Source organism: Aquila chrysaetos, chromosome 17 (genome assembly GCF_900496995.4).
Source record: "Aquila chrysaetos chrysaetos chromosome 17, bAquChr1.4, whole genome shotgun sequence".
Classification (NCBI taxonomy): domain Eukaryota; kingdom Metazoa; phylum Chordata; class Aves; order Accipitriformes; family Accipitridae; genus Aquila; species Aquila chrysaetos.
The window spans coordinates 25,791,832-25,994,504 of NC_044020.1; the positions used below are offsets into that span (position 1 = coordinate 25,791,832).

General features: G+C 44.6%; 1 protein-coding gene across 6 annotated transcripts; it reads right to left on the reverse strand.

Moving 5' to 3' along the window:
* Window positions 1-19,282: 19,282 nt before the first annotated feature.
* ETV6 (ETS variant transcription factor 6) lies at window positions 19,283-159,992 on the reverse strand. 6 transcript variants are annotated; one of them, XM_041129502.1, is made up of 9 exons: window positions 159,649-159,992; window positions 158,661-158,723; window positions 113,062-113,191; window positions 55,167-55,331; window positions 51,238-51,372; window positions 45,905-46,447; window positions 28,227-28,369; window positions 25,335-25,435; window positions 19,283-22,004 (listed from the first exon to the last, which is right to left on the reverse strand). In XM_041129502.1, the coding sequence occupies exons 1-9, from the start codon at window positions 159,679-159,681 to the stop codon at window positions 21,899-21,901; spliced, it is 1,419 nt and encodes a 472-aa protein (XP_040985436.1). In that variant the 5' UTR covers window positions 159,682-159,992; the 3' UTR covers window positions 19,283-21,898. The 6 variants fall into 6 exon arrangements, with proteins under 6 accessions (XP_040985436.1, XP_040985437.1, XP_029896865.1 ...); XM_041129503.1 differs by lacking the exons at window positions 158,661-158,723; window positions 159,649-159,992 and adding exons at window positions 134,404-134,503; window positions 136,217-136,391; XM_030041005.2 differs by lacking the exon at window positions 158,661-158,723 and having other exon boundaries at window positions 113,062-113,188; window positions 159,649-159,991.
* Window positions 159,993-202,673: the final 42,681 nt, after the last annotated feature.

A 202,673-nucleotide genomic window follows, 5' to 3' on the forward strand; every position in this document is an offset into this window, starting at 1 on the left:
CATAGTTTCCATGATATTTGTCTTCTTGCACCTCTTGGCTTTTAATTGGTTTGGAAAATGCCTATGTTAATTCACTAGTGGAGTATTGAGAGCCCTCCCACCACCCTTCTCGCTCTGTGTTTTGTCAGATCTTGGGGAAAAGCTGGACTTGGGGCGTTCTCCATTAAAAGAAGGAGGAAAATCTAATGCTTCCACTTCTACGTGGTTAAAATGAAAAGAGCTGCAAGTGGTTCTCAGTAAAGCATAGGGGTAGGTTTGGTCAGTTCAAAACAGATTATTTGGCTTTGGCAAGAGAATATTATCTAATAGCCTTGGAAGTCATCTAAAGAAATTGCAGTAAGAGTAAAGACATCAGCTGTGAAAGGGTGCACAGCCTTTGAGCTTCCTACCCCTCTGTCCTCCAGCCTTTGTGTTGTCCCAGATTAATATTCCTTTTCATTCACCCAAATGCTTGGGGGTTTTCAGTGGGCTTGTCAAGGCAAACAATGTGAAAAATATGGGAAGCTAGAGAATAGGTTCCCAACCAGTATCTTGCTGGAGCCGTATTTTATGACCCTGAAGCAGATGCAGTGTCTTACTCCATTCAGCTCTGTCCTCGATGAACACATACTAAGTGTTACAAGAGCATCTGTAGCCCAGGACCTGGTGGGGACATAGGAAATAAAGCAGAAGAAATATTAGAGGTATACCCAGGTGCGCAGATGGTCTGGGGAGGTCCCCAGAGTGGGGAATTAAAGTAGCAAGCTGTTCATCTTTGATTCAGCTGTCTCGCTGGACTCCAGCATCCAGGCTCTTTTCCATTCCTGGGGCTTCTGCCTGCATCATCTCTCATATCCAGGGCCTCCTTGTCTGTCAGACAACACAATGAAAACCTAAACGTGGGCCCTTGGTATCGCCACCCTTCCTTCACTGCTGTTGCAGTAGCCCGGGTGTCCGTGACTCTGATCCTCTTAAGCCTCCTAAACAACATGGTGCTAAAACCTGCTTTTTTGGCTTGTTGCTTTGACCACCACATTGCTCATCAGTTTGCTTCCTTCTGCTGGATGACTCCTCTCCGCTTTTGCTTTTCAGGTCCCTCAAGAGTTGGCTGACCTTGCCCTTCTCGTCTAACAGATCTATCCCCCACGGCCTTTTCCAAAGGTGACCTGGATCTCACAGCCCAAAGCCCCATTCTGGCTGGGAGACACTCCCCCCAAACATCTGCAAAAATGTGTTCCTCTCCTTTGGATCTCTGAGAAGCCACCACTCCCCACCGGTGCCTACCATGTACACCACACCAGGAGCTGAGGCTGCCTGGTCACTGGCAAATAGCTTCCTTGTGTTATTGATAACTTGTCCTTCCCTTTCTCCTTTGCATGGGCCTAAACAAAAGTGAGATTGTGCAGATGATATTCACGTGACTTCATTAACTTCAGGCTACTAAATGAGGTGGAGCAAGTTAGGCTCCTTACAGAGTCAATAAAGGAAGAAGACATCTCCTAAACCTCTTAAGTTGTCCTACACTTCTCCACCGACTGCATAGAGATCTTCTTTATCTAACTTAGGTTAAAAAAAATATCCCCCTGAGGCTCCTTCCCCTTCTTCTCTATGTCCAGCTCCTTTGCTGAGAAAGAAAGTGTTAGGGAATTATGTGTGTAGCAGAGAAAGAAAGGCAGGCGCTGATAGGAAGGGGACAGGGAGGAGAGAAACTGATGGGAGATGAGGATGAGGAGACTGGGGTGATGTGGATGGGAATGGAAAAAACAGGAGATGAGATGAGGTAGTGGGAAGGATGCAGAGATCCTGAGGCAGAATTGAAGAGGTGGAAGTGGAGGAAAGATAAATGCAGAAGAGACACTGAGGGAGAAGAGGAGAAGAGAGCAGCAGGAGGCAATATGATGTTTATCAGAGAAGTGTTTGTAAGTGGGCAGGCAGGTAGAAGCCACCATGAAGGAAAGATGCATTTGAAGTGATACCAAATGGGAGTCTGGGAGAGAAAGGCCAGCGGCGATACTAAAAAGCTTGAGGAGAAGACCCTAAAGGGAGACAAAATCCAGAGGAAAGAAGAGGGTGGGTTCAGGAAACAAACACTGGCAAACATTTTTCAAGGAATGACACTGTGCCAGAGGAAGGTTTAGTCGAACCCAGCAACAGAAACGTTCAGAAAGGAAAGAAAAGAAAAAAAAAAAAAGCAGCAATAAGTGGAGGACAAATGAACAGAGGAAAGGCACTAAAAGAAGAGTAGGCACAGAGAGCAAGGGTCTCGGCTTGCTGCCCTGGAGTCTTTCCAGGGACTTTAGCGGGAGCAGGTTGGGCCCTGGGGCATTTGAAATGACTATTGCACAGAACTTTAGCCAAATCTTGTTCTCATAACTCCTATGTAAAAATTATATATCTTCAAAGCTGTTCTGGAGATGTATGTATGCAGCCCCAACCCTGCCAATCCCTGCACTGTAAAATCCTAGATGATTACTGCTCTCCCTGGGGACTGACTTAGAATTGTGCTCTCCAAGTGTGTAAACACTTGCTGTTTGGGTTGCACCTTGCCACTGCAAATAGAACCACTGACTTACAAAGTACAGCAGCTTAACTCTCAGTAAAATAGATGCAGATCAAGGTGTCACAGAGTTGGGCCCAAGACTGCTCCCTGGGGAAGGTTCTGTGCAAAGGTCCTTTAGATGGAGTCCCTGCGAAGCAGCGGTTTCCAGCTGGGATGGTCCCTGTACTTTCTTAATTAGTGAATTTTTGATCAGTGATTTTTGAAGGCTGTTCCCTGCTAGACTGTTATCGCCCTTTCTTTCCTCCATCCTCTTTCCTCCCAAAGAATGACCACGGTGCCTCTGAAAGCAAACAAAGCACAGGACAGGTTTGGCAGGACCTTTCAAAAGGAAAATATTCCCTCTCCGTCTGAGTGGTTATGAATAATGATCTCTGTAGCACATTTAGTTCAGACTTCAAAGCCTTTGTCACCGAGGTTGTGTCAAAGCTGATTTGAAACACAGACTGACATAAGTGAAAGAACTCGCAGGAAACACAATTCTTGCCCAGAACAGATTGTCAGAGTACCTTTGGCCACCTGGGTTAAGCTGCTTTTTCTAAATGATTAGATTTCTTTTCTTAACACCCTCTCCTGGCTTTCTGTCTGTTGTTCCTCTTCCACAGGGAAGCGCGGCTTTCAGTGCCGCCAGCGACAAAGGCAAAGGGTGCAAAGCTGCTGAGCATCTTCAGAAAAGGTTCCTCTGCAGCGTCGTCGGCACCTGTGTCTGGAGCCCAGCCTGGCGCAGCTGCCCCGGGCACCGCTGTCGCGGTGCGGTGACCCCACCGCTGCCTTTGCACGGGCTGCAGCAGATTTGCCTGCCTATCGAGCTGCGTTTGATGAAGATCAGAGTCGAAAATAAGGCTAGATGAAATCTGCTCAACTCATTTCTGTACCCCACCCTCTGTAAAGCACTCAGCCTCTCGCCCTTCCTCCTCCTCGCAAGAAGAGAGCTCTTGTGGTTAAACCTTTGCTAAACCAAGATGCAAACTGCTCGGATGCCAGGGTGATGAACATGAAACGAAAAGCACATGAAAGCAACCACCCAGCAGTCCTGCCACAGCTGGATGGAGCCCAGTCATCGTTAGGCTAACTACCTGGGCATGACATTGCCCTTTCCAAACTCTGGCAATGTATGCTCTTTCTCCGAGCCAAATACAGACGCCTCCATCCACTTAAAAAAAAAAAAAAAAACAACAAGCAAAACCCCACAGGTAGATATTGCAGATAGTCGGTGCAGCAGAACGTTCTGGAGCCCACCTTGCTCCTAGAAAAGCAGGAAGTGTTGCTAAACCTTCTTTCTTTTTTTTTTTTTGGCCACAGACTGATGGCACATTGTCTACATCTACCTCTGTTTGCTGCGGCTTGCTGACGGAGGGGTGGTGATCACCCAGACCGTGATAACCCTGCAGCTGCTGAGCGTGGCCAGCACCCACCTCGCAGCATGGCGAAAGCCCACGGACAAAATGGGCTCCTTGTTCAATTTCGGTGCGTACCTGCTTTTTGGCAGAACCTCACGGTGTCTGCTCTAAACCAATTGCTTTTGTGCTTGTGTATGTGTATGTACATATAGGTGGCCCATAGCGAGTGTGGAGCAATTTTAGTACTTCTAGGCTCTAAAAGAAATGCCTCAAATCAGGGTGATTAAAAAAAAGCAGAGAGCAGAGGAAAACAGACAGTCTCCAAAATTGTAAGAGGAATTTTGCTGGATTTTCGTAGAGGTAGAAATCGGGTTGGATTCTGCCAGGCATTGTGGAGGCTGAACGCCGCATTTGACTCAGTGGCCAACTCAGATTAGGGGTGCGGACCCAGATTTTGGAAAAATGCGCTGAGTTTGCGTGCCTCTGTTTTTGGATGCCAGCAACCTGTTTTTGCAGAGGCACTGAGTTGTTTTTTTGATCTCAGTAGGAGTTCTGGGTGCATAATACTCATGCAAATCAGGCTGCAGGTATCTGAAGTCAGGCAGCCAAAAACACAGGCGCCCCAAATTTGCAGGCTGCTTATTATGTAAACGCAGCTCAAAAATCTCTCCGCATTTAATTTTCCCATGTTGATAATGCTGCGACTCTAAAACATTCCTCAAATGGACCCTGGGACGAGAGTTAAGCGATGATTTAACAGGAGAAAAAAGCATCCCAGTCAGTGACAGCCACACTTACTGTATAATTGACAGGAAATTATGGATCAAAAGACCTAGAGTTTACTTCTGACTCTCCTTGCCCGTCCTATGTCCCTGAACATATCGAGTCATTTCTCTGTGGTTCTGGTTGTCCACACCAAAAGTACTTACCTTGAAGACGTGCTACAAGCTGTTCTTAGTGTTTGCAAAACCCCATGGGGAGGTGATCATGGTTTTGCTCAGTGGCTAAGGTGAATGTTTTGGGGAAAACTGCTGGTTCAAGGCAAAGAAGATCAGGATTTTTTTCCCCCTAGAAAAATGAAAAAAGAAGCCCAACTATTTCATGTCATCTTGAAATGCAATACATGATCCAGAGTGGTATAGTCTCGTTCTTACTCCTGTTATTTAATATCTTCCTTTTAGAAATTTAGGTCAATCTTTAAATGAAAATTTCCATCCTGAAGTGAAAAAATCAAAAAGTTTCCATTTGACATTTCTGGAACAAATAATTTTTGAGTATGCCAGACTAAACTTTTTCAGTGCTATATCTTTTTTTTCCTGCTTTTTTTCAGCTGGAGCTATTTGCTTCACTTGACCTAAACTTGCAGTTCTTGTCAGTCCATCTGAAATGCCATTTTCCCAGAAAATACAGTATTCGCAAAAATAGTTCATCCAGCTGAACCCAGGCAGAGGATTTTAGTCTCATCTAGCTGGTTGCCGATTTGTAAACTGGCCGGCAGCCTGGAGCTTGGTAGTCAAGTTGCCAAATTGTTCTTTATTTGTATTGAATGAACTTCTAGGAACTCCAGTGAGAAAGCAGGGCCCTGTTTTATTAGGCACCACACATCCATGTAAAGCCAAGCTTACCCGTGCTGCAAAGAGTGTATTTCTACCAAGTAATGAAATCAGCTGGAACAAAAGGGTATTTGTGGGCTGCAAATAAACTAGAAGCTTCTGCTGAAAAGATAATCGAGAGAGTATGTGCCTTGTCCAGAGGCATTGAAAGCAACGGGAGCCTAAGGGTGGGAGACTGGGAGGTAACGCAAGCTACATTTGGATGCTGGCTTGGCATTTTGTTCATGGATAACAGGCAGCGGGGGTGCTGGGGAGCTCCTGCGCAGCCCTCCAGCAGGAATCTCTTCCCTGGCTTCAGAGCGGCGTTGTTCTTCTCCTCAACTCTCTTGCTGGAAACGTGGTGCCAGCGATACAGAAGATTGGACGTCGAAATGCGATAAATGCCCCTTTTGCAGTTTCTTTTCTGTTGCGTTTCTGAAGCAGAAAATAAAAGTGGGTATTGGTGGCGGCGATGGGGAACTTCCAAGTGGCTTTTTCTGGGCCGGTTCAAGGCAGGAGCCTGCGGCACGCGGGGTGGAAAGTCTGGGCATCGGACAGCCCAGCCGCTCCCTCGGCCACCGCGCCGCAGCGCAGGCAGCGCAGGCAGCGCAGGCAGCGCAGGCAGCAGGGACCCGGTCAGCACACCCGGGCTGCCCAAAGGGCTGGTGGAAACCTGCCTCGCACCCTCTAAGATGCCACCAAAGTCAGGGCGCTGCTGCAGCAAACTCCCCCCCCCCCCCTTTTTTTTTTTCCTGATGGAAACAAGGGCCGTGAGAAAATTTCCACGGGGGGTGCCATTGGCTCTGCGGTGCCCACAAGGAAGGAAGGAGCTGACGGACCTGTTCTGGAAAGGCTGCGAGCGGGGAGAGCGCTTGCGAGTACCTCGGCTGCACCGATGTCCTCGCCGGCCGCGGTGGGATGCCTCCCCATGCCTCCGTTGGGGCAGCAGCCGCAGCTCCGGAGCAAGGGGATGCTCAGCCGGGCAGGGGAGAGGACCTCTCTCTCAAAGCATGAACCTGCTGACGTTCCCCTTCCCCAGCGCTGCTGGGCTGCTGCTCCACTGAAAAAGCAGTCCCCCATGGGTGCAGAGCTGTTTCTGGCACGGCTTGTCCTCCAAGAGAGGGAGCCCACCCCGGAGAGGGTGGCCCGGGCTCCCAGGGCAAGTCGTGCCGCTGAGGATGGTTTCAGAGGTTGCAACATGGAGCCGGGCTACGAGGAAGCCGAGATTACCACGGCATGTCCTCCTCTGCCCCGCCGTGCAGTCGGTTTCCCTCCAGGCGCTGTGTGAGAAAGTGAGTGTGGATTTAATTGCCGTGGTGGCACAACATCCAGATGTTTTGAATACTTCTGTAGATTCCTCCTTGTTTGTGATGTGGTTAGGGTTGCTGGCAGCAAGGTGGGGAGCGTTCTGCTTTGTGTCAGAGGAGAGAAAGCGATAACCCGCTGGGATGGATGGGTGTCTGCTGCTCACGGAGCCACCGCTGCTGCTGCCCACAGTGCTGGGGGGGGGGCACGTTGGAGCTGGAGAAGTGCGGGACCCCAGAGGCCCCTTGGCAAGGTGGGGACGGTCTGGCGCAGGCACAGCAGCTTGGGGGCTCAGCCCTCGGCCGGGGGCTGGAGGTGGAGGTGCAGAAGCAGGGAGCGAGGGCTTCTGCCCCACTCAGCTCCACTTCATCATAGCCATAGCTCTGGAATGAAGATCTGGCATCCATTTGATCCCGCTAACACCTCTGGGTGAAGCACTTCTAGATGGGGTACGAGTTTGTGACTGGTTGCAGTTGCTGAGATGTTCTGAGTATGATGATGCTGAGGGTCTTTAGAAATTTAAGCATTATATATTGAAAAAAGGCAATGTTGGGACATACAGATGGTCCACAGTTATCTACCATCAGAATGGAGTGCCTGTCTTGTTTATGAAGTGCCTTGTGTTCAGTATGACCCCTAAGTATGAAAGCAGCACTGGTTAAAACAGGTTTTTCTCTCTAAGAGGTAAGGTACTCCTGCGAGGAGCAGGGAGCTGGACTCGACGATCCTTATGGGTTCCTTCCAACTTAAGATATTCTATGATTCTGAACAAAACCTGACTTGGTCAGGACACCAGATGCAAATCTCCTGGGGGGTTCTGGATGCAGAGCTGGGGCTAAGTGTTGCCTCTGGCCTCACCTCCAGCTGGACCTAGCCAATGCATCCCACTCCCCTTGCAGTTCCTGGCAGTCCACACCCAGCTCACGGCCCCGTGCCACTGGAGTTATTGACTCCAGTTAGATCCCAAGAGTACAAACTTCCAGCCCTGCAGTTCAGCTACTGGTAACTGAAACTCCTGTGAAGTCCTACAGTATGTGGACAGGGTAGCGGTGGGAGCTAGCGTATGCTTTATATAGGTGTGCAGGACAGGTCCAAGTACTAACCAGCATTAAAGGGTGACTGCATGAAACAAAATTAAACTACTGTTTGAAATATTTGCTGCAAGTGCTTACAGAGGATTATGCATGCACTCTTCTTTGACTGGACCACGCATCCCAAGACACAGCTCAGATTGCAGATGAAGCACCTCTCTAGCCGAGGATGTTGCTTTGGAAGGGCACTGCCTGCACCTGCCCGAATGTCTGGATATGAACTGTCACTTACTGCTTTCAGTCTGTCTGATAAGCGCTACGCACTGATCTTAGCTGGGCTCTCATGCTGACGGCTGCTGAGTTTGCGCTTCTGCATGCAATGGTGGTAATGGATGTTGCGGTTCCCATCTTGGGTCAGGTGTTTGATTAATGTCAATCTGGTTTCATTCTTGCTGTGCCAGTTTATCACACTGAGTTACAGGGCCCTGCTTCCTGGGAAGGTGCTTTGGGGAACAACATGCCAGCGTTGGCAGAAGCAGAAGTTGTTGCAGACCTAGGCTGTATTTTCTGCAATCTCCTTCTGCGGTGAGTGCATGCAGCTGTAACTTTCAACAAGCTCCTTCTCCTTGTATCTTTGTCTCCTTGATGGAACAAACAGCCCCTGAGCATCCTTTTCTCCCCTCCTAAAGTTGGGAGATCAGCTCTGCATCTGTGGCTGTAGCTATCCCACTAGTAGGGTTCCTCACCTTATCGGCTGAACCTGTTCCCTGAAAGCTAGTGCAAAGATCACGCGGGAGGAGCTTTTTGTTTTGTTTTTTTTTAAGAAGAAAAATGTTTCTGCATTTTATATATAGTCTAAGGGCCCACACAAAGAAAAATTTTCTAATTGTTCCTGATGCAATGTGTTTGGCAGTGAGAAAAAATGTGGGTGGGGAGTACAACACCTATTGCAATAGCCTTCTTACCTCCTTGTAGGGGGAGGGAAGAGAACGAAAACAATTTGTCTTTGGCAAGTGTTTGTGCTTTTCTGTAGGGCTCAGAAGAGGAGCCTGAAGTTGTTGACTATAAATGCAAGCAAAGGTCTGCACACCTAGCGTAGTATCTGTGCAAAGGTGCAAAAAAACCTAAGCAGCCTGCAGGGTTAAATTAAATTAACGAATGTGATACATTTAGGGGAAGAAACAGAGTGGAGGAGGGACCAGCAGCCAGGACTATTTGGTTGCATTGTTGGCTTGGAAAAGTGATTCATCGTGTGCTTGAATAAGTCAAATCCAGGAGGTGCTGGGGTGCACAGCAGGAGAAGTGGCTCTGCTGCCGGCACGCTGCCCGCGCCAGCAAGTGGTCACGCTCGGGGGATTTCTGGAGGCTGTGGCAACGGGAGCTCCTCCCGCGATGCTAAACAACAAAACTGACCCCCCCCAAAATCCCCTTGGTGTTTTTCTTGGACTTCACCACACAGCAAAGGACCAGAAGGGTTCAAGGGGAGGCGAAATGGCTCAGGGGTAGTCGGGGACATCAGGAAAGTACCCGCTGCCTCTGGGAGCAGAGCAACACCCGTCTAGCTTGCAACACCCATCGTTTTTCCCCAGCTCATCTTCACTGAGGCTGCAAAGATCAAAATAGTGGTGGGAGCTGGCAAGTGAATATCCTGTGGATTTCAGAGCCTGGGAATTACAGCAATCTTGTGTGGAGGTGGTTACTTCTGTGGCCAACTCCTTATCCAAGACGAAAGGGCTGGTTTTTGGAGGGTGCTGGAAGTGCGCGCCGCAGTGCCAAGGAAGCAGCCGGGAGACTGTGATGTGTTTTGGATAATCAGATGTAACTTGTACTGAAGTGAACTCTCTTTCTGGCAGAGTTTTATCTTGAAAGGATGGAGCTTCTCTCTAAAACCTACACGCAGGGTGGTCTTGCCACCGGAGACCACCGGTGGAGGGCAACAGCGTTGTCTGGGGAGATGTGGTGCAGCGCCTGTGAAAGACGGCAGGGTCCAGCCACGGGAACTGGGGCTTCCCGTACGAACTGCGGGAGTGCCCTGTGCTGCTGCTTGGATCTTCGGAATTCCTCTGCCTCCCTCTCGTTCCGCTGCCCGGCCACGAAAGGCGTGAAACCCCAGGCAGAGGAGCTGTAGGCTCTTTTGAAGCAGACCTGTTGGGTTTGTTGGCCGCTCTCAGATGGTTGCAAAGAACACTTGGGGGTGTGTGTGGTGTAACTGAAAGGGAGAAAATAAATGGCGAGGGGTGCAGTTGAAACCCTCGGAGAGCTGTGCACATACGAGCTCTTTTAAAGCACGTCAGCCAGCTGCCTGCACCTGCTCAGATAGCAGCACAGCCACTAGCTTTGCTGTTCTGCAGTGTGCAAAGGCCGTGCCGTGCCCCAGGAATTCAGTTTTCCAGCCTGATTTGCTTGGAAGTGAATTGCTGTAGAGCTGTGTTGGGTAGGGACGGGTGGTTAGATGACAGAAAACACAAAGAAAATGGCAGCGTGGAGCTCCGTGGGAAGCAGATGGCTACAGAGAGCTGGCCCAAGTGGGGATCTGGCTGGGCTGCGGTTTCCCGATTGCTTTAAGCAGACCGAAGTCTTCTCCTCTCCCTGCTTTGGGATGCGTGTTCCCGCTGTCCATCTTGCAGCAGCATTGCTGTTTGCGCAGTTGGGCGGTGAGTCAGATCGTGGAGCTGAAGCAGCTGAAAACCAGCCTCTTCTTTCCGTCCAGGTTATTTTTGCCTAGGTCAGTGTGCGTGGTGGCTGCCCAAGGGCTGGTGCTGGCACTGGGAGGGTGGTGGGAACACGAGGGAGGACCTGGGTTTACCAGAGTAACACCCGAGGCTGAAGGTGTGGGGGAGAGGCTCCTTGGGGTAAGCCGGGTTGCATTGGCTGCTCCACAGGATGGGTCACAGGAGCGGTTAGAGCTGGGAAGCTGGTTCTCTACCCTATTTTTGTCCTTTTTTCCCCTTGTTAGCGTCAGTCACAGCTGTGTGTGCCTCTCGTTTCTGCAGCTGCTCCTGGAAGCAGTGTGTTGTCTCCTGCTGGTTTGTGACAACTCACACTTGCTGGTGGGCTGACACCTCTTCTTTCCCACATAGGCACATCCATTCCTGTATTCAGACAGATTTACTGTGCTACATTCTCAATTTGGTTGCACGTTAAGACACTGTTAATTTTCACGGATGCAAAAGCTGGCCTACACACTCAGGGACAGTTCCTGTGTCCATGGCCCGTGATTTATATTCAACTTTGTTTTGTTTCAGCATTCATAAGATTTAAATTATGACCAAATAGTTTGCCTGATTGGTTATGTTATTACCACAGCAGCTGAGATATAATCTGTGAAGCTGGAGGTAACACCTCTTGGTTTGAGTCCTGGTGGAGGATGGGGGCAGATGTCACCTCTGCGGAATGAACTCCTTGGGGAAGCTGGGCTTAGCAATAGAGCGGGTTACCACCCCTCAGTCATAGCACAAGGCCTGTGAATTTTTTTTGTGGCTTCCTAGGGATGCTGGTAAGACTGCTATGAAATGGGAGATAAAAGAGCAAAAGACGACAGGACAGTTATTTTGTGGAAATTGCTCACTCATTGCACACAGACCCCATGTGGCTGGGACCCACAAGAGGCATCTATCTTACATAAAAAGTAACAAGGTGGAAAAAGTAGGAGTGAACTAGAGACAGAAGATGCTCATTTTCTGACTAGGACTGCTTAAATGGCTCTTGAAAAGGTGAATAAATTGTTTTTCCCTTTGCTTTTCTGGCAAGTCAGCCTTGGCTCTAACGCGCTCATTACAAATAACCTTGTGCCCATCTCCAACAGGTGGAGAGGAGCAGGATCGCTCTGCCCTCCTCTCCGCAGCAGCAGCTACAGCTGCTCAGCAAAACCTCACAACACTTTCTTTTTTTGTTGTTTTCTTTCCAAAAAATGACTTCTCAACCCGAGACGTGAGGCTTGGTTGACATTTTGTGGAGGACGGATGAAAAAGGGCAGAACTGAAAGTCTTCCTTCTTTTATAAACAAAAGCCGGGAGAAAAACAGTTGTTTTGAATTTAAAGAAATGTTTTCATTGGAAAAATGAATAATTTCCTGAAAGACTTACAACCAAATGAAAAATGTTTCCTTCTTTCTCAAATTCTTTTGGATAAATATTTACCCTTTTGCAATCGGCCTCTCACACCCGTAGCTGTGCTCTGATGTTTGCTTTTCAGCAGGGACTGGGCATCTGTCCCTCTGTCCCTTCCCATGCTGCGCACGTCTGCTTCGGCCACAGATGCTCCACTTAGGGGACATCCCCCGTGGCCCCAACCCTTTTGGTGATGGTCTGGAGCACGAGAGCTGAGTTCATAATCCCAAGGCAACTCACCATTTCTTCTCTCAAACACCACCTGAAAAGGTCTCCATTGGGTCACCTGCCATGAAGGTAAAAGGGTGGCTTTATCCTGCCTTGCTAGCGTGTCTTTGTCATCTGCGCGTCCCAAACCAGAAGCATTTGGGAAAACAGATGCATGTCTCCAGCGTGTCCCGCCAGGTCTGTGCAGATGTCTTGGGTATCTCAAACGGCGCTTGTGTTTTGCTCCTGCCCTCCCTCCGTGGAGACCAGCCCTTGCACTGAAGTTTTCCAAGGGGTGTCGCTTGCCCAATCCCTTGTCCACCGCTGAGCACCGCTCCCTGAGCCAGGCTTCTGCAAAGGTGGGAGCAAAGGGGCTCTCTGAGCATGCGGACGTGGCGGGGCCTTGACATTAGGCAAGGAAAACTCTGCTAGATCCCAGCCATTTAGAAAGAGCAATACAAGGTACCCTTAATTGTGTGGAAATAAAGAATCAATGGACATAGGAGCCTACAAGAGCAGTCCGACTTCCAAATGCAAAGCCAGTAGTTTCTGTTGACTTCAGTGAAAACTGTGGGTTAATCAGTCCTTTTGGAAATTGGGCCATATGGTCTTACATCTTGAGATGGACTTGGCGTAATTTTATGAAGTGTTTCTTCTTTGTACACCAGACTTATCTTTTGGTGTGAAAACGTTTCTAATGAAACTCTTCTAATTGGAAAACACATGACTTTAAGACCCTGGACACCCAAGTCCTTGATAACTGGGTCTGAGACTGATTTTGTGCTGTCAGTTCATCTGTGTTGGGAGCTGACGGATGTCAGTGCTAAATCCAGGTCTCCGCAAAGTACCATCAAAACAAATTGTTATGTTTTTCACTCCAGGGTGGGAATTGGCTTGGTTGAGGAGGTTGCTGTGGGGGCTAAGTTTCATTTTTGTAGCAAACCCTCAATTTTTCCTGGGTAGGATATTTTCGGTGGACACCACTCAGATCTCTGTGTTGCACAGATTTTATACAGCCCTAATTTCCATTGGCTTTAGCAGAGCAAAGGTGTCGCTTCATGCATGAAATTGTCAGTGCTGGAATGGCAGATCTTCTGGCCTGTTTTCCTCCTCTTCCATGTTGAGGGAATTTCAGCAGTGGCTTGGACTATGTGCATTGAATGCTGGGTGATGTACTGGCCCTGTGAAATTTGGTTGCCTGTTAATTATTCTTGCTTGCTGATTCCACTGAATTTTTAGGAGTTAACTGGGATGCAAGCTGGGAAGGCATGTGAAGAGGAAGAAACCTTCGTCTGTGAGACAGCCTGTTCCCGAGAGCATTCACCAACACTAAGAACATTTTGGAAAGAAATAAGGAAACAGGCAGCCTCTTTTGCTGATGCATTTACTACTGTATTTGCAGGCAATCTCCTCAGGGGAGAAAACGTCCCACCCTAGCTAGAGGGTTGGAAGAAGCATGGTTGTTGGGTCACCTGGGCCAAAATGGCACCTCGATGTGGGTTTCTCCCTTTCCCCTTTCTGTTTCACATCAGCCAGTTCCCGAGAGATTGATGTGCTCTCTGGAGCCTTTCCTGCAGGAGCGGCCGAGGCAGCACCCCAAGAGACAAGTGTGGCTGCGTCCTGCAGCCCCCCGAGCCGGGAGCAGCCCCTCCAGGAACCTGTTGTACAACGGAGCTTCAGTTCCTCCCTTGCATTCTGCTTATTTAGTTGGGGAAAAAAAAGAGGAGTATGAGTTGCACCGATTGCAGTCAGTAAGGCTCTTCGTGTATGGGCGGGAATACTACGGTTTACAGGATTTAGTGAAGAAAAGCAAAATCAGAGCTAATGATTGGAAGTGGAATTAAGATAACAGTTAAACAGAAAGGAAAGAACAGAGTTTAATGCAGGGGATGATTAACCTTTGGCACAGAGGAGGTGGACTCCTCATTCTGCAGGTCTTCGAATCGAGACTGGTTCATATCCTGCAAGCTTGCATTAGCCAAGCGAAAGTTACTGACCTTGGCTCTGCCCTTGGGAAGGCATGTGGTGAACACTCCCAGCTTTCACCTTTGTGATCATCCAAACTGACTCTTTACTTGCCTCAGCTTTCGTGCCATCCCTGCTTCTTCTCCTCACTTTCTTCTGACGGGTCATGTGCTCACATCTTTATGGAGCCCACGGGAAACAATACCCGCTTTGTTCGAGCTGTCTTCACTCCAGTTCCTTCCTTTACCTTGTCAAACACCGGGAAGGGTTGACTTGAAAACTTTGTCCATTTAGCAGAGCTTGGCTTCAAGTCAACAACCCCAGGCTAACAGTGTTTATCAGGCGGCAGGAGATCAATTCTAATTCCTGAACAGTTATCATTCTTCCTGTTGAGGCTGTTCTCCAGCACTTTGAGATGCTGAGAAACTTTACGCACAGGTGTTTGCAGGAGGCAGAAAGATTGATGTGTCCCTGCAGGTTTTACAACTGATCATATCGGTCATAACAACCTCTATTGTCTTACGGGAGGGCGCTGTGTTTTCTTTTTTTCCCCTAAATGTTGGTTGTAGTTTGCGGGAGCCAGCTCGGTGCAGTCACAGAAAGAGGGTCTGTCCGGTGTTAAATTGGTATCTCAGCCTGGTTCCTGCGCTGGAATATATCGATGCTTTGCTGAGGCTGGCAGAGATGCACACACTTGCTTTTGTTGACAAATGGACAACATTGAAGTAAAGGTGTGTCCTGCTCCAATTCTCTATAGCAATTGCCAGATTATTTTTTTTTCCATTTGTATGTTTAGCCTGCCTCAGTCTGACAAGAATCACGAGAAGAAATTGGTGTCCTGCAGGGTGAACCATTACACACAACCAAAGCCTTTCCTTTCAGTGCCAGCGGCACACGGCGGGCGGAGAGCCGGTCAATAAGCAAACCGGTTGCCTGGCTTATGATGATCAACCGTGGAAGATAGTCGTTAAGCACTGTTAGTGCTGTTCTTTTGAGCAAATGAGGGCTGTCGCATTACTGCCACAGGGGAGGAGGAAAAAAAGCCCGTTTCATTCACTGGTGACATTGCCACCGTTGGAGCCAGCTCGGGCTGAGCGAGGGGGCTGGCACGGGGCAGGTCCCTGCGTGCTCGGCAGCGAGGCACGTGCCGCTGTGCATGGCACGCCGACGTCTCTCCGTGTAGGGGACAGCTGGCTGCCGAGCATCCACATCCCGCTCCCTTTTTCTTAAGGCAGCAAGGTGAGGAAAGAGCGGGCTGGAGGGATGAAGATGGAAAGACAGACTCTTGCCTCTCTTTTTCTGCCTTGGCTGCAAAATGACATATAATTTTTGAGTTGGTTGGGGAAAACAGGTAGGAAGACCTAGAATGAATAAACGGAGGTGATTTTGTTCACCAGTGGGCACAGTCCCGTCTTACATTTTGTGCTGCAGTTGCAGCTGCCCTGCCATTGATTTCTTGGCACCTCATGTCCTTGCTTCTTTTGGAAGTAGGTGCTGGGAAGCTCATCCTCCAGCATTGTCCAACTCTCTTTTGGGCTCTTAGGAGGCTGTCCAGTGAGGGGAAAGCTTGAACTGGGCTGCATCCCATTCCTTCCTCTCTCCCCAGCCTCCTCCTCCTTGCTGGGCCTGGTGGGATGGCAGCACGCATTCAGCTGTTTCTTCTGAAGCAGCTCATGAAGTAGGGCACCGTTCTCCTACCAGGTGGGTATAATTTGGCATGACTTCCAGTTCCGCTGGGCTTTGCATGGCGTGAGAAGGGATGCTGCTGTCTGCAGATCCCTGCGTGTGTGGGAATCCAGTACGGAGAGAGCTGACATGCGGTAGGTCCACCTGGTCCTGTGCTATTAGAATACTTACACCAACACACCAGTCCTTTCTTTCAGGTGATTAATGAAGCATGCTTGGGTTTTGGCTTCATACCATGGTAGTGCATCCTCTCTCTCCTCCTGCCCTCACAGCTTTCATAGGTGGCTCTTTCTGCATTGCTTGGAAGCTGCTTGCGTTACAAACTGAAGTCGGGATTGTCAGAATCAGTGTAAGTCTCTGAAGGGAAAAAACCATGTGCTTGTTTGCTTTTGCCTCACAGGTGGAGTCTCATCTGGGAGAAGCGAAAACCTTTCTGCTAAGTATTACTTTAAAATGTGTTTCTACATAATTAAAAAAAAATGCTGCTGCCAGTACCTCACCAGCAGTCTCTGTAAGTCCCAGGGTTGCGTGGACAGTCATTGAGGTCCTCTCTGACACCCTTGCAAAATCTCTCCTGGTCAGCACTGGGGAGCGTTACGGAGGAAGCGTGCACCGTCATGCCTGTGGTAGCCGTAGGCTGCAAACGTATGCATCATCCATGATCCCCGTGCTGGTGTTGGCCTGGTATAGCTCTCCTATACAGCTGAATTAATTAATTTTGAAAATGGGAGAGGAAGACGTATCCGGCATGCACTGCTGGGCCTCTTCTGTCCTGCAGCCTCCAAAGGATGTTCTCTAACAGCTCTCTGGGCTCGAGACTAGTTCTTGAGCTGAGACTAATCCTCACTGGAGCGATGGCCAAAACCACTGAGAACTTGCTCCTTACGCCTTCAACCTGCAGCGTTTGCTGTTGTTCAGAGTGCACAGAAAGCTGTGAGACGGTGTAGGACAGATCTATTTCTTCTTTTAAAATGAAGGGAAATGGCCCGAAGGGACTGAATTATGGAGCAACACACTCCTTCTTGCCTGATGTCTTGGTTCAGAGAGGGCTTTGTTTAGTGCTTACTCCTTTGCTTTGTGGTTTAAAAACAACAGCGAAAGAAAAACCAAGAACAAATACTGAGCAAGGAGCAGCTGAGTGGATAACCCACAGATCAGCCAAATTATCGTGGGGGCATCCTGAGCCGTAGCTGGGATCCAAACGAATTAACCTGCCACTAATTACTCCCAGCAGAGAGCACCAGCTGTGGCCCATGTGCCGCTGACCAGAGGCGTTTGCCGTGGCGTTTGGTGGCACCTCTCCGGAGCAGCGCGTTAAGGAACCCTCCGGGGGCCTCACACGGCCGTAAGGACTAGTAACCCCGCTCCGCAGGAGCCAAGGGCCGCCGTCGGAACAAGTTTGGAGAACAAGTTTGTGCCGCCTCACCTTGCTGTCCCCTAAGCACCCGGTGGCACAGAGGTCCCTGTGCCTTGCCTGGTTAGGAGTGAAGACAGGCAAATACAGTCCCCCTGGTGCTGGAAGGGCAGCATATTAGCGGCAGCGTTTCTAGGCTGGTTTGCAAAGATGAACACTACAGGAAAACCTCTTGCTCTCAAACTCCTTGACCTGGCCTGTTTAGCAGGATAAAAAAGATGCAACAGTCAGCACACCACCTCATTTTTGTGTTTTTGCTTCTATATTCTCTCCAAGAGAAGGAAGGAGAACCAGGCACACCCACCTAGGCACTAGTGAGGTGCTTTGCTCATCTCTCAGGGCAGGCAGCAAAGGAAATACTCCAAGGGACAGTCTTAACTTCTCGAACAACGCTTCCCAGGGAAGATCCAGGCACTGATCGCACGTTTGGGCATGGGAAGCCTGCAGGTTTCTTTTCGTGATTGAAAACAGCTGCTATGTGCTGCAGATAGTTGGGTACCATAGTTTTTAAAAAGAAAGGACCTTGTAGCAATGATTGCACCAAGAAAATTTGGCATTCCCACTTTTATATTAAATTTTTTTATTGAGATGATGTAATTACAGGCATTTTAAAAATTATTTGCAACTCACTGGCCCTGAGAATAGGCTTTTTTGTTTGTTTTTGTTTCGTTACATTCATTTGATTCAGTCCCTTAGCCCCACACCTTAAAAAACCAAAAAGCCATCATCAATAAAAACAGACTAGAATTTTATTTAAAAAAACAGACCTCGAACTGATGCATTCTGGATTTGCACACGGTTGCAGTCTGACAAAAAGATCTGGAGAATGCATGCGCGGAGTTTGAAATCTGGGGAGGGCGGCAGCGACTTAGTGTTCACAGAAAGGGCCCCAGTAGTGTTCTTTGGATGGAGAGGCAGTCAAAAGGTTTCAAACTTAAATCAAAAAAATGTTCTGCTGTGGAACTGCAGCCTGTCCTACCTGACGGGCTTGTGGCTTGTTCAGGCTTGTAGCAAGGTGATGGCAATGAAGGTCCCACTTAACTGGACAGTGTGAAGATCCTTTGCTGGGTGTTGAGGTTGGCAGGGACCTCTGGAGGTCATCTGGTCCAACCCCCCCACCTGCTCAAGCAGGGCTACCTAGGGCCAGTTGCCCGGGACTATGTCCAGACGGCTTTTGCCTGTCTCCAAGGATGAGACTCTTTCGCCCTTTTCCCACTTGCTTTGGTGGCAAAGGCAGAAAGTTCAGCTGCTTTGCTGCTGGCAAATTCTACACTGGGAGATCAGAAACTGGGGAGGGAAGGCAGGTGTCGGGGTTGGTGGAAAGAGTGTTACCTTTGCTAGCCCAGACGGGCAGCCGAGCATTCCTGTAGCTCAGGATGTTAATGCTGTGTTTGCACTCCAGGTATCTGCCATTTGGATGTGAGGTAGAAGGGAATCTGTCTACTGCAGCTGCTCTAGCCTGGTGTTATTTTTTTTTTTAGTTTTAGTCATAGCTAGTAAACTTGCTTCCGAGACCCCAAGAGCAGTTCAACTCCGGCAGCTCCCACAACAGGTCCCAAGCCCCTGCAGTTCTGGCAGCTGCAGCGTCACCCGCACCGCTCACTGCTGCACCGCGCAGGCCTGGCAGGAGCCGGGGGACAGCACCAGCCAGGAAGGGCCTCTGTGGGATCAGCCTGCTCCAAGTTCAAAGGCTATCTTCATTCCAACTAGCATCAACCTTGAGAGAACTTCTTCCCTGTGGTTGTGAAGAAGTTGTCTTAAGGTGTCCTTTACCTGTGAACCGAAAGAGTTTCCAACAGCCACCGAATATTTTTCTTCCCTTTGACTTAGATTCTGCAGGTGAAAGTGATTGCATTTTTGGTAAAGGTGAACATTTCCTCTACAAAACTTCCCCTAGAAAACTTCCCTATGGGACAACACATGTGATTTCAGGATTCCTTGCTTTTTCCTGTCTTACCCCGTGCTGAGGATGAACTTTGCTAGCGTACACAGTGAGCGTATGGGCTTATACTGGTGGATTGTCTCTTGTTCTCTGTATTTTGCAGTGCGCACCTTGGCTGTGACAAAAACCTGTGGCTCACCAGAGCACTTTATATACAAGGTCCCCATCATTTGGGTTTTTTTTTTTTTTTCCTCCTCACCATCTCATAACAGTAGCTGCAGCAGGCAAAAGAAAATAACGCAGTTATGGAGTTGTCACAGCCAGAGCAGTAAAGGATATGAATCGTTCTCTGCATAAACTTGGTTTCTTTCTACCCTAAGGAACTAGCAAAAGCCTTTCTTCACATTGATACTTCTGCTCACACGTCATCTGCCATTCATATTCACCTCTTCACCCCAGCTCCTGAGACATGGCCACAACGTGGGTGCCCTTGAGCAGGGTGACACAGCAGAGTAACTCCCTGGCCCCTTGGTTTGAAGGGACATTCGGTTTCAGATCTGTGACCACTGAAGTCCCTCAGTGTCTCCCAATCTCACACCTCCTGAGCTCCAAGGACTTCAGAGTCACGGCAGAGACAGGTGACAGGTTGTCTGCTCATCTTTCTGGTACACACTCCCACGTCATTTCTTTTGAGGCAGAAAGTCAAGTACGTGGTGTGCTGGGACTTGTAACATATTGATTATGATTTAATAAAAAAATGTGGCTGAGAAAAGCTTAGGGAGAAACGTGTGCCCTGTCGCTCCCCATCAGATAGTGGCTCTGAAAAATCTCTCCTCTTTGTATGATGCCTATCTATACCCTTAACAAAGCTGCTCCTTCTATGACCTGTGACTCAATATTGAGTCTTTTGTGAGATTGGACTATCTCTGTTTAAACATAGGGGACACTATTCATTGCCAAGTGCCATTTTTTCCTGGATAGATTAACCCTTGTGTTAAATATGTGGTAAGATCAAATGTGTTGGTTTAATAGCTGATAAAAGCTCTATCATGGGAATGTACCTTGGGTTTTGGTTGAAACAGATTAGATTAGCCCACTGATTTTTTCCACTTCTAGTATGCATGGTCCCATAAGAGGTTTTCTGTTTTAATGAACTGGTGTGGAAGTGCTTTCTTCCAGACACCATGTGATTCCTGCACAGTTTCTCTACACATCTTCTCCCTTTGCAAGTATCAATTCTGCTGCTAGATCCTCCTTCCATTCAAAGGACCACTGATGATGGATCGCTGGATGCCTGGACACCACAGCCTCCTGTCATGGTGGCCCAAGCAATGTGAAATGAAAAAGGCCAGTAGTTTCTCTCGTATTGGGCATCAAGGACTGCTGAGCTTCCTGCGACCAAACTAGGCATAGCTCTTTGCCTCATGCAAAGCACCCTCAGTGCAGCAAACCAAATCGGGGGTGTAAAAAATGAGGCACCTTGCAACCAGAACAAAACCAAAAACCAAGAAAGCAACACAGCTGTCGGGTTTCTTGTTTTCTTGTCTTTTAAATCATGTTAAAAACGGGCAAGCTGAGTCAAGCTCCCTTGATGGCAGAGCTGTGGGGTGGGGAACGTAGTGGGAGGCATAAAAAAAACAAATCCCAAAACAAAGCCAAAATCAATTACAAGATATAAGTATAGCTATTTGGTCTCTAGTTCTCTACCATCAGTTTTCAGATTGGTGAATCATCTACCTTTCCAGCAGCACAAAATGATCCTGGAGAGGTTTCTGAGTAATACAAGCCATGTGATGGGTCCCTTCGCTTTCTCCCTGCCACGTAAGGAACAGTCCTTCACCTTTCACCCCAAACTTGCTAGAAGGTATAAGAAACACTCCTCCCTTTTGTAATTACAGATCCTTCAGCCTTTGTTTTTTTATAGAAAGCTTTGAGCTGAAATTCTGCATTGTGGATATATTGTGGGGATTACATATATATACATATATATATGAAACTTTTATATATATATACACATATATATGTATTTGTCCCCGCCCTCCCTCCCCCCCCCACTCCATTCTATCACTTCTTTGCTAGAGGGAGGGAAAACGTCAACATCAGTCTATTGCAGAGGTTTGTCACATTTATTTTTCTCCTCCCCGGAGCACTTAGGTGATTGGTTTTGGTCCATATTCCAGCAGTTAATAGCCACTCGCGGGACTCGTCGTGAGCCCAAGCTATTTTGGGATGGTATCCCAGCCCACACGTGAAGGGTGACTCCTCTTCATTTGACAGGTATGTGTGGTAAATTCTTTTGGTAGCTTCAACACCTTTCCCAGTGGCAGCACATGTAAATTGATCCGAGCAAACTGGAACCTTTGAGCAAATCCCTTCTGTGATGCTATTGTTTTATGCGGTGTTATGTCTGAGACTTGCACAGAAAATGAGCGCTCTATTTCCATAGGAAAGCCTTCCAAAAAAAAAGCATAATCTGACGTCTTGTCCTATGTGAGATAAGGAAAGTCGAACTGCATGTTTATTAGGGAAAAAAAACAACAAAAAACCCCCAAAACTGAAACAAACCAAAAAGAAAGAAAGAACTCAAGGGAGACTTTGTAGGAACAATGAAGTAGTGCATAAGTCCAGGCTTTCTCCCCTTTAATTTTCTGCCAGCACCACTTCTGCCTGTTAGTTTGTTTTGTTAAGGTGCTTCAGGTCCTGCGTGGTCTTCAAGCTAAGCGGCAACCCCAAGTACTGCTTCTGTGTTGTTGCTTCCCCTCCCAAACCGTGCCAGCCATCTGGGCAGATGTTTCTCCCATGGACCCACAGAGGCGGTGCACCAGTTCCCTTCAGCACTCATCTTCTTGGTATATTTGTTCATCCAGTTCCTGGGATTCAAGGTGCTCGAGGCGGTCTGTTCGGCCACTCATAATCTCATCTGGGGTCTTCATGAACCTGCAAAACAGAGAAACAAGCGTATTTCCCAGTGGTCTCAGGTTTTACCTTTATCAAGACATTGAGGCCCCTAAGCTCTACAGCTCCCCAAATCATCTTTGCTGTATCCTCCCAAAGCTTAGTATTCCCCAGCTTCTCCCCAGCCTACTGGTGTCTTCCCTCCTCCATACCTTGAAAGGAAACAAAAAAATCGCAGGCATTTACCCCTGCTCTTTGAAAGTCCAAATTTGAACCAAAGCCCATAGTCTTTTCCAAAGAACAATATTTACTTCTTCTCCCCCCTCATATTGTTTGCTGTTGTCATGTAGGATGAGGGTATGCCACAGGTACACTCATTTATGGTGTCTGGTGACAGAAACATTAAAAACGTTTATGGCCAGCATATTTCAAAGCAAAAGCAGTTGCAAGGCACGGAGAGACAGAGGGCTACTGGTTTGTGCAGGCTTGTGTGTAGGTGAGTGAAGAGGAATATGAAACTCCAAAGGAACAGTGGTGGAAAAAGCCAAGGACCAAGTCAGAACAAGTTCTGGGAAATGGAAAAAGCCCTGAAAGCAAAAGCTTTTGGGCTAGGGAACTGTGAGCGAAGACAGTCTCTTCCTGTGTGATTGTAGCGAGCGTAATTGTAATGAAGCAGCATCCTCTGTAAATGAATGCCACGGCTCCCAGCACTAATGTTTTGATGCAGTAAGTCTGCAGGGGGCTAGAAACAGAAACTGCCTCTGGGGAGGCATGGCAGCAGTAGGAAATGGGAAAGGACATCCACCAGCCTGCAGACCAAGTCTGCAGTCTTGATCTTTGCCAGGATGCTTTTGTGTACTACTGCACAGAGATAGCACAGAAAAGCTCTGCTTTTTCTTTCTGAATTTAATGGCGTAGGAAGAGAGAGTGGCACAGGAAGGATGAAACCCTAGTTTAAACACCAATCACTTTCCTAACTCGTAAGTACTTCTGGAGAAATTAGGATGAAAGATGTTTATGCTGGAAGTGTTACAGAATGTTACAGTCTTTCATTAATGATGTACTGGCTAACATTCAGCAGTACAAAATGTGTTAATCAGAGGAGCTGATTTTATTTCAGGTTGATGATATGCTCAGTATCCTTGCCCCAGTGAAAACAAAACCAACTGACAGGAGCCTCGTTACTGTCATTGACCCAGAAAAATCACTGCTGGAGCTAATGGGCAAGACTTGCCTCCTCTTCTGCCTCTGAGGTTATAAAGCTGAGGGCTTTCTGTCTGAAAAATCTGAAGTCTCCCAGCAAATGCATTGCACAGCCTGGAACTAACCTTTTGCCACCCCTTCTAATTTTGGAAATCATGTGCACATATGCATTTAGGGCAAAAAAAAAAAAAAAGAGCTGTGACTCACTGCTGTGTCACTCCCATTTGTATGCTGGAAGAACGCTGCTGATATAAATGGTGTTACGGTGGTGAAAAACTAGCATACAGAAGTGGTGAATCAGTCCCTGGCTACACAGTGAAAACGCACCAAAGCCTACGGGCCAGACTGTGCCCTCATTTAAACCCTGTGCTTGTCTTGTTGGTCTTGCATGAGGATGAAATCAAAACAGAGAGTGATCCCACTGCTCTCCCTAGCTTCTCTCTGCTCTGCTTCCTAAACCAGGTGGGAAATGGGCTGATGTGAACTGTACGACAGTACTTTGGGTATTCTTTCTGTGTTTTAAGTCAAGGAACTCAAAGCATGGGTATTTGTAATAGCATTTGATTAAATTTCAAAAAACAACCCGGAACTACAAGCTAATGAAGAAACAGTATCTGTGACCTCTTTTGATGCAGAAGACACTCAGGCAACCTATTAGAAATCCATCTCTGACTCCATTTTACTTAAAGCTCTGTACAGATATCTGCAGATGACAACTGCCTGCATGTTACTTATAAAGTCACATTTCCTATTATTTCTGTGCTTTCAAGAAATAGCCAAGAAAGGCACATTAATGGCTTGATTTTTTGCAGCTGTTCTTTTTCTCTTCAGATATAAATAGGTCTAAGAAAACAACATCAATAAGTTTTTATTGGGAATTGTGCAAAAAATGCTTTGTTGTGTTTTTTTCCAGTTTCCGAAGGAAATGAGGTTTATATGCTCATGTTTTATGCTCCCTGGTGACCTTTGAATCTGTTGGTCAATTTTGGGCAAGTCTGACAGAGGAACTGAGGTCTCCAAGGGTACTGAGTTTGTTCAGTTTCGAGAAAATAGGCAGCCTGGTTGAGAAGAGATGGACTCCTGTTTTGTTTGTGCCCCCACTGAAGGATAGGCTCCAAGATAAGCACATTCACTGTTCAGCATCACAGAATTCTCCCGGGGCAGTGCAGCCTTCACACAAGGCCATAGCAATCCAGGTTCCCTTGGTACTGCTGCTGGTGGAGCAACCTTGCTTTAACTTTCCGCAAAAAAAACCCTAAAACCACGCAGTTGATTTTGCCTTTGATTCCTTCTTCCCTTCACTCTCCTTCCCCCATCTAAGTCTCCTTCTAAGAGCTGACATAAACAAGACATTCCACAGAAACCTTTTCAGCTGTAGATAGTTTGAGTGCTAATGCAGTTCTGTTAGCTATTTAAGAAAACAAACTCCAAGACTGCCTTCCTATTGATATCATTTCCAAGCACATTACTAGATCCAGACCACTGACATCAAAGCAGTCTTTGGTCTAAGTTCAGCGCTCTGTGGGTCAGACATATGCACTAGGATTCGCTGGTCTTGTCTGAAGAGAACTGGAGTGCTCTTGCTCTCTGCCAGCCGCAATCAAGCTTGTACAAGTAGCTCCCTGCTTTAACATTTTCAGGCACACTATTTCCTAAATTCTTGGTTGTATCATCCAATCCAATGCGTTAGGTTTTATGAACAGCTCTTGCAGGTCCCTCTCTTCCTTGAAGGCAGCACCACTGAAGACATGGTCATCAGCACTTCTCTTCTGTGATGCTGATACACTTGAGGAAATGCCTGATCCCTGCTTAGCTTTCACCGGCAGCTGTGTTTGAGAAGTCAATTTGGAGTGTGTTTTCCAGCAGTTAGGCTGAGATCATGTATCATTTAGCTAAGGTCTTAAACAATGGCACAGCCTACTTGAAGTGAGTGAAAAGACTTCTATTGACTCCACTGATCATTGAAAATTGAAAATACAGGCCTGTATTTTTGTAAATTGGTGCAGTTGCCTTGAAAGCTGGGAAGCACCGGTCTAGACCGCTTTTACAAATGTATGCCCATTGTCACCTGTGTTATAGCTGTGCCAATGAAGTACCCCACACAGGATTCCATCCTCCGTCTTCAAAAACTAATTGTAGAAAGGAATGGCAAAGAAAAGAAAAAATTACCTGAACAAAAGCCTTTGTCCTGGCTCCTTCCGGATAATATTTAGTTTGTAGTAGTGGCGTAGGGCTCTGGACATTTTCTCGTAAGTCATATTTGTTCTGTTCTGTTTTTTTCAAAAGAAAAAGGAAAAACATGGTGAGATGATTCATTAAAACCTTCCTAAGCCCCCAAAGGAGTTGCAGAGCTATCACAGCTAGCTAAAGTAACCAAGTCAGTTCAAGAAATTACATGTTCCACTCTTCTGCTGTTTGCAGGCCCATCCTGCCCCTCCAGCCCTCATCACCAAATTTTTATGGGTCTCTTCATTCAGGGCAATTTAAGCAAGAAAGTGTAACAAAAATTCCAAGTGAGGTTTTTCTACAGTTTCTTGGATCACAGATAACAAAAGGTTTCATCAACCACAAGAGGAGACATCAGATGGAGGGAGATGCTCATGTCAAGTGGGATGTGACCGGCCTGTTCTTAATGAAACCACTTTTTGTAAAAGCGCAAGAACAGTGGCTAATAGACTGAATCTGTCAGCAATCCCTGCTAAGAGCACTGTTCCTCTGGGATTCCCCTCCATTAACTAGTTAATGCTTACAGAGCACTGTGGAGATTGAGAACCCGTTTCTCCTCTTGTTATACAGGTGTAAATCAAGAAGCCCATTAGGTTGTAGATCTGCTTCTATGACAGAGCCTTCGCTTCATTCTGCGAGTTGCTGACCCCAAAGGCCATAGCCAGAGCATTGCAGGGTGACGGAGGTATGGCCCTGCTGAAGCTGAGTGTCACAAGGCAGAATTGATGGGCACTGGCAGAGCTGTATGTGGGCAGCCCCCATAGTACTGACTTGGGATAGCAGGATCAGTCCCTTAGGCTACGTCTACGTGAAGAGCATTTTCCTGGTAAAAGGAGCACTGGTTACTATGCTGGCAAAGAAAATCCCAGCAGCGAGACAACTATACTGGCAAAGCTGTGTTTGCACGAGTATAAAGCAGCCGCCTTGCCATGGGCGAAACATGCCAAACTAGTAGAAGCATGCATTTGCTCTCTGAGCCTTCACGTTAGGAGTTTGGCTTGGCGCAGCTCCGTCAGTCCAACATCAGGCGGAAGGCTGTAGTGTTGACCTGGCTTTATTAAATGAGACTGATCTGCCTGTCTAAAATGTCCCCTAAGAGCAGACCTCCTCTGCTTGCCCTGACTGCAACAGCTCTGCTAAGGAAGGCTGCATAAGGAACTCCTGTGGCAATTAAACACTAACAATGACAATGTTTTCCCTGCAAAATCTAGACTCTGCTCATTGGGAAGCCCCCTGAAACACCATGTGTGCTTTTTCCATTTCTTTTATGCTAAAAGGTCATTGTGTTTCGCAGGTATCTTCAGTTTTAGACACCCAATGTGAGACGTGATGGCAAGGCCCGATTATTAGCATGGAGGTTGGGTAAGGGCAGAACTCGCCATTCCCAGTGTTGCAGCCCAAGACCTCCAAGACAGATGCTCTTGTAAGCAATGAGTCACATGAGAAGATCTTGACCTTATCAAGATTATAGGCCATGTATACTCATATACAGAATCACAGAATGGCTGAGGTCAGAAGGCACCTCTGGAGATCACCTGGTCCAGCCCCTCTGCTCAAAGCAGGGTCAACCAGAGATGATTGCCTAGGACTGTGTGCAGTTGGGTCCACAGTCTCCTCTGGGCAACCTGCTCTAGTGTCTGACCATCTTCCTAGTAAAACAGTCCCACAGCTGGGGTCTCATGAAACTTAACAAGGGGCAATGTAAAGTCCCTCGCTTCCCAAGATCATTCCTCCCCAGGTGGAGGACTTTACATTGCCCCTTGTTATGTTTCATGAAATTCCCATTAGCCCATTTCTCCACCATGTCCAGGTCCCTCTGGATGGAAGCACAACCCTCTCTGGTGTATCAGTCACTCCTCCCAGTTTTGTATTATCTGAGAACTTGCTGAGGGTGTGCTCTGTCCCATCATCCAGGTCATTAATGAACATGTTAAACAGTATTGGCCCCAGAATGAATGCCCGGAGTAACATCACTAGCGACTGGATTTTGTGTCATTGATCACTATCTTTTCAGCCCAGCAGTTCAGCCAGTTTTCAGTCTACCTCACTATGTTCTTGTCTAGGTCATACTTAATTAGTTTGTCTATGAGGATATTATGCGAGACAGTCTGAAAAGCCTTTCTAAAATCAAGATAACCTACACCCACCGTTCTCCCTGCATCCACCAAGCTAATCATTTCATCGTAGATGGATATCATGGTGGTTGTGCATCATTTCCCTTTTGTAAATCCATGCTGGCTACTCATATATTCATATGAATATACTCATATGCATATACTCATATAGATATATCTATACATACTCAGCCCCAAACTGCAAAAATCAGTATCTGCTTTCCAGAGAACAAAGCAGAATTACCCTCTTAAAAGGAAATACATAATCCTGCAGCATTTGGTGTCTGTCACAGGACAGCGTGTGAAATCTGAATGTTGGTGCAGACAGGAACACAGACAGAAAGCTCCTGCTGAGATGTGGTATACAGCTCCTTGTAGACCACATCTAACCAGAACATCCTTAAGCATCAGGTTTTGGGAAGAAATGAGATGCCGCAAGAGAGAAAGACCGTTAATTCTTGCGCTCCTTGTAATTTTATAATTAAATGCATTTATAACTAAATGCCTTTAAACCAAACCAACAGGTTCGCTACATGAAGGATAGGTTTTAGTGCTTGAGGCTGGATGCTTTATATTTCTAATGTGCTTAGAATGAAAGATTACAACTTTCCAGCAGTAGTTTATATGCACATGCTTTCTTCCTTTCCCCCATTTATAAGTGAATCCTATGAAGTTACAAGAAGTGAAGTGCCGCAGGAGGAAAACTGCATTGCTTCCTTACCTTGTGGTTTCCCCACAGCCGGGCCAGCCCGTTGGGATCCACTATCCGAAATATTTTGGATTCCTTATCTTCCCATCGGATGAAATTTTCGTACCGGCTGTCAGAAAGCAGCTGATAAACATAATCCCAAAGCAACCTACAGTCTGTGAAGAGAGGAGCAAGAAAATAGTGACTTTTTTTCCTTGGGGTTAATTCTGGACACTTTTGGGTGGATGTGTAGTGAAAGGACAGTTGGGATCAGGCTGAAACAGCTGCTACAATCTGAAATGCAAATGGCTTGGTTGGTATTGACTAATGTTTGCAAAATGTACTGGAATATACAGCCTCTTCTGATGCATCCTAGTCCTTCTGACACTGACTGAGCATCTTGATCACATTAAAAGCTGCATGAGATGACCTGCTAATCTTAGTTGTGTGTTTATTGTTGTACTGATGCACGTAAAACTACCACTGTTGGCCCTGATGCTGTTGCTGGCTGTTTCAGTGGGGAAATCAAGAATCCTGTAAGCTGCTCTCCCTGCTGAAGGCTGCCCCTTTCTGTGCTAACATGAGGGGTCTAAAGCATGGGCAATGTTACAGCTTTCCTTTGTATATTCCATGTGATATAAAATTGACACCTTCTACCATTCTTGAATTTGCTTTTTGTTTTATTTTTTAAGGTTCCTGGAAAAAAAAACACAACCAAGTATTATAATTACTTGAGTGCTATTGAGAGGTTAAATACTTTCTATTTGGATAATTGAATTCAAATTTCCTCTTGGCAAACACTCCTTAGGTCGCTAATTAAAGGTCTAACAGATACTTAGGTTTTAGTTTAGTGTTTTTCAGTTTCATGGCAGTCTCTTGAGACCGAGGAAGCCAAGAGCTGAGCTGCTCCTACTTCCTGCTTGCAATGTGTGTGTGCGCAGCACAGCATAATAACAGGCAACTATGAAATATGGAAAGTGAATTGCACAGAGCTGGGGCTTCTGCTGCTGTCAGAAACAACAGGGGTTTTATAGCTCAACTGTCCAGATCCCTAGGATGGCCGTACAGCTGCATTTTACTTTGAAAGCAAACCCAATCTCTGAGAGATGGCTTGTTAAGAGTGGTTAAAGGGCAGGCAACCAAAGACATCTAGCCTCTAGGTGCTAAAATGGATTCTTGTCAGCCTGTCTTTCTATTCCTGCCTGTCTGTCTGGGGTTGGTACATGTTACAATGGGGATGATGACATGTTCAGGATGAGAATATAAAATGCTTTTTGAAAAGGGATAACACATTTAATGAGCACACCTGAAATGGTTAGATATTAACATTATTGATGGTATTTCCCATTTTCGAACTGTAAAGAGTATCTCTGAAACCTGTTCTATCTCTAAAACCAGAGCTTAGTTTGCCAGTGCCCTCAATATAGACTCTCCCTACCAGTCCTATGGAGAACAAAGCAGTGCGTTTTGAAGAGGTGACATCTGGCAAAAATTGCAGATTTCCATTCTAGCTGAAACCTACCCCAATGGTCACCTAATCTGTGACGTCTACAAGAGGAGGAATGTGAAACAAAACAGGCAGTCAGATTTTTTGGTTGGAAAAACCTTATTTTCATTAACATTTTTCACAGAGAAAATGCGCATTCCCATTTGAAATGTTTCTGGGTTTTAATCTAAAAAATTAAACCAGTTTCCATTTTTTTCATTCATTGATGCAAATGTTCAGTGATAGCTTCCTCCCTCTCACCCAGAATAAGGTACCTGCAGCTGGGACCAGGACAGAAAATAATTCTCCTTCACATGCATTTGCCAAGGACCAGCCTAGACACGTCCCTTCTTGGCACACGGATGCAGAAAAGCCTTCCTTTCCCTGTCCCCCTGCCCCAAGTGGCATACATAGCCCAGCCGCCTATCCCATGGCTGCGGATACCAAGCAGGTAGCTGGCTGCAATTAAACGCTACGATGCCAAACACTGCTGCGGCTAACCCCTTGTGCGGCTCTGGGCACAAGTGACTTCCCCTGGCCTACGTGGGAGGTCTGTAGAGAAGCGTGAAATTGAAAGTCTCAGGCTACCACTTTGATTTCTGTCATCTTTCCTCTCACAAATTCACAAAACCCAGTTCTTCCATCACCTTTCTATCAATAATTTTTCACACACACACACATTTAGTCTCTTAGACACACATATGCTAGAAAAAAACCTTCTTTTCTAGACTTCATTTATAAGGAACAAGGGAAGGGAGATTATTTTGCTCTACTGGTTTGTGCCTTTTAATAATGTGGGAGGTACTCAGATAATAGGGTAGTAAGGGCCCACGTAAGTGGTTCCTTGACACATGTACAATTCATTCCAGAACTCTTTCAATGAAAGGCTGTATAGAAAATGATTTTTTAGTGCAAGAATCTTAATTTAAAAAAACCCCAAACAACAAAAACTTCAACCGTCTTTTTTTTTATTTTCCTTTTCTTTCGATTCCTCTAGCTCTGACTCCCCAGGGCATATTTTAGCAGTTGATCAGAGTTGGTAATACTGCTGCATTCCAAAAACTACTCTTTTTTTTTCATTATCCTGTGTAATCTGTGATAATTTAACAACAAAACCTGCATAGTCTAGGTCAACGGTTGATGCTGAATTCACTTTTTTAGAGCAGCTTTTCCCAAAGATCTCCATGCTTTCTTTCCATCCAGTCCTTCATTAAAATCACTGTAAAGGTGATGTGATTCCCTAGGTCAGCAGTGAGTCATTCACCACGGCCATCAGTGGGCAGTACTGGGTTAAACAGCTGTGGTGGGCTCAGGCTGGCCCCACCTCACCTGCAAGAGAGGTCTGTCTTGGTGGGAGCAGTTTCAAATCAGAAAACATTCACTTAGCTGATATTTGTCAAGGAAAAAAGAGACACTTTTTGGCCAAAGCAGGAATTTATTAGAAACCTGAGAGAAGAGAGGAAGGACATGTGGGTCTGTTGTTGAACTAGCACTTTCGGACTGTGCTGGAAGTTTGCTGGGGTGGTTGGTTGGTGTATGGCCCCACTGGGAGAGTGCTGCAGGAATTCAGCGTCCCACTGTCAGTCATTTGGTTTTGCTTGTGCCATTACTGCTAGTCCTGGAAGCAGTGGCCCTCCCTGGGGTCAGCTGGAGGGATGGCACTCCGGCAGAAACAAGTCAATGTCAGGCTCTGTCATGTTCCTGAACATGCAGCCCTGGGCAGACACCCTCCAGTTCTAGTAACTTATAGCTAATATTCACAGTTCTGCAGAGATATGATTTACCCTAAACTTTACTTTCACCTCATTATTTGCAATATGCGATGTTATTTTTAATCAGTAGTATACTGCCATAACTATGTTCTAGAAAATTTCCAAATGTATAAATACAAATCTTACTGATGGGGACGGCAGACCCCTAATATCCTCTCTACAGTGGCCCCTGGAAATGTTTCAAGGAGCTGATGGCTCCTTGACAGCTGACTGGAACTGCACATGCAATGTGCATTGCACTGTGCCAGGCCTGAACGTTCACCTCAGTGTGGCTAGCAAGTGAATTCTAGTTGAACATAATGGCTTTGGTTATTTTCCTTTGGCTATCATTACCCGCTCTGCCTGCCCCCCCCCCCCCGCTTCACAAAAACAAGAAAGCACAAAAAAATTCAGCCCAAGATGTCTGGGTGGCAAATTATTGGACTAACAACAGAGCTTCAGACTCTGAGAAGAGGTAGGATTCAAGTGCAGATTTGTTTTTTGTTGTTCACTTAATTTTTAGAATGGATTCAGGCTAAGCTTGAATATAAATATTCCCCAAATGAGAAGAACTCAGATCTGCATCTTGAGATCTTCACAAGAAAAGTCCTAAGTGATCAAGGGCCCCATCCCATATTCTAAACTGAGTGAGCTGCTCAGACTTGCAGAGGTATTTAGTAGGCTGGTGGAATTTGCAAAAAAACCCAACCACCCAAGTATCTTAGACCTCTGTTTGCTTCAACGAGAAAGTTGAAAATTCTTGAAAATTCTGCTTGGCTCCTACAACCACTTAAAAAGTTGTCTTCAAAAGCTACAGTTGCCTATCAGCAAATTTAGATATATGACTGAGTTGCAATAATTTAATGAGCTGGCATGCATCAGTGCAACTGTGGCAACTGCATCTCAAGCCACTGCAAATAGGAAATAAAAAGCATTAGCTTTAAACACCCGTAGAAAAGATTTAGGCTCACTGCATTTCTTCTCACCTCTGCTGAGAACTATGAGCGTGCACACTGTTAGTTATCATGGACCAGCTGATGCTTGGCAGGACAATTTAGTTAAATGTATGAGCGCTGTTTGCAGGGTACCTAAATCAGTTTGCCTTCTTTCAAGTTTCACATGGGAGACCTTTAGGAATTTGAGCATAGGCACTCAGGGTTTTTTTGTTTTTAACCACAAATGATTTACACCCTGGGTATCTTTCTCCACAGATTGCATGGTAAGAAAATATGAGGTTCTGGAGGGGTCTCCCTGACTGACAGAGGAGCAGCAACTAAGTAATCTACCATTATTAGGCCAGTAGAGACCATCTTTAATAGGACAATAGAGGCTACGTGTCATAGACTACCTGATAACTCTGAGCGAGTGTAATGAATTTGGAGTATAGTAGAGCCCACTTGGAGTAGACTGCAAGCCTATGAAATTGGTGAAAACCCAAGAAGAGGCAATGCTAGAAAATGCTAGGAGCTTCTCCACTGGGAAGAGGCAGCTCCACAGAAGGCTGGTGAAGACAACACAGAAAGTTGCATCCTCCAGGAAGGTCAAAACTTACATGTATTTTCAGGAAGGATGGAGAAACAGAGAGAAGGACTTGTATGGGGATGGTTGTTTTGTAAGTGTAAATCACGTGTTTGAGAGAAGCCTGGATGGTGTGAATGACTCCCTGAAGACTAAATCACTTCCTTGGCTGTCAGAAGGCCTCCAAAGGAGTAGTCACATGGGGGGACTCTCCATAGGGTGTGTGTTGCCTAGTGAGCAATGGCAAGAAAGCACACGGATGTTGCTGAAGCCAAGCAAGTTTAAAAGTGTGGGAGATTCAATAAGGCACTTGAGTCAGGGCTGGTACCTAAATTGTTTGGGCATGCTGCAATTTCCTGCCTTTTGGCTAAAATAAGCTTACTTAGAAAGTAACTATGTCTCTGTAGCACAAGGAAACATTTCCCCCTAACACACACATGTACTTTTTTTTTTTAAAGTGAACTCAGATGGTTGAACTTTGTACAATCTGCAGGTAAAGGGATTTAGCTGTGGAGAGAGCTGGGACTGAGAGGCTTTAAGGCAATGTGGTGTCAAACAACCTAGCCAAAGTGGGAAGGTGGTGAATGGCTCCAGCAATGTGGCAGGGCTCCTGAAAGCTGGCATTTCTATATCCCATCATTTTCTCAGCTTACTACTGGGCAAGACTGAACTATGTAATTAGCTGGGAATTAGGGCAAACTGTATCTTCAAATGGAGAGGCATGGCTTCAACTTTCTTCCTGCAGTTAATGCTTCTAGAGGGATTTTTATAGTTATGCACAAGGTAGTGATAAGGTGTAGAGTACTTAGCTAGCTCTTAAAATGTGCCCCATAAGCACTGCCCTACATGTGCAAGAGGCAGCAGCTTTATACGCCTGCTAATAAGAGCCATGTATTGTACAGCCCCGAGGTTGGCAGAGCTAGAGTAAAGCCTTGGGGGCTGCCTGCCCACCCAGTCTCCTGGCTGCTGCTTGACTGCCAGGGTTGACACTAGGCACAGGAAAAGAGGTGGCTGCACAGCCCTGGAGAGGGTGGGGGAGAGGAGACAAGAATGGTTGGGGTTTGAGGTGTAGGAAGAAATGTCTCCCATAAACGGCAATTGCTGGCTTTAAACCCCTCTGATAGCAGCAAACTTGCCTCCTCGCTCTAGTTGTAACCCCTTCTTTTAGGCAGCAGAAGCACCCAAGCTTCTGCCGCTCCTCCTTGGCATTATAAAACTCAATGTCTCTTCTCTGGCTGAAAAGCTCCGTTTACTGCCCACATTTACAGCACTGCCTCTGTAACGTTACGGAAAAGGGAAGGCAGTAATATTGTCATTAAGAATCCCTTGTGACAGTCAAATAGACACTGTGTGAGTAGAAGCACGTATTATAGATTCTTCATTTCAAATGTCCTTGTAAGTCTATAGGCACAGCCTTCTGAACATATACCTAAAGGAAAACTGGCATATAAATACTTCCTAATGGCTATATGATAGTAGTACATATATCCCTTAGAATTGAAATAGCATCTCAGAATGATCTATAAATCAAACATTATGGACCTTAGGTTTTTAGTATTTTGACACTTGTCAGCCATTATGAATGACTTCTCTAGTATCATTTGGCCAAGGTAGACACAAGACTGGTAGTCTTGATGTTATAGTAGTGAGAGGTCTTACATCTGAGCTCCCTTAGACTAAATAATGCTGTTAACAGTATAGGCATACATATGCTAAACACCTTTTTTGTTCAGAATATAACATTCCCCTGCACTGCAATATTTCCTAAAACACACACTGCATCTGATACCCCTGTTGTTTAAGTGAGGTCCAGGACGCAGAAGCAGAGCTGGCCCTCTTCATGTATCAACTACCAAAATCCTCTCTTAACCACAGAAATGTTTTGTGAGACCCACCCAAATCTTGCACTGAAGATTATTATACAAAATGCATTCGGTCTGGCTGATGACTGACTTGGAAACTAATATGGCTTCACAGAGGAAGAGATCATGCCAAAGTAACGTTGTCATACTCCCTCTGACATCAGCTGAGGCCTTACCCCTTGCTGAGTAGGTTAGCCTAAAATTTCTCCAGCATGATATCATTTGACTTAAATGGTTCTGTGATTTCTACCAGCTGAAGAGTTCTCCCAAGCTCGGGCCCCTTTATTTTACAAGGTGATTTGTGCTTCAGCTGCATTTGTTCACTGTGAAGCAAACAATGGCTGTTCACAACTGAGACTAATGAACAGAACTTCTCTAGAAGTTCTCTGCTACTCTGTTTTCCATAAGCACACCTGAAGTGTGGTTAGGATAGCTAACATGGTGATGCTCACGGTATCAAAATGATGAACTGGTAAAATTCAGCTGGGCATAGCTGCTGCTGTGAGAAGGTCCTGATCTCCCTTCCATTTTATCCTCCCTTCCTCCTGCTGCTTACCTTGTGCTGGCTCTATTGTTAGGTTTCTCCATGAGCTGACTTAAATCACTTAAACAGAAGAAAACAAACCCTGCAAAAAACACCAGCTGGCTTTCTGCTATTTGAGAGCCAAATCTGCTTGCAGGAAGATCTAGCGAATGGCAAAGCCAGCACAAAGAAGGTGGCAAGACTACACTGGCAGAGCAGGTGAGGACAGAGAAAGAAAGAAGGAGAGGCCCAGAAGCTCCCACGGACCTTCAGCCTACACTCTGTGGTCATCACCCTTGCCAAAGAAGGTCAGTAAGTCTCTGAGAAGACAACACTACTTTGGGGCACCTGGATTTGTTTAAACTGTAGCCATAACCAAGAAATCACGAAGGTTAATGGCTGTTCACTTGTACAGAAAATAACAAAGACTGGGGGAGAACTCCTGAGTCCTGACTGGGTTTAGGCCTGGCGTGGAGATGAAATTTAACTGCATTTTAACCACATCCTGTGCTATGCAATAGGCACAGCTTTCTGGACAAGCCAAATAGACCTTTGGGCTGACTGGTACATAAAGGTCACCAGGCTGGCTGATACTGTTACTTGTTGCAGGAGTATGGTGAGAACTCCTTGGCTAACTTGCTCTCATCAGACAAATGGAGAAGGAGATAAAATAAAGCTGGTGCAAAGGAGAGAGAGGACATATAGCAAATCAGCTCCTGTATTCTTGCTGAAAGCCCATTCCATGGCAAAAAAAATATTGGGAAAACAACAGACAGCACACTAAGAAAGACATGCTATAGTAGGATTACTGCTGTGTTGAGACACAATCCAGCCTCAATATCTGTCTAATTCCATGACATACTCATCTTAGCAGACAAAACTACAAGAAAAAAGTAACCAAGTCTCATGATTAAGGGGTTAAATGGCTCTGAGGACTAGGGGAGCATTGATCCAGAGATGGAGCAGTCCTGCTCATCCCTATGTGGTAATCCATGTCCAGGTTATTGAGGGAAAAGAGTTCTCACTCATTCGTGAATGTTGGCTGCTGTTGGAAGCAGGATGGTAAGCTGGTATAGTAAAGCCAATGTTTCTATGTGGAGAAACCTCTTGACAGACAACTGTTTGTTCAGCTCAGTAAACTCAAGCTGGGGCTGAGGAAAGAGGTTGCCAGATCGCACAACACAACAGTTATATGTTGCTTCTGTCTTGTACCCAAATCCTGAGTGGGAGATCAGGCAGAAGGAGAGCAGAAACCTGAGACTGTCATCCTGCAAACAGTTGTGCTGTGAGGTTGTAAAAGTAACACAGGAAGATGAGGCCAAGCTCTGTCTTTGGCAATAAAAACTTGTAATGAGAAGGAGAATCCAAAAAGTTCATATCCCTCATGTGGTTGTAGAAAAGAGCACTCAAATCACAAAGAATATGTAATGGATGGGCCAGAAACAGCTTGATAGATGAAGAATTTGCAAGCTAAAGTCTTAAAGCTGAAGTATTAAAAAATGTAGGTTTTTTTTCCCCTGCCCTGTTCTCCCGTTCCATCCCCCCATCTCTACCAAACAGACAGGTACTTCCAGTATTAGCATCAAGTGTTGTTCTTTTCCTGCTCTACCACAATGGTAGAGAGCACTCTTCCATTTATCTTGCTAAATAAACCTGCCTCTGATCCTCCTGTGGCTTTTCCTCACCTTTATTGCTCATGAAGGGCAATGACTAGGAAAAGGGTAAGAAATTGAACCTCTGTTCACATGCACATCCTAAAAACACCTCACAACCATTCTGACATCAGAAAACTGGCTAACCACTTTAATGAGGAGAATTTAAGAATTAGGGACGAAGCTTTATCTTCTGGATTCTACTTTAGAGAAGTCAGCAAAAGCAGGAGTGGTTTAACTACAGTAAAGTCATTCCCAACAAGAGTAGTAATTTTTGACCTCACAATGTGAGAATCCCCAGTATCTTCTGTCACAAGCTCAGTTTACCCTCAGGTTTAGTCTTCTGAAGTATCTGAGCTGTTTTGGTTTTTTTCAACAGCAGAAAAAATTGTTGTTTGTAGGAGACTGCCGCCCAAGAACCTCACTTCTGTGCTCCATCAGAAAGCCCAAAGCTCTCTCAGAGGTATGAGTGTGGCTGGAGGACCTGGCTCCTGGCGTTGTTCTAAGGAAGCTCCTCCTGAAGGGACTTCTTCACAAGCTCTAAACTTGCCACTTCTATAGGCCCCTTGCAGAAAACTGAAATGTGACCTCCCCTTCTTGGGGTTAAACCTCCACATGTAGACATAGCCAAACTCTAACCCTCTTCCTTCCCTTCCCTCAACAGAGATGGAAAACAGTATATTGCTGAGACCTTCTTTATATCAGAAGTCTTACCAGTTTAAAGGTGTGCATTTGAAGTAACATAAACTGATGTAAACCTTTGTATGCCACTCCTAACTGAGTAGTATTAAAACCAGACTTAAATAGGCCTGTCTCTGAAGAGAGTGAAGTATAGTGTCAACACTGCAGTGTATTTTCCTGGTTTAACTAAAAGGGTTCAAAGTGATACAAGTTTGCTTTGTAGAAAAAACCTTGAATTACTGATGCAACTCTAGCCTGAAGAAAGTGTGCAATATACAGGAAAATAAGGGGCATGTTTTCATTAAAAGGCTAGTTTCTTAAAAACGTGTTTAACATCCTGCTGACCCCAATGGAGGCTGAGGGTACTCTGAACCCACTTAACTACATTTGTCTAGCCATGGCATGTAGATGCTGCAGTACAGTAATGACAAGGATGAAATCTAAATGACTGAGCTTTCCTATGGCTTGGTCTGTCCTGGCTTCTGAGTGGCCCAGAACCAGCTCTGACTGCCACTTCTGCTCCTGTAACTGTGCAGTACGAATGGAGGCAGCTGTAAAGCAAGATGCTTCACAGAAAATCTGCAACCACCTATCCAGGCTATTGCCATTCAGCTATTGCTTGAGTGTCATTAGTTAAATTGGCAGGGAAGGCACGCTTTCATGCTGAAATTAATTGTTAATGCCATGTTAAGATGATTCTCAAGGTTATAATGAAAACTTCGCCTATGAATATGAACTTCTATGAGCTTGACTCTCATCCATGCTGCAGTCTCTTTATAGTAGTCTGGCTTTCCACAAGGGGCTTGAAATAGATGTGGCATATACTGCAAAAGTAAAAGTGTACATGACTACAAAGGTGAGTGATTAAACAAGGCCAGTGACATTATCATTGTCATATCCAAATGGGAGTGACAGGCCATGCCTACACCAAGGTTCTCTGGTTCTTTCAAGGCTCCAATCTGTCTGTATGAGATGCTGCCCTATGGGGAGGAGGGTCAGCTGCCTGGAAAGCAGGCACTGAACCCCCACCACTTACAACTTAGTATGCTAAAGTGAACCACTCTTTTGGTTTTCTGTAGTTTGCCAGGCTGTAACTTGCACTGTTCAGCTGTTGAGGCTGTTGTCACAGCTGCCCGCAGTTTGTGCTTCACAAAAGCCCACCAGTCAGTACTATGCTGTCAAACCCTGCTGGGATCATGCCTCATGACAGTGGTGAAGATAGCCTTGGGAGCCTCAGGCATGTATACAGGTAGGCTCCTATGGTATTAGCAATGATATGGGCTGTCTTAAAAAACCAGAATAACTCTAAGGAAGCATATGACAAAAGTTAAGTCTCTACAGCCTGGTTTGTCAGCACTTATCCTCTGCAAAGGAGCATACAGCAATCGTTTTCAGATTAGATAAAAATTCACCAAAGTGAAGCCTGTGATGCAACTTTGGAAGGGGGAATAGTAATGAATGAAACAGCTGTGCACATCACTGCATGGATAGTAAGCTTGAGTGCTGGTGCACACAGGGAACCTGACTGGCACATAGGCTCTCTTGATACCAAGTGCCACAGCAGGTCTGTGTGGACATGCCTGTCCACATAAGTGACTTTCTTGTAGAAGAAGGTTTCTACTTACAAAGCAGCATTGTCATTCTGGAATAAAGTCACTTACCAACCACCAAATGACTATATGAGGGAATTAAGTTCAAGTCTTTACTACTAACACCCGTTATGTTCACTGTCTTACATGTGTAGACAATTCATAAACAAAAAAAAAAAGACCAGACTGATTTCGCTTCAAGAATCCGAGTTATTGTCCCAGTAGTATATGGGCACAGTTGGGCAGGTTCCGCTTTTGCTTGGAGGATGTGACTGCAACATCAACACAGAAGCGGCTGTATCACAGAAACATTACAACTAGCTTTAAATGCTGTAACAGACAAAAGCAGCAGCAGATAGCTTGGTGTAAGTTATGTACCCAACCTCTCGAGTTTATGGCTAGCTCAGGTTGCTGTCATGATGAGACATCTAGTGAATAAAAAAACAGGGAAATACCAGGCTGACCAGTAGTGCAGGTTATTGGTTGTTCCAATTTTAAATTGGAACCTGTAAATGCGAGGCATTATAGCACAACAAAAGGTGTTACTAATCACTAGAATCTGGAAGTAAATGTAACAATTCTGAGTGGGGGACTGGTCAGATGGTGTCTACTGATACACTGTACTGCATGACTTTATTTTCTATGCAGTATAGCTCTCTCTTTCCAACCTCTAACCAACAACTCTAGAAAACACCTTTCACCTTTGTGTGCCCTTTCTTTATACTTACCTTGTCTGTTTGGACATTAAACTCTTTGGGGCAGGGACTATAGCACAATAGAGCCTATAGATACTACTGTATTGCAAACACTAAAAATTAAATGGAACAGGAAGCTGCCTCCCTTCTGTGAGGGCTAACGGTATCAGCTGCTGCAAAACTTTTAACTCCTAAGTTGTGCTTAGTTTTTGGTTTTTACACCCTTTACTATACAGGCATAACTGTTCTTTGCCTCCTTTCCCACACTCCCTCCCTACCACCCAGCGTATGCCATCGCATAGTAACTGTGCCTGTACAGCTGTTTTGTACAGAAAGGAAAATAAACTAATGTGGCGTAACTGCATTTGCACGAAGGATTTGCTGGTATATCAGTTTAAAAAAAAAAGATCATCCTACAACTTGACACAATCGTAAATGTCGCATTGACACATCTGGAGAAAATGCAGGCCACTGGGGCTCTGGTCCTAGTAGATAAATTGAGGAGACACTGATGACCAAGGTGCCGTGTTTTGAAGTGTGGTGACTTGTGATGTTCAAGCTCTAAATGTCTAGTGTTATGAATCTAATAACTCATCAGCTGAGTTTTTTTTTCTTATCCTCCTTTAAAAGAAGCTTTCCAGCTCAACTCCAAAGTAAAAAAAAAAAGTATTAGTTGATCAGCAGGTTTCTTTAAGCACTATGTTTGTGAAAGATTCACTCAACTAACCCCTCCTGTCGCTTCCCTCCCACGCAAGTTTATGAGAAGTGATTAAGTTTTTCAAACAAAGGGGGAGGAGAATCCCTGATCCTGTTCCCCCTCCAACCTCTCTCCCCACACAAAACAACCAAACTACTATCCTTACAGAGCAACTTTGGGGTGGAAGACCTCCCCATGCTCAGAGCTAGCACATAGTCTACGCCCATAGTAAGTGCTGTTTTGTAGATTTTAGTAGAATGTGAGTCATTCATAGCTGATGCACTCTTAACAGGGGACTGCATTTTCAGTTTCAGCTGTCAGACTGTTTTTATTGAGAAGTCGCTTATACGTGTCTTGCTACAAATCTGCAGGGTTCATGCTACGCCCCTGTACTCTCTGGATGTGTGGCACACCAAGGGGCTGAGGCAAGTCAGAAGAAAAGCTGGAGGTAGATCTCTTTCATGACTTTGGCAGGTTAAGAATCTTGCCTGTCCTCATTCCAACAGCAGTCAGTAGTTTTATGGGCCAAACCAATACAGGGGTAGACAATGTGCCTCTGAACAGTTTAAACATTATCTGGCTTTTCCTCAGACTCCTGAAGGGGAAGAAACAAATCTGGCAGCTCATAAAGTCAGATACAGCCCAGTTGCTAAGGTAACCCAGCTGATAAGAACAGCATACCAATAGACAACAACAGGCACAATACTCACCTGCCTTTAGATTTCTCCCCCATCGAATGCAGAGCAGAATCAAAAGCAATAGGCAGGGTGGGGCTCTGCGGAGGAATAGCAATGCTCATCCTTCTAAGCTGCTCGTATGAGTGGGATAGGTCTGCCTTAGACGCGCACAGAGTGAACCCGGAGCTTAATGGGTTTTATTGGGTCCCAACTCCAACAGGACAGGGAGCCCTTAGGGTGAGTCCAGCTGCACCTACCGCTGCTCTATGGCACTCTGCCTTTCACACCCATGCAGTCGTTTGGTTAGTATCTATACCGGGCAATGCTCGAGTAAAGGGGTAGTTATATTTGTACCCCAAAGTTTCAGTGCCAGCGTCTGCTGTGGATTAGTGAACAAGCCTTTCAGTCCCAGAGAGCTAGTATAGAAAAAGACACTGGGAGCTGGAAATCCCAGGAACCTGCTCAGCAATGTTATTTCCCCTCACACGAAACATCCAGAATTGTATTAGTGAGTTTTAAGTGACTGAATCAAAAGTGAGGTAAATACCAGCATGTCATTACATTAATTAGGATGTTTCTAAGCCAACCTCTATGTGGTAAAAGTTAGGACAAAACCAACCCTGTTATAGTCAGATAATCCCGTAACTGCCTCTTGCAGGGATTCCTGTGTCCTCCTTTAAGCCACTGCCAGGTTTCTGGTGAGATCTAATATGTCAGTTCCCATTTTCCTCCATGCTAACAAGCTGAGGTGGACATGGGTATCTGAAATAAAGGACATTTTTGACACCTAAATCAAGTTTTGTGGTGAAAACCTGCCCTGGCTGAAGTCGGCAGCAGAGCTCCCAAGGAAAGTTATGGGACAGAACTTCAGGATGGCTGCAGGGAGGCTTTCTGGTGGCTGTGGTTCCACCAGGGCTGCAGTGCATGCCTCACTCACAGCGCACTATGAACGCCTGCCAACACAATAACCCCTGCCTCTCCTTGTGCCTTGGGGAAGTACCTTTTATGAGATATCAAAATCCTAAAATGTTTGGTAACAAAACCCTCCCAGTCAGAGGTGTATGGAGAGTGGAATTTCCATTCTGCAGAAAGGCTGATTTCAGGTGCCTCTCTTGATTGAAACTGCAACTATGTTAAAAAAAAAGAAAAAATAGAAAAAAAAAAAAAAGAAACCTCTATTTTTTTCCCCACTGAGTGAAAACCTTGCAGACTATCTGGGGGGGACCAAGATGGACTATTTAAAAAATTCAGAACTAAACATAAGCCAGATAGGCTGCCTGCTTACTAGAGTCCAAGTTAGGAGCTGACTACCAACAAACACTGTTGCTGCTTTGAACTAGCAGTTCCAGTGGGGAAAATTGTCCGTTACACTGCTCTGCTGAACTCCCCTTCTGAGGTATTTTTAATATTTTTAAGTGCTGTCGTAGCTAGATGACTATTGATGCCTGAGTTAGTTAGCTTAACCCTTGCCTGCTGTATTTACAGGGGATGCAAGTCTGCCTTTGAATCATCCCAACACAATGACCTCTAGTTCTGACAAATTTACAGAAAAGACTCCTGCATATTGTATTGAGAAGATAGGTAAACATAATTTTTAAAATCAACTCTAGCCATTGATGAATAATATATGGGACCTTAATGAGTAACATAAAGATACTTTATGCCTCTTGCTTTGCTAGAAAAGTGTAAAATGGCCTTAGAGGAAGAGAATAAGACCTTCAACTTGAAATTCTTTGCTGTAAAAGGGAAAGTGCTTTACCAGTAAAATTAGTATTTTGAGAAACGATATTACATAAAAAGGTAGGAAAGATTAGTCAGCTGGTGGGTAGAGGTCATTATGTTGTCTGACAGGAAGTCCAGAGCTCTATTGATCGACCTCGTGAAAACAGAATATTTGTGGATAGCAGCAAGCGAAAACATTGTTTTCTTTCTCAGCACCAAGTAATTGCATACTGCATTTAAAAACAGACTCTATCTACAAGTAAACAGGTTTATGAGGCTGTGAGGTATCTTAAGTTCAGGAAGAATTCCTTTTACAATTTAAAATATCTGAGCTGGGAATAGAACATGTTTTGGAGCTCAGCCCAATGTTTTAGTCAGCAGCCCACGGGGCTTCCCTGGTAGCTGCTCCTCATTGCTATCTCCCCTGAAAATCACCTGCATGCAAACGGTTAAGCCAGTAGAAAGTCAAGGCTCTCTTCCCACCAGTGTAAACAGATAAGTACTTAGCTCTGGCACTGGACTATTGGTAAATCTTTTCATTACCCAAGCCATCAGTCTTCCTCATCCATAAAATGGAAATAATGCCAGTGATTTTTAAAAAGCTCTTTTTAACAATACATCTATATTGATGTATATTTGCAGTTTAAGAGCCAAGTGTTATAATTTTCATGGTCTCTCTCAAATCGAAGTGGCAAGCCATGGTTGGTCAAAAGCCTCCGTGTTAACTACAGCAGTGTCAGTGAAGATAAGGACACTCAGGTGGAAAATAGATTTATGCTGACATAAAGAAGAAATGCTCTTGAAATCACTTAATGGCAAAAGCTCTAAATTGAAGGCTGTGAGATGGGGGAACACAGGTAGAAAGGTATGTACTTTCTTTCTAGGGGGCCTAAGTATGCTGCCATTGAATGCAATAGCACCGATGCAGTTGACTTCAGGCCTGAAACATGGGCTGTCTATATTTTTGGTAGTAATCTGGGTTTTCTCACCTTTATGGTGAGAATGGCTGTGAGCCATTTATAGGGTCCAGCTACAGGTCAGGAGCCATTACAACCCAACCAGAATAGCACTAGCTTGTGCCTGTAGAGCAAGTGAGGCTTGCTGGCGTTACAATTAAAGGACATGGGGTACTGATGGAAGTACACTGGCAAATTTATCAGTGGAAATCTAAAATGTTAGCAACCACCATCTGAACTGAATGCTTGAGTACACCTCAGGTCTTTTTGGCATGAAATACTTCACCAGCTCTTTAAGACATGCCACCCAGGCTCGTGGCTCTAAGCAAAGCCGTGAGACTGCAAGTGAAAGCAGCTAAGCATGCAAATATAGCCTGTGTATAACACTTTAAATTGCTACACGTATTTGGCAAGCAACTGTGTTAGGCCCAAATATCCATGGGCTTGGGCTCTGCTGCCCTCCAAACAACATAGGGATGGAAAGGACACGGGAGTACTAGTTACAGGGCTGGTGTCACTGGATCCAGTGCACAACGTGCAGAAACCAAAGAAAACTCCTGGGTTTAAATTAAAAAAATACACCACCACCCACTCCCTATATTTTTTCTTATATTCTTTTCAGTCTAGGCTTCATTCTTAGAGAACGTTTCCTTCTGAAAAATAAAAATTAACAACTCCCCTGATCTTCAAACAGTACTTTATGGAAAAGAAATCTCCAGTGATGCAACCAGTAGGGTATCTTCTCTGCTGTAAGATTAAGTGTATTTCTTAACTTGCTGAGAATAGTGTGGGTAATAAAAATCAAAAGGAGACAAATGTCAGCCAGGCAAAAACATCAAAAGATTAATTTCTGTAACCCATCTCTATTACGTGAAAGGATCATGGCCCTTGTTGTGCTTGATGTTTGACTAGATGGTAAGACATGTACCTTTTGAATTTAAAGTGGTAAATCTTAAGAAAATAGAAAAACTTCCTCATTAATGCTGAGGCAGCACCACATCTGTAATGAATTTAAGGCATGTAAGGACAAAAAAGAACAAGGTGTTTTACAATGTACCTCTGTGGACATGTGTAATACGCCACAGGAGCTGGGTATCATGTTAGCTTGCTGCTGACATAAATGCATGGAATGTTTTTGGGTGTGGTGCTTATTTACATCTCTCAAAAGAAATTGGTTACTGGGGCATTCAGCATATTTCTGAAGTGGTTGGATTCCCCTTCTCCCTCTCCCTATCTATTTACAGTTCCCTTTCAAGTACAAAAAACATCTTCTGTAACCTCAACTTCCTGATTCAGCTGTTGTGATGTCAGTTATTTACGATAACAAAAGTGAGACAATGCCTGTGGTTTGCGTGGGACAAAGGCAACCTTGTTTCGGTAAAAAGGGACAATCCTAGTGTAAGAAGCACAGGAAAGCCTATGAAGTAGCGCTCTGAGGTGGTATTTCATTAGTCCCACCATCTCCATAATAGCAGGCTTGACACTGCATTATCTCAAAGGCCACTGACAGAGGGTTTTTTCCTTTCCATAGGACTGGACACTAATGTGAATGCAACTCTTGGAAAATTACCTCTTTGCAGGACAAGGCTTTGGAGATAGGCATCTTGGGAAACAAATGGATTGCTAGTGGGTAGAGAGGCAGTAAGTGTCAGGTCACAGATGTTTCAATACCAATTACGCATTCTGTGGTCACAAGCCAGTCACTCTGCACCTTTGCTTACCTGCCATGAAACTAGTTTAATCATATTTAACTGTGAGCCACAGATGTGGTGAAACCTGCAGAATGCCAGTAAAGTCTTGAGGTCACAGAGCAGCAAAAGGAAATGTGAAGCTATTAATACTCAGCATGGTTAGTTATGAATGAAGTGTCAACTCTGGCGTACCCTAGAGAATGTCACTCACCTGCTATTCTTCCAATTGGCATTGCATGGTCCTCAGGAGGGGATACAGACACCATGATGTGGTTCATATAAGCTAACTCTTCTCGGTGGGACAGGTTGATTGGCTTTACCTCCCTGTGCAGCCCATCCTCAGACAACCTTGGTGGTTTGAAATCGGAGTGCCTGGGGTTCAGTATCAAAGGATGCATGATAGGGCTGGGCATCAGCTGGATGACCCTGGTGTTCTCCTGGCGAGGGCTGGAGGGCTTCTGGAGCACCTCAGAAGGAGGAGGGCAGTGGTTGTTTTCTATCGGGGACACTGAGAGAGGATAGGGCTCTTGGTGGTTGTTCTCTTGCTGATGCCTTGTCCCTGGCACCCTGTCAGCTGGGGAGAGGCGACGGATAGTGTTGTCCATAGGGGACTTCAGTGGCCGCTGATCAGGATCTGGTGATGGACGGTGGTTGTTGGTGATGGGTGATCTAGAACGATGCAACAGTTCAATGGTTGGGGGGTTGTGGTGGACTGTTTCTGTCGATGGTCTCGAAGGTCTCTGGACAAAACTATCTGTGGAGAAAAAAAAATAAATACAGATTGTCTATATTGTGATCAAGGTGTAGGATCTATCTGTCAAACTGCTAGCTGGGCTTACTGGGTACTGCTGTCAGTTTGGAAATATTTTATTTGTGTGACCTACAGATGCCCAGAAAAACACCTCATAAATGCAGATAGTTATCACCACGCAGAATGAAATCAGTACCATGAAAACAATCTCCTTCCACCACCATGTAATGGTAGTTCCTGGACAAACAGGTTAAGAGAAGTCCCATTTTGAGAAGCTGACTGGAACACACATGAAGAAAGTAAGATCTGATTCAGCTGTACTAAATGTGTTTCTGTGCAAATGCTTTGAAACTTATCTCCTGCCGTTCATGTAGAGACATGTGGTTCCTGTTATTGTACCATGATGAGCACTGTAAGGTAGAGGGCAGAGATAAAAAGGGAAAATATCGGGTAGTAAGTTTTAGATGGTAGAGGCTTGGGTCAAGGTAGAGAATATCTTAGTCTGAAATATGGACTGGGTTATCTAAAAAAACTCATTGGTAGGAAGCTCTTTGTGAAACACTAGCTAAATTTTATCCCTGCCTTGATTTTAAGAGCATGTAACATCTTCATAAGGATATTTTCACCTTGTTTTGTTTAGTCTGTGTTGTCTACTGATGGGTTGTCCCATATAAGCACTTATATTTCTTCAGCAGGAGGACTTCTAGCATCATTTTTGGATGAGCATACTTCCCCAGCTGTGATCCTTAACAGTAGTGGTGAGATAAACCACTGCTCTAGGTCAGTGTCTTTACGTACTAACAATCCTCTCACAAAATGAAATGCTTGACATAACCAGTGCAAACTTTCAGCTTAGCTAAGGCCATGAATTTTGACGTGGGAAGTTACTGACAAAGAGGAAAATACCACCAGAGCACAAGGACTAACAGGTTTTTATCTGAAAAACAAAGATCAAATTTCAGTGCTGTTTGTTGAAAGCCTTGGATGATAAGAGAAGGAAACTGCTGGGTACACGTCAACAACTGAAACAAGTAGCTGCCTATTTGTGGCTGCCTGTTTGTTCACTCCATTTGCTCTGATCCTCTTTAACGATTCTCTTGCTCTCTTGTCAAGGCAGTGATACTTGCTGAAGACCCTGTTGAGGTGAAGACCCAGGGGCTCCCGCTGCCCTGGAACCCAGGCAGGCATCAGGAAAAGGATCAGCACTTACCCAGCGAAAAGGCCTGAACAGGAAAAGCTCTAGTCCTGAGAAAATGTAGTGCCAGGCAGTGACATACCACCAACCCTTTTGCCTACTCAATGGGCTAAAGTCTACAGGAAAACCTGAAATTTTAGGCAGAAACTACATGGCTCCACAACACTTATTTCACACACTTGTGGTCCCAGACAAGAAAAATGCATTCGTAGAGCTATTTAAGATACTCACAATGAAACACCTGGAGGACATGAAACTCCAGAACTATATATTGTTCCTGTTTAAATCCAAACAGCTTTAAATACAATGTGGCCAGCTAATGTGGGATAGTCCAAATGATGTGAAGATCAAAGAAGAATTAATTTACAACTGTACCTACCTCTGTGGCTGTCTTTTCTTAAAGTCTCATTTCTTTGCCACAATAGAAAGAAAACCAATCCCCCAATTTTACCCAGCATCCTATCTTCTACAGACCATCCACCCCCATCAGTGTACATTCAAATGCACTGTGCTCATTCTTGGCCTGTAAATACAGACCAGAATATTGTATTGTTTGTCCTACTTATTTAAAGTGCCTTGGCTGAGGGGAGCAGCTATCCTGAAAGCAGAAAGGAATGCCTTGCTGTGCTTTCCACCAAGCTCTCTGCGAATATTATTTGGCTCTGACAAGCTCCAAACAGAAGCAGACCTATCTGTCTGCTCCCAAAACATGGTGATCCTGAACCAGGACAGGGTGAAGAGAAGGTAGGGACCAAGGAACTCTTTAAAAAGCAGCAAGAGGAAAAAACACATATGGATGAACACTATTGTTCACTTTCTTGCAAGATCTTTCTCTTTCAGTATTTAAGAATCCCCTCATGGCCGAAGTTGCTGTTTACCATAAAGCAATTCAAACTCAGCTCCAAGCAGTTCCACTGCCACGAATGACCCTGAACAGAATAAAGTTCTCATCACATTCATTCCTTGGCACATGTGATGACTGTAAGTTGAGCACATATGGTGTACTGTTTCCTGCAGGAACAGATTCACTCATCAGCCTGGCTCTTCATTTTGAGTGACCAACACCCTTTTCTTGAAGGGAAAGCTTTGAAAGGGAATTCAGCTCCCAGGAAAATTGCTGACCTATGTGATCCATATAGGGATGGGTGGGGCTGCACTCACTCTGGGAGTGAGCAATTGCTGGTGTGACAATCCCAAAGATTGGCACTCTTTGCTTACCCATAAAAGAAGTGCAGGGAATGACGGTGTAAGCTTCCTGTATGGCATCCCATCAAATGACTCAGTGCTGAGTCAGAAGGACCACTGGAGATGTAGGTAATTCACTCTCCCTTGCTCATCCCTCTAGAGGGACTGAGACTGATGGCCACAGGGCAGATTCCAAGCCAATGCCAATGCCTCTTGCAGATATCCTGAACTGCTGTCAACTGATTTTGAACAGTCAAACCCACTTCGCTTAAGCTAGTAAAAAGCCACCGGATGTAAATGTTGGTCTCATCTGATTCTGGATTAACGAACTTAAAATGAAAGCACTTAGAAACAGGATCATAAGTATATAACCTATTAGGAAATGGGCAAAAGAGTCAGTAGAAGAAAATGGAAAAAGATCACTGGAGTAAGAAGGGATTCTAAAAAAGATCCATCACCTATGAAGTTTAACCACTCAAAATTGTGCCAAAGTAACACTTGACCCCTTTGTTACAGCTTGTGAGTTAGGCAGGGTTAAGTTCTACTTCTCACTTTCATTCTCCTTTTTTTACTAAGCTGCATTCTGCTCAGGGAAAATGGTAAACTTAATTGTGCCAGTTTCTCCCAAGTGACAGGAAGAAGAAAGAAGGAATGTCAAAATACATAAATAAATAAATTCACCTGCCTATAAATTCTTGGCATAAAGATTTTCTGATTGCTCACTCTTGTGGCAGGCAAGCTGTAGTTTCTTTTACTTGTTTTGAAGTCCCTCTCACAGCAAAACAGGAACTAATTTTTGTCATTATAAAGAAAAGTTTTAAGTAATAGCAGAGAGTTCTCTAAGCAAATACAGGGATACTATCAGCAGCCAGAGTATCGTGAGGAAGAAATCAAGAGTTGTTTCTTAATCATCCTGTGCTCTGACAGAAGTTGGACTAGATTGCAAAGGACTTATGTTTTAAGTGACACACATGAAAGGCCAACTCAACATCCCTGTGAAATCCTCTCTAGAGTGAAAGTTGCTCCATATCTTTAATGTAGGGGTGTCTAAGAGGGCACCTAATATTTCTGTTTGAAATTTAGAAAGGGAACACTTGTGGGTGAATGCCAAGCTTCAGAAAAAAACTGAGATTTTTATAATGGTCTCTTCAAAGTGCCTATCAATACACTAGGTAACTGTGTCTAGCATAACTCTGCCAATTCAACCTCAGCCTGACCTGCAGCACCCTCTTCTAATCTGAAATATTTACGCAACTGTGTGGAAACACTTTGGAGCGTCCTTATCCCATCTGCTGCTGTCCTGCTCTTGGCTTAGTCTTAAGAGTTTTGCTGGTGTCATTTGATTCTGGCTTGCTCAGGCTGGCCATGGGCAACTTGTACAGGTCTGACAGTACACCTGAATCTTCTCTTGCAATCCCACATTGAATCTTGAAATAATTTGTGCATCTTTTCTCCAGTTAGCAGAGACTAGGGCAATATCCTAACTCACTTCTGTTCTCTTCTCCTGTTTACTTTAAAAAGGAGTAACACTACTTTTTCCTAGATTTTTTTTTTTTTAATGAAAAAGTGAATTCTGCCTGATGCTTTCATGGCAAGGACCTTTTATAAAAGGCTTAGGCTTTATATTTTTCTGTTATTGGAGAAAACCAATAAGTACTTTAATGTGTATATTTTTAAAGAAAATAAACCCTCAATTTTCCATTGAAGGAAGCACACTTACATTTTGATCTGTACTAATAATAAGTAGAAGAAGCCCAAATCTGCAATTCCACAAACATATCTATTCTTTCTTTACCACCTCTGACAAGCATGGTATATGTGGACACTACTAGAAGGCTAACTAATAACCTAAGCAAGTAATTCTGAAAGTAAAAACGAGAGAAAACCTGCAGAAAAAAACTTCTCTCAACATGAATTGCTCAATCAGCTCAAAAGCTGAGCAACAAGATGGGCTTAGTGCTAGGAACTCTGGCATGATGTGATGACAGATTGTCAGTTGAAGTGACTTTGAGTTAAGATGTTCCTCTCTGAGGCTGCCTTCTCCCTTGCTCTGGAAACAACTGCATCTAGTTGCATCACCAGGATACTAAAAGTCCACGAATCATCTTTGTCTACCTAATTGGGAGTGAGGAAAAATGCATCAATGGGGTCAATAAAACTTTCTGGTATTTTTTTAATCTGCAACTGGCGTAGCTTTTAAGCAGGGTTTGGAAACAGGACAAAATAATAGAAGATAAATGGAGAATGGACAGTTGACTCCCTAGACCAGTTGATTGTTCTAAAGCTGTGGAGACAAAGGGAGGAGAGTAGCTTTATTTAAGTAACTTTGGAGCAAGAAAATGACATAATTCCTTACAGCCTTACCCTACTCGCCTCTATAATGGCAGCTCCCATAAGAATGAGACAGAGTTACCTTCATCATGATTCTGGTGCAATATGACCTCTGGCTGAGCATGGATAGAGTTCCCAGGGTGGAAGAAAGGTGTGAAGAGCATACGAGCTTTCCTTTGCTTCAGGATATGCTGAAGGAGTTCATACAAAACATCACCTGAAAGACAAACAGCAGGAAAAAGGAAATGAAAACCTACATACTGCTTAGAAGACACATTTAGCCATCTGATGCATGAACTCATGGCTCCTGGGTGCTATTTTCTGACCCCAAAATGCTTGCAGTGAAATCCTACATTTCACTGTTTTCCAAGGTTCTTCCCTGAATGGAAAAAAAGAAAAAGAAAAGCTGCATATCACGCCTCTGTGTGTGACTGGAAATATGGGAGAATGACAAGACGTGGCTTTTATTACCCCAATACAGAATTTTTTTCAGGCTACATGACTGCCCATCCAAGAGCTCCAAACCTTTACAAGCAGTAGTTAGTTCAGTGTCCCACCTTCCCTCATCACAGTCTCAGTGTTTCAGACAGACACCTTAGGACACAGAATTTTTAAATGTAGAGCCTATGATTTATGCAGTGAGTTGCTGGCACCAAAGATGGTGCTCTTCTTTAATTACTGAACAACTTAGGCTTTATGGGGGGAGGAGACAGACGATGCTGTAAAGCCTCTGCGTGCAACACTGGTGTCTCAAGGCCAGAGGCAGTGTGCTACTAAGACACTCCGTTCTAGGAAATCCACAGGAGGAAGGACTCTCACTTTGAGAAGTTACTTTGGGAGAGACTCAAAGACTCAAAAAGAATTGAGAGATTTAACTATCCTGAACACCCTTGCTGTGGTGATAACTCCTGGAGACACTCGAGCGCTGTAGGTACCTTAGGAGCTTCCATATGTCACTCTTGGTGTCATGGGTTGGACTCCTGAAAAGCCCAAATGGGATCACAAAGCTAGTTTTTTCTAGCTACTAGAATGTGTATGGCGCTCACTGCAACAGGGAATATTAGACCACGGATATGATGCAGACTAAGGAACAAAATGCAGCAGACTTGGGTGCTCTCTGTGGGTGAATACAGTCTGTTAGTTACTATTGTATCACTCTTCCACAGAAATGTCTGCAGCGAATTGCACTGCACCACGCTGACATGTTCTTGTGTGAATTGATCCAGATGCTTGTTTCTTTGTGGGGTGCAGGCAGGCTGTTCCTCACTCCCCCCACCATTCCCTCAGTGGAACTTATCACCACAATATCTACGAGACCAATGGACTAACTGCTTATTTTGTGTCTTTTTATGTATTACATCTTGTACTGATACCCTTCCTCCAACAACACCTACATGAAACACTTACACATTTTATCTGATATAATGTTGCACATTTCAAAGTGAAAATGTACAACACAGGGTAGGAAGTCTCTCCACTTTTAATTCTGCTTGCTCTCTTCTGTTTGTCACTGCTCATATTACACAGGAACAGGTTGCAGTAACAACATATTATCTGAAAAGGAACTTAGTAAAGTTTCACTTGGGACACCTTGGGTTTTCTGGGAGAGCTTTCTCAGGTGTGGGGGGTTTTTTTTAGTAGTTGTTTCTATGAGATAGTTAACTGTGCACCATTTGTCCCTTGTCTCCATAAACTGCCAATGCTCTATTAGTGGGCAAGTTTAGTGTCTTAGCATGAAACAGTTAAAGCCATCCTGCTTTTTCCATAGTTCAGCTTCCTTTATTTTTAGCATCTGGGCTGTTTTTACTGTCTCAGCAGTGACTTTAGGGCATTTTTAAAAGGTGATTGCAATACCTGAAAATCTAATTAAAAAAAAAGCCTTGAGAATCCAGTTACCTTTTCCATGTTTAGTACATGAAAGGCTAAAAAGTGATTTTACCACATAATTTGCATCTTTGAATGCAGTAGTGGCATAATCGTAACTAGTGCTGTAACACTCCAAGCATAAGGTAGCAAATTTGTACCTCTTTTGACTTGGCCTGACAGACTAGTGAACATGTCCATAAAGCTGGCTGTCTTTTTTTCACCTAACAAAACAGTTACACTGCCGCACCACCCAGATGCAGTAATGCTACTAAGAAGATGAAAAGCGTTTTTCACTCTCTCCCTCCTCTGCTGCCTCCCTTCCCTGGCCAGCTCTAAATAGGAGAATAGCTGTGGGGCTGTGAGCCCACTTTATTGCTAGGACCACTGGGGGGAGTGGATGTGGTTCTTCTGGTTTAACCACGAGGGGAAAGGATACAGCTTTTATGTAGCTACACTCTTGAAAAACTTAATGCCTCTATGGCAAACATTATTTCATAGTTCTTAAATTTCATGTATAGTTAATTTCTGGGAAATGTTGAGGCAATGTCCCTCTACCTACAGTCACCTAAATTTTTAGGGACTGACTCAGATATCCTCTAAAAGGTTTATTATCAGTGGGGAATACCTGGAGAGAAGGAGGAGAGAAAAAGCGAGGGAGGAGGCCTTTAGTTTGGTTATTGCATTCCAAATTTAGGCAAATAAGAGCTTAACCTTCTGCACAGAGTGAGGATTTGCAAGCCAGAGGCTCTTCTCTGGGAATGCTCTATTTCCAGCCTACAAACATTTTAATCCTACTCATTTCAAGTGCCCTCACAGCACACAAGGGAAGAGCAGGGGCATAACCTGTAGACAGCAAGGCATTGGGATGATAAGGGGAGTTGCAGACAAGATACATAAAGGTGTCCCTTACAGTCCTTGCCCACATCCCCACTTTCAATACTCCTTTTGCCTTATGCAGGGCTAATTTTTTAATGAAATGATTTGAAGTGGTGTACCAGAATTTTAAAAAAAGACATTTCTAGGCATCAGTTTTCACTACTGTATTACACTGGCAATAGACATTGATGTTTGGCATCTCCTTCCATACAAAATTAGTTCTGGATTTGAAGCACATGCTTAAAAAACTTCCTATACACTAAACATAAGCCACAGTTTGTGAGGCAGATTCTGCAGGAGGATGGTTGTGGGGGTGCATTCAAGGGAGTTGCCAAGCAGTTTGATGCAGAATTAGTGCCACGGCTTGTTTACTAGCTGAATCCAAGCAGCACTAGCTGTACTTCTGCATCTAGTGAGCCTTGCACTGGAAGCCTCCTCACAGCAATTCTGTCACCGCTTGGTCCAAACTCTTTGATCACCTATGGTGATTGAATTACGAGCCCTTCTATTTAACAGGAGTACTTTGTATGGTCACAAAAGAACAGCTCACAACTCGTATTTAGTTAAACATCCCTGACAAAGGAGGGCAGAGGCTTGCTCTGACTGTAAAACTGGAGCACAGACCGCAGGGGATATAAATACAGGCAGGCAACATACACATTTCTAAATCTTCTTTGTGAATAAATGAAGACATAATTTGAGCAATAGGCAGACTGATTCACACACCTGTCTGTGCTGTGCCTTGGGCTGGACTCCAGCACGTGAGAGAGTATGGTAAAGTAAAGCAAAGCCCACAGGGGCTGTTAAATAGAGGAAAGGTCCCCCCAGGGAGGAGTTTTGCAGTCACTTTTAGCCGCACATCAGCCAAGCCCACTGTGAGGCAAAATGCTAATATGGGCTTCCTTAAGAGGCTGGAGCACTTGATTAACTTGCTGCTGTAGTTGGGTCTCTGAAAAGATAAGCCTTTACAGGGAAGAGCTGGAAGTCACAAAGTGCTGCCAGAGAAGCTTGCTTTCTGGGAGTCTTGCAGGGAGTTTTAACTAGAAACAGGTTGGATGTTTGGGTTTGGATTCGCATTCAAATCTTCCCACAACTCAGGTGCATCAGGATTTCATTCCCTCCTTGTCCTTTTTGTCCTTGTCTCATACAAATGCCTCTGTCCTCCCTCTCCTCCCCTTGTCCACTCCACCCCAACAAATGTGACCGTTTCCTCCTCTGACCCTCTCCAGATTTCATTGCAGCTTCCTCTCTCTTTTCAATAATCCTCACCTGAATGAGGAGACCTGTATCGAAAGTCCTCTTTGGTCAGGAGCAGCAAAGCCTTGCCATTCATCTCAAAAGTGTTGCTCTCAATCGGCCTCAAGGAAAACTCCTTCTCCGCCCACTTGAGCCACTGTGCCACATCATCCCTGCTCCAGTAAACCGGCTGCAAACCTGTGGCAGGAAGAGACCACGATTGTGTTACCAAATTGAGACAAGGCATGAGAATATAGGCAAACATCAGTGAATCCCCCCTTCTCCCCACACCATCATGTGCAAAGTCTCAGGGGAAGGTGTAGTAGAGGAATGTCACGTTGACGCAGAATTACTCTAAGCACTGGACTGTGAAATACTTCATTAGTTTAGGCACCTAGGTTTATCTGTGACATGTTGAGAAACAAGAACTGCCTCAGCATACTGAAAAAAGCTTCTAGGCCATTATTTCATTCCAGGTTTCCACTGGGAAATGGGATTTTCCTCCAGCTGCTCCTTCTGAGGTGCAGAGCAGGCATGTGGCAAAGTCCTTGGCCCCATCCATCTTCGGTGCGTATCCTTTCATAGAAGAGAGGCGTGGTCTCTCTTCATGCCCCTTGTAAAGTGATCACCGATCAAGAATAATGAAAAGTAGTCAGATGCAGGAGAGCTATGGCCATACTTCCCTCTAGGTGGCTGGGGTCTGTAAAGAAGGCCTGCTTAACACAGCCTCCATAGCAGTGTGTCTGTAAGTGGTTATCAGTGCGGATATGGTTGAGAAAGGTGTCTTCAGACTGGCCCACCGCTCCTGCAGATGCCGTTACACTAGCAGATGCTATTCCCACACTGGAGAGGAAAATAAGCACTGAGGCTGTGGCACCTTTAGCACTGCTTTAGCTTGTGTTTCCTGTATAGCAATAAAACATTACCAATGTAACTCTGTCCACATAAGGGTGGTATGCCATTTTATAGTAAAATAGCAGATATGTTCAGTTTGGGCACAGATTTTCCAGGCCTCCAAGGAGAATCTGGCAATCCCTTTCTCCCAGCCAGCTCGTACAGCATATACAGCCTAGACTACTGTGTTTACTCACAGGGGCCCAATCAAGTTACCATGAAAGTCAAAGACCTTTTGCCTGCTACCTTTATTGGGCCCAGGCAGAGAGGCTTGGGAGGTGTGACAATTTAGTATCTGTTTTACAGACAAATTTAAAACAGCTTCCTTCCCCTGGAGAAAAGGCGGCATGGTGAAGAGCTGTTTATACACAGGTAGAGAGATTATCTCCAATCCACTGGGAGATAAAAGCTTTCTTTCCTTTTCCCCCTTGCGAGGTGACTCATTCTTTGACTTGCTACAATGTGTTGCGTAGAAATGAAAGCTTCACACTGTGCATAGGAACATAAAATTTGCTGTATCTGATCAGATCTCTGGTACACAGCCTCTGGCAGGGGCTAATACCTTATGCTTCAGAGGAAGACGAACCTCCCTTCCTCATATTGCACCTGGCTGATTGTATGCTATGCATGGGAAGAAATTTCCTTCCTGGCACACCATTCTCCGACATCTGATTACCCTCCTTCTACCAAGCACAAAAAGAAACCTGGGAGAGTTGTACCACTCTGGTTTTTTTTGGTTTTTACTTCTTTAACAGATAGGCAACCCTTTTTTCTGTTTTAGCAAGAGGTCACATGCAGTGAACTGCATTCTGCTGCTATGCCAGATTCCCAGACAGTGGCTTCGGAAAGTCCCAGAGCCACAGCTGCATACAGAACTGAATCTCAGTCGGAAAAGGAATTGAGATCGAGCCTGAGAAAGGGTCAGAGCTGACCTAAGGAAGGGACGTCTGCGTGGCAGCAGCAAGAATTTCCATTGGCTTTCAACTGCCCCTGTAGCACAGTATTATGTGCCACACAGAAACAAGAAGTAGCATTTATTTATTTATGAAGGATTTAAACTCTCTTCCCCTTGTTGAATTAGGGTCTGATTACTGGGTCAGAGTTTTCTGTAGGACCTTTCTTTTTGAAGGGACTGGGGTGAGGTGTAGATCTGCTCAGAGACATGGTGACTGTCATCTAAAATGCCAGAGTGAGGTTCATATTTTGCTGAATACAGGGCTATTCCTGCAGAAAACACTCCAGACCCCAGGCCGCTGCTGGGCAGCATGCACATTGACTGCAGCTAAAAGAGAAAGAAGTCAGATGTGATGCAGCCAGACCACAACATATGAAAGGGTTTAAAAGACCATCTGAGGAGTGCTTGAAATGCTCATGTGTGGTTTCTTTTGCCTCCCCTTTTGCCATGCCATACAAGTAATAAATTGCCCAAAGGAGCACTGTCATGTGGAAATCTAACTGGACTCCTGATATGCACTTCACAAGATGAGGCATGAAACAAAACAAAACATCACTGGGAAAATCAGACCGACATGGACAGAGCTATATGATAACTTCACATGAGGTGCATGCTCCCTTATAGATAACCATGTAATAAATAAATCACTCTCTGTACAGACATAGATCAATGTTTCCCATGTGCTGGTGGCAGTGTATTTTTGCCTTCCGTTCAACTAATGCAGAAGTACCATATCTAAAGAGAGGTTTAGATTGATCCGCGCTAGACCCAGAACAGCCAAATAAGCTGCACAGACTGGGACAAGCCACATGTGCTGTGCTGGCAACTCTGAAACGGGCCCAACACTTCACACTGCAAATCAGTTCTCTGCTGGGTTTCAGCAGCATCTCCGAAGCTTGTGAGAAAAGCCCCAAAGTAGTATGACGTAGGACCACTTGGCTTCTAGTTACTGAGAAATCAGCAAGCAGCCTTTCTAATTCAGTTTGGCTATCGCTAAAATAAGCAGGTGGACATGCCACATCTCTCCACCCATGGGGTGATACCATAATTAAATACTCACATTGTGTTTGGAAGATATAAAGTGTCATAAAATAAGTTAACTGCTTTTCCCTAGATGGATTGCCTCTTCTCTCATTTCCCTCTCTCCCTGTCCTGCCGCTTTCCTGGGAAGTTAGTTTCTCCAAAAAAACCCTCTTTAGTTGCCTGCCTCCACTGCATGCCCATTTGCTTTGTGAGGCTGAACCAGTTCAGTCGCAGGAGGCTTTTCTGAGGGTGCAGACCAGTGTTTCTGAAAGTGGTTCAGAAACCATCGTTCAAAAAATAATTCTTTCATGTGCAGTACAGCATTTACTAAACTTGTATCCCACCTTCTTTGCCCTTTCTTAAAAAGAAGCAGTTGGTTTTGTGAAAACAAGGGCACGAGAGGGTTGGCTTTGCAGCTGAAGGGATTTTACAGCACAGCATACATAGCTATCAGTAGGTCCTGAAAATGCTTTCCTATACTCTCCATGAAAGAAAAACTAATCCTGCTTATACAATTTTTCTTTTTTTGGATGCTGTTTCTTTTTTTCCCCTCTCCATCTTCTCTTTTATTGTCATGCCCACGGTGGAGGAAAATGGGCTCTTTTTATCTCTCCAGTTTTATTCTCTGTGAAAGCTAACAGCGTTGTCTTCAACTAACAAAGATATTTACCAAGCAGAATAAAGTGAGGAAAATGAGTGCTGTGTTACAAAATGAGGACAGAGTTTTGCCTGCTGAACTGACTGTTGAAATCAGTGGGAAGGCTTTGCTGCTTTCAGTAGGTGTGGATCAAACACAGGGGATGCTGCCTTTCTCCCAGTCTGCCCTCTCAGTGGCCAGAGTGGCCACGGACTTCAGAGGGTGAATTTTGACCCAGGAGTTGGACCTGGCTCTGCTCTCATCTCTGCCATTCCTCTGCTGGCTGAAATCTGGCAAGCATTCCCAACCTTGGTCTCCCTATCTGCGTAGTGTAAAAATAAACAACAACAAAAACTTCTTGAACTCAATAGCTGAAAGCAAAGACAAAGCCATGTAAACCACCAGAGTCTGGCTCTGCAAGATCCAGCGTATTCTCTAGTCTGCCTTCTGTCAGCTTCCAAGCACCACCTCCAGCAGAGTAAAATACAATAATTTATAGACACGTTTATAATCCGACAGCTTCATATGCATTAAACAGGGAGCAAAATTTGTGCTCACCTTTCTAATGCCACAGGCTGGTGCACTGGTGTCTTAATAGATTATCTCCTTCTGTTGCTTATTCCTCACCTGAAGTCCTGCTTCTAACACCTGTTACACTAGCTACCTTATAAGTGGTGAGAGTGTTCAGTTCTCATGCTCTAGGGCACATGCTGATAACCATCTGGACTGCAGAAGAAATCCACTCTCTGTTCCTTTCTATTCTTGCGCAGCAAAACCAAGTACAACGAAGAGGGGCCGATGGGGTAATTTACATCTCTTCTTTAAGTAAAATTGTTTATGTATGTTCAGGCACTTACTTACACATATACAGACATGTGCGCACACACAGACGCAGCAGAATGTACTGGTCTGTTGAAGAGGAGTTTAAGCTGATGGTCTCTAAAAAGTTCACCCTTTTTGACAGTGAGCCCATCAGAAAACTTAAGCATGGTCATGCTTTGAGGTTAGAAAAACAGAGTGCTCTGCTCACCTAGTATAACCTTCTGCACATAAAACTACACAGCCAGCAATATTTACATCTGACCACAAACTTCTGGTGGGGTTACAACTTTGTTTTTTGAAGAGATGTATCCAACCTTGAATCTTGCAAAGCACTCGTATTCAGCATCTCCTTCTTTGCTTTGGAAGACAGGGTATGTGTTTTACAGTATGAGTTGCTATGTACAGTGTATGTAACAGATATATCTAAAATGTGAAGTATAATGTACCGTAGGCTGTTTTCACCTTGACTCATTTTGGAACAACCTGAAGACACAAATCCAATGCAAAGTGTGATGTACAGTGCCACCAAGAGCTGCTGTTCCGTTTTGGTTTCGATATGAGGACGCAGCCACACGACAGCATGCACGACGGAAACAGCATTCACAGTAAGTTTCGTCTAACTTTTTGTTCCACTTTGGCCAGGCACTCCATCCTTACGCCTGGCTGCCTAGCAGTCAGGATGATGAGGCGAGAAGGGGGTAAAGACAGACCTCTCATTTATGCCTGCTTTCTGCAGGGCAGACAGAATTGTTCTCACTCCCACGCTGAAAACTACTTAGCGCAGTTGGGCAAACAGCAAAGGGGCCAGCGCACGCAAATCAGCAGCTAGTTTCCAAACACCCAGGGACAGATGCATCATCACTGGCAGCATCAGGCAGGCCAGCTCTGACTATAGGACAGTACTTGAGCCTTTAGTGGGAAAACAATGCTGGAGAAGTTCAGAAGACTTGAGTGTCTGCTACCAACTAGCTCTTTAGGAACTGAAGCTCCCTTTTTTGTTACTAATTAACAAAATTCTTCCATGTTACCCATAAAGCATAATATGTGGTTCTGAATATGATGGTGTATGTCAAGCAGGAGGGGGGCATGAGGTTGTGTTTTTCTCTTCATTTCTGTATAAAGGCAACATGGTCTGGAGGAAAAACATAGAATTAGATTCAAATCGTTCTCCCAGGCTCTGCCAGTGCAACTTTTTAAAAGTCCCCTCCTTCTGTCTCACTTCTTTGTTTGGAAAGCCAGACTACCAAAATGCAAAGAGGTGTCATGGCGCTTGGCCAGTTAACATCTGAAATGCTTCGAAAGTACAAAATGCTACACAGCTGCTTCAAATGACTATGGTTCAATACTCCCGCGGCGCTGTCTCTGCTGCTCTCTGGTTCCCTGTTCAGAGGCACTGATTGTTGCTGCAGACCAGGGGCCCTGTTCTGGTATCATGCTTGAACCTGACAGCACAAACCATGACGTGCTGCTCCCTGAGAAGGGCTGCAGCGCTGAGCTCAACAGCAGTGTGCCGATCACGCTGAAGGGGTTTCAGATTAAAGCCCAAGCTGGGCGCTGAGGTGGTCCTGAGGCAGGAATTTTATGCTATGTCTGCTGGAGCTGCCGCACCGATCTCTTACCACAAATGCCTTCCCCATAGCTACCAGCGCTGGCAGGCTCCCACCCACAGGGTGCTCAGCAGCTCTTCAGGACTACCTCTGCTATGGAAGGTAAAGGCAGGAAGATTAAGGACCTTGCTTTCTCAGGAAGCCTTTCTATCAGGAGGGGAATGGGTGACAGAGAGCTGTGGCGTACTTAGCTAATCCCATGCAGATGGACAGCCTAAATAAGTGCCTTCTGGGACTGCTCTTGGGTTGGCACACATGTGGAAGATGCAGCCCTACCACAGGATAAACCCTGTATCGCTGGCGGTCTGTGCACTTGCTGTTACAAGTAGGGGACAGAGGTCTGGTGTGTGGTGATGTGCGCGACCACTTGCTCTTTCCAGCAGGTGCCACTTGACCCAGGTAGCGGAGAAGCAGTGGCCGTTCATTGCTGCTGGCCTGCAGGGATTGCCTCATCCTATAGGAGAGAGCTGGCTCTGCAGTTTCAAGGCCCAGAGATAAGCAAAGGTAGAAAAGGAGGAAAAGGTTAATCCTAGCTAATACTCAGAGACAATTATTTGGGAGGTAAGTACAAACTGGTACAAGAGAAATGGATGGCAGCAGAGGAAAATGGACCTTTACAGGTCTTGTTAAGGAAAAAAAACATTGGCTAGGGAACAGAAGAGTCATGTGATGGGCAGGAAGAGAGACCCCAGTGAGGCTTGCGTGTCCTTTAAAAAGGTCTGAAACTGCCAGTAATCAAAATGACAAGGCTTTGGGAAGCTTCCTACATTGCTGGGAACAGAGGGCAAAACAGCTTTTTCAGTAGTAATCTGAAATAAAAGGCACAGGCTCATGTCTCCCGCTGTCCTGTTGAACAGGGTATTAGAGGCAGAGCACAAGTACGGGTAATGCTCCGTGCACCGTGTCTGCTCTGGGGCCTCTGTGCATGCAGACTTCTATAGAAACAAACCCAGTGAAGCACTGGGCCGGGTTTCTGCCACACTGACTTTGCTAGCATGGTGCCCTGCGACCCAGCCCTTCTCACTGTCTGTACAGAGACCCTGGGAAGTTGACACACCTGAATCCCTTAGGGCTTCAGGGTCATAAAATAAATAAAATTGGTTTTCTAATGTAGCCTTTGGAAAGCCCATAAGAAACATATTGATTGGAAAATGCTTGATTAGAATAATCAAGCTCTAAGCTCCCATACAGGGAAATAAATCTTTTCAATTCCCCACACCCAGTGCCAAGCTCAGCTTCCTGGAAGCAACTATGGCCCTTTCTGGAACTGAGGTGAAAATCCCATGTTCCATCACCTCCCCTGACCTGCTGACATTACACATGGTTTGCATTTGCTGATCAAATGCACAAGCAGGACTCTAAATTAGCTTGCTGGGCTGAGACAGCTCGCTGATTAATGATGGCAGATGAAGTCACCGGTACAAAAAACCCACAAAATCTGAAGTCTGTGTAAGTGGGAAAGGAGGGAGGAAAGGCCACACTCTACAGAATTCAACATGAAGAACATATTCTTTCTCACTCTATAGCTGAACCCTTTTCTTTGAAGATACAGGTTAGTAAATGAAGTAACTCTCTAACACAAAATTACTCAGCTATGTCTAAGACCCCCTGCCCCAGAAACAGTCAGAAAAGTCCCTGAACGCTGCAGACCAATTCCTGAAGTCCTTAGAGTTGTGCCTGATGTCAGAATAAAGCCTCAAGTGCAATCCCAGTCATTTAACGTGGCCAGTTGTGCTGCATTTCTTGTAACTGAAATCAGTATTTGACCCATAGCAGCCACCTCTCTCCTTTCTGTTTCCACCTACATTATCTGGAGTCAGCTTGCAGAAAAAGCAGACCTGAGGATGTAGCCCTCTTTCCTCTGTGATCTGCCGCATTTTGAGATCAGTCACAGAAAATGTTATAATGCTGGAGCAGTCTACCTGCTGACAGGCAGTTTGCGGCCTGAAAAGAGAATTCACCCAGGATGGGGCAAACCAGTCTAGATAAATGGTGCTGGTATGTGTGTTGAAGTGGCCAGAGTTTGAAGTTCTTGAAGGGAAAAGCTACCAGCCAAAGAAGCAAGCAACCGCAGAGGTGATGAAAAGACCAGCCTGTATTCTAGGCACTCATCCCATGAGCCATGTCCAAGAGCTTTCAAGAACCGCGCAGAACTGCTCCAGCTTCCTTTCGTGTTGTTTGCAAAACCTTCCTAGAAGCCTGACAAGAGCTCTCCTTCCAGGGCAGGGTGAACGCTGGTTTTTTGCATCTGGGCACCACATTCAGAGAAGGCCAGAGTGTAACAGTGAGTCAGTGAGCCACGGACAGCACAATGCCGTTCAGCTGACTACAGCCGTTCAGCTGCTACCGCGGTTGCTGCACTCAGGAAAGAACTTGCTTGGGTCCCTGACGACCTCTCTCTTTGCTCATGTTGTGCCCATAGGCAGAGAAGGCAGGTGACCACTGGATTCCTACCAGAGCGGCTTGTGCAACACAAGCAGCTGGCAGGGGGATGGGGAAATGTTGGTTTGGATCTGCTCCCAGTTATAGTCTTAATCCACTCATGACTCCTCAACCAATTTTTGGCCGTTTTCCATGGAGCAGACATTGCTTTCCTACTGCTCCCTTCCAAAAGGAGCTGAAAGAAATGTCTTCTGTTGCTTTTTTCCTTGTATGTGCAAAAACTATATCCTAAACAAAACTAGCTGAGCCCTGACAATAGCACGAGTTAGCTAACTCAAAAGACCATGCTGCCAGAAGCAAGAAGGTTTGCAAGTAGAAGTCAAGAAGATTATAAAAACTTTAATTTTCTTCTCAGCAACTCTTTATTGTTTCAAACCAATTTATCTTAATCCAGGTCAAAATTCAGGTCTAACAAACATTCTTTACAGTTCTGCATTGGATACGGCCACTGCTGATACTACCATTAGTAATACGTGCACATTTACACTATGCAGTGCCTTTCAACTGCAGACAGATTAGATTGTTGTATCTGTTTTACAGATGTGAGGCACAGTCATTGGACACCTGCCCATACACCAAATCTGTGATAGGAGGGATCAAATCCAGGAACTATACTCTGCTCCTCTTTACAACTGGACAAATGCAGAGCATCTTTACGTCCTTAACACTGACTTTTCCTTCCCACTTCTTCTGTCACTTACACGGTGCATCCTGGCAACAGTAATTTTAAGGTAATGTATTAGAATGAACTGTCAATACGCACTGCTTCTTTCTTTTAACACAATATGGCCTTGATCCCTGGCTGGGGTGTTGAAGATTTGTAAGTAATTAGAATTAAATTGATCTTGGTAGTCTTGACCTACATATGGTTTTACTTAAGTCTTTTGCCTGCTGCCTAATTGCTGTACAGTGGAGAGAGGTGCTGACATTATTACCATGCTTACAGTATATGGCAGTAATGCTGGTGATGGAACTGAAAGCTCCGGTTTTAGGTACCTGATCTTCCAGAGAGATGTGAAAAACTGAAGAGATAGTTGCTAGCTGCAACAAATACAGCTGCTAAAATTAAGATGGTTCCTTTCAGCAATTTATCACTTTAACCTATCATCTGCTAGGTCACCTCGATCTTCCAGTGGCTGTAAACTTAAAGGTGATGCTACTGTTTCGGGAGAGAGAGGTCAGGAAGCCTTTTTTGTACAGCTGAATAAAGTGGAAAGTTTTGAAATTTCAGTTTCACATGCCAACAAAACACCACCACCAACATAGCAAGACATTGTAATCCTCCTGTATTAAGAAACTGCTTTCTTCTCACAAGGAGATTTTGTTCTCAGAGGCTCACATCCTGAAGAAGTCGGGTCCCTTTCCCCTGAGGAATTTTGGCTGGGACTTTATTTCCTAACTCGACTGTGATTGTGAGAGCTGGGGAGGGGGGAGCATGTACACAAAGAGCATGTTTTCCAAGCTGTTTCCAGGGAACGCGAGGCCAGCTCCACTACAGAACAGTCTACGCCGTGACAGCAAGATGTCATCTGTTGGCTTCCTCAGCACTGGGGCTCGAAGCCTTGCGAGCTGCAGCTGCACTTGTGCTGCTACTGTAAAAGATTTTGGCAGCACAGCCAGAACCATGGCTTACTTTGCCTGTAACTATTAAGCAAATCAATGTAGAGAAAATTTTACCACCAGCATGTGGTAAAAGCATGTCATACTTCTACTGTAACTGATTTCACTTTTGGACCTCTGTCTCTTGCTTATGTAGTCATTCTCCTTCAGATTCCTAATCCAGGAGGGCTATAAAAGCCTGCTTCAATCCACCAGTATATGAGTTCTTCTGTGCTTTATGCAAAGACCTGCCTTCAGGTGACATTAAATATTAAATAACTGGGGGAAACAGTGCAAATTACAGCTCTGGAGACTGCACGCAATAGTCAGTTCTGAACCACGTCTTGGGCTTTGGAGGTAAAAGCCCGCTCTTAGCATGCTGCAGACATTTCCCGCTTCCAAGATGCCGCAAACCAGAGTTCTGACGTGGTTAAAAACTCCAGATTAAGCTTCATTTCTTGATGGTTCCTTAATGAACCAAATCCCTGCAGCTCTTACAAACTGTCAGTCATTTCTCCAAGAAGACACTGCTGTCCTAGAGAAAGGTCAAGTGCTTAAAACAACAGCTCTAGATGCTGGGGGTCCTTTTCCACGTCCAGGGACACAAGGAGGCCGCGGAGATGGACTCCAAACTGCACTACAACACATCACCCATACAGAAGTAACTGCATTGCATTTGCATGGGGCCCTTTATCTCTACACTTCCAGTGCAACTTGTGCAGAGAAAGGCTTCTTGTACTAAGGTACTTGTGCTTGAAATACATTGATAATGAGAACAAATTAAGTGTGTGCTCTTTGATTATCAGATGATAAATTATCATGATTATCTTTGCTGCAGCTTGAGAATTGCTTCCTCTCCAGGATTTAACTCCTGCTTGCTCTGAAGCTAGTCAGCACACCCACTAACTTCTCATATTAGGCCCCCAAAAAACCGGCTTCCACTTACTACTTCTGTGTGAGTCTTACAAAGTTGAGGCATTACTTCTATTTGGGGCCACTTGAAAATATTGCCCAAGGAATCAGAAATCAACTTTATTAATTGGGACAGCAGGCAAGATCCTGTCTGGGAGCTTGTCAGACTGGAGCTAGGATGCTGTGCTGTGTCGCTCAAAGACACGTGCATCCTGCAGTCAGAGGCACGGCTGCAGCACTTGCAGTGATCCCTGGGGTGCCCTCTGAACTAGCTCCCTGAGGTGCCAACCACAACAAGGGCTTGAGCGTACGCCGCCTGTTCAGCACAGCCTGCCCAACACCATGGTAGCTAGTTCATGCTGAGGTCTGCGAGTACTATGGCTTCAGCAAATGCTTGGGCAACTGTGACACCGACTCACCTCTCACTGCAGTGCAGATACACAGTTGTGTGAGCTACAGCTACCTCTCTGTGACAGCCTCAGATCTCAGCAATACACTTCCAGTTTCTCCCCTCCAGCTTCAGAGGTGTCTTGTTGGCGTCCTGTGCTTGAGGGAAATATACCCCCTCCTGAACTGGGTATATTGGAATCCCTTTCTATTATTCTGTCTGGTATGAAGGAGCCAGAACAAAGATGATAATTTCTATCTCAGTGCTGGGATGTCTGAAATCACTATACTGTCCTTCAACCAGCTCCTTTCAGGCCACAAGTCCGACAATATGTAGTGTTCAGTGGCAGTGCTGGGTTAGTACTGTTTTCTGGCCACCCCTTCGACGTGCCAGTGCAATTGGTGGAGGAGCTATGCTGTGATCTTGATGAGAGAGGTAATCTGTATTTAAGTATATATGTACATTGGTTTCTGCCAGATCAGCTTTCGGAGCTGATTAAGAGCACAATTGTACTAACAGTTAGGTCAACACAACTGGCAGGGAGGTGGCAAATTGCAAAAAGAATAACAGCTGGATGTGGTGACAGAGAAGGGAGGAAATGCTTCAGCTAGTATTGTTATAGAACATGTCATGTCACTGAAAAATGCACGGGCTCGCTGTATTACTTGAGTTTAATCTTGATGATGTCACCGAGAAAGGCTTGCTTCCAGGGCTGGAAAAATTACTGTAATGTCAATAGAGGCAAATAATTTACCTACGCATTTCCAGTAGGGGATCAACCTTTGAATGAAAAGGAAAACAAATGGATGAGATAATTCACACGGAGGTTCTGTCTCATCCTGCTTTTCAGGTTTCTTGCAAAGGTAAAGGTGCTGTGAGACAGACTGCATACCTAGTAACGATGAGTAACTGATACCATCACAGATTCACAATTCTTAATACTCTGTAAACTTATTGCGCTAGTATAGACACCTAGTGACCTCGACATCACTGAAGCTATCTTGTGCTGTCCTTCTTTCCACCCTTCCTTTCCCACACGAAGGACAGCCATTCCTGTGCTTGCTATCTCCAGCAAACTACTGCAGACGTGCTGGGGGAAAGGGGACCTCTGTCCCTTGAGAGGGGCATTGTGTGCTGCAGCTGGGAGTCCCAGAGCTGAGGTAGGATCGGCCATGGAGCTGTGACAGCAGGGAGGGGTGAGAAAGTTATACCTCTCAGTCCCACTAACAGTGCCCCCGCTTTTGAAGGGGTGAGGGGTAGCAACCTTATTTTTCTTAGTTTAAGTATTGTGAAAGAGAACCAAATTATATCACCTGCCAAAAATATTTAATAAGATCTAATGGCTCCTCTACATGGCTGACAGTTGTGCCAGGTAGTACAAAACATTGAATAAGGAGGAGCCCCTGCCTGGAGGACATTACAATATAAACAGAGAGGAGAGGGAAGGGATTGAATGTAGAAGCAAAGTGAACAGCATGATGGTGTGCATACAATGCTGGTCCCCCTGGGAACCAACTGAAACTACTGGAATCCTCATACACTCTTTACTAAGTGGATATTGTGAAAATGTAGTTGAAATACCTTTTCATCAACTTGTCTAATTAAAATTTTCATAGCAGTGCTGCCCCATATTTTGGCAAATTTCAGCAGCTCTGTGAAGGACACTTGTCAAATTACATATCTCATCTGTTGCAGAAATCCAGATTTATAGGTGTATCTGTTCACACAGGACTTCTATTCACACTTTCTATTCACACATTGAAGTCAGGAAAGCAACAGAGGTGTCTCTATAAAGTAGTAATTCCTCTTCTAATCTTCCAATGCTTCAAGACTTGTTTGGTTTACAAAGTCCAAACCAGTTTAGCTTCATTCTTTTGTATCATAACTTCCAAATCATCTCAAGTTTCTGCTCTCCTGGGAAGACTGATTCACAACCAACTTGCACAAGATGGAACATCTTTTTAAAAATCCACCATTTGGACCTACTGGTCATGTGCCTGGACTTGTCTGAACTTGGCCATCCCTGATGGGGTATCTTCTGTCCTACTAAGAAATACTTGCCTGGATATCCTCTCTTTGGTTGAGCCAACTGTCACAAATTAAGTACCCATGAAAGCTGTTTTTGCCAACTGTACCAGCAATAGCAATTTTTGGAAATGCTGTTCAGTACTAGATCAGAGGAAGGGAAGTTTCTTGGTAACTACAGCGCAGCAGTCAGATCCAGATTGCAACAGGACTGCACAGCTTGTAAGCTTCTCAGGCTCTGGATCAAAGTGTGCATGTATGTGTATGAGTGGGAGACGGCAGGGAGTGGGGCGAGTAGAAAGACAGACTTGAGAAGTAAGAAGGCAGGAAGCAAACGTGCACATTAGGAAAGAATAGTGAACTACGTTTTGAAGAAAGGATACCTTCTAACCTAACTTTTCAGGTTTCCCTAACTTTTCTCTTCATGCCTGTTTTATTAATTCCTACATTACAGAAATTACTAAGCTAATAGATACATGTTGTCAGTGCAAAGCAAGTTGACATTCCAAGTCTTTCCTTTCTTCTTAACAAGCTACAAGTGGAAAACTACTCTTCTGAAATGCTTTGCTTATTAACGTGATTTTGATTTTTTCACATGACTGGGGTCAACTGGCTTAGCACTGACAGCATGGTACAGTAATGCAGGCATGGGCACATTGTCAATTTGAGGCGGGGGGAGAAGTCTTCTTCAGCAATTTCACACAAAATGACATTAGGGAATGCAAAGTGCCAAAAATTTTCCCGTGAAGCCCTGAAAAAAATCTGTAGACTCTAGATGTCTCACACCACTCTGGCAGATAATAAACATAGAGCATATGGACTCAAATACTGTATGCTTATGAAAACACAGTCCTCCGTGTTTGACACCATGCAGAGTTTCTGAGGACATGAATGCAATTTCAGGAAAGATTTACACCCTTGTTATTCAGGTGTTTGGATAACCAAAGAATGGAAATTCAGAAAAAGGTTTCTTTGTGGGCTGGTTTATTCCTTAATAAATTATAGCATTTCTTTCTTATACCTTACTCTGAAGCAGCTGGAATGGGCAACTGTTAGGTTGGTCCTGTTCAATATTGTCTCTTCCCTGCTCTGACCAAATTTGTTAATTTAGGTCCTGAAAAACTACTTCACTTGAAGATTAATTCTCAAAAGAAAACATAATGATTAATTTTTAACAAGATGTTTTGCTGATGCCTCATTTTGAACTTTTTCGAGATTTCCTATTCGCCCCACCACCCCTGAGGTGTGCACACCGTGTGAAGAGGAGATTTCTTTTGTCAGCCCAACCTCACCCTTATTCATTTAGTGCTGTCACAGTCATGCTTTTGCAACTCTGCTGACGGAATCAGGTAGGAGGAGGAGGAGGCTGATTCGGCAAGAGGAGTCTTTTGTTTGCACGTAAATACCTTGGTGTTATCAGAAAGAAAACAAGGAGTGAGCAGCATGCGTTGAACAAAAAGAATCACAGCACTGTTATTCTGTTTTTCCCCCTTCTCTCCCAGAACTATAAGTGAGCCTCTATGTGTAAGAGAAGGGCTGGCATGCAGAACAAGTGTCGCTTCACTGCCTCCCCTTCGTTGCTAAACAGCATCCTAACAGCAATTATAACAATTGCTCACCTGGAGAAATGATACTGGGAAACAGGTTGTTCTCAGTAAGGGATATTAAAAACTCCATATAGGAAATAGCTTTGAAGAAAAAAAGATTTTGAAAACCTAATAACAAAGAAGGGATCTAGAAGAACAGGCTGAGAGATGCATTAGTAAAGCCAAAGAGCCCAAGACTGCACACCGAGACTTTTCTGCGTATCTGGGCATATTGTTGTCTCTTCCGTTTCGTGTCCAGAGAGGGGATTTTCACAGCAGAGGGCAAATCAGCAGAGAACTTAGCCCAAAGCTATACACAAAGTACCAGCATTTCTTGAGACATAGTTCCTTTTCTCTTGTTTTTGTTTTTGCCAAGGATACATACATGAAGACAGCCCCCAGACTGTACTGTTCACAGAGGCAGATGCAGTGTTGACCCTGACTGGGACAGAGGGAGCACAGCTCCTCTGCATCAAACTTTCTAGTTCTCTCTCCACTTCAGTTCACTGATCGTTTTGAAGGCCCGAGTTGATTTTTTTGCACTGCCTGCATCTCCATGCAACAAGAAGGACCTTCAAGGCTCAGAGATTTGTTGGGTACTGAGGAATGCCTCTCTCTGCAGCTTCCCACTGGGTTGGTTGGTCCCACAGCCTGCACCCTGGCAGCTCCAGTGCACACACATTTCTGCCAACCCTATTAGCCTCCACTAAATCCTGTTCTTCCACCCAGGATGTTCTCTCTCTCACTATGGAGATACGGAGAGAAAGACAAAATGTTTGGGTTCTTATTTTGGCATGCTGCTGTGCTTTAACATGCAGAAAGATCACACTGGTTTTTCAGTTTTTGCCCTTTTGCTTAAGTAGTGCTGCTCACACAGTTATCTTTTAAGCCCGGGAAGCAGCAACTCAAATAAAGCAGCATTAACACACTGGATGCACTCTCAGGGTGTGCACCCAATCCAGCGCGTAACACTTCAGCCGACCCATTCATCTGACCGTACCCTCCAGCTGCCTCCAGACAATTTGGGCACAGTCAAACCCCAGCTATGAAAAATCCTCATGAACACGTCATATTGACCAGGAACTTATTCCACCCTGCTGAATGTTGAATGAGAGACCAGTTAATGCCTGCTCAATGCAGGCTGAGTTGGGCTGAACAGCAGGAAGTGTTTCTTTTTCCCTTCTTTCTTCAGAATGGGAGTCAGGGTGGAGGGACACCAGTGCCTTCAAAGAAATCTGGGACTATTTCTGTACCCCTGTGAAAGCCTAGTGGTTTCTTTGCTGTCTTGGTTTGCTAGAACCCATATGAAATTGAAAAAATGGTACTGGGATACCATCAGGGTGCTTGCCCTGTCCAGGATTCGTTTAGCATCTCTGCCAACCTCTTAAAAAGACATAAAAGAGACAATTTTTTAATCTCCTTTCATGGTGTGGTTACCAACATCACAGGCTAAAGCTGCATCTCCTCAGGAAGAGAGAGCTGAGTTATGTCCATAGCTGCTATTTCCTAATTGGCAGGCACAATGGAGAAGCCTTTTGCTTGCCCTGATAAGGTCATTTGCATAACTCTACCCAAGTGGCTTTGCATATATTTTTTCTCTTTTTTTTCTTTCTCTCTCCACTTCATCAGTTCTCAGGCATTTCTCCATGTGTCAGAGAAGCCCTAGGAAAACCATATCTGTAGTTAATCCCAATATTCATTCTATTATACACTTATTGATTTATTTGTATTTCTTGTAAAGAGCCACTGTACATTTTGGTAACTCTATTCTTATTTGCACAATGTTAAATTAAGAAAATTGTGCTGTTAGTACAAAAAGAATTCTGCTTTCTGTGTATAGGTTTCTTTCACATTCAGTCAAAAGGGCTGTGGGTTTTCTTCCTGCTTTTAAAAGAAAGCCTCCTAATTACATTTGTTTCAATGAAACAATTGAAACTTGTTCAAACTAAAAGCAATTCTAAACAGAAGTATAAGTGATATTCATACTTGTATTGTCAAAAATGAGATAAATGTAAAATTGCAAAGCAACCCTCATAAATAGTGGAAAGGAAGATGAATACCAAAGTGCATCAAGTGCATCAATTTAAGTAAATACAGCAGTGAAGTAATAAACAAGACACTGAGGGTTGCATGGTTTAACCCATATTCTTGTGAGCATTTATTTACACAAGCAGTTCCAGTGATTTTAGCGGGATGTCTCACTTGGATAACTGCCTTCCAGGGAAAGAAAGGGCTGAAAAATCTGTCCTTCTCTTAAGTTTTTTTTTTAAATACATATTTTTAACTTGGGGGTGGTGGTGGTGTCTCTTTAATTCCAAATTTTTTCTTCTGGAAAGGATTATGCTGAAATTTTGACACATTCTGAAGTTCTCACTAACAACACAAGCCCTCGCCTTGTTTTTCATAGCAGCTTAAAAATATCTAGGATCTATAAATCAGTGGGCCTGATGCCCTGTTTGTACAGAAAGACAGAACACAGTTATTGCACTAACTGCAGCAGCTCACACAATGAGGCCCTGGTCCATGTGAAGGGCCAGGAGGTGCTGTCCTAATTGAAATCAAATGATCTTCATCATCTAATTCAATAGGCCTGTGTTATTATTCTGCATAATTGTAGTGTCTCAGTTGCAATCATAAACCAGGACCCCAGTGTGCTTGGTAATGCACACAAACAGCAGAAAAATTATATTTTTGTCCAGAGAGTTTCCTTAGATTGTAATCTCTATGCAGAGCTATTAAGAGGATGTAGTTTATTGGTATTTTTCCCAAATTGCCAGCTTGTGAAAGCCAAGCAAAACAGAAATGATGGGGTAACATCATAGATTTTGCTATAGGAGGCAGCATCTTGGTCTCCACAGGTGGTAAGTGAGTGAAAAGGAAAAAAAAGAAGAGTTCATGGCACTCAGGAGACTGGTGCGCCCCAAACAAACTTTGTTTGAATATACAAAATCAGATCCACTGAAACAATAAAAAGAGAAAAAAGTGCAGTATTTCAAGGTTGGCATTAATCCATTGCATTCAGGATGCAACCACTTTTTGGTGCTTTGGTTTCACAACACGTACTGTAATGTCTACTTTGAGTTTTGGGGTAAGCGAGGTTTTGGGGTAAGCAAAATTTTTCATAACTGTTATGAGAATCGGTTTGATAACCATTGCCAAAAGCTACTTTTTTTTCAACTTAGAATATTTTGGAATAACAGTAAAAATTTTATAGTGTTGACCTCTTCTAAGAAGAATTTTGTTTCAGACAGCTGCTTTTATAGTATGAAAAATTAATGTCAAGAAAGTTTACTGACAGATAAGCTCTATTAATGACTTCACTTCTGAACTTCACTATTTATATTTACAAATTAACAGTGCGAATTCTCGGTTTACTAATCTGCCAGTCGGATAATTTTTTGCAGCCTTGAGCTGTTTCACTTCACTGAAAATATTCAATAGCCAATCTGTAGTGAACTCTAATTTTTCCAACACTTTATTATGTTTACACAATATATTACAGAAGATTTCCTAGTGTATTATTAAGCATTATAAATTATTAAAGACAGTTTACATTCTTCGAATGAACAAGACAGAGCTTTATCCTGGACCTTCTGTGGCACACTTACTCAGTTTGTCCAAGTACATGGTGAGGTTTATGTATTACCTCCACAGAATGACAAATGCACTTTACAAACACATACCATACCATGCAGATCTCCGAATCAAACATCTTATGACCTAATGGGGTTTAACCCAAAGTCTACTACAGTCAATGGAAGAGCTTACTCTTGACTTGAGTGGTTTTAACTGCATGTCTTCTCATGAGTGCATTTCCAGCTTGACAATATGTGTATCTGTCCAGCAACCTTCGCACTGTCTCAGTTAGTTTAGCTTACCAATCCTTCGGCTCCAGCCTGCAAAGCACATATTGGTGGTCTGCAGAAAGCTGGCTCTCCTCCTCATTTTTTCCATCTGCTAAATTACATTACAGGCTGCTAAAAATATAATAAATACTTTCCTACTATTACTCTCCCATGTAAACAGCTGAGTTATTTGCCACAGGGATACTGAATATGAATGGAAGGGAAGGTAGGTCTGTGCACTATTGCAAAAGGAAGAAACTTCTAGCACGAAGACACTGGTCAAGGGACCAGGAAAACCCAAGTTCAGCCACAGGCCTCCTATGTGATCTGGTACAAACCACTTCTGACCTAGCAAACCCACACATACTGAATACAGCCAGGAAGAAACGCTCACATGCTTCAAGACAACCATTCCAGTGCAGCTGTAGTTACCAAAGCTGATGTGGTTGCGGACAACCTGTGAGCTGCAAAAACACTGTTCATGCTGAGATACCAGTGAGCAGACCAAAAGTCCCAGCAGACTTAATAGCTTTCTCCAGCAATTATCCTCTCTACAGACTAAGGTTTATCCCCTTCCCTCTTTATCAGTATTTAGTAAAGTTATTCATGCAGTCCCCGGAGTCCACACTTCGCTAGACGCTGCATGAGTTGATGCATATGCAAAGCTCATGTAATTGAAGGATCAATGTACACACAGGCAATGTTAATTCTGACATTTCCTCACCTTTACAACCTTAGTAGCTGTAATGCAGAACACATATATTAAGTGTAATTTTTTCCCTTGTTTTTAAAGTATTAGTAATGGTGAAAAAAACACTCAGAAATTCCACCATGGCATCATAATGAAACCTGCATGGGTCAGCAGCAGGGCTAGCACTTTTAGATCCAACCTACAGACCTTTGCCACTTTTTGCTAAAGGGGCAACTGACAGCAGCAGGAATATACTGTCATTTGTTATAGGAACCAACACTGGCAGGAGGGCATGAGACACCTTGCCATAATCCTGACTCATTTTGCCAGCAGGTTGTGCAGCAGACATATGTAACATCAGAGGAAGGGCAAGATTAAGAAATCCATCCTCCTAGCTCGACTTCACGTCCTTCTCTCTCCACTTCTAATTGTGCCAGTGCGCAATGCCAGACTCCTTGACCAACCTCCTTTGCTCCAGGCTCTTCCCCTGCCTGCCGAGTTTGAGCTCTTCTCATTTTTGCCTGTGAATAGGCATACTCCTCTCCCACGCACACAGCCCAGCAGAGGGGTATCCAGAGCACAGCAGAGACTACCTCTCTTCCTTCAAGTCTGTTTCAGGTCTTAGGGCACTAGACATTTTGAGATTTCAACACCAATGTATTGTTCTCTGTCCTGGCAAAGAAATCCTCAGCCACAGCAGTTAAAAAGTGGAAAAGTTGTACAACTATCAAAACCAGGTTCTTATCATGGGAAGTGTCTGGAAACCTGAAAAACAAGTGGTGCAACCATTCACCCCACAAAAAGTGTTTGTCATTTTTCCCGGATGCCATTGATCCATGGCAGGCTACACAACATAGGGACTGATCGCTACGTATAACCCTGAAGCTCTTTCTTTGCCCTACCAGGAGACCAGAAGCAGTGCCTCATTCCTGTCTGCCCCATAGCCGAGAAGCAGCATTTGCAAGTTGGGGTCCCCCATCAGCCAAGAAATGACAGCCAGCTGGCCAATCTCACCAACCCAGTGACTGGCTGGCTGGGCCAGCTGGCCAGCCTGTACACACTTATGAGTCAAGTCAATTAATGAAACTGAAACAGTTACTGCTGGTTGAATGAAGGTTGTATTGAAATTATGCCGTATTGAAAACTAAAAGCTTAAAACATCTGCCTTTCCCAGCCTAGGGGGAGCAGACCTAAAGAAGTTCCTTCAGGACTTTGTAGTTCAATTTAATTTGATCTCAACCTGAATTTCTAAAATAAGACAAACAGAAAAGCAAAGAAGCAAATGAAGTGCCTTCACCAGACTCAAGAGGCTGAGCTCTGAAGAAAAACACAAACATTCAGGTCAAAATGTCTGGAAGATTATTCTCTTTTCCATCTTCTGGTATAAAATTGCCATAGGTTCCTGGCATAAATCAACATACAGAAGAATTACATGCAAACAACAAACCCCATTGTGTAGGCAATATTTAGGCAACTGATCACAAATGGAGATGAGAGTACTACCAAAAAGGAGGTTTAAGGAACGTTACCAGGAACCAGTAGCTTTGTGGAGGAAACTGTAAAAATCATTGTATGGTACAGATGAATACAGCAGACAGCATGGAAAGCTGAGGTATTTTAGGGGCAGAGGAAAAATTTTGAAGAGTTGAAAGGGACACTGTGGAGAGCAGAGGGTAGTCTGGTGAGAGGGAAGCTCAAAGTATTGTTTATGGCAGGCACACCTCTGTGCTGACAGACTGACAACTCTGACTGACAACTCTGAAGTCCTACCTCCTCATAAGAGTCGGTCACCACTGAACTTGACAGAGGAGATGTCAGCGGGGGCACAAAGAAGCACTAGCATCATGACATTATATGTGAGGAATATGAGGCACTGCAAGGCTAAATGGCAAGAGTTGTGGAAGGATGTAGGTCATTCTCAGGTACCTTATTGGCCCCAGTGTTCCCCAACGTCCCACCTGACTGCAGAGGTGATGCGACGACCATTGACATTGTGTGCCTTTACCTGAAAAGCTCTCTTGCATCAGGGTGCTTTCCCCAAGTAAGTTTCACACTGTCAGCCTTGGACTGACTGAACCACTGTTGCACAGCCGCAGGCCACATTTCCTAAGAGGTCACCAAGCTCCAGTCTTGCCAAGCCATAACCCTTGCCCAAAATGACAAGAGGTCTCTGCCGGAGCCCGAGGTGCCATTCGTAGTAACAGTTACTTGACAGCTGGACCATTCTTTTTATACCAATTTAAGAGCAGATCCTAGAAAGTGATAAAAGTGGTTCTCCACAGACTGCCAGGGACAGCCATGGGCTCAAAAATGGTATGGCTGCAGGACCCTGCCTTTTCAGGAAAGCAAATGGTAGGAGATGAGCAAAATTATCAAAAGGTGGGGTTCTTTCATAAGGCAACAGCTTTTTCCTAAACTGGTTGTGAGCTTCAGAGCCAGGCTTGGTACCCAGCTCACAATAAGACACTTAACTACAGGCCTTCTTCAGAGCCTCAGAAATGCTGACCTAGCTTACCCATGAGGAGTCCCACGCACTAAAAATTAATCCATAGCTTCCAGGGACCTGGGTTCAACAACACCAAACTGCAGTGCCCAGCCTTAGTAAAGACTTCATCAGTCAACAGCAGTCGTGGGTTTTCCAGCGAGCGGTTCCCCTGTCCTATCGCCCCAGATCACTCAAGAAAGTAGCTGACTCTTCCTGCCACCCAACCTCCTCCGGCAGAAAGCACCAGGTGACAACGCCTCCTCAGCTGCTGCGGTTTGCGGGCTCGAGCGTCTCCGTTATCTGCCCCCTGCAGCATCTCGTCCGACAGGAAGCTTCCCCAGAGTTTTCCATCACAGGAAATTTCCTGTGGGGAAGCACTTAGTAAGCAAACAGAGAGTTCCTTGGTACAAAAGAAAAGTGCACACGCAGACAGCTGTAAGAAAAAAACCAAACGCTGAAGCAGCGTGGGCAAGGGCTCTAGGTCACAGGAACCCAAACTCTGTGAGGAGAACCACACTACCTGAGAGGCTGGGGCTTAGAAATCACCAGGTGAGACAATCATGCTGAAGTTTGGCTCACAAGGCTGAAGTTCAAATGTTACGGTCAGCTGCTGTTTGACCTCTCTGCAGAGAGTCAACAGCCTTAATGCCGCATTTAACACAGGGCTGCAGAAAGCACAGACTGCAACCTCAAATACCATTTCAGTGGCCTTTTCTATGGCGCCTTTTCCAGCGAGGCCAAGGACTGGGTACAGGCAGAGGGCACACGACTGTCTTCACAGATGAAGTTTGGACTGCAGTCTAGGATGTATTGTCAAGTGTCCATATCAAGCTCACTTTGCCGTCACCTAATAAGGGGTTTGACAGCCCCTGCCCCACAAATCCCCCCTTTTGTAGGATCTAATCATGCTCTGCACATACTGTTAGAAAAAATACATTTGTCTCCAGACTGTCCAGTTTCCCTTTTTATAAAATCTGTGCTTCTGGTGTCTTTTTCTTTCTCTCCCCTTCTCTTTCTGCTCTTTGAACTACACTTATTTCCTCCTGTTATCCAGTTGTCTCTCCCCTCTTTTTCACTATAGCGTTTTATGTTAGCATCCCGTACCCCTCCTCAGTTTTTGTCTTCTCACTCCTCTCTCCAGAAGCACTTCCCCTGCCCCCTGCAAATGTCATCTCAGAGAAGTGGGGAAAGAGATGCACGTCTGCTAGAGGCAAAAATAAAGGTCCTCCATGCTGAACATCTGGCAGTCAACACAAGTTTCTGGCATCAGGCACATTTAATACAACATGTGGGATACAGCTCGCTTGAAGATCTGAACTTGCCTGGGAAGTACCCACCACGAAGCCTCATGGAAGGTGCAGGGACAGTACTGACATGGGAAAACCCTGCTGGAGAGTACAGGCTGACCAGCAATGTCTCATAAATCCTGCAAGGTACCAGGCTACAGTAGCATACAAAATGCAGGGACCAAGGACACATTTCATTCTTAGGCATATGGGACCAGGCTTGAAGAGGTCTCCTTCTAGAAGCATCAAACCTTGGGATACTCCCATGTGCACCGACTTAGTCTATAAGGTGGGCACGAAGTATGGCAGCATGAGAAGTAACCTGTAATTCTGCACCATTCTTATTTGCTTGTTTTTTGGTTACGAGACTAATCATCTGCAAACCCACAACTGTGATTTAACATTTGCTCATGCAGTGGTTTTTTTAAGTGTCTAGTTCAGGCTCTCCTCTTGAACTATACAACTGCAAAAGGCAGTGCTGACTATTTTCCACCCTCTTCTAGTTAATTGCAGCTGTGGTAAAGGGACTTCTGCCAACACACCCACAATGCTCTGCTCCACAGGAAGTTCCCAAGATCTCTTCCTGCACAGGAAATTTCCTGTGGTCCAACAGACATTCCTCTCGGCTTTTATCACTCACATACATTTGTTTTGGCAAATATCTGTTCTTAAGAACAACAAGAAACGGACAGAGCAAAAGCAAACACTGCCACACAAAAAAAAAAAAGCAGTTATGGTTAGGGTAACAAGCATGACCAAATTAGCCTCTGTCACACATGAAAACATAAGCTACTGGACCTGACTCGTGAGGTTTTCTACCTTAAACGTTATTCAGAAATAAAGCCTGTTTGACATACACAGACACAATGTTTCTAACATTCCACACTCAAGTTTTCTTTGCCTTTTTAAAAAATTTTACTGATGCAGTTTCCTAGAAATGTGCTAGGCAGTGTGAAAGGAATTCTGAATCTTTCCTCTCTTTGCAAACTTCATGTAATTATGGCCCTAGTTCTGATCTTACCTCATCGTTATTAACATCAGCAAAGTTAACAGAAGGACATGCTCAAAAAGAAATGCTTCGGTTGTATTTCCCCAGACATACCCTCCTGTAACCAAAGCCCCTCCAAATCCTACATCATTGCTCATAAACACAAGAAAGTTAACAAAATTTTGGAAAGGGAAGAGATTTCAGTTTCAAGCTTCCAAATTCTTAAAGTTATGAAGCCCAGGAGACACTGGTTAAGATTTTCAGATGCACTTTCACACTTCAAAATAAAGATAAGGGCCTAGAAGAACTTCTAGAAGTGCCCAAGAGAGTAAGAGATCTGGATTGCTTATACACTCCTGAAAACCACAAAAGGCACCTATTTGTTACCTTCATTCATCTACAAAAAAGTTGAAGAGCAAAGATTCAGACTGGAAAATCTTTTTCACCAGGAGGACACTTAAGCACTGCGACAGGCTGCCCAGAGACGTTGTGTAATCTCCATCCTTGGAGGTTTAAAAGACCCAACTTAATAAAGCACTGAGGGACTTGGGCCTCGTAGCTGACCCTGCTTTTAAGCAGGACGTTGAAGGGTTGGAGTAGATATCTCCTGAGGTCCCTTCTAACTTGAATTATTCTGTGATCCTAAATAATCCTGTTAATGTAAATCACTATCCTTTAAAGTTCTAATTTGACACTACTTCAGCCTATAATTTTTCTTAAATGGCAAGAGGAGAGAGAGTTCGAGCTTACTATCCCATCTAAAAGACAGAACTTTTGAATGAACTTCAGTGAACTAGGAAAATAAAGGGAATAGATTATATCCTGTAAACTAGGTTTTCAAATAATTTAGTGAATGCTTGTGATTTCAGACTGTTCTTAAACTCAGTTAGCAACTACAATCCCGTTCAGTCCTCTTGTCCTTATTTCATGAACTCCTTTTGCTTGGTTTATTTTAACCTCCGAGCAGACTAAGGATAACAGTCAACAGTAGCATGAGGACCCTTACTACAAGCTTTCCCCAGCGTTCATCAGCCTGCCCATATCACAGAATTACAGAATAGTTGAGGTTGGAAGGTGCCTTCAGAGATCCCCTCTGAGTCCACCCCCTGATCAAAACAGGGTCAGCCAGAGCAGGTTGCTCAAGACCACATCCAGCTGGGTTTTGAGTATCTCCAAAGACAGAGACTCCAGAACCTTTCTGGGTAGCCTGTTGCAGTGTTTGATCATCCTCCCAGTAAAGAAGTTTTTCTTAAATGGAATATTTTGTATTTCTGTTTGTGCCCATTGTCACTGCACACCACTGAGAAGAGTCTGACTGTCTTCTTTACTCTTTTCCATCAAATATTTATACACACTTATAAGATACCTCCAAGCCTTCTCTTCTTGAGGCTACATAGCTGCAGCTCTCAGCCTCTCCTCACATGTTAGATGCTCCAGTCCCTTAATCAGCTTCATGGCCCTTCACTGGACTTCCTCCAGTATGTCCATGTCTCTCTCATACTGGGGAGCCCAGGACTGGACACAGCACTCCAGATACATTCTCACCAGGGCAGAGCAGAGGGGAAGAAACTCAGCCCTTGATCTCCTGGCAAGGCTCTGCCTAATGCAGTCCAGGATGCTGTTGGCATATCTAGAGACCAAAGAAGAGCAAATGATATGTTTCTATGCTACCAACAGAAACGTTACATCCTAATATTAGATCAGGTCAGTCATGATCAGCAGAGTCAAACATGCAGGTTCAGAGCCAAAGCTTTTTCTTTAGTCTCTAAGGAAAACAGATCACTAAGAATAAAGAATAAGTAATCTTATTTTTTTAGAGGTGATTTGCTTTGGAGAAGGTCTTTGCAAAAAAAAAAAAAAGAAGAAAAATCAGAAATCCCCAAGGCGACTTTTCCATCAAATATTTATACACACTGATAAGATACCTCCAAGAAACTTTAGAGCTAACCTTGCTGCAAGACAGCCTCTTTGGAGAGTCACCAAGGAAGCCCTGATGGACTATGCAGGTATCAGCGCAGCACCCAGACTTCAGCTATTTTCCCACATCAGGGTGGTGGCTGTAGCCTGCTCTGCAAATACTCAGCCATTGAAGACAGTGAGGAGAAGTGTCAGACAGTTAAAACAGCAGGTACTACAAAAGATGTTTCCCATTTCCAAAGAAGGCAGTGTGACAGAAAACTGTCCTACAAGATAGATTCAGCCCATGGCACCCATGACTGCCAGTTGGACAATAATTTCAGTGAGTTCAGTGCTTACTTATTGTCCTGAACATCTAATAATGCCATGAAATCTTTAGTGATCTCTTTACTATACTTTGAATATTCAATTGCACCATTTCCTGGAATATTTTACTCTCTGGACCAGACAATTTGTTACATTGAAAGTGCCAGCGTTACACCCTATCCAGTAAAAGTCATTACCCTTACACATTTTGAAAACTCTGCCGTGGGCACTGCACAATCTGTAGACGACTTGGAATTTGATATACAGATCATTTGTACATATGCAAGTACCTGGGGTTAGTTTCCACTCAGGGCTCCAAGACTTTTAGGGACATTTAGATTTGTAATAGGATTTTGTTTTCCCCATTACAGCTCTCTAAAAATGTGCCTGGCTTCTCACTATTTCCATTCTTCTAGCTTTCAGACACTTATTTCCTCATTGGCAGCTCCCTATCTTCCTCTCCCATTCTCAGACAGTGAGACATAAAGGCAGTGAATTTTAAATATATACTTAAACACACCCATCTGCAAGTAAATACAAAGAAAGAAGGAGAAATATAGTGCAAAGTAGCATGGGGATGACTGCAGTTTCCAAAGTGGGCATAGTACATAGTATAGATGAAATGCATCAGGTAGCCAGGATGATGACTAGCTATTTGATCAAGATCCATCTTTTAAAACCCACGGTAGGCAGCAGCAAATTTCTGCAAATCACCAATAGTTGACAAAGTAGATGTATACACACACACACACTGAATGACCTAAAGAACTCAATCAGCACACCCAGCTATAAACTGAGAACACGGACATATTATGTGCACATACTGATAACCCCTTCGCTCCTTCCCACTAACAAAAAATTGCTGACTGACTCTGAGACCTGCTGTGATCTACATCACAACAAAATCCTTCTCACTTATTTATCAGCTGCCAATAAATGCACATATCAGAAAATCAATAAGCGAGAAGAGTTATTGGTAGGGTGACCTCATTCAGCACCTCATTCCTGTTTCAGAAAACAAGACTACTGGTGTTCAGAGTGAAGTCCTAATGGTCAAAGCTTACTATTAACAACCATAACCATTTCTAAAACGAGTCCCCTGAATTAAAAGACAGAAAGAAAGCTGAGACATAATTAAATGTGCTTAGAGCTGTGAGCATGGGTTGTGTTGCAAGAAGCACTCTCAGAGTGGGGCATAGTAATCTAGGAGATTACAGCCTGCGACCACCAAAACCTGCCCTCCTAAGAAAACCACCAGGAAGCAGGCCTGGCAGGAGGAAAATACTATAGCTTTTTCTTCTCTTCTCCTAACAGCATTTTGCCAAGGACTTGGATGTGTTTTAGAATGAAGGAGCAGGAGAGGACAGACAGGTGAGACGAGACAGCTCCTGACCTGTCCTCCAGGCAGTGACAAACAGGAGCCTTCACTAGCTGTAAACCCCAGATGGACAGTAGCCTGGTGCCACCAGGGCTCCTTGCCCTGTTCTTTTACTCCCTGACACCATCCCACCCACAGCAATACCTGAGCTCAGTGCAGGGTCTTCCAACAGTCCTAGGTGGGCTTGGAAAAATGCCCACATCCTTCAGCTTCTCCAGAGCCTGGCTCTCCCAACAGATGAGTTACACCGAAGAACATCACTTGGAAATAAGTTCCTTACTGTAATCTCAAAGTCATAACCTCAGCTATCTATTCTCTGCTTCTTAAAAGCTGTTACTCCTATCCAAACCAAAAAGTGTCCATAAATCACACTAGTAGAGGAGATGTGCAGCCTCCTTCATAGTACACCTAAGGGTAAAAGCCAGAACCTTCAGCATCCAAAGCACAGGGGTCAGCTCTGCAGTTAAAAGCTGTAATGCCCCTCATTTACGTGGCAGAAGCTTGGGTGAGGTTGACTGTAAAGGAATGACCAGCAACAAAGATATGAACTCCTGAATTTCAGATGAGCTTCCTTTGACAAGCTGCAGAGAACATCTCCAATGCTGGCTAGGTATGTGGTGTCTGCCTCTACATCCAGCTCAGAGGGATGTGACACTATTTGCTTAGTGTCATCAGCAAAAGCCAGAACATTGAGACCAAATGTTCAATGTTAAACATGCCCATGCACATACCCATACACAGACCATTCATACAAGCACCAACCAATGGTTTTATAATGCAGCAAAACAAGGACCTCGCCTGAATAAAGCAATGTAGCAGGTTTTTTCCTGCAGTACACTTTTAAAAAAAAAAAGGCAAATACTGGACAGATACATAGTAAAGCAAATCGCTGACACAGAGTTTATTGCCACTTGACTTCTTTTAATCCCCCACCATGCTTCTAAGAAAGTGAAGTTGTCTCATTCTTCTGAGCTGTGTACTTTATTGATACCTATTCAGCTGCAGAGACAAGGCAGAAGGCTTTTACAATCGCACAGCAGCAGGAGATTGAGACGTCTTCCCAAGGGGCCTTTTCCAGTCATGTTTATTCTAGCTTTACTTGGGATGATCTCAGGTTCCATGATTTTTAGATTAAAAGTATTTCAGAAAGCAGGGGGAGGAAATAATGAAGACTCAGGTTTTCTACAAGATCTGATACAGCCTCACTTCTTTTCTCTTTTTCTTCTTTGTGTGTGTATGGAATTTACAATTTAATACCAAGTTCCCCTGAGAGGACAATGAACCACAGTCAGTGTGTCCTACGAGATTTAGGCTAAGGCAAAAGCTCAAGGAGCTTTGGCAAATGCGAACATGTTTACAGTACTTCTCTCTGCCCCATACATCCTTCTAAAGCTGAAAACCGTGCCTTGCCAGGAAATAAGCTTCAGGAAAAATTGCTTCCTTGTCCCTTTTTTCCCCAGCTGCTCTTACTTTTGAGGAGTAAAGGCTTCACACCTGTAAATCAGCTGTTTTAAAAAGAAGGGAAAAACATCATAACTGATTAAGTACTGTTATGAGGCTGCGGGGAGTATGTTTTTCACTATTTTGGAGATCACAGGTAATGATTACTGGACTCTGCATGTTGCACTATTGATGACATCTCTGCTCTGCACTCACCACTTCAGCTGCAGCTGGTGTGGGCTAGCCAGGCTGGCTACAATTCAGATGCAGCAGCAAAAGACTCAATTTGACTGGGACCCTGGGCATGCTAGCTTACTAGACTAAAGCTGACTTGGGGAAGCCCACGAGAGTGGTGCGAGCAAGCCCTTAAACAGGCTATTTAACTGTACCTCAGGCCACAGTTTTATGAGCACTTTAGGTTCATTTAAGTGGCAACGCCACAATAAATCAGTCCTACCTACTCCCATCTCATGTTCCAGTTTTCATACAGCTCTCTTGAAACCTTGTTAGTGTTCAAGTAGCTGTACAAGCAGTCTGATCAAGGAAATGACCCAGATAAAGTAAAAAAAAAACTATTTTCTCCTAACATTAGTTTTAACCCAGAGGAATTTCTCAGTCTGAATACTTGCACAGCAGAAAAAGAAATTCTGCCAGCGGCCAGTGTGCAGGTGGGAAGAACAGCCAGAGCAACGGGTGGGCAGGACTGACGTTTTTCAGCAGTGGCACTATGTTACCCTGGTTTACAGCATTTGGGGAAACTGTAGCCTCGATTTTCCCCTTCCCTGAAACGGACAATGGTAATAACACTAATACCACCTTCCTCAGGAAGACTGCATGGGTTTTGCAAGACCCTCAGCAAAAATGGTATTTGGGGATCTTGGGATGAAAAGCATCATTGTAATATACACTCAGTTTTATCAGCAGCCAAACCAAAGAATACATTAGCAAACGATCTCATGTGAATGCTAGTTTTGTCAATAGCATGGAGTATTACCAAGGCCTTAATATTGCCTCTGTGCCAGGTATAGAGAATTAGCATGTTGTCAAGGTCTTTGACTCCTTAATCCTGCAAAAATAATGTCAAACAAATTGCCTTCGGCATACCAAACAATTTATTCATAAAGGAGGCTTAATCTCTTAATGGTTATTTGTTGAAGAGCGTCTTGCTGTGTTGAAGAGAATTATGATAGTTGATGGTTGGACTTGTTGTACATGTTTTGTTATTATTGTTTTACTGATGATTAAAGTCCTAACCATGAAGGAAATCCCAGGGGGTGGAGTGACTGACAAAATGCTGAGTTTTATAATTTTTTAATTTGTTCAGCTGACAAGTGGGTTTTTCTTGGCTTCCCTCCCCCTTCTGATGCTGTACCATTCAGTTAAGTTTTCTCTATCACTTTCCATGACACTTCCATAATCAGTAGGGAAGTCAGTGCTGTGGGAAAGCATGAAGCACCAGCTCTGAAGAGTAGCATGATCAACAAGGCCTCTACCACGTAGACTAGAGAAGAGCTAGTTCACATGACGTTGCCTCAGCCATGGGCTAACCCTGACACAGAGAGACCATCTTGAGCTGTGAGAACCTTTTTCGCTCTCTGATTCCCCTGGGCCCGGCAGATTAGGCCTGAGCTCACGGCTACACCTACAGTTGGTTTAATGATGTGGGATGGATGCACATGGACAGTTCTTCACTGAGGACAGGGCTGAGACCACCTGTTCATTTAACAGAAGCCACTGAATCACCACCAAGTGTTTATTTATGATCACTGCTAGCATGATTTGGACTCAAACCAAAACTATTAGCGTTCCCCTGAGCCAGCTTGTTCTCCATTCTCACTGCCCCCCCCCCCCCCCCCATTTCTCCCCCTAGACTTATCCATGACTGGAATAAAAATCGATGTTTAGTGGGTCTGTGATGTACATTACATGGTTTTTATACCCCATCTGCTAGGCCATCTTGTGGGTTTTGGAGAAGTGGAGTTAGTGTGGTGCTGAGCGAACAAACCCTATACCAATAAGAAGGACAGAATATCAAAGTTAAAAAAACCCAAACCCCAACAGATAGGAGGACTAAGGCATAAGGAACCCCATCTTCGAAAAACATTTGAATTCCAGTGTGTTTGGGGGTATGAGAGAAGAGGGGGAAAAGTGATGAGTCAGAAAAAGCTGTTGGAGAAGCAGCTTCAGGTCTTGCAACTGAGCTTATCCAGCTGAAGTTGTTCAGTGGCCCTGCCTATGGCTGCATGAGGGGCTTAAGAGTCAGAGGACATGGATCATCTCACTGGAACAATTCCTCCAGTGCAGCCTGAGATTCCCTTATCTATCTTCTTTATTATCTCTGCAAAGGAGATTCCAGTTTCAGTACCTTGTTTCTCGCACAACAAGCACAGAACATGATGAAGCAGGAGCTGGTCCAGGACAACCAGGGCCACAGGAGTAGTAGACTCAGACTTAACTTCCTAATTTCCTGTAACCTTAAGAACACCAGAGAGCCTCATGGGAAAGCACAGACTGGAAATACTGGCTCTGAACCAACCCCTGCAACACTGTTTCATTGTTTTCTAAAGCTCTTGAAGATACCTGGACTATGAAAAGCTTATGTCCTTCACTTACAATGGCTTACTTAAGCTGGAAATTTTTGTGCATCACCGGACTGATTCTGTTGAGTCTCACTTAAAACAACCAGACAGCCCTCAACTGGCAACAACTTTATGTCTTTCTTAACTCAGTCAGTCTTCTAAAGTTGAAGACACCTCTTTGGCACTGCCAAGGAACTTGGCTTTTCAAAGACAGCTACTTTCTTTTACTAGCCATCTCTTTATACTTTTATGTTTAGTAGTCATCTTTATATTTACCTGGAAAGTAAACAGTTGTAAGTCTATGATTGACAGAAACCACCCAGGTCAGTAAACTACCTATAATGTGAGGTAACGAAAGGAAAGTAAGCGTCAAGGCCTTTAAGACAAAAGATAAATGTTGGTACTGGTCTCAAACACTCAAGCTTAATTCTCCTTTTCCTTTTACACAAGTTCTGCATTGCTGCAGATCTGTTCAATTGCTGTCCTTCTGAAATGACATCAGTAAGATTGAAACCACCTTTACATCAAACACAGTCAAATCAGTGCCTCTTAAAATGAATTAAGATTATATTGCCCTTCACACTACAGAAACCCTGTGGAAAATACAAAAACTGCATTTGTTTTTACATGCTTGAAGAGAAATTTGCAACAAAATCCCACACAGGAAACAATGTCAGAGCTACTCTTTCTGAAGTTTCCAGCCTGCGCATTCACCACTAGAATTAAAAAAACAAGCCAACTAGTCTCGCTTACAGTAATTGCGCCCAAACATTTTCCAAAATGCAGCCATCATCTTTGTCAGTGTACCCAGACTCTTGTGACCATTTTGGGGACGGACCATGGAGCAGAATTAAGCTGTCAACAACAATGTAGCCATATTCCAAGTCCTGATAACTACAAATGAGGAAAGATCTCCCCGGATCACTTTTTGTTTGCTCTCTGTGCTCTCCCAAGTTACTGTTGTATGCTACAGATTTGCCATCCATCTAGGAAACACAGATGTGGTCAGATAAGATATTAGGGGGCTCCAGCTTCTCTCAGCATTGCTCAGTGCAAAGGCATGCTCCTACATTCAGTTACCCTTCCTCAAATGGTTGCAGCTCTTATACACCACATGCCTGTTAGATGAACTTCTAATTGTCAGTGCCTTTTGATCCATATTCCCTCTTTTTCCATCCTCTTCAGACAGAATTATTGCTAATACTTTGGAGATAGTGGAAAGAAGCACCTTTCACCAGCAGATTTCAAAATATCTTCTAAGAATTAATGTGTTTATCCTTGCAAAGGACCTTTTTCTAGGTAGGGAAAGTAAGTAGCATCATGCAATAAAGTGTCACAGCCAGTAAAGGATTGCAGAAGGCTTGATAACCTGTAGATCATTAAATACAGCAAATGGGACAGTTTTTACCAATAATGCAAGCCTTGGGCAAACTCACGTAAGTGAAGAATGACACATAGACTCTCTGTTTGACAGTCAGATAAAGAAACCACATCCGTCATTCTGCTGATGAGTCTCACCAGTTGATTATCACCCAATAAAATGTAAGAGTATATTGATTCATTCATATTCATTGACTAAGCCTTCAGAAAATCAACAACTTCTGCTAGAATAATGTGTTTTGCACACATTTGCAAGTCACATGATACCAAATATGCCATTCTTCTACCCCAATGCAGGTAGCTTATGCCTGGATCCCTGTTTTTCTTTTTTCACAGAGCAGACTGGAGGTATCTTGCCTACCCTACCCTCTTGGTTTCACAGAAAACACCTACTCTATAATTCCCTAACTCCACATGTAATCCTTTTGCTCATCTCACCTCTCTCTCATCTTCTCAGTCTCAACTCTAATCCCTTCCACAAATGTACACACCTACAGTCTGCATGGGACAAGGGTTTTTGAGGCATGTGATAAACACAGGAGTCAATAAATCTCAGGTTTTGCACACATCTCAGGCACCCTCAAAAATCTTGACTTGGAAGACTTCGACGAGAACTCCAGATTTGTGCAAGCAGCACACAGAGCTTTAAGGCCACAAGGCATAGGTTTAGAAGGGACCTCTAAGTAGATCACCCTTCAGAAAGTATCCCCGAATTGAATCCTCTCTATAATAATCCTGTCTAAAATAGTACCAGCTCCATCAGCTGCTTAGACTGCTTGAGCCATTAATCATGTGGAATGGCTCTTCCAGAATCTCAATCCTCCGACAGCTATACACCTTACCTATCCCAGATCAATTTGTTCATGGCCATTACTGGTTTTGGTTTTCATTCATGCAAATCCAGAGGTTGGTACTGAGTTTTTACTTACCTTAATCACTTAATTATCTTAATTTCTCTAAGACTCATCCCTGCCATAGCTGAGTACCTGTGTAGTAATGAAAGCTATAGCACTGAGAGACAAAAAAGGTATTCTGCCCTTACAGGCATAACATGCATGACAGGGCCTGATGTGAATTTATACAGTGGAAACACCAGTAAAACAATACAGCCTAGTAGTTCATTTATGGGAGCATACCTAGGATATAGCCTGGTGGCTATGGCTTAAAGTTTCTAGGTGAGAATATAAGGTTATTTGATTTAAGTCCAGCATGTTGCTGAAAGCTGAAATGCAGATCATTGCCGGGTTGGTGCCTGCATTGCATCTTTCACAGAAATCTTTGTGGTGGAGTTGGAAATTCTTATTATATCCTAGAGCTAGCTGTCATCACAGACCATACAGGATCCTACAGAAATACAAAGGAAAATCTGTAATACACTAGGAAACACTTCAGACTCTCATTGCATAGCTTTAACACCTATAGCAGCATTGCTCCTATCTCCCTCTTAGTGCTACCTCTTTGACTGAACAGTAAATCTCATGCACTAGCCCTCTGAACAACCCCTGTGGTTTGGCACTGCACACAAACACTTAGCCAGGTACTATTCATACCCACTTGTGTGTTCAGTCAATGAACAGGGAAGAAGAAAGGTATATTTATTTTTTCTGCTCCAACAGCTACAGAGAGTGCACAGCCCCTCAATGCTAAGGCATCAGCACTCACGTTTATTTAATAACTCAGATTGTTTCTTGAAATTGTGCAATTCAGCCCATGGAAATTTCCTTGTTTGCATAATTCTGTCATGTTGATATTGCTGGGGTTAAACTCAAAACAAGATGTTGCATGATGATGGTTTTAAAACTGAAAAATCTCTTTTGGTAGAAATAGGGGGTGGAGGGGGGTATTTTTTCTTTTTTTAAGTTGACTTCCCATAAGGCTTAGAGGTCATTTTGAGTTGAACAAATTGCAGTCAGAAGTCATGCTCTTCTGAGCATAAGCAACACGATTCCCAGAGTCTTAGACATAACAGCTAAAATGGTATTTAGAAGTTCTGGCTCATCCACTCCCAGATTTCCTGGACACTGGTTTAACACATGCTAGAAAAACCTGAGTTAGTAGCAACAGAAAACAGAAGTTCAATTCTACCACTCTTCCCTTTCCTGTTCTGAATTTCTCATACAAGCACAAAACTCCATCCTTAACCCCTAGGCAGGGACTACAGAGCTCTTTGAGGGCTGCTGCTCACCAGTAGCTAAAGCATCACCCTGATTTTGATGGGAAGTCTGACTGATCTGCTGTCATGCTTGTTGTGCCTCCTTTGTGCTTCTCTTCTTCCTTCCTGAATTTTAGGTTGTGGCATTAGGCTGCACAGCCACATTACTGGCAATGTGATGGCAAGCAGGCTTTGATTTTACTTATTTTGTTATATCAGAATAGTTCAGTATTTTCCAATCAGGGCCATGAACCTGTAGCTGCCAATGATGTAAATGGGCCCACTGGTGGTGGGTTAAAAAAGAAAGAACAAGGAAACGTCAAAGACCTTTACTTTTAAAATACTCTTGCCTTTTCAAATAGTTAACAGAAAAGAGCTACTTCTAACTGGCAAGTTTTCATTAGTCAATGGTACGTCACCAACGGCCTTTTCCAGGAAATGTGTAATCAGGGCACTCCCTCGACTCATACTGGATTCAAAAATAATAATAATAATTATTTTACATGACTAACTTCCTTAGAAAGGAAATTTCCCTAAGAAACATATCACTTTGTGTGTGTCTCAGTTTTTTGCAGGTATATACAATTAGTGTCAGCAGGAAGAGAGATCACCTCTCTTTACCTGCTTCAGAAAGGCTAACTGTCTATCACCAAAAACATTTAAGGTCACAGTACTCTAGCTAGGCCGAGTTGAATCTCTGACATGTGTAAAAGGGACAAGGGAAATTCAGGTGATTATGGTTTCAAGTATTCCAGCTCTTGGTCTGTGTTTTGAGACTACTCTTCAGTGTGAGCCTGCCACAACTCCTGCTGTCCTGCTGCAGTCCTGAGGCTGCTGAACTGAGAAGACATTCTGTGAAAACGACAAGTATTTCCTTTTCAAATTCTAGTTTGTGGATTTCAGGGAGTCTTTTGAACTATTTCCAAGAAGGCTTTGAAAGATAATTGAAAAAGTAAACCTACTGTCAATATACCTTGCTTAGCTATGCACTGGTTGCCACCTGCCCTGCAAAAAATTAAAAGAGCAGCATTGGAAAAAATCTGCAAATTACTAAAGACTATGAAGAGTCTGACTTTGCCTATCTTATCTGTGCCTTATGCTGAATTTTAATTCAGGTCTCCACTACTAAAAAAAGTAGTGCACTGATTGACTGTGTTATCCACGCTTTAGTAAAGTGAGGTACATCGGGAGCTGCATCTTTTTTCACCCTTTCCCTTCAATTAACATTTGTTCAAATACTGAGAGATCGATTTCCTGGAGAAAATCATTATATCCTTCAGCAGTTAAGGAGTTAAGCATTTTCATATACAATCAGGCATAGGAATTGAAAACCCCTCAATAGGGATTGTGCAAGAGAGGAAACTCGTGTCCATAATTTTCACTTTCAGCCTCAGGGTTCTCCATGCCAATACACTTTCTCATGGGAAGCAAATGCAGCTGGTGTAGAGCTGCTTCTGATGCCATGTTGAAATGCTGTCATAGTGACAGCTTGGGCAACATACCAACTAGCATTGCTGCACACGTAATTCTCCCTCTCTCCAGATCCCCAAGAGACGAACCTATCTCAAAGATAGGCTCTCCCAGGGTTGACTGGAAAGCTTTATTTTATTCTTAATTGAATAACTCCCTCAACACAAACATATAGGTGTTTAGAGGAAGTCAAACACAGTCAGAGTGTTTACATTTCTTTCCTGTTAACTTTTCTTGCTGCAATAGATCTGTGATTGTAAATTACACTGAGGTGAAAAAGGAAGCATTTCAAATGATCAGGGTGAGATCCAGCTTGATAAAATACCAGTTACTCTCCCGACAGCCTGTGAGTGAGAGTAGTAGAAGAATCCAACGAATGGCTACCTTGAAATGATCTTTGGCTCACACATTCCTTCCCCAACTTTTCCAACACCAAATCTGCTGAGCTTTCAAAAACATTGCACATACTTCATGCAGTACTGAGGAGAAGCAGACAGTGTAGAGACAGAAATGCCTGCAAATATTTGGTATAAGCACCCCACAAGCAGAGATTTAGAGTTGTCCGAGTCAATGTAATTCAGAAGAAATTTAGCTTGATCAAAGGAAAATGGAGGCTGAATGCCAGCCTCCTATGGGCGAGACTTAATTGTCTCACAAGGGAGGTCACACAAATTCCACAAAAGCGGACAAGCATATAACAAAATGAATGGTTCTGGAGTGGGGACATGTACTATACCCCTTGCCACCTCCAGCAGAAATACACACTACATAGTAGGACAGAGCTCAAGATAAGGCCCTAGAGTGACACCTGCAAGAGCAAGGGTAGGAAGATGCATCCTACCTCACCTCTCCAGTCTTCCCTTTGTCCTCAAAGACCTTGCATGGTAGGACCTACTCCTATGATAGGAATAATTGCCTACAATTTATTTAAACTCCATCACTGCTAGTTTTTAGCTGATTAGAGAAGTCCCTATTGACCCACTATTGCCAGAAGTGAAATATAAGATTTCCATCTTCTGCCAACCCAGCAAGAACATCTACTAGGAATCTCTGGGCTTTCCACGTGGAAGTAGAACAATACCCTTAGAGATCAGTCGTGCGGTTGTGATTTTCATGTCCTTTTTCTACCTCATTTCCTTCCAGCACTCTTTTGATATCATGCCAAGAACAAACATTGTGTGCATTTAAAGCAATAAAAAACCAGCACAAATTAAGTGTCCTCCCACCCGCATTTTACTGGAACTCACTACCATTAAGCTGAATAGTGAGCTTAGAGTGGCACCTGATTAACAATGCAAACCTCTGTTACCAAAAAAACCTTGGTGGAACTGTTCTGTCCTATGTGCAGCTCAACAATTGTGCTCCCACTCAGATTTCCTCCTGGCATGGCTATGACTGCCGCCATTGCAGGATGTTACCTAGATTTTATTTCTGAGTAGATTAGAAGTAATTCTGTTTAGTTTTTGCCCCCCCCCCCCCCCCAAACAAAGGTGACAGAAATGAGTTCTATGTTCTTTGGGGGGAAACATGAGATATTAGGATTTCACAGTTTGGGAAGGAGGGATGGCAAATCCCAGAACTGGTTGAGGCTGTGTCAAGCACACAAAGAGAGAGGCGCACATCACCCTAGCCTAAGAAAGAGACAGGCAATAAAGAAAATGCAATGAAGTTTCCTTAGGAGGGGATTAGCTGAACAAAATACATTAGCAAGGGCAGAAAGAGGAGCAACTTATGCAAACAGTACATAGTATGTTGATTTTAATCATTAATTTAATGCTATCAAAAGGTGGTGACAGCATAACAGTCCTGAGCCCAGTGTTTATCCACCCTTTGTAGTCAGATTGCCTAGTACGCTTCTGGGTGCCTCACAGCTCAACAAAACGAAACAGGCCGAACAGTAAGCCTGTCAAATGTCCCACACAAGGCCCCATCGAAGGCAGGTCATTCACATTAGGCAAATGCTAATGATTTAGCCTCTAAGCCCTTTCAGGCTGAACAGGCACTGGATCTGACATGGAAGCTATTTCTGAGACCATCCTCAACTCCAAATCTACCTCTACAAGCTATAGCACTGCATATAAAAATCACCAGGTGTCTTACCAAATAGATTTAAAACAAAGTAGGTATTTCCATATTGTTCTCTGCTGATCTATACCTTGACTACAGAAACCGTCTTCTTAAAACCAGTACTACTTACAACTATATTGAGTGTTGCTATCTGAGTATTTCCACACAATTTTCATTGGTTCAGGAAAGAGAGCACCTCAAAATGGAAGCCATGGTGAGGATCTTTCTGCTCTGAACAATTTAGTTTTCAACCCAGTCTGGCCCAATGATAACCTGAACAAAGAAGAGAGTCTAGTACTGTACAGCAGAAGTCTGTTTCTCTGAGGACCTCCTGTATGCTGTAGCTCTGAGGCTGTCATCTCCCTAGTACAGGCTTCTCAGGATAGATCCTTCCTAACTTTCATTTAAGCAGCAGCACCATCTCTTTGGACCACTGTAAGACAGCCCTGGCTGCAGCACAGTGTCAGATCTGCCTTCATGGTGCTGTCATGCATCATGGACATGTGCTGTGGGATGGTATGCTAATCACGACAAAGAGCAGGTGAAAACTGCCAAAGCTATAAAATATATATCATATATATATGATCACACACATACATATTTTTCTTTGGGGTCCTTTGTATCTGACTTCTGAGCCCTGTGAATCACCTTTTCTAGCTTTTCTTTATGCAGGCCAGAAACTTGCTTTAAAAAATACAAATAAAAACTCAAATTCTTTCATTGTCAATGTGACTCCAGCAGATGCATTTTTAAGAAAAACTTCCCAAAACTGTAACACTCACTATAAAATCATGCAACATTCTGCTGGCGATTCAAGTATTTCAAAACTCCTAAGAAACTCTCTAAGCAATGGAGAGGGGTAAGGCCTTCTTGGCAGAACAAGGCACATAATGCACACCAATTCAGGGGACTCTTGCAAAGAATTTAAGCAGCTTTAATTGCCAGCTGAATAGGAGGCAGAGAATAAAGGCCTTCTCTCAAGGGAGAAAAGAAAATGCTGATGCCACACTTGTAGCAGTACACGTCAGATCACTTCACGGGACTAGGTATTGTGAGCAGAATCACCCATTAAGTTTACAGATGATGTAGTTGAGACAGAGAAAGGTGATGTGAAACTCTTGCTTGTTTGTTCCCCCTACCTCCATGCCATCTGAAATCATATCATCCATCTGCATGCACAATGTGTTCGGCAACCCAAGCAGTCTAACCGAAGCTCTTCACCCAGTTCACCTGAGCTCGCAGATACAGGCATCCCTTAAGGCACAGAGACCCACAAGCACTTGCCTTCACTTTCCAACAGATCGGGATGGTGCAGAGCAGGGAAATAATATGAGCTGGTTCGTGCCTATTGAAAACTCGGCTGTAACAGCCTAAGCTCTCTGGGGATGCCCTCCCTCCATTGTGTCTTGGCTGGGATGGAGCAAAGGTCCCTTTTTTCCTCTTATTTAACAGGAAATAGGTATCTGCAACCCTTCCTCCCAGCTATTTTCATGACCACACCAAGACATTCCTTATTATAGGGACTGACTTAAACTCTGTTGATACCCCTAATTTCTCCTTGCTACAACCGCATCAGCAGCCACGGCACCCAGTTTTCACAGCAGCCACGTGCCATTTCTATGCCTTACATCCAGGACTCTCGCTGTGCCGGCCAGCATAGCAGGGCTTAAACCAGAGCTGTCTGCTCCATGGGGAAGGGAGTACATTTAGCAAACCATCTCCAACATCACACTCCTTTGCCTGTTGGTTCGAGGGGGCTACAAAAGATAGATGAGAGGGCAGCAAATAGCAGGGGAGAGGGAAAGGCAGAGGGAGGGTAGGAAAGTGAGATGTACAGGGAGGAAGGCTGGGGGGAAGGATATGCTCCACTATGGAGAATCCTGTCAGGATGCAATTTATTTTCATTCTGCGCGGGAGTATAATGGTGCACTGCCTGAGCTCTCTCAATAGCTGTTTTGAAGCGAACCAGGCTGGTATGTCTTTAATTTATCATTTCATTATGAAATGGTTTCCCTTCCAAGAAGCCTTCAAGTCAGGAAGCTCTGTCTGCCCACACAGGAAATTCCTTTGCAGCAACTTCCCCAAAAAGGAAATTTCCCTCAGAAGTGAGCCCAGCTCATGCCTTTGAGCAGAGCTGTTTGAAGAGACTCTGGCATGCAAGCTCCGCAAACACCCCTGCCTGCTTACTGCAGCCGGCATGCCGGGATCAGCGGCTCTGCCCTCGCACAGGCGTGCAGGGACCCTGCTGTACCCGGCTTTTCTCCTGCTCCCCCTTCCTCAAAGACAGCCAGGAGCATTCAGAGGAGACGAGCTGCTGAGCTTTTACTAGCAGAAAATGTCTCTTTTCAGGAGAGAGGCACAGGACGCAGAGAGAGCTGAGAAAGAGCAGGGGAAGAGGAGGGGGAGCTGTAGAAAAGCTTCCCAAACTCCTCTAATCCCCTACTTGGAAATCAGGGGGAAAATTTGTACTGTATCTTAGATGTCTTCTGATGGCAGACTGGAGACTGCACTCTGTCCTTTACATGTACTACGGGTTCTATTTAACGAACTATTGCAGTGAAGACTCGCAAGCAAAGGAGAAGGGAGGGGAGAATATACAGAGGGAAGGGGGGAGCCACATTTACAAAAATGAATCTCACAGATATCTTGTGAATCATTAAGTGGGAGAGAGCCAAGAACATCCAGGCCAGAGTGAATAACAACATACGGTATTTTATGAAGCACCTTAGGAAAGGGGACACAGATGAGAAGCACTGCCAGACTTCCAGTTAGTTTTTAATTTACCATTTCAAATCAAGTAATACTGAATAATAACTTTTTTAATGACTACGCCCAGAAACCCCAACTGTTGTTTGGGGCAAGAGAGGAAGCAGAACTGAAATTCGTGTTACATGGATGAGACAGGGCCATAGAAGGAGCACAGGCTGAACTGGATCTTGGACTGGACAACAGCAGGAAAAAGAAAGCAACCCTTAGAGGGCATGTGAGAGAAACAAATGCTAGCGATAACAGAATCGCATACAGGGGTGATCACAATTCACTGGAGGCCTGTATGCTAGGGAGAGAGACTCTCCACATTTCCCCCTCAGTCTCAACTTCAAAATTTGTTTTTCAAACACTTGATGGGGGAGATCTGGTCCTTGAAGCTGAAGCTCCAGCAGGTGGCTGCCTGCCCTCCTCTCCCATTCCCTCCTTCACCAGATAGCTTTGCCCTGTTCTCTTGCCAGCTAATTTACATGACTTTTTTTTCTGTTGCTGCCCTTGGCATTACATTCAGTGATTCAGTCAGCTGTTGTGTAAAGAGACTTTTGTCAGAATTGCTTAAAGGCAAATCCCCCCACTTAACTTTTATCCGTGGCCTCTAGCTGATGAGTTAGTTATCACCTAAAAGAGCCCTCTGGCGTAGCATATGCATACTGAATATATCTGCTTGGATGGCATCCACACTACTGTCAAATCACTGGAGATGGCTATGAGATGAGGCAAAATATAAAAACTGCCATACTAGAAAAGATCGCCGACCCATCTAGCCAAATGTTTTCAGTAGTGGCTGCATAAGCAAAAAGTCTAAGGAATAAGGAAACATTAAGCAATCTCTTCTATAATATATATTGTCTATCTCAGTCTCTGGTATCTGTGGTTTAAGGACGTCATGAGCTGTGGTTGCATCCAGGCCACTGTTTCCATACTGACCAAATGGCCTATCCTCCCTCCGCAGGTTTATCTGGTTCCTTTTAGAGATCCATTTACATTTTCAGCCCTCAAAATATCTTCCTGCAATGATTTCTTTCATGTATTGATGCATCCTCATTCTTGTTTCTTTTAGACACGTTGCCCAATGATTTATCTCGGATCTCTGGATTTGCTGTTCTGTGAGGAACTGTGAATAATCATTCCCTGTTCACCTTCTCCATACCAAGTATGATTTCACAGCCACATGATAACATTCTCCCTGCCAACCCATTCACTTACAAAACTATCTTCTCCTCAAACTGCAGAGTCCTATCCCTCCCTCTAGTCTCCTGGGAATGGGGAAACTGGTGAAGTAGTTTGTTCTAGCTAGGTCCCCTATCATATTAAAAATGACCGTGTGGATGACGACCACACCCTGAGCAAGACCGAGTTTGAACAAACTCAAGGTATAAAGAAACCTCCCTAGAAGTTCATGAGCTTCAACAAGACTGTGTTAGAACTTCAATTTCCTAACAATTCTGGTGCAAAATCATGAAATCAATGCAGAGTTGCTAAACAAATTTGAGACTGGTGACTGATTTCTGACAAACATCTTTGCTTAACTCCACAGTCAAGGGACATTCACAGGTTTTACTGTAAAACCACATGAAAAAGTCATGAGCTACTCACATCAATAATTGTTTTCTGCTGAACAACCACAACATCCTTCTGGATGAGATTTCCCTGTCCTGTGGTCCCATATGAATGAGTTGCTGTCTCTCAAGAAGAATTGAGAAAATATTATTAAAATAAGAATAATTTACTTTCATCCCAATTCTGAGTGACACTGGGAGCAGTTAATTGAGTAGATGACCATAACTTCAAGTGGTAAAGACACGTTGGGCATTTTATTCATACAGAGAAAGATGATGTCCCTGCTTTTCCAGTTGTCAGGATCTATTAAAGTGCGGCTGTCCTGAGGCTCAAATTATACAAAGCATATGTATAATTTAGAGCTGGTTAAGAGACAGGTTTTGTACCACTAACTGTATTTTTACAGCCTTTACACTGTTGATGTTATATCAATTTATAAAATTGTACTGTGAAAATGCTTCAGAGAGGGGGCCCAGTCATTTCAGGATAAAATTATCAGTGTGAGCTACCTTTATTCACAAAAGGTTATACCACTCTGATTATTTCAGTTTCCAAAGTGGTGCCAAGACTGTTTGTGGATTAGCCTTCACATTAGTAGTCTTCGGGAAGTGGCCCATGGAGTGCACTCAGTAAGAAAGCATTAAATGCAGCTGATCAAGCCCCATCTAGAATTTTAAGCCAACTTAGAGATTTCAAACCATATACAATACTGCTGACTCTGTACACTTGATCCAGTAAAAATGCATTGAAAGAGCAGTTCAAACCCGGACCTCCAGTCTGAAACACAGCAGAGACGTGGGGAGGACAGCACTGTGAGCCTACTGGGCAGCACATGTGGCACAAAAAGGTGCCTTCCACCATCTTCTGCATCCACTTTTTCTGATCATAGGCAGTAATTTTACAACTCTGCCTAAAAGAAATGGTTGTAACACATTGTAAGTGTTAATTAGCTTTAAGAGAAAAAGGGACAGTAACAGTGTCTGCGCATAAAACCTAAGTACTTGAGCAAGCCTCCCTTCTGCAGGATCTAAATATGTACATGTACACAGATATACATGGCATGTGTCAGATTAAAAAAAAAATAATCTGAAACTTCTCAGCTTTGAAATAAATTTTGATTGTTAACTCTTTTCTGAGTTCAAGTGGGTTTTTTGTGCACACATGTTCCCACTGCAAATGATGGAGCACCAGAAAGGCCATGGGTGAGAAGCTGTGCTCTCAGGGTTATTCTGGACTAGTTGGATTCTCCCAGAAGTCTCACAAGAAAATCATAATTATGGAGAACTCACCACAACACTGCATATCCAACCAATTTGAAAGACATCTGGATTTACTTCTGGGTGTTCTGTTGAACCGAATCAGCCGCCAAACTTTCTGAGATTCAGCCATCACTATTGCACACACTGATAATGGTGTGGCAGGAGGCCAACAGCAAGTACTGACTCCTTTAATGGCCCAGCTGCTTCAGGTCTGCCCATCACAAACACAGGTCATCTCGCTGTCACTGTTACCTCTGCTGTCACTCCCAATCCCTCCACTTGTTTCTCATTCTGCATGATTTTAAAACCGAGAGAGGGTGTAAAAATTGGAGGAGGAGGACTGTAAATGTTCCAGCTCTTACAGACATTGAGTGCTATCCCTTGATCCTATTTTGCTCAGCTCCAAGGCTCCAAATCCTGCACCAAACCTTGAACTACTTCTACTGCATGTGACCCATTCACCACCACCCCACACCGTGCATTGCATCCCTAAGAACAACACAAAGTGGAAGTAGGGAATGACTCCTGTGATTTGGTTACGCTTACTTTCAACAAGTGAAAACCACCAAGCAAGCTGTAAAGCAGTGATGAAACAAGCCCCGTGTATTTAATAACTATATTTGTCACCACTGCCTATTAGTATTTAAAGAGCAGTAAAAAAAATATACCTCTAATAAAAAGATCAAGGTGCCTTAAACAATTACACACCCAGCAACACAGTAATGACTACTCAGAGTAATGCAGCTAAAAGCCTAGAGGTAATAAGACTACTAAGGAAGTTTCCAAGGAAGCAAGATACAAAGTAGTATGACACAGGAAAAAAAAAAAGGGGGGGGGGGGGGGGGAACAAAGAAGTATCTGTGTACAGAGGGGTTTTTCTGACAAAACGCCTTCACTGAAGCACAGAGAGGAAGTGAAAGCCAGCAAGGAGGTTAAAAATTGAAGGAGACATTGCTTGGAAGAAATCAGAACAAAAGAGAGATAGGAAAGAGGAACTTAGATACACAAAGGGAGATTTCCCCCCCTAGGAAATACACTTAAGCGGCAGAACTGAAATGAGTAACTGGTTTGTGGACCGGCAGGGACCAGGGCTGCTTCCTTCTGCACTACCGAGAAGGAGGAAGTAGAAAGGGAGAAATTCTCAGTATTGCATAAAACGAAAGAGGCACAGTCGTTCCTTCATCTCTCTTCCCACAAACATTGGTAAATAAGTAGAAGCACAGCGCAAACCTACACATTTACTCAGAAACACATATTTTCTGGATAAAACCATGGGAGCTGCTGAAGTCAGTGAGACAATTCCTATTCATTTCAGCAGGTCCAGGCGGTCACTCTTTTTTCGCACTGCAAGCATCTATTAAGCTGGCTTGACAAACCATTTCTGGTTCAGCCCCAACATTTCCACCTAGGACTTGTGTAATTTTATTCATGAGGGTCGATACCCGGTTGTGCTTTCTGAACCCTCCGTTGCCACCACTATTTTTGTTGTTAGTGCCCAGGGTGGCAGAACAGTGAGCTCTGGAGTCTGTATGGAGGGAGGGTTTAAATATCACAGAATCTCTCCGCTGGCTTGAGTTGATGGAAACGTTCTTTAAAGCTCAGCATCAAAGCATTCACTTTATAAGCTGCAAGCCTTGGTTCTTGTGCCAGCAGCGACTTCTCCCCATAATTAATTAATACCGTATTAATTGTGCATGTTCCACAGGCCTGTTGAGGAGGTGTGGCAAGGCCTGCACATGCAGATCAACCTTCTTGGTGCAGCCAAGAAAGGAGCACAGGAGGAAGACGGTAAAACCCCTTCAGGTACCTACAAAGCAAAATGGAGCACAAGCGATGTGCTCAGGGACTACGCAACCAACATTTGAGGAGGGGCGCGCGCCCAGCCCTGCCATGGCGTTTCAGCGAACAATGAACGATAAGGGCGAGGAGGGATCTTCCACCAGCTGCACCCTTGTGCAATCTGTTCGGCTCTGGGCCAGCTGGGAGCACAACCAGCGGGCCAAGAGGAGGGGCCCATGGCAGCTGAGTACCCTTGCGGGTAGGATTTGTCCACAAGTCATAAGATCCTGTGAAATCGCTGGAAGGAGAAAGGGGGAGCAGAAGGAGGAAAAGGGAGATTATTCGACCTCCTCTCTGCTGTGCCAGCCCTCAACTCTCTGCTGATTGCCGGCACCGAAGAAGTTGCACCCTTGCCCTTCTAGGGGCTTTGGCCGTGGTGCAACCGGTGCCATGCACGGCAGGGAGCCCACCACGGCCACCTCACCCCCCTCTTCCCCAGGAAAGTTAGGGAGAGCGCTCACCACACGAACAAGCGAAAAAAGAGGATGCCCCAGCCACTAACACCCCCTGTGAAGAAGCCCGTCCCCAGACATGCCTCAGGATTTGGCTGGAGACACCTGCCCATCAGCAGCTACGCAGGACACGCCAGAGCTTTCCCCACTGTAGGACAGAAACCGAGGTCTAACTAAGCGCTGATCAAGGTGATTTATGAAGCAGACTCACCCTCTATAAAACAATCAACCTAGTGGACACATACATATTTTCAATTGTAATCTGAATGACAGGTACAGCTGGCCTGAAATCTAACCTGCAAAGACATTTTCACACTAGCTCTTGCACCAAATTTATTCATCTCTATAAATTTTGGTATAGGTAAACAATTATTTGGTTTTCTGAAGGTAGTGTGCGTTTGGCGTTGTTAAAAGCACAAAGAAAAGCAGGATTGGCAAAGGAAAATTTTAGCAAGAGTCCAAAGTAAAAAGCATTAAATTAAAAATGCATGAAAGAGAACCATAAATAGGGGGGAGAAAACGCAGAAAATTCAGAAGATTTATAAACCAACTGCACAAAATTGTCCCAGCAAGTTACTTTTAGAATAAAGGAAATTTATGTCTAACTATGAATTTGCTACAGCACATCCACAGTAAATGTGCAAAAATGGAGTTGACAATCATGCTACTTATTCTGAGATGACAAAGCACCTTAACAAACTACGTACAGAAAAAGAAGCACTAAAATATAGGCACATAGTAAAAGCATTATGAATTCTGCTTAAACCAGGTAATACTTTTCCCTTCTGAGGAATTCAAAATGCAATTTATGTTTACCATATAAAAAGGAGGTGTTTTTTTCTTTTACAGTGTTGTGAGAAGGATGAGCAGAAATAAACAGACATCTAAACTTTACACAATTAAATGTACAGATGCAGATTAAAATCTTAATTTGTTTATCTGGAGAGCCAATGGATGCCAGACCTAAGACTCTTAACCTACACTGTCCCGTTCTTCCAACAGTTTGAAAGAAAGGCTAAACAAATCTCCCTGCGTTTTTAAAAAATAAAAAGGTAGCTATTTATAGCTGCATTTATTGGAGCTGTTTCCTTATCAGGAAGTATGTAGCTGGGAATTACTGTCTGCCTACATCGGAAATTCTTTCAGGGATACAAAAACCCAAAAAGGAAATTTCCCTTCAAAAATATTCTGTGTTTTTTTGCTGCTGGTGGGTTTAAAATAAAACATCAGTGCTCTGACCAGGTCACAGCCCCTTCGGGAGGTTTGTTCTGCAAACAAGAAGCTTTAAGACACCTGAGGGAAACATAAAAAAACGTTTCTAGAGAACTGAAAAAGGGAGAATGCTGAGAACATATTAATAAGAAAATAAACCTTTTTTGCAGGATGCTGAGATAGTGCAATTTCATTACCAGCATTATAGTATTTTCCTCTGAAATTAGCGTGTTCCTAGAGCTTATCCCTACCAGAAAGCACGTGCAAAATTTATCATTCTGGCAAAAAGCTGACTCTCATGGTGCTGACTACAACTGGTTTGTTCAGACCAGGTCTTCACTGCGGTCAGTCTAGTTGTCAGACCCTCCCAACTGAACTCCTGTCGCACAGTTCACTGCTTCCTCCTCCACCCCCAGGGCATGTCCAGTGGTACATAGTCCAAAAGCCAGTGAAACTACCACTCTTCCTTTGAGAAGGGAGTATGTAATGCCAAAAGCCTGTATTGGGCTACCATCCCCTTCTGCAAGTCACAGCACCAGGACAGGGCAAAGACCATGTAAGACATGGGTAGAATATTGCTTGCCCGTAGGAGAGGTCCAGTTTTTCATGGCACACGTGATCCGGTGCTACAGGTAACTCTGGGACTTGGATAGTGAATCTCCAGCTACAAGGATCCACTCAGTAAACTCTCAGATAGGAAGACTTACACTGTCTCCAAATCAACCCCTGTAACCGAGAATTTTGCCACAGAGTCCCTCATCCTACCTCTCCATTGATTGCAGAACACCCCATACTATACCCGTGGACTTTAAAGGCAGGAAGGATACGTTGGTTAATCATTAAGAGATGTTAATTTCATTTTAACTTGTCATGGTGTAATTTAACATTTTCATTTTCTGGTCTGTATAATTGCCATAGAGCTACTCGACCCTGCTGCCAGTGCAGAATGGACACTTTTTTTCAGTGGGATACAAAAGCATATGGAGATCAAAACCAGACAGGCATATACAGTAAATAAAGCAGGATCCTTAGGGCTATTCCCAGGTTATGATTTTTATGCATGAAGAGTCATAAGCAAAGATTTAGGGCTGAGCAAGTATCCTAATGCTTTGACTCTAGAAAGCCCATCAATGGTGACTGTTTATTAACTCACAACATCACCAACCATATGCCTATTAAATATATAAATAACTCATAACTTCTTGAACAAGGAACACTGCTACATTAATAGCAGCGTGCTAGTCCTGCACAAAACAGTTTACATGAGGAGTGAGCACATTCAAACATATTCATCCCATAAAAGACAGACAGCGCACAAGCATCCACAACAGTAGAATGGCTGATGCACAAGTGCTTACCCCTCCCAAGTATCTTTGGAAAATGATCTTGGGAAGAGGCTCTTGGCTGAGGCATTGGACTGGGCCTCCAAATCTGGATGGAATAATTTTACCAAGAATTTCTTCAATTAACTTACAAATCATTTACTCCTCCTGCTCCAGCAGTAAAATGGGGAGTTATAAAATGGGCATAAAATCCCATTTAATGGAGATTTTGTCAGGCTGTATTTGTTAAGCACCAGAAGGAGTGCCAGCACAGGAAAGAGAAGACATACAAGTACAGCAGAAGGAAATCCAGCCTCTCATATAGGGCATCAAATAATTGTTTTCTTTCTGTATGTGTATACACATGACCTACTGAAGCTGCAGCAGGGTTCTCCTCACACACTATGTACCCCTCTCAGTGCTGGACAGTGGTGCTCTCTTCCAACATTCAGAGGCTCAGCTCTGTTTTTTATTAGGGGAGTGGACATTGCATGCATGCTATGTTGTTTCCGCAGGGTTTTCTACCACACTTGTGTTTTGTTTCAAGGCACTCACCACACAATGGTTTGTTATTGTGGAGTTGTTAGTCATGGCTTACACGCAGTTTCTCTTCTGTGTTTTCTTTAATTGTAGGGCTATTTATGAACGCTGGGTTCTTTACGTTAATTTTATTTCTTTAAAAAAAAAAAACAAACATGGAAGCATTTATAACATAACACGAATGAAAAATTAAACAGTGACATTTGGGATGGAAAGAGAAAAGCAAGCTAATTTTAGGTTCACTGATCTTGACAGCGTCCCTTTAAGACAAAGCTAAAAATGCTTCAAACCCAGCAATACCATAAATGTCCTGCTGCTTTTGCTTCTTATTCCTCCCCACACTTTCCAGGGGAATTCCATAAGGGATCGGCTTGAATCCCAGATTAAAGTGACATGGCTCCCTTTCCCCTCTGAAGAGAGGTGAGTCTGTGTTTTGAAGATTTAAAACCCAGAAGTGAAGCTTTGCAGGAGGGTAAAAGGCTGGCTTAGCACCACCGGGACTCCCACACTGCTGGCTCTCGTACCCTGAAGCACAGGTCTCTTGCCCTCCCACCTCAGGACTGCTTTGCAAGTTCCCACTTGGGGCAGGAAGGATCTCATCCCTCCACACACTTCCACTGGGGATTGTCGGTGCAGGAAACTGCTGTGTTAACTCTGTCTGGGTAACAACGAGGTACGTTTTTTAAAAATGTAAAGGAAAAAAAAAAAGAAGGCACTTGACTCTAAAATACTCTCTCAAGAAGCAGAAACCAGCTCACAGCACTGGCCCTTTACAACAAGTTTCTTCTCACTTAACCTGGATGCCTCTGCCACAGTCACCAGGCAGCAGTAAGAAGCTAAAAGATTTAAGGTTTAACTCGCCAGCTGGCGTTACCTCATGGAGTTACATCAAGAGTGACAACTGAGGTGGCCCTGAGTCAGCCACACACAAACCCAGTGACAAGGGGCTCAGTTTCCCATAGGTGATGAACAGAGACCATGCCAGAAAAACGTAAAGCAGGATTTTCCTGATCCAAAGGCCACAGCTTTCCCAGCTGGATCAGTAATGAGGTTTCACTCTTCCCAGTCCAACATATTCCAGGTAAAGCTCTTTCAAGTAAAATAGTAGCATCTATATTGTGCCCAGCCATGGTGCAAGAGTGAATCTGATTCTGGGCTTCCCAACCATCCAAATTGCCTGTCTGTATGATTGCTTCAAAGCTGGCCTAAGATTCACTGTAAGAAACACTCAGGAGGCAGGCTGGAGGAGGTGAGTTAAATTCAGATGAGCACCTAAGGCTGCCTGTGGAAGAGGCCACCTTAGGTAAGAGGCAAGCATGATCGATGCCTCGCTGGCTCGTGATTTTCATCCTGTTTGCCTAACAACTGAATGTAGCTCACAATCATGAAGGAGCCAGGCCCAGTCACTTCACTAGGGCTGACCGAAGTAACAGTCACTGAGGCTGACAGGATGGCTGGCTGGGACTTCCACAGTCCAGCCAGCCTGCCAGTAGATTATTACAAGTTACGAACTGGAGGACCAGGAGGCAGTGCCGAACAGAGGAAGCAGATGGGCCCTGCCCTGCATAGCTCACAACACAAATGTGCAAAAAAAGACCATGGTGGAAAACTAAGATGCAACATCAAGAAGTCTGAATACTGCAAACAGTCAGGTGGTAGCAAGCAGGGCCACTGTGCTGGCTTAATTTTTCCCTACCCAGAGAGAGAATCAAGGTAAAAAGCAGACTAGGGGGAAAGGCAAGCATATAAAGGACAGTAAGAGGGAGGAACAAGGCTTAAGTGGCCATAATGTCAGAGAAGAGCAAAGAAGGGGCTGGAAGAAGCCAATCATCTGAGAAACAGGCCAGTCCAGATCCCACTAAAATCAGTGGGAATTTAAGCACTCATTTCAGTGGGACCAGGATTAGTCTCAGAGTCATTAATTTGACATTCTGGCCACCTCTCACAGCCGCTTTGTCTTATGCAGCTTTTATTTTATTTTCCCTGTATGTGCGTCAGTCAGTTTTGTTCCACAAAGATACTTCCAAAGCAAATATTTTTATTGCTTGCTGCTCTAAATGTGGCTTAGGGTGAAGGGGTTTTTTTCCCGTCTCACTACATACTTTCAGTTCAATGCATTGAATATTCTAGTAACTGAATAACAATATGCTTAATGCTTCAAAGTGGCTTTCCAGCTGCTAGCCAAAATTGTAGAATAATTAACAGGTGCCAAAGGATTAATAAAAGGAGCAGCATAATTAATAGATACTATACAGAAAAAATGGATCCTTGGCAACTCTGACAGTGTTGTTGTTTCCTCCTCCTTCTCTTAATTGTTTCCTGCATTCCTTTTAAAAAAAAAAGAGAGAGAGAAAGAAAAAGAAAGAAAACTGGTGCCCTTAAAACACAAATGATGCTTATAAGCAACAATGTGTGATCAGGAGAAAGAAACTCATAATAAACTGCTTTCAGGTCTGTTAAATGCCTTAGTTTAAAGAACCTGCCCAACTGAGAGCTCAACTGCCTCGCCTGCCCTACTACTTATGTCCACACTTGGGGGATTATACAGAGGGCTTTTTTGCAGAACATGGTACAGCTAGGGTCACAAAGGTGTCAAACCAATACAGAGCCACTGGACTAGTCCCCACCAAATCAGAGTATCAAATACCAATATAAATAGGCATGCAGAAAGATTCCCATGAAACGCTCGCTAAAAACTTAAAGCCTTTCATATAATCACTGCAGAAAACTAAATAAATTTCCCTTCTGTCCTCCTTAATGAAGGCAGTAGAACAGACAGTAATTACAAGGGACACAGAAATACTGAAATAAAAAACCATCATCTCACTAGCTGTATGTGACCAGGTCTGGATACTCTGAAGTTCAGCAAAATCACCTGTAGCCTGGAACATATCACACACTGGAAAACCAAAGACAAGAACCTAAGCCTACATTTGAAACAAAAAGTACTCAAACGATTTTATGAATAGGTAAATAGCTTTCCCCACCACCATGACCCCCAAAAAAGTTCAATGCAGTTAAGATGACAACAACACTGCAGTCCCAATGTAAAAGTTCTCCCCTATGAGGTGATGCATGTAACCTGACATCCAGAGTGTGTCATTTTACTCTGAACATCAGTGCAGTCTGTTGGGGGTTCAGAAAAAAACAACAGCAAGAAAAATTAGCTGCTGCCAAGAATAATTGCTTCATGTATACAGAAAAGTATAGAAAAATGTGTGCAGTGTGCCTTGCTATGACAATGGGCTGCGGGTGTATGAAGGATGCCAACACTGAAGAAAGAAGAGTAATTAGTTCAGAGGAAGAAATGAACACTTGTTCATGCTTTTATCAATAGAAAACACTGTGAAATCTTTGCCCATGAGGTTCATCTCCCTAAACAAACACACACACGTTCCCAAGGGAAGATGCCCTTCAGAGATAAAAATCAGACTGTACAAATCAACAGAAACGTGCAAGGGGGAATGCTGCCGCACAGATCATAGCATGCAACAGTCCTTTTTCAGCACTGATATTTCTGTGTCTCGTTGAAGAAGTTTTATGTTGAAGGAGACAAAGAAAACCATGAAGCCTTTAGCACATATTTACAGTTGCTGTTGTAGAAGGCAAACCACCTTATTTTCATCTTGCATGTTACAAAAAAGGAAAAAGCTATTTTCGCTCTGATTCAGAGCATATTAATAGACACAGGGAAGGGTTCTCACATCCATCTCTTAAATGCTGTATCCTCTATCCAGTTCCAAGAACTTTTTACCACAAGGTATTGGCCATAGCACAAAATGAGTAACTAATGACATTGTACCAGACAAGACAAAAAGATCGGTTTTAATTAAAAAAGAAAAAAAAAAGAGAGAGAACTTTCTCTCCGTGGTAATATGGAGCAGGTTTCCTCAGAGAAAGAGGTGTGCAGATAGTTTCAGGACTTCCATCTATCTCAGTATTCTTGATTATCACAATATCTGGGCAGTCACTATACTAATTTTTACAATGTTTAAGAGCCTTTGCACTCATGTTTTTTTCATTTTACAGCAGGGAGACTGAAACAAGATGTCCAAGATCACGGAAGGCACCAAGGGCAGAGCCTTGTGCGAGAGCTGAACTTGCTTCTCTTGAATCCTCGGTAAACACCTCCATTTTTCCAAACACTCCTTCTATCTGACATTAGTGCAGTCTAGTGGAGATCAGATACACCGCAAAGCTACCACAACATACACACCAGGGACAAAGAGTGAACTGGAGATCACTGTACTTTCTGACTACATACCTAAAATAGAGGAAAACATATTCTCCAGCTCCCCACTGATAGTTTGTTTACAATGCTCCCAACACTCAGTTACTAGGTAATAAGTGGATGTTAGGCAAACAAGTATGTTTAAAAGTATGGGTCAAAAGTCCCTTACAGAGAAGCACAGCATCAGAGAAAGGTGTGTATTACCAGAAAATGATTCTCACTCTCCCAGAGCTTTCAAGTTAAGGCTGAATACATTGTACTTCTACACTATAGGAATAGGGCAGGCTGGGAAGAAAGCAGCTAATTAAAACAAGAAAGGCTGTGTGAGAAGGGGAAGGTGCCTTCACATCACCCCCAGGAAAAGGGGTTTCTCTATATTTCTAGCTGTGTTGACCAAAGAGGAGTCCTCCTCTGCATGCTTGTAGCAAAGAGGGATCTGCATTCCACCCTTCCAAACTTTGCAATTCTCCCTTTTCCAGCCTCTGGATCAAATCAGCTCATCATAGCTGAGACCCATTTGCTCACCAAACAGTGAGAAATAATTTATTGCACCAAAGGAAATTGCTCTACTAATTGTCCTGATACTATTGGCTGTTAGCACCTTCAGAGTGCTCTTAAACATTAGAAACAGTGAATTTTCTAATAGGAAGGCATAAAACGCTGTCTGAATCCACAGAGTGCGCTTCATGTTCCATCTGAAACGTCTGCCTCTAGTTCTACCGCCGCTTGGGCCAACTGCTGTCTTCAGCTGCACCTGTAGCACACCTCTTGAACTTGCAAGCTGGCAGAAATGAAGATGTATGGGTTAGGACTGAACTCTGCCTTTATTTCAGTAAATGCCATCAGAATGTCATGGAAACAGAGAATGAGTGGAGGCCTGACAAGCTATCAGCTCTGTGTATGACTGGAGAAACTTACCATATCTCCCTGTAGCACTGGAATGAGTGAAGGTTGAAAGAAATTATTACGCTTCACCTAATCAACAAAAACAATAAGGCTGGAACCAAACAAAATCTCAGACCTAGAAAACTCTCAGACTTTGTGGAGCTAAACCCAGTCTTCACACACAGTACCACAGCCTTTAACTAGAAATTAGCTACTTTGCCTGACTTCTAAGGTAGTTCGGATTTAGGACCAAAGTTGTCTCTCAGACACACCTCTAAGAAAAAAAAAAAACAAAACAAAAAAAAGACAACCAAAAATGAGAGGGGTCCATGCAGGAATTGCAAAATCCGATGTTAATACCTCTTAAACCTTATGACCTGAGGTCCAAGAGGCACTTAGTTATTTCTATACCTCGTATTAGGAAGACTACTCCTGAAATATGATCTTCAGTTCTGTTGTCCTCACTTTAAGAAGGATGTCTGAAGTGGGAAACAGTTCACAGAGATGATACAAACAGAATTTGAAATCTGAAAGCTTTACAGGAAGATTGACAGCCTTAAGAACCTCTCTTCCTATTCAGTTTAGCCAAGAACAGGTTAAGAAGTGACTTTATCTAAAAGCACCTATATCAGGAGTAGTCTTTTGACAATATTTAGCAGGAAAGGAGATAATGAGATCTAATAGTTGGAAACTGAAGCTTGACTAATTCAAACTATAAATAGGGCACTTAAAAAAAGGCAAATAAGGAGCATAATTAAGCATTGAAGGAACATCTAGAGACCTTATATCCTCCCCATCGCTGAAGTCTTTACATGAAAAGCAGAAATCTTTCTGCATAACACGCTGTAGCTCAGTGACTGGACGTAAACACAGGAGTTACTAAGAAGTTCTGTAACTCAAGTTATACCAGAGATCGTTTTAGGAATTCATAATGGTCCCTTTTCGCCTAGCTATCAACCTATATGCTTTAAATAGTGGTTCTAACAGTGTTTGGGTCAGTTGGTTGGTGACAGTGTTTGGGTCAATATTGACCACATACTGACCTACAAAATACTACACTGCCAGGGACTACAACTAGTAAGACTATGTAAGCCTGCTCCATGTTGTTTATGACCTGAGACACTAACTTTATGGAAGACTATTCCACAGATATTTAATGATTAATCGTCTGTGTTTTCACACTACAAGTCAGACTGGTATGGAAATACTAATGGGAAAGAAGGCTCCTTGCAAGTTTAAAAATGTGCCAATCAAAAGAAAAGAAAAAACAAAACAAAAATCAAGGTGAAAGGCTGGATCACACCTAAAAACATTGGATAAAAAGCGTTCACTGAGAAGAAGCCTTATAGGCTTCACACTACCTAGCATGCTGGCTCGCTGATGGGAAGGAAGCAGGTAGTAAACACAGTGCCCCAGCCCTTTCAGCATCAAGGGTCTCTGCCTTCCTGCCTTGTGCATCTGCCAGACCCAGTGGGGAAGGCAGTAAGTAATTGGAAAGCCAGCCATGATCCTAGCTGTGGAGAGGACAGACAGTGGCTGCCACAGCAGAAGTAAATAGTACCAACTAATGCAATGAGGGGAAAAAAAAAAAAAAAATAAATAAAATCTCGGGCATTAAAAGTGCCAGTGGCAAAAAGAACTGCTTCTGTGTTGGCTTTTTTCTGTCTAAGTTTTGGGCAAAGCATAGAAATGCCCTGTTAAGTGTGGCAGCAAGTCCTCCCCAGGCTAGGAAAACAGGCCAGCAGCCACACATACAGGCAAGCAGGGTCTGGGAGCTCGCGGATACTCAGGCAGCAACCAGACACGGCCAGCAGTGCTGCAGCGCCAGCTCCCATTCCCGTCAGAAAGCACAGAAAAGGTACAACCTGGGCTATGCTGCAGCACAGGCAGAAGAGAGTAAAAGGCAGCAGCAGGCAAAAACAGGACCATGCAGAACGCAGCATGGGCAACGAGTGACCTTGGGGCAGAGCAAATCAGTGACCAGCAAGGGAGTGAGCACAGGATTACAGAAGCGCTGGGAGCACAGTTTGCATCCAGAAAAGGAGTGTGCCTGGAAGACAGCTGAGGACAGGAATGAGAATGCCTTGTGATAAACATGGACTTTTTTTTTCACCCCTGAAATCCCAAACGCATTTGTCAGATGGCAACACACAAAGTTCCATTTGCTCCTGGCCCTGTTGCTTGTTGTCGCTCAAGTACCCCAGGAATGTAACACCTGACAAAAGTAAACCTCTCAATTTACATCAGAACTGCTTCCCCTCCAAAAAGGAAAATTCCACTCTTCCTTGTCCCCATCCTATCTCACTAATTCACCTCTTGCTGGCCAGCAGCCCTTGGCCTTTCCTATTCCTCAAACATTAAATCATCTCAGCAAGGAAGCGCCGGGCTCTCGCCTTGCCCCCAGCTCCAGTTTTTGTTCCAATGTCAGTGATATGCCCTTCCTCCTTTGCAGCATCCTTTTGTGCACAGCTAAGCTCATTCTTCCTCCTTTCCCACTGCCACTGTCAGCACACACACTCTGTAGTAGAAAGCCTGGGCACCTGGAGTATATAATATTGAGACCCATAACAACCTGAAAAATACCCACAGCACAAATGCACTCTACTTGCCACCGTTTGTGAAACTCTGACCTTGTGTCACAGCACATCACTGAGCAATTCCTATACCATGGAAGGAAACATAGCACTTCCTGTCAAAATAAAACCTCCACATTTGTGCCTGTCATGAGAAATAAGCCAAATCCTTGACAGGGGGTGCAGGGGATGGGAGCAGGGGGCGGGATATAATGTACTGTATTTAAGAGTAATTTCCTTTGGTTAAAAAGAATATTTAGAAAAATCAAACCAGCTAGAGCTTAAAAAAAAAAAAAAAAAAAAAAAAAGTCTAAAGCCAGGGGTCTTCCCCACTCTCTTCCATAAAAATAGAAATACCTCCTCACCCCGCCCCGCACCCTGCAAGAACGTAAGAAGCCTCAGCGCTGACACTCACGCAGGTGTGCCGGCAGTCTGATTGTGTCTTCCTCCATCCTGATCGCTCGAGGCACTGGGACATGTAGTGGTGACGAGGAAGTGTAATTTGGTACCGGGCTCACTGGAGGTGTGTACGAAATTCTTTCCTGCTGTTAAAAAGAAAGCGGGGTGGGGGGGGGAGAGAAAGAGAGAGGACAACGTGAACTTTGGAACAGAGGTGTGAAACCAAGGCAGGGGAGGGGGAAGTGGGTGGAAGGAAGGAAGTGTGCGCGCGTGGTGGGGGCGAGCAGCACTAGCGATGCACCTGGCTGCCCAGGGAGCCACGGAGCACAGCACGCTTGCTGGCAAGTGCTACGCGGGCGACGTGCTGCCCGGTGTTGCAGCCAGGGGCCCAACAGCTCTTAGGGCGACGGGTTTAATTTTCTAAAGGTAGGTCCATGAAGTTTCCAAGGGTCTTCTCAGAAATTTGCCGGAAGGAAAGGGAAGTGACACATAAGTGGGGAGACTCTCAGGGTTTTATGTCGGTGAAAATCCAACAGCAACTCCATGATACATGCGTGAGTACCGTTACAGAAAGTGTCAAAACCACTTAATCTTAAGCTAACATATCAGTCATGATCTGAGCATGTTTATTAACTATTTAACACTTTAAAATGCTATGAAGGAGTAAAGACATTAGTTTTGTCTTTGGTGCAGAAAACCCTACTCTATCACTAAAAACTACTCTGTTTACCATTGAGTAATGTAGTACTTTTTTTTTCTTGCCTAAACTAGTTACTAGCACTTTCTTTGAAGTAGTTTAACTTGCAACCAAGTAAGTCAGCATACAGAAAGCAGCTATGCAAGGACAGTCAAATAGAGTTAAAGGGCAATTTGTGAATGTTGCATTAGTTTCATAATTGTCACTGTTAACGTTTTTATTTCTGAAAATGTCTGCCAAGAAATTTAAGACTGAAATTTCATCTGATTTGATGGGAAAATTCTTCCATATTCTAAGCCTGTACTCCAATCACAGCACAAATTATACCCTTTGTAAATAAACATAGTCACAATTTTACAGGAGCATAAAAAAAATCATTATCATATGCTTCCTGGAAGGCAATGCGTGCTATTCCCCAAAACTGTGCTGCTGACATTTAATGATGGCAGTGCGAACAGCCACATACATACATAGAGAAGCAAAAAGCGCTACCTTCATTTCTTAGCATTTGCAAGAAAGTACGTGTGCAGCTCCCCACCCTGACCCTGATCTCTGGCAAATGGAAAAGACAAATTTGGTGCTGGAGCAAGAGAAGGTAATTACTTCCATTACAAACCACAACATTATCACGGCTGTGTGGCAGGGAACTAGACTAAGGCTGATAGAGGCACCTGCAGAACGTAAGCACCCTCACTGCCAGCAAAGGGAAGGAGAGGTTTGTACAACATGAGTAAATAATAACTAAGTGTACCAAAGCAGAAAACTCTTCAGGCAGACTAGACGACATGTCCAAAAAGAAATAGGACACAGAGCACCTAGCAGTTCATTCTGGCGCAAGGTGCTGCTATCAGCTTGCTGCTGAGGAGCTCACACAGAACCAGAAGTTTTGCCTCAACGTCTGGAGTCCCACCACTATACTATAGCCACCACTGCTGACAGTCATTGCAGAGAAGACTGACGGCATGTGGAGAATAAACTGTTCTAACTATTCTGGGTTTAGACAGAGTGGGAAGACAGGCCTGGTTCACTCCACCATCGCTATGTTTTTTCTGCGAGTACAGCCTCCGTGGCTTTCAGCTCAGTATTTTTTACCCAGAAATTGTTCAATCTTATGTTCCGGTCTCCCGCAAAGCTCTTTAACATCTTACTGCGTCCACTCAGTTTCTTTCTACTCATCGCTGTCCAGGCAACAGCAGCCCATTAGCTCATATGAATTTAGTTTTTCTTAGTTAATAAACAGGGATGTTCACTGAGACGTGGTGAAAGATGCACCTGTGGAGCTACAAAACATTATTCTGCTTTCAACTTATGCAACTCCTTCCCTGACCCAAAACGGCTGACTCTATGCTTCGCGTTCCTGCAAGGCGCAGCGCGCTCTGCCCATTCTCCAGTCTCGCTGCCCATTTGCACCTTCTCGCCACTGGTGCATAATACCAGCGATTCGCAATGAGACCAGCCACTTCCTAGCATTTCCTGCTGCGATCCACAGCTCAGATAATCGAACCACACTGCAGCTGCTCGTTTTGCTTATTGAATGAGATATTTATAAAAAGAGGAACACTTCTGAAACATAGCCACACAGATGCCTGCCTCTGCAAACAGGCACTAGAGGATAGATGGGAGACCTGAAGTCCTTTTCCTCCCTGCTGAAGAACACAGGATACAGTCCAACCTCAGGTCACATTCCATCCTCACAGAAATACTGAATCACCGCTGCAAAGACAAGGGCTAAGTGGCTTCAAAGGGCCTTCTCACTGGCCAACAGCAAGAGGAAAGTGCAAGCTGAAGACAAAATTAAATCCAGAACCCCATGCACTTCCCCCACCACCCAGGAGGTGCTGTATCAAACTAAGACATTACGCTTGCAGTACCTGCTGCCTTTCTCTCCACACTGATAAACCTCCTAAAGGCCTACGGTAACCTCATTTATACCACGACAGCTTCATTGAGATTTACTGTTATAAATAAAGACATTTAATTCATTGTTTCCTAGTATTCATAAGAACAGGACAGTAAAAACTAAAAAGAAGTTGTGGAAATGCAGTTACTTTTTCCACACAATTGAATGACCACAGAAATGTGTGAATTGGTAATATTTGCAGAACACATTTTACAAGGCACAAAACGGAGTTAGCTCTCCAACTCTTACTGGTGCCTTTGAAATGCCCTCTCTTACTAATCCTGCATTTTTTTCCAGCACCTTTAACCCAAATATCAAAGCAATTCACAGACATTAGGCAAGTCTTTTTCCTTTTATTAGACACACGGACAACTTGAGTTACAGAACGAGCAAAGCTCAAATGAGCTAAGTAATTTCAGAGTTAAGCTGTCTTGAAAAAGGACGGCATGTGCCTCTCAAGGGCAATGCATTTAACAAGTGCATCCTGAAACAGCAGCCCTTGTAACTGTCCTGGCCAGATTTCCAAAAGGTGTGGAATGGCACCAGGAGGTCAAGGCACTGGGCTTGTGGAAAAATGAGCTTCAGCCCTGTTTGCAGCATGAGTCAGTAACATGGCTGGAAGCAGAACTGCAAACATCAGTCCAGTCCTGCAACCTACGGTAGCTCTGTGCTTCAGCCACAAGCAACTCCCAGCCTACATAGACGTGTGAATGCACAAGGTCACATTTGCTCCTCCAGGCTTTTTGAGGCTTTTTTAGAGTCACACTTCCAGGAAGTACCTGTTGTGCTCACACCACTGAGAACAGATGTGCTTTAATCTTCACAACTCCAGAACTGCCTAGTGCTTCTCTCTATGGGATCCGTCAAGCAAAAACATGGCTGGTATCTCATGCTTCTAAGGTTATGCAACTAGATACTCTGCTACTAGGAATTTTTCTGAAGGGTTTCCTAACCAGTCAGTTTAATATTTCCCTTTGCATTAAGGCCAAGAGTAGATGGTTCAATGGTAAGATTGTTCAAGCAACAGCTTAGGAGTAAGGATAGGTAGTGCTGGTAGTAGAACCAGCATGAACCTTGTGTGTACTTGAGCAAACAGCCTTGCTGTAGCCTAGTCTACCGGTAAAAGAGACTAAACCAATACACATTTGGTGTGGTCCTTTGAGATTATTGGTGATGAGTGCTAGGAAAGAGCTTGGCATTACCACATTCCAGATTCGCCACCTGCCAGCAGACTCTATAAACATTTAAACCCACAAGTGACCAAACGCTCAGCCCTAAACAACTGCCATCTATAAGCAACTTCAAAATAGCAGCTCCCTAGTATTTTGCCAGTAGCCACAATGAGGTTGCTAAAACACTTGGCATATTGCTTGCTGTCATCATTTTTGAAAGGCTTCTTCAGCTCACAGTTTCACCATGAAATTTCACCTTGACTACAGTAATTGAAGAGATGCATTAAGTCAACTTTTATGGGGACCCTCCCTGGGGTTTACTCTAGTGGCTGGTGCTCCAACAGTGCCACCTAGACAACCAACCAGGTCTGCCGAGAGTGGGTCGTGCTTTCACCTGCCCAATCTAGCAGAGACAGATTGAAACACATGGTTAAAAATCAAGACAAGCTATGGTTTTGTTCTCTTTGTACTAGAAAAGTATAAAATACTAAATATCCAGGTGCTGAGAAAGCCTTAGATCAAACCATCCTGTCTAAAAAAGGAAGGTAACTCAAAAGCTATATTGATCATGACTATCTAGTAGGAGTGTACATAACAGCTGCCTAGACACCCAAAGCCATCAAAGCACATACTGATTTCAGTTTGAAGAATTGGGGTAGGTCCTTTACAGACAAAATCTACCAACAGTTAGCAAATTCTGTCAGGAACACAAATAATTCACATTGCTAAAATAATAATAATAAAAAAATTCAAAATTGCAAAATTAAATTTGTAGTCACCTTTTAAAAAAAGTCTAGCAGTTGAGGATAAGTGAGGCTGCAAGTAAAAACAGCTTCATGCTTTTGCTAAAGTTACGCCCTTCTAAACTCCGAAGCAGCAGCCTTTATCATGAATGTTCTCCAGCTTGCAGTTTAATAGTCTTTTTGTCCCTTTACTAACTTCACTCAGATGGCAGGCACAAAGAACATACATGTTTTTGCAGAAATGAAAAGAAAATATGTAAGAAAGCATGCTAAGCAAGCCCTCATGTCCCAATGACAAGACTACTTCAGTAGCTGGATAGGTGGTATACTAAAATTACTTTTTTTAATTGATAAAGCAAAGAAAGGCATTATCTATGCAGCAGTTTCCAGGAAACCGGAACAGCCAACATGGTCTGGAAATACCCTGCACTGGACAGAAAAGGCAGCTGACTCTTACCACTGCGTAAAAACTTACTCCTATACTGCACGTAATGATACTACACAGGGCAAAATTAAACTGGGAGTGAAAGCTGACATGCATTTGCCCCCCAGGCTGCTGGCGTACGTGTACCACTCCGCGCCTGTCTTGTTGCATTTGCTGTTCATCTTTGTTTCTCCAAACAGCCCAGAGTCCCCCTACTCCCCAGAGAAGCAGGCATTACCGCAAGGTAGAGATACAGCGATTTGTGCTGTGGTAACTATCAGGAAGCCAACAGTTAGAAGCAAAAGAGGAGAAAGTTACCTGTCATGTCCTCACAGGCCATCCTTGCTTACTCGCAAGACAGTGGTAGCAGGACGCTGCTTTAAGGGAAGCTTCCAGCTCCCTGGGTATCATCCCATCACCCTGCTCCAACTCCTCGCCTAGGGGACAGGCACTCAGAGACGGCAGCACTAGTAGCTGTGCAGATATTCTGGTGCCCTCTTAGATTTCTGGGGAAGCCCTAGGCTTAAAAACCCTGAGTAACATGCCCTTGGCTTGTGTAAATCCAGGTTTGAAACATACGGTCGTAGCTCTCAGGACCATAAAAGCTGGTGTTCTGGACACAACCACCACAAACCCCAAATCACGGAGGATGTTCAGCTCTGCAAGGACACGGGACCAGGGCTATCTCTTTCAGCATGCACACCGAGGCAGGGAAAGCGGAAAGACAAGCCAAAGGACCAGGAGCTATGGTGAGCCTGGGAAGGTCTGTTTTTGCTACTGTGGATCCTCCTAGGAGTAGGCACCTTGGGTATGGTAGAGGAGAAAAAATGGTCTTAGAGAAAAGGGTTGTTGGGGGAGGAATGAGGTGCTTGCAGGAAAGATTCAGAAGGTCCTGCATGTCTGGGCACTCAGCAGAGCAATGCCAGCAAACCAGCCGCAGAGTAGCACGGGGAAAACAGCAGGAGATTCAAGTTACTTAACCATTAGGAAAGCAAGTGAGGGGAAGAGGAAAGGGAAGGAAGACATATGCAGTGTTCACCAGTGTTTTGTATGCAACACTATAACTGGATACGAAAGTCCAAGAGACCACTATGAGATGAGTTACAGGGCCTAACATAGGGAAGAGGGGGGAAATCAGAGCCCCTAAGAGACGGTATGGCACCAGCTACACAATTACAACATTTTGGGATTTTGGTCAATGTTATAGCTTGCATACTCCAACTTCTGCCAGGGACAAAGGATGAGGCTCCAGAAAAAGCAAAGTAGAGCTCTGCAGCACCAGGGTATGAATTAAACTCTCCACTTCCCTCCCTTCCCCCAGTTGCTGTCATCTTCTTAATTTCCATGGCAGACTTCTCATTTTTGATCCCATTAATATAGCAATTCACGTCAAATCTATAGCAGCATAATCAGCACACTATCAGTAATTAGAGAAATTAAAACAAACACAGCTCTCTGGAATGGACCTTATGCAAAGCAGCACTGGGAAAAGATTAACATCTCATTTCCTGCGCACAGAGAGCAGAGATTGTCTCGGTGACCTTAGTGATTTTGTGAAGTTCAGTTCCTCCCTGCCTCCTCCCTTCAGCCTGCTTCTGACGAACCTCCCAGCAGAGGGGCAGGAGATGGCTACCCTCTCACATCTCAATCCTTACTCAAGCAAATAAAAAAAACTCCACAGAGGTGCAACAGTTCATCACAAAAGGGAAGGGTAAAGGAGACAGTGGGGAAGTTCATGCTTCTCCCAAAATGACTACAGCCACTGTTCTAATTAATTTAAAATCGTACAGACAGCAATATTGATGCACTCAAGTGTTGTGAAAAGGCAGCTTGCAGAGGTCAATGTTGTTGAAAATGCCATGATACGGTTGCATTATTGTCTAAGCACTGCAAAATATCTCAAATTAGCAAATATAAATGAAGCAAAAAACCTAGCTGAACCACATACTCAAAAAGTATTTCTTTGCTGAGGTCACTGCTAATATGGGGGAATAGAGAGTAGAAACAGGCTGTGGGAAGATTGTATCAGGTATGAGATTCACTAAAGGATTAGTCATTTATATGAATAATAAAGAATGTTATCCATAGATATCCCAGCTAGGCAGCACAAAATATATATGGGAGGCAGATTCATATACGGGAGGCAGATTCTGGTTCAGAACTTGGAAGTGGAATCATCGCACTCCAGAACGGGAGTAAAGCATTATCTATTTGAAGTGGGAGGCCCTTCCACTCGCCCTCCTGCAGCAAGGCTCCAAGAAGAGGCAGTAAAGCTGGGACTTGGCCCACCTGACCTACTACTTCAAGGCAGAAGTCAACCATGGATTCAGCTGCCTGATGTTAAGAAACTATCTGCCCCCAGCTCCTTTCCACATGCAATTCCAAAATTTGCGTTATGGGGTTGTCACTGCAACATTCCTCCCGAGAACTTGGTACTGACCTTTGTTTAAGCAGGGCACGGAGAAAGGTTAGCCACTGCTCTGATCCACAGGACAATCCCTTTTGCACCTACATCATGATTTTGTTAGCACACTTGCTTAGCACAAAGCATCACAGAAGGCTCAAGAGAGTTTATTGCACAGCTGGAATAAAACACATGAGGCTTTGAAGTACTGTGGCCAATGAGTAAGCAGCAGGGAGGGCAACAGAGAAGGACTTTCCAGGCTTAGATATCTGCACGTCAGAGATATTTCACTGCATCTTTTTCGCATTCTCTTTTCTAAAACAGGGAGTGCTGGGGAGCCTCATCCTGTAACATACGATGGTTGTAACAACCCTGCCTGTACGTGTGGGAATTCACACCCTGAACGCCCGTAATTGGAGTCATGCATCCATTTCAGTGCAAAATTTCTGGAGGCCATGAAACTGAGATGGGAAGACTAAGGGAAAACATGGTGTACAGGGAGCTGCCCTCTCACGTGTTATGGGAAAGGAGAATCCTGGAGCTACGCTGCAGCTTCTCAGGACTGGCATGGCAGCTCAAGTGTTTTCACTCAGTTGTATTAAGGATCTGCCACTTTACTGGCAAGCTGCAATGCTACTATGTATTCAAACACATTTCCAGGACAAGCATCATTTCTGGTCTTTCTACAAGGGATGAGTGTTGCTTCCTGAGTATTTTTACTGAAGCTACAATTACTGTGAACAGGATCCTTCACAACAGGGGATATCAAATATTTCCATAGCATGAACGACAGGTCAGAACTGTCACATGGATGAGGTCAACTCATTCACTACCGTGGATTATCTACGTGACCATCAGTTAAGTAGTGGAAAAATCATGGGAGAGTAATTCACGTAGAAGTCATAGCTTCTTTTAATCCTCACTCACTGATAGAAACAAAATTCCTGAGGAGCTACAACACTCTGAAATACACATTTTAAAAATACAACTTAAAAATATAAGAAATGACCCTTCTCGGTCCCATTGCATGGCTGGAATCTGCTCTCATCTATACCTGCAAAATTCTCCAGCGATTTTTTTAAAACAACGATTCTGGTCCCAATTAGTGGAAGTAAAGTCCACATACGGGCCTCAATCTTTATCTTCTCCAGTTCAGTCACTTAAGTTTACTTTCTCTCCTTATCTACATGAAATCAGTTTGAACCTGAGGGTGAACAGTGTGTATATATGCCTGTTTGGAAACAAATTGCATCATGATATGCCATAATTATCTTATATCTGTTACTATTTGAAAATACAGGGACACCCAAAAATCAGCTACTATAATAAACTGGGAAAAAGTTGTTTATGTTTGATTCGTAGGTGCCTACCCTGGTAGGCATGAGAACGTCTCTCCTCTATGAAGAAAGTTATCCAGTACTGGAGGCACTGAGAAGACAACCCTGATCGCAGGCTTGGGTTCTGGCATTGGAAGACCATTTCAGACCAGAGAACTGGTGTACCTACTTATCCTGTGAAACAACAGTTTAACCCTGCAAGGTTGACATCTTTACAACTTTCCTCACCAGCAAAACAAAACACTATTGGCATACACAACACCACCGCATTTTCATGTCAGCTTTTCATCACACTTTAGACTTCTGGCAGACTTTCCATAAAAAAGGACATACTAAATACACAGAGAAACCTTAGGGTGCCATGATGAGGTCTAACCCTACACCTTACAGTTGCTGCACTTAAAGGCTCAAGTAGTGCAAAAGTAACCCAGCATACACAGCATGCCAGGGAGTGTGCTATATCCCCTTGTTCGACACCACCTCTAAGTAGGTAAAGGCAACTTTCCAGAGGGAATCTAGGCCAGCCCAGGAAGAGGACAGCTATAATAAGGGATGTTGGTGAAAAAATGGGCAGATCCACTTGGGTGCTCAGGAAGAGTGAACAGAATCCACAAAGAGAGAAAGACAGCCAAATAAAACACCCATTCTCAAAGACTGTATTAATAAGCTAGTCCAGAAACAAGCGGTGATGGATGTTTGCCACTATAAAATATCAGAAGGATTCACATTATTTGACTCCCAGCATACTAAATGCAGAGGGAGTTCCTAAAAAGGACCACACTTGCACTGACCTTGTCTACTGTACAGAAGCTGGACGTGGAAGAAACATCAAATTATGATCTTCCTCTCCCACCGTCTTTCGCCTAACCCAGCCACGTACTTTAACATGAACAACATGAGATCAGTGTGACTAAAAAGGAAACTCTAGCTGACAAAGGAGAGTATATAAAAAACAGCTGGTAGGATTTCACTTAGAATATTGCATCCTGCACATTTGCAAGCTCTTCATTCTGCATCAGATATATATATATACACACACAAATCTATATATGCAAGATAGACAAGTTCTAGAAGAGTCAGAAGGTCTAGCTTATAAGGAAGGAATAAAGGAACTACAGGGACAAAGAGAGATATGACAGATACAGCTCAACAGCCAAAAGGAAATAAAAACAGAGGAAAAGGAAGATAACCTGGAAGATATATTGCAGAAGGATAAGCTAATGAGAAGCTGTGATTAAAACATTAAGATGCAATGGGAGACCACTGAAGGAAGCTGAGTTACATCAAAAGAAATACAATCTGCAGACAGGTCAACCTGTACAAGAATCATGTTATTTTTTACAATTTATTTAACAAGCTATTTAGCAGCTTTTGGAAGGTCCCTCCAGTCAGCAGTCTATGGGTATGAGAATGCAAACTAGAAGAAACTGAACCTTTTGCTGATCAATGCATCAGACACAGGCATAGCTTGAGGCACAGCAAAATCTTTTATTTCCACTATAACATGGTCCTTCCAGCACAGAACCATCAGGACTGGGAGAACTTTAACGAGACCTTTTAAATATGTTTGTAGAGAAACAGCTGGGCATGGTACAGCATATCTGATTCAAAAGAAGAAAAGATGAGCTTTCACGTGTGTTTGAAAAGAAGCGGAAGCTCCCGAACAAGCCATCCTTTTAAGAAGGGGTAGGTGACAGCACAGCAGAGCCTGAATTCGACTATATGGTCTATATTCCAGGGACAATGACAGGGTCGAGTGATGGCTCTTTATTAAATGCTTTCTCCTCCATTAATGCTGCACACTCTAATGGTTTGGCCATTACCATTAACAAATCTGCAATGTCCCCGCCTGGAGCTAATAAGTAATGAACTAAGCGGGTGAATATTCTGTTGTGTAAGGAGAGCTATTAGCAATCCTTTCCCAACTGCTCTGAAAACAAGAGATGCCTTCCAGGTACAACCTGTCCATGTGACAGGGTACATCCCACACAGCCCTTATTCCTTCAGTCTGGAAATTCCAGTGGCACTCCCAGTACTCAGAAGGGGAACAAGAAGTGGATCACCCCCTGCATATTGCTGCTGTATGGGGCTGGGTGGCAGATGCCACACCACAAAGCACAGGAAAAAACAAGCTCCGCAGGAGATGTTTGAAAAGAAATGGTGAGAAGGACAGGAGTCTGTTCCCAGACCTGCTACTGACTCTCCAAAACAAGCTGTAGCATTACCACAGCCAACAGGGCAATGGGATAACACTGAGCCCACAGGCCTGTCAAGCCATGGGATGGCTAAGCACAAAAATCTCAGTTTAGCTGCTCTCCTGCCATAGCTTTTCCTGTTTGTTAAGTTCCCCAATTGTTTTAATTGTTCCTTTCAACCTCTGCATCACTTTTTGTTCTTCCTCAAATTATTATTTTGTTTTAGCTCATAATCCCAAAGCATTGGTTATGATGTTGCTCCTGGCAGAAGAGAAGTGCTGAAGTTTCACTCTGGTTATCTTTGGCTTGTGTTCACAGCTAAGCATTGTGGGTTCACAACTGAATGGACACTGTAGTGAGAGCCATTCCGCCCTTACCATAAGGCTGCTTATGAGCTACAAATACTGCCTTACTACATTAGCGACAAGCTTGGGAACTAAGCCAGCTAAAATGGAGTAAGTTGCAGCCATCTTTAAGAAAAAGATTAAAGTGCTGGTCCTGGGCCCATTTTGACTCAATCTGAAGGCTTGTCCATGGTCCTCATTATTACACCATTTAAATATGTCCATAATACATTTACCACTTTCCTGCAATAAGAAGATGCGTTATTATACTCACCTTTACAAATGGAGGGACCAAAACATATGTAGATTAGGTGGTTAGCCCATCAGGAGCACAGCTGAGCAAAAACCTACTTCGACACCTTAGAAAATAATATCCTTTCCTAAGAACTGTACCGGGATCTGAACCCAACTGTTAGGACTTGACATTTATACAGTGATAGCACTCAGAGGCAAACTGAACCATGGGGCCATTGTCCAAGGCACCACAGAAACACTAAGCAGAGGACAGCCCTGAAGAGCTCAAAGCCAAAATAGTCAACATAGAAAAGCACCAGAGGAAGAATCTTTTTGAATCCTATTTTACAATTAGGAACAGCAGTGCAGGAAGAAACAGCAAGTTGCCTAAATCCCATTTTGACCCTCTACACGCGTGGCCATGTTTCTGGGGTTATGGTGCTGCTCTGGAAATGGATGAACTACAAGAGAGAAGTAAAATGACATGGACATTGTGCAAAAGCTCTGAGAAGGCATCATTTCACTCTGCATTTTAGCATTGATTTTAAATAACCTCCCCATGAGCACTGCTGATTTCTAATGCTCCTCCTTGTCAAAGCATTGACTGAAATCTTTTGACTCAAGTGGTAGCGGAGATGGCCTGCATCAGAAGAAAGCTGTGAACCCGTTCCAGAAACACGTCCCTCCTCTGCCACAAGAATCAGGACAGAGGCACTCCAACCCTTCCCACGGTTATGCAACAGCACAGATCCAGTTAGGAAGGCAGGTCTCCTTAGCCAACCCAACTCACTGCTAAACAGCCTTAAAAACCAGCACAGCTTTCTGCTGGCACAGGCAAAGCAAAACAGGGGGGCATCAATCACCCCCATCTAATCAAGCAGGGTGTGTTTAACACTCGAGCTGAGCTGTGAGACTGTCAGAGGAGATGGGGGAAGAAAAAAAAAAAAAGAAAAAACCAAACCTGCTTACAAGAAGCATGACAAAACACTTCTTCTGTTCCTACAGCCAAGAAGGTGACTGGGACAATTGCCCAAGAATATGAACATTCCCAGCATTTGAGGACACACATGTTCCTTCTAGCAAGCATCCCCCAGCCCCTTCCACCACATGCCCTTCCCCATAGTCCTGCTCACACATAGCAATGGCTAAGATTTTCGTTGGGGGAAAATTAACCAGATTTTTTTTTTTTTTTTTTTTTAAAGCTGGCAACAAAGACATGAGACTTTTCCTGGCATTTCTCCTGTTTATACAGGACCTGCCAAACCGGTTGTGTGATTTTTATGCTGCTTTCTCTTCCACAAAGTCCTTCGAAAGGCAGAATAACAGAAAGCAAATAAGGAAAAAGTTTGGTTATATAGGTCCAAAGATCAACCCTTGGTAATACAGTTGAAAAATCAAAAATTAACCAGAATCTTCCTAAATTTATTTTGAATATCCAAAGACCATGGTTGTTTATGCTCATTATTAAGACTGTGTTGAAGTAGAGTAGTTGTTTTGAACAGTGAGAGGCAGTCCTGTTTCAAACTGTTTAACATCTAAACAGATAAATTATGCAGCAGATAAAATAAGAAACTGAGGCACAGAACAGTCAAACTGCTCAAGCTAGGCAGAGCCGGGGACAGAGAGCAGGTCTTCCGAGTATCCACCTGGCTCCCTGCATATTAGGTCATGCCACTTCCCCTATGTAAACATGCCTAATTCCCAACAAAGGCTAGGCTATTGTATGTGGGTATGGATGCCTTACCGCCAACACCAAACAGTTCCTAATCCTAGAAAATTATGCTGCTTTACCCTCCTACAAGACACTAGACAAAAAAAATTCAATAATTGCAACTGCCTAGCTATAAGTCCACTGCCAGGGATCTGAAGACCAGAAGTGGTAACAAATTTTATAGTAAACATTTCCCTCAATATACGCAATCTTGCTAGAAATCAAAACATTGCACCAAAAATAGCCCTTTCAATTACTATGTAGGGGTTTTTTTAATGTTGCGGTTTGTTGGGGTTTTTTTTTCAGAATAACTTATCTCAAGCGCAGCAGCACACTGTATTGCTACACTTTCCAAGTGGAACATTTGGTCTTCGATTCAGAAGAAATTTCTGTTTCGATATTAATTTTGCTATCCACATTCAAAATCCTGAGGCAAAATGAAAAATAACATGCAAGTTTAGCTTTCTGTTCGCAGCACTTGTGTCTTGCTCTAATGTCAGAACGAAAATGCTATGCGCACATGGAAAAAAAACTGGAAGGGGGGGGGGGGCAGGGGGGGAATCAATCAAGTGTACCAAACCTGTCACCCTACCCACACAGCCCTGGGTGCCCACTGTTTACTCAGGTGTCCTGATGTTCTCCAGTGGCACAGAAAGCACAGCCTTCCCCTCCAACACTCGCATATTGCTCCGCGCTCTCACCCATGAGGCCACCTAGCACACACAGAGCCTGCCACTCTGATGGCCCAGGTTTAACTGACATCGTAAATATTCATTTTCACTGGGCTGTATAGAAGGATGAGATAAAACCTTGAGCAAATAAATGGGCAAAGTTCGAGCTTACAGCTGCTCCTCATGGGCCACTTTGAGCTGACACACCTGTTTCTTTGGCAACTGGTTTTGCTCCCGAAGGCTTGGGCTTTGCAGGGCTGCCTCAGCAGGGCTGGGTGATGTGCTTATACAGGATCTGCCTGTCAGCCAGAAGGATCCCAAAGCGATTTACAAACAATTTATGAGGGATTTACAAGCTCACTGCACAACAAGTGAATGGGCACCGCTGCTTACACACCTGCAAGCAAAAAAATCATTCACCAGGTTCCACTTACATTAGAAAGGCAGCTGTTTGGGAGCCCTCGAAACCAGTTTAAATGAGAACAGCCAGCCCTCCGGACCCTGTGAGCCCCACAGAAACACCATCTGCTGTGGCTGTAAGCTCTCTGAGCTGGTCCAGCTGCCTCTGCGGCCACCACAGAGGGCTTCAATAGTAATATCTACATACATAACCACATCGCAGCGTGAGAAAGGATCCCTCATAACAGTGTGGATGCTTAAAACTTGTGTGGATCAGACTTCACGGGCATAATGCAGCCATCCTAGACAGACTCCTCCACTACAGCATGCGTCTTTGAGATGCTTTTAGGCTCAGACATACAGACATCCCACTGATGGCAAGCATGGTTCTTCACACCAGGAGAATCCAATCTGAATTAGACAGAACGGTGCACATTGTATGCACGATGGGATGATATCCATGCAAGAAACTGCATTCATCTTGCAACCAGCAACGACTCCACTTGCCTCCTGCCTGCTAATCCAGTGCTAAAATTACATAACTTTGTGAGCTGCCACAGAAAACTGTATTTATTTATTTATTTACCCCAAAAGCTTCTCCTCTTTCTATCCCCATCCAGACTGGAATCCCAGCAATAGAAACACAATGATCAAAGGCCCCCAGACTGGAAATGCTAAAGCTACTACCACATTTAAAAGCAGAGTAGCCTGGTTTGTATGGAAGCTTAAAACTTTTTGTTGGATTAGTTGATGTAGGTGGAAGAGTGGACAGGCTGCCGGGCAAAGCCCTGCTGTCTTTCAACACGTGCACACATGTGTGCACATTACACTTACGTCATATATGCATATCGTTACGTATCGCCATTGCAACTGTAATGTCAAAATTTATAGTACTAATCGGGAACCTGTGCTGAAACTCATCTCAACCTGCAAGTATGTAAAAATAAATGCACGATCTTAATCTCTCATGTTGCATGAACTAATCTTACAAAAACTGTGAGCAAGCATGCACATTCCTACTGACACAGGGAACTACAGGTTTTGCTGAACACTGGAAATTGCAAAACTGGGAAATGGAGATACTGGTATCTTTAGTGAGCAGAACTACCTGCTCCTATTACTTGCAATAGCTGGCTGGTGACATAGTCTGTGATACATTGCAGCATGACAATACCCCTTGCCATAGCTAAGCCCGTAATTAACAAAACAGCTGACAAAAAAATGCATCAATCCTGTTGGGAGATGCATATAGCACCCTTGGCACAACAGAAATGATTTTTAGATGTACACAGAGCTCCTAGTTTGGGGAGAGAATGAGGAAGCCTGTTACTAAGAGACAGGTGAGAATTTAGGGTCACAAATTCTCTAGCACATGGGAGAAAAGAAAAATGGGAAACACCGACAGCCCCAGATACAGCAGAGAACACAGAAAAGAATCAGATCTCACTGATGAGGATGGAAAGGAAATGCAAGAGACCCATGAGAGCAAGTGGAAGGAAACACCACAAGCTCCCTGGTCTGTAGAAGTAGCAGACTCCTACCTTCAAGGTTTAACTATAAAAGCTATGAAAGTCAGAAAAAGCATAAACATCTTTTTTGTTAAAGGTGGTGGGTTCTTTCCCTCTCTCTATGGAAACACAAAGTTCTAGGGGTGCTAGATGTGCAGACTTCAGACACGACAACTGCAAATCCAAATACCTCAGCAAGTTCTACAGCACAGAGACCAAAGTATGTGTGTGTTCACTATTTGGAATACCTAGAGATGTCTATTAATAGTGAAGAATGCAGTCTTTTCTTCTAAAAGAAAAACATTTTATTCCACCCTCACACCCTAGCAAAATTAGTCCTTCTGATTAAAACAAAATTGGGAGATTTCTTTTGGTCGGTGTGGATCCATTAACACCAGCTGCACCTGAAACATTACTTAGACAAAGCCACCCCCATTCTAGAGGGTTTTTTGTCCTGTATTAATTCAAGCTAATTGATCTCAGTACGCATTAGAACAGACACTATGCAGGTCCTGCACCAAACATATGGCATGCCGTAGGTCTCAAAAGTGGTGTATCAGCCTAGGAAAATCACCCAAAGCAGTCGTCCTGAAGCAAATGTTGGCTGGTAAGTTTTACGACTGTGTTAGTTAATGGGAGTCAATTGTAATCTCTTCATTTCACTTTATACTGGACCACAAATTCCCGTTTAGTCAAAGCTCAGGGTTTAGTAAACAATTGCAGGGATTTAACTGCTGTTCCTTACCACCCTGCCACCAGGAGTTACAACCCCGAAGCAGACTAGGCAGAAGGGAATGCATGAGTGCTCTTTATCTGCCTCCAGAACAAAGTCCAGGGGCTTACCTGAAGCCGCTGGGGGCTCAAACCCAAGCAAAAGTGACCCTCAGGTTAAACAGAGGCATTTGATTAGCTACACACAGTGACTGCATCAGCAACTGCAGAGTTAATGTAACTAGGATTGCTCACTCTCTACTATTTTCCTAACTTGAGCTTTGCCGACAAGGAGTTTCAACCACTTAAGCTCAAGGAGAAAGCAACACTCTAGTGGAGGGAAGGATGTGCATACAAACAGGAGAGAGAGTACTGGGAAAACTGGAGTTACAAGGTATACTGCCAGAGCAGCGAGGACAGATCTTTAGTAGTCAATCTCTCAAGATTTTTTTTTTCTATTAAAGGATGCTATTTAAGGCATGCAGTCTTATTCAAAACCAACAACAACAAAAAACCCCACACCACACTCCCCAACTCCAAAAACTCTAGCACAAGTGATACAATCTGTGTTTTCACGTTATGTGTATCTTTAAAATATCCACCTCCCCCTTCCCCATATCCACAGATTATTCCTAAACTCCTAGTAGCCAACTTGTACAGTGATGAGGGTAATCCCAGGTGCAAGTGCTTTGTTCCCTGACACTGATTTACATGGGCAATTTGTATCATTAAAGAACACTAGCATAGGCATGACTATTTGCCTATCTTTTTCTTTGTATCTTTTTCCACCTATCAATTTCACAGACTGTTGCTTCAGAGAACAGGGGAAAAAAAGCTTTCTTCACTTACACACACTGACACCAAATCTAGGCCAAGAGTAGGTAAATCATCAGCACCCAGAAAGCCGGGCCTAATTTCTAAACATATACATAAAGCTGTAGTTGTCCATGCTAACTATTACTTGCCACACCAGTGTAGATAGCAAAAGCCTAAATAAGCTTTGATGGCTGAGGAGCAGGGCCTGACTGAGCTTTGAGAACAGAAGGGGTAAGGCCATGTGGATCCTCTCTGCTTTGCACTGCACTTAAGGATATGATTCTCTGCTGCATCTATACAAACTTTAGCCAAAATACCATCTCAGTCTTCAGAAAACTTCAGGTCTATATAAAAAAAAATCCATAGCTGATTATTCCATGTGATATATGAGCACTTTAAGGATGATTGTACAAACAGTAGATGTCATACACTGTTTCGTTGCTGTCATTCAGCTATAATTCAGAAATAAAATTTTTTATTCAAAGACCTCTGAAGCCAATGGGGGGGGGGGGAATCTTACAGGAAGAAAACAAATTATTTCTTCAGTTAAATTTTACTTACACTGATGCAACAGATCTCCTTCACCATTATAAACACCCCAAGTCTACCTGAACCTTGGCCTCATTTTCTTCAAGGTTTATGCAGGAAACGGGCTTCCAGACAACTTGGACGTGGTTTCATCCTTTAAAAGTACTTGAACCACAGATTAAACAAACTTTGACTCTTCTTAATCTCTTTAACAGGGGTATGGCTGTTCACACTTCTCTTCACAGCTTGCCGCTGCTGAAGTGTGTCTAATGTCACCCACAGTTAAGTTAAGATTTCAGGTGGGGAATCAGCAGCAGGGGCAGACAGATACTCAAGATGCAGAAGACGCTGCTCATGTGATGATGTAATTTGTAATGAAAAGCCATGGGAGAAGTCTCCTGCCTCTCTCAACTGTGTCAAAGCAGAATTTTGTCAAGTAAAAATCTTGTCCAAAGTTTCTCATCAGTGGCTCTATGGAGGAAATATTACAACATATTTCGTTTTAAACCAGTGTCAGCTGTTTCTGTCAAACCGCAAACATCTGATCATGGATCCCTTAATAAATGTTCAGCACCAAGCAATTTTGGGAGGCAACTAAAGTGTGGCACAAGAGAAGAGCTCCAGCACTGAAGGAAAAGCCTGTTGTTACATGACAGGTCACAGCTACCTCCGCTTGGACAGAGCTGAGAGAGAGAACAAGCCTGTCTCTCACTACAGTCATTCCACTAACGCCCATGCTTGTTGCTTAATCCTGTCTCAAGTCCCGCGCTGCGTCCTTCCTAGCAAAACATGAAATCAGCAGGAAACAGAGATGGTTTACGGACTACACACTGCTGCAGAGCACAAGCCTGCTAATTCGCAACAACAGTTAAATTTAGTACAAAAGAGAGGGCCTGAAAGAAGAGATGCTTTGCACCACCAGGCTCACAAGCCCGTTTGCTTTAGCTCTTTTCCTCCCTTCCTTCCCCTGCCCTTTTGGAAAGCACAGTCACTTCCTCGCCAGCTAGCAGGGGGATGAAAATTGAGCTGAGCAGATGTTGCAAAGCTTGTGAAAGAGGGTGATGAACATTAACATACAGAGTACATGCATAATAGCTAGAGAGGCAGAGGAGCCCGGGTTTGAAGGGAAGACCTCCCGACCCCGGGCAGTAACTCTGCCCAGTCAAGCCAGCAGATGGGTGGCAGCAGGTCAGTCTGAGCAACGCTGGGATCACAAAATACATCATGGCAATGAACCTGCTGATTAAAGCTACTAGGGGATAATTTCAATTACCTGAACCTGAAAGCCAGCCTACAGGCAGACAGGAACGGCATGTCAGCCATACAGCTCCTAAACCGAGCCGTGTGCCAGCGGTAAGCAGGTTCATAGGATGGTTTAGGCTACAAGGGAGAGGAGTCTCTTTGTCCCCATCTATCCACAGAACAAGGGGACTCTGCCACAAGGCAAACCCTGTACTAGAAATGCTGGGAGACTGCGCCAGCAAGACCTGGGCTGGGATGAGGCCAGGCACATGGAATTGCCCCGCATGCCCAGCCAACAGAAGGACAACCAGGCACTTCAGCCTGCGCGCTTTCATTTTCTCTACAGCTGTGAGAAAGTGGGGGCTCTCAGCAAAACATCCTTTTTACAGCAATTAGGTTTTGACAGTCCTGGGTGGATTTCAGGCACACATGCGCAGCCAGTCACAACGCATCACATCAGCAGCACTGCCTCCTTCTCCACGCAGTGCCTTTCAAAGGACACCCACATCTTACACCCACCTTATTAGCGCAAAAACAAGCGAAGCGTGTTTCCAAGTTCAACTCTCTGGCCAGTGGCAGAGCCAAGCAAAGTGGCCCAGCTCCCTCTCACCATCACCCCTGCACAGCCATGCCACGTGTAGGGACACCGAAGCATGGCGGGTGCGTTTGGGAAGAGGGGGTACGCACCCAGCCTGTGGTAGGGACGGTCACCACTCCAAGGTGCCGCAGCCCAAGGAGCTGCCGCTTCTGAAGGAAATACAAAGAGATGGAGGCTCCACAAAGAGCAAGGTTTGGGCTGGCTTTCGCTTCGACAAGCCCGACCCCAGAAGGCTGCTGCCCAGCACACCTCATCTAGGCAGCCTCTCTGAACCACTTTGAGCTTTGGCTGCAGCGTGGGTCAAGACACATCTGGGATGGCTCTGCAGCACAGAAGCGCGCGAATCAAGTTGTCCCCCTCCACCCACGCACCCTCTCCAGAACAAGCCCTTTTCTACCGACAAATAAAGTAACTCCCACTGCCAAAAATTCCTACCATCTGCTTTCCATATTTCCCTATAATGGAAAAATAGATTCTCTGCTATTTTTAAAACAGAATTAGTTTGCAGACTTAACTTCTTTGCTGTTTAATCAACATCTTTACCTCAATATGTAGATGCCACTAAGAAAATAGGCTTTAGATACAGGGAAAATCTGGCTCAGAAAACCATGACAGACCCCAGGACCAGTGGGAGGCAAATCCCACTGAGACAGGAATCTCAACTTCCCAATTTCACCATTTAAAGAAAATGACAACTTTCTAACTAAAACAAACAAACAAACAAACAAACAAAAAAAAACACCAAAAACAAAACAACCAAACTGATATCCAGAATACATTAAGGAAAAAAAACCCAAACTGGTAATTTTGATAGAACTGGATTACGAAGAAACTACAGAGGCAAAGCTGAGTGAATAAGAGCTTTTTGTAGGCAGGTGGGGTGGAGGTGGAAGGGACAAATAATATGGGAAGTACTTGAGGCAGCACCTCTTCCGTCTGCATTAATTGCAGCCAGAACATCACGTCTGACCAGGTCTTCAACCGGATTTGTCCGAGTCCAATCCAGTGACATGCTGATAAGCTTCCATATCTATTTTAATTGATGACAGCTGAGGACACTCAACAGTTTTTAGGACAGACATTCACAGCAGAGATCTTAAGATGGGAAGTAATACATAGAAGTGGCTGATTTTCTGTTGTGGTTAACAAAATTAAGTCCTTTTATTTATGGAAAAATGTGTTTCTTCTGAAAATGGATACAAAAGAACTTTTTTTTCATTACAAAGGAAAAATCTATTAAAAAATCATTTCTTCTGACATTTTTCATGGGAAATGCCACTTAATACCAGTTCTATTTCTAGGTAATAAACACGCTACACAGACGTAAGAACATGCACCACATCCAATGTATTTTGTTAATTAAAAAAAAAAGGCAGAGAAACACTAATTCAATCTCCTCTTGCAAATTCCATATTTGTGCATGAATTTATGTACTACAAAGAAAAGGACTAAATAAGTCTCAGTTTAAACCTTTTTGTTGTTGTTGTTAGTTTAACTCCTGCTTTATTTCTGAAGTGCATGCTTTAAAGTTAACACATCATCATGTGGGTGAATTTCTAAAAACTGTCTTGTGAAATGTCTGGAATTAATATTGTATATGCGCATATGTGTAGTGTATTAGCCAGTACTCACATTAATAGAAAAGTTGGGGTGTTAAAGGAACAGCTAAATAGACAAGAGTAATGTAGCAACTTTGAAAATGAGCCTAAAATGCTCAGGCTTACAAGTCTTGTTAGATCCATGGGTTCAGGCACCAAACATGGAAACTCTAAAATCTCAGCCTTGAAGTCTGCTCCAAGTCCATTCATAGGATCCATACACACATTGCAAAAAGAGTTAATTTACTGAGTGTTTTGCTTCATCTGTACTAGTGTAAAAAGGCAGTGACAGATAAAGCTCTTCCTGCAGATTGCTTATCAACATCCCCATAAATAGGGCTCCCATTAAAATGTGAGAGTGGGTAGGTTTGCTCAGGGATCTCAAAGATAGCATACTTCCAATGCTTTGAACCTCCTGGGTCATACCCCACATTCCCCGTGCACTCATCCCTGAACAAAGGGCAACACTTGTGTTCTCTTACTCATGTGGGGCCACAATCCTGCCATCAGATCTGCGTAGGTGGGTATCTGCACATACAGCGAGTCCCACTGAAGTCATAGGCACAGAGGTCCACCTACACGGATTTGATTGCAGGATCAGGAGTTTGGCTGGAGTCCATAGTAAGGGCTTGTCTACGTTTGGGGTTTGGGGGGTGAGAAGTTTTGTTTTATAAACTAGGATAACTACAACTCAGCAAAAATCCACAGCAGACAGGCTGTGCTGATGTAAAAAGGGATTCACATTACTGCCTTTCACCTCTGTTTAAAACACCTTGCCTACAGAAAGCAACCAAGTAGCACAGCTATTGCAGATGAAGCCATTGCCCGATTTTTATTACAGAGTAGTTCCCCATACAGAGACAATTCTGGAATCAAAGTATTTTTGTTCCAGAATAATTATGCTGCTAGTAACGTGGGCAATCTATTCCATGGTAACTGAATTACAGCAGGATAGCCATTCTAGAAGAACTAAGATGGTTATACACCCCCATACACACACCCAGTACACTAAGCCATAACGAATACAGGATAGATCCGAATGCCAGCTAAAAAACAGTGGGAGTCTTCCCAATGACTTCAGTGGGCTTTGGCTGAGGCACTGTGTAAAGGAAATTGCTTAATTCCTGTGTATTTTTAAAAAGGATTCTAAAAAAAAAAAAAAAAAAAAAAAAAAAAAAAATCACATAAAACTGAGCTGCAAGCCTGCAGGCATTCAGACACGTGAGTAATCCCACCAAACCCAGTGGGACCCATGTGCATTTGTAGAACTGTGTTCTTGGTGTGTGAAGACTACATCTATACATCAAGAGGAGACAGAGCAAATTATTAACCCTTAACTTTCCCACTGAGAGACAGTCCAAGAGAAAGTTTCAAAGCACGTTCAACTCTGATATACACCTTGCTTTAATCTACCATCCTCTTTTTTAACTTGAGCAATATGAAATTAGTAGTGTGAATTAAGGACATCAAGGTGACAAGCACTGCAATCAACTCCTTCCAAAAAAATTCACTGCATACAATGTTTGGTCTTTCCTGAGGGATTTATTCTGTGGTTGTTTAAGTTTAAGCATCAGTGATTTTTTTCTTTTTCTTTTTTTTTTAAAGGATAAAATCTTTCCATCTAAAAATTCTAACCAGATGTGGATTTCAGACTTCCAAATTTGGGAATGTTCAGATCAAGAGCTGTTGTTTTAGTCTTTTAGCCATGATCACCACTGTGAACATAAAAGTTTTTGATTTTTTCACCCTCAAACCATCAAGAGGCTTAACCTATATTTGGCCAAAACTTAAGTGCAGGTCCAGAAAATCTCAGTAGATGTTTACAGGACCCAAGCCTAAATCACAAAACCTTAGATCACGCAAGTTTTGCACAATTCTGCTAATTTGTTTATGAAAGTTTAGTAAAATTTTTGATGCAAGTCTCATGTATGGGAATTACCTGGGTGAGCTAAGTAAAAGTTTCAAAATTGGTATATGTGCCTCCCCTCAATTTGCATCACAAATTGCAAGTTTCTAAGAGGGGGGCGTATGTTCCTTTCTCTTTCTTCAGCTGGGCTCTGTTAGTTGCTAATCCTGACCTTCTGAGATGTTGCAGAGATGATCAATCCCTTCCTGAACCACCAGTTCTGTCTACCCTGTGCATCTCCCAAACCAAAAGAGAAAAATGAGAAAATATTCCTTGTATTATGGCTCTAGCTTTCTACTAACCATTTAATAAATTTAATTTAACCTTTTAATAAATCATTTAACTATTTAATAAATCCCTATGTAGATGTTAGTTAAATAATTCTCAACCCTTCTGGCTATGGAATTAGATGTTAACCCAAGGCTTCCCAATCTGATAGCACCTTTATGGCAGTGACCGAGTTCTCTTCCCCTTCCATGTATCAGTCTTCCCTTTCACCTTTCATTCATCTTTAGACATCAATACACCCTCTTCAGTCCTTCATAGAATTTCCTTCTCCTCCATGGAAACTAAGTTATCTACATGTTTCAAACATCACAGACAACATCAGCCCATCATTGCTACTAGTTTATGCTTACATTCTGAGGAACAAGATGTTTGAGGATTGTTGCATGCTGTATAGGCATCAGCACAGTTAAAGCCTCCCAGCACTACAAGGCAATAGAGCAGCATTTCTCTTTTTTTCTTTTTTATTTTTTTTATTTTATTCAAAGTATACTGAGGCACAGACAAGGAGCACACAGGGAGCTCAAGGAGTCACCCATAAGAAAATCCAGCTGCCTGCAGGATTTGACAAAAAATCCACTTCAGACTGACTCTTTAGAGAGTATACAGTAGTCTCTAATTCTGGAAAATAACATTACTTAAAAGTAAATGTAACAGGCAACAGCATATATGGCACATAACATTATGATATATAATATATATTGCATTTAATGTAGCATGTAACAATAACATACACAACATACATTTTTACCCAAATTTATGAGCTGGAATTTATGTCAGTGGCAATTAGCAATGGAATCTCCCATTGGTTCTAATTGGAATGGATTAAGTCCTGATGCTAAGATGGCAACACTCACAAAAATCCTGGATCTATAGACGGAGAGAAACAAAAGTACATAAATTCCTTAGTTAAGATACTGAAACTTGTTCTCTCCTAAACAATCTCACTGAGAAAATCCAACCCATGTGAAAGTTCTGAATCATAACCTTCCGAAATCAGTGGCAAAGACCCCAAGATGATCAAATGCCCGGAGGCATATACTGAACTGAGGTTGGCCTACAGAAGAAAAAAATGAATGGTGTCTCACATGATATATGAGAAGAACTCAAGCAGCAAATGGAGTTGTAACACTCTTTCTAGGCACTGTAATCCCACCACCCTGCAAAGAGCTCCTGAGTTGAGATCCTGGAAAAAGTAATTTTCTTGGCAACAATAAATTGCTGCTCTTACAAAAGCTACGTCAGCTGTCAAACCTTGGGGTTCATTAAAGCAGCTTCCAACGCTGACCTAAGTCTGCCTCTTATCATGATCGTGAAACATTTTATGCCAGGACAATTGTGAAGGCTGAAGCCCTCTTTGAAGACAGGCAAGTGGAGGTATTGGAACAGTCATTACTCGTTTGGTTTGGAGTTTGTTGTTGGTTTAGGTTGTTGGGGTTTTTTTTTAAACAGAGGTACTACATCGCTTAAATGCTCAAGACATGAATAGCAAGGGTCATGACACTGCTGTATGAAAGTGTTTGCTTGGTGACCCTGTACTTCCTCTGTGTGACTGTTCTGAGCCCACCTGGAGGTTCAAGAGTTTCTTTCCAAGTCAGCTCAATCCAAGAGCCAACTGTCAGGACAAGTTTGTTTGTCTCCATCTCCTGCAACCCAACTGGTAATGCTTCCTCACTGTAAAGATGACTCTTTGCTCCATCTCCTGCATCCTTAATGATAAGACAGGTTCTACAGGCCAGATGTTGACATCCTTCACACCAGCAAATACAACCACCTCCTGGCTGACAGCTTAGGTGATGCTAATGGGTTGGCATAAGTGGGAACGGCCCTGCAGTTTGGGTTCAGTGAGCAGTACTGCTCACGATGCTCTGAAAAGAGGGAATGGTAAGGGAGCTATTGCCATGCTTATCATTAAGCATGTGCTTGAATGTGTTATTGAACAAGTGCCCAAAGCACCGGGCTAGAACAAAACAGGTTGCTATTGCTACCTTAGGATGGCAGATGCTAAATACACTGTTCCCTTTTCACCACTGCTCCCCTCTGCCTCAGTTTCCCCATTAGAAAAACAGAGGAAATTACACTGATTCGCTTTGTAAAGCTTTTGGAAACCGTGGCTGAAACATAAAACAAAAGCTGGGCCTTGTTCTATCAGAGACACAAGGCCTGGTTACCACCCACTACAGGCTTTAAGGCAAGGAGTTTAATCCTTCTCGGGAAGGACCTTATACGAGCTGGAGGAAGGATCCAAGCACCAATGGACCAGTACCTAGCATGAACCATACACATTACAGATCTGCAATAGGAGAATACGCAGCTATCTCTTCTCTCCTCCCAGGGGCAGTGCATGTCACAAGACGTGATCTCAGTTGTTCCTCACACCTCCTCCACAATTTTTAGAAGGGGTGCATGTACACTACAGACACGTGCAGACCTACCAATGTCCATCAGGTCTGACTAACATAGCTACGCCAGCAGAAGTGCATACTGTGGACCCAACCATACCAGTAGAACTGCACTTAATGCTGGAAGAATTTGTTTCGCTAGTGGACAGTGGTGATTTTTACGGCACTAACACTTTGCTACACGGCCACATTTATCCCCAGACCTCTCTGTCAATACGCTCTGTCTGCTATTCTTGTCTGTGTAAAGCACTGATACAGCTTCAAAAAGATTTCTCTTCCTTTCTCTGGGCTGTACTCCCACACTTTCAGGAAGCTTTTTGAGCCTCTCAACCTCTCATTTTCTAATCTGCTATTCCTATACACACACACAGAGTCCTCAGGAACCCTGCTTCAAACCACAGGTGGCCAAAAATCCACCACAACCACAGGTCCATGGGATTCAGGAGGGGTACACAAAAACACGCAGCACCACTACTTGAGATGTAAGTGGTGAGTGAGCCCCAGTTCCAAGAAGTGCAGAGCGAGGTGCATTTGTACTCACCGCAAAGTGGCTAGAAGTGCAAGCAAAATTCCTCAGGGGTCCCCCAGGGAAAGAAAACTCTTCCAGGAACCTATCCCCCTGCCCTTTCTCAAGGCATTTAAGAACCTACAGTTCTTCACAGGGATACTCCACAGGCAAGGGAAGATCCTCAAAGGGAGCTCCCTCCCCCAGCACTTCAACCACCTTTTCATGAAGCTTCTGGGTGAAGCTCAGATTGGCACCTAATTTCCGAAGGAAACCTCATCTCACCAGTAAAACATGCAGTAATAATCCTTGGGAGTAATGGGAGAGGAAGGAAAGAAGTGACCTGTGAAGAGTTGGAGATTATTATTTACAGGGCTGAAAACATCCTCCCACACACATACACACACCTTTCCTTGTCTGCTGTACTGGTCCCAAGTAAAAATTGCACAATAACATTGCTTGAGCTGATCTAATTCAAGGATGGATCCAACAAAAATGACTCTCTAAAACTTAAGAAAGCCCAGCAGAGGCAGCTCCAAAATCCTCTGTCCAGCTGCTCAAATAACCTAAGAGGCATGTAGATTCTGTACAAACAGCTGCTACAGCTTGGAAAGTGCCTGTTCTCAAACAAGGTGACAAACATTGACCATTTCAGCCTAGAAAAAGAAGGGAGTAATCCCTGGGAGCTGACTGTCAAGTCAGAGCTGCTGTCCCTTAACAGAGCTGAGAGTCCACACTATCAGTGATGCAGCAGCATTGGCAGGACTTGGTTCAGAGAAGCAGGGAGGGCAATGCACAGCCATTCAGCAGGACTAGTGTGGAAGCTACTTTTCTACATCAAGGATTTCCATTCTTGTGTAATTTGTTTCCACCCCCAAAAAATAAAAACCTCGCTCTCAGATATTTAGGAGTTCTCTCTGGCAATTACAATGTTCCAAGAGCTAATGGCTATCTATTCACAGGGGAAGTGTTCTAGCTAAGGCTTCTCTCCTTTTTTAAATTAAGCAAACCAAAAACATTCAGCATTGGACCTCTTCACTGTCTGTTATCCATTCAGTCCATGCTGAACAGGTCTACAGTACTACTAGTCTACCTTGGCACCCAGGTACCTTTGTACGGTGCAAGGTGTTCGGCAAGGGGTGGTAGAAGAAAGAGGAAATCACATCTCTGAGATGGGACAAGAGACAAAACCAAGACAGACAAGCACTTTAAATAAACCTGAAAGGGATATAACAACAAATGGAGTTTTCCAATCACAGTACACACAAGGAACTGGTAATAAAATAATAGCCAGATGAATGGAAGACAGGTGAATAGCTGTCAACCAAACTAATGAAGTAGCTCCTGCTCCAATTTCATAGTTGTCTGAGACGTTCTGAATGTTTTACATTTTGCAGGGGTGGGGGGAATATAGATCCTTCCTCAGTTTGTGAGCCCAGTGAGTTTTCCAACTTGCAGGCAATGCAGAGGCTTGGGAGGAAAAGATGCCTCCATGTGATGCACTGAGACAGGGCAGTGGAAAGCAGTCTTGTATCGCAGCCAGCAAGTATCCCTGCCTCCTTTCTCTCCCATCAACACTGCACACACATCAAACACAGATGACTCATCCGGGCAAGGTCAGCCTTAAAATCTGTTGAGCCTCAAGTTGCAAAGTCTTGAGCTGGTGCAGGGCAGGAGACAGGTAATCAGACGGCAAGTCACCTCTTGCAGCTGCAGAGAAGCAACAGCATCAGTGCTACCCACTGTTTGGGAGCAAGAAATGTCAGCGAGTTGCCTCCCTCCCCGACCAGGCTGCCTGTCAGAGACATCACGCAGGCTCAAGAGATACAGCATCTGCACAGTTTCAGGTGGTCATCAGTGTTACCTGAGACTGGACATGGGATACGGAGAGGTAGCTGGGTGGATGGGTCAAGAACAAAAGGATCTGGAGGGTTTGTCATCTGCCTGCCATGCAGGTGTCACAGGTAAGATATAAAACACTGGTTAAAGAGATGCAATGGACTTCGCTCATGGCTTCTTAGCAGCCTCTCTGGGCGGGGGGGGGGGGGGGCGGGGAAGTGCTACTCTGTACCATTATTTCCTATTTTTGGTGCTGTTGAATGGAGTTCTGAAATGCTGAGTCATTTTGCTTTGTATGAGAATACCTCAAAATAAAAAACAATAGTAATTAAAAAAAAAGACAAACTGACCTTGCAGTTAACAAATCCCTAGGAATCTGACCACACTTCTAAGGGTTTGTTGTTTTGGGTTTTTTTTAAACCAAAGACATTCTTTTTCCCTTCCATTCGAACTTTCAGAAAATGAATTAAAAGTAGTGATGTTACCTGTGTGACAAAATCTGTCTCTTGATCAGCTTTCATTATGGTCAGTGCCACTGACTAATAATGAGTTTTCCTTTATCAGTTCTACCTCTTGCTCAGTTATCACTGTGGGCTTCAGCCAAATCCTCTTGAACTCAGTGGAGCACAGAGATCAGGTCCAACAAAACACAATTGTCTTATAACCTCTGGTAAATACTTGGGTCTTGAAGAGTAACTTTTTTCCTTCTTTAACTGCAGAAGTTTCTTTAGTTTTTCAAGTAACTTTGGAAGAGGGAGGAGAATTTCTCAAGTCTTCACCACAACAATCATCTAAGCTGCTATCAGCCAGAAGGAACCATTTCACTAAAATCTACCCAAATCGCCAGTGCCCAGGTAATACCAAACTGATAGCTCAGCAGTTCTACACTGTGCAGATTTTAATCTTAATTTTTGTTAAATTTTGAGTTCATTATCCTAGGCATGGTTCAGGCCTCCTTTTATGCATCAACCAACACAGTGGTATCTTTAGGAGTTCTTCAGATAGAGTTCAAAGCAGAAGTTTAAAAAAAAAAAAAAAAAAAAAAGGCAAACTATCCAAAATCAAACCCGGTTAAATCCTGTGTCCTAATGCCAATAATTCTGCAATTATTAATCATCCCAGTAAGGGGTTAGGGCAAGATCATTATTACTTATTTGTATTACAGAGGTACAAGCAGTTTCCACCAGCGATCTGACTCCATTTTGCTAGGCATTAGCACTTTATGGAGGGGCAATCACATTAAATGACTTCAAGGTCACAGAGAACGCAGTGGCAGAACAAGGACTGAACTATAAAACCTCCTGTATCTCTTTACAGTACCTTTAACCCAAGACTATCCTCCCTGTCCAGGATAATGAGTATATGCACCAGGCTGGCATATTTTTATAACCATGTCACAAGGCCAACATAGAAAATATAAGAAAAATAAAACAAGATCTATGAGCTGGCCTAGTTTTCTATAGAAAGGATGCCACAAATACCTTTCATGCCAAATCCAATACAAGCCATATATACCAAGTTCCCAGGAAAGCTGCGGTAAGCATGGCTCATAAAGAGCTAGCATTTATGGACTGAACATATCGCTTCCGTGTTTGCATGTTTTGAGGACACAATTTTGATAGATAATTGAAACTCTGAAATGACCTCTAGATTAGGCATGTGGGACAAACTTCCTCCCCTGACCCAGAGAGGCTTCACACTTCGCTGCATGGTTAAACAGGTCCAGACCGTCTGTCAGCATCAGCGATACAGACCAGCATAAATTTGCAATGAAAGTGGGGGGTTTGGCGTTCAGTGTTCTCAGTCTATCTCGAAGACTCAATACATGCAACTGCCTCCTTTTATTAAAGCAGCATTCTCCTACAATTAAACCTAAATGGCACAGCCAAGGTGTGTTCAGAAATGCAAAGCAAGCCATAGCACAGTTGGAAGTCCACAGATGACAGCAGTGGGGCCTCACACTGATACCAGAAGGCTCATTCATCCAGGCAATAGCTCTACCCTTCACACTAGAAGAACAAACCATGCTGCTTCAGATCCTTGGTGTCTGATGGAATAAGAAAAGGAGAGATGGGTTCTCGGCACAAGAACCACCATGTTTTCCTGAACCAGTGACCACTTTTCCTGTAGCTACTCTATCTAGCCTAAAGGAACAGTTCTTGTAAAGAAAGTAGGTGTGAATCTTTAAAAGCTTTGGTTCTGATGTCAGGGAACACAGATCTGGCCAAAGCTTTATTCTGAGTTTCATCAACACTTTAATCCCAGATCAACTGGCACCGCCACTGAAAAAACGTGTCCTGCCCTCCTCATGTTCCCAGCTGCTTCTTCCCACCTCCACATCATGCTCTGCCTTGCGCTAGCACAAGCTGTTCATTTTAATCCAGATCTGCTGCCCTATCAAGCGTACGTCTGTCCAAACATTTGTGCCAGCCCATGGGAGGAGGAAGGGGAAGGGTGGGACAAGATTTTTTCAGCATACTACCACCTTATCTTGAATTAAGAGTCTCATCAAACTGCTTCTTCAGCAAAATAACAATGGTGCACTTTTGCAGTGGCTTTAAAGAATGGTTAAAAACCTGCAGAGAAGTAACCAGTTTCACATCAGCCCAAAGTTGGATACGGGCAAATACTCCTTCACAGAGACAGTGCCGGAGGCAGGGAAGGATGGTATGACAGTATTGTACAGCGACGCTACAGAAGAATTCAGGAACTAGCAGGCTCAACCTAGGATGAAGACCCAGGATCCCTGCTCAAGTCACAATTTTCACTTGCCTCACCGTATCTTGAGCAGGACTCTTCTTCATATCATGCTTAAAGAGCCTCACCTCTTATGATGCCAAATCCCACTGTACTTCAAAAGAAAACAGGTTATAGCATAGCCTGGCAATATAGTCCACGACCTCCTACATGCACTTTACAGCAACAGATAGGGCAGAGTTTAGGGAGAATACTCTTAACCTGTGAAAATGGTTACAGAGTGACAGAGCATACATGAGGCAAAACAGTAGGAAGCTAGGCACTAGTTAGCCACGAGAAAAACAAACATCTTGGCACAAATGACTTGTGCCTGGAAAAATGTTTGGCTTTCAGGGCTTCTTAACTAGCCCACAGCCAGAATAATTAACAATGGACAGCAGTGAGACCTGAGATCGAGAAATGGAGGGAAGGAAGTTAACGACATGGCCACGCGAGCAGCCTGCTACTTTTGCACACTGGGATCTGTGCACTGCCTTTTCATTTTAGGCAGATGCTATGCAAGCCAGCAGCAATGGGAAATCAGACAGGCTAAGATTATCCTTTCATCTGACACACTGTTAAGAAATCAAAGTTAAAGTACTTTCCATTAACGGTCTAAATCACTCCAAGTTTAGCACTGTACTGCCATATAGATTATCAAACCCTCGCCTTTTTTTCCACTGGAAGGACAAGATCAGATAGAATACTGCTGCTTTCTAAAACCAGACATATCATTTAGCTCCTGTTTCAAGTGACTTGAAGAACAAAAGGACTTTGCAATCTCCAAGGGCTGTGTTTTCCCAGTAGCCTTGTCACCACCACTTTTAAGGACTGTGGCTTCAAACATGTCAAAGGCGAGGTAAAACTTGAGGTACAAACCTGAAGGAAAACCCAGCGTGGTGACTGTGCATGAACGAATAGGCTATCTGTTTGGAAATGTGAGAAAGGGGCAGGATGAGCACTGGAAAAGGCAGGCATGAGAAAATTTAGCCCTGCTTCACCAGCCTAAAACGAGGCTGCATTCAAGAGTGCATTGTTAACTGTTCATCTGTCCACAGGTGGCATTCCTGCACCCATTCTTGCAGCACCATGAACCATACCAATACCCAAAGCCTGAGTCTGAAATTCAGGAGTTAAGTAGTTGAGTGCAAATAGGTAGGATATCAGTAAGTAAGAAATTAAAGATGATCTACAAAACCTGGGCAAATAATACAGTCAGTGGTCACAGGATCATGTTACTGCTGTGCTTGCACACTGGGTTAGGAAAGTGCATGTCCAGACTCTGCACGTGGTACACAGACATACTTTAATTCACTTTTGTATGGAATGATAGAACTAACTTCCTTGTGTTTAACACTGGGAAAACAGAATTCCTTCAGCTATCAGCATCTTTGGGGAAATTCTGCTTCTCTTTTACTGTGTTGGTAGTGGGTATAACATCTACAGACATTCAGGCTCTATAGTCAGCACTTGGGAACCACAAAGGAAGAGCCTGTCCCCAGAGGGACCATTCAAGCTGGTGCGGTGGGACAGGACCTCAGGAGACAGTTAAAGGTGAGCAGGCTATACAGCACAGACATCACAACTAAGTTCAGCCTAAAGACAGGGAAGTATGTACCACATGAGAGAAAGCTGCTATGGTATCTGTCTGCTGTAGGACACCATTCTAGATGTGGGGCTTGATAAAGGACACACAAGCATTTGCAGGTGGGGTTTTTTTCTCCTTTAGTCAGCTAGTTCTAATTGTCTAATAGCCAGTTTCTAGTTCTAATTGTCCACTAACTGCATTAGCACAGGACAAGCATAGTTTGAGAAACAGCTCACCTTGCACTGAAGAAAAACATCTGGTGTACACAGGGTCCCACGAGAAGGTCCTGTCTGCTGGCTTAATCATTATGTGTAGAAAAATGAAGTCCAGGCACTCAGTAAACAACACTTCCTCCTCAATTTTCTCAGCTATTAGGAACTTGAAAAGAAGAGTCAGGGATTGAAAGGCAAAGAGATTGAACTACCAAATCAAGATAGTCACTCCAAAGCAGGTTTCAGGCATGCTGATGGAATAAATTAATGGAAGTGCTGGAATTGTCCCTGTATTGTATAACACCTGTTCATCAGCCACACAGTCATGCAGTTACGTGTTTGTGCCATCCAAATAAACGCATCCTTGTCTTGCAAGGAACTGTGTTCACTTGTCTCTTATCAGCCATCAAGAGGTGTGGCTGACACAGCACGTAGCATTTGAATTATCTAAGAATCTAATTATTTTTTCCATCCTCTGTCAGCCAAATCTTGGGAAAAACCTAGAGAAATAAAATAGGTCAGGGCACTTTATGCCAATAAATGGCGTCACAGCCCAAGAGGAGAGTCAAGGACAGGAAAATCCCCAAGAATTTTCCCGAAGAAAATTCACTAAGAAGTCCTTCATAACCTGAAGAACATTCGTCTCATGAATTTCAGATGGTCAGGTTACCTCTGCTAAGGAAACATCACAACAAGATCAAGAAACAGAGCAGAAGGTCTGATTCACATGAGAGGTTTTCTCAACTGTTATTTTTCCACTTGTCAGAGGCATTTGTAGAGAGTCCAGCACCAAGGTATGAAACCCTTAAATGAAAATGGAAAAACACAGTACATCTGGTCAGCCCAAAGGTCTGTCTAAGCTAGTACCACATTCTCCAGCAACACCAATCAGGAAATGCTCAGGGTAATAGCACAAGGAATAAACTCTCCTTTGCACACACCCCCCAGCAACCCACAGGTTAGGGGCTTTCTGGGCCAAGTACTGCAGCTGTATCTTTGCAATTAATGGTCCCAAACAGATCCATCCAGTATGAACTGTCTTTTGAAACCAACTGCCTGTTGGCCCTACATTACAACTCCTGGCAGCAAGTTCGGTAACCTCACTGTATGTTGTGTGAAAACATACTTTCGCCCTCTTTAAAACTGCCGGATGCTTCCACCTGATCCTCCCTGTTCCCATACAATGAGAAATAACCCTTCCCAATTCAGCTTCTGCCTGCGTCTGCCTCTCATGACCTGCTAAAGCAATTTTTTATGATTTCCACAGGAGTCTGCAATGGGCCCGGTTGCTTGCAGTTGCTGCCACAGCAGACTCGTCCCCTTCACTTCTTAATTCCTTCACTCTCAATCCCGTACGATATCTCTGGCTCCTGCTTTCCTTCCTCCACTAACCTCCAGTCCCATAGCTTAGAGTAGGAGTATAGAAATATAGATACCAGATCTCTGGTACAAACAGCTCCCTATCTACAGGGCATAGAGAGCCACCCCATGTCAAACTCACATCTTGCAGCAGGGCCGAGTATCTTTACATTTCTGTGTGTCTGGCTGTGAAGGTGGGTGGGCTGAGAGCCCCATACTCTGGGAGCTCTGGTAGAAATCAAGACAGAAGCTCCAAGCCTGAAGTGCAGGACTGCTCACCTGGACTCTTATCACCACCAGCATGTGTCTAGAAAAACCTGCAGGCAACCAGTTTGTTGGAGCTTTCAAGGCTACGATAAGAAGTTTTCTCAGAAAACCCACAGGGACAAATTCTGAACAAAAAATGTCTATTTTTCAAGTATATGTAATTATTTTATTTCCAGAAGCATAGATACCAACCAAGCCATTCATTTTCGTGAGCAAGTAATTTGAACAGTGGGCAAGAAAAATTTTGCTGACCAGTCAAAACTGTTCAGGCTGGCTCTGTATCTCAGGTGTTACATAGAAAGCAACGCAAAAATGGAACTTCCTCCATCCCCAAAAGTTATCATTCTAACCACGTCTTCTAATTAATTTCCTTAATTCATTTTGGGTTTTGTTGGGTTTGGGTTTTTTTTCCTCTTTAGAAGATGAAAATTTAAATATGCATTTCCTCTCTATAATGCTTAAATTTAAACATGCTCTAAAACTAAGCTCTACTCCAGACCAGCTGCTCAGTGTCCTTTGTACGCAAATCATTGAAGGAGCTATCTCGATGTCTTCAATTCACACTTTCTTCACTGCTGTGCCAACCACCTGCTGACGACCTGGGTCTACCTACATTTATTTTTTAATTGAGGTTAAGAAAGTGACAGAACTTCAGTTGTTGTTTGGGGGAGGTTTTCTTCCTCTTTTTCAACAAGAAGTAGGCCAAGGCCCATACAGCTGAATTAATATTTTACATATGACAGAGTGCTCTTGGACCACTGATGGAAAATGGACAGGGAATTAGGAAACTCCAGTCTAGACTGAAGGAAACTAGCCCTCTCTTTCACCAGTATTTAAGTTCACCTTATAATTGGACTGGCTGAAGTGATGGTGACATAACTCTTCACCTCCTAGGGACACACAGTAGGACCGGGAAGTTCTCACCACAGCAAGCAGGAAGGGCAAGCAAGAAGGGCAAGCATGAGTGTTGGGACAGGCCAGCCTAAGCACAGTATCATCTACCAAGCAAATAGTGAGGGAGAGTCCCACACAGGCAGCTGGCAAAGGACCCAAGGAGACGGCATTGAGAGAGCACAGCATTATTTTGCTGCAGCTATAGGTACCAAGAGACTACATGAAGCCCCTCTCCTCCCCATCTGTGAAGCGGGGCAATCCCAGTTCCCTACCTCACAGGGAACTGGCTGTGACAACAAACATATTAAAACATCGAGCTAACGGAGACTTTTGAGTATCTTAGAAAATATACAGACACCTCTACTACAGGATGCAAGTTAAAACCTGTTTCTTCAGAGCCTTTTTTTTCCAGGAGCACTAATACTGTAAGGAACCAGGAGGCTTGTTCTACATCTGTGATGGCTTCCCCTCGTTTGCAAAGCCAAACCTTGACCTACAAAACTTTATGCCAAAGCATAAAAGAAAGTCCTACCATTCGAACGAGTGGGACCCACTATTATACACCTAGAGCCCGAGCCTGACAAAGAGCCAAGCCAGCTTTTGGCAACAGATACAGAGAGAATATTTTCTTCTTTCAGTTTAGTCAATTAGTTCATTACAATGACTAGTTACCCAAAGTTGGAAAATGCTTTGGAGTTGCAGAAACCGGACGCTTGTTTTCTTCCTCCAGTCAACAAATAAAAATGAGGGGTGAGGGAACAAAATCTACTAATACTAGAACAGCATGACAAGAAACAATTAGTGCAATTAAAAAAAAAGATATTTCATTAGCTTAATAAAAAAGCTTGTAATTTAATACATAATATTACCTCAAAACATACCAGATACTTCCTTTTCATGTACAATTATCAAAACTTTTTTTTTTTTTTTAAACTGCTTTTAATGCTCAGGGTTTTGATGGGGGACACTGCACTTGTAATTACCTTTCACTGCAAAGTCAAGTGCAGTTAATCATAAACAGTATATAAAATTAAAAAAAAAAAATCAATCATCCAGCAAATAAAGTAATTTGTTATTTTCCAAAATAAAAACCTAACTAAATCTGTAAGAGGCTATCCAATTACTTAAATAGATACTTGTGGACATTGTATGGATTAGCAGAAAGGAGAACTAAATTTAAGTTAAAGGCCATATTTAGCTGCACATCAATATCTTTTAATGGCTATCCAACACTGTGAATCTCTCTCTCTTCAGGAAAAAATAACTAAAAAGTACACATGCAAAACAATACCAGAATTGATTTTGTATAACCATTCTTCTGTTTGCCATTTAAAAAAAAAAAAAAAAAAGTCATAATCAAAGTGTGATGCAAGGTCTGTACAAATGACAGCATTTCCTAGCCAGTTAGACAGTTCAGTGACTGTTTGCAACATTTGGCCTGGCAGTGAAAGCAGCAACTCTTACGCCCATGGCTGCAAGCTCTGGTTGGGACACCATTTGTCACATATGTGAAAAAAAGTTAATGCTTCAGGAACACATTTCACATGGGTGATAATGGGAACTGGGAGACCTTTGGAAAAGCATAGGTCAGCCCACATTTGGCTCCTAGAAGCAAACAATGTCTCTTCCCCATAACCAGAAAACTTCCCTTTTTCAAATGCTGATCTGTAATTCCTCTTCCATGTATTCCCTGAAGGTTTTTCCCTCTTTCATTTGAATCTGGGTAATTAAAGCAACAAAGCCAATCTCTTGCTAGTCCTAGCAATCCAGACTTCACAAATCTCTGAGTCACAGACACAAATCCTTCCTTAGCTCTCTTCCCTCTTACAATTAACTAGTGTTCTTGAAATCAAGACTGCTGGGGCTGAGACTTAGGAAACAATCCGGAGGAGACTAATAAGCACTTAGGACCAGCCTTCCAGGGTGCAAAACTTTACATTGAAGCATCTGAATGCCTATACATCATCAGAGCAAGTCTATCTTGGCTGGGATCTTGTCCCCAAAAGACAAGAAGTCTCTGTTTCAGGAAAGGCTTAACAGACAGAAAAAGCAATCTTTCCCCTGTGTAATTATAGGGCTCTTTTCCCCCCACACAGGCTGTTAGGCTTAATATCTTCCCTGTATTCCTCTACCCTCTTTTTTAAATCCATTTGTACTTTTAGTCTCCACAGCATCCTGCAGCAGTGAGTTCCATAATTTAACACAGATAGAAGTAGTGCTTGTTTTAACCCTGCTGGCTGGTAATTTCATTGCCTGCTCTAGTTTTGTACTATCAGAAATTATTGCTCCCCACCCTACACTACTGTGTGATTTTATAGATTTCTATTATACCTCTCTCAGCAGGCTCCTTTCCAAGCCGAAGAGTCCTAGGCAATGTAGTTTCTCTTCCTATGGAAGTTTCGCCAGGCAACTTCACTGCTCAATTCTGCATCTTTTTCAGTGTCACTACAAACCTTCCTAGTAGTCAAGAAAACATGCTGTAATCAGAACTGATACACAGCACAGATTCAAACTGCAATATACAGATAATTTCTATTTTACTCCCTGCTCCTTTCCCACTAGAGTTTTATTTGCCTATTTGACCCCAAATCAAAAACTGACCTCAGTTTTCTCTTTTATTCAACAATCAAATCATTTCCTAAAATACAATCCCAGCTGTCAGACCAATTCTGGGAGGTCTATCAGCAAACAGTACTGAACAGCTCAAAGAGACCTCACTGTTTCTGTTAAGCAGAAGAGCCATGAGAGAGCCTTATTCAAAACTATGAAGAGGAAAAAAAAATACCGTACTTTCTGCCCACTTCACCAAGCCTGCAAAACTCAGGCACTGCCCGTCAACATGGTTCAGTTGGCTGTGCTAATTGGCTGCACATACGCTATTAATTCGCTCTCTTCTTACTTTGAGGTTTAAAAGAAGTTGTAATTTGTCCCAGTTGGGAGGTAATAAAAGCCAGCGCAGGGTCAGTCATGGATGGCTCTGATGACTCAGCTAGTGTGAGGTAGCTTGCTAAGACACTATCTCCAGTGTGTCTGAGCCCAGTATTTACTGTGCAACGTGCGATACACATCTCAGGCCACATGCCATGAAATATTTTACAGCCCATAACCTTCTTCCCCTGGAAGCCGCTCCCACAGTCTTCCCTGAGTCCTCTTCCAGAGGATCCATTTGCTCAAGCCATTTGAGAGTGACGCAACCACTCAGACTGCCAACCGAGAAGTATCTTTTTACACCCATCAGCACTCCTGTTCCTGCAACGTGGTGCCCTTCCTGGCACCCTGGGACTTCGCAGGAACGAGTGCATCCTCATCCCTCTGTGAAAACAGTTCAGCCCTTCATTTCCTCACCTCCAGGGAGATGGCAGGTCCATCACTCCGCAGTCACAGCACAGCCCCAATCAGGCAGCTGGCACCTACATGTACCTACATCAGGCTGCCTAACCGAGCACAGTGGTGCTCTGAACTGGAGGGAGCTGGTCTTCTGGAGCTGAGGTGAGGCTGCTGGGACCAGAGCTGCCATGGTAGAAAGGCAGTGGCACAGCTGACAACAGCCCATCAGTGCTACCCCTACTGCTCTGCAGGCTTCAAGTTGCAGCTGGTCTTGCACAGTGGTGCCCACTGGAAATATCCAAGCAGCTTCATGTGGATGTGACAGGGAGGACCCATCTGCCAGGGAACATTTTTTTCTGGTAGCCTCCAGTGATAACTGGGACCAACACCCTCACCCCAGAGCCTCCGGTTCCTCGCACCCTACCACCTCTAACCTCAACTCCCAGGCAGGTCTGAGAAGGCTTGGCTTTGCCCGTGTTTTAAAGCACAGGGCAGGTAGGAAGATGAGAACTCACCGTTCCAGTCCTAATCCACCAGAAGAAAAAAGGATTACTTCTGTCATGGGGGGGAATCCCAACACAGACCTCATACGAGTTCCTAGATATTGGGAAGGAGCTCCCCAATATTGCTGTAATGCTGGGTTTGCTCCATTTGACCTCCAAGCACATCAGCAGAGGTTCACAGTGCTCCATCAATGATGGAAACCTCTTTTATGTGAAGTCCTTTTTTAGGAAAAAAAAGGAGAAAGGGAAAAGGAAAATGCGGTTTGCAGATATCAAATGCCTTGCTGTGGCCCTACTAACTGGATAAATTTGTTTCTGAATTCTAGTACTACTATCTCTGGCACTTTTTTTAAACATTTCATTTATCTGGTAGAACTCCAAGCTCCTAGATTTCCACAGAATCCCATACCATTTAGAAAACATTCCTGGTTTCTGTTAATAGATGTTTTGGAGGATCCCACTGAAGACATAATGGAAAAATCACTTCAGCCATACTCTGTTGGAACACAAACTATATACAGAACCTCACTCTCTGCTGTACTCCATCAGTTTTAAGGATACTCCTTACTGGAAGCCAGTTGTTTTCCTCCAGATTAAACTCTAAAGACTCTTCAAAATAAGTTATTTCCAAGCTTGATCACCTGAGCTAGCTAGAAAAAAAAAAAAAAAAAAAAAAAACACCCAAACACCATACAACCAAAGCAAACAAACAAAAAAACAACCAACCCCAAACAAGAAACCCCAAGCAAACAAACAACAAAAAAACCCCACTACCAAGAAATCACTCATAGTTCCTATTTATAACAATATTTAATTTTATTTTAAAATTAAAAATCCAAATTCTGGATTTAATATTAGCCAGCTGTTAATAGTTTAACATGTAAAGCCCGGCTGTCACATTCAAAGTATTTTTGTGGAGTTGTACTAACACTTAACTCTTGCAGTCACACCCAATACTACTCTTGGCATTATACACATCTTCAAAGTAATTTACAATGCTATTTATTTCCGTGTGCAAACATTCCATAGAACACCAACATAAATACCGCAGTGAGAATCTCTCTCTCTTTCATACCCATTTTCTCTCCAGACTGTCTTAACCATGGCAGTGTTTGCAAACTGTACAAGAACAACACTGAAGCAAAGAAACTGCATGTGGCTTAACAAGGAATAACCTTTAGAAAGTAATTTAGAAGAAGAATCATTTATAGCTTTCCTTAATTGCTATACCCAGTTCACTTTGGAGCTCAGGAGCATTACAGAAGAGAAGCAATACCATCTATCAGTGAAAAGCTTAACTCTTTTCAAAATCCTGTATTTAGCACTGCTCCAAACATTCCGTAAACAAGTTCAACTTCAGCTGGAGTTTTCTGCATTTTTTCCTGCCAGCAGTGGCATTTTTTGAAGAAAAAAAAAACAACAACAACAAAAAAAAAACAAACACCAACAAAAAAAAACAACAAAAAAACCCCAGTATAATCTAGCCTTGAGTTCCATATGTTACTAAAGAAGCAGATAAAGAGAATAGCTGTCCTCTGTGCTCCAACAAAATACTGCCTAAAGACAACTCAGCAACACCAGAACCAATAGGGTCTAAATTTGGCTTGGGTTGTAGACCTAGAAAAATAACTGACAATTACAGGAATCAATTGCCACAACTCTGCTGTAAAAGGCACAGGAGTTTTGGCGGCCTTTCTGGTCTCCCTGCTCAGGCTGGACCTGAGCACATACCTGGGGTTGGCTTGGCTTCTTCATAACCGCCTAGCAGAACATCCCACCCATGGGCTGTTCTGGGTGGCCTCTTTGCCTCAGGAAGCACAGAGACACATCAGCCCAAAAAATTAGTTGCTGTGACAATGCTAGCTGCTGACCACTGGCCACTACCTTTGCTAGTGGGACCTCCCTTGGTAGATGATGAAGGTGTATCTGATCTAACAGAGAGGGATGCCTTCCTACCCCAAGGAAAAAGTAACACCTGGGACAACCGAGTATGCAGCCTGCTCTGCATCTGGCTTCAGGGAGCCCTGGGAAGGACAGTGGTCAAGGGAAGGCGGCGGGGATTGCTCTGGCAGCCACCTCTGGCTGCCATCCCTCCCAGGCACTCCTGCCCTGGGCCAGGAGGAGCAGGATTGTGGCAGAACAGCTATGCCTGCACCGTGCGCCCAGCCCTCCCAAAGCCAAGCTCAATGCAGGCCGTAGGCACAGAAACACTACCCTGCCCACGCATGGCTGATCCAGCCATTGGGACACGGTGAAGCCGTAATATCTTGCACACTCTAACTGCTCATCAAAGGTAGGTGGCCCCTACCAAAAAAGCCAACAGCCAAACACCCACTACCGCCACCCCCCAAACACCATGTGAACTAAAAAGCCAGGAACAAATCAGATCACTCTGTCACTGATTTCTGCAATAAACACAACTTGTTTCCATGCTGCATTACAAATACTAAGCCTCGCTACTGCCCTGCAGAGGTAAGTTCATTATTATTTTATGCCTGTTTCACAGATAGGGAAAGCAAAGGCCAAAGATAACATTTTCAGAAGCACGTGCTCTTGAATTGCTGTTGCTCTGGGGATGCCCACCTGAAGGCACTGAACCACAAGTACTCCAGAAGAAACACATGCAAAGGAAAAAAAAAAAAAAATTAGCCAATTTTTGGATTGTAGGTCAGAACCACACTACTGGCCAAAACCACAGGTTGCCTTAGCTCTCTTTTCTCTCAGTAAGCAGGTTATTAGAAAAGCTTTTGTCAGAAGCCTTCATAAGGCAAGCATTCAAGGACTCAGATAACTTTTTTAAAAGGCAGAAACGTCACTTCTGTGTAACTGTACAAGACTTCATCTCCTGCTTATCATCATTTCTATCAGCAGAGCGCTGCTTAGCCACCTCCCTCCGAAAGGCACTTTGAGATGCAAGGTGCAATGTGCATGTAAATTATCATTAAAGTATCCTCTGTTTAATTGGGGCATTTCAGATTGGGGCTGCTGTTTTAATGGGTTGCCTCCCAGGAAACTGACTTAACTTGTAATGACACAGTGAATAGTAATGACCAGTATTTAATTGGGGCAGTGTTAGTAAAATTTTGCTTCAGAGGGATTAAATTTAGCTGGTGCCAAGGAGTTAAGCGATTAATCAGGTGTTAAATAGTACGTACTTCTAAACATTGGTCTTCTCCCATTCAATCCTACACCCACTGAACTTAATGAGAGTTTTGTCATTGACACTAACAGAAGAAGGATCCTCCTCCTAGTACACAAGTTGGCTAATAAACATTAAGGAACATACTCTGCACTAACAGATACTCAGCCTTGGTTAAGGGTAACAGGATTCTGTCTGCGTGGTGCTGAACAGTCCCTCAGCGTGGGAAGCCTTCAGTGGGAGAGAGCTCTTTGCAAAAACAACATCAATGAAGTATTAGGAGACATAAAGCACTACTTAATTTTTAAGTAAGTCTGGGAAAGACAGTCAAGATTGAAAGCTCAAACACTATGCTGATTCTCTGCCCTTCGGCTTACATGATCAGTCTTTTTTGACTCTTCCTTTTTTTAAATGATTACAAAGTACATCCTTGAATCCAGAATGAGCACCAGTGAGACAAGTCCTCGAGCTACAGGGTTCCGTGCCGACTCCTGCAGTGCCCATGCAATCACAAAGGCCACCACGTACAGCTCACTGCAAGAGAAAGCGCTCACATCCACCAGCGTACAGTTGCATAAAATCTCCACTGGAGTCAGTTGTGAAACCCGGCTGACAGGAAGGCTCTGTGCCTTCAGTGCTGCCCACAGAAAGCACTCTCGGCTCAAGCATCAGCCAGGCGCAGGCAAGGGAGCCTGGGCTCGGGGAAGCCCCGGTTTGGGAGAGCTGAAGCAGCTGATCCCCACCTCCATATTTCCAGTTCTAGTTTCCCTGCAACTCCCCACTTGTGCCAGCACAATTGTTTGTATGGTTGCATGGTAAATCAGACTAAGCAACTGAAAGTGCCAGATTTATAAAAAGGAAAATAAACAAATTAAACTGTGCCCTTTGTGACCCTTCTATTTGCCTGCTGAATTTTGAGCCTCCATATGACACCACAGTGATATTCCCAAGGTATTATAATTTCAGGAAAAAAAATAAGGAGAACCTCACAATCAGAAAGCTCCAGGTGAGGTTTTAAACAGAACTCATCACCACATGGACCTTAATTAATCGCAAAAATCATCACCTGTGTCTAAACTTCTAGTCCTGCCTCCCTTTGAGCTTTTGCTCTCCTGTAAGCCTTTGCCAAGATGTTTACACTCTCCCTGTGCCTCAGTTCTCCCATCTGGGGGAGGTGAGGCTGTAAGGATCACTTGCCAATACTGCAACAAGTGCCAATGTCATGGTAGTATTTACAATAATATAATCAGCTAACTACTATGGCTCAGGATCAGAGGAACAGGTTTACTACCAACGTAGACATCCCAGCAGCTGGGATGAAAAAAAGTGTCCCAACACAACTACCACACCAGACATCCCTTCCCAACCCACCTCGGAGTCAAAGCCCTCAGGCCCTCTCGGGCTGGAATCTGCCACAAGCCCGAAGCCTATCGGTTAACGCAGAGAGTACGCTGGTGCCCTAAGTTGCAGCAAACGCTGAGGGTCCAATCTTCATGCTCATCTCTGACCCCCAAGATCTTATTTTCTAAACCCCAGCGATGACATCCCTCTGCAGCTTTAGACTCTTACATACACACTTAACTTCCTTGCCACAACAGCAGAATTAGAGTTACCGGGTCTTCTTGCCATCAGCCAGGCAAGCACACGACCAAGTGTTGGCAAGATCAGGTTATTAGCATTACATTTCTCCTCTCTCGGAGAAAGGGTTAATGTATGTAAGCACACATACTTGCTGCAAAGCAAACACATATCAATATACAATCGCACATACGTACTGATAAGTACTTGACATGAACCAAGATATTGCTGCAAGTTTATATTGATTACCAGTAGTTAAATATGAACCATAACTTCACCTCCTCAAAGTTTCCCTAAATCTTATTAGAACGCTTCTCTAATAAGGTGAGATAAGGAGATCGTGCACTGAGCAGCTTGGGCATAAACAAAGCACTAGCCTTCACTCCCTCAGCTGAGGCTTTCCATGGTTAACCACCCCAGTTGCTGTGGCATTTACTGCACGTACCCTTGCCCCATATTGGAGGAGGAAGGGAGAAAAAAAAAAAAAAAAATACAAAAAACATCCACCAGCACCACCGCTTCCAGTTCACAGGCTCCTAATGAAACTTTGCAACACCCTCACAGCACAATACTTGGCTACTTTTCAGAACAACACAGCAACTTAACAGCGAAGTTGGAGTACGGTGCAGAGCTTGCTCCTCTGCCTCGACCTCACGCTCCGTGCCGCGAGCCGGACTGGCACACTGAAGAAATAATCAATCGTACTTGTACAATCACACTACCATTTCAACATCTCCTCTTAAATCCCGCTGCTGATCGCAGCCACCTTTAACTCTGCCTGGTTGAAACAAACATCCAAAAAACAACGGTAGTTAGAAAAACTGAAGAGAAAGTTACCCAGAACGGTTTGACTGGCTATCACTTGAATTTACATTTCTGTCTGAAAATATGTACTTTCTATATTTGAAACTATTAAAATAATCACCAACAGAGAAGCCAGTAACAGGAGTTTCTGTCCTCAGACAAAGATAACTGCAAGGGTCAGCATGCAAACAAACTACATATTAAAAAAATAAAAATAAGTTCAGACCACGATGTTTAGAATTAGTCACCTCAAGAAAAAAAAAAAAATTCAGTTTCCCAGTATATGTCTAAATGTAATGAAAATTTGGCATTTAATCATTTCGAGACTCAAACAGAAGTTCGCTTCTATCTCTTCTGCTATGTAGCTGATCCTTTACAGTATAATTCTATAATGTACCTTAGCGAGGTTAGGGAAGGACCAGTTTTACTGTTCCTGAAATCAACAGCAGTGCTGTTGCTGACTTCAATAAGAGCAGGAGTCAGCCTCATATTTTCAGAACGACACATGCCAAAAACAAGGAAACACAACTCATACGACACTACTTTTTCGTGACATTCATTTGTGTTCTTCTGTCCAGAGAACACATTCTACCTTTCCACAGGGTTTACTAGAAAAAAGAGTAGTTATATTTCATTTTACATATATAGGAATCTGCTTAGTTAATTGTACACATTTTGCCTGCATTAGCATTTGCCATACTGTAACGCGCATACAATACCCCATTATCCAATTTGTCCGTCTGTGTTATGAAAAGTCAAACTAGACTCTCTAAGCCACGAGACTTCACGGGACACAGGCCTGATCACATTTAACTCAGCAAGAGAAAATACACCCAGAAGTTTTCAAATTGTGGTCACACCATATAGAACGCAAGACTCCCACCGTAAACATACACACACACGCACGCAGGACAAGCAGAAGCGTCATGCTTTTAAGCTGAATAAATAAGCGTTTATTCCAGGCTCTTCCCCTTAGAGAGAGTCTGGAAGTCACCTTTTCCTTCCAGGCAGGGAGACACAACCGCTAAAGCACTCTTACTCGGGCAGAGTTAGTCGCGAGCAGAAGGGAGATTCCTGGCTGGCAACAAGGCAAAGCCGACTCCTGAAGAAAATGCATGATTGAAACAAAACTGAGGGGTGAGGGAAGGAGAGAGGAAAGCACTATTTCTAGCGGGTGGCTAGATAGGAAGGGTCTGGACAAAAAAGGAAACTCAATTTTGTTTCCATTGTCTCAGCTTCATACCGCCTCCACTTAAAACGAGAAACTTCGCGGGGCAACCCCTTCTTCAACAGGCCGAGCTACGGAGAAACACATCCCCAGGGCCCTGGCAGAGCGGGGCTGGGTTGCGCAGCCCTGACTCCCCTACCTGCTGACGGGCAAGCGACGCCAGGAAATGTAGCGAGTAAAAATAAATAATACAGATATTAACCAAAAAAAAAAAAAAATTAAAAGCCAAATAAGAAAAAGCAAGCCCCACAACCCACTGTTAGTGGGAGCAGCAGCGGCTGCATCTCCCCGACAGCAGGAAACTTTTTCTGCGAAAAGTTGCCGGCGGGGGACGGCGGGCAGCCAGCCCCGCGGGAGACCGGGCCGGGCCGGGCTCCGGGTCTCGGTTTCAAACGTCCAGCGAGCCGCCGGCTCCCGCCGTGAAGAACCACGCCGCGAAATCCCGACCGCGGCGGCTTTGCTGTGCGTCTGTGTGTGTGACCCCCCCCCCCCCCGGGGCAGGCTCACGGCGCTGACAACCCACGGGAGCCGCGTCCGTGTCCCCCCCCCCCCCCCCCGTGTCCACCCCCTCCCGCCCGCCGCCCGGCTGCCACGGCTGGGGGCTGCGCTCCCCGCTAAACGTGGGGGGACCCCGACCCTCGGCCCCCCCGCGACCGCCCTTCACGGGGGGGGGGGGGGGGAGAAAAGAAGAGGAAGAAACAGTTATTTTCACCCCGGGCAAAACAGAGCGCCCACCGCCCTGAGGGCGCCGGGTCCCGCGCTGACAGGGTCCGGACAGACGAGAGGGACGGGGCTTTACCTTGATGCAACACTGAGCAGGAGCCTCAGACATCTCTCAGGAGGGAAACGGCGAAGCCCGGCGGGGCGGGCGGGCGCGGGCGGACGGGAAGTTCTCGGGCTTTCCCCACTTTCCGCTCTTCTCCCGGACCCGGCCCGTCTCCTCAAGGGGAAGTTACCGCCACCGCCGCCACCATCGCCCGGCGGCGGGCGCGGCCCGCGGAGCTGCCCGGGGCGGTTGAAGGAGGGGGGGACGGACAGGGACACCCCGCCGCCGGAGTCCTCTCCTCAGCGCCGCCGCCGCCGCCGCTCCTCTGAGGGCGCGCGATCGCTCCCGCTCTTCTCTCCCCCCCCCCCCCCCCCAACCCGCCCGCCCGCCAACCCCGTCACCCGCGCGCGCGCGCGCGCGCCTGGGTGCGCGTGTGACTGCGCTGCGCGCTCCCTGCCCGGGTGCGAGTCGGTGCGCGCGCGCTGCACGGGGAAACGGCGGGGGGGGGGGGGGGTGGGGTGGGGTGAGGGGGGGGGGGGGGGGGGCTGCCGGCGCGGCCCCGTTCCCCGCCGGTGTTTTTCCTTCCTGGAAGAGAGAAACCGAAAGGCGGCGGGAGCCGGGCCGGGCCTGGCCGGGCACTGCGCCCCGCCCCGCCGCCGCTCATTGATCCGGAGTTTCGGGGCCGAAACTGACGTGGGTTCCCGGCACCCCGCACCGCCCCTTAAAGGGGCCGCAGACCGGCAGGAGGCGGCCGCCGGGATGAACGGCCACTACTACCGCCGCCGGCGGCGGGGAGGGGCGAAGGCGGGGCGGCGGCGGCACCGGCACCCCGAGGCCGGGGCGGGAGTGCGGCGAGCCGCCGGTGCCCTCGGGTGCCGATGCGGGACGGCCAAAAGCGGAGGGGAGGCTGGAAGGAAGGGCGCAGCTGGGTCGCGTCGTCTTATTTAGTGTCGTTTGACTACGCGGGGGGGGGGGGGGTGCGGGCGGGCCCTTTAAACGGCCTGCGCGCCGGTACCGGCCTTCAGCGCCGGGCAGCGGGATGGGCGAACATGGCTGGGGGGGGGGGGGGGGAGAAGCTGCGGCCCGCCGGCAGCACAATGGCCTTTGTTCCACCGCCGGGGCTGCCCCTTTAAGAGCCCCGACCAGGAAATGAGGCTCGGGTTACCGCGGGGCACGGGAAGTCCGGGGCGGGGGGGGGGGGGGGACACGGCATCGCCGGCCCTTCTTCCCCCTTCCCCAGCCCCTCTTCCCCCTTCCCCAGCCCCACGCACGGCCCGGCCCGCCGACCCACAGAGCCCCCCCACCCCTCCGCCTGTGACCGCAAAGCTAAAGGGATAGAAGCGGGAGGTCGCCACCCCCCCCCCCCCCCCCCCGAGTGACCGCGAACCCCCAGCCCCACCGGAGGAGCCCCCGGCCCCGCCGGAGTTCGGCCGCCCGTGTCTCTCCCGGGGAGTGGGTGGCACGTCGGTCGGCGCAGAGGTTGAGGAGGGCGTTGTGTCACCCGCGACGTACGGGATACACGCTATAACCTGCGTTATTTCCAGCTGCAATGGTTTTGCGCTGTTTCTCCTTCTCCCTCCAGCTCCTCAGCTGAGTACAGCCCTAGCCCTCAGGCCGGGGGGTGAAAGGAGGGGGGAAAGGCGAAAAATAACTCGGCCGCTGCTTTGTCTAAATCTCTCTCGGTGGTTTTAAAGACAGGTTTTGGTATCCCGGCTGGTTTTTGGATGGAGCCGCTTTATTGCAAGTCGCGAACGCGCCGCGCAGCCCCGCCGGTAGCCGTGTCCCTGCAAGGCAGAACCTCCTCTGGAGTCTGCCGTAAGGATGCTGCGCGTTGGGATGGAAGAGGCTCCTGTTAAGTGGTTCAGTGCTACCGAAAATAGCAAACGAGAGGGAATCCTACCACGGTGTTTTAAAGCGAGCCTTAGCTCGCGTTACGTGGCGTCTGCTTAACCGCGCCACGTGCTTGCATCAAATGTAGTGCTGCTTCACCTGCGCGGCCGAGAGGGCGAGACTGCTGGGATCTCCCGGTAGGCATCCCTTGGTGGGCTACCGCAGGCCATTTTGCAAACCAGGACCAACTCCCTGCGGCCTCTTACAGCTTCGTTTTGGCCAGTCCCTGAAACTAAACGAGGAAGAGGTAGGGAAGGTACCGTTCCCTCTCAGCCTAGCAACGAATGACCCTTTTTAATATAGGGCCAACTCGGGAATAAAGGATTCATATTTACCTGTCTTCCCTCAGCATGGCTGAACTGCTGGAGTAGAGTCGTTGCGTCTCTGTTGCTTTTACAATGCCGCTCTCTCCCCTATTATACTCTCTGCTTCATCACTGTGACATTTTTCCTTTCTACCTGCACGATTACCGCTGGCTTTCCCCAAGTGCTGAGTCATTATTCTGTATCTCATGGCAAGTTGGGGGTTTTTGTGATTCCTTTTATTTAATGTAGAAATTAGAGGTGGAAAAGACCTGTTAGGTCATCTACTCCGCTCCCCTGCTGGTGGAGGATTTACAGCACATGCTTGATCGCTCTGTCCACTTTCGTTTTAAATGCCTCAGGTAATGGGGCTTCTACCTCTTTCTTTTGGAGACTGTTTCACAGTCCAGCACGTCCCATGGTCAGGAAGATATTTGGCCTATATAGTCATTTGTCCAGTTTCACCCAATTAGTCCTGGTTATAACCACGTATTGTAATCCCCTAAACAAATTTGCTCCTCTCTGCCTCTTTGTGCCTTGCACCCAGGTATCACTTCTTTTCCTAGCTATTGCCATTCATTCTTTTTATCTCCTTTCATTCATCAGTCCCTGCAGCTACTTTATCATTGTCGTTGGTCTTCCCTGATTCCCATCCAACTGATCGTCCTCTCCTCAGCCCACGGATGCCTGCATTTAGGGACAAGTATCCGCCTGATCCTTTGTGAATGCAGCCAAAACCCCATCACGGTTTAGTTTGCCTCTAAGTTGCCTCAAAAGCTAGTACAAAATTTGTCACCTGCCATCGCCCTGAATCGGATCTGGTCCTGTTACTCCTCAGTGTTCCCTCTTGCAGCGCAACTGCAATCTGTTTTTCTCCACGGAGATTGTGGTGAAGCTATGTATCCCGAGTCTCATTTTTCTGCCCGGAGTTTCAACATCTGTTCTTTCTGGGGTCACTGATATCTGCTGTTCCTCCCACTTTGATTAATGGCTCTTACAAATACAGGCCTTCATCCATCTTGGCAGACCTCTCAACCAGCATGAATGGTTGCAAGTATCTGTCCAAGATCACAGCCTGGTTTAGAGCTGTTCTCTTCCAGCTCCTTCTGTTCTTTTTTTCCACTACTCCACTAAATAGGAGCGCAGTGGATGGTAACTAGAAAAGGTAGGGAGAGAAATGGTGAATGTGTGGAGAAGGCCACAGGCGTGAGCGCAGCACCTTTCCAGCCTGAAGTCCATCCCATTGAAGCTGCTGTAAGAAAGCTGGGGAAGAAAATGTGGCTGGACAAAACACGCGCCGCACCGCCCTGTGGTCTGCCCTTGCCGACAGAAGCAGATATGCCTCAACCGTGCTAGCCAGATGCTAGCCACAGTGACTGGAGGGCATCTTTGAACCCTTTGAACAAGGAGGGCCAAGCTCCTTGTAATGTGTTAGCCTCTCTGCTTGGTTCTGCCCTTGTTTCTCTGACCTGATTTCTCGCGGTTCCTCTCATTAGTTCCGCCTCTTGAGACCTCGGTCTGTATGGTCCTGGCTGCTGCTCTGTGCAGGAGAAGAAAAATGCTACCAAATCTCCTGGTGAGCAGGATGGTCTGTGGTTGCAGGACAATTGCTCTGGAAATGTGAGGACAAAGCTGCTCCAGCTGTCAGCTCCCCTTTAGATCCACGCCGCATGGAGATTGCACAGAGCGGAAAGGAAGTCCATTAGCTCGTATTAAACCTTGAACAGGCTCCCAGTTAGTTTCCTTCCCTCTCACCTAGAGGCTACTGCTTAGCTTATCTCCAGGGAGGACCCTTTAGTTAAAAGCAGGATTTACGGTCCCACAGAGCCACCCTTTCATCGACGCCCTAGCCAGAAATCCCCTAACTTTTTGCTTGGATAGTTGTCGGCAACACTAATTCAGGCAAAAGGTAGGCAGACGTCCTCTGGGCTGTGAAGTGAGGCCAAGTTCCTGCCTCGCTGAGGGCTCTCCCAGGAGAGGGAAGCGGGTGGCGTGTTGGATGAGAAAACCCATAGACAGAAGTAGGTTCTTTCTCATAGTGGCCTGAAAATCTGGCTTTGGATGCTTGTATTTCCTGGTCTAGAGTGTATCCCTGAAAACAGAGCAAGCCCTGAAGAAAAGGAGACAAACCAACCTTTCATTAGGGCTTTTCATTTTCTGACCACAGCGGTGGATCTGCATACCAGCTTCCACTGATTCTCTGTCACTTGGGCCTCTTTTACAGCCGTGGGAGTCCCAATGTCTTCCTACCTGCACTTTCTCAACAGCTAGGCTAGGTTTTTTCATATGTCCCTAAAGGATGTTGGAGCCTTTTTCCCAAAGGAGTTAGGCTCTTGGGAACCTACATCCAGCCGAAAGCCAAGGTTTTCATTTCTTCTTTTGTGTACTGGTTTTCTAGTTTCAGCAGTGTAGCACAGTACCTCAGACGTTTGCAATAATCATTGACTTCACCTCGCTTTTATTAAGGAGACTTTGTTCATCGTAGTTTTTTTTTCTTTCCTCTTTATATTTGCAAAGGCACTCATTAGTTCCCAGTGCCCAGCTATCATTAACTCATTCTACTGTTTCTCCGCTGTTATCTTTTCCTTCGCTTTATCTTCCCCCAGCACAACTTAACTAACTCATTTAGTGCTCACTGCTTTCCTTCATTTGTATTACTAGTTTTATTTTCGTTTTCCAGTGTTTGGGCAGATACAAATAGTCACTTGATGTGACTTGATGGGTCTGCTGACATTACTGAGCCTCAACAGAGATAACTTTTCCAGATCAAGGGACAGGATCAAGCTCTTGAGGAACAAAACGCGGTAGGAGACGGTAGTAAATTCCAAGAACATGCAAGGATACGTTGATGTTAGCATGCAACAGTTTTTGGTCCTGAGGACACACCAGGAAATCCGTGAGTGTGTGTGCATAGAAGTGCTGTGGAAGTGATCCCCGTTGCACATGTAGCACTACGATTCTTTTTCCCTTACCAAATTGGTTTCTGAAACCGAATTGCATTTTATGACCCTAGTGTGCATCAGTCATGCTGCTTCTCATCATTAGCAGTAAGATTAGTTTTCACTTCATATTCTCAGGCAAGTCCTTCTTCCAAGATTCAGCTAGGTTATGTTATTTTTCTTGTTGTAGAAGTCCCAGATCCCTGGCTTTTTAGGAATATATGTGAAAGCCAGTCTGACGTGTTAGAGTGAGAAATGCTACATCCATATTATTTGCATTCTTGTTCATTCACCTAAGAGCCTAATCTTCTTTGAGATTCAGTGGTCTTCTAAATGCTCAGGGCTGGCTCGATGAATAGGATTTGCACCAGTATAATGATTTTGGTAAAAGGTTTGTTTGGGTTTTTTTTTTAATCAAAATAGCAATACTAGTGCGTTCCCTAAAGCTGTAGGCATTTTGATATAAAGATACTTACACAATTTACATAGGCATTCGCATAGCTTTGCCATTTCAGTAACCCACAACAGCCAAAATGGAAATGCAAAAATCCTGGTATGACACCTATTAATCTAGCAGCAAATATATGTAAAAAAAAAAAACAAAACCCAAACTGAACATGCTTGATGCTCTAAGCTATGTCATCCTCACACATTGTCATATACTGGATTATTTTGAATCGTTGCTTCTGTAAATAAGAGAAACATTCTTCTACCTCTGTAACTGTGACTATCCTGTTAGGAGAAAAGGGAAGGGGGATCGAGGACTGTACTGATTTAACTCCTCTTCATTGTTCGAAGCAGTGCAGTGTCTTCTGAGAGACAAGTTTATAGTCACGTTGGAAAAGCAGACTTCATTGCACAAGTCACCGCTTAGACACATGTTGATAGTGCTACACCTGGTATGTACTTCCATGTTGTAGCATGTAAAAACGAGGCAGTGGGTGGCCCTGACAGAGCTCCTGAGAGCACTAACTCCAGTGACACCAGCCTGGCAATAGCTAAACCTGACTTTCAGGTTGGGCTATAAACTGCATGGGACCACGGGCCCTGCTCACACGACCGTGGAGCAGCGCCGTGGCACCACGAGGCTGTTACAGCCAAGTCCTTGTCTACCTCTTCTAGTCTTCTGGTTACAGCACGGTGCCACAGAGCAAAGCTTCCAGGGCTAGCACCCTGTAACAGTGCCCCATCCCACCCTGCTGCGCTGTGCGGGTCGCAGCACACCCTCTTTCGGCCGTGCCAGCAGCTGCCTTTGGCACTGCGAAAAGGCACGAGGAATAGATCGTCTGCGTGTCTGCGTGTGTGCAGCCCTGCCTTTAAAGCCAGCTCAGTTCCCCTCGCTGTGGTGCAAGCAGATGGAGACTGGCAGGGATACCTTAAACTGGAATCTTGTGGTCCCTCAAAGCCACAGGTGCAGCTTCTCCCCGCAGCTCATGCTAACAGCCCTCTTGCTCACTACCGAAGAGACGAGAGGCTTGGCCGGGCACCACTCCTTGCCCCGACCCTACAAAATCTTGCCCTGACAGAAGGTGTAGAAGGGCCGCCAGGCATGCGAGGGCCAAGGACGAAAAGCAGGGGACCTCTGCCTGCCGCTGGAGATGGGCGAGACCAGGCAGGCTGTATGGGAGGCTCTTTGGAGGAGGGAGAGCGGCTCCTGAGCCTGGGGGGGCTGAGAGGAACGCAGGGAAGTCTGCTGCGGGAAGATCGGTAGCAGGGAGCTGCAGAGGAGCTGGGATAAGAGGCTGGCCTGCACCGGGCGAAACCTCCCCACTCGACCTACTTTAGCAGGGGTGGTTGTTTGAATGGAATTTAAATCTCCGCAGATACGTGAGGAACTTCCCGGCGTCACCCGAAGATGTGCGGGGACAGGGACAGGGCTGTGCTGGTCAAGCACGTGCACGGCCAGAGCCAGGACCGAGGTCTTCGATGCCAGAGAGAGAGATTGCCATGGACGTGGGCTCATCTCTTGAGCCGGCAGGGCTCTGCAGCGTGCGCAAAACCACCGGTAAATGAGGGAAAGCGAAAAAGGTTACCAAAAATAGGGTTTCTGGAAGACAATTCTGCAAAGCACTAGATCCCCAGCTACCGATCTCAGACATAAGCTATACCTTCATGTTTTGTCCACCCATAGTCCAGAACAGTGAAGCGTACATCAACATGGACAACCTCATGAATTCAAAATAATGAGTTAGTTGCCTCTCACCTCAAAATCACAAGATTTTGAGGGGAAAAAATTACTCTGCAAAATTCTTTAAATTGCATGTATCTGCATTTTCTTATCTTGCCTCTGTATTTTGTCTTGTAAGGTACATGTTTTCAAACTTCTCCCCCAAATTTTGAATGCTTGAAAATTTCTATCTTCTCTTTCCTTCCTTCTTTTCTTCTTTCTTTTCTTTGTTATTTTTCTCTCTCCCTCCCTCCCTTATCACCTTCCCTCCTGCCTTCTTATTTCATATGTAATTACATGATTCAGACCAGGAAAATTAAGGAATAACAACATATATATGATGAAACCCAAGGTAAAAGTAGAAAAACCGTCAAGCTATGTTCTGTTACTGCAAAGCATTTTGAACAAAAATAACAAAAAAAGGGAAGCTGAAGGGACGGAGTTCAAATTCCGTGTCAGGTAAGTCCAAATTGATTTACATTTTGCATGTACTATGGCTGGTTTTTACTTCTTCAGTTCACTCACCTCAGCTGCAGTGGTGAAGCAAACTTTTCTCAAACCCCAATCCTCTCTATTAGTAATATTTTCACAGGCTCGCCACCCCCTCCCTCCTTTTTCAGCATCATTTTCTCCACGGGGTGACAGGATTACAGCTGTCGTGCCTGTTCGGAGTTGTGGTGCACACTCTGTCATCTATGTCATTGTAACTCTATATCTTGCTGGCAGTAAAAGAGTGACACAAATTGTTTTCCTGCCAGATAAACATTGTCTAGTAGATTTAATGCTCATAATCTAATGTGAGGAATAACATTATATGAGCAACAGCAGTCAATCTGCTTACAACGATTGCCCGGTATTGCTGGGGGAAAAAAATTGGGTACTGCTGCTCCAGGCCTGTGGAAGCTCAGCACCTTTCTGCCCGCGCCTGCACCCTCCAGGGCAGGGGCTTACAGCGGCATGACCGTACAGCTGCAAAGCCGGTGGGCTGATGTGGAAACTCAAGCTTGGAAATGGAAAAAGGAAAAGGAAATGGAAACTCAACTCAAGGCTGGGTGAGAGCAGCGCGTGCTCAGCAAACAGCAGAATGAAACCCCAGCAAATCAAAACAGGCAGCATGAGTACAGTTTGTTGAACAGAATTGTGATTTATCTGCTTTTATTTTCAATAGTTCCAGTGGCATCATGATGTAGGATTTTATAGCCTTTTAAATCATGCCTGACTTTTATGGATATAGTTTAGAGTGCATGCATTATGGATAGGCAGTAGCCTCTCCGTGGCTGAGCAGCAAACAGTTTCCACTCGTAGGTCTCACTCCGTCCTCATGCCCTTTTATAACTTTAGCTCAGAAACTGCCAAATGCACCCCAAAGACAAAGATTTTGGCCAAGAATACAAAAAGTAAACAACTTTTCTGTTCCCGTTGAGTTACAGGTCATTCAGATTGCCCTGATCTGAAATGGCCTTTATTTCTGTTGTTGTCTTCCATTTCCCAAAGCAGGTCTGCATCCAGAAGGGTTAACTGCAGCTTCTTTAGGCGCTGCATATTCTGCAATCTCCATCAGAGTAAACAGATCGGCCTCTCACAGGAAAGGGGTGGTAATCAGCCCAAGTCTCTGATGATTTTTTTTTTCTGGTGCATGTAGGGAGTGGCGTAATTAAGACCGGAAATTTGAGCTGACCCCAAAATTAGCTTGGGCAACGACTGGAAGAGGCGCAGAGGTGGGTGCACCCGGGTGCCAAGGCCTGACCTTATCAGGCCCAACTCTGCACGGGTCTCTGGTGGCTACGGAGGGCTGCCAGCCCCTTCCTCTTGATTTCAGCTTGAACACTGTTCTTGGCGACATCGATCCCAGTGGGTTTCGCGTCCTTGTTGTGCGCAACGAGCAGAGGCGGTATCTGAGGATGCTTCCGCTCCTACTTAATGTCGGGCATGGGTGGTGCTGGAGGAGCAGGCCGCGGACCCCCCATGCGCACGCGTGGGAGGACAGAGGCGTCGGGCTCTGGACGCGTCGCTCGCTGCCTCGCGCTCTCCTCGGGACCCGTGGTTTGTCACTTGGACGGCGGTGGGATGGCAGCATCGCCACTGCTGCCCGCCCGGCACGTGGTCCGCTGCCCCTTCCCACCCCCGTGGGCAGACGGCGTCTCACTAGAACAGACCCGTCTTTGTGAAGCGGAGGCCGAGTCTGGGGTTGTAGCGGGCGAGACAGGCTGAGAGGGCAGCCGGGAAGGAGGAGGAGGAGGAGGGAGGGCAGCTTGGCCAAGTCCTGTCAGCCATAGCAGAGGGAAAGGGAAGAGCGAGGCGATGGGTGAGAATGGAAGAGGCAGCTGAGAGCAGAGGAGGACTGGGAACCAGGATTTTGGTTCAGGAGAGGCCTCACCAGCAATTTCAGCGGGAGAGAAAGGGAGAGAGTCATCGGAGGAGCGGCTGGGTAGGTGACCTTGAGCAGAGGGGAATTCAGCCTCCCTGCCTGTTATCCAGGGGGCATGGCCCGCGGCCAGGGAGACCCCTCTGTGTCAGAGGACTGTGGCACAGGGACCTCTGTGACCAGAAGGAGGGAAGGCTTTGGCTGCCCGGGGAAGACGGTTTTATATGCCAGGGCCTGAACTAAGCGCAGATTGCAGTGGTCACAGCAACCACCGCGAGAGATAAAGACACATTTCACTCTTAGATAGCATCTTACAAGCGGTAATTAAATTTTTACAACACCCATGTGAGGTAAGTGCGTAATTGTCGCTCCTGTTTTAAAGCTAGGAGAGGAGCGAGGGCAAGCGGCTTGCCGAAGGCCAGGCGGTGAGTCAGTGGCGGTGCCGCCATCACCAACCAGGAGCTCCCAGTTCCCAGCCTGGCCTGCGAACCGCGGCCGTGGCGTGGCAGCCTCCCTGCTGAGAGATGAAAGCGAGCTGATTTCTCAAGCGCTTTGATGAGAGAAGGAAGGTTAGAAATAGCCTGCGGCCGTTTCTAGAGAAAGTGTCAGGGCTGAGGGAGAATTTCGGAGGAGGGGAGCGGGAAAGGGGATGGCGGTGAAGTAACTATCGATGTGAGCGGCTGTGAAGGGAAGGGAGCCGACACACCAGAACCCAATGACAGGAGAGGAAAATGGGTCAACAGAGAAGGTAGATTTTCTTGAGAGGGGCCTAGGGGAGAGGAGGGGAGGCAGCACGGAAGGAAAGAGCGGTGAGCAGGGGATGGGGAAGGAGAAAAAATAATCCATCGAGAGCGTGCATGGCAGCGTTTGAAAGCCATTGTGTTAGGAGGCAGACGAAGAAATGCCACTGAGCATGGGGTCTTACAGTGCCTGGGCAATTATAATCATGCTATTGTCTCTTGCACAGCAGCTGGAGATCTCGGAGCCCTCTGCAGAGCGGGGTAAGCATCATTACCTTTGTTTCATCTACAGGAGAACCGAGGCTCAGAGCGGCGAAGCCACTTGCCTATGGTCACGCAGCAAGGCCAACACATTATTCTGGTTTAAACTATTATGCTAAATGCAATTTGAAATAGGAGTGGGACAGACAGGGACACACAGTCCTCAGTGGCATAGGACAGAAAAAGAGATGACTGATGTCAGCAGCCCAAATCTATTTTTTATAGCTCTAGAATACGTAATGCCAAGTAAAATGACAAGTAGAGGCTGTGAGCTTTGGATCCTCTGTGCTTTAAACTACAAGCTAAGGAATACTAACAGGCAGACACACCACTATTAGCCCACACGCACAAGTACGTGTGCACACAAATACCTGTGCACACAATAGCCCTGACGCTAGCATTAGAGTAGTCTGTGCCCTTAAACAAGTTATTTCCTCAGTTTTCCTCCTTTCAGCAAAATTAGGGTAATGATTTGTACCTACAACTACAAAATGGAGACACACCTATATTCCAGAAGACTTTTACAACACCAAATATTCTTAGGTTCCCAAAGTGCTTTGAGACAGAAAGAAGAGAAGAGAAGAGAAGAGAAGAGAAGAGAAAAGAGATTTCAGCTGGAATGGACCTACAATCGTCTGGAATCTGCACGTGCCCACCATCCTGGTGGGGTCATTTGTTTGTGGTTGTTATGTGCCACAGGGCAGAAACTATATGTCTGACAGCCTGTGGCTGCCACACCAGAAGGAGCATCAGCTGGAAAAGTAGAAGCCCAGAAAATAGCCGCTAGCATTACTGGTGGATTGCACTGTCTCAGCTAGCACAGTGATTTTAGGGCCTAAGAAAGCGAGATGCTTTTGTAAAAGTTCCTCTTCATTTCAAAAACCACCTTTCCTCACCTCTTCCTCCTTTTCCTCACAAGAAATGAAGAAGCTGCAGCTATTTTTACCTTAGTTTGGAGAGGGCAGAGAAGCATCCTCCAGTATAAAGTGAGAGGAGAAAACCAGAGCAATACATCTGCTGAAGGAATCAGGAAAGAGCGGTGTAAAAGCTAAGGCCTATTTTTAGTAACACTCTTTTGGTATTCAAGTTTGCACCATTTAGTCCCACTTCATCACCTCTTCTTCCTCAGCTCCTGAGGAGCACCAGAGGCTCCCCCACCCCACCTCTCCCTCCTCCCGGTGCAGAGGGCCATGGCAATTGAGCTGTGCGGTGCTACCACCCTCTGGCCACCGTCAACACCACAGTCCTCCCTCTGCAGGAGTGCCCTGAACTCCACCACCTGCCTCCTCCGTCTTCTCTGCGAGGTACACGTTGCCTTTCGGTGTACCCACTAAAGACAGGCAGCGATTTGCACCTTCTGATGCAGCTCTACGCAGCACCTGTTTTGGCTGCTTGCTTTCGTAAAGAGATTTCATCTGGGCGAAGGATGCAAAGGTCGACGCTTCCAAATGTGTTGGTCCTCCAGGTGGCCAGTGGGTTCATCTCCTCGTGACTCCTTGTAAGGACGCACCAGCCGTAGTAGAATGGCAGCTGGTTCCACCATTGATCCCGCCACTGAGGATGTCTTTTGTGGGATGAGACGTTCCTGGGTCATTTTGAGATTAAAGTGTTAGGATGGCACTTCCCGTGACACCCTGAGCCAGACAGTTGATCTTTCAGCACCTCAGCTGCACAGCTGTAAAACGGAGATTGTACACCTCAGCTCTTGCACATGGATGATGCCACAATGAATTAATTAATGGCTTTGATTGCATGGGCATGAGGATATAAAAATGCCACGCTGCATAGCAGTCTGTCTGTGTCGTTCCATACTGACACTACCAACGTTGAGACTCCTGCAGAGATGTTTGTCAGTGGGGGCACCTTCTGCCCATCACAAGTTGCACTGAGACCACTAGCTCATTCCTCAAGGAGCAGCAAGAAGTTATGGGGAAGGACTGGAAGAGTAAAAAAGAATTTGTGACCAAAGCCCAAAGTACTTGGAATATGAGAGCTATTTCACATACTTCTACTACATCAGCAGACTGAACTTATTTTGCTGAAAAATTCCCAACTTTTCATATTTTATGCAAGACAGTATGCAATGAAAACAGGCATAGAGAGAAAAACAGTCTCATAAGCAAAAAGGTGGCTTCAAAATCCAAAGGGCACATTCCAGCATGATGCTTTTTTTGTGGCAAGCAAGCCACGGTTTTGTTCAACCATTATAGGACAAGGAAGTGTGAGAAGCATAAGTGACAAAGTGCTTTCCTGCAGAATCGTCCCAGCTTTATAGCTCTTTAGGAGTGATGGAGGATCACCCTGGCCATGTCCTGTTTGAAGGGGCAGTGAAAGCGTCCGTTGTTCTTTATCGTTTCCTTGCTACAGCCTCTCCTTACAGGTGACAGGTTGGCACACCCTTTCCTACAAGCGGGTTTAGACTGCTTAGTGCTCACTGGGACTTCACCCAAACTCCTCCCTGCTCTCCAAAATCTCTTTGAAGATGCTGTTAGGTTTGTGACAGCAGCATACAGGTGGGAGGCAAGTGGAAGCATACAGGATCACATCTCAGTGACCCTGTAAAGACCCTGGTTCAGTAAGGTGTCAGAAATGGCCATTTCAGTCAGGTAAGAATTTAGCTGCCCCAGTAAGTCATTTAAGCCTACATGTAGATTTTTCTATTGGTAGAGCAATTCACGCTGGAAGTGGTTTCGGGGTTTTTTTTCCCTTGATGCAGTAACATTACAGTACAACCTTTCGTGCAGACAGCGATGTGCCAGTGTAAGTGTATCCATAGTGTATGGTCTATTTTTTGCCTGACAACAGCTCTAATGGCATTAGTATTTTTATACAGGTGTTTGCAAATCCATATTAGAAGGTTGAACTACTGTCCCAGCAGCAGGGTAGTTAAAGTCCTACAATTTCTATGTGTAGATAACCCCTGAATGCCAGCAACAATATTTCATTTCTTAGGTTCAAAGTGGGAGGACTGTTTAGAGCTCCATTGTATCTTACGAACAGTGTCTCATTTTGTAGCAGTTGAGATGTCCTTGGGAAAGGGAACTATTCTGTGCTCCCCACCCAGAATTCCCCACCAAAAATGGGTCAGATCCAAACAGCTGACAAAAAAAAGATCAGATCTGGGGTTGCTAGTACTATAAGTTCTCACTGATCAAGAATCTCTTTGTTTAGAGAGCATCTGTGGAGTCCTGCGGGCCTGGCATTAGAAAGCAATGGAAATGGGGACTGGTTTGTTACATTCCCCTTCTAGGCCTGGGAAAGTCTCAGAAAGCAAAAGTTCCTAAGCAGCCAATTTCCATGTGTGGTCACATTCAGACGCCGCACTTGCAGGTGGTGTGGCACTCCAGGTCTTCCTCAAGAGGAAGCTAAAAACATAGGAACCGCTATACTGGCTCAGACCAAGGATCCATCTAGTGCACCATCTTATTTCCAACAGGGTGCATGAGCGCACACCTAAGGAAGAGCAATAACAGGTGAAGCACGTGTGATATTTCCCCCAAGTTACTTCCCAGGTTTTGACTATTTTTAGCTTAGAGCATCTTCCGAACCTCATGTCATTTGTCAGTAACCCTCAATAGATTTTTCTTCTAAGTAGTTGGCTAATTGCTTCTTGAGCTCCTGTAAGTCTTTTGCATGCACCACATGCTTTTGCAAGGAGTGCCACAGGTTTACCAACACCTGCGTGACCGCCATTGGTTTGTTCCCAGCCTGGCTCCTAAAAGCATCATCTGATGGCCCCTGGCTCTTGTAATGGAAAAGGTAATGAAGAGTAGCTTTATTCACTCTGTCAACAGCATTCATGGTTAATACAGATCTCTGTTATATCCCCCTGCCCTTTCCCGGGACACCAGAGATACTCCAGCATCCCAGTTTTCCAGGAGCAGGTCTCATGACCAAAGCTTGCTGAGCTAAAGAGACAAAAACACAAACACCAGCTCATCGTGTATCGTCGCTTCCACACTGGGCAGCCACTTGCACTGTGGGAAGGAAACCTATCCAAATGCAATGCTACTTTTATGCACAGTTGCTGTTCACTGTACCAAGGCCACTGTACCACATATATGTTATCTCATATATAACAGTGTATATCCGAGTCAGTCCATAGTTTCCAACAGGTGGATGTGGATATACTGGGGATCGACACCAGGTTCACTTTTTACAAGTGTGGATCACTCCACAAGTTGCACAGAGACCCTGGCCACCTGTGGAACATATAGACATAAATTATTTCTTTCTTTAAAAATCCATTTCTCTTTCCTTCTCTTCTAGAGGAGTGCCCCTGTATAGATGTGTAAATTTTGTGTGCTAGGCTGACATGAAAAAAATGCTGGACACACATGTCTGTAAATGAATCTCTATCTGTATCTGAATGCTAAACAGCTCACAAATTTTTCCCCCTTGACGAAAAGGGAAAATTCCAGTAGCACCTCTAACACTTCTCAAAAATAAACTACCCCTTCTTTTCCTCTCATCTACCCTCCTGTCCATAACCAAGTGCTCATTTATTTAAAGGACAAAAACAAACAGAAAAAAGCACACATCTACTATGCTTTTGCTATGGAAATGTGCTCCACAAAATTAAAACCAAACAACTTTCAAAGCAGCAGCTCTTGACACATCAGAACTCGTCTTTCCCTTCTTCACCTCCACCCACAAGAGAGATCCTGGCTACCTGCCCAGCTGAAGAGGGAGCCATGGCAAACTGAGGCATCTTGCATCATGCTTTTCAATGGCCAAAACTGGCATGTCACAGGCTGTGAAAATGAATTAATTTCAGAGTTGAAGGAACTTTCTACTAAGACTTTACTTTACCCTTGGTTCTTCTCTGGGGACCAACAACATATGCCTGTCTTCAGCTGGCAATATTTATGGCAAGTAAATCTATTGGCTCTCTATGCCATGGTTTGACTTTGGGGGCACTGCTGCTTAAGCTATTCTCTAACGTTGATGACATGATGCCTTAAATAACAAAATAACCCCCAAAATTCCACAACTTAATCGTGCAGTAAAGAAGATTAAGTTCATCAGTAAAAGATTTCCCATGCTGCAGCTTATTTTCTCAGATGATGTGTGTTCCTTTTGGGAGACAAATGCTCTACTTCATTTGTTATATTTGATGGAAATTACAACACCTATTTGTAACCAAGGTAAGGGATTGGATTCTCTTGCTCTATGACTCTAAGTCTCTCACTAGCTGGGTGGATAAAAACATGCATGAGGCTGAATGACACATCCTCATGCTTCACAGGTTGATATGTCTTCCATCAAAACCTGCCCAGACAGCAGAGGTGAGGAGGGCATGTCCTAGATGTCCCTCCTTGATACACCTTCCCACAGATTAATCTCCCAAGACATAGAGAGTCCTTTCTCAAACTTCCTTACAAGCTGGAAAACTTCAGAATATCTTTGCAACAGAAATAACATGGTTGAGTTTCTTTTTTTCTTTTTCTTTTTCTTCCCCCAGCAGCTTGTGTAATTTCTACAATACTTTTGTCTCCAAAGATCCCAAATCAACAGGCTGGCTCCTGTTGTTTATTGAGCCCCAAATCCTTCTAGCTGCCCACCAGCCAGCAAGTCTGACCAACACAGCACAGAGGAAAGGATGGGGAAAATCAGTAAGCATGACAGTTTAAAGATACCAAACCTGCAATGAGGAAAGTGAGGAAAATCACAAGTCCAGGCTTACTCCCTGAAAACACTTGCTACCAGCTGGCTCTGTTTAAAATGCCTTGGTTGATGCCAAGTGCCGCATTATTATACAAAAAAGAAGCCGATTGAAAGGTTGCTTCCTAGTTTGTGTGAGACAGAACTCAAATCATCTAAAACTCTAGAGCTCAGTGCCATGAGGGCTTGATGAGTGACAAGACTTTCTGCAGTTTACTTAAGAAAGTTTATTTTTATGGATATGCGTGTGTGCTCAAGCAAGAAAAAAAAAGTTTCACTCCAAATGAAAATAAAAATCAGAAGCTGACTTTTATGAGATTTTCTGCCTCTTTTCCCAATCAAAAAAGATGAAAGGAAAAAAGCGGGTGGGAAAAGCCCAAACTTAAGAGTATTTATTGATTTAATTTAAGTAAAAACATCAAGTGATCTAAATCAGTGGTGAAAAATTTGCCGATATTTTCAAAAAAGTAAGAATACCAGACTAAAGTTTAGCTGCTCTTTTATGAAATAACACTTCAACTTCTTCCAGAGGTTAAATGGCTGGCACCAAGACTAGCAGAGTCCTAGTGGACTCCCAGGGAGAAATAACATTTAACCGTACATACAGGCTGCTGCAACACGTGGATCTCTATGGCAATATAGAGCCAGCTTTTTTCATAATTTGGCATTTTAAAGTACAGATTGTCTATAAATCCTCAGTTTATAGATGGTTCAGTGACAGCAAATGGAAAAGAAGTTACGTCAAGCTGTTTATAAAAAAAGTAAGTTACATTGATCCATGAAGACTCTCTTAAGGTGTACAAGAAGTGCCAAGAGTACTACAAACTAAATTTGTCTTTGGGAATCAGAGATAGCTTATGAAGGAAAATGCTGTAATCTTATGTCATTTTCTAGAGAAGGAAAGTTGAAACAGCTGATCTTGTCAAAGTATTTTAAACTATTTTGCATATGAGTAAGTCTAATTCAATGGATCTCCTTTAGTAAATTTGGTGTTATTATTCACTCATTTAAATCACGGTCCTTGCCTGCCTACACTCTGCTCTCCCCGCTTCCCCCCCTACGGATGCGATATTTGCCTCAGGAAAGCGAAGGCACAGGGACAAACGGGAATAACAGAGGTGATGCCCTTGCGCAACCATTTCTTCTGACCTCTCGAGCCCACAGCCACCAAAGTCGCGTTCCCGGCCGGTGACGGGAGAGGAGCCCAGCCCCTCCGCGGCGGGTCGCTTCGGACCCCAGGGAGGTTTCTCGTCATCCCGTCCCCGCCGCGCGGGTCTGCGACTGCCCTGCGCGGCTTCAGACCCCGCGGGCCACGCGCGGTGGGTCGGCGGTCACCGGCAGTCCCCAAAAAGCAGAGAAGCAGCAGCAAAAGCTGCAAGAGGGGCTGGCAAAACAGGGGCGTGAATTCCACGCTTGCCTCGTGGGACTTGGCAAGCCTCTGTCCTTGAACCAGGCCAGAGCCTTGAATTAATCGCTATGGCTCTCCCGACAATAACTTCGGTATTTGCCGAGGCCCTGACCGGATTGCAGCACGATGGATGTTCACATACCCTGATTCTATAGATAAGATAATTAGGATATAGATCAGGCATGTGCGTGTTTCATGTTCCGGCAGTGTTTATGCCGAAACATGCCTATCTGTGGGAGGACCTCCCTGGCCTCTTTGCACCAGGCGGAAAGCACAAATCTTTGATCTGAGCTCCAGGAGACGATGCAGCTTGAGATGCCTGTGCAGAACGCGTGCTGATGCGGTGCCATGAGGATAGACAGATCCACGCGTCTGACAATTCTATAAAAAATATCACCGTTACCTGGATGCAGTGAGCCACAGTGGGCGAAGTGCCCGGCCGGGCAATTGTCCTCCAAATGGCGATGGACAGCTGATAAAAAAAGATGGGAACAGGTCCCCAGTCCTTTCAAGCAGGCGCATGAGTTCAAATCAAAGCTGCCGCTTTGCCCGCTGGTGATCATAAATTCGTCCAATGAGGCACTGGTCAGCCCCAACGTGCCAGACCGTACAACTGTCACGGTGTCATCAGCAGTGCCGACCTCGCCTCCAGGGTCCCAGAGAACACAAAAACTTGGGGTTTAGTACCTCGCTGGGGGAATTTGCACCTGTGAGTTCACCTTTCTGTTACAGCTTTCTCACAAAACATAGATGAGAATAGTGGTAAAGCAGCTAAGCACGTACAGAGGAAAAAGACAACATGGCAGCTAGATACTATCATTGCGTAGGAGAAAAGGTTTATTTTGTCGCTTAATTTACCACCCTCAGAGACACAAATTCAGAACGCACATAAGCTATAATACAACCAGGTCACATGATTTGAAAGGTGAACGTGTTTATATGGATCTGACAGGTGTTAATGATGGCTTTCAATTGAAAAAGGAATCCTGGAAGAGAAATCGCTCGTTAAACAAGTCTAACAGCATTAATGTTTTCTAACAGCATTACTTTCTGGAGCCAGGTGTTGTAAAATATAAACTGTCTTGCTACCTTTATTTAGAAGATCCTTATGAATGTGATAATCTTTTAAGGTCCAATTTTATTGTATAATGTGCTTCAACCCATGTTTCCTATGTATGGTTCATAATGAGATTAGTGAAGTGTAAATCTTCATGCAATTTAAATAAACAGTCTCTCGAGTGTCTGGCATTAGAAATATATTGTTCTGTATTTCCCTATGGGCACTGATGTTGCATCCTGTAATTGTAAAGTATTTATCTGTGTCGTATTACAAGGCATTTGATTTAATTTTAAATGGGAGAGTTTCATCTTTTCTTTGTTTTGACCATCATGTAATTTGGTTAATTACAAGTTGTTGGATATTTTTTTCCATTTGCCGCAAGAAGGGCAAGTAGTCTTTCAAAAGTAGCCCATATGGAGTGGCCATTGGCACTGTGCGTGGAGCAGTGACCGACCCAGTACAGAGATCACTGTTGTCATGTCAAATTTACCCCATTCATCTTGTCTTTCCGGATTTCAATTTATATAATGTCCCATTCACGCAATCTGAATGGTTAATTCCACTATTAATATTCTTACCTGTTTGTTCTGATACCTGGATATTTCCTAAGTTTCCTAACTCTACTGACTCATTCAGTACTGGTCAGTTCTTAATACGGCCAAGCAGAATTCAAAGTAGAAAAAACCCATACCAAATTCAGATGCCCTTTCCTTCCTCAAATGGGGTTTAATTCTGCTGTCACCTTTACGGATGGACACCAAGAAAAACCACATTCATTGCGATCAACAGAGCTGGGGGTCCAAATCTGTTGTTCCCCCATCACTCCGTGGCATTGAGAGGGAAAGATCTTGCTTTAGCGGCTGGAAGTTCATCTCCTCCTACCACAGGTGTCTGAAATGGGTCAGAGGAACAGCCCAATTATCTCTTTTGTCTCCACTGACTATAGCAGGAGTTTAGGCAATTAGCCAATGTCATGCAAACATACATTCCAGGCTGTCCCATTTGTGCTTGCAGTGTATTTGCCTTTGCCTCACATTACTCTCGCAGGTCCATCACAGCTCCAAGGCTAAAAATACATCCAGCAGAGGAAGCAGTGCTGCCTGGCTCCCTCCGAGGTGCGGTTACAGGATCACGGCATCTCTTGTAATAAGGCCAGTGCTTAGCATAGGAGAATTTATACCAGCATAAAACTGGAGTAAACTCCAATAACTTCATCAGCCCCTATCTTTGTTGTGACTATCTTGTCCACCCCGATGCATTTCACAGGATGTACAGATTTCCCTTGATAACTGCTGCACCAAGCCCCAACAGCTTGAGGCTCAGTAGGACCAACTTCTTCAGAAAATTAATGTCCCTTCTTGGTTCAAAGCTTTCCCAGTGTGAGTTAACTCTTCCACATCCTAGGTAAGAGTCTCCTATAGCTCGTTGCCCCACTATTAGACACTGTAATAGTATCATCTTGATTCCCAGTAATATTCTGCTGGTGAAAGAAACAGGCGTAAAGTTTTTTTTCTAGACTTCATTGTTAATATTGAAGTTACTACAAGTAAACAAGAACTGCAAAGGCGTTTTCTCACATTACAGAACGGTTTTTTTGCTAAGGCACCGCCACGATGGATTTAACAATCTTAACAGTCCCCATGATTATCAATCATGATAACGGTTGATCAGTGATGAAGGGTTTGGTCCCCACGTAGACACTTACTTAAAACCAGCAAGCTCTAAAACATCACCAGCAAAATTTACTTCATGACGTTGCTTTGCCAAATGAGGGATCTGTGATTAAGCCGCCCTTCCCTGCCTCCTGCTGCCTGCTCTAAGTGCCCATAACTCTCAGGTTCAAAGCCCGACGTGACAGCCTCTCTCTGCCTGCGCCGGAGCCCGACGAGGGGATGCAGCCGGGGGAGAGGAGGAGGAACAGACCTTCCTCTTTGCGTAACTGGATGGCCTGGCAGAAGGGACAGTGTTTCCCTTCCTTGTCATACGACTGGGTCTGGCGTGGGCCCTTGTTGCGTGAATTGACGCCGAGGTTGCTCCTCATCAGATGCTCTGGTGCGGGGACACGCCACCCAGGATGTGGCCCGGTCGGCCGTCATCCTCCCCCTTCACATCCATGTATCTGCCCCTGCTGTTTTGTTGTTGTTGTTTTGGTTTTTAACCTTCTTGTTTTGCCCTTTAGAATGAGTATTTCCATGCCTTTATCCACAGCTGTTATTATAATTTCTTTTAAAGCAAGAACCAAGTTTCTCAGGTAATTACCGGGCTGTAGGACCTGAGGCTTTAAGAAAAATAAATAACCATGGCAACTGATTGACAACAGATCCATGGCTTCTTTTACCACCGTTAAAGAAATATAACTAACGCCTTAGAGGGTTTTTTCGGTTTTCTGACTCCTGATCTAAACCAATTGCAAATTCTCTGGAGCAACGCCACGAAGGCGCTGACCTCTTGAAGCACAGCAAGTTCATTTCCCCTGTGAAAGAAAAGGTACGCGCAGCCGGGAGGACCAGCTGGGGCTGGCACAAGAGGCAAAGGAGGGGGACAGTTCAGGCGGCGAACTTACAGGGATCTGTGCCCAAATAAGATCAGATAGCCGGGGCTGAGGAGCTTGTCTGCCTGTGACTGCTCCTCGGCTGGAAAAGGCAGATGCTAAGGAGACTTTGCTAATTTCCCCTGCCTGGAAACCTGTAATGAGCTCAGAGCAGAACAGCAAAAGGGCACATCTGTTAGTTTCTCCTAAGCTAGAAAGGGCTGAAAGCCAAGAGAGATGTCTAGGGACCAATTTGCTGGCCTGTCTGCAGCACAGGAGAAAGTCTGAGCCCTGAAGAAAGCTTGGTGCGCTCTGTCTGAGAGCGGAGAAAGCTGGCGAGGGTCACAGGGAGCTTAAGGGTGATACAGCTTATGGGACAGGAGAAAGGTTTGTTTCCTTCATTCATGCAAATGTCCACAAAGAACTCCAGTCGATCGTATCATACACACTCAGTGCCGCAAAAGTCTGTGTTTGTCCACAGATGGGATGCTAAAAAATATGCTACCTTGGCACATAGCGCCAGCCGTGAGGGAAACTGCTGGATGCGAAGCCTTCCTGCCCACTGACAGGCAGAAACCATCTGCTTCTGGACAGTGCTTGTCATGATGGGACATCGAGAGATGCCCAGGGCACTGCGGGCGATGGAGGTACTGCGACCTTTTTAGTGTAGTGATTTAACTGGGATAATATCTTCCCTTGCCCAGCAAGGTTAATTAGCCAGCGCATCCAGACTGTATCTGGTACTCTCAGGTAACATGTACGCTGGTAAACGTAGTGTCCCCAAGACAGTTCTTTAGCCCTGCTGCCAACTGGCATGGGACAGCCAACAACCTCACTGTTAAACTCACCTCTCCAAATCAGCCTGATTGCACCCAAACCTCCTTTGAGGAATGGTCCCTGGCCCACACCAACTCCTCAACCATGCCCGGGCTTTGCTCAGGAGTTGGTACAAACCAAAAGGTGCCACCGAGGACCACTCTAACGACTGAACGGGGTGGGTGACTGTGTTCCATAGCTGAGCGTGTTCTCTGACACCGTTTAAATTGCTGGTATAGGTGCAGCCATGGCACGTGGTGGTCTTTGTAGCGCTAATAGGTGCTGACCTGACTTAACCGCTGAGCCTCTGATCCTGAGCAACCCTGCCGCTTAGGGGCTACAAACAACGAGCAAGGACACCTTTCCTCTTGGCCATGGGTGCTCACAGCTGCGCAGAAGTGCTATTTAAGATTGGCAAAAAATCTAAAAGCTCTTGAAAACAACTCTAAGTATGTCTTTAGGTATTTAGGTATATAAATATATGTAAAAACCTGTCCAAGTGATGACCAGATCTGAAGAAAAATTGCAGGAAAACTGAAAACTTCAAATGCTGACTCCAATTTTGTGCCGCAACCTTAATCTGTCCTACACTACGCTGGCTTGGTGATTTCCTATATGCCTGAAAAACACCACTGCCTTTTAATCCAGAGTGCATGCTGCCATCATCTTGATGTTGTCCTCTTCTCTTTCAGCTTTTTGTCCATTCTAACATACGTTCCCACATTAATTTGCCACATCTATATTTCCTATCATTTCAGCCCCCAAAGAAGAGACTGTTGGTAATATTTTTCAGGTAAAATGGTGATTACTGCTGCATCATCCTCAGATCAAGTTTCTGTATCTCAGAACAGTCAAGAAGTTTCCAGTACTAGTTTGCAAACACTTACCATGCTCTTGTTTCTCAGTCACCACAGCATAGTAAAACTTGTGTGCCACCTTTTATTTTTTGATGATATGTGATTTAGACCAAAGCTTCCAGCTTTGCCTTTGTTGGTCAACCGTACTTGAAATTTTATGAGAGAAAGATTTGGGGCTTTAAGGGTTTTTTGGTATTGAGTCAGTGATCTAAGGTAGTTCTTTCTATTTATCTTTCTGTTCATTCAATCTTTAAGGAAGTACTGAGCTCTTCTGTGGCCTTACTGCACACCAACTGTGCAGTGCTTTTGACCTGAAGCGTCACTGCTCTACACGCAAAGATTGGACTTTCAAGATGTTGTTGGCCTCAACATTAACACGGAAGAGGGTGGAAATTTGCCTCCAGAAAAGAATACCCACTTCTGAGCGTCTGTCAGTCTGTATGTGTGACTGTATGTGTGTCAGTCTGTATGTATGGATACTGAAGACATCTGCCCAGGACTGGTGGATATAGCACAAGGTCTATGGGAGGCTCAGTGACCTTCTGTAGCGTTGGCTGGAAAGCTGGCAGATATGGCATGACATCTCAGATGGCCCTGGGTGCCTGGGATTGAGAAACTGGACTGCACTCCTAGACAATACGGTCAAGGGAGCCTAGAGAGCAGTTCAGCTCACCCTAACGCAGACGCTTCATGGCTGATGAGCTGGGCCACCCTCTGGGATCCTTCAGTTGTATCACCTAGAACGATATTGGCTACGGAGACCAAGGGAGCGCAGGCATCACGCACAATTCCTTGAACTCGGTCCCACCTACCGAGCCTTGCCACTGGTCCTGCTCTAGTCAGATGGAGCTGCAGAATGTGTAAAACGTCTGTGTCAACTAGTGGTGTGAATTCTGGCGTATAATCACCACTGATAGTTAAATAGAAAAAAGCTTGACAAAATCCACACCTTTTTTTTTTTTGTTGTTACTGGAATCACCAAAACTAACTCATCTCACTCCCCTTTTGTTCCTGATCCCAGCACTCACTATCTTTGCACTTTGGTTCTGCAGGCATTCAGAGCCGGAACTGAAAGCGTCCTGGGGCTGGTTAAGTATGTAACCCCCATGCAATTTCCAGTTTCTTCCCAAGCGTGAAAGTCCAGTCTGCTTGGAGAAACACGTGATCCTATATTTAATTTTTAAACCTGTTGTTGTTTGTTAAACTCCTATTTGGAAAACCAAAACCAGTTAGCTCCCCTTTCCTGGAGGCAGAAGTATTCCAGAATAGATGACCAGGATTAAACTAAATATAAAGCCTTAATCATTTGTGAATGTTGCACGTCAGTAACAGGCTTTCTTAATACAGACTTGTGCCCTCCAATAAACAGATGCCTGTATATCACAGAAGATAATCAAGACCAAAGTCTAGGAAAACTGTCTCCAGCCAAGACCACAAGGATTGCATAATTAAGCACAAGTTGTGGATGCATGTCAGTAGTCTCAACCTGGAAGACAATATTTCTGTGTGGTCAGTTTTATGAAAGCAAAGAAACAGCTGAATGCATATTTATTATTGACTCTTTTAGGAGGATCAGCAATGAGTCGTTAAAATGTTAGTTACTGTTTTAAAGTTTTGCCACTTTACATAAGATTAATAAAATATATCATTACAAGCACAGTCTCTTATATGCTGAGACTGCTACAACCACCCTGCTACTCCCTTTTCACAAGTCATTTGCTTTCTTCATTTCATTTATGTCCTTATTTCCAAGAATACTGCAGAAAGTCTCTGAGGCAAACTGCTTTTTTCCAAGAGCTGGAGGATGAAGTTGTTCAGTTGTTAGCATTTGTGAAACAGAAGGAGAAGAGCACTGACTAAAGCCAGGAAATTCAGAATTCACGTGCAGAGCAAGCCTTCAATAAAAAAAAAAAAAAGCAAACTTGTTCAACCTATTCTCAATCCCAGTACCTTGTTTGACTGATCTTCCTCTAGTCGCTAGCATTGCAAAGCGAAAGTTTTGCATCTTGCTTTAATAACCCCGCAGAGACAGGAAGAAATGCCAAAAGTGGAAAATGCAATGTTCTTGGCTTGGTCTGTGAATCAGGAGGACTGGCTTCCCACGTGTATGGCACTCATCCTCTTTCTTTTTCTAGATCTTTTTTGTGTGAGTGGTACCAACTCTGCTCCGTAATGTTTTCTCTGGAGTTTTACTCTGCCAGTTGAACCACTCCAAAGGAAACTTCAGTGGCTTCAAATTAGGTTCTGTAAACTGTTTCTGTTAAATGCACAAGCTGAATTTGGAAGTCTAAAAGCCTAAACACTCTACAAACTTTTAAGTTGCAGTTTTGAACTGTTCTGCTATCAATTCTTTTATTTCATATAAGCTATCAATTAATTGACGAGTTAGATTAGGAACCAACTTCCCTACCACTTTCCCTGCATGCTTTTGGCAGTTGGCAAAATGTACCTGTAGGACATCTGGCTTTTCTTTCTCTAAAGAACAGTATACCTGAGGGGCCATTAGTCTCCCACTAACCGAGCAGGCTCAATTTTCCTGCTCAATTTTCAATATTCTGGTGACTTTTCTTGGTTTCTTGGTGTGCCTTTTATTTATATGTACAAATTGACAAAAATGCTTTGGTTTTTTTTTTTTTTTTAATCTTCAGCTGGATACCTTGTAAACATTTCTCAGAATAGTTACCAGTTATTCCTGGGTCTGGGTGTGGGGGGGGGTGGGGTGTATTTGAAAGGTAAAGTAACTGTTGAGCAATATTTCTGGAGCCATCTGCCTCCCATGTGTCTTGAGAAATCAAGTATCTCCATATTGCTCTGTACTGTATGGCTGCTATTAATATAGTCACAATATCACCCCAATGCAGGTAAGGAAAAATAATCTTTAATGGCTTTTGCAGGCTGCTAATTCATCTGGAGCAATATATTCTATTACTACACAACTCAATTATCTGATAAAAGGTTAGACAGCAATATATCACACTGTGTTCAATGAGAAAAGACAACATTTAATCATCAAGCATAGCTTAGAATATGAATTATTTTTAAAATTTGCTTGGTAAAAGCAAGAATTCTACTTTCCTTCCACCTGACGCTCCTTTAAAACAATGAATTAGAATTTTTCAGTCTTTTTCAGATCTGAAGCAGTCTTTTGCCACAATACTGTGTGCTCATCTAAAATACCAGCTAGGTTCCTACAAGTTGTGTGCAATGATGTTTCAGCTGAGTCCTCGAGGACCCCAGTCTGAGACAAGCAAGCCACTCTTCCAGGAGCTGGCTGGTGGGAAAGCAAGCGCATGAAAAGGAAAGCCTTGAGATTAGGGTTCTGAAGATCTGGTTCAACTCCAGGCTAGGCTTTGAATATGACATTAAGAAAGACACTTCGCCTACCTTAGGCATATCCTCAGCTGGTACAAGTTGCTGTAAACTCACAGCATCAGTGGTGCTATGTCAGCTTTACACCAGCTGCTGAGCTACTCTTTTCCCTCTGAATTCCCTTATGTAAAGTGATGGCTTGTTTGCATTTAGTAGGGCACTGCTTGCTTTCTTTGTCCCCAGGTACCTTTTTTCTATGAAGACTGTAACCTGCTTAAGGGAAGGAATTCCTCTTACTCTGTGTTAGTACAAGACACGGTACAACAGAGACCTGATCTCACCCAGGGCCTCTATGATTTGTAATACTCGTTATTCTTTATAATAGTTAAACATTATAAGCTTTTTAGAAATTAGTAGCAACTCTCCTTTAGCTTGTTTTATTTAGTGGGCTGTAAGAAAGTCTGGATTCTCCTCTTCCTGCTGCCCAGAAACCTGGAAGACAGCAGAGTGCAGGGTTTGTGGTAGAGCAGCAGTTTCTAGACAACCACACTTTTGTCTGCCACTGTCTATTGGCACGATGTACCCCACCCAAAAGCATTAAATCATTTCAGAAATAACATACTGGACACTCAGCACACTTCAATGCAGATAGCTTCAAAACTCACTTTACTGATGGGAGAACCAAGCTGCAGTCAGGTTAAATGACTTACCTAAAATCACATGCTGGTGGTCTGTCTAATGCAGGATGTATCCCAGTGCTCTTCATCAAATCATCAGAGGGTTTTGTGCCATGCAGCAGGAACCAGTAACATTTCCATGGCTTGAACGTAAAATATTCAGTGTCCCTGCTCACTGGAGTAAAAAAATTACTCACCCGCATCTGGGGAGCACTCACTGTATTTCCATACAAGCCTTGTGCTACTGAGCACAGGTGTTGACACTCAGCTACCAGACCCACAGCCTTACCTAAAATCAGGATTAACTCCCTCCAGCTGATGAGTGAATTAATGCAAAGTCGTTGGGTTCCATCTAGTGGTTACAAACTCACCAGCAGCTGTGTCTCCCAAATGGGCTGCTCTTATCCCTGCCTCCCTCCCAGGACACAGAAGCAGCAGGGCAGCTGTGACGTAACACATTTTTTTACTACGTCATCACCACATATTTGGTTCCTTACTTAATTTCTGACCAGTCTTTTTACTCTTTGCCTTTCTGAGTCATTGACACCCACTGGTCTTCTGCCTACCAGCTACTCCTTGAGTTTTGTTCCTGCTCTCTGCGCTCTTGGGCCGGGAAGCACCACACGAGGAGAAAAGCTCCAGCCTGGTACCACAGCTGTGTCAGATGTTGGCCCTGCACGTGGGAAAGGAGATTAGGAAGACCCAAATGACAAATTCTTATGCTTTGCACAGGCAGCATGAGATTTGGTGGGTCTGATATTACGTGGAGAACAATCCAGCCCGCAAATTGTCCTATTGTTCCCGATGTTTTTTTCTTCATTCAGTTTCCACCCTTGATGACTGGAAATTTTGTGTTGGGTTTTTTTGGTGTTTGTTTTTTTTTTCTTTTTTAACAATCTAAACATTTGGTTTGGGTTGGAGCTTAGCTTCATTTGTCCTTCTCTTTAAATTCTTACCATTTTCCTCTACTATTAGCTTACTCCACAGGCTCTAAATCACAGTAATCTTTCATCTAGCCCAAAGACGTGCAACCAACTCCTGCAGATTTTCAGCATTCCACTATCTCACAGCAAGGGGGATTACTGAAGAGAGACTGAGGTGCTCAAGAGACTCACCATGCTGTCTTCACTGTACTATTAGCTCTTGTGGATTCAGGCTTATGCTAACAACTGGTAAATATTAGCTAATGCTGGTAAAGACTGCTAATAGAGCAAATGCGTGACTGGTTAAAATGACTGTAGCAGAGCATGCTGGGCGCTGTAACAAGCACCTTTAGCTGATGGCTGGAAGGTTTTGGCCAGTGCAGAACTAAAGTGCTAGGAGGAAATTGTAATCTTGGACAATGCAGACAAAAAGGACCAGGCTAATGCGAATACTGGAACACAAAGGACAGTCTGTCTGTCCTTTGGAAGTTCAACAATAGATAGATAGATAGAAAGAAAAAAAGAAAGAAGGAAAAGAAAGAAAAAAAGAAAGAAGGAAAGAAAGAAAAAAGAAGGAAGGAAAGAAAGAAAAAAGAAGGAAGGAAAGAAAGAAAAAAGAAAGAAGAAAAGAAAGAAAAAAGAAGGAAGGAAAGAAAGAAAAGGAAGGAAGGAAAGAAAAAAGAAAGAAGGAAAGAAAGAAAAAAGAAAGAAGGAAAGAAAGAAAAAAGAAAGAAGGAAAGAAAGAAAAAAGAAAGAAGGAAGGAAAGAAAAAAGAAAGAAAGAAAGAAAAAGTAGGAGACAAGGTCAGCTGGCCTCGAAAATGGGCCTTTTTCGAGCAAGCAAGAGAACCTGAAAGCCCAGAAAATGGGGTATCTGCAAGTAGGCAGGTCATAAAAGGCTACAAGGAGGCTTGAGGCAACGCAGCACAGCAGGGCCCAGGTATGGATGTGGTGTTGGAGGAGGCAATAGCAGTGCTGGAAGGATTAGCCCCTGTAACAAAATGCAGAACATGCTGGACCAGATGAGGCTGATAAGAACAACATGTCCTTTCCACACTGTCCTGTTCTCTGTGCACCTGTGTTCATATGACTGCAGGATTGCAGTCCTTATCTGAGGTTTCAAGCTGAAATCTTTAATGGAGGGGGGAAGTTGCTATCATTCCTCCTCCCTTTCTTATAGAGTCACAGAATAATTCAGGTTGGAGGGGACCTCCAGAGGTCTGCTCATCCAGCCTCCTGTTCACAGCAGAGCCATCTTCAAGGTTAGATGGATTTTGCTCAGGATATTGCTTAGTCAAGCTTTGAATAACTCCAAGGATGGAGATCCAACAGCCTCTTTGGGCACCTGTCCCAGTGTTTGACCATCCTCACTGGGAAGAGTTTTTTCCTCACATCTAAGTGGAAGGTCTCTTGTTTGTATCTATTGCCTCTCATCCTTTCCCTGTGCACCTTGAGAGTCTGGATCCTTCTTCTGTGTAACCATCTTCCTCCATGCTTTTCATAGTAGAATACACAATAAGGTCTCACCTTCACCTTCTCTGTTCCAGGCTGGACAGACTGAGTTCTTTCAGCCTTTCCTCACGTGTCACGTACTAGAACCTCCAACAACTTGGTGGTCTCCCATTACTCTTGTGCCGGTATGTCATTATCCTTCTTGTACTGGGAAACACAAAACTGGGCACAGAACTCCAAACGTGGTCCCACGTGTGCCAAGCAGAGGGGAAAGATCACTTCCCTGGATTTGCTAGCTACACTCTTATTAACACAGCCCAGGACGCTGATGGGCTTCTTTGCTGCAAGGTCACATCACTGGCTCATGGTCAACTGGTTGTCTGCTAGAACGCCCACGTTCTTTTCTGCAGGTCTCCTTCCTAGACCGTCAGCCCCAGCCTGTATGGTTGCATGGGGTTACTCCCCTCCAGGTGCAGGACTTAGCATTTGCTCTTGTTGAACTTCGCGAGGTTCCTGTCAGCCCATTTCTCCAGCCTGTCAAGATCCCTCTGAGCGACAGGCCTACTTCGCAGTGTAGAAACTGCTTCTCCCAGTTTCACATGATCTGTGAGCTTGATAAGGGTGTGCTCATCATTTAACCAAATGTTAAACATGATGTTAAACAAGTTTCCAGGAGGGTTTGTTCCATCATCTTCCAGGAGACTGCAGTCACAACTGAGGTTATTTCCACATGCAGGGTCTTTCGACATTGCTTCATTTAAAGGTTTGCGTTATTAAGTTTTCCCTAGTACCTCTTTGCTTGGCAGGGTTGAGAAAAATGTGATCCAGAGCTGAAAATTTTCCCCCTCTTTTCCTGCTACCACCAACCATGAGAATGCCACTTGTATTGGAAAAATTGCTTTTTGATTTAACTCTACTGGCACAAAGTCTCCTTTGGCTGACATAAACTTACCTAGAGGATTTGCAGTCGTAACTACAACAGCAAGAGCCTTTTTGGGTGCTCATGTCCCAGCCTTGGCAAATGCCCTGAAGAAGCTCACCAGTTAGAACAAAAATTTGAGTGCACTCAGGGAGTGAATGGATCAAATATATAAATTATCTAGAAGGCAGGTGCCCAAAACCGATTGTGTTAAAGGGGAATATGACCATCACCCTGATCAAACAGTAATCAGGGAATTTCAAGGAGGTTTCTGAAACAAAGCAGCAGGATGCAAAGAAGTAAAAGAGAAGCAAGAAAATTTCTAATAAGAGGGGAGAGACCTTGGACTGGAAACAGCAGGAGCCAAAACCTGGTTTGGCACCACCAGAAGTCACCCTGCCGGCATCCCGGCCCCTGCTTAGGCCGGACAGAGCAGCCTCCCCGTCGGATGCCATCAGGAGCCTGCACCCAGGTGGCAGAGCCACGGCACAGTGCAGCCAGCACGGACCGGCACCTGGGGCTGTGTACGTGAGCCTGTGGGTGATTTCTCACCGGCGTGTGGACCAGAGGGTGGTAGGGGTTGGCACGGGTACCCATAAGGCTGGAGGAACATAAATGCAAGTAGGGGAACCTTTACTTCCAGAAGGATGGGTGGGGGTGTTGCTTGTCCTGCGAAAGGAGAGGTTTGTGCATGTACCCCTGTGACTGTGTGTATGTGCGTGCGTATGTTCAATTAGAATTTCTTGAAATTAGTAATAGAGGGCTCTTTAGAAATGTGTAGGTAGTTACTGAGATTTCATAAGTGCCTAGCACTTATAAACACCACTTATAAACAGTGGTTTATCTGTTGTATCACCAGTATTGATCCTTAATGTATAGATCACTGATTGCCAGTTAAATATGTGTGGTTAATTAATTTATAAACCCCTTTGATCCTGTTTTTTATTTAAATTATTTGAACTGAGCACTTCTTCCCCGAGACAATTTTCACAGGAAGGATTACCCCAGTTGCATCGAACTTCTAACAATGACCTCCGCCTCCGGTGGTAGAAGGCATCCTGAGCGGCAGTCAGGCCATGAATATTGTTATGCGGTTAGTAAATGTGGCGATGTACATTGCTGCTGGGCCTCTGCAGCTCTATCTTTGGCTGAAAGAGGGAAGTGAACACCCCAAAGCAATAACACTAGAATCCAAATATAGCGAAACAGTGATGGCAGAGACTGCAGAAATGAGGAGGGAACTTCATCCAACAGCTCATTTCAGGGCAATACTAACCAAACTATTTTATCTGCCTAACTACACAGAACGGGGTGCTTCAGTCAGCTCTCCCAGGCTCCTTGCATAGTTCGCTGAGTGTCCTGCTGAAGCACTGTCTAAGAAAGATGCTTTACCTTAGATGGTGTGAATATCTTCTTAAATGTCTGCTTGTTTGATGTATCGGTGGTTGATAGCTCTGCCCATAACTGGCTCACCTATAACAAAGATTGGAATAGCACACAGCTGACAAGAAGAAAAGGCCTCATGTTCATAAACTGTGGCATTGTCTGTAATCCCTTGTCAAACCTATGGGCAGAACATCAGTTGAAGCTGTAGAAAATCCATTGCCTGTGTAATTAATACATCCCCTGGACAACATGAGTTCCTCCAGAAAAGCTCCTCCAATACAAGTACTCCCTGTAGCAGGCGGCAACAGAAAAAAAAGAAGCTTTCATCATTAGTGATTGCAAAGGAATTCAGATTTTCCAAATGGCAAAAACCAGAAGAAAATAACTTTCTGAACTAGGAAAACTTGTAGAGAACTGCTAGTCCAGAGAGAACTGAACAGATGAATGAAAGGACCAGTTGGTATGCAATGCACAAAATAAAGGTCTCTACAGACAGCTATTAAAATTCTCTTCCACCACGAAGCTAACAAAAACAGTGACTGGAAATAGTTCAAAAGCAAGCCAGAGACTTCTGAACACACTCACTTCCCCATGAATCGTAGGCTTAAATTTGCACAGTCTTTGCTGATGAAGCAGGGTTTTAGCTACAGTGACTAGATTCTGCAGAGGTTGTAGGAATGATTCCCGTGGCAAAGGGATGGGATTTTATAAGCAACTCTGGGTAAGGGTAATCCCTCACCCACTAGAGAAGGCTGAATCGATTTAGTGCCAGACTTGGCTGGTCTGCAGAAGAAGTTTCTAATCTGGGACTTCCTGCTACTACAGCCAGGGGGGTGGCTGAAAACTATGTCAAAATTGGTTTTGGTGGTTGCTGACTCTGCTAACTTTTTCAAAAAGCTTTGGGTGACAGTAGGCTTACTTTTATGGAAAGCTGAGATTGCTGAAAAGACGACCCTCTTCCATTAAAAAAAAAAGTACTGAAAACTAAAGAACAGGTATGGCTGCCACAGCATCTGATCAGCCTGGTACTTTGGGGCCATACGGTTAAATCTTCCTCTTTTCGTGGATTTTTCATTGGGACTTTATTTCGCAACGCAGCGCAGCAGCTGGAGATGGAGAGAAGCCGTAGCCCCGTGAGTAGCCACCACTGCGCGCCAGTAGCCAGCGGACAGGTACAGGCACAGCTGCAGCCCGGCGGCGGTGGGGCTGAGGGACGAGACTCTCGGCTTAAACACGGTTCCCCAGAGAAGCCGGGGCAGCCCCCATGGAAAGGCCTGCCAGCTTTGTCTCCGAGAGCTCTGTTCAAGGCCAGGCAGCTGCCTAGCAGTGTGGGCCAAGAGTCCAGGCAGCCCAGTTTCCCAGGGTGGGGAGTGAATGCTGCTGGGGCTCTGATGGTCACTTTAAACTCTGCGGTCATGGCTGCAGGGAGCGTACTGCGTAACGCAGGGCACGGTTACATCACCTAGTCTAAGGAACGCATTAAGATACTCTTGCTTATACCACTGACTAATGGCTATGCAAACAGAAACCAGTTTTGTTTGAGAGAGGTTGAGCTGAAGGATCTGCAGAGGTCAACCGTTTTTAAGTTGTTCAGCTGGGTGCTGAACTGAGAGCAAAGTAAGCATATAATGATTTAAGGTAAGAAAGGTTATACGGTCCCTTTTAATGGAGCAGTGAGAGCAGTCAACCTCGTAGAGATTGTACAATAGGTTCTGGAGATGTTTTAACATTAATTGCTCTTCAAAGGCAATAGCACAATAGGGTGCGTTTTCTAAATGTTTGGTCTTTGACAACACCATGCCTCATAGTGATATAATAACCAAAGTGCACTGCTCCTATGGTACTGTATTCCCACAGAAAAAGATTTACAAGTCTACTGTGAAGGAACTGGCTGCTGGATTTGATTTACAAATGCACATGCATAAAACATGCTTAAAGAGAGAATCTCCTTTCCTTAGGAGAAAGCTCCAACATACATCCCATCACTTAGATTTGCCAACTCTGACAGAGCGGTTAGAAGATCTGCTAAGGGTTTGGTTTTTCATGAAAGCTTTCACGATGATTAGAAACTGTGTTAAGCTTATGTCTCGTTATTTTATTCTGCAAGTATAAATACAATGGTCCTTACAAAAATGACTATTGTGCATGTGGATATTAGTTACTAAAACAAACAACTAACTACCCTCTCCTTACCTTCATCTCCCACTGTATAAGTCTCACCTTTTGTTGTGCTGAGACTATTAACTTTCACCCAAATATTCAGCACAGAAATTTTAGTTAAGCTGGTGGACTCTTAATTTGAATCCTGCTGCCTGCTATGGGTAGTGAACAAGAGAACGAGAGACATGCCCAAGAGAATTGTACATCAGGCTGTGGGCAAAAGCAAATCCCCCCCCAGGATACACAAGCAAACAAATATCTAAGATGTCGGATTAACCTGGGAGGGGAAATTCCTCTCCCTGGTCTTTCCTGACCACTCCCCAAACCTGACCATCAATGCAGTGTATTGTAATGCTTCTAGGAAAGAAGGTGCTCTACTTAAAAAAATCATAGCATCACAGAATAATTTAGGCTAGAAGGGACCTCCAGAGTTACCTAGTCCGACCTCCTGCTCAGAGTAGGTCTAATTAGGTCAGGCTGCCCAGGGTTGTGTCCAGCTGAGCCTTGAACACCTCCAAGGATGGAGATCCCATAACCTTTCTAGGCCAGTTTGCCTGAGTGTCTGACCACACTCTGGTAAAAAAAAAAAAAAAAAAAAAAAAAACAAAAAAAAAACCTAATATCTAAATGGAATTTCTCATATTCCAACTTGTGCTTTTTGCCATTCATCCTTTCCCTGTGCACCTTGGAGAGAAGTCTGGCTGTGTGTTCTCTGCATCCTGCAACTGGGTCGTTGCAAAGAGCAACAAGGTCTCCCCTTTGCCTTTTCTTCTCCAGGCTGGACGGACCCAGCTCTCTCAGCCTCTCCTCATACATCATGTGCCAGAGCCTCAGCCAGCTTGGTGGTCTCACATTACTCTCATGCCAGGACACTGATGGGCTGCTTTGCCACAAGAGCACATTGTAAGCTCATGGTCAACTGATTGTCCACCAGGACCCCCAGATTTTTTCTGCAGAGCAACTTCCTAGACAGTCTGCCACAGCCTGTATTGTTGCATGGGATTATTCCATTCCAGGTGCAGGACTTCGCATTTGCTTTTATTGAACTTCATGAGGTTTCTGTCAGCCCACTTCTCCAGCTTGTCTGAGTCCCTCTGAATAGCAGCCATGCCCTTCAACATACTGACCACTACTTCCAATTCAGTGCCATCTGCAGTCTTGCTGAGAGTGCACTCTGTTCTATCATCAAGGTTTTTAATGAAGAGTTTAAACACTATGACCCCAGTACTTATCCCTGTCAGAGTCCAATTCTCTCTGATCAGGTTCTTTTAGACTTTCCATGTGTGGAGGGTGTAATTTTTAATAACAAATTTGCTTATCTGAAGATAGTTGATGTTACATGGGATTTCTGATTTAGCAGGGAGATACAAAATATACTGAAAATGCAATACAATACAAATGAAAGTTACATTTAGCAAAATATAGCAATTGCAATACACAGTTCAATCACAATACCAATGTGATTCCCATTACAGGTCTGTATAATATGTTCACCATAACGATGCTGGGTGTCCCCAGTTCCCAGAAAAGAATACGTGGGTTGAAGCCAGCTCAAGCCCATTGCTCTCTTCGAAATTCTTTTGTTAGTTGTTTAGTTTTTATGTTGGGCTGAGCTCCATATTCACTCCCCCCATGCTGGTCTGGCTAACTCAGGGAGACACTTGTGCTCTTTTAATGAACTCAGAAAGAAACATTTACACCAGCAGCTGATCCATTCAACTGACATAGCCCGTTATCTACAACAAAAGCCATCCTCTGGTCCCCTTTGTGTTGAGACCAAGTCAGCTTCTTTGCAACAGCCATGGTCGGTCACAGCCCGCATTACTCTCTGAGCTTCACGGGCACATTGCCCTTGGCCATCTCCACTGAGCCTTCTTCCATTGTAGGGGTTTATTGGTCAATCAGAGTCCCTGAGGGACCCCACTAATATGCTGCCTGCCAGCTGGATTTTGCACCACTGATCACACCTCCGACATGAGTAGGCCGGCCACCAAGTTTCCACCCATCTTGTCATCCACTTATCCAGCCCATATTTGCTTATACAGAAACTATGGGAGACTGTGTCAAAGGCCTTGCTAAAGCCAAGGTATACAACATCCTTCTGCTTCCCCTTGTCCATGGGGTCAGTCAACTTGTCAGAGAAAGCAATGGGGTTGGTCACTGTCCTTTGCCCTTGGTAAATCTACGCTGGCTGCTCCCAGTCACCTGCTTGTCCTTCTTACGCATGGGAATGGTTTCTGTGAGGATTTGCTCCACAACCTTCGCAGGGACCGAGGTGAGGCTGTTTGACCTGGACCATCCTCCTTGCTACCTTCTGCAGAGGGGTGTGGTGTTTGCCTTTTACCACTGCTCAGGAATCTCCCCCAACTGCCAAGACCTTTCAAAGAGGACGGAGAGCAGCCTCGCAATGATGTTGGGCTGCTCCTTCAGCACCCTTGGACCCGTCTGCTCCGGTCCATGGAGTCCTGCACGTCCAAGTGGGTTAAGTGATCCCTAACTTCTTCTTCCTCTGCTGTGGGTACTGCTTCATGCCCATGGACTCTGATAAGAGGCTCGGGGACCTGGGAGACCTGAGGGCAAACCCTACCAGTGCAAACTGAGGCAAAAAAAAAGGCATTGAGAACCTCTGCCTTTTCCCTATTACTTTTCACTAGGTCTCCTTCCCCATTGACCAGTGTGTGCATACTCTTCTTGGCCTTCCTTTTGCTACCGGTGTCTTTACAGAAACCCTTCCTGCTGCCCTTCATCTCCCTCACTAGTTCCAGCTCCAGCTGAGCTTTGGCATTCATAACCACATTTCTACATGTTTGTATTACTCCCAAACAACCTGTCCCTGCTTCCAACTTCTGTGTGCTTCCTTTTTGTCTTTTGGCTCAGTCTGGAGCTCCACATTCACCCACACTGGCCTTCTGCCATGCCTGCTCGACTGTCCGCACACTGTCATGGACCATTCTTGGGCTCTGAGGAAGTTGTCCTTGATGACCAACCAGTTCTCCTGGGCTCCTTTGCCCTCCAGGGCATTTTCACATGGGATTCTGCCAAGCAGGTCCCTAAACAGGCCAAAATCTGCTCCTGGGATGTTCAGGGTTGTAATTCTGCTGTTTGTATCACTCACTGCTCTGAGGATCTTAAACTCCAGTCTCATGTTTGGTGCAGAAACAGTTGCTCTCAACCTTCACATCTCCAACTAGTTCTTCTGTGTTGGTGTACAGCAGGTGTATAGCCTTCTCTTTGGCTTCATACCTCGTCTTTCCCGAAAAGCTTCAATCCACCAGTTGCAGTGCTCCAGTCAGGCGAGCTATCCCACCGCGTCTCTGTAATCCTAAAGAGGTAAACTCTGCAATTACGCATGGACTTCTGACTCCTCCTGTTTGTTCCCCATGCTGCGTGCACTTGCGTAGAGGCATTACAGCTGAGCCTCAAACCGCACTGCTTCTACCGGGGAAGTGTGCTGTCCCCCAACCACGCTCACTCTGACCCTTGTCCCCTCACTTCTCTTCGGGTTGCGGTAACCTTGAGGTACAGTTGCTGCCATATGTTGATGCTTCCGAAGAAGACGAAAAATGCCACATAACAGAATGCATTTAGCTAGCTGAGCAGCAGGAAAACAATAAACTTCCCTGACACCTGCAGGTGGCTGCATGAAGCTCACAAGTGACACATTTATTTATTGATATCCTTATAGATATGTAACTGCAGGAAAACCAGCAATTGCCTACAAAGCCACAACCACCATTAACACTTTAAGCGTATTTGGAAGAGAGCTTCCATGTCAGCCAGGACAAGCGGGATTAGGGTTTGCCTTCCATTTTCTTTCCAGCTACTGTCCTAGATCACTTCCTAATCTGTCTTGGTAGCCATTGATCCCTTTGCTATGGTTAAGGGAAGACAGCTGGGGAGCTACAGAACAGCTACAGGGCAAAAGAGCGTTTGGGCTTCAGGCAAGACCCTTTTGCTAACGAAGAAAACCAATAGCAGAGGCTTGCTATAGGAGCCTATGCTCTTTGGAGTTAAACTGGACAGGATTGTCTGTGCCAGGACAGTCACGGGAGCTGTGTCCTGGGAACAGTGGTCTTCACTGCCAATACAGCTGTTTCTTCTGGTGCTTTCACCTACACATATTTCCATTCATGCTGCACTCATATCAATCTGTGTATTTCTGTTTAAAATCCCTATGCTGGTACAGGTTTAACACAGAGTCACAGCCAGCCTTATGAAAAGAGCTTATTTTTCCTCTGTAGAGAAGTAACTTCTCAGAAAAAAAAAAAATCTGCTAGGAATACTTTCACATTATGAAGTAAAACATCAGAGTGCCATTCTGGTTTTAAGGAAAGTAATTTCCCCAGCACAGATTTAAAACCCACATAAACAAGAGCCTCCACAGTAATCTCTGGAAGCTAAAACCAGTGCAATTATTTCTGGTAGAGGAAAACGTCTCATGCCAGAGGCAACAGTCCGAGAGAGGCGAGGCTGCTGCAGCTCCCTGTCCCCAGGTCCAACCAGTCGCAAGGCTGAAAATGTATTCCCGGCGGGGACACCCACACAGAGGGGACACGCACACACCACATAAGTACACATATATGTGGCTGGCCACACAAATCACAGACACTCAGAGTGCTCACATGAACATAATCAGCACCAACAGCCTCATCCTGCTCCCCTCTCTGGCTGAGCAGGATGGACGTCCGCTAGTGGGAAGATACATCTATCTATATATATATATGTACACACACACATATGTACAAGGTGGATCCTTCCAGTAACTGGGCTCAGACACTCAATCTGCCCAGTAGCTGCCCCTGGATCCCAGCCTCCCCAGTTGCTGGCACCTGGACATACAAGCCCCAAGGCACAGCCGTACTCCAGTTGCCAGTACAGACCATCACAGACATGCACAGGCGCGCACAGGGAGCTGGCCAGGACTTCCCAGGTCCCATCGCTGACGCCCCTGTGCTCTCGCCCCAGAGACAAACAGATCCCAGAGCTGGTCCCCAGAGATCCACTCCCCCCCAGCTCCCGGGCCACTTTACCTGTGCACCGGCTGGTCCGTCACATACTCATTCACACAACCGCCCTCACTCCAGTCGCTGGCTACCCCTTTATTTTCCCACACTTGTTCCTCCCCTAAATTTCTCATAATAATTTCATAATCTCTTGTGCGATCCCAAACTGTTTTTCCCCTGCATCCCTCCCCTTTTCCATCCTGCTCCTTTTCCTCCCCTCTGGACAGGTCCCTGCCCAGCCAGCCCCACACCCCAACCCACTCCAGCAAGGGACCTGCGCAGAGTCATGGTTACGATTTACGGTGCAGGCAGTGTCAGCCCCAGACCAGTCCCTGTGCTGGGGACGAGACCAGTCTGAACTGATTGCAGTTACTGGGTGTGTGCGGGGCAGGCATGTCAGGTGAGAAGAGACCTCCCACCAGATGAGCTTTTATCACATAACCTAACAGTTTCCAGAGAACAAAAAAATCAAAATTATTTTGAAATCCTCAGGCAAATGTATACGCAGCTGTTAGCTAATTCAGCAGACAGTACAGAACTGGGGGAGGGTGGGGTAAGAAATGGAGGAGGGACAAGAAAACAAAGGTCCCAGCATGTTCTGCAAAACGCTATTTGAAACAGCCTGGGGAAAACAGAACAAGAATAATAGTTGGTTGCATGGGAGAGAATAACTATAAGTTGAGCCAAAGCTGAGACCTGAAAGAGGGGTCTCAAGAAGTAGAACGGGGCTGACGATGACAGGAACTGAACTGGCCACATGCCAGAAAAGAGAGGAAGTCAGTTCGGCAGCATCATTCCCAGGGTGTTTCCGCATACTTTAGCCGTCTCCAGAGGGACAGAACTGCTGATGTGGTCAGAGCTAACAGGCAAGCCGGGCTGCGCAGGCTGTTTAGAGCAGGAATAGTCTCTTCCTCATGTACAGCAGAGCAGTTCCACAGGATTGAGCATAACAACATACTGCACGTTCGGACTGCAGATACATCAGGCAAGGCAAAATTTTTTTTCAAAATCCATCTGCCTCCAGTTAAGCTGCAGAAGCCGCGTTTTGGTATGCATTCATTTCACTCAATTGCCCCACTTTCATTCACATTCGTTCAATTTTTTCAACTTCGTTCACACTGTCAAACCCCACGCTCACAAGCACCGAGGTGCGTGTGCCCAGCGGGTCTGGCCGGGACCCATGCCTGCATGCAATGTAAGGGAAGATGGGCACCAACTATCACACCCTTATGGCATCTCTTGGGTTATTCTTCACTGGCAGTGGCAAACTGCCTTGGACGGGTTGTCACGACCCGGGCTGGACAGACCAGGGAGTGGTGTTGAGTTTGGAATTCCCTCAGGCTAAATTAAGGTGAAACGACACCAAATGATCAGTTAAACATTTTATTCATGGCAGAAGCAGCCTGAACTTGGGAGGCATTAACAGAAGGTGGCAGGGTTTCTCACAACAGGAATTGCCCTGAAACTACCTCAGTAAACCGTGTACTCCGTGGTAACCATATAGATCAACTCAGGGAAGGAGGAGAGCTCTCCCGTTGGGTCACCAGCTTCAGAGCGGACCCCTTGCTTTCTAGACTCCTTCTCAGAGAAGAGCCCAGGGGCGACTGGATCCACTCCTAGTGCCAGACTTGGTCAACGGTTTTGTGTCTTAAAGGGATGAGATGTAGGGATTATGAAAAAGGGAAGAGGAAGAGAGAGCAAGACAGAGAGAGAAAAAGGGAGAGAAAAGAGAAGGATTTCACTGGTCCTGGGTCCAGCATTGGTCCAGTCAACCAAGGGGTCCAGTCAGCGGAGGTGTGCAGTTCCGGAGGGCGATGGCACGTGGGGCTTCAGTTTGTGTCCTTCTGTTGCCTCCAGCCTTCAAAAGACTGATTAACAGATAAGAAGGCAATGATAGTTTAAAGAAAAAAAAAACCCTAAAACATAAGAAGTGTGGTATGTTTGCTAATCAAGGACTGTTTAGATTATGTTTACTCAAGGTAAAGCTTATCTAGTTTACGATTCTACTTACAATAGAGGATGCTTAAAGAGTCACAGACTTGCTAATTAAGGACATACATCCTCCTCTGAGGGGTTGGCAAGAGAAACAAAGACCCTGGCGTCCTGAGATGATGCATGACCATAAAAGGACAAAAGGAGTAGGGGTATTCTTCCCCAAACAACCACCGAAGGCCACTGACGACCACCGGAGACCCCGCACAGATGTAGAAGACTCTGGGATGATTGCTCAAGAGAACAACATGTCATTCCTGCTCAACATAATAAATATGCAATAGTTAGACGGAACATATGTATTTGATAGGTGTGGTGTTTTAACTGTGGTGTATAAGTATGGACTGAAAATCTCAGTAGGTGTGCTCACTTTGTGGAAATCTTCCACTTTGCACCCTGCACAGAATAAAGCAATGTCTCTTTTCTAAACACTTTGTGTGTTTTGGGAGTTACTTTCTGATCAGGTAACACTTTTATCATCTCCTTGCCCCTCCTTCAGGCGGGGACTCGAACTCATTAGGCTAATTAGGTGTCCTGCACCATTTGTGCTTTCAGAACCTTTGGGAAATGGGTCGGTGGTGATGCCGTGAAAAGCCAAAATCAGGACTCGATGCTTGCGGGTCGTTTGGAGAGTAACTTCTTGCCTGCAGACATGACCATTGTTTGATCTTTGGCCATGCACGGTGAGCTGCCCTGCTCAGCATATCAGAACAGCATATCAGAACACGGAGCTGTGCACCCTCGGGCACACCTATCCTGTTGCTGATGTCCTGTGCTGAGCTGTGCTGCTTGGCTTCTTTTCACCTGTGGTTCCTTGCTATGTAGGGTTGGTCGTTATGCAGAACTTGCCCCACCACAATGTTTGAGACATTAACTCCTTCAGTCTTTCACACGGGTCTTTTATGCCCAATAGTGGGTATGAAAGCTAGTGAGACCCAGCAGTTACTCTGGTGGCATCCTTGTGCTTTGGTCTGGCTACTTCTGCCTTCACACACTTCAGGCAACTTGTTTGCCCATTTTCTGTGTTTCTTCATTTTGAGTTTCTGAGGCTATGGTCTCCTTCCACTTGAACTAAAAGGAAAAGAAACGGCATTTGTGATGTGCTGTACCTTCCTGCTATGTCCAGCTGTCAGACGGTAGGGTCTTCTGCAGACAAGTTGTCTATGCTACAGAGTGCAGGTCTTCCTGGTTTGAGAGAAACAATGTTATTTCTCAATTTTACTGCCTTAAGCTGTGTCTTTGGTTATCAAGACAGGCCATTTTTTTAACCTTTGTTCTGCTGTTTCTTCTGGTGCTTACACACACCCATTTGCATTCATACTTCGCTCATACCAATCGGTATTTCAGTTTCAAGTCTCTGAAAGCTGATTCAGCTTGCTAAGGAGTCAGGTGAATACCAGAGCCAGGGTAAACAAGGAGATATTACAGCTGGAAGTAGAGGACAGCAGAGAGAAAGATGTACAGGGATTACATTTTTAGCAGCAGCAGGAAGTTACATCAACCCAGCCACTTTTTCAGTGGTTTCTAACTTTAAGCAAATGGCTTAATATTTAAGGCTGGAATCACTCACCACCCTGTGAAAATAATACCAATTTGGAACTGTTTGATACAGTGATCCCTTCTGCCTCACCCAGTTGTGCTGTTTCACATAAACCCCTTCCGTTTGTAGTTGGTAAGGAAGTCAAGTATTTGGGGCATTCATATTTGCAAAACATTATACCAACAAACAGAATAAATCCAGTAACATTTCTTTCTTTGCTTTCACTCAGGACTGATCCAAAACCCTTCTGAAGTATATTGAAGTGTAGAATAGAACACGCTTGCCAAGACTGTATTTGCAGCTTCTTTCTGTTTGCAGTCCTTCACTTCACTTTCCTGCTCCCTGCTGTTAACACTGTTCCAACAAAGTATCCAGTAAAGCTCCTCTGCCGGCATAGCTCCGATTTCTGAGTGGGTTAATGCACAAATGCATGTCTTCACTGGAACTGGCTGAAAAATAGGAGACAAATAAATGTAAGAAAATGACTGAAAGGTTTGCCTGATTAATGATTATTATCTACCATTTGGAGTTGGCAATACATTGTTGACTCACTGTTTGAATCACTTTCTACCTTAGCTATCAGTCTTGAAACTACAAGGTATGAATCTAAGTTGTACCATCCTTGGCAACCTGTTGACCACCTGAGAATGCATGTGTGTGTGCCTAGAACATAAACCAGCCCAGAGCTATCAATTTACT

Excerpts from the sequence above, each read along its gene's own strand:
- ETV6 (XM_041129502.1), bottom strand. The coding sequence starts at position 159,681 with ATGTCTGAGGCTCCTGCTCAGTGTTGCATCAAG. Across the intron at positions 158,724-159,648 it reads CTGCTCAGTGTTGCATCAAG|GAGTCGGCTTTGCCTTGTTG; the intron begins GTAAAGCCCCGT and ends CATTTTCTTCAG. Across the intron at positions 22,005-25,334 it reads GGACAAAGGCTTTTGTTCAG|GTTCATGAAGACCCCAGATG; the intron begins GTAATTTTTTCT and ends TCTGTTTTGCAG.